The sequence below is a fragment of the Cygnus olor genome, chromosome 8, assembly GCF_009769625.2.
Source record: "Cygnus olor isolate bCygOlo1 chromosome 8, bCygOlo1.pri.v2, whole genome shotgun sequence".
NCBI classification, from domain to species: domain Eukaryota; kingdom Metazoa; phylum Chordata; class Aves; order Anseriformes; family Anatidae; genus Cygnus; species Cygnus olor.
Window position 1 is genome coordinate 5235474 of NC_049176.1, and position 221969 is coordinate 5457442.

The 221969-nt window shown below is 39.0% G+C and overlaps 1 protein-coding gene and 3 long non-coding RNA genes across 19 annotated transcripts; 1 reads left to right on the plus strand and 3 right to left on the minus strand.

Annotated features, from left to right (window-relative positions):
* Positions 1-17317: 17317 nt before the first annotated feature.
* On the minus strand, positions 17318-54796 carry LOC121073801. Of its 2 annotated transcripts, XR_005821951.1 has the most exons (7): positions 54717-54796; positions 46765-46947; positions 44168-44320; positions 24921-25021; positions 18177-18335; positions 17914-18039; positions 17318-17594 (listed from the first exon to the last, which is right to left on the minus strand). It is a non-coding gene; the product is annotated as an uncharacterized LOC121073801 (long non-coding RNA). The 2 variants fall into 2 exon arrangements; XR_005821950.1 differs by having other exon boundaries at positions 17318-18039.
* Positions 41671-198474, plus strand: NTNG1 (netrin G1). Of its 9 annotated transcripts, XM_040565176.1 has the most exons (10): positions 41671-41905; positions 47907-48616; positions 109426-110066; positions 137620-137792; positions 147017-147043; positions 157091-157156; positions 159129-159188; positions 164624-164791; positions 170353-170490; positions 197267-198474. In XM_040565176.1, the coding sequence occupies exons 2-10, from the start codon at positions 48371-48373 to the stop codon at positions 197491-197493; spliced, it is 1746 nt and encodes a 581-aa protein (XP_040421110.1). In that variant the 5' UTR covers positions 41671-41905; positions 47907-48370; the 3' UTR covers positions 197494-198474. The 9 variants fall into 9 exon arrangements, with proteins under 9 accessions (XP_040421110.1, XP_040421102.1, XP_040421103.1 ...); XM_040565168.1 differs by lacking the exon at positions 159129-159188; XM_040565170.1 differs by lacking the exon at positions 164624-164791 and having other exon boundaries at positions 41673-41905.
* LOC121073800 lies at positions 124037-151517 on the minus strand. 7 transcript variants are annotated; one of them, XR_005821947.1, is made up of 9 exons: positions 148794-151517; positions 147940-148011; positions 139571-139743; positions 138439-138543; positions 135555-135925; positions 129815-129902; positions 126327-126383; positions 126075-126205; positions 124037-124574 (listed from the first exon to the last, which is right to left on the minus strand). It is a non-coding gene; the product is annotated as an uncharacterized LOC121073800 (long non-coding RNA). The 7 variants fall into 7 exon arrangements; XR_005821944.1 differs by having other exon boundaries at positions 139631-139743; positions 147940-151517; XR_005821943.1 differs by having other exon boundaries at positions 147940-151517.
* On the minus strand, positions 181269-186745 carry LOC121073802. Its single transcript, XR_005821952.1, has 3 exons — positions 186449-186745; positions 185667-185750; positions 181269-184022 (listed from the first exon to the last, which is right to left on the minus strand). It is a non-coding gene; the product is annotated as an uncharacterized LOC121073802 (long non-coding RNA).
* Positions 198475-221969: the final 23495 nt, after the last annotated feature.

A 221969-nucleotide genomic window follows, 5' to 3' on the forward strand; every position in this document is an offset into this window, starting at 1 on the left:
AAATTCTAAATAAGAGAATATTGTTTATGTAGAGCACTCTACATGCTGGTTATTATTTCTGAGATTAAATTAAAACCATAAAAAATTTTGTCATGCATTCCTATAGTCTCTTCAGGCAGGGCTTTATGATCAACTCTGATGGTGTTTTACTTGCATGGAAAAAACGCAAGTAAACTTGCCTAACTAGGCAGCCAGATTTATCCTAAAATGCATTTATTTTCAGTGAGCTGTTAAATAAAAAAGGCATGAGAAACTCTATCTGTAGTCTTTATTGAAAACAAAAATCAGTACATGTCTAAAAATGTTCAGTGTTACAGGAATTGTTAGAAGGGAACCAAAATCTGAATCCAAAACTACTTGTCTTTAATATACACTGTACTCTAGATTGCCTGTCAAGTTGGGGAACACTGCAGATATGAATGCAGCCAGTGCATATGCTGGCTTTCTAAATAAAACCTGTCAGCTTCATATTCAAGGGTCTGTTTTCCATGTCTGTCTTCTCAAGCTAACCTCTCTCAGAACTCTACTGTAAATTAAACAACTAAGTTCCCAGGAGTGTGGCTGCTGCTCAAGAGCAGAGGGAACATTACAGATTTTTGATGGCTTCCACTCTCTTGGGCATGAACCTATGTAGGCTTCTGGGATGAGCTGTGGGGACTTTGCTCTTCTGCCCCGTGGTGGTGTGCTCTGCACCATTCCCCTCCATCTATTCACATTTGAGCTATTTCAGACCCTGTTACTGAACTCAAACTGTTTCTGAAAGGGTCTGTACTATAAATTATCTCTTGTGGCTGAAATTGTGGTCTCCTTGAAACCAATGATAAAAACCCCAATGAATTTTCAGAATTTTTGCCACTCAGCTAAGAAGGGTCAGTTTGCATTCATGAGTTACATTGTTGTTGTTTTAACCAATTTATTGAAAACCCTTTTCTGTAGAGACTTATAAAGGAAGTTATTGATGAATTAAAGTAGCTAGGTACTACCAAAATAATAGTTTCTTTTATTTCAAAAAATATTTGAGTTCCTGCTGTTCCCAGATTGCCACCCACACTAGCTGATAGTCTCAGTATTTCTCTGATCTCCTCTAACTCCAGTGTCTCCCATCTCACAGAATAAACTATTTCAGAAAACACTGAGGACAAGCCTTGCTTTTCTGTCCTGCGTGTACCTAACACACCAGGTCCAGTCTGCGCCTGGAGCTGCAGCTGCAACAATAATTCAGCCTGGAAATAATAACTGTGAAAGTGAACAGATCCAAGGGCCATTTCTAACTCACGGGTGTGAGACCCATGAGCTTGGTGCCTATAAAAGACCTAGCTTTTAGGGTCATGTGCCATCCTCTGCCAGTTAATATTTGTGTATTCATTCAGTGTATTAGAGTTATAATCTTGTGGGCAGCTGGTTCTACATAGAGGGCTCTGAACACAAGACAGAAATCATGAACTGGACCTCACTCAACAGGAGCCCAGACAGCACAGCACAAGGTGATACGTTGATGGTAATCTGCATTGCTAAGCCAGTAAATGGCTTGCAGCAGTTAGAGGGTTTTCAGAGTATTTATCTTAAGACCTTGATGTAATGAACTGCAATACTGAAAGTTAATAAGCTTATATACCCAGATCATGATTTCTAGGCCTTTCTAAGAAAACGGGGTTCAATCTCCAATCTGATCACTGGCAAACAGAGATAAGTTGCTTTAAATATGACAGTACCTCAGGATGAACCTTCTGGATCATTCCTACCACAGAGACACTGCGGAAACAAGGCCTAAATTCATACCTTGAGAAGCCAAATGGTTAAATTACAGTATTACCCTCTTAAATGAAATACTTTGTTAAAGGAATAAAACAGGATAGAATCAATTTTTATTGCTCTATCATGCCTCTAAACTGATTGCAGCTGTAATAAAATTAGGGATTCCATTTCATTTAAAGCAAGGAAAGTAATTTTACTTACTTTTTTCAGTCACACCCCCACACAAGCACACACATACACAGAGCTATCAGCTGCTGCACTTGTTAGTTCACTGATTAAATACTTTGTCACTTAACTCTGAACTAACTAAACAGGATTGAAGCTGCCTGTGCATCAGCCAACATGGCATTCACTTTAACTGAAATTCCTATGCTTTACTCATCCCTTGCCTGCAGAACTGTGGGAGGGCCTCCTTTCTTGTTTTGCAGGCAGTACTTTTACTCACAGATTCATCCTCAGCTGCTGAGATTTCTCTGGTCAATTGTCCTGGTTTCAGTTAGGACAGAGTTAATTTTCCTCCTAGTAGCTGGCAGGGTGCTATGTTTTCTGATAACATGCTGATGTTTCAAGTGTTGCAGAGCAGTGCTTACACCAAGCCAAGGACTTTTCAGCTTCTCACTCTGTCCTGCCAGCGAGCAGGCTAGGGGTGCAGCAGGAGCTGGGAGGGGACAGACCCAGGACAGCTGACCCAAAGTGGCCAAAGGGGTATTCCATACCATCTGACATCATGCTGAACAATATATAGGGGTGGCTAGCCGGGGTGGAGGGGGGGGCTGGCTGCTCGGGGATAGGCTGGGCATCGGTCAACGGGTGGTGAGCAATTGCATTGTGCATCACTTATTTCGTACACATTATTAGTAGTAGTACTATTATTATTACTATTATTATTATTATTATTATTTTCCTGTCTTAATAAACTGTCTTTATCTCAACTCACAGGCTTCACTTTCCCGTTTCTCTCCCCCATCCCGGAGAGGGAGGGGGGAGGGTGAGTGAACGGCTGTGTGGTGTTTAGCTGCCGGCCAGATTAAGCCACAACATCAATAACTTTTGATAGTTGTGCTAAACCAATAATGTTTCCTTGTGTCTGCAGTCCTATCAGCCGAGTGGCCCACACGTGCTCGGTGCGTGCGCGGTGGCGGCGCAGCAGCAGGAGGCAGCTAACAGTTTGGTCCTGCAGGTCCAGCTAGTACAGCATACACGCTGGTGATGGTGGAAGGCATACAGACACTGGTGTCTTAACTGCTGAAAATGTTTGTTGAGATCATTGCAAACTGTTAGAACTCGTTCAAGGTCTCAGCTCCTCAATATCGACTAATTTGTGAAAATCTTAGCTATGTTTTTAAGTTTTTTTTTGTTGTTGTTACATTTCAATTTTGAGGCAAATCTTGAAGCCTCAATGTCTAGGATCTAATTAAAAAGTTTTCCAAATCTTAACATTTGAAAAGTCAATTTGCTAGCCAATGTCAGGATTGCTGACAGCTTGACTCATCTACTTGAAATTTTGTCACTGAAGTGGAATTATAGCCCAGCAAAAACAATATAGCCTCTTAATTCCAGCTTTAACTACCCTAAGCATATGCATTTCCCCCCTTCCCTCCAAATGAAATACACTATTGATAAATGAAGTACAGATCAGTTAGCTACGTAGGTATGTGTCTGTGTTTGTAGTTTATGGAGCTGATAAACTAATCTAGACTGACACTTAGACTATACATATTTCACAATCACGTTTTTTGGAATATAATCAAACAGATGGTGCGTGAACATCATAAAATATATTCTCAGGTTCCCAGAAGGAGTTAACATTTCTTTTAGAATGGCAGCTCATGATATAATCAAAACTAAGGGTGTGTCACCCTTTTCCCTATAAACTATGATTTTCAAGGGTTTATGATGTAACTATAAAAAGTCACTCAAGCTAGAAAAATAGCCTGAAACCAAGATCTCAGTTCCTGTTGTGAAATGCCATGCCATCCTATCAGTTAAAGTTCTCATTTTTCAGATTTTTCCCATGTATTCAAGTAAACTGGGAAGGGGCAGGGGGAGAGAACAAAGGAGAAGGTCCTAAAAATAAATAAGTTCTTTAAATAAGGTAAATACTCTGAATTTTTATGTCAAATTTTAAACAAGTATAGGACATGCCAAACAGGCTTTACTACAGTTGTACATGTTAAAAGCCAGCAAAAGATGGAAAGCTCGAAATGAAGAACAATACTTTTTCTAAGCCAAAGCATTTTTTAAGCATTTGAATTAGAGAGACTTTAGAGTACAGAAATTCAGCTTTTAAAATACCTACATGGACTGCACATCCCAACATTTGTTTTCCCTCTGTCATCTCCCATTTTCAAATGCCCCTAGGCCATTTTAAAACGGTGGTAAAGTCCCCTAAGAGTGCATCAATACCAACCTTAGCCAGTGCCATGTCAGGCTGAAGCAGCAACACCTTGCTCCCACTACATGATGGGTCGACTCCACTTTTCTTTCACCTCCCTTTCACAGGTAAAAGCAGAAGCAGAATAAGGCCTGGAGAAGGAGGTAGGAGTCCTTCCTTGAGCTTTTAAATCTACAGTCACAATGACAAAATTTTATTTGGGATTTTATTTTGGCTAGGTTCAGGTCTGTGCATACACACAAATGCACGCATGCCTCTTGCTACTATACTTTGTTTTAAATTTGTCAAGCCTGCTCTGCTGAGCAGCTCTTGTTGCCTGTCTCAGTGTTTCATTCTTTTCTGTCAGCCCTGTGGCATACGCCGTTATCCTGAGATTTTCAGGGCCCTATGCAAAGTAAGATGCACAGGGCCATAAACACCTCAAAACTTGCTCTCCTTCATTCCACAAGCTAAGCTGTGTGTTACTTCTTTTTTTGAAGCACTGCAGGTTAGACAGCAGATGAGACGAGAGGGAAAACAAAAACATGCAGCATTTCAGAACTGCCTTCCCTGTCATTGCACTCTGCTGTCTCTCCAGTTTCCATCTCCCTGATGGTTTTTGTCATTTTTCCTTTTGTTGTTGTTGTTGTCTGAGTCTGCCAAATGGGTTTCTCTCTAAAATTCCTGACACCCATGTGAGAAGATCCCAATGCACACTATAAGATGTGGCTTGGTAGAAAGGCACATGGCACAACCATGCTGGCAGCGCACCAGTTCCTGGCGAGCACACCACACACGGCCCCCAAAGCTGCTCCTGGGCACTGCTGCGAGCACCAGCCCAGGCCAGCCTGCACAACAGGACGGCACAGAGGGCCAGGGCAGCCTAAGGAAATTAGCAGATTCTCTCAACTGCAGAACAGAATTACCTGCAGTGGGAGGCCAGCGACACATCACCAGCTCTGCTGAGATGCAGATCAGCGCTGCCATGCAGGCTACAGCTGACTCACTTTGCTTTGCCTGGCTAAAACACAGGCTTGCCCCAAACGGCCTCTCTGCACACACCTGTTGGGAACACAAGTCGCATAAAAGCAATAGTAGCATACAGGCCAGAACTGGCTGACCCAGAAACAGGCAAAACCAAGGAAAAACAATGATCGGTCTCCAGCCCTTTGCCTCCTGCTGTCCTAAGAGGCCAGGGGCTCACACAGCTAAATTAGTGCCACAAAAGTAATCACAGTGACTGGCTGTGAACTGGTGAATGCACTGCACGCCCCATAGCAGCCTGGGGGCTTGGTCATGGTCCCCAGTTTGTGGCTGTCTGCTCTGACTTCAGAGACCTGTACATCAGGATGATCCTTGGCTCTTCCCTTACAGCAAGTTCTGGGCAGGCTGCACCAAAGCAGAGGTCAAAAATGGGCTTCAAAGGACACGTTTAATACAAGATAAAAGTTGTATGCACACGAGACTAGACACAGCTGTTGCAAAACAAGATTAATTAGGTATTACTTTAGATGATGAATCCTGGCCCATTCCCATGTGAACAGTTGGCAAAAGTACTGTTCCCATCAGGCTGGCTTTGGGGGGCTAGGTGTGGGGTTGTTTGTTTTGTTTTGTTTTTTTTTTTTTTTTATGTTGTTTTGTTTTGTTTTTTAATAAAGATACTTATCGTACAATCACAGTTTATCAAGACTTTTTCATTAGTTTACTCAGATTTTTACTTGTTGTCCACATGAGCTATACTGGGTGCCTCATGTCCCTCTGAACAGTACGTATATTGAAAGTAAAACAATGGCACTAGGGGAAAAAAAGGCAGCTAAAATACAATTATAAAACCTGTTGAAAGTGTAGCCTTAATTTGCACTCTTGGTGATCATTTAAGTGATTAAAGACTTTTGTCCACAGCACCCTTGTTTTAACAGATGGTTGATTGCTACATGATCATGATTTCTTTTGTTTTCCTCACACAGCATATGTTCCATGCCTTGTAAACCACATACCTGTACGAAGCATCCTATCTTGTTTAGATTAAAGAGATTTGTACATACTGTGCTCTTTTGCTGAACAGATTTGCCTGGAACAATTTCAGGCTGACATTAACAAGGCAATATGCAATAAAAAGATGTGCTATACTACTTAAAATCATCTTTGAGCTTAGTTGTGTACAAATCTGGGTGGTTTTGGTTTGCGTGTGTGGTTTTTCCTCACTTAATGTAGTGAGACCCACACCAAGCAATGATGTTAGTGATGGTCAGTGATTCTTTTTATACACAAACTTTGAACAACTTTTACCTTGATCTGTCCCATGGCAGAGATAGTGAAATCTTTAGCCTTGGCATACTGAGGGAAAAACTTGGTTCAACAGTTACTAAATTATAATGCAGTAAAGTTACAGCAGTTCTTGGTGTTTTCTCATATATATAGCTGTAATATAGAATAAGATGCTAAATGCTTATAGTTAAATGCTTATAAACTACTAAAATATTCACTTTGTATGTTCAGCACTTATCTAGTGATGTCAGGAGAAAGTATTTCTCCTTTTGACAACATTGACATTGACAACATTGACATTGACAACAGAATTTGTTCTCATATATAACACTCCAGAAAAATAAATAAATAAATAAATAAAATCGGAATAACCCTTTGGGGCAAAGACTGTCTTTTCACACAGTACTTACACTCTGAACCCCAGTTGTGACTCCAACTTTTAAGAACTGGCACAAAAAGTAATAACACAACTATGCTCATACTTCTTAAACTAAACCACCTTGTTCGAAGAAGGCATGTACTCTATGAACACAAGAATAAACTAAAATGTGTTGCAAATAGGAGTGATATCTTCTGGTAAAAGTTTTTATTTAATCTCTCTAACCATATTGCCCATCACAACTCTTTTGTGACATCCTTTGGTGTCTTTGCTGACACCTTGCATATGGACTACATATTGCCTGGATGCCTTAGAAGACATGAAACTGCGATACCTGTTTTCACTGGCTTACCATGCACGTCATTTAATATTTTTAAAATCCTTACTTTGACAATTGCAATTTGTCACTGAGTAAAATATGGGAATGTAACTTATTTTAAAAGACTATATTTAACACACACAAACTGAGTTCAAATGCAGTTAAGGTTGTGACAAGCCATGAAATGTGTAAAATTACAAATAATGCAATTTAGGCTTCTTAGAGGAATTAAAGGTTTCAAAGCTCATGATACCTTTGCCTCCCTCCCATGTAACGCAGCAGTTTAGAGCTTGTGGCAGGCTGAACAGCTTGTAGTTTGCTATGCCATTGGTAAAGAAAAAATATTTCTTTTTATTCTCTCTTTCCATGGAAAATTATCTTCTATTTTATTATAATGCAATGCAAGTATCAAGTTTATTCTTAGCAGCACGTCTCTTCAGTCATGTTGTGAAAGTAATTGTAACAAAGGGAATATAAAATGTATTAGTAGTAATAATAACAGCTTACATCTATGCAGATCATTCCATCCAGAAGGGTTCCTAGTCACTCTTGCAAACCACTGGCAGCATCTTGTTTGCAGACCCTGAAGGCAGATCACAGCCCCAGTATTTGGTCTGACTGCATGTGCAGAGCCCAGACAGAAGAATCTGGTGGCTCAGTACAGGGGAAGAAGTCAGCATGCTGAAAGTCACATCATTTCTGTCAACTTGAGATATTAAATTTGTTTTTACTTTTACCTCTGCAAAATGCTTTGTGTATCATCATACCTGTCTCCCACAGGCTCCCGAAAAAAAAATAAAATAAAAACCTCTATACTCTTATACTCTATGCCGTAAGAAAATGCAGTATTATGTGACAATTTAGCTTATTTACAGAAATTATTACATCTTGCTAAAAATTTGTGCAGTCACAAATGAATCTGTGTAACTATCTGCTTAGAAATCTTGAGAGGAAAAAACATAAATGAATAAATCCTTGTGCAATCATAGTTTTCTGTCCCCTCCAAATGATGGTACCTTCAACAGGCTACAACACTGGTTTTATAGCAAGTTCTTATTAAACTTATTTGGATGTTGGGGGGAGGAGTCTGATAAATGTCCTCTGTAAGTAGGACTTCAGGTTTTAGACCACTCTGCCCTATCCAGTCAGGAGCGCCCTTCAGTCAGAAGCTGGAAAGCATATAAGAAGGGCAGAGAACTGAGATGTAAAATTGCCTATGGATGACACAGGACAGAAGGGGTCATCAGATCAAATACAGACAAAATGTTCAGAACTGGCCAAGAGGATTCCCCTGGAGCAGAACAGGGAGGACAGAGATAAACCATACTTCTGAGGATACAAGGAACAGAAAGAAGAGAGAAGAGCAAAAACATAAACAGGAGTTCTAGGATAAGGAATTCAAGTGAAGAACAGGCAAATGCACGTGAAGAACAGGCAAATGCACCCTTGAGACTCAGCCTCCTGTGCAAGCAGTAGTATTTTGGGGAAGGGGGCTAAGTCTGCACTGACAAAAATATGTATCTTCCTCACTTTTGTTTTTTTATTATTTACTTAATTTTCTGGCTAGAAATAAATGGCTTGGCCACAATACATTGTCAGAAGAAGTAACATCTGTTATGGAAAGGCAAATTGGCAAGGACTACATTAAAGAGGGATTTGAATTATGGTTGTTTTCCTCAAAATTAAGACTAATTCCAATTATTTTTTTTTATAACTACAGATATAATTAATAAATTCATATAAAATCAGGCCACACTGTTTTTATTCCTGGACTCGGATTTCAGCTATAAACAGTTATATCTGAAAATACATTCTGATGAGAATCAAGCCTAAATTGCAGTCCCCAGAGTTCTTCTCCAAACTGGAGAGGACTCAAAGTTGGGGCTTTATTTGCCTTCAGTCTACAATTTTTTTTCACCTGGAAAAATTCTGTGGAGTTGTTTCAGATTTATCCTTACACCCTTATGAAGAAAACCCTTGTAAAATATTTAGTCCCGGATACCCACTTGGTATCTTGTTCTAAACTTACTTGTTGCATTGACCTAGAGTTCATTGTCTTATTTCTCTTCCTGATTTTCATCAGCGGTATATCAGCCACAAATATGATAAATACACAGGTATATGCTGTATTTTTATTTATTGTATCATGGAAAAGTACTTTATGCTGTGATAAAAACAAGCATATGTATATCAGTAAGAATTAAAATGTTGAATTGTTTACAGTCACTGTATTTTGAAGAAACACTTCTTATTTCTGCTTGTGTGGACCTATGCATATTATAATAATGACCACATCAGAAAGTGAGTCCAGTTGTATATATTCCTGATATCACCACCTTCGTTAAAACAGTGCAGTGCAAACAACGTACATGTCAATGCTAATGATCTTTTTTATGCATTCTACTATTATATAGGAATGTTATGTTTACATTTAATCCAGACTCGTTTAAAACAATTTACAAGACCCAGATAGGAATATGTGCTTGTGTCTGCAGAAGTTTCTAATCTGAGCCAGGATTCTGGTAAAAGCAGCAACCCTGGCGGTGATGCTCCAGAGTTTGGTTTGTGCTACCAAAACTCTACAATGAAATTACAGTCACAGCATACTTGCATACTGGGGAGAAATAATTTATTGGTACATAGTATAAAAGCTACTTTTGTCCTTCCCCTAATTGTTCTCTTGGCCTCCTCTTCTTCCCATTTTATAAACTCCAAATAATAAACTGTCACAATGAATCTATCTTTTTTCACTAAATTAAAATTGGTTTGAATTTAGCTCCTGTTGTGCTTACCCGGGGGAGCTGCCATCTTCCAGTCCCTTTACACTCCTCGAGTGAGATTTTTGCCCAAGGGAATCCTACCACTTGCTAAAATATAATTCAGATTTATTTTTTTTTGTCATAAGGAAGCAAGTCAATGCTGCTTGTAGTAAACCGAAGTACAGAAATGCCAGTTGGTGCGCTTTCCACTTTGCAAGAGGCTTTCCCCACCATGATTTGCTGGCAATTTAGTAGGAAATATATAAAACATGTCAACCAAAACCTTTTGTCAATTAAAGAAAAACAAGATTCCCCAGGAATATCAATATTTACCATGGGAATCTCAAGTCTGGGTAGGGAACATTCAACATCAGTCTCGCATGTGATGATAGAGCTCGCTAAACCTGCCCATACAGAACACAGCGAGGACAAACTCGGATGGAAATCCCTGCAGAGAGGGACAAGAGGGGCTGGAGCTGGGTAAGCTGAGGCTGCCATCTGAGGAAGTCTCTCTCGTTTCAGCTGCACTCCAGTGCGGGTGCCACCAGCACGTGGCCCAGGTCAGGGACAGGGAATTGACTGAATAACATTGCCTCTGCCCCTGCGCCAGCCCCGGTCTCTGCATGCACCAACCTCACTCTGCTAGCGGTGGTTCGCCAGTGCTACATTAAATTCTCAGAAAACGTGGCTAGACTGCAGCTTCAGGTTCAGTACGTGATCACTTTAAAATGTATTTTAACATGGTCTAGCAGTACAACTTTAATTCTTGTTCCAATTTCACATCTTTTTGGCTGAAAGATTCTTCCTTTCGAAAATACAGCATTGTCAATACAGTATTTCCCTGCCGGAATAACTCAATTTTGCTTAAAGGTCTTTTATCATTCAGTCAGGACAACTGAATAATAATTGCTTCAAAGGAACACTTCAAAACAGTTATTATTTTAAATAAAATTTTAAATAATTATTTTATTTTTGCTTGCTGATTCTAACTGGGAAATTTGATTTTGCGATGTGAGACTGCTTCTGACTGACGGAGCAGTCAGCACTCCTGCTTTGACATTTCTGATCTAAAACTTTTTGGAAGTTTTTCTCCCATGGGAAGATCAACTTTCACTCTAAATTGAATCTGAAGTAGCACCAAATTATAGCTATCTTCCCATATAAGGATTTCAGGCTGGGGTGGGAGCAGGGACAGGGAATAGTAAATTGCTGTCATGAATGAAATCAGGAACTGTTAGTGCTTTTCTGATTTTTGCATTTTCCTACCGTCTGTGACCCATCTGTGACTTCACCTGAGCAGACTGTCTTTTTTAATGAGAACTATGTATGCAGTGTATCCCACAGTTTTAGTCTAACGCAGCTTTTATACTCAGCATTTAAAGGCACGAGTTTCCATTTTGCATCTAATTAGTTTAGGGAAATAAAGTGTAAGAGTTCGCAGTGCTCTCCAAGGCCGGAGAAGACACTTGCCCAGCCTGGCTACGAACCCTCTCCCGTTCAGCGCACGCCTGACAGCATGGTTGGGCGAGCTGTGCCAGCAGTACGAGAGCTGGCAAGCCGCCCCCTCCGCTCGCGAAGCGCGCTGCGGTTCACTGACTCACAAGGCAGAGGGGAGGCCGTGTAAACATCTCCTGAAAACTGTGCCACTGAGCCACCAGGAAATTCAGCTTGTTCCAGGAACAGGATCCGAAACCAGAAGGTAACCTTGGAGCCCCGCCACAGCTTTGCTGTTTCCTCACGAACACAGCCAGAGCATCGGGGAGGCAGGGCAAGGCCAGGCAGTTGGCACAGAGAGGCACGCAACCCCTTTTCCCTTCAAGCATCAGAAAGACATAGGAAGAGGGAAGGCGGTACCACTCAAACAGGCCCTCTGAGGGCTTACATGGCCTGCCCAGAGCACAGTGCAATGTTTGTATAAATGCCCCCAGGGCAGGGGATGCGGGCCCAGTGCAGGAGAGCAGCTGCCCCAGCCCCTGGCCATGCCCCTCGGCCATCACCATCTCAAGGTAGAGACCCTGGCCGGCTCCAGTGCCAACAGCAGCACTATGAACAACAGCCATGACAAGAGGCCTCAGCTCTAGCAGGGAAGCTTCTGCTCCTGCGCCCCAGGAAAAGGGTCAGAGAAAGACCAGTGACTTACCAGGGTCCCTCAGGGGCAGCCACAGCGCCTGTGCCACCCAGTACGCCAGCTTCTGGGGGCACAGACAGCCCAGGTCCCCATGTAATGACTGTTGAAGAGCCTGGGGCATATTTTGCAAGTGTGGGAGTGTTAAACATAACAGTATCTGGGAGGAATTTCAATTTGAATAAACTAAATTACTGCTGGATTTACAATGAGATGCAGCATTATTTTCCCTTTCCGTGCCAAACTGTACTGAAGTATTTCCAAGCTACTGTGGCCCAGACCAGAAGCAGGTGAAACGTTTCCCGCCTAAGAATGAAAAGTGTCTTTTTATTTTATTTTAGACTTAGAGATACGATTCCTATTCACTCTATTTTGTATACAATTAAAGAAATAATACATAAGACTGAAGTGCTGTTATGGTATGCTCAATTACTTCTAACAGTACTCCTGTGGGGGTGACTATAAGCTCAGCTCCAGGATGAGCACATCCATTGTATTCTGAAAGGAACCAGAGAGAGGTTATTCTCCAACTGGAAACTTGTATCCGTGTTACTCAGGACTTTTATGGTTTCATTTATTGTTTCTTTTCTTGTAGATTTCCTACTGTAACCCTTGGTATTCAATGGATTAACACCAAGCAGGTAACCTAAAGGGTATGCTTATATTTATTTTAAAAGATGGTAACCTACTTATTGTCTGCACGAAATTGCTAGATATTATGTTTTGAAACACGCTTACAATCTGTGTGCTTAATTTCTCTTTGCAAAACAAAACAGGTAAAAGCTTTAGAGATGGAAAATGCTTTCCAGCAAACTTGTGCTTGTGACTTCCAAACAGTTTGTTTTGCTTGTAATTATTTTTTGCTGTTGTTGTTTAGGTTGTATGGGAAATTGAATGAGCCATTTCAGATATTTTATGCATTGGACCAAAGTCTGATCATCTAAAGAAAAAAAAAAAAAAAGTGCTTCACTTCATATACTCATACAGATGGAATAATAATAAAGGGAACCTGAAACTTAATTTAAATATTTGTTAAGTCTTGTGGATTTCTCCTGTGAATACCCCTATGAAAGAAAAAAATATTTTATGCAGGAATACTAAATTGCAAACCATCCTATTCTGTGATGGAAAGCAACAGAGAATGTGACTGGCTGAGTTGTGCTTCTCATTGACTTCTGTATCACTGATTCCTTTTGGCACTTTCTATCTAGAACACAATTAAGTTGTTCAATCTTCATCATCACACTACCTGCCAAGCTTTGCACTGCCTGAATTGTGCTGCTCTGTTTGGAAAGAATTAAAAATTATGTACTACGAAGTGTGAAAGTGTTTGATGTTCAGGTATCGGAATGAGTGGCTGTTCTCATATTCATCTATCAAAGTATCAAGAATACATTATTGTTGCATGTGCTGTATATAAAAGAATTCACAAAAACTGTGGGAGAGCCAAAATAAAAAGTGTAGTTCATGAAATTTACCTTTAAAGCCTGCACTTGTTTGAGAAATTTTTCATTACCATAGCATCACCCACCTGATTGTCTCATAATCAGCAGATTGTTATCAAGACGTTACCATATGGGAGGTGGAGCAATCCTAGCTCCTTTACTTTATAAAATCTTGCAGATATCAAAGTCAACAGGAGATTGTGGCCATGGCTCTTCTAAAAATTACTCAAAATCAGGTTACTTGCATTCACAGCAGATGAAGTCATTGCTCACCAGCAGAGGTACACGGACAGTAACAAACAGACTCTCTAACAAAAAACAGATCATCTAGTGATATAAAACACTGCCTGGGAATTACAGCATTTGCTACTGTCTTGATCCTATTGCATGAGTTGTGAGATGAGGAGTATTCTGCAAATCAATTTTAAGAAAAGAGCAGTATGCTTGAAAAATAACCAAGGAGAATTGTGGACAGTCATAAATAGGAAGTCTCTAAGCAACCTATACTGCGAGCACGCCTTTGGCGAGAAGGGCAGCTGTCAGAGCTTTACTCCCACAGATAATTACACAGAGGTGCAATTTGATGCAACAAAAATGGGCTTTTAATTGTTCATGATTAGAGGGGGAACCCAAGCAGTAGTGTAAATAAAAAAGAGCAAAGAGTGTGAGCATTGCACTGAAGAGGCATCAGTGTTACAAGGCAGATAGAGAACTGTGAGATGAAAGTTTGCCACTCTTCTCCACCTATAACCACTGATCTAATAAAAGACATTATCTTTCTGAAAACCTTGCCCATTTAAGTCCGTAGATCATCATCACCACAATAACAAAACCATTATGCTTTTATATATACACACATTATAAATGTCTGTATCAATACACAGATAGTTTAGGACATTTATTTGGGTTTTTAGCATAGTTAGACTCACCCATTATCAAGGAGGGGCAGGACAGAAAGAAGAATTTGTTTAAATCATTTATTATGAATAATCATCTATCCTTCTGAATTATGATTTATGACCAGTTTGGGAAAATGTCTGTTTAAATTTGAGCCGTAGCAGCTACCTCTCATACAGGACTGATAAAACTACCAAATTCCTGTATTTATCCACAGTTGAAACTACAGGAACAGCACCTTAAATGCAACTATCTGGTGTTCAAAACCAAGGAATGAAGGAAGCTTAAGGACTACTTAAACTGCAGACAGGTCCCACTTCTCAATTTCTGGATACCTACATGACCCCAAAAAGCCAAAGGCTCATGGAAGAGAAGTGGGGGAATTCATATAAATGCTCCAGAGGAGAATGTGAGCGACTGATCACCAGCAGGACCCCTCCTCTCTATCCCAGCTTCCCACAACACACCAGAGAGCAATAGGAACCAAGAGAGGACTTCTCTTCACTCCCAAATATACTTACAGAGAGGAGGGATAACAGTAAGGGAAGAGAAAGCCAATTTTTTTACTTCCTCCCCCCTGTCTTTTAGGAGCACTCCTCCCTTGTGCTCAGCTCTTCAGTCTCATTAGCTGGAAAGTGCCAAGGCCTGTCCTACAGTCAGCATTCCACTGTCCTTTAAGACACATCCCCTTTAGAGCAGTTGAACAGCTGAGTTCACTTCACAAAAAACAAAACAAAATGCCCCATTTGGAAGATTACTTTCAAGGGTTCCCCAAACACAGATGGTAAAATTTAACATGAGTACTGAGGTGTGTTTGTAAGGCAATGAAGAAAAAGCATAGTTGCTCACAGAGAGCTAGCTTTTGCAAAGCAAAGTCATTTTTTTCCTCTCCTTTTCTATCTCCCCAAGCCCTTTTTTTTTTTTTTTTTTGAGAGAGAGGATAACTGAAATTGCTTGCACTCACTTTGCAAAAGTTCAGTCTGCATTAAAGTAACAAGGAGCAAAGCCACTAAATCCCAATGACAGCATTTGGCAAGAACAGCAGTGAGAACAGGGACCAGAACAGCAACAAACACTCTCCCAGACAGCTCACGGGCAGAAGTCCGGCTTCCCAAGGCAAGGTGAGCACAGTGCTCCACCTTGGATCCTCCTTCCCGACCCAGCCCAGCAGGGCACAGGGCTTTTGGAAGGATAAAGTTATGCCCAGCCTGTGGCACTCAGGTACAGGATTTGGGAACAGCGCTGAGCGAGGGCAGCTGCTGATTCAGTGTTTGTCAGTGCAGCAGGTCACTCCTGCACAGGAGCCAGCAGTGACCATGGGCTGCAGAACGACGATCCGACAGAGGAAGAACAAGGGTCATTAAAACACTTGCAGCTAAAAAAATATAAAAATTCAGCTTGGCAAGCTTGGAAACTGCTGTCGTCAGTAGAAATTCATAAAATAAATCTTATTGTAAAATATATCTTCCTGGGGTTTTCTTTTTATAGCAAGCTTTATTTTTTGAAAATTGATATTCAGTCTTACGAGATATTTACAGCTCTTATGAGCACAGCGATTCCTGCTTTCCTTACTGTTTTGATGTTAGAATTTGATGAACACCTTCGGATGCGTTGATCTTTATTATCAACCCCAGCTACATTAAAAACTCAAAGGGAAAAGATGTTGGCTCACCTGTCTGCTGGAGTCATTCATTACAATATGTAGAGAACTGGGCTGCGCACAAACTCAAATCACGCTAACTAGGAGGCTGGAGATATTTACCATTGCTAAAACAAAATAATCTCAAAATCAGAGACTCATTTTTATAATTTATTTATTTTAAAACAGCTGAGGTGATTCTGTTCTTCAGACACAGAGCTCTGTGCCCATGAAGCCAATTAAGCATAGTCGCTATTTGTTCATTACTCAAACCTATGTCCTCCGATTTACACTACCCATATGCTGGGCTAATTTTGTGTGGAACAGGATGCCAGAGAAAGGTGCCAGATCACTAATACATAAAAATTACAGATACTGCAGTGGCTCAGCTGACAGGCAGGAGTGGTTCCAGGACGTGGCTCTGGACCATTCTGTCACAAAATTTGCCCTGCCCATATGAACCCTTTAAATCATTTTTTCCCAGACTAAAATTGGATTTTAGCAATGTGAGGAGGCAGAAGGGGAAGGATTTTCCATGATAACTGATTTTGGTGGTGACTGCGCAGAATTGTATGAGTGGTATTGCAGAGATTAAAAGAGATCACTCTCTAACGGTCTGACAGGGTGTGTATGTGTGTGTAAACATGCTTTTATCACAGCAATAAGTCTTAGAAAACAGAAATCTCTACTTTGTGCCACCGACCCAATTTACATAAAATAAGATAGCCATGTAACTAAACCTAGAAAATAAGGTGCTGCAGATGTGCAGTTCAGGTTAGGTCTGAAAAGGGAAGTCCAGGTCTTCCCAAGATCTTAGGAGGAAAACATCTTCATATTTTAAGACCCTTTGACACTGTCATGCACAGGAGAATGTCACCAGCAGGAATCAGGACATGGAGGTTTTCATGGCTGATACAGAAGGCAACAGCAAGACCTTTCTGTGTCTGGAGGAAAGAATCTGTTGCCCCTGTCTAACCCCTTCAAGGCTTGCAGGAGCTCTCACCAAGGGAAGGGGACGTGGGCACCAGCAGAGTGGCCCAGCCTGGATGAGAGCTCAGCCTCCCCCCGGCAGCACACAGCCTGCCGCAGGACAGAACAGGGCGCTGGGAGACTTCCTGGGGCTCCTCTCTTACCCAGCCCAGGGTCTGAGGCTGTAGCTGTTCCCTGCCCTCCTGCCCTTTCAGTTGAGCTCTGATCCCTCCCCACCCACTTTCCGCACACCCCTTACTGCAGATGTGCCAGTACAGTCCAGGGAAAAGCTCATTTCTGTCTACTACAGCAAAGATATCCAGCAAAATTTAAACTCTCAAGCTAAGTAGAATATATAGAGAAATTTATGTAAATAAAAGCTGGATTTGTTTTTATTTTTTCTTTTCCTACTGAGGAAGACAAAGTAGTGGCACAGGGGCTACGTGAACTTCACATGATGCATTACTGCTCATTACAGAGTACAATTCAGCAGGGAACACCAATCAGGCAGACCATGTGAGAGGCAGAAGCACCATTAGCACCCGAACAACAGCTCACAAGGGTGAGCCTCGAGACTCTGCCAGGGCTGGAATTCAGGTGCGCAGCCTCCTTCATCTTCATTATCACATAGCACAACCACACACCGTTGTAAAAGGAAGATCCTCCTGCCGAGACAGACCGCAGATGCAAACATAACTGTCTATGGAAATTAGCAAGGCAAATAGATCAGCAGAGTCTTACACAGGCCTGTGACCGCTATTATATTTGGCTGCAGCAGCTTTCCTGGTGGATAGCAAACACTAAGTGAAGGGAAGAAAAAAATCTATTGCACCTTCTCTGTCAGTGAGCCATGTGCAATCTAGCCAGTAAATAGCTGAGCTAATTCACAGCTGTCACATTTTAAAATGCCACTGAAGTGCAGAAGAGAATGCAGAAATCCAGAGCCATGCATTGTCCCTGATATGCAAGAATACTACTACCAACCTCTGGTCCTCTTCTGCCAAATGTCACTGGGCTAATATGGCTGATAAGTGTAATTCAGAAGGCCAACTGTCATAGCAGATGAAATGCATGTTTTCTTCCAAGCCTTGTAATGCAAATCAGTATGTCCTGTTGAAAAATGACAATTTCAGGTTTCCTTCTTGCACTCGAATGAAAAAGGTGCTGGTTCTCAAGACTTGCAGAGTCATACTCTATGCACAGGCCAGCAAGGGCAGATAGCTACACTATGAGCCTTGCTAATTTACCTTGCCAACACTCTTCACGCCAGACCTAGAGCATGTGGGGGGAGGTTGCGTTGTGCTGAGCCTGTCAGCCAAGGTGCCCACCACAGGTCTGATGTACAGTCATGTCCACTGGGAAGCAGCTGAAAGCACAAACCCCTTACACATATGTTGCTGAACAGCCTGCCGGAGAAAAATGAAAACCACGTGCTTGCTGCTAATTGGGAATGCAATAAAAATCTACGCGGGGAAAAAAAAAAAAAAAAAGTATATTTTTGCTTCTTGTAACCTTGTCAAAAAGCAAATGTCATCTGCTTTTCCCCGCACACGAAAATGTTGGTAGTGTCTTGTCCCTGGTATGGCAATCTCTCAGAAAGCATATTTAACAATATAGGAGTTTAAACCTTTGCTGAAACCTTTTAAAAAACGTCACATACAGCTCTTCAAAGCTCCAATCCCAGAGCCTTCCTAAGGATAATGAAGGAGAAGTTAAATCAACTTTACTCTGGGATTACCTTGCCCCTCCAAGTCTCCCCTTGGTCGGAAGTAATTTATTAGAAGATTACCTCCATTAAAAACAATTCTCCATCCTCCTTGGAAGCATTTCCTTCCAAAGAGAAAAGAGATTATGCTAGACTTTGAGAAGCTGGTTAATCAAAAGGACATCTGAATTAATTTCTCTAATGTTCTTTGCAAAGTGCTGGCATCACAGACAGTCGGTGCAGGTGTACAGACAACCATCCTGTCCATTATTCCTCTATTTATTACAGATACAAATTCACCCTCCACCAAAGCTTTGCACATCACACTGATGTTAATAATGTCTCTGAAGTTTCAGTGGTAGGTGAGCTGTCTCATAAACAGCAACTGCTTTCAGTTTGTGTATTAAAGTGATTTACAGTATAGCGGCTGGAGTTCTCTCCTGCATAGCTATATAGGATAGTAAATATTACAATATAGGAAAGTGTTAATGAATTCATAAAGTATGCTAGCAGACAGGGTCAATGATGTATTTATTATCTTAAAAAACAGATCAATCTGGCCTTGCTAGAGCAGAATAAAAGGTGGTTCTTCCAGTAGTAACACGGGAAATGTGTTAGCCTATGATATAGAGTACAAAAAGAGTTTAAATACCAAGTTTTCTGTGCCAAGGAAACTGTTTCACAGAATGTATAATTTAGTCCCTTAAAAGGGTGAAGATACCTTTCCTATCTATTTAAATTATATCTATTTCATACTCAAGAGCAATAAAACACTAAGTCCTTGGCCTGGGGGGAAGCAAAACAAGGAAATGTTTGCAGTCTTCCCTAATATATTATTAAGCACATACATAGTGGTCATCTATTTCTAGGTACTTCATGCACTCTACCGCTGTTCTGCAGCCTGCTCTCTAGATTGCACTGCCTCTGGTAGCTGGGGAGGATCAGCGTGCCCATGCAGAAAGAAGCTGCTCTGCCCAATGGGAGCAGGCTCCCGGCCGCCTGCCAAGCCCCACAGGTTCCCAACACATTCTGGCTCCAGTAAGATCTCTGAGACAATCAGAAACTTTGTATCAGCCAAGAAAGCAAAATGTAGAATACTTTGATGGTAAACCGACTGAATTTAGATGCATTGTCTTTTTTAAAAAATCAGACAATATTTAAAGGATGATAGAATTCTAAATTCAAATTTCCCACACACGTGCACTGAAATCAGTGCATCATTGCATCCAAATAGAAAATTCCCTATTTTCTTATATTCCTTTTTACTATTCTGCGGTATGAGCTGTATCAGTGCAGCATCTCTCTGGCATTTCAGATGCATGTTCTACCTGCCCTCCTCTCTCCCCACCCTCCAAATACACTGTCATTTACAAAAGGAAGGATTTTGATTAATGAGTTCTTCCTGCCAAAAAGATAGCCTTGCAAGCAGCAGAATGAAAATAAGTTAGATTGTATGGAGCCCATAAATACAATCCTTCTGCACAAAAATATCCAATTAGTAGCAAGACCTACTTGCTTATGAGTCACTAATGAATACTTCTATATGCTGAATATTCATATCTTTTTGTTTATGACACCGCCTCCAAGCTTGACCCCCTGTCATCATATCAGAAGGATCAAAGCTTTAAAAGAGGTATTAGCAATTTCTTCAATAGCTTTTTTTAAACAGCATGGAAAAACTATTGAACCATGACTGTTCGGTCAGAGACAAATATTGAAATTCCAACACATCATTTCTTTGGTCCTTCAGTGGCTGAACACATGAATGCCACGTGTTTAACCATATACGACATTCCTTTAGAAAAATGCACAAATTGTTGGTTATTTAGGTCCTGGCCATGCAGTGAACTCTTTGTGGGCAGCTTCCCTGCACCCACGTGGAGATTTGTGGGTACAGACAGCAGAAAAGCCAGGTTTTTTCTTGTAATCAAGAAGAATTTGCTTTTAATTCACTTCTAAAAGGCAGTTTGATTCCATACAGATTAAAGATAAACTTAATTAATACATATATTATTTTTCTACTCTTTCTACTAACCTTATAACTGCTTTTTAAATTATGTACAATCTACTCTGTTTTTTTAAAGTGAGGCAGTTACCAGAGTTGGGCAAATGGCAATTTTTTTTTAACTTCTGGTGGCTGATACCATTTGGCTTCTGGACATCGCTACCAACAATACCACTGAGTACCACGCTAGCATTAAACAAGGGGTCTGTGGACTTTTGCAAGGAGGGAAGCAGTTTGGAAGCAGTTTCTTTCTGCTTCTTAGCCTTCCCCTGCATAGTCAGGATGAACTTTCCCCTGCCCATGAAGGCTGCAGTACCAGATGAACTCAGCTGCCTTGCCCTCCTGCCTGGAGTGCTCCACTATAACCCCTGTGGTTATAAGCTGCCACAAGAACAGACTGACTCTGACATGCAGCACCCTTGCTCTTCTCTGCCATTTCCCTGGGGTGAGAAGTACAGGCCATGGAAGAGAGGGTTGAAAGGAGAAGGGGCAATGTCTGTGCCAGTGCCAAGCAGAACAACCAGATAATGACCCAAGAAAGAGCCATAGTGAAACAGGACTGTGCCATACATACCCTAACATCAGCACCCACTTTTGTTATTGCTTGATATTGGATATGCTTAAAATCACCATATCACTATGGGATTAGCACACTCCCAGGTTTAGCAGAGCAGGGCTGGTCATGGTCACTAGCTTTGTCCCGGTGCTGCACACAATTCTTGTCCCATCCAGAAAGTTTCCAGGTTTCCAGATTTAAGTCCAGCACTTCAGCAGCTGTGACATAGCAGCGTGGCCATTCCTGGAGACATACACCACTGTTCACCTTCCCCTCAACTGAATCAGAGGATTTTAGTGCAGTCTGGTTCAACTGAAAGCACAGCAGTAAGATTCAGATGCTTTCAGCTGGCCTCACTGCCTAATAAATGAATGCTGTCAAAAGGAATACAGTTCTTGTTATTTTGAGGCTTGCATAGGGTCATTGTATGATGATTGTTCCTTGGGGTGGGGGAAGCAATTTTTGTGGTAGATTGCTCCTTTTAGATATGAGAAGCTGTGTAAGGCAAAGGATGTTAAAAAAAAATAAAAATAAATAAAATGTGCAGAAAATACTTTTTTTTTTTAGGCTGGAGGAAATACTTTACAGTGAGAGAACTAAACAGCTCAATCTGTTTATCTTATCAAGAAGAAGATTGAGTGGTGAGTAGATTACAACAGATAAGCACCTCATGGGGAGAAAATACCAGGCACTAAAGGGATCTTTAATCTAGCAGGAAAAAAATATAACAAGAAGCAAGGGCTGAAAGCTGAAGGCAGATTAATTCAATCTGAAAATTAAGAACATATTTTTAACTACAATTTTGGTGAGTTATTGCACCAAATATATTGAACTGGGAGATACTGAATGGTCTGAGAGAAACAGCAGATTTGCCAGGCCAATACTTTCTGGCCCTACACTATGAATTTTGGAGTAGGGTGGGAGACTGGGAAGCATTCTGGTTTTAGAAAGTGCAGTTCATACTTCCCATCAAAATAAAACAACTTCATTTTCCTATGCTTGATTCCTTTCTTCCACTGGTCTGAGAAAAAAAGATATTGTTACATTTACTAATTAAGAATGTTTCAATAGCTTCAATAGCATTTCAATAGCTTCAATAACTTCAATAGCATTGAAGTATTTTCATGCACATTTGTATTATGACTCCTAATGAAGTAGCATTTAAATAATATTTTAGTAAGTATTGGGAAGTACAATTTTCTTCACATACTTTATTGGGGACTATTCTGTATCTACACACGTTTCATAGTAACAGCAGAAGGAAGGTGGAGAACTAAAGCTGGAACTAGGCAATGGATGGTTGTAAAGATCCATGGGACAACTCGAAGGGGCAAGAAGAGAGTGGAAACTTTATGAGGTTGGTGGCATGTTTTGGAGAAGCATGTTACATGGATGTCACAGAAGCAATGGTAACAGAAGAACTAGGCAGAGATTAATTTCCTCAGATAGTTCTGACAAGTTTTCTCCTTCACCCTGACCTCAACTAGCTCCCACTAAGCATATTGCCCGTACAGGGTAGAAGCAGCAGAGCAGTGGCATTTTTTCCCCTCCAAGTGGAGGTGTATTAAGGGGAAAGGCCACTATCTGAATTGTCCTTTAACTTGGGTTTCATTCAGAAAGACACCAAACCCTTGTCATCACAGCATAGGACCAAGTATAATTGCTCCTCTCTCCTACGTTGACATTTTGTGTCGGGTACCCTCACTTCCCGAGGGCAGGGCTACTCTGTCCTCTGCCATGTGCCCCTTGTGCCCTGGAGCAGAGACCTCAGGCGTTCATCTCTGGAAGTGGCTGAGATGCCCCACTTGGCCCCCACCGCATCCTGTAGGGATCCAGCCACCTTGCCCTACCAACATGCCACCATGCCTGGGATGGGCAGGGTGTCTCACACCACACCACAAAGCATCACAAACACCTCATCCAGGTCCTCATCTCCACTGGGCTAACAGAGCGATGGCTTGGGGATTTCCTATGTATCTCACCGATCATCTCCTGATCAGGCACTTCAGCAAGACTGATGGAGAAAGCATTTTTCTGATGTGAAAGCAACTATCTTTGTGCATTTTCAGTTCCAGATCTCTATATTTACTGGAAAACCAGCACTGAAAAATAAAGCCTGTATAGAAACTGACTGTAGCACTCCCCGTTATGCTATGGGTAAAAAGCTATGAAGCTACCAGTATTTACCTTGGGTTTTATTCTGCTATTTACTGTAGATTTCAGTTAAAGCAATTGCTCTGAAAACCCACATGCCAATTAGTATGTTCTCAATATAGTGTACATTTCTTTAAAATGCACATGTGCGACAAAGAATTCAGAGAATATCATAGGGAACTGCTACTTTTTAATTAGAAATTTCATTTAACTAAACAAAATATAATAAACTCAATTATCTTCATTTTTTACAAAATAAACTGATAGACACTGGTACTATTACATTCCTGTAAATGAGAGTAGGATTTCACCAAGTACAGCATAAAAAATCTTAATATTTACTGAGGAAACAAGGAAAGGGCCCACAATGTGATCGTCCATCACTACCCCATCAAACAAAACAGATACTTAGGATATTATCTGCAGTTTTGCCCAGTTAACCTGATGGGTGAAGGAGCTCAGTGCTTCAGAACAAAACACAGCAATCTCTCAACTCTCCATTAAGATTTCTGATACTTCTCAAGAAGGAAATTGCATACACCAACAATACAGTTTAGGTAGCTACCCTAGGCGACAGCCAGGAAGCCAGGAATCACCAGAAGACATTTGAACAACACTGGAAATTGTTCATAGTGAGAAGTGAAATTGTAAGACTTACTGTGAGATTTAATATTTCAGAGAAGACAAACATTTTAGATGCTGTATAATGGTGTGTGCAGTGTGAACAACTCTTAAGTGTTCTGGTTTTTAATATCTATAGTAAATGCCTTTTACTAATCAGCTTAAATAGTGATTTGAACGTCCTGTGGAATAAGAAGTCCTTTGAGGTCAGGCAGGACCAGGGACTTACACCGATAGACTACATCAACTGAAAGCAACAGGAAGAGAAGCTTCTCTACCCTGATGACACATCAAAAAGTTCATCTGCGAAACAAGATTTAAAGAAAACAGGAAATCGGAAGTGTAGGCAAGTAAGCAGCTATGGGATGAGCACAGGTTTGACTAAACAGAAGTCCTGTGCATTGGTGAGGCTGAGGCAGAGCACTGGGCGTTCAGATCGTTCAGAACAGCAGGAGCAGGCTGAAGCAGAGCAGCCCATTTTCATGGCCACTGTTGCAGAAATGAAGGGCTTTACTAAAGTGTGTACTGGAGACAACTCAAATTGTCTGCAATAATACCATCTCACATATTTGACACAGAAACCATGAGATATTTAAGGAAAGCACAACAACGCAGAGTGCTGCTGCAGATGTAGGCTCACAGGCAGTGAAACTCTCAGACCCTAGTACAGCGTTAGGCAGAGAACTGGACGATGCTTCTGTTAGACTGGCTTGGACCCAGACGACAAGATGGGGGAAAAGGTCGCACCAATGAGAAATTAACCACAGGAAAATCATTACCAACATTCAGATATGTAAAACATAGGTAAAAGTCTGGAATAAATGATTTTGAGGATTACTCAGTTTAATTCCATCTGTAGCTCTGCCTGTCATCTGATTTCCATAGGTTAGAAAATATCAGAGAAAATTGAGCTAAAAGCTAGAACTGCAGAAAACCTGCCTTCAGCTTACTAGATATGAAGAGGAACTGCAGGAAGTAGACAGCCATTGTCCAGCGGGGAGAAGCTTCCAGGGACTTGAGCACAGTTCAGAAATTCCTTTCAGCGTAACAGCTGACATAAAAGATGGGGATTAATCACAGTCGCAGAAAGTAGCATGACAAAAGATCGTGAATCTGCAAGGGGAGAATTTTCAGCTGGCTGATTTTTACCAGCAAAAGCAGTTGCGTGGTGAGCTGGGCTCCCAGCTGAGCAGAACCAGTGCTGCTGCAGCCCAGAGGCAGGGTCGGCGTTATGGGAACCGGCACCGAGGCAGCCCGCAGGGAGGACGCAGGCTGGAGGCCCTGGGCAGCCCTCTGCAGCCACACCTGCTCCGATGCACCGTCTGCTGGAGCACCAAGGCTCCCAGGGAGGGGAGGGAAAGCAGGACATAAGCAGGCTATTGCTCAAGTTGTCATGGAGTTATTCTCTTAACTATCACTAAGGTGACTTCCTTATCACTGCCTATGCAGCTATTTCTTATCAGACCCCTATTCTGAACAGTTTTCTCCATCTCCTCTCAACTTTAATTTCATTTGGCTAAAAAAAAAAATAATAATCATAATTTGAAGCAGCGATATTCATTTCAAGAACAGTTGCTCCTTGCCCATCTATACTTTTAATGTGTTACTGATGAGTAAGGCTGAGTCAGATTTACAATTAAGATATTTGGTCATGCAATTAATGATGAAATTATCTGAAGCATGTGTTAGTAGTGCAATTTTGTTCCTATGGAAGCTGACAGGAGTTCTACTTTTGACTTCAGTGGCAGCAGAGCCAGCCTAACAGTGAGCAATTCAGGTTTTTACCTTAAAGCCTTTTTAATGCCATGAATAGCACGCTGTATCCTTGGTAGCATATCTTTGAGGCTATCTGTTGGCATGGCTTAATTATCCAGTATCAGTTTTCAATTACAAGTATATGAATTCTGACAAGGTTGTTAGAAGTCTAACAACTCTTCACCGAAAATGTATGAGCATTCTCTGGTGTCCTTAGGCACAATTTTTTCCTTCATCACAAGAAAATCTGACCTCTTTACTGGCATTAACAGTGACACTGTAGTTCCTAAACTATCATGTAATCATGTGATATATTTCCCTGGAAAAATAGATTCTGCTTGCTGAGGTATTGTCTGACAGTTCAACACTCAAGAATCAGAATGCTAAAGATATTTTAAGTCAAATAAAGCTTATGGTAATAAAGTACAGTCTGGTATATGCAGAGAGGAGTCATTGTCTTAAGCGTGAAAATAGAAGTAGAAAAAGGACTATAATTTTCTCTTAGTCTTATCATGTATCTTATTACATCTTCCCTGAAAACACAGTGACAGCGAGACTGGTTTAGAGTAAGCCTTTTCCCTGACTGCAGTCCTGAAGTTCACAGCAAGTCCTGGTGTTTCCAAAGCCAGCACTTTTCTCTGCTTAACTACAATGAGAAAAATTGTACTGGTAGGAGCAGACTACAGAGAAAATCATTCTTCTAGAGAAAAGTTTCCTGATTTTATTATTATTTTCAGCATGTTTCTATTTTAAAACTCCCAAATGAGAAACTTATAAAATACACAATGAAAATTGTCAGACCATTAACTACACTCAAATGCAGTACCATTATATCAAGACTTGCAGATGCTCCTATAATCAGCAAAGTAACATGATTCAGATTAAACAAGGAAGAAGAGATTCTTTGAAATCTTTTGCTCCTGTTTCCAAATATTTAGCAAATGCAGTTTTAATGCTGCAAATTATGTTTCTTTATGTTGTTATTTGCCTGAATTGGATGCTGTGACAGCAGTCTGCATTTCATAAGGCATGGTTTCCAACCAGCAAAATCTATTCTCTACAGGAAATATGCTCCACTTATTCCAAATGTTCTGAGGACATCAAACATGTTTGTATAAACATGCTGGATCATAATTGAGAGACTTGCTAGTACTCAGAATTTAGACAGCACTTTACAGCTTCAAGGTGCTGTACAAACATTTAGCTGATTTATTAATTAAATTTTCTAACTAGGGACATAACCTAGATTTAGTTGGAAGAAAGCTGTGGATGTAAGGAAGTTGGGTAGACAGGTTTATCACGTTTACATAAAAAAACATACCAAGTTTTCACAGAACTTCCCTACAAAAACAAATAGGTAAAACTTCTCAAAAGATATTCCAATACTGAAATCATTGCGCGAATATTATCTGAGCTTTACTGCATTTTCCTCCTGGAATCAGCTCTCTGCTTCTCTAGCGCAGATGTGAGCTGACCCGAGCCACAGCCATTTCTAATATAATATATTTTAAATTCAAAATTCAAGTTCAGAGGACAAACCATTGACTTAAGTGTACTGGACTGCACCATTAACATGGGAAAACTGCAGTTGTGTACATACATAGACAGCATCTGTCCTCTTCAAAGTGCTAATCAAAAGCTCAGATGTCCACCTGAGTTCTCCTCCTCAGTGACCAATATGAGATTCCCATAATCTCTGATGCCCTGAGAAGCTTCTAATCCCCGCTCGGCAACCTAATGGGCAGCTGTACTGAAAGGTCAGCTCAGGCCACCAGGTTGAGGTTTCCAGAGGTATTTGGCACTGGTCTCACCAGTTTCTCCCAAAGCAGCAGAGAAGCTTACCACTGAATTCAGTAGAACCCAGATGAATTTTAGAAAATTTCTACCTGTCAGTCATGTCCTTCCCTACTCTACAGACTAGAACACTGTGAACCAGTAGCCTCAGTATTATAGGTCTGGCTTCTGGTTTTTATTACCACACTAGGGGATATTTTCAAAGACTCAGTTAGGAGTTATGACCTAGATTTACAGAGATATTTAGATTTGTAATTCCTATTAGCTGCTTAATGTTCAGCGACATCAAGAACCTCATTGCCCATCTCTGGCAGGGTTCTTGGTACAAGCTGTTTCCTTTACAACTGAATTTTGCCCAAACTCCAGAACTGTTCTGAGTCAAACACAGTATAGCTACAGTCATCTGTCCTCTATGGGTTTATGTTCTGAGTAGAGGTCTCTCATCTGACATAGGAGTGTCTCTGCATCTTATTATTCTTTCATTGGCACATAGTAAATTGAGCCTTGGCAATAGCAATACTATAGGGAAATAAAGATAATTAAGAAACATAAAGCATGTCACTCTTCTTGAACCCAGTTGGAATCTTGGTTTTGTGTCTCTCTCTTGCAGGATTATGAGCCTAGTTTTAAGTCTATATTCTCATAATTTTACATAATTGACCATTTGCAATCTTCTATAATCTAAAATGTCTAATAACTATGCACAGAAAGTGAGCCTTTTCCATAATATTTATAAATATTTCATATGAACTGGAGTTAATACAATTTATTTATAATGCATGGGAGTCTGCAGTGGGTTTATAAAAATAATGGGTGTTAACATGCAGTCATGATTTAATAATCAGAAACTAATTTCTAAAATACATACGGAGAGTGGCTGCTTCCAGTAATCGGTAATAGGATTGAGAGGTGCAGATATAGATGGATGACTGAAGTATGGTTAATATACCATACAGGGTAGAGCAAAGATGGCATTAACAAGAACTTCATCCTCTCTCTTCTCTTATTCTTTTCAGTATCTGCCAGGACAAAACTAGAATAGCTTCTCCAGAAACTCTTAGGCAGCTGGATGCATTCCCTCCTCCTGCTGACAGCCACTGTGGTTGTGGATGTCACATGTATTACATCACCGTGGTGCAGTAACACCAACCAAGGATTCTCACCTTCTCCAGAAGCTGCCCAGGGGCCATCAAGCTACATAAACCATTAGCCATCTATGAACTAATTGATTCAAAATTGTTAAAAGGGAAGAAAAGATCTTTATCTGCTCCACAGTAAATGCCTCTCTCCCTCTCTCACCTGATACACCAATGTTGCTTAAGTGATTCCCATAACATTTTAGAGATCTGCATTACAGATGGAAGAGAAGAAATCTATGTGCAGGAGAAACCAGATGAAGTTATCAGATTGACTTAAGAGCATTAACACAACTGAAATGGACCTTCTGGTTTTCATTCGCTGTGAAAAAAGGATGCAGAAATAAGGAAGTGGATGCACCTGATGACGATAGGAAGACCACAGCTGCAGTGAGACAGCCATGCAAAAGTTATCCTGCCGAGCACCATAGCAAGGGAACAGACCTCCCACGTTAATGTCACTTTTGACGCACATCTCAATTCCCTTCCCATACTCTTTTAGCAACCTGAGTATGCAAGGTGATGGAGCAGCAATTATTCATGCTGCTAGATGCTAATTCCTGTATTTGGGGAAGGGGGGAAGAACCTTAACACCAACAATTATCCCATGAGACCATTATTTCAGTCATGCATATGCTTCTTCCCTGCAGTTCCAGCCAAACATTGCTTATTATTCATTACAAGACTAGCCACACTTTCTATGACGGTCCACTGACAAAATGACTTTAGATTTCTTCACAATTTTTGCACAGCTCAGCATCAATAAACTGTGAAATGTATTAGAAAACGATGTTTTTAATGGCTTTATTTTAAAATACGTTTCAGGTCATTCATGTCGAGAAATGCTTATCTTTTGAACTCTCAGATTGCTGGGCTGAGTAAAACAGGGCCTTAAAAAAAAAAAAAAACTATTTCAAATCCCCATTTTAATAGAACTTTATATACATGTATATATATATACACATATATATGTATGTAAGAATCTGAATGGAGTAAGCAGTTATTTCAGGGCAGCTGGACCAAGTTTCTCAGAAGTAAACGGGTGTTCAGGCAATGACTTGTGACATGGCAGGACTCTAAATACTTCAATTCCCTATTGAAAAGGACGTCATATTTTCTGTTTGGTAAGATATCTTGCTTATTTATTTACAAGAGAATGTAATTACAAAGACAAAAGAACCCTTAAGAACTAATATAAAATTATTCCCCTAAGTAGAGTTACCTACAAGATTCAGCATCTGAAGTTATAAGCTGTACTGCCTCAACTCTCATAAAGTATTTACCGCATTCTTCCCTCTGGCTCATGGTCTCCCCTGAACCATTTTGCCTGGTGCTGGTGCCCACTGTTTGTTGTTCCAACAGGGTCACTTTAGCTTCCAATCAGAGCAATGTGGTTTTATTTCTTGTAAAAATTTCATTTAGATCCATGCCACTAAATATCTACAAATCTAAAATAATATATTTATGATGCTATAAATAATATATATAAAAGAGTTGTAATATATATTAGTTAAGCCCAGAATGTTTCTCATTCTGGATATTATCTGTGGTTACAGCTATCAGGTGAATACTATGAAAAATGAGAACAAATATTTTAGTTTATGTTCTTACATATGTTGACCAAGCTGTTTGTGCTCTACTGCTTCAACAACCAACTGTCTGTTCTTCACATCATTTTAATTACCATTTTTCTATTTACTTAGAGAGGCATGGAAAACTGGACAGTCAGGAGGATACACATGGTCAATATTTATTACAGTTATAGCTGATGTCAATTCTGGTCTGAGTTAGATGCTGGCCAGGACTGGAAAGCAGTGGCCAGACTACTCGGCATGACAGATCCTAAACGTCAAAATGGGTTCTCCAAGGTTTCAGTCACTGTAAACCTAGCCCCAGTTTGTCAGCAAACAAGGCTGTGGAAATCAGAGAGTGAAATAGGGTAGACGGCCTAAGTGGCCATCACATTACAGGCAATCTTCGGAAGATCCAAATCTGGGCTGTGCAGATGTTAAAGATAGTTATAGGCTTAGCATCAGCTACAAATGGATGCTAGATGCATCCCCTTGGCATTTAACTTCTGATTTCAGAAGCTTTTCTCTCTAAACTTTTCTCTGTGTTTGCGCATTAGTCTAAATATTAATAATATTTTAATTCTGTTAAAATATTTGCCTTTTGCAGATCCTTTGACCTTTCTCTTTTGCCAGCAGACTGTGTCCATTACCCATCATTCCGCTATTAACAAACACATTTCAGCTCGATCCAGTTTCGCTTTTATGGAATTACAAGTGAAACCTCCAGGTTCGTGCCTTTTGTCCTCAATAAATGCTTTTGGAGCATGGTTTAGTGAGTACCCATCATCTCAGATCCTGAAATCAGTTCTTGAACCCCTCACAATGTCCGAACTCAGAAGATGGGAGGGCTTACATGCACCTCTCCACTTAGCCACAGAAACTTTACTCTTAAAAGCCCTGGATCATTAATCTACTCTTAAACCTTACTCTTAAATATTGCTCTTAAAAACCCTGGAGAATTACAGATCTCTTAAAACAAGCAAAAGAAATCTCATGAGAGGCACTGCCGTGCTGTCCCATCTCACGAGCCAACACAAGTCCACGTTTAGATGGGTCAGACCTCCTCCTGCCTTCCCCATCCGCAAGATCTTATTCATGCCAATGGCCAAACTCCTCCCTGCAAACAGAAACCACCTGCACGTGCAGTCTTTTGTTTCTTGGCCTTCTCTGCTCAATTGATCTTGCTCAGGAAGAAAACCCTGTCCAAGCACGCCGGACTTCTCTCACTCCAACTCCAGCAACAGCTGTTGGAGACATAAGAGCACCTTCCAACGCCAGGAACAGCCCCACCAGCTCTCCTTGGGCTTTCATACAAAATGCATGCTGGCCCTAATGAACTGATGCATCTGCATGGTATGATTTCACTTAGGGATTTTTTTTCCCTTTGCCTTTTTTTTTTTTTTAAATGGAAACCAAAACAAGTGCAAAAAAGCAGAGCTCCTCAAGGCAGGTGAGCAACTACAGCATTTCAGGTAATCAGAGTTCAGGCTGAAATGCCAGTGATCCACACGGATAACCTAGCACACTTTTCAGACAAGAGAATACCACAATAATGGTGCATATGAGAATACATCTACAAATGTTGCTGATCAAACTTCAGCTCAATAGATGTTTTACTTATCAGAGTAAACATATAAACTTTAGCATCAGCTTAAAGCCTTTAATCATTTAATTCATTTGTTCATCCATTCATCTTTTCTCTAATCTGATCTATCAGTCTGGTTCTCCAACACAAAAACTATTATTGCAGCAAATATCACCATTTTAATTTGTAACCAGTGTCCTAGACACATCCCATAAAATATTATTTTAATCCCTTAAAAGGAAAAGAGGATTTTGTCATGAATAAATTGGACAGTCTTGCACATTAAATATAGTGATAAATGTCTTGCAATGCAGGTGAAATGTAAAATATAAACAAATGTTGACTATAGGAATGTGAAAATACTGATATTTATGTTTAGTTAGTAGACAAGTCTGCTAAAGAAAGAAAACAGTCAGGGTCATCTCGGCCCTGACAACCTCTCTCTTCTAGCAGAAGGCTGAAGGATACACATAAGTGTAAGTGAGAGGGGAAGGAAATAAAACCAGCACCTTTCTCAAAATGAGTTGAGAAGAGCTGTCTCTGGGCTACAGAGACAGTGCCCAGGGGACTGCTCACTTGGAGCCTACCCATAAGCTTAAAGGCTCCTGGTTAGGTTCTCTTTTTAATGAATTTTCCCTAATTTAGATCTCTCCTGTGGAATGAATCCTTTTGGTGCCTGCCTCATATCCTTGCACTTAGGGAAGCATTTGCTTAGACCAAATGCCTACTTTTCTGTGCCTGAAGTGCCGTGAATGCAATATGTACATTCTGTTCTCCACAACTTGGACTTTTTTTTTTTTGGCAGAAAGGCCAGCTGTATGACAGAAAAAAAATCTGTAAGGACACCTTTAAAAAACCTAAGCCATTCACATTATGCAAAACAGTGCAAAAAGTCGCACGTGCACAATAGACACCGTGATCATAATTCACATCAGTACACTGACTGCTTCAAACCTTCAGAGCTGAAAACAAACAAACAAAAATCCCATGTCACATAAAGCAATAGGTTCTGTCCATTCTAACAACTGTTTTAAATCCAAATTTTCTCCCAAACTTGCTTTCTGCTTACAGTGGAGGCATTTGTAACAGTTATTCATACATACGCCACACACCAGAACTTCTGAGGTTAAAGTAGATGCTTTTGGATTAATAGGCAACAGCTTGACCTACAGCTGCACTTTGCTCTAATCTTTATCATGTGTCTAAAATGCTAATCTGCAGTGTACCACCCAAAGGGTCAGTGAGAGTTTCTTGCCTCAGACCCGGTTCTGGAGGCCCAAGACAGTTTTCCTTCTCTCTTCAGCTTTGGGGCCCACTCTGGGTCTGCAGGACCCCAGTGCAGAATGCTGGGCAGCCAAGGCTCCAGCAGACGGCGTGAATATGAAGGAGAAAGTAAGGCTGAATGCGCACGCTTGCTATTTATGAGCTGAGTCAAGACATTCTCTTTAGCACTAAAATATTCCTAGTATTAGAATAATGATTTTCTCTGTAAAAGGAACAATACTGAAAAATAATGTTGTTGGTAGTGATTTGAATATACATTGAGAGACCGTTCTTTACTATAACATCAAGCTGAAGATCTTTATGGGCTATGCAGTTAATCATCTAACAGGACTGATTCATCTGTTTTTCACAATCATGACACATCCTTCAAATTGAGAATGATGTGCAGCTTTGTTTTTTCAAGTAAACAGATGAACTATTGTTTGCATTAACTTATAGAGTAACATTGCTACCAATGGAAAGTCAAGATCTTTTCTTTGAGAAAAAAAAGCTGTTAAAGTGATTAAAAGTTAAGCATGCACATGGACATAGAACATTTATAATGAGACGAAATAGCACAGTACCTTTTAATTTATTCCCACCCAAACACCATAATAAATAAGAGCATAAATGCATTTTGAAAAAAATGTGTATGAGTTTATAGTTAAATTTTAGACATGAGGAAAAAAATAAAATTACCAATGAAAATTCTTTCCAATATTCTGTTGTGTTCAGTATCAATTTGTCTATCGACATCCAAATCATTATTTCCAATAAAACCAAGCTGATGCAAACTTCAGAAATAAATGAACCTATCTCATCTACCAATCTGTGTAGAAAACCATACCTCATGTTTTAAACTACAAAGATGTGTATATTGTTTACATATTTCTGCTATGAATCGTAATTCAATCTGCTAAAATCTATTTTGATGGGCAGATCCTATGCTATAAGCTACTAAAGCAATGGAACTGACCACACTCTTAGTAAGAGAATCAGCTTTTCCATAAGTGAAATGCTTGACCAAACTTCATTACAAGTTGTTAATCTGGAGCTGTGGAATTCTGCTCTAACAATTATAGAATGCTCTTAGTTTCTGTTTTGCAGTAAAACAGCAACACAACAAATTTAATATCAAATCCAGTCAAACAACTAATGTTTAGATCATTTTAAACTTGAAAATATAATTAGTGATCTTTTTCTTTACCTAAAACAGTTGGTTAGTGCTGCCCTTTACTGGTTCGCAATGGTATACCACAAATCAAAACTAATGGTTACCTGACAAAATGTGGTTCAGCCACAAGGAAACTAAATGAGTATCCTTTACCTCTCTCTGCAGGAGTTCCACACTCCTATCAAATGAATACCCAAAAATACCACTTCATAATCCAGTATTTCCAAGCTACAAATGCTTTTATATACTTATTTCTCGTTTTCATTTGGAGGGCTGAGATAATTTCAAATACTATCATCTGCCAAATTCTCTTGAGTTTTTATCTCATGTCAGAGTGTGATTGTAATTCATTCCTGAATGCTAAATTATGCTCTTCCTCCGTGAAAGAAACTCATCAACAATAGAACAATGAAAATCATCCCTGGAGTGTTTATATTCAATATAAAAATACTGCTCTGATTAAAATTGTTACTAATAAGTAATGTCCATATTTATGCATGAACGCATGGGTGATTTGATAAAAAAATAAAATGCTAATTTGCCAGACATAACTTTTGACCTGCTGAGTGAACAGAATACAGCTGGTTCTTTAAAATGGCAAATATAATTGTCATTGTATCCAAACATGAAGCCCGATTTGGAAACTGAATTCAGGAGTGGCTGATTACTTCAGCTAGCTATCACTGCCACAGCCTGTGACATACTATGAAAGCTACACATCTTTAAAAAGCTATTTTTGAAAAAGAAAGATGTTTAGGTTTGTATTAACAACTAGAGGATATCTGACAACAGACAATGAATTATTGTGAATTACCGTATGTATTACATTTACCAAATACAACCTTGGATGTGTAAGTCTAATCAGAGCAGTAACAGGTTCTGTATGCAAATGTAAGAAGCAGTCTCTGACTCAAAGACCTGGCAACTCTATCTGTTAAAAAAAACAACAAGCACATGAAATATTTTCAAAGTACAGTGTTAAAAGATTGAACTCTTATTTCAAAAACAGGTTCGATATTTTTGAACAAATAATCCATTCCTTTTTATAAGATATTATGATTAATATTAAGTTTGAAAAACGCATGAAGCTTGCGTTGGTGCTGACTGCTTCTATAGAACATTTCCTAAAAGCCTGTTTATAATTGAAACAAACAAACAAACTAAAACAACTTTACTGTGCACATTCCTAATCAATTGTATTGACAGCTGTACCCTATGGTCATGCGCGTAGGTGAGGAGGCTCACCCAGGACTGGGCTCAGGTGCAGTGGTGGGAGCCTCTGTGAAGCTCTGTGCCTCTGCGGATTTCCAGGAATAAAAGAGTGCCTAAGCAGAAGGTGAACTGAACAGAGAGAAATTCAGAATACTGGAAAAAGTGAAGCTTTTCCTCCAAAGCACTTCGGACAATACTGTTCGGGGAGTTTGCCACTGTACAAATGGCTGAGTCAGTCCAGCCTGGCTACTCTGAAACCATCGCTGGCAGGGTACTGCACTTTCAGGGCTTGGAGCCCTGAACAGCAACCAGACTTTTATGATCCTTTTCTTCTACAGAATGCATAATGATAGTATGAAAATGCTTCAGACAAGTCTGCTTCATCCTTTCTCTTATTTTATGCTGGAATATGAAGGTTTACCTTTTCTGGAAGGTTTGGACAATTTCTGAGGACACTCACATCATCCACACTGCTAACCACAGCCAATGAAGTGAATAGTTAAACCTTCACCAAAGATGAGATTTATACAAATTTTTCATCACTAGCTTGGTTAATGTTAATGAAGGCAAATATAAAAACTATCGTGTGCTTAAAAAGCAGACAATAAAAGTCTTCCTTTTTCAGTGTCTCCTTTGGTGTTAGCATTTCCCTGGCTTTCCCCTCGTCAGCTCAGCCTACCCTGGAAAGATGACTATTTCCAGTGACATTTTGTGAGCCACTGTTACATACAGATTCACTGAAGATACAGGCAAACTACATTGTGTCTTGCACCTGAAAGAAATGTTAAAATACGATCCAATATGCTATTGTGGGTTCGTTTGCACAGCTACAGCTTTCGGAACAACTGGCTGTTGCCTGCTGTGCTAACATGGTAGCCAAGAGCAGTAATACCATAACTGAGAGCAGGGACACCGCCATCCTCCAGGTGGGCCAGCCATCACAAGCAATACAACCCCAAGGCTTTGTCAGTAGGTTTTTCAGCTACTGCTGGCTCCTAGGAAATGATGAAACCTAAAAATACTGGGCTCTGAAGGATCTAATCGATGAGGGAAGGGCATATCTAGGTCTGCTACCCTGCACCACTATGATATCCTTTTTCTACACCACAGGGAGTCACTCCCTGTCAAACTGTACAGGAGGAGTGACTTTGACCCCAAGGAGGTTGGTTCCTTCTTTCTGCTGCGGAGATGAGAATATATTCTCTTTTATCTTGTTTTCCTTTCCTGCTGGGATTTTCCACATTCTTGTCTATATTTTGATTTAGATACAGCTGAAAAGATTTTGGTATTAGCCACTTCCCTTTTTTAATAATTATCAATTATTCGTGTTTTGAAAAAGCAAAGTGTGAAGTATTTGTTATTTTCAAAGGAAAACATTTATTTTAATGGCATATCTGTTCACAAAACAAATCATCAGTGATTGAAAATAGAATGTACGCTACCACTTTCTGAAAGTCATTTACAGCACAGAAAGACCACTTTGGCAGACACATTTATGTCTATACAAGATTAGATTTTGCATTTATTATGGGCATGTGGCATATTATTAATTATTAACACCAAAAATAAATGTTTATGTTTGCAGAAAAACAAGCTGCTAAATTCTGAGAAAATATTGTCAAGGATTTACACATTGTGTCACGTGTGTTGTGTAAATGGGAACAGCAGAGTTTCAGTATTTATTATTAGAACAAAACATTTTTCATCCTGCAAAAGGAAATCCAGGCTGTAATTTACCTGCATCTCTAAATCAACAGGTCTGATACTTAAGAATAACCCTTTGTATATCAAATACTTGACTTTGCTTTCTCACCAAAAGCATAGCTCGTGGCACTCCTTTGCCCTCATTCCCTACTGAACTGCAAGCGAATTACAAAGATGCTTCTCCCAGAAGACCTGAAATGCTTCCTTTTCTATCCTAGACCCAAGGAATGAGTAATGGGGCTCCACACCCTGCCAGCAGGAAAACAATGATATTCCACTGAAAAAAATCATGCTTATTAGATAGTCTCTCTCCTAGATTACATGCATACCCAATTTCACGATTTCAGACCAAGATGTCCTGTTCAGAGAAGCTCTTGAGTCTTGAAACATGATTGGGAAAGATCTCCTTTCCCTCGAAGGAGAAAAAGTAATTATCAAAGCATATGGAAATAAAGGAAGGAGTAGGATGTCAGACTCGCATCTCTCTTTATGTAGTGCGCATCAGTGCAACATCATACTCCCAGCTGGCCACACAGATTGCCTTACTCATGGGCTGGAGGGCTTTGCAGAGGGCTGCATGCCTCAACCAGCCTTTTCCATTACAACTTTGCAGTGCTGCTAGTCAGGTTTAGCTCTGGGTACAGCACTGTGATGGAAGCCCTGGTCTAGACAAAGCACTTGTAGCTGCCAGCATTTTTCTGTTCTGCCATCCATCCCACTCAGAGAAAACCTTTTGCAAACTGTACTGTGATGGAGGTTTCAGAGCAAGGAGTGACACTGTTTTCAGTAGACTCTCTGTCCCCTGCTCTTAAGCTGTGTTGAAGCTCAAGCGGTGCCAAAACTCTGCTTAGGGGATGTCTGTGTTTCTGCTGCTTCCCCAGACAGACTCAGGATTTGTCTCCCTGCCTGCACAAGTGCAGAAACCTCCTGATTTTGTCATTTATCTCAATACAGTTTTCCAATCATTCTTCTGGAAGCGACGCTGCTGGAGGCACTGAAGGTGCAAGCCCAGATCAACATTCAAATCCTTGCCAAGCAATTGACTTTACAGGAGGTTAAACAACTGTGGGCAAAGCAGCAATAAAGTGGACAGACCAGCTCTGCCTTTGGGAGAGTTGCTCTGCTATTTCTACCTCAGCCTCAGCACAGCAGTGGTGGCAGGGAAGGGGCAGGTCCAAGTCAGCACTCCTCTTTCCCTTGCCTCATGCACTCTTTGCCTGCTGCTTTGCAAAATCCCCTTCAGCTGTCTGAAAAGAGGTCAGAAACGTGCATGCAATGCACTGGAGGAGCAGACCAGCACGGGGAGCAGGCACGGCGGCACCAGGACGCTCTCCAAGGAGCGGGACCTTCCCTGCTGCTGCTCAGCCCCAGGCAGCTGCACCCACTCCCCACTGCCCTGCTTCCTGCATGGCCCCATCAACCCCCTTGCTCTGGGCCAGGACTCACATCATGCTGTATCTGCAGGTGTCACTTCAGGCCGCAGATACTGCCAGACTGAAAGGCTGCTTGCAGGCAGGAAAGCTCCCCGTGCCTCTGTTCACACTTACGGGGACACCTACCACTGCAGGCAAAGGCAGCGACTGCTGCTGCCCAGTGCAGCACGCCCGCGTTGTGGGGAAATGCATTAATAAAATAATTCTGCTGTATCATTAGAGGTCAACACAGCCTATAGCAGGTAATAAAAGATTCATAATGGCACATGAGGGGATGCAGTGAATGTCCAAAACTCAGCTTGACATCATGCAGAGCTTGATTAGGTTTAGGGCTCGGTTTCAAACTCGCCGTTCAGCTGTTGTTTCACAGAAAAGTTTGCAATCAGCGATAACACCTCTGTACTAGCAATTTATGCTGCTTCTAGTAGAAATTATGCCTTGTAGCAAGCAGTATCCTAACATGCACAGAAGCTTCCACGCTCAGGCTGGGTAATCAAAAATTAATCCATTTCCCTGATTCCGTTAGGGGCCAATACCAGCTATTACTGAGAAGATGGAAGAAATACTGCTGGAAGCACTTTGAAGATAACACGTTCCTAGTGCTGTAACTTTCCATCCTTTAGTGTTTAAGGACTGGCTAAACCTTAATTTTAGCCAATTTCTACCCCAGTAAAGCCGGTAGTGGGACCTGCAGTAGTTTATACTTCAGTATATATGGTATATATTCAAACGTTGGTTAACTTTCTGTTTTTGTCCAAACATCAAACCTCCTCTTGGAATCCTGCTAAAATCCAGTCCCAAGCTGCTGCAGCAGTGGGTCCCTCAGTCCATTTAGGTATGAACAGTCATCACTCACTACCAAGGGGGCTCTTAGAAATTCAGTGCCAGGATTCATGCAAATATTTTTGGTTTGAATATAAAGGCATCATCCTTTCTACATCTGACTCCAGCTTATGACGCTAACAAGTACAAAAACAACAGAGAAAAATCTCCTTGCTGCTGAATTTCATCTGCTTTTCCAACCTTGCAACAGCATTTGACAAAGAAATTAAATCAGACCAATTTTTCCTGATGAGCTTCACATTTGGCTGTGAATTCTGGCCACATTCTCTGACTGGGTTTGATTTTTGGCCATGATTTTTACCAGTACAGCACATCTAATCTCAGACTTGGTGACAGTGCACTCAAAGCAGCTGCTCCAGCTTTGATATAGAAGAGGCTAATATCACTAGCAGAAGAATTTAACGATGTTTGACACATCAGATGTCTTAGTCCTGCCTTAATTCTTTGTGGCCAGCCAGCCCCATCAGCCAAGCGATGGTGTCCGCAGACTGGCCAAAGGCTCAGCGTGGAGGACAGAAAGCTTCTAGTCCAGTAGGTGAGGTTTAGGACAGCAAAACACGCAGAGCAGCTGCACGGCGCACACTAAGCTTCGGTCAATGGCAGCAGGCTACAGCACCAAGCGCGCTACTACTGCTGGCTTTATTTTAAGGCAAAGAGATGCATGAGAAGGAGGCTTCTTCTCTCACTTCCCATATAAGACCAGCAAGCCCTCCTAGCATGCTCCCAAACCCTTCCCACTGCCGCAACCGCAGGCAGGCAGCCCCAGCCAGCAGCCAGAGGCACCCCAAGTGGGAGGCAGAGGCTCCCGTGAGCCACGGCAGGGCTGGCCCACCCCAACCTACCACCTCAGGCACTCAGCCTGGCTTGTGCAGCGCCCTGTGCTTCACAGTACAGCTATCCATCTGTCCTGTAATTAGGGAACAACCCATTTCTCCTGGCTGCCCCTCTCCTTTACAGAACACCCCATGGAGCCCCAGTGCCTGACTTGCTTCCCTTTCAAGTGGAAAGAGAAAATTACTCATTTGCACCTTCTCTCCTTAAATACCAGCCCTCGGGGACGATTTCCATGCGTTTGAAGGCTGCAAACAGAGCAAGAACTGTTTTGAGGGCTGAGAAACACTGAGGGTGGATTTTCCCACCCCTCTGATCATTCCTGGCTCGCCCATACAAACTGCTTACCCATGTGCATGGCTCCTGCCCTAACACAGCCACAGAAGTGCCAGCAAAGCAATGGGAAGAGCGAAGCAATGCCACTGCCTGGCACGCAGAAAAGGAGGCTGGGAGGAACTGGAAGGGATTGTTCGGACTTTGCTGGTTTAGCTATCTGATATGGAAAGAGGTAAAACACCCTCCCCGGTGGCTCCTGCCAGTTACTCACCATCTACCAAATCCCACAGCCCAAAACGAAAGCTGAGTTTCTCAACCCAACAGAAATCCACTGCCCCACTTCATTTGGTTACATCCCGGCAAAGCAAAAATACAAAACTCCTAATCTTGTCAAGCGAATACAACGGTACCGCTGCGTCCATAAACACGTTTAACAGCTCTCGCTACGCACATCACGCAAACCACCAGACAAAGCCACCTCCGGAGCGCAGCCCGTGTCCGGCTGCCCAGAGGTCGGGCACCAGGCGCGGCCAGCAGCGAGCCCAAGTCCCACACGGGACAACAGCTTGCGATGTGCCGCACAGCCTGGGGAAGCCTAACGGGGAGAACCGCGTTCACTTGAACGAGAGCAGGGGGGAAACCGCGCAGAGCGGGCACAGCACGGGCACCCGGGCAGAGTTTCCCCCGGAGCCCGGCGGGTCCGGTCCGAAGCGGGCGGCAGGAGCATCGCGGCAGCAGAGCCGGCGCTTTCCCTCCCCTCGCAGCACCCCGTGCCGCGCTCAGGCGGAGGAGCGGCGTTCCCCGGCCGCCTCCAGCCCCGCCGGTGCCCGCGCCCCGGTGCCGAGGCCGGGAGCCCCCCACCCTCCGTGCCCGGGGGCGGGGAGCTCGGCGGGCGGGGGGGCGGCGCGGCGGCGGCGCTAGGGCGGCGCGGCGGCGGGCCCGGAGGAGGGGAGGGAAGGCTGGCGCCGCCGCCCCGCTCGCCGCCAGTCGCGGGGAGGTCGCCCCGAAGTGAGGAGCCGCCGCCGCCGCCCCAACTTCGGCCGCAGCGCTCCCGGCTCCGCTCGCCCCGAGGCCCCGCGCCGCGGCCGCCCCGCCGGGGGCCGCCCCCGCCCCGAGCGGCGGTGACGGGCGGGGAGCCCCGCTGGGGAGCGCCTCGGCGATGAGCTGCCCGCCGGAGGACAGCGGCCGCCCGGCACCGCCCGGCACCGCCCGCCGCCCAGCGCCAAACTTTGCGGCCGCCCGGCGCCCCGGGCCAACTTCGGCGGAGGGAGGCAGGGAAGGAGGCGCCCCCCGGCTCCCCGATGCCGCCCCGGCGCGTCCCGGCGCCGCCCCGCGGTGAGGCGAGGGCGACCCGCGCGGTGAGTACGGCCCCGGGGGGGGCGGGGGGGCACCGGGGCTGGGGGGGGCGCGGCCGGGGCCCCCCCCTTAAATCCCCCGGGGTCCCCCCCGAGCCCCCCCGGTCCCCCGGGGTCCCCCCGGAGCGGAAGGGTGCGGGACGGGCGCCCCCTGCCGGCCGCGGAGCGCCGGGCTCGGAAGGGGCGAGGCAGCGGGGAGGGACGCAGAGGGGCCGGGGGGTGCCCGGCCGCTGCCCCCCGGCGAGCACTTGGCTGGCTTTTGGGGGAGAAGAAGACCCAAAGTCGGCTTCCAAGGAGGGTGGGGAGAGTAACCCCGATGGAGCGGACGGGGCGCTGGTGCTCAACCTGGAAACGGTTCCCTCGCGTCGGAAACTGCAAGTGATTTTTCTAAGCGCTGACCCCCCCAAAAATGTATCTAAAGGGACACCTAATGATGGTGAGCAGCACAGATGAGCTAAATCTGATAAAGCAGATGCTTTTGTACTCTCAAAGTTGGTCCATGTGCTTTTCTGGCCTGTACCGAATGCACTTTTATTGTTCCGCAATCAACTTTTCGATATTCTGGATTTGATGTGCTAGGAGCCAGCCTCGCTTCTGCAGAGATGTTAGCAGAGACAGTGAGTGAAACAAACGGTGGAGATGCTTTTAAAGAGGGAATAAATCACTGCCTTGCCTAAGGACAATGCGGCTCGGGATGAGCAGCTGGGGCCTAGGCAGCCAATCAAAACGAGGAAAACCCCAGCAGAACTTTCCCGGGTTTGATTTTGGTGGGTTTAGATGCTTTTTTTTTTTTTTTTTCCTGGATTTGCAACGAAAAATAAAGGTTGATTTCAGGCATGTTTTTGGAGCTTTAAAGGACGTTCACCAGAGAGCTTCCAGCAATTAGCAGCATTTTTCCAATAGACCCATGGACTGCCATCAAGCCTCAGCCCCGTGACGCTGATAAGAAGTGGCACCAACTTTCTAGCTACGTATGTGAAGTCTGGCAATAGCACAGAAAAAATTCAGGATCCGTTAGACTTCTGCTTTCGTTCCATTTTGACAGTAAGAACTTAGAATTTCATCAGGCTTTAGAAAGTCAGCAGCTCCCACCCTGCCTTGGAGGCTTGGTAGCCCTATACCCCCAGGTTCTGCTTTCTGAAGAGTGCATAATATTACCTGACCGGGTGAAAAATAACCAAAAAAGCCCCAGCCACCCCAAATGCTGACTTAAATTCAGAGAGGAAAAACTTGCACAACAGATTGAGTCTAGGTACAGAGATATTTAAGGCAATAAACCACAATTATAAAGATTCTAGAGGAAAACCTTAACGCAGCTATACACGAAGGCTTTAAAATTTAAATAGCTCAAGTGCCTTGGCTCCATATGCTGACTGCCGATGATACCCTGCAAGTAATGGCAGCGGTGGTGTGAGGTGTCACTCAGCAAAGAATGATGTGGGAAAACCCAAAATAATTTAAGTGCAGTGCCGAAACCCAGCTTTTTGGGAGCAGAACTCTCTATCTTATTTTCCTCAGCCAATAATTATTGACATTTTAAATTTCTCCTGAGACAAAGAAATCTTTTTCTGCTAGATAGTTGAATAAGCCTGATAAAAATAGAAGATAAGCTTTGTTTGGAGCAGGGTTTGAGTCTACAGGCACTACAGCAATTGTTTGGAGTATACTTGGATCTGAGTGTGATGGGAAGTGTGCATTAAATAGTTAAATATAGGTTCCATTTTTGTTTGCATAGATAACTAATTCTGCATAAGATGGGATGCGATTGTTACTATTTTTCAGATTGGAGCTGTGTGTGTACTGGGCTGTCAAGTTTTCTAGGTGTACCAAGGTAAAAATGTTTGGTTTTGATTAAATGTTGTGACATGCAGGAATGAGGATTAGTTCTGTTTTGTAATACCTATTATTTCATCAATTATAATTAATAATTGGCGTGGACATAAAGGATCTTTTTACCTGGGCGTGATTAGATACACCCCTCTGCTGAAGCTGGGATACAAACTTCCCACAGGGATACAAGCTGTTAGGGGTGCAAACTTTTTCCTTTGGAAAAAAGCGTTCTGCAGGCCCCCACGCTGTCAGCTGACAGCCCCCATTCCATGCATCAGTTAGGGATTTTAACCAGTTCTCCTCACACTGGCGTAAATCATAGTAACTGAGTCGGACTCTTGTTCTTACTCCTGTGTCGTGGCAGTGTATGGTTTATCAAATACCTGGACTGTAGGAGAAGCGATTGCTTGTTATTTTATTGCATTCTTCACATACCTGCTGTATGTCAGAATCGAAGGCCAGGAACCACCCTGTAACACTGTGCAGCAACTTTTCAGCAGGGACCTGATGCAGGAGAGGGACTGCAGAGCTTCCAGCTGATGCCTTTTGTGCCGAGGGAATTATCTGGGGCCGGGGGTTGGATTTTCTCTGTGATGGAAGGAGGCAGAGGGGGTGTGTTTGCTAACAACCCCTGACAAGAGCTGAAGTTCTTCACCAGCAGTAATTCTGCCGAGGTGCATTTTAGCTGGTTTGTAGAGAAGGGGGTATCTGCTCAGGCTGCAAAATGGAAATGCTGCATGAGGTCTGACTGGCAGCCTCACCCACCTGGGAGGAGGCCGCATGTGCACCTTTACAGCCAGTTTTAGTCTGGGGGTCAGCTGTTTGCCTTCCTTAAACGTGTGATGCAGCCGATCTGTGACATGCTCATTGTAGCCTAAATGTCCTCCACTTTGCACAGAGAGGTGCTTTGGGGGAAGGCAGGGACAACAGAGGCGGTGTTCAGCTCCCAGGTGCCTGGGGAATGCCTCCTGTTTTTCAGGTTGCAGAGGATATGGCATGTGAAAATCCAAGGCCCCCGCTGCTCAGCAGTTCACACCGCTGTTGCCCCACAAGGCAGGGTGCCTTGAAGGTTTCTGGTGTGTTAGCTGTCCTCCAGCAGCGTGCTGCCACCTTGCCCTCAATCCATAGCTGTGTCACTCCCTCCCACAGTCAGCCCCGTGGGCCCTGCGCCCCCAGAGCCTGGGACAAGCTGGCGGACAGGGAACAGGAGGTGCAGAGGGTAGGTGGGGGTGTCACTTACTGGTTATTCCTGATTTGTTGGTTGCTTCTTGTAAGGTCAAATGTGCAGGCGTTAATTGAGGGGGTAAAAACTGCTGCTTTGTTACCCACAGCAAGAGGCTTAGTGCTACGGGGCGCGCGCAGCTATAAACTTCAGAAATGTTATTCTAAGTGTTTTTTACAAAATAATGCACATATTTTTAGAATTAGAGCACTGAAATATGGAATGCATATAGCAAGTGACTCTGCAGGAATAAATATAAGCAAGACGAATTGTATGGCTCTGTTAGAAAAACCCCAATAGCGCTTAGCATATGATCCTTAATGTGCTTTGGTCAATATCTTTCTCTGTATCAATGGAAGCTCATTAAAAGAAGATATTGCAGACTAACTGAGCCATGCTGTATTAGTTCTTGCCAAAGCTTGACATTTTTAATACATTAATAATATGTCTGTAATGTAATGGAAAACTATTAATCAGAACTGGTTATATGCCAGAATTTTAAGCTATAATTGGCTGCTTCTTGTCAGGGATGTCTGTCGTACAGTTCTACATCTGCCTAATACTCAGATGTCTTGCACTCCTCTGCACTTTTTCCTTGTCAGTGCACTAAATTCGATCGATGTTATAGTCTATAATTCTGTGTAACGACCATCATTATGACTCTGGCTTACTTTAATGAGAATTCGTTATATGGGAAGTGTTTTAGCACAGTGTGTTAAGGTAGCGGCTTGCTTCCTATTATTTCAGTCCTATCCAGTCTTGTTTATTTGTAGATCTGCATCTCAGCAGTTATAAAAAGGTTATTGGAAACTGAAAAGCTAGCAAGGAAAATATTAAAGAAAACAAATCTATTTTTCCTGAATATAAAAGCTTGTAGACTAAGGATAATTAAACCTTGTAACTTCTTATTTCTACACAGAAACATGATGTTCACCGACTGTTCATTCCAGCTATGACCAAGCATTCTCTAATAGAGACTGTGTTCTGATTTCTGACAATAAATTTCAAATAATTTGCAGGTTTTGAGCCAGGTCAAGGGCCTCTCTTTTTTTTTTTTTGGCTTTTATTTTAAGCAGAGAATATTTTTCCCTTCTGTATAATGACTGTGCTAGGCTATGTGACTTTTTTTTTTTTCCCCTGCAAAATACATTAGAAAGGACTAGAGGAGACAAGTATGAGGGTGTCTTTAGAAGGATGTGGAAAAACTTCTCTGAATTATTAAAATCTAAGATAGTAAGTAAATATTGCCACTGAAATCAAACAAAAAATAATGTAAGGCTGCTTATAAAGCTATGGTACTACCCAACGTGATTCTTAAGAAGATCTAATTTTAATTTAGTTTTAGATATTTTTTCTTTTATGTCAAATTCATATTTGAGGCTTAAATGTATTTGATCTAATTGAGAATTGTTATTGCATGAAACTTCAGATATTCTCTGCATATTCTGATAAAATATACCAGAGTTGTATGGTAACATTTGATAAAACGAATATAATGGAAAATTGCATTTACGTCCATACGGCAATTATTGTAAATTACTTTGCTATGGAAACACAATTCAACCATCTGTTGGCATTTCATAGTGTCTGCAGTTTAGCTCAGTTTAAGATGAAGCATTATTTAAATATAGGGATGCCGTTTGTGAATAGCTTTGAAGATAAGTTTTGAAAATGTGTATTACCAAAGAGACATACACAGGAGCTCAGCGAGTCATATGACACTTGCTGTGGTTTGGGGTAGAGGAGGGTTCATGGCACACAATTTAAGCATCAGAACAAGCAAAGTGGGTGACAGAACATGATGACTTACGGTTGTTCCTTGACGTCTGCCTGAAGGGTTTGCTCAGATTTTAGCAGCATCCAGACAAAAAGAGTGCAGAGGTGCTGTGGTGGCTGTCTGAAATCCTCCTCCTGCAGAGTCCAGTCCTACGGCCACAGAAAGCAGTGCACCAACTCCTGTCCTCAGCTGGCACAGGCTGCCAACAGGCGCAGGCTGAAAGAGATGAGATGGAGTTTGTAGTCTGGTTTTTGCCTGTCCGTGTTTAGGGAGCTTACCCCATCTTTGCAGTTTCCCCCGCACACTGTTTGTATTTTTACCAAATACATATGTTGTCATTGTAATAACATCCTGGGATTTTCTGTGTGTAATAAAATGATTGACGTGACATAAACCGAGCGAATTTCTAGTTAACATTTTGAAGGGGGGAAAGAGGATATATCTGCTATGAAATAAATACCGAGTACACAGGGACCCCCACCCGCAAACCTAGGAAAATACAACATCCATCCTAGAAGGGGAGAGCATCCTGACAGTAAACGATAAATGAACTATTATCTTTATCAGTAGTTTATCAGCATGATCAGTTAAAGAAGAAAAAAAGGAGCAAAGCTCTTCCAATGCTAATGAGAAGTTTCAAGGAAACAGAAGTGCATTTACAGTATCTTTGTTACTCTTCCAAAAAAAAAAAAAGAGTGTAAGAACCATGTAAGGCTTTTGGAGCTCACTGAGGTCCTCTTGCCAAGAGACTATCAGACCTGGTACTCATCCCTTTGTCACCTCAATAGAAGAGCCTTCCTGCTGTTTCACCACAGAGTTTGGTTCCCTGCTCCCCTGCTTGCCTGGATAGACATGCACAATACTCAAGTTCTGTAGTCTGCTCTCTGGTGTTGCAAGGAATAAAGTACAGTTTTGGAAGCAGAAACATGTAACTCACCTGGAGCGTTATAGATCTGTGTTTGTTAGAGAAGAGTTCAATCCTTCATGTGAAAATACTTTTCACTCTGAATGATTTGGGTGGTTTGTCCATTGTAGCACAGCACCCACAGTAAAGGTTATCCATATTATACCAATTTGCTTTATATTGCATCAAACCTCCAAAATGTCAACATGTAATATATTTTGTAATGCATTGATTCTTGGACAATAACTCTAACTTTTATTGTTTCTAAAAGGGTGCTGGTGCCAGAAGAAAAGAATGATTGATGGGAAACAGACACCAGCCTGTAGACACTCATCCTTTTGCTTCAGATACTGATTTATCAATGCATCTGGGCATCCCCTGTGAGCTGTGAACACGGAGGATCACTCAGGGTTATCGACAGTGTAGCTGAAGACCCGCAGCTTCACAAAGTATTATCTGCTATTGGACATCTTTTACAAGAAGCCCTGACAGATAAGTTATAAGACAAAGGACAAGCTCTACGTACCTGTGAAAGGCTGTCACTGGGGTCTGTGTGGCTTCTACCAAAGTCTTCAACTTAGTAAAGCAAACACTGTATCCTAATGCTTCATGTTTGAGTTGGAACCTATTTTATAAAATACATACATGTATATGTATATATATGTATAACCTATATAGACTGCACGTACACCGGTACTGAACATCCTTACAAAGGTGACATAAAAGGATTTAGAAATGTATTTGTCAAGATTCCTGTCACTTCACGCCCTCTGGGTTACCGTATCTTCCGTGATGCAGCATTATCCTTCTGTGTGGGGACATTATGATGTGTGTAAGACTCAGATTTACACAGAAGAAGGAAAAGTATGGGATTACATGGCCTGCCAGCCAGAAGCCAGAGACATGATCAAATACGTAAGAGTGACTCTGGATCCCCCAGACATAACGTGTGGAGATCCTCCTGAGACTTTCTGCGCAATGGTAAGGCAAGCTTTTAATTTTCATAACTAGCGGATATATCCTTGTGCTAGATGGCTGCAAAATGGAAGTCCTGTAGTGCACATATAAATATCCTGGAAAATCTGCCTCATGTTCCAAATGTGAGAGGGTTCTGCTAAACAAATGCCAAGCAGTACATGAAGCTAGGCAATGCGATGTTCTTATTATTGGGGCCTAGCTTGACTTTGTCTCGATTCAGTGTGTCTTTAGGTCAACTTTTAATGACTTAAAAGAAAGCAGCATAAAACTTGTAGTCCGTTAAACCCTAACCAGGGCACGTTTGCCTCGATCATGAAAGTATTCAGTGAATTGGTTCTAATACAGTCACCTGAAAGCATCATAGCATTGTATAATTCAGCATCATTTCTCAAGGCTTGCTCAAGCTGCAGAAGCTCAAAAGTGGTGGTGGGAGCTGTGCTGCTGGAGCGTTTTGGGCAAGCCTGCGCTGGCACAGACAACGTTATTGGAGCCTGGGTACCCCAGGCAGCACATATTAACATTTGTGTGCACGGGAAGCATAAGAAAGCTCTTCGTATAGGGGCTGGCTCTACGAACCGTTGAGAGCTTTTTTTTCTTTAAGTGAGACTGCAGGCATTCAGGTCAACTAAGAAAGACTAAAGTCAAGTTCCTTAATTTGGATGCTCCTAAAATTAGAAAACAATTTTGGAAATGCTGGGCTTGGTAAATAATTGTACAGGTATGAGAAATGAGGCAGACAGCATATATCAGCCTTTTACAGCTGTGCCGCTCCTGAGTATTTGACAGATTGTGCTCTAAGAGGTCAGGGAGATTGGAGGAAATCTTCAACTTGCAGATAACTTTTTTCTTCTCACAAATACTTAGTATTTTACAGAAATAAACATTTTACGGAAATAAATAAGTGGAAGATACGGTATTCCTTTACTACAGAATGTGAGTTTGAGGCACAAAACATATATATTAATAAAGCACTGGAAATTTACATCATGTTACCCAGATGATTTAGGTTTGAAAAAAACATGAGTTCTGGTAGGTGAGGGAACAGTCTACAAGACATTTGTTTGCCTGTGTACAAATCATCATCACTGTGTGACAGAATCCCCACAGGAAGGAAATTTGCTTTTAAACGCCTTATGGTATCATTTGCAACCACTACTGTTCTGTAAGGAGTTCAGGTCCAACCACACATACATTTAAGGCATTATGTGCATGCATGCAGCTGCTTCCCACGTACATTATGGTAATAGCCACGTGATAAATTGCGGAGCTACGCGAATAAATTACATTCACTGTGATCCTTTGACTGCGCCACTTGCTCTCTGCCCACTAATCCATCTCTGCTGACATGACTTTGACACTCTAAACCTCCAAGCAGCTCCTGTTTAAAAACAAATAAATGCAACGTGCCTTGTGTAATATGGTTGTTTACTTTTTTCTTTATCATGATGTGTATTTTCTCCCTCAAAATTGTAATGGATAGGATTGAGCCCCCAATCAGTGATGTTTAAACTTGTTCTTCTAACGCAGTACGCTGCCCAAGAAAACCTGTTTCTTCCTTTCAGCGCAGATAAACATTGCAGCAGTTCCCATATTAAGCAATTTTTTAAATTTCTGAATGCCTTGATTATCACCCCACTCTTTAGATAGAACAATGATGATAAAAAAAAAAGACATTTTGATTATATCTATGTATTAAAATGGTGGCAGAACTCCCCCTGTAAATATTTGACCCAGCAAGGTCTTTGCTGCAGTGATGGGGTATGAAAGTTTGCCTGGGAATCACCTGAGGTGACAGACGTAACTCACTTGCTGCATGAGCACTTGAGATGCAGAAGGCCACCAGAATCCTAACAAGAGGAGTGGAAGAAGAGGAGGAACTGGAGGGAGAGTAGGGGGAGATGCAGAAAGGGAGCAACAGAACACAATGAAAAAGTATATTTAGTGATACGAGTTTATGTACTACATGATAAACAGTTGTATTTGCTTTCAGCATAGATGTATATTGTACATATGCTCTGTATTCACATATGTGTGGTTAATGGCATGACTTACTTGAAACATGAGGAAAATTACAGAAATAGTTGGTGTTCCTGAGGTATTCCAAAGCAGCAAAGCACTCCCTTCCCTAAAAAATGCTTCATGTCCACCTGTACTATATCTAATTACACCTCATTCAAAATGAGGTTTTACATATTTGTAGGGTTGAGCCTTTGGCATTTGCCAATGAGCGGATCTTTTATTTTAGTGTTCATTTTTAGTTTTAGAAAATGAGTTAAGAAAATAGCACTGTCATAGTAGGAAGAGATGGGCAGTGGAAGAGAGTGCGTTCCAGTTAGGCATGTTCTTGTACTTAAAACAATTCCTGAATTTGAAATGGCAGAGATATAAGCATTTCTTTTCAGCATAGCAAAGTGATGAACAGACTTATAAAAATGTTTGGTTTTATTACTATGAATATTATATTTTAGCGTACCAAACCTATGTAGCAGTTTTTTTGTTATTCAAATCAAGTTAATGCTCAGCTGCCTTCTCGTAATTCCTTGGAGATCAGGGTCCTTTCAGATACTCTAAGAAAAGTAACGGTACCAAAAAGCTAAGCCTCCTTCTGCAAGAGGAGGAAGAGGTTGCATGAATCTTCTGTTTCGTCTCCATATTCATTCTCCAGTCAGCCTAAATTTTCACCACAAACTATACGGGTAAATTATATAGACTGAGGTACTATCTATCTGTTGAGTCTATGTCAGTTATAAGCATGGCATAGATAAGACCACTAAACCACAGCCAGACTGAGGAATTTCACCCAGTTTCTGTTGGAAGATGGCAGTAAAATCTAGGGAGTCAGTGAGAGCAACATAAGAGTATATAGTAACATACAACGTAATCACGCACTGAAATGCATGCAATCCTACAATAAAGAACTAATTTCGTCTCTGTATCTGCAGAAGACATTAAAAGTAAGGGCTCTAGATTCCAGCAGGGAAGGCTAGGTACTGAGAAAACCTGGTAGTGGTCAGACTGGGCAGTACTGGAGTGGGTTGCCCCAGCAGAGCCCACCTACCTCTGGGTAGGGGCCTCACGGCACATCTTTAAGGGCTGGTTTAGCAGAGGGCTGGCAGGAGTGAGCAAGGCATCAAGCATGGAAAAGAGGCAGTCGATGGTAAAGTTTGTCTCCTACCTATTTCTGCATACTCCCCATGGAATTAAATGGTTTTCTGAGTCCATTATGATTTTTTATTCAGTGAGCTTGCTTAGTTGATAAGCCAAATAACAAGGTTCTGCACATGCAGATTTGTTACAAAATGCAAATGCACTCTTCCAGTCAGCAGCTAATCCAGCATGCGGCAGCTCACCATTCTTAAGTACCTTTGGGCCATCCCTCCAGGACAGCATCTGTAGGTATTCTGGGGAGCAGACAGCAGGAAACTATCCTACAATTGCTTTCATGCAATCTGTTCTGAGAATAACATTATAGTTTCTGGTGACATTCAGTATTGACAACTCATGAGATTATTCTGAAACCTCAAACCCCTGGAGTCCTATGATTATAAGAGATCCACCACTTTCATTTAAAACACCATCTTCATTTTCTTAGTCCTTCTGGTTGCAAAGAAGAGTTTGAAAATGAAACTAAGAAGCTCAAAAAGCAAAAGCCAAACAAATAGCCCACCAAATTATTATTTGTTTTAAAGCTCATCATTTTTAAAGTCACTCAGGATTTTTAGGGCTTGGGAAAGGATTTTGCTTGAGAGGAGAGAAGCATGAAAAAATTATAAACAAATAAATGTCATAGAGCAGTTAATGCTCACAGTCTCTGGCCATGGAGTTGTGTCTGTAAGGAACATGTGACTGCATCCTTCCCTAACAAGTAACTCCTTCCTCTGCAGAAGGGTTTGACTGGTAACTTCTGTCTTCCCTGTACATTTTAAATCAATCTTTAGCCTCTTACGTGGGAGGCATGCATGGTGGCAGATGATGCATGTTTATTTTCAGTGGCCTTCCTGCAACGAAATATGACTGTCCTTGTCAGTCACAGTACTGGATGGTCGTTGTGTTTGAGACAGTGTGGCCATCCTGCCTTTCTATAATTCATGAACTTTGAGCGTTTGGCATTGGTAACAGTGTGTCTGGCACAGTACACTTATGGGTAGTTGGCCTGGGGGAAGAGGAAGCTAAAAAGGGGAAGAGAAAAGAGCTACCTCACATTTTCAGAATTCACTTTGCAAAGATACCATAAGCACAATGTTAAGTATGTGAAGGTGCTAGTTATTGTGGCACTGCAGCATTTCAGTTTACAAAACATATCCGCTTTAAATCCCCAGGAATAAATAACAGCTGGTGAAATCTTTTAGCTCCTTAATTGTAAGCACTTGTTAAAATTTCACAAAAAATCTGTACACTTACAAAAAGAAGCACATTTGAATTTTCATGACTGCGACCGTCATTTGTCCTACAAAAATACTACATAGGTTGCATCTAACTTCCTTGTTTTTAAAAAGTTTGTCAGCTGTACCCCCGTGTGACTGCCAGGAGCCAGCTACAAAGATGAGCAGCACAATCAGGAGCAGGAGTGAGAGCCCCAGAACAAGCGTCCCTTCCTATGGCAAGCTCCTACATTCTGGCCACACACCTCGCATGGCTTTTGCAGGTGCCTTGTCCCCAGGGTCACAAGGCACAGCAGGAGCTGTAGCACAGCTCTCCGAGCTGCCAGCACTCAGCAGCTGTCTGCTGTCTCTTGCAAGGGCTGACTCCTTCGCTAAAATCTAGCATTTGTCACCGGTTTTGCATTCAAACGTTTGCCAGTCTTAGTAATGTAAATTCTTCACAAACCTAACCAGGAGACTCCTAGTGGCTATCACTGTAATTTGCAGACTAGAGATGGATTTTATTGTGAACCTGCATTTACAGCTGAAATGGCAACATGAAAATATACTTTTCTGCTTATGTTTAGATCACACCTAGCTATCATAACACAATCCAGCATTCCAGTAGCTAAAAAAATGATGAAATTATCTGTAATTAATCTGTTGCCTGCAGCTAACTTTCTTCATAGGTTAAACAGAATCTTGAAAAGAAGCCTGCAGACGGAAGTCACACGTGTTTGTACAATTTACAGAGCAGAAATGCTGATGACAGTAGAAATTTGAGCCCTTGAGTGCTACTCTGTATTTCATCACCAAAACTAAATTAAGAAACAAAGATTATTAAAAAGTCTTCTATGAATGTAATTCTGGCATAATATTATGAGGTGGACATTAAATTATTCCCTCTGAGACTTTGAGCGTCATTAATATAGCATTTCTTTAATTACAAGTAGGCTTATATTCCTTAAAAAAACAAAATACTCTTGCATAGTTAGTGATACCATTATAACGTTTACTGAAATAATTAAATGAACAGATACTCTTCTGAGCAACATATAAATCAAAATGTGAAATAAAAATGTATTTTTGGAAGCATTTTGGCATGCATGTAGTCTTGGGTAAGATATTTTTAGAATAACATTAAGCAATACTGTTAAGGGATGCCGATAAGAAAAAAGCCTTTTATTTGCTGAATATGGACAAGGAATCTTTCATTTTAGTTCCATCTGTGCAATCTTATGAGGTAGCGTGGGGGAGAATGGAAACATGGAGTTAAAGATGAGGCTATTATAATTTTTTTTTCTTTTTTAATGTGAGTTTTCGTAAGTGTATATTTAAAAATATGTACAGCCCTGAAAGTTATTACAGACCTGCATCCATCTATTTTGGACTTTTTTGAGTACATTTAATTAACAGAAATGTTACTTTGTTGTTGGGAAGACTCTCATCTTTCAGGGAGCAGAATTTTTATTTTGTCATTTTTTCTCAAGTTATTATTGCATTTAATTTCTGGTATAACAAGATGTATATGGGGAGCTAAAGGCTCTTTTGCTCCTTCTCTTCTGCTGAACCACTCTGACATTGCTATTCCCATCAAAGGACCACCTTGGTCCTTGTATTGAAATTTTAGACCAATGCATCTGGCATGAATGAGAAGTCAAGAAGAAAGCACCATGCCCTTTGCTCCTTCCCTCTGTCTCGGGTTCCCTCCTGCCGGCCAGCACATAGAAATTACAACATACCTGTGCCTTCTGTAACACCATGTCTGCAGAAACTTCAAAGGCGTTTTGTTCCTCAAGCCTCTTAGGACAGGAGTTCTTGGTTTCCTAAACGATGGAAAAATAAATAAATATACTTAATCACAGCAGAAATATAAAAAAATGGCTAGCTAAGACATGTTTTCTTTCAACTGGAACCAATCTAAAAATTAATAATTTATCATAAATCAAACCTAAAGATTGCCGGAAAAAAAAAAATTTGCATTTTATTCATTATCACACATCAAGATTCCCCAGTCAATTATTAATAAAATTCTGTCCAGTTTTCTCAGTTACACTTTGAAAATGGAAATGTTTTCAAACCTTAAGTAAAGGAAAAGCATGCCCACAAAGTACTTAAGATCTTAAAAATATTTGGGGGTAAAACAGGGTCCCTAAACAAAGCCAAGGCACTCTGTTTATTTTCAGTTACTAAGATTTAAGGCATGTATCACTACAATACATAAGTACTACAATACATAAGTGCTTCATTTTAACAAGATGTATGTTTTATATATGCACTTCATAGAAACTGTTTCATTGCTGCTTTTAACACTGTCCTTACTCCATTTGGTGGATTCTTTCATTTTTCTTCGTTATCCTGAAGCTAGCTGAAAAAGTTAGACATTTGTAGCTAACTCAGTGATCAATAAATTATTATCGTAATAATACCTGATCTTAGAAAGCAAGGGATTATAATATGTCAAGTAAAATTTCAGCAGTAACAGAGATTATTTTAGTGCTTCTGTCACCTGGTAACAGCTGTGCAACATGCATATTTGAAAGAAACAGCTGCTAAGACATAGCTTCTATTGGCTAGTTACTGAGGGCCATGGTACGACCAAACCAGTTGTGTTTCAATTCCAGATTTTTTTTTATTTATTTTTTTTAACTATTCCAAAGAACTTTTTGTCTTAAACACTTCACTCCTGTTTGTCCAAAGCTGCAAATAAGCAATTCCTTGAGGGCTGGTGGCTGGAGAGGTCATCACCACTCCCACTACTCTGGCTGCTCCAGCCTCCAGCTGCACTCTTGCCCGCAGCCACACATCCTCAGGGGCGATGTTGGCTCTGGGGATTCCCAAAGGTACTCCCAAAGGTTCTCCCAAATACCTGTGCTGGCATCGCCCCTGTTACAGGCACCCAAAGCACACAGCCTTCATGGCTCCAGCCCTCCGGCTGAGGCAGGTGTTTGGGGGAGCTGCCTGACTGGACCCAAGTGCCCTGTGGTGAACCTGCTTGGTCGTCTTTGGGTGCAGAGACAACAACAGCAATTTTATAAAGAAATAAACAGCTTCCACTGTAAAACTGACACCCTGCTATACACAGGAGAACGTGAATGGCTTGCTGTCTTGTGTCTGGATCAGAAATGTCCCCTCAGCAAGCACCTTTAGTGCCAGCTTCTGCAGTAAAATAATACTACTACTTTCTAAATAAAATCTTCACTTAGCAATGTGTTGTTATTTGTACCTCTCTCAGTGAGGCAGAGGTGATCTCAAGCCTGCAGCTCGCTTCAGGAGGGACCAGTGCCCTGCACAGGCATGCGTGCCACCAGAGGGCTGGGGGGGGCTGCATAGGCACCACACGCACACACACACACACCCTGCTTGCTGTGTGCTGCAAATGCTGAACTGCCGTTTTCTTCAAGGTGGGTAAACTGGAGCTGCCTGCCAGCACAGTGACCTTGGCTCTCTAACAGGCCTGTATGAGGAGTCCAGTCAGGAGGAGTGGTGTGGGAAGGTGCTGGGGGGCTGTGAGGCCTCACAGTAGCTGTGGGAGCACCAGGCTACCCAGGCCTAGTTCTGCTCTGAGGGGAGCACACAGCCAGTGGGGTGGTATATGTCCTCCTGCTGTGGTAGACAAGTCTCAGAGCGCACATTTTGGTTTTACTTGACAGAAGTGAACACGGCTAGCTTTATGTTGTTCAGATATGTCCAATATATCTGAACGAAACTATTTTTTCCTTCTTGTTTTAGTACCTGTATGTCTCCAAACCCCAGAGCTTTACATTCCTTTCTTGCAGGGCTCATACTTTGTAACTACTAAGAACCACTGGAAACCAAATGCAAATTGCCAAGGCACTTCCATATATTAAATTTTCATTTGTAAGCATCTTGGTTGAAACAATGCCAAGTGAACTCGGCTGAGAGTCCTGCAAAGCCTGTGTAAGGTTGGGACAATCATCACCGTTAGCGTGCGCTCCAGTAGTCCTTCAAGAAGGCATAAGGCAGTAAGTCTTTTCCTAAATAATGATTTCAACTTTAGACTTTTATGTTATTTATGAAACAGCTAGTCCTATGTACAGCCAAAGTTGCCCCATGCAAACGTGTAAGCACACAGTACGCTGTCAGAACATTCCAGAAAACAGGATTCACAGACTCAGACAATAATCAGGCCCTCTCATTCCCTCTGCTATGTACCATGGAAGAAGGAAAGAAATCCAGACAAGCATTAGCAGTCCCTGTTGACAGAATATGAAAATTACCCATCTCCTTGTGCAAGGAAGAAAACTGGTAATTTGTTTTTATCCACAGAGTTCAGAAAGTGCTGTTTTTGTGAGAGCTGCTGAATTTTAGTACAAGTATCTCTGCTGTGTTTTAAACAATACTGATAGTGTTTTACCAAAGCTGAAATTTCCAATACAGAAAAGATGCATCCCTATTTAGGAATAACTACAAACAGGCACAAGGGCTGTTAAACCAAATATTTCCTGACTTTGCTCAAGGCCTATAAATACTATTTGGATCTGAAAACTCAGAAATAATCCCAGATACTATTAACATCACTGACTGATGAGGTACAAGTCCCTTTATACACTGGAATGCCAATCTCACTAGCTGAAAAGTGGGAAGTAATTCTGTACCCAATTTACTCGTAGAAACAATGGCTATCAATATACATTTTACATAGGGAATTTTATGTTTTCATAGGTCATTTACAGTGACACCATCTTGATCTACAAATAAAGGTGTAGCTAGAGACATGAAAATCCTCAGCATAGACAGGCAATGTGCATATGTGATTTCACATAGCTTTGACATTTGCTGTATATTTTTCTGTAAAATGGCTTTAGTTATTCTCATCCTTCAGGCAGATTGTTTATGTGGAATCTAGGGATTATAAAAAAATATTAAAGAAAAGGACCCAAATGGATTTTAATTATATTTATTACAAGGAAGAAATTTTACCATACCAGAGATATTTTATGTCATGCCTCAGCCCAGAGAGAATTTTTTTATAGCTAAGTAGTTGTAAAACCTTTAAAAGAGGACACCGTTATGATGAGAGGAGCATTTTTTTTTACATGTACATACTGTCTTTCCAGCATCCTGGTGCATTTTAGATTTTTATCTGTAAAACTGTCAGGAACCATCATTTTAACTCATCAATTTGATTTTTACCATCTACACCTGCTCATAAGGCTCATTCCTCTAGTGAAAACTAGAAACAGAGCTGCTTGTGGGTGACATTTACAAATGACTGGAGGAAAAAAAAAAAAAGGAATAGCAAACAACTACAAAAACATCCTCATCTTTTAAAACAGCAATGTGTATTGCTATAGAAAAGAGTACAGACTGTAGTTTTCTGACTGCTAAAACAACTCTTTCTACATGTTCTATTTTAGCCATCTATTTTTATCGCAGCCTTCCAGACTTTGACATGCCTCTTGGCTTCCTTGACCATATGGAACTGCCAAACAGTACGAATACTGTAGGGATAGCCTGCAGAAATATCCTAGCAAGGTGTCTCAGTCGCAAGAGTTTGTTCTAACTTCCAGAAGCATTAAGTAATAGGTTTAAGGTGTTCACACATTGTAGCTTTCTGTGCTCAAATTTTCGTATAAATTTATGCCAGCGCTTTACACAAAAAAAGAAAGGTTGAGAACACAAAAGTTTTTCGGTGTCTGAAGCACCATCAGATTTTTAAAAAAGGTATTCTTCAATAACTAAAAAGCAATTACAGGTGAGTCATGATGTATATGTCATGCTTAAGAATCAGTGTTTGATTATTCATAAACAGGACTTAAAATGTGATCTTCCGTTGAAATGGATACACTCTGTACAAATCAACAGAAGAACTAATACTGACAGCAGCGGATCATGCCCAAATATTGCTTCTTTAGTAGTGTCTTTAAATCCTTTGTACTGGAAACTTTAAAACTTGGGTAAAACACAAAATTAGCAGTATGCCTTTATGTTTTTATCTCTTTATTGACAGAATCAATTTAAATAAAGTTCATTAATTTCACACGTTTTTCAGTTATAAAGCCTTCTTCACTCATTATATTAGTTCTTCATTTTGGATTACTTCACTCTTCCAAGTTTCAGTGCAAGGCTGATTTGTCTAGTGACAAGACAGGGTTTGGCTAATGGGATATTTTTTTTTTTCCTTGGGTACAGTTTTGGCAATTGGGGTCACGCAAGAATGCTCAGAAGGCGTATTTTAGGTCTTCTAGCTGGTAAGTGCCTCATCATACATATCAGGGTTTATTTTAAATTTATTCATCTCATGGCTTATTTATAAATAAAAAAGGCAGAAGACTATTATTGAATAATCTTCCCATGGTTCTTCATAATCGCACTGTTACCAGTTTTAGCACTTAGCAGTAGCAAAGTGTCATTGTTTATGAACTTCAGGTTTCATATGTTTAAAGGCAAGTCTCAGAACAAAAGTTCAACACTTTCTTTGTTAAAAACAAAAAGCAACTTTTTAAAGCAATAACATGACTTTTTTAAACATTAAGCAGTGGGTAAATGATTGATGTCTGAAAATCGTAGGAATTTTATTTTTTTTAAGCCATCTTCACATTTGTTTCCCTTCCCTGGGGGCCAGCCCATCTCTCTGGACTTGCTGAAATGGAAGCTCTTGAAAACGATGGAGAAAAGTTAGACTGAGGAGAGAAATGGGGAGTTACTACAAAGAACACAACCATCTCCCTTCGTCATGCTAGTGTGGCTGGATCCTTGTATCTTTACACACTATGGGCTCTAGAGCTTAAAACCAAGCCAGAGCTGATGGATTTGTTTTTACTTTGGCTTCTGCTGCCCCTGTTAGGCAATACAGTCTCTTACAATGGTAAAGATCCGTGCAGACTTCAGTTGTGGGCTTTAAATGAGTACAGGTGGCATGTCTTTTGAAGTATTTTTTGAAGTCTTAAGGTTAATGAGTTCAGCAGTAGGATAGAGGGAAGCATGTGCTGAAATGTGGATTGTTTTATGAAGACTCCCTCACAGTGCTGCTCATCCTAGGCACAGCCTCCAAGACTACATACATTGCAGGAGTACAGAAAAAGCAGGCACAGCCTGCTTTGAACACAGGCGGTGTTCAGATCTTCTGATCAATAATAATGTGACTAAGAATTTGGAGTAAATGTCATTTCGCTGATTGTGTCTTGTCAAATGCCTAGTGCTGGTAAGCAATGGGTTTGGAATGATAAAATTATGTATAAGATCAGAAACAAAAATCAGCAACAGCAGGGCCCCACTGAATTTAACCTTTGCCTCATTTTTTTTTTTCTCCTCAGTTCCCATCCTCAAGGTGATTGTGCCTATGCTAATGCCAGTGTCAGTATCTTCCTCCTGTCAGACCAGTTCCTTCCAATACCCCCAAAAGAAAAATTACAGGAGCTGAATAAGGAAAACTAATGTTTTTTCACACACACACACACAAAAAAAAAGAATTAGAGACATACAGCAATTTAAAAAAATGGCACCACGTTATATGAGGTGTCACATAACCAGTCATAGTTGTTTTTTTCTGCTCTCAGCCTCTCCAAGGTCCAAGTCACTAGAAAGTAGAACTTCAGGAGTACAAGGGCAATGCTAAGCAGTACTTTGCTGTCACTGGCTTTACTCTGGATTAGTAAGTGGCTTGCTTGTAATTACGAGCCCTATAAAACCTTGCAGGAAATGCAGAATATATTTATATGTTTACAGAGAATAAGTCATAAGTTGGAAGCATCTTTGGAATTCACGAAATGTCCCTCTGAACCGGTGATCAGATCCACAGCATTTTGCTGGGAAAGGTGCAAGTACATTGTACAGCAAAGGACTGCTGCTGGAGAACAGGGCAGTACTGTTCTCCAGCACCAGAACTGGAGCTGGTAATTGCTGTCTGCGAGGTAACGCTAGCCTCTGGCAGATGGGATGCTCGGAGGAATACAGGGAACACACAGAGAGCATTCCAGGAGATATTATAGCCCCTGAGCAACTTGTGCACTTGGAGAGAAGAATGCAACAGTATTGTCTTTGTTAGAAAACATTATCTGGCCCATAAACACATAAAGCAGAGAAATTTAATCAAGTCTACAGTATTTCTGTCTGATAATACTCATGTCTACTTAGGCCTTATACTTCATAGATCTGCACATGCCAGGTAGTTGAGTTCAGTTCCTGTTGTTCTTAATCATCTATAGTGTTCTAGTCTAAGTTTCTTAATGCTTTACACAGAAAAGTGATGTAGAAAGTAAAGATGTAACAAAATATGGGAAAACACAAGTAAATTACAGAGCCTTAAGCTAATGAAGAATAAGAGACCTTGCCTGCAATAGCTGTGACTAGTAGATGTGGCAACATCTTATTCTGCAATCAGTGAATGTCACAGGTATTGAGCAATAGTTGATTTTTTTTTAGCAGAATGTTTTTATCTTCTCTTGGTTTAAATCAGCTTCCAACTTTTTTTTAATTTTTTTTGTTAATAGGATGTGTAAAGGTCACAGAACTAACGTGGAAAAAAAAAATCTAATCTTAACCTGCAGTTGATTTATGAAATGATACTCAATTCTCTGAGTTTGTGAAAGTAACATATACCACTAATAATCTCTTGGAATTGATTTAACACCATATTCTGCTGGAGTGTTAGGAAGAAGCCAAGGACTTGTAACAATCAGTCATTTGCAGTGGCATTTTTATTACTCTTGCAGAAATGCTGTGCTTTAATTGTTTCCCTGCTTCAAATCAACTGCTTAGTTTGCTTTAACACCAGGTTGGGGTTTTTGTTCCCCTGTCTTCCCCCAAAAAGTTTTCATTGCCCTTGCTACTGGGATCCTATACTCTCTGTGTATTCCTGGCCTGATAACTGCTAACAGGAACAGGACCAGCAAGCCTATCCATGTCCCTCTAATTTAAGAGTGAAAATGCTATATTGATTCTGAGTCACATTTTTATGGAGTTCACACTAAATTCTTCATAGACTTGCATCCCAGGCAATTCCCCCTTGATTCACTAGGATTGAACTGAGAGAAAATCCATCCAAAAAAAAAAATCTTTTTTCCTACTATTATGAAGTTTGCAACAGGCTGTCCAACAGAGAAACGGCTTTGCTTTCAACAATAAAAAAGAAACTGCAAGCTCTTAATTTAGTAGCAATGCTGCTAGCGCTTTAGCATCTCCTTCAGCGTGCCTCCAACTGATGAACTGAAGCACAACTATAAATAGCAATGATGTCTTTGTCAGCTTGTGATAAAAAGGTTTCTTCTTCACATTTCCTGAAAGGACATATAGTAAAACATCTCTCATCTCATTTTTGCTTCATACATAGATCTATCTGTTTGGTGGGTTACTGAATCAGACCACTGATTTGTTGCCAGCTGGGTCACAAAATAGCTTGGTGAACAGCAGGAACACGGCCCTGAGATTGTATCATGTATGACTGGCACCCCAAAGCTGAGCTTTACAATTGTGTTAAGTTCTCGGGTTTAAGGTTCAGGACTTTGCAATGATCTTCTCTTTTGACGCCAGAAAAAGTGATTTTTCAATCATTGCATTCTGGGGAACGCGCAGTGATTGAAATGACTTTCCACATTTTCACTGTGACACTGCATGCCAGGGTTAGGTGCAGGGGACAGTGCAGAAAGGCACAAGGCAGAGGTACAGCATGCTCCTGCCTGCTCTCAGATGGCCACAGTCACAGCCAGAGGGGCCCAGCTCTCAGTCCGGTCCCTTGCTGCCAAACCACAGCCTGCAAATTCACATGCTCTGCACTAAATACATGTCTAAATGACAAGGGCAACCTCTCTTTGCATCACAAATCCTTGGGAGTTCCCTTCTGCAGCTGGACTGCTCCTTCACCACCCTGTATCTGATAACTGGGAAGCTGCCCAGGGAGCAAATGGCTTTGTTAAGCTACCTGCTCTGTATTTTAAGAGAGTTCCTGCCAGGAAAGCGTTAAGTTCCACAAGTCCCCACTTTTGGGATCTGATGCAATGACAAAGAGGAGGGACGTGACAGCGGCTGAGGTCTGCCTGCTACGGCGTTTTAATGGAACAGATGGAGTCTGTCCTGAATTGTGAATCAGGAGTTCATTCTGGCAAAATAACGATTGGAAAAAAAGAGTTAATTTTCAGGGCTTGCATGCCTTCAGGTTTGTTTGCTGGAGAATATTTTTGGAAGGTAATATTAGATGCTAAGGGAAAGTTACAGCGAGGCTTGTGACTAATGAATAAGATGCACTGTGCTCTGTGATGCTGTTAGAAAAATGCTGATGCAGTTAACTTAGAGAGATAAAATAATAGCAGCAGTGATTTTTTAAAAAAAGCAAAAAAAAGAAAAGATTCCATAAAGTTTTCAGAGATCCTGCCTTGCTATCATTTTGGAAGATGTTTCTAACTAATAGTCACACAAATAATTGCAGATTACAATGTCGTACAACTCCATTAACTAGGTGAAGGAAAAATAGCAATATTTTCATTTTAATGAGATGTCAACTCTTTCCTTCTCTGTACCATGCATCTTAATGTACCTTGCTGTCTGCACTGACTGGGGGCTCCGAGGCTTTGTCATTTCTTGGCAATTCCTTTCTCTAATTTCTTCTGACACATGGTGCTTAAATCCACAAGAAATGTGAGGTGAGGCAGAGAGGATTCCTGCAGACTGCCGTGCCATAAGACGAACGCTCATTTGCATTATTCATTAGATAAAGGCACTGATTTGCATCTCATTTTGGTCGTCTCCATTTCCAGGCAGAAGATGTAGAGAATTTTCAGAGTTGCTAATTTTTTATGATATTAATAGCATTCATTTGAGATTAAGTCTCCGTTTTCTGCTGCCCCGTATTGTCCCACACTTACCTTAAATACCTACAGAACTGACATGCTTTTGTTCCTTTGGTAAGGAACTGTAGTTATTCACTGCATGGTGAAAATGTGCTAGTTTGTTTATCATCACAATTTGATAAGTATTTTTATGAAAGGCATAATTCTTTACTTGGTCACTATTTGTGATTTTATTATGATCCGTATTCTGGTTTTCTAAGGTTATGGTTCAAACAAAAGCTTGTAAAGCAGCTGCAATTATTGTGTACAATCTGACAGCATCTGATTTTTACTATTTAGTATTCTTAAGCACTAAGCTTTTAAGAACTGTATCACCTCTTTTAAATAACACGTTAAGACAAAGTTAAGGAATAGAGTGGCCCCAGATAACTTTCAGTGATGTTTTCATCTCTTCTAAGCTTTATGAACTAGTTTACATCATGCTTAGCGTTAATATTTGATTCAGAAATCTGTACCATAAGAAGGAGGAGATACCACTCTTCTGTCCACAGTGCATTGTATGTGTGGGTTTTTTTGGTTTGTAAATTGTTGGGTTGGTTGGTTTGTTTTCTGATGGGGGGTGGGTTGTCTTTTGGCACTATTAAGCCCTTTTATCCTGTTATTAAACATACACAAACAATCGTTCTGGGGAAGTTAGAAATTCTAGAAGACAAATAGGTATCATTATTTGGTATATGCTTAATGATAAGCAACTTCTGAAGATGCTTACGAAATCAAGAGCTACTCCCTTAGCTGTCATTTACCTCCTAGGACAGCAAATGACTGAAATAAATGGGGGGTTATTCAGATTGTCAACGCCCTCGGTTAAGCTTGGTGCTTCGCTAGGCTAGATACTGTACAAAAATAAAGGAAGACATGGTCCCTGCTCTAAATAACTTACAGTATAATTGAAATAAATGTAAAAAACAATAAAACAAGAATCATAACACTGACGTTAGCAAGATGAGGTCTTGAGTTTGATTGGGTGCTTTTTTTTGATTTTATTTACAACGTGGCTGTATGACTGGCATTCCCTCTGCTTTCTGTAGTTGTCTGGCTTCTTAGGATGTCACAGTAGACAGATGCATTTCGGGATGGGCTTAGAAGCTGGAAAAAGCTATGGCCCTGAGAAGCAGTTGGTCAAGTCCCTTCACGTGTAAGCAGGTTTATGGCAAAAGATACAATGCAAATGGCACATAAAGAGGAAACTGGTTTATATTATGACCCTGACTAATATGCAACTTAATTACAATTGAGTTTGCCACAAGTTAGTGACACACTTGAATCTCAACGAATCACCTAGGTAATGCACTGATGGTACCAACAGCAGTTGTCAGTGGCAGAAGATGCCATATGGCTCCTTCTCTCTACCCAGGTCAAAATGTTGTTGGGAAGAGGCTTAAAAACAGACATAAATGAGGAATTAGCTGATCTGGCTTTCGTCCAGCCCCCAGCATTCATACACGTCCTATGGTCTGTCCACTTTCTGGCACTGTGGGGTAGCTAGCCAGATTTTTCCAGAACATACAGAGTCGAGAATTGTTGTACTTAAGGACAAACAAAGGCAGCTGGCACTTGTTCACACTGCACGGACACTGCCCAGCTCTGTGAAACATGCCTGGATTATGTCCGGGCACTTCGTGAAAAGAATGAAGTTACCTTGAACACAAAACAGGTAGAGAAGGTAAGGGGCAAATGAAACAAGATCCACTTCTGCACAGGGGAACGTCAGGTTCAACCTTACACAGGGGTTTTCACATGAATGGGGGACAGGTATTGAACTTCCACTAAATACAGAGAATTTGGTGAAAGTCTTCTGAAGTCTGTGCAGCCTTTTTGTTTTCTTATTTTGGGGAACAGACAAAGCTACAGTATAAATTTTGTAGTCCCACAGTCAAGATGTTACCTCACATTTCTGTACAATTTCAGGATCCCATCCCTCTACCATTAGTCTGAAACCAGTCACCAACAACATTGCAGAAGCTACTGCTGTTCTTTACTACAGGGTCTGGTGGTATGGCTACTTTTAAAGATCTTCAGCATTCCTATTCCAAACTGCGTGTGTGTGAGATGCTTTTCTAGGCTGCATCAGGCTGAAGCATAAATTCCATTTTTGGTGTGCTATGTTAAATTATTATTAACTTGAAAAAACTCCAAAATACAGGGTTCTGCCAATTTGACTTATATATTTATGTATTTTTCAAAGCAGAAAGCCTACTTCAAGTTTTTAAGTGTGCCAAGTAGGACAGATGCTGCCCTTCAGAAATAAAAATTGTCTAAACTGATGCCGTGATGATTTGGGTTGTAGAAGAGCAGTAAAGTTTCTGCCAGACTTAAAATATCTTTCCTTGAACACCGGTCCCGCTGCGCTGATCTTGCTGTCAGCGAGGGTTTGCAGATCCTCAGTTATGAAACACCTTGTCACCACTCATCCAGTAGCTTGCTCCTGCTCTGTTGTTGCATTTGTTGAAGTACTTTGTTTAGATTTTGAAATATAAAATGGGTTTCCTAATGATTTCCTTAGCAAAAAGGCAGCGGACAGTCCTTTGGTACAACTCAGGGCAGCTATTACGAAGCATGTTATGGGAGCAGGGGATAACCCAACGGCTTCTGCACAATGGATTATGCTAAACAATATTTACCCTTAAAAATGTCCTTGTCTAGTGCAAAGGGAGTGGAGCAGCTGTTCAACATTTATTTTTAATCTTCATTTTTCAATAGATAATAGACCTCTGCCTCTTTCGGGGCTCTCTCCTGTATCCCTAAAGATTTTACTGCACAGCTCTGCCTCATTCATTACAAATCCCCTATTTTGTCAGCCATGGGTCCCTCTGTGCCCTCACCCACACCTATGTCAATTTGAAGGTAAATCCACTGGCCCCTGGTTTGGATGGCCATGCAAAGTAGCTGAAGAGCAAGCTCAAAGAAGGAGCAGAGGATGTTTACTGGCACAGAAAATTTCCTCCAGTGGCAAAGGATTGGCAAAGCCAGCTCAGTGCCATCTGCTCTTTGATCCTCCCCCTGTTTCAGAAGCACGTTCAGGAGGCAGACCATGCCAGCAGCAGGAGGATGTGGAGTGGACCAAAGAAAAACCATTCCAGATGGCCAGGACAGCCAGTACGCTGGGGCCTGTGTAACCAACATGAGTTGGAGCAACAATTAGGATGCTCTGAATTATGCCAAGACTTGTTCCAAATCTTAAACAGGATGAAATGTTTTTTAGGACTACTTTTCTCCCTCTCCATTTGTGATGAGCACGAACTGGAAGCCAAAACAGACAAATTTGTTCCACATAGTGGGTAACAATTTTTACAATAGATTCATCATTAATAACATGAATCTGTGGTTCATATAAGCTTTAAGAATGCCAATGGAAAGAAAAAATTGCCAGTCTAGTGGGTCACGCAACAGCATATCTTAGGTGCTTCTTGGCAGCACTGAAAACACTTTTTTCCTGCAGAGATGACCTTACAGGATAAAGCTCTCCTAATGTGCCTCACTCTAATTACAGAAAACTGATCCTCATGTGTTCATCCCACATGTGTGAAATTCTGAAAGCTGAATCAAATTAAGTTCCAAACATATTTTCAGTTTATGCTGAGAGATGCTGCTATTTCGGCAACTCCAAGAAAAAACGAATATTGCTTTCCTTCGAACATTACGAACAACACTGTAGGGAGATTACATCTGTTACAAGAGGAAAATGCTATATTTATGCCTTTTTGTAAACCAGCCAATGGCTAATGGACAGGAAGTCTTTCAGAAAGTTTTGCAAATCCACATAATGTTCCCTGAGTACAAGAGAGCACGTTCGAATCTCAGATTTATCAGAGAGAAAAGAGCAGGGGGGGGTTGTGCAGACAGATAGCTCGCTGTTCAGTAGGTATCCAAGAAGGATCAAAACCATAGGCTTTCCAGCTAAGATTAGCGTTATCTGAAGCTTAAAATACTCTCTTCTGATGTTCCTTTTCAGTTCATAGCATGTAAATCAGTGTTGCTTCTTGCACTTTGGAGGAGACCAAAGCATTTGTAGATATTTTGCTGTGATAAACATGGAGAACCGTGAGCACATGGAATCAGTCCCTTCTCCAGGGCAAAGACTCATGTGCATTTGGAAAAGCTAACAGAAATCCTGTAGATGTGTGAACTAATCTAAATTAGAAGGGCCAGAAATGAAGATATACGGCGACAGCTGATCATGCTACACTTTATCATGAACTGAAGCACAGAGCAAAGCTGGAAGAATACTTCTGATAAACGCACACGTTGTTTCCGATAACTTTCATTACACTTAGTATTTGTGTAATGGTTTAAATCCATGATAAGGGAACTCTCTAAACCTTGGAAACCTCTGACTCAAGTACCATGATTTATACTGCAACCTTTCAGTTCCTTTGAGGCTTCCGTGAAAACCCCCGTGGTTTTCAGGAACATGCAATGAACTTGAGCGAACGCCTGCACTCATGCCAGCTCCGTGGCTGCGGTGGTGACCTTCCCATGGTACTTGGTCGCTCCCAAACGCCTCAGTATGCAAGCTCCTAATGAACAGAGTGATTAAGGAATCTCTTGGAGGGAAATTAATAGGAGAAAATGGGAAACCACTATTCATATTCTCTTCTGTCCCACTGTTCTCTGTAGGTACCTTCAAAGCAATTAAATGTGGTACTAAGATCTGTAGAGGCTTCACTTTATGTCTCAGAGCATGAAAGTTCCTGCTTTTGTACAAAATTCTTGAAAATCGGTGTCACAGTGATAGGTTTCAAGGAATAGCTCTCATGTTTGCCACACCAGAAAAATATAAAAGATTGCTGTTACAACTCAAGCATTCCAATAAGTCAAAAAGCGTTGATGGTGCTGTTTTAACAACTTAATGTACTTCCTATGCGTCTTTGTTGCTTATCATTTCCCGCACGTCTCCTTGTTCAGCTAAGCAGCCCACCCTTTTCAGATTCTCTTTGTCTAAAAATCTTTCCATGCCTCTCATCCTTTTTCTGTCACAAGGGAATCAGAGTTCTCTGAACATAGAAATAGTGTGAGAATAACGGGTAGTAACAAAGTCTAAAACATTGTAGGAGTCTGCAGGGGAAGGCAGACCGAGGGTTACGCTCTGCCAGTGGGCCATTAAAGATGCATGTTTGCCATAAACTCCAGTGTTTAACAGGTTCATTCCTGAGCAAGCAGTTTCTACTTGGCCACTACAATAATTATTTGTACAACCCCACTCTTTAAGAGCACTTGTGTTTATGAGCCCTTATTGCGCTAGGTTGTGCCCAAACACCCACATGTCCCTTCTCCCCAAAAGCAACCTCTAATTTTAAGGAAACAACAGGTATGGACAAATTGTCATGCACAAGAAGTAAGGAGTCAACACTAGTCAGCATGATAGACAGTCATAATACAGCACAATTAATATTTAGCATCACACTTTTACTAGACATCACTGCAAAAGAGGTGCTTTTAAGGTGATAACCTTATGGAGATTAATGATCTGGTTTCACTAACATTTACAGAGGACTCCTCCCAAGGGCGAAAGGCAGCACAAGGAGAAAGCACAAGGGTGCCTATGTAATAAATAAATAAAAATCAAACAATTAACAAGTGAAGGCTTTTACCACCAAGGAGCGGTACAAAGCAGGAGGTGGTTTCCTGATACTGAATGGGAGATGAGGAGCAGGGTGGGAAAAGGCTGTGAAGGGCTTTAAAAATGAGGGCAAACAGCCTGTGTCTGATGAAATGGAGAAGGGGGAGCTGGTGCCGGAGTGCAATGGAAATGCCTGGTGGTCAAAGCAATGAGCTAAAAAAAAAAAAAAAAAAAAAAATACAAGGGTCTCTGCAGCAGTATTCTGGATGATAATCATCAACAGGGCAAGACAGCATTTGTCAAGGCCAGAGAAAAGGTTGTTGCTGTAATCAAGACACGGGATGGTGAGAGCCTGAATGAGAGTTTAACTGGGAAGATGGATAGGAAAAACCATATCACAAAGATATGATAGTGATATAGCACAGAAACCATAAATCATCTGGTAGAGCCAGTGCACTCTCAGCAAGGTCAATTAGCCCATGATGAGCACTGTGCTGCCAAAGCTAGGCTGCTGCTAGTACCCAAGCTATCGAGTTTGCAACTATCTCAGGAGCATCTGAACAACAGATTTATAGCTAGCTCAGATCTCTGCTGTGTGGAACTAAATACAGTGTAAACATATTTAGCCTAAGTGTGACTTTCCAAATTAATCCACCTGACAGGCAGAAGGTGCAGCAGATCTGCTCATTTTTAAGACACTCCCTGCAGAATGTGTCCTGTAATTTTGTGTTTCTTTCTTCACTTGAAGAGCTTTCAGTTCCTGACATTACAGCCTCTCTTATTGCTGATCAACCGCCCTACAACAATCCTTTTTCTTCTCCCCCAATACCTTTCATTTTAAACTGAGGGTCACGTTCTACTTTGTCTTCCACCTTGTTAAGGAACAGTGGTTTGTTCTGATAAAAAACAGATAGCGATGGGTGGTGGTGACAGCGATCCACGTGCAGCGAGACAAGTGACATACTCAAGGAATAGGCCTATCTTACAGGTCCATTGTTTTGCTGCATTTCTGAATGGAGACATTGTGATTTCGCTTGCCTTATTGTGGCAGATTTTCCATGGTTTTGTTCAGGGCAATTAACACACGAGGGTTTCTGATACCTACTTCTCAAGGGACATACTAGTCCTTTCCTCACATGTAAGACGCGCAGCAGGCTCCTTGGTACCCGGCTGGCAGCACTGGGCTGCCCCCAGCTGTCCTCAGAGCGAGTGTCCGAGCAGCAGGGTGGGGTGTTCCTCTGTGATGGGAAATGCATGTGTTTGTATCAAAGCATAACTGCAGAGCCCAGCAAGATTCTTCACTGTCACATCAGTACAAAACTCAGCTGAGGTCAGACGGGGATTTCAGAAGAGCAAGGATTTTTACATGTATTCATAAACAAGCCAGGATGAGCACCCGGCTCATCCCGGGTTGCTGACTTCGCAGCAGCAGATAAACAGATTGTGGCAAAAGATGGTACGGTGCATTACACAGCCCCTGATGCTTCGGTTCAAACTGGTGCAGTCAGCTACCACCAGCAGCACTTCAGCAGTGCCCATTTTGGAGTTGCTTGGCAGTCTTGGTCTGTACTGGTGCAAGCTCCTTACTTCCCATCACAGGACCAGGCCATTGAATGTGCTTGCAATAAGTAATTCTACATGCATAGAAATGTTTGAGAGCTTTCCAGTGATGCTAATTGGTAAGCACAGGGAATATGAATAGAGAGAAACATGAAATCCAAAACGCTCATAAGTATTATGACAAAAACCTTTCAAATTCTTGCTGTAGTATTTTATTGCATCTGATAACTGTCACATCGGATTTTTGTGAATGGCCAGGTTACAAAATTATCTTTAAAATTATTTTATATACTTGTGATAGCATTTTCAGTGAGTTAATTTTGTAACTTCCAGATGTTAAGTCTTTGAAGCAAAAAATTAAAACAAGTGTAATGTGCTTGATTGCATAAAATAAGACCCATCTAAATGCCTATATAAACTTGCTAACATTAACAGTCAGTGAGTTTATGAGGGACTGGAGCTACATTTACTGCGCAGTATTTGTCCACAGAATGAGGGATTTAATGAGAGTAAAGTAAAATTTCGTAACTAGCTTCAAGCCATTCCCCACCAGCTCTGAAAGTTTCTATTGTTACAGCTTGGACCCATGGAAAATGTTCTAATCAGCATTACCTGAGCCAGAGATTTGCGTGGTATTAATTTGCAGTACCATAGAGCAGTTAGAGGTAAAGTAATGTGGGGAGAAAGAACAGGAGATGCGCACACACTCGCTGTACTTGCATTTACCGTGTCCTTCACTCAGGGGGCCTTCGATGGCCACACACAGACCGTGGCCCTGCACTGAAACTGAGAGGGAAGGGACAGTCCTCCTGCCACCATTTCCAGTCACCCCTTTCAGGACTCACGAGATCAGCAGATCAGCAGTCACTTTTTCCCTGTCTGCCCACAGTCCCACCTCCAAGATACTTGCTGTGATGGGGTGGGACATGTTTTGGGCCAGAGCCACCATTATTTTTCCCCATTTCATCTATATGGATTGCACACACACACACCCTTGCAACCCCCCAGTGCACTTACTTTCCTTTCTACAGTAACTCCACAGGCTAAAATACGAACGAAGTGAAAGAAAACACAGCTGCAGAAGGGTTACCTGCACCAATGGACTTGCAAGCATGAGAGTAGAACATTAGATTTCTATCAAAAATTTGTATTTGGGATTCTATCTCCATTTTATCTGCTTTAGACCAGCTTGAGCATGACTCCTCTCTAGAGCAATGCAGATGAGGGAACACGCAAGGTTCCTCTTCCTTAAGCTTAAGCACATACTCAGGATGCGTTTGACACGACAGCAACTCCTACCAAGCATCCCTGAGGAATGCAAGCAAGCCTGGTTCCCTCTGCCCTCCCAAAAAAGGAGGTGAGAAAGAACTGTGCTCCCTTTGTTTTTCTGCAGAGCTAGCATTTTATAAACATGCCACTAATTGCTCAGCATCCTAATCATCATTATAAAAAGCGTGTTTTTCAGCAGAATAAATTCAAGGGTCTCACTCATCAATTTTAAATGAGCACTGCAGGACTGCGAGGTCAAAGGTGTAAGCTTATGCTGTTGCTGCTTTGAAAATGCCAAGAGTGGGATTTTCACCATAACACCACTTTGCCCCAGAGAAAAGCGTACTGTGTTATCTTTCCAAATTAAAATGGACACCATGAAAAGCGTTGTTTTATGAATTAAGAGAAGGAAGTTTGCACTGTGGCTTTATTTGGAATAATTACAGGAAAGTATTTTTCCACATACGCTCTTTCCCTAATTAAACCCATGGAAATGCCTCATTTTCTGGTTATTGCCAAAGCGTTTCAAACTCCTGTAGAAATGCTTGATTGTAATTTCATTAGAATTCCATTTCTCCAGGCTATACAGGTGCAATGAAAGAAGCAGTAAAATTAATTAAAACTATGGACATGTTTATACCCACCAGGTGTCATAAAAGGTAGTGGCTGAGACATTTTTCAAGTAATTAAGCAGACAGTTCTGCATTTTCTGATGAGCTATTGCCCTTCCCTCTTTAATCTGGGTAACAGATTTCATCAGAGCACTGTTGTCAGGTGATGGGATTACTCTTTGCAATCAGCATTCCCCTTGCACCGCCGCGCGCTAATCAAAATCACATCATCACTACAAAGAGGCAGTGACATGCAGTCGGCACATTTCCAAAGTCAGGCTTTGTATGCCAAGGTCTACCCATAATTTAGGCTAAAAAGGGGATAACACAATTCTCAGTTTAACCGTGTCTTGCTTAAATAGCTCAAATTGTTTATTTGAGGCATGACAACTTCTGCATGTAAAGCTCAGCTCTCCTCAGTGAGGGCAGCATTTCATCAGGTTCATACATGGTGGTGGCGGCTGTGTTACAGGGGGTTTGTTGGTTTGTTTGCTGTTTTTTCTTTTTTTACATTTTGCTTCTGTTTTATCAGAAGCTTGTCTTCCAGTCAGGTTGAAATAATCACTGTTTTTCCTGAGGAAGCACAAATTGCCACGGTCACATCCTCAGGCAATATCGTACATAGGGTTATAATGATGGCAGCCCCTGAGTTTGCAGTGCAAGCTGGGAGCCACAATTTGGCACATTTTGTTTCTTCTCACTGGAAGGGGATATATATTAAAAAAAAAAAAAAAAAACAACACCACATCTCTCTGCTCTTCTCTTTTGGCTTCCAATACCATTAAGTACTGCCCATATATAACTGCGGCTGTATCATAAGTACTCAGCACTGAGGCTGGGAAAGGAGCAGGGAGTCACAGCACCCATGGTGCTTCCTGTGCTCAGACATGGCAGTGCACATCTTTGCAGCATTCAGCAGAGCTAGCCTGGTTTTATCAGCTCATAAAGGGGATATGGCAAGCCTGGCGTGCTCCCAGGACAAAACAGCAATGCCACTTCCCCTCATGATGGGCTTGTGGAAGAGCCAAGCTAACCCAGCGTTCTTCAGGACACCACCACCACCCAGCTCTGATGAGCATTATTGCTAACCACAGCTGCCCTACACCTCTGACCATGTCATTGTCACATGACAGTTGTTTTCCATCCCACACCCAAGAGAACAGGCTAGCTCCTAGATTTTCTTGTGATCCTACACAGCAAGTCATACCTTTTCTGCATTTTGGTGTTTTATATGCCTCTTGCAGTCCTATAAAAGAACTATAAATATTCCAGAATACTGGATGCTATGCTTTCTTAGTTAGAAAATAAAATAATGAAAAATTAGTTTTCCTTTCTTACTTGGGTTGGTTTGTATTTTTCAATCGCTATTGATTAAATATTTCCTAACATGCCCTTATTTTTAAATATTTAAATGAAACAAGTCACTATAAAATTGTTAACTACAGAGCAATCTAAGTGGAACACGCTAACTATGTTTGGTTGCAAATACCTTTAGCAATGAACATACTTGCAGAAAAAGTAATTCAAAACATTTGCGTCAGAATGACAGCATTCATCGCATAGTGCCATTTTGAGCTAGTGCCCTCTCTGAGCGTATGTTTTTCTTGGTTTTTACTTAATGCTCTGTCTTTATTAACTTTCTATCATTTTAATTAGATTTCCTTTCATAATATTGTAATATTCTCCTACTCTCAAAGTTATGCCTTGCAAGGTCATCCCTGATACATGACTAATGCATTTGAGTAAAACGCACAAATAAAATATGATAGTCACATTAAAGCATATGGGACTGTGTTGAGAATAACAACTCAGTCCAAGCTTTAAAAAAAAAAGTGAAGTAAAAAACCTTGGAGATGAAAGATAAAGTCATATACTTCTAGAACCAAATTCAGCTCATGTGTACTTTGTACCTGCTGTTCTGGGGCTGAATTTGACCTTTTGAGAGTTGAAAATGGCTTTTGAAACAGTTGTTACTTTTTTTTTTCTTTTCAAGTTTTAAAGAGCTATTTTACACTTTTTCAGTACTAAATTCTGCTTTCTGCAACAACCAACATAAATCTAGAATTTGCTTTGACCTAAATGGAGCTCTCTTCCATTACATATCCAAACATTTTACAAATTTGTCACCTCTTTTGCAATGCTTAGGCTTTCAGTTAAATATCACAGGAGTAAGTTCCATAGGTAATAGACTTGAAATATATTACCCTTTTGTTTTAGTGATTTGTATTACTTCATTATGTAAAAGAAAAAATAGAGCACTTCATTTACTACTTTTGTGCAAGTCATACTATGCTGTTGTATTTCTTCCAAACTCATTAATTCCTCCTGTAGAAGTCAGTCTGGATATCCAGTCATTTCCATCACCTGATTTTAAGTCTTTTCTATTTCTGCTGTGTCCTATTTCAGGTGAAGTAAGCGAAAGTATATTTTAAGAGAGGGTACAGCAGTGATTAATGGAGCAGTATCTCAATATTTCCAGTGTTATTTTATATCCTATTATTTTGCATCTTAAATTTTCTGTCTCCTCCCTCTCCACAAGTTTCTGCTTAATATACGTTGTGCTGTTGCTGTTTCTGTAGTACTTTTATCGAATTGATGGGATCTGGGTTTAGCATAGAAAATAATTTTAAAATGGTTTAGTAGCCACTGAAACACCTCAAAGTTTATGCAAAGATACTCAGAAGTCACTGAAAACAGTTAGAAAGGTACTCAGTTTTAAATAATATACAGTATGGACATCTGCAATTTATCTAGGAAAAAGTTATTCTCAGGAAAGTGTAGCAATTGATATTTAACACTGATTACTGGAAAAGAAGTGGGCTTGTAACATCTTAGAAAACAGTTAGTATGGCAACCAGGTGCTTCTAGGGCATCTGATGTCTATTGCAGTCTTTTGCCGTTCCTTTATGGAGTGGGATAACTTGTGATTAAGTAATCAAGGATTTTGTATTAATTTACTAACAAAAGATTTGAAACATATGTTGTTAGACGTCCTTTTTCCTCCATAGTGCATAGCACCTTTTAACTTGGGGGGGGGGGGGGGGGGGGAAAGCAGATTATAAATACTTCAGCGACATTGCCCCATGAGCTAGGCTTGCTCTTTGTCTGTGTGTCTCACAATACATTGCAGCCTTCCCAGGCGAGCTAAGGGGGCACAGCACACAACCTGATAAGCCTTCAGCATTGATCTTTAGAACCAACGCTACTGGGTAACTGAGACAAAGCACTTGCACCAGGGGCATTCAGAACCAACCCACACCTTTGATACCAGCTCCAGCAGCAACACAACAGGAGACAAGCAGCATCTCTCCTACCAACTTTCTCCTCTGGCCTCCCACATAACCACCTGCCGAGAGCACTCCCAGAAGGAGCATATACTCCAACACATGCAGCAGAAACCAACATACACCAATTTTCACAAGTAGCTGCAAAGTCAGAAATAAACATACCAGCGATGCATGAATTAATATCAATAAAATTCTAGAAAAATCTAGAAGCACCAGAGAATAATAACAAAACTTCTATTTCTACTCAAGTCATTTGTAACTTACCTTGCTGAGAAATCACCACCCATCATTCCAATCTTCAACAAACCCAAGACTAAGCTTGACATACTCACTTAAGCTCTTAGTTGACAGCTGATCACCATCACTGACCTTAATTGGGTAAAGTTGTGGTGAGTGTCAAATAGAACAATCATCCACACCCAATTACCACCTCGTTTCCAAAAGCTGAGTTATAGTAAGGAAAACCTTGCACTACTATAATCAGAATAGAAGGGAACCTAAAAAAAACAAACAAAAAAAAAGAGTTGAAAAAAAAGAAATGCATGTTATGCTACTCACAATTTCCACCAGGTTATTTAGAAATTGAGTATTAAATGAGTATTGTGCTTTTATGTTGGGAGAAATACATTTGTGCACAGCATTTTCAGACATAATTTTTTGGAAGTAACAATCTGGTGTTGAGATTACATATGATTTGAAGAGTATCTCTTTTTAGAAGTACAATGCCTCCTTAAAACTTGAAACTAAAAGCCAAGTGGTGGCACCTGAGAAAGATGTAGGTGGGAAAAAACTTCAAGAAGTAAATCAAGCATAGCAAATCCATTGTCATCCCTGGGTATCTGAAGTAGGATTTCTGATGTTTTCTCAGTTAGAAGATACTTAAAATTTGTAAAAAAAAAAGAAAAAAAAAAAAGCATACTTTATAAAATAAGAATCCAGAACCATAAATAAATTAGGTATCTTAGAATAATACTCTGAAGCTTAATATTCAGACAAGCTAAGCCATACTATTCGTACCTGTCCTCAGCCCACTCTTTCTCCAGCCTGCATACATTTGTTTTTCTAGGTATAGAGTCACTGAATTTCTATATAGCATGTAGGCAGTTATGTATGTAATTGCTAGTGTGCCAGAAACAAGTTAGTTCTGATTAAGTTTTTCCACTGTAATTTGCAAACTGAGAATAAAAGAAAACAGAAAAGAATTGTAACCCGCCTGTGACTAAATCTGACAAAGCTGAGCTATACCAGCACATACTGGAAAACACACAGTAGTTTGCATTTCTGTACGTGTCCTATCTTCTTTTCTCCTGGGACCACCGTCCTTTTTCATTGCTTATTAAGGTGAGATAGGCTCTGTTACTTCCAGGAAAAGCTGAAGCGCCACAAACATTTCAATAAAGTGAAAGTGGATCTGATGAAGTAATGGGAGGAGAGGCGGTTGTCTGTTCCTCATTTATTGCTATTGTCCTCTCTGCTGGCTGTCATCTCTGGAGGATTTATAGCTCCCCAGAACCTGGTATTTCAGGTGTCTTTTAAAACCTTGACACCTTCACCATGTGATCGGAGATACCACTTCTTTTATTGCCGACTCTTCCTCCCCCTCCTCATCGCTTATTGCCCATTTCCCTTCAGCCTCTGCTGAAGGGACTTCTCCAGCCAGCCCAGTCTCCAGGTTTATCTTAAACTGCAGCTAACCTAGGCTGATGAATTTTGCAGTCAAGCGAGCAGTTGGTCTAGCCTGCCCGCCCTGCTGTGGGTCACAAACCTCCAGGGAGGGGCCATGATTTAAATCCCTCCAGCAGAGTCCCTGGAGAATAGATGTCAAAGTCCTTCATGAGCTGAAAGTGTCACTGTGTCTGGCTCTAGCAGCATTTCATGTCTGTTGGTTTTGGATGGGTGCATTTATCTGAGCATAGCTCCTTCTCTGGCTTTTTGTTTGCTTGTTTTGGTATTTACAAGAAGAAGGATCAAATTCCTTCAGCATCAGTTCTACTCAGTATCAAATATTAGTTTTGAACAGATTAACCATGAAATATTAAACTTGTGCTTTGTTATATCAAGCTCTGATCCGCACTCATTTTATCTCGGCCTTGTGGGAACATCCAGCTGGCCCTTTCAGCTATACCCACATGAAGATGTGAGATCTTTTTTTTTCCTTTTCCTGGGTTCCTTCAGCAGCTGTGTTGATTTAAATCCATACAGTCTTACATTGCCACAAGCCGTAGCCTTGTTTGTCCCACCCGTGGCAGAATATAGTGTTTCACTAGCTGCAGCAACAACTCCACATCTTTCTTCTGGACATCTTGCTAACCACTGTCAAAATTGTTTTGTAACCCGGTCTCCTGCCAAGTCTATTTCCCATTCAGGTGATGACTTAACTTGTTTGTTCCTCGGGAGGACCAAAGGCTAGCAATGAGTCCTTGTTTTCTGCAGCACTGCACGGTTCCTGAAGCAGCCTGGGATGCCCATTTTGTGCACTTGCAACTTAATCCTTCTTTAGGACCTTTCACATCGGCAGCAACTCCTCTGCATCCAAACTGCTGACCCCACAGCCGCCTGTCCCCAAAGACACTATGGCTGTGCACTGTGGGCACCATCTACCACTGTTAACGTCAGGTGGTCTCTGCAACACAAGGATGTCTTTTGGAGACGTCCTTATGGCACAGGAGCCCCAGCACCCTGATAACTTCCAGTTGTACACCCAACGCTGCAGCCAGCTAGTTTGGCACTTTAAATAAACTACAAACTTGCATGTTTAAGGAACACAGTAAAAAGACTTTACACTGGAAAACAAAATGATCACGTTTCTTTTCTACCTGGTTGGTCTTGTCCTGTTTTTCCTAATAGAATGGAGCTTTTTAATGGAGGCAGTAGCAGCTTATGCTCCTGGGGAGGCCTCGTCTCGGTCGCACGACGAGTTTGATCTCGGGTTGTGCATGGCCTTTCGATGCTGACCTTAATGTGCTGTTAGTTACTTGAAACAGGCAACATGCGGAAATCTTTTCTTCCTTACTGTCACTACTTGTAACTAAAGTGGATTTTTGCAGTAAAGAATTCATGGCTTTTTTGGTATATTGTACCCCTGATAGAGCTGTTTTAGGATTGCATTCTTACAATCTTCAGAAATTACACTTTGATCCAGAAGCTTCCATTGAAGAAGCTTCTGGTTATTAGTTAACAGGCTAGAAATCTGACCTAAAGGATTTATATATTCAATTTTATTAAAGCCATCAGTATTTGGGCAACTCAGGATTACTGTGATTGGCAGTTCAAAAATACAATGATCTTTTGTGTCTAGCGCATGTAATGCTGGAGAATATTTAAATCAATAATAGTGCTATCAGAACTGGAAATCAAATGCAAAATAATTCCCTGGGCTTCCCATTTCTAATGGCATTTGCTCTTTTGATGAATTGCTAATGCATTTTTGGACAGAAGAGCTGGCAGACCAGCCAACTCGACTATATAAATGGCAGAGCTGGGAGAGCGGTATTGTATTTACCACTATTTACTGCTAATGAACAATGCACCATTCAGCACATTATCTCTCCACTATGAATCCTTCCATTTCTGAACAAGCAACATCTAAATAAACTTTAAAACTACTCTTTTAAGAAATTACTGTTTTCTTCAATGAAACGTTAGCTTCTTTTGTTTGTTTTGAAGTGACAGTATCAAGTCGAAACATAATTATATTTGTAAAAAGGCAAAAATGGTTTCAGCTATGGTGCCTGCCTGCCTAATCCTCCTGGCAATTTCCACAATTCAAACTGTAATGCATTTTTTCTGCTTTCATTTCTCCTGTGTCATTTCTGACACCCCCTGAAAGAGAAGTAATCTGAGTAACTGGCCATCAGACCTGCTCTGACAGCAGTGAAATGAACTATATCCAACGTACTGTCCTATGGATAGATGGGGAATGGGGGAGAAAACAGAAAAAAAATCCTCTAATCTTTCCATTTTATACAGGCAGTAATTTTGTTTTTTATATTTAGCAGTAATTGGCTAAAACTCACTCAAGTAATCAAGCACAGATAAAACTGTGAGGTGTTTTACTTATTTGTTTAATAACGTCACCGTAGGGACCCAAAAAAACGTGCACTGAATGTTTTATTACCATGAATTACAAATTTTGTCAGCGTTTTAAAAAGAGCAGTAGTTTTGAGATGTTTCTAAGCATGCTGCTATGCTATGATTTCTTTTCGTAGTGAATTCAAAAGGATTTTAAAAGCATGAAGTATTTCTGATTCCCAAAGGACTCTGGCTTTGCTGGAAGGTGACAGTGATAAGACTGTAAAGAAAACTTTATATTAGTGTACTCTCTAGGAATTTTTAACAGATGGATCTTTTGATCTTGAGGTATTCAAATAATATTAATTCTTTACTTAATTAACTATGCTCAGCACCTTAATTAAAATCATCATATCCTCTACATTGTATTTAATACGTGTATATATAGATGTATTTAATAGGCATGGTGTAGAAAGAGCTGAAATCTTACTAGCCCTTTTCCAAAGTAGTTTCTACCTGCAGAAATGTTTTAATGATATATAAAAATATATCCCTAAAGACTATCTTGAAGAAAATCTTATATTTTTCCCCATATTTATGTGTTGGTTCTTCTTCATGAGCTTTCCATTTCAACATTGTTACACACCTACCAGACGTTCCAGTAGTATCACACTGAAATTGCTTAGAGGGATCGAGAGAACAAATTAAATATGCATTTTAAAAACAGAGACATACTTTTTGGCTTTATGCATTTTCAAATGAACATGATTTTTCAAATTAATATGCTTTATTCATTATGAGCGATTGAATGGCTGTGACACAATTAACAGAAACCTCACAAGGTAGAATATAATCTTACAGTGAGAAGGTAACAATTCACAAGACAATAGATTCAGGTAATACCTTGCTTTTCATTACTTTAAAATTTCCTGAGTCGCTTGGTTTCAGTCTCACTACTGAAATCCAGCATCATTGGGTGGCTAATTTTTTTTTTTTCTTAGTTCTTCTTAGATTGCAAACTGCTTTCAAAAAAACACAGCGTATTTCCCTGTCTCCCAGTTATGACTGCATCTGGCGAATTTCTCATCATTGCTATATGACTGTCTCTGCAGTGCTAAATGGACCCATGTGATTTCTGCCATAATAAGGCTTCAGCCTTAACTGAGACTTCCAAGCAGAAAAACAGAAATTGTGAATAATAGTAACAGTGATTATCCGTATGGAAATTGCATCCATTTGAGGGAAAAACACAGATCTGGGCTGAAATGAAAGGCAAAATTCCCAGGGGGAATTGGATTCTCTTGTTGTGAAGGACAGAACAGAAAGTAGAACACACTCAATTGCATTCATCTGTAGATTAGGAGAATAAGTCACACGGGGTGTAGGACAAAGGGCTGTAGCTGAGTCCTTTGATACATGATGCACCCGCATCTTAACAGAACTTCTTTCCCAAATAATCTCAGCACCAAAAGAGTGATAGGAGAAGCCCCTTTATGCCCCAAACGCAACAGCAACTCAAATCTAATGGTGAGGTTGGAGGTGCTTTGCTGGGTAAAGAGCAGGCCCTGGTGCTTTCTTTTTCTGAGCTCAGGCTGCTCAGGAGGGAGGCAGAGCAATGATTTTGAAGTCGATGCTTACCTGAGAGGCATGCTTGCTACATCCCTGTTGTCAAGGCTCAGACTGTCCCATCAGTCAAATAATGTTTTTACAGTTGTTTATTCTCTGTACCTGTAATAGGTACAAGTTTTACGAACCTAACTCTTAAGGTTTTGATGCAATCATACAACTAATACCTGCAGCCCAAAGCATGCTGCATCAATGCCGCTCTGGTTACCTTTGGTGTTTCTGCTAACTCCCACTAAATTACATAAACCATGCTCTAAAATCCTCATCTCTCTTATACATATTTTCCAAACATGTCTCAAACTGAGCTACAAGGTCAGAGAGGAACAAGCACAGGTTTTCTTAATGACCATCAGAATCTCTCACTTGGCCAAAAACCAGAGAAGCAGCACTGCAGTGACTCCAGCAAGCCCACAGCACCACAGCCTGGCCTGCACATGCTCAGCACCAGCCCTCTCCTCCTCACCCCTTAAAGCCCCTTTGCTCTTCTTTGCACCTCCAGTCATTGTAACAGGCCCTGAGGTTCGTTCCTGTTCACTGCTGCACAGGTGCAGGCAGAACAAAACATGCAGAAAAGCACATGGCCATCATCGAGTCACACAGGCAAGAACCCCACTTATACACTATTACAGTGCTAGTGGAATACAATTAACAAACCGCTCTTTGCATGTGCTGGCTTACTTCACGTTTAAAATATATTCAATTTACTTCTATTTCCTTCAGGAGACTAGGGGAACAGTGGTGGTTAGGTGATTTCTTCTTTTGCTTCCTTGCTTTCTGCACTGCTCTGTATGCAAAGAATTAGACTCTTAGGTAAATTGTGGGGATCAAAATACCCCGAGCGGTGTGTCCCCAGTACAAACTCCAGGACGCGCTACTGTCACATTCTCACCACAGAATGATAACTAATTTATTCTCTAATGCAACAAGTGCAATTTTTTTTTTCAGAGTGACAGATTATGTAAGAGAGTTTTTCACTTACAAATTCTGTTTCAGTTTCACCCATTGATTCATTGTTTCAAAGGATCCATTATCTCTCCAGTTTTCCATACTGTTCCACAAAAGGTCATGTTACTGTTTCTGGAACTTTTTGAGGAAAAATAAAACTGTGCTTCTCTTCAGATCTGAAAAAATATTCTCACAGCTGCTACTGAAAAGGTTAAGACTGTGCCAGCAGCTCCGATGATTAGCGCAAGCTACTTGTTTGATTGTTTGCAGAGGGCTGGGACGCAGCCCTGCACGTTTTTCAAGTTTTCATTGTAGAGCCTGGCAGAACCAGTGAGTATTTATCTGTGAGAAAAGCAGCTTGGTGTCAAAGAAGTTCTGCTGATAAGATCGTCTCTTTTGCTGCTGGTGCTGATAGAGCTTTAGGTGGGTTGTAAATAATAGATATATTTGTACTGCATGTGTTAGCTGCTATTACACATATAAGGATTGCAAGCTCTCTGGCTGTTGGCTTTTTGTGATCAGGTGTTTATCAAAAATAAATTCTCTAATAGAAAACCTTCACTGATCTTCATTTTAGGTGTCTAAACATTATGTGAACTACTCATTTAAAAAGATACCTACATACTGACGTTTTGGAATAGTGACAGGTCTGTGATACGCACTCGCATTCCCACGTTGAGAACATTAAGCCACCCTTAGATATAACCGTAACTAGATCAACTGAACAGAGGTGATTTGCAAGGGAATGTACATTTTCCTAGCTTTAGGAAATAAATTTCTCTGAATTGTGGGGAAAATATCTTGAACATAAAACTAATAGGGTAGATTCAGCCATATTTATTTAAAAAAAATCTTTTCTGTCTTTAGGTGTGATTAGTGAGCGTCTTTCATTCTAATCTAATATGGTTTCCACTGATACATTTCTTTTTGAGGTAATTGCATTAGAACTCAGTTCTCAGTACTTTTCAGATAAATACCTAGACCTTTTGTTTGCTATTTCAATCAAAAGATGAATTGTTAATGCCTGTGCAAAGGAGAAAAGCAATGTTGAGCACAAAATAACAGGGCAAAATGCTGAAGTTCAAAACTTGCCTTCATTGCAATCGATTTCTTTCTATCCATTTGGATTTTCCAACAGAAACATTTCAGCATAAGTGGAGGGTAGGGGTTGACCTTGCAAAGTTTGGGGAAGGCCTAGGAGGGCGTCCTTTCAGAGGGGAAAATCTTCTGATGCAGAAGCTCCCTTGTCCCCGTGCTGCTGGCACACATTGCTGGACAGTGAGGACGTGGTGCCCTCTTCACGTGGAATAGGGCCGGGGCAGGGGGCTCAGAGAGAGGCAGGGGCTGTGCCTCTGCCAGCCCTTGCATGCATGCTGGGGATGAGCAGTGGCACCGCTCCTCCTGCCCACCAGCAGAATGGGAAGAGGCAGTAGTACAAGCACAGAGGCAGCTGCCCCGAAGCCCCCATGAGTCCACCAGCACACACACCACAGGAGCATTAACGTATTTCTGAGCAGTCAGTGAAACTGCACAGGCAACATTTCCTTCTCATTGCATTTGACATCAGTGCCTTTGCCGAGTATCTCTTCCCTGACCATCAGTGTCATTCTTCATGGCAGGTTCTGCGCTAGATTTAGAGATAAAACCAAACCCTGGTGTAAAACGGGCACTCTCCTGAGAGAGAGATGAAGCTGCCGCCAACTGTTCAGTGCCAACTGCTGTGGGCATCAAGCAGCCTTCCACATCTTCCCCAGAAACACAGGCACGCACTTAAAATACCCACGCTTTCTCACTAGAGACCATATCAGTTATACATTAGATATTCATCTTTCATTCTTGCATATTACTAATTGATAGCTAAGGTCTTTAGCACACATTTCATTTTCTATTGTAGTTGTAACTAGATACAACATACAAAGAAAAATTCCTTAGAGCTAAAGATTTCAATGAAGAGACTTTATAGATCTTAGTTTTACACAACGCTTCCTTTTTGTACCAAAATTACTGTTCTCTAGCTGTTCAGGTCCACACTCTGCTCCAATTTGCATGAGTTAAATCCACACTAGCATCAGTGGCTTTAGCAGAATTAGTACAGGTGTGTTGACATTTTTTCTAACAACATTAGTATTTTCCAGAAACCACTAATGGTCCTAGTGATCCAGGCCCCACCATACTATTACCTAGACATTGGGACACAATTTCAGCTTCAGAAAGTGCTGGGAGAGCAGGAAGGAGTGGATGAGAAGGGGGTGAGCTTTGTGCTTCCTCTCCTTCCTTCTGTGCCTTGCACCTCGCCCATCATCTGTATGGGAGCTCTCATTTGATAACAAGTCTAGAGAAAGCAATCCATTCTTCAGAGGGAAGACTATTAGTCTAGTTAGTGTGATTTTCCACTAATTTTCCTTAATTAATAAACCATTTCTAATTAGGAAAGCTGCAAAAAGAGAAAATCTAAGCTATTTGAATATCTCTTCCAGCAAAGCCGAGCTGCAGAGTGGACTAAATGCCCATAGGAAGCTTGAAAGTTTTCTTCCAGTTATATTGCCTTCTTTCTTACCTTTCTTTCCAAATCCCCTGCAGAAAATTCATTTGATATGCTGATCCATTTGAACTTTAAGTTGACATCTGCATGAACTCGTTACCTGAAGTTTTGGGTCAGTTTCCTGACTGCTGCATATACTTCAATGTTTTTAATCTTTTATTTTTCTAGCCTTTGCTATTGCAAGATTTCAGCAGTTTTGAAATAGCAAGAAGAGGTGTAAGAAAATACACCAATTTTTTCTTTTATCAATCAAGGGAAAGCTGAGAGGAAAAGGAAATTAGAAGGAAAAAAGAGGAAAAAGGAAAAAAACTTGAGCAAAAGAGCAAGCACTATTATTTTTAGAATAGGCAGCTGCTTCTGACAGTTCACCTAAGGTAGTTTTCTATTTCTCCACAGGACTTGAATTCATTCCTCTCAAGACTTTTCTATTGATCCTCTTTCTTTCCAGGGTTCCTGACCTTCCTCCTCTCCTGTCCCAGCCCAGATGGCAGGCTTTCATATGGCTTGGCTAGCTTGCCTGCGCTTGCATTTTACATTTCAGCAGGGATACCTTGAAGATATTTAATCTCTTCACTTAAACCATTGCAACTGAACTGGTTGGTGATATTTTGTAGATTTTTTTTTTAAATAGAAGTTATCTATTGAAATAAAAAGTCAGGTTGATTTTTCCACAACTACAAAAATCTTAGGAAACTTGTCTAGTACCTTCTGTGTATTTTCCGAATGATTTTGAAAAAAAGTTTTGAAAGGTTTTTGTCAACATTTTTGACAATTCAAATGCTAGATACCGAAATGTGCTTTCAAGTAAAATTTTCAACTTCTGTTTAACATCCAGCCCAGAGATCAGACTTTGAATTCTCAAATTCCTTCACTAGCTACAATTTCTGTCCTCCACAAAGCACGACTGGAAGCTGCCTGACCCTCCTTTCACAGTCTGTTCCTGTTCACTGTCTACAAGGGATGTTTCTGCACATCCTGTGCCTCGCTGTCCCCATCACCATCTGAGAGCCCATCTGCTGCCTTCTGCCTCTGAGCAAGGAGGAGAGGAGCCCGGGGGCTGTCTGAGGACAGCGCGGATGCAGGGGCTCAAAGTGGCAGCAGGACCCGGATGCGAACCCTGCCCCTGGGAGACCGCAGGCTAAAAGAGCTCTTGCTGGTACTGGCAGATAAGAGGTCGATAAAGAAATACGAAGGAAATGACTAGGTGTTGTGAGAACATGAGAAGGGTGACGAGGAGGCTTGCTGTCTAGAAATTGCATTCAAAACTAAAATTGAATTTGGGAGTTGCTGATTCTTTCTTTGGCAACGGGAAGGAAAATTTAGGCCACAGTGGAAATGGCAACAGGTGCTCTTGCGATGGCTGTGGATTTAGGAACAGAATTTTTTGCTTTTATGCTGTATGGAGAAGAAAAACAAAGAAGTGTTTTGAAGGCTGGGAGAAGTGAAAACAAGAGGTGTCTGTGGAGACACCATAGAGAAGAGCAGAAAATAATTAAAGGAAAAATCTTCAATAAAATGCATGTTTTATTACTTGTGCTAGGGTATTTCTTGAACCATATCAGCACATTCCTGTTCTTGGATTCCTCTGCTGCCTCCCTCAACTCCCTTCATTCTCTAATTTTTTTCCCTTCTTTTTTCCATTACTCCTCATACTCTGCAAGTAAGGGAGGTTATTATCAATTATTGATTTTTCTCTTGATGTGTAATTGTTCAATGCTTACCTGTCAGGCTTCATCCTTTGGCCGGGCCTGCATTGTCATATACCTGGTATAATGTGTGTAATGCATAGTTAAATTTAAGTAATGGATATAATGACTCACAAGAAACCAATTTCAGTGGAATACAAAAAAAAATGAGAGCTTCCTGACATTCCCTGGGGAATGTCTGTCCAACCTCAACTAGTTTGAACCACCACTAGGGAACAGAGAAAATTCCTTTTCTTTTTCCTCCTCCATTCCGAAATGGCAACCAAGTTAAATAAGCTAAATGAAGTAAATTCCATCCGTAATTATACCTAATACTGAAAGTCAGAAAGAATTGCCTATGTATTTCAGAGAAAGAGCTTATTTTTGGCCACATTTTTTTTTAGGGATTTCAGACATTAATTTTGGTGGTTAGAATTTGTAAAGAGCTGTATAAAAGAAAAGATCATTAGAAGTGTGCCTGTAGGATACAGGCATTATTGTAATCCTTAAGGAAAAGACATCTGTTCTTATTTAAAAACCTCTCAGCAGTAGCACCATATAAACATTGCAGTGCTGCCTCCAGCCTGCTGCTGGTAATGAAACCTGCCTGCCTCCATTGCCCAACATGAACATGAAGTAAACAAGACATTCAAAATTCATTCATTTTGGTGTTTTTTTTTAAAGTATTATTAGTTCAGAAAAAGAAATGTACTGTCACTTCTCAAAAAATTATGTTGCCTACCTTCAACCGGAATAAATCAGTAAAATGACACCAGGCTGACTTATACTGGCTGAGCACCATCCTGTGGCTTTCAGAACGACTTACCTCCTGATGAATAAACAAGAAATAAGTTTACATTGCCTACGCTGAACCTGTGCCCAAGCACATCACTTCCTCCACCACTTAATGTTCACAGACCACAATTGCTCATCTGAGGGTTTGTGGTTAGAAGTCTGGGTTTTTGTTTGGCTTGGTGGTAGGGTTTTTTTTCCCCTAATTTCTGTGTGTATATATCCTTTTTATCTACTTTGACATTGACATCATGTTTTGCTTTAGTCTGAGCACACTGGAACAAACAACCCGATCTGCATAAAACATGTCATCTTTCCCTCCTGAAATCAGTATTCTTCAAAACAAACCAATATGTTTATATTGCATATAACATACGCATATAACATCCTAACAAAAATGAGTACAGTAGGCACACCTTTTAAAGCTGATTATATTAATTGCTATTCAGGTCATAGCTTAGATTAATTGTTATGTTTGTGTAGGATGTTTGTTAAGAGGTTTCCTGATTGCTATTCAGAAGATTGATTACTTGTTACATTTACCATGTGGTTTCTGTGGGGAAAACATCTTTTAGGCTTCAACATTTGCAAACATACTGAGGCCAAGCAGGGCCACTGAGAAGTGAGGATACATACACCTGCCACACTGACACGCCACAACATACTTGTGTTAATATCAAGCTAGAAAATGGAAGACACAAACAGATGTGTATTTTAAAGCATCTGAATCTAGAGATAACAGCCTTAGGCACTGATGTACCTCTAGTAATTACATTGAAGAGAAATTTAAAAGCATGCAGAACAACATCAGTTGGCAGATTTGTGTAGAAGAGGCAAATAATTTACAAAAGAACCCACCTGAATCATTGCTGTACCCTTTGCACAATGTGCAAAAAAACAAGTTTCCGTTCCTTGAATCTCATCATTTGACAATGGCATGGCAGGCTTTGCAGGCAAACATTGTGTGAGGTTTCTCCTAGAAATTTGCTGCTTTGGGGCAGAAGTGGGAATATTAGGCTTCCTGTGGGGAAAAGAAAAAAGCACAAAGTTCCATTCAGTATCTGGGAGATTTTACAGGCTTTCATGGGTACATGAGCTTTAAAGGAATTCAAGAATAAATTCAAGTCTCTCTGTATTCACTGTATTTCATACTTCTACTTCTCCATATACCCATACTTCTATTTTTTAAAATGGCACATCAAGTAAAATTACTTAATATCACAAGACAAAAATAAATCACAGCCAAGTTCCATTAAAAGCCTGCTTCTGGTTCACAAACACACTCTTTGCAAGAGCATCTTTAGACTTTTGGGAAGAAGAGAGGGGAGGAAAAAAAGTTTTACTTTTGGCTGTTCTTCATGAGAAGTTCTTGTTCTGGTCTTTACTGCTTGTTTTGTCATTTAGCATAATGGCTAGGAAGATGAAGGAATGAGAGGAAATTATACAGTAGGGAAAATGACTTAATAGTAATTCATTTTTTGTAATCTAGCATTTTTCCATCCCATTTTCTTTACCCATCTTAAGACACTGACCTTCTATTTTCTCATGCTTTTCTTCTTGTGCGCAGAAGTCCTCATTGTAGGTAGGCTGCTATCTTCAGACCAGACAGTCAATTCCTTGCCTCATACACAGCAAAATGAAGGTGTGATTTTATGTGCATGAATCTAGTTATGCTATTTGGATTGTGCTAACACATGTAGAAAAAAAAGCTAACAAGGACCAAGACCTCTGGGAACTCCAAGTAATGCGTGATCCTATTACCCTACACTTTCAGTGCTAACACTACCAACAAGGGATAAATCACACTGGCACAGATAGGCATTTTTGTGTAGTAGTTATTCCCTGATTTTTCCATATCCATTGTGCTGTGACTAAGGAGGGGTGAAATGCTGGGCAGGTTGCTGATTATCATGGTTGCCTTTCTCTGAGGGCATTAGCTTCTGGAATAAAGAAATTGGGACCATTACTAAAACATTGACTATAGGTGTGACTGATCAGAGGAGTTAGGAGGACAGAGGACTTAACACGTACTTTTTGCTAGAATAATGTTCTAGGAAAAAGAAAGGAACTGTAGCTAAGTATCTGAAAATCAGGAAGAGGGCTGAAAAGCAGAAAGGGGAAGGTATTTCTTAACCTTGTCTGGAGAGATGCTTGGGCCCAATGAATGAACTGCCTCTGGTTCATAATGCCTGTCAAGTGGGACCTTCTGCATATTCATACTGGATAAGTAGGATTGTGTTAACAGATTTTCTCCTCCATCATCAATTTTTCAAATAAAACAACAGGACTCCCAGTATTGCCTTACCATTTAGAAAAAAGACCCAGCTGTGGTTTCCTGAGGAATGACCTGAAATAAATGAGGATTAAGGAGGAAAAAAACAGTAACAAAAAGCAGGGTTTCTTGAGCTTCAATTATTTTTTGCCCTTTTTTCTGATGACCGCAGTTCTTCGCACTCCTTTCCTGTTTCATACCATTATCACATCTCTATTTTAGTTTTACCTAGTGTTGCCAACAGTTAGTGATAACTTGTTTCAGAATTTGATTCTGCTCTTTTCCCCAGTGACTTCCCTTTCAGGCTGCTTTCTTGACCAAGGACACAGCCCACAGTCTACCTGTAAAAATACACAAGTAAGGGTAACACTGTCTTATAGCAGAACTGCTGAAAACAAGCACTCCTACAACACTCCAGTCACTGATCACATTTATACAGTATCACATTATTCACACAATTAGCTCTCAGAAATAGTTGCAGTGCCTTCAGGGAGGCTGCTTTGAGTAGTAAGTGGTCTCAGCTGTGAATAAAGCATTCACATTTTATTCTTTGGCCAGAAGGGTTGGAACAGCATGTGTCAATACTTCCTGTGAAAAGTGTTACCTGAGTGTTGCTCCTCTGTCCATGAAACTTTACACTTCTGAGGCAGTTAACCATGCTGTGGTACTTCTATAAGTAAAAAATCCCAATAATGGTATCAGTATCAATTGTGATTGGTCAGAGAACCAAAACTTAATTTAGTTTGCATGCACTTGAGTGTCAAAATCTTCAGCTTCTGCAGTCTTAACACTTTTTCCCCAAAGAAAAAATATTTTAAAGATACTTCAGAGAAAACTAAATATATTTGAGGATGTAATTTCTTAACTTTTTGGTCTACTGCAGCTTTAACGAAGTCACAAGTTATTCCCACTTTATCCTGACCTAGACTTTCCCATAGCATTTCATTAGAGATGAGAAAGTAAGCAACATAGTCTAGATTTTATCTAGGTTTTCAGAGCACTAAAGAGTAAATGTATATTTCTATGGAGATTTTATTCAGCCACTATTGATATGATCCAGGCAGCTAAAGATGATCTCCCCTTAGGCTCTGGAATAGTCTAGGGATGTAGCACAGAATCTGCTTTGCATGTCACTTTTGCATTATGTCATGCAACAGTAGAAAAACATGAGTTTCTTCTAAAACTGATAAAGAAACTGTACTGACATAAGGAAGTTGTATTGTCCTTACGAGTGCTTGGTTTGTCTTGGATCATTGCAAAAAATTAAGTAAGCCTTTCCCAGCCCTTCTTATTTGTCTAACATTTCAAAAGCCAAAATAAATCCTTTATGCACTTTCTCAAAATTTGACACATACTACAATTGCCCTTTAAAACATCGTAAAGATAAAGCACGAAACCACCAAAGAGACTGGAGTCTGGGGTGCTGCTTTTACAGATTAATGATATATTTTCTTACAAGATCACTCGCACACTTAATTGTTATTCTTGGTGTCTCACTGGTTCAGAAAAGTTCTGTTCCCAAAGTGTCACATGCACATGCATCACTGCTGCCTGTTCTGCTAACACCATGCAGGCAGCATGCTGCAGCCTGCTCTCAAAGCACTAGTTCCACTTGCAGAACATTTGGTCTATTCCTAATTTAATTAAATTCATTTGGTGAATTATTTTAAATGTCATACTTCATAATTGGTGTTTTCTAAATGCTGATATAATACGGAAAAATTAATTCTATATGTAGTCCAGTAATACAATAACTCCAAACAATAAAACAGTGGGAGAGAAATCTTCATCTGAGATAACTGGGGGAGTACATCTCTTATCACTGTGATCTCATTCTTTTTACCTTCATGATCATTCATCAAGGGATTGATTCTATTCACAGTATCCTGATTTAATGCAGTGTATCCCTTCATTATTTTCAACATCATAGACTCTTGCTGCTGTTTGCATACCTCAGCATCTTGGAGCAAATCTGCTTCACTTAAAACTTCTGAAAATATTTCCAGTCTTTCGCGGGAATTAAGAGCAGCACACGAAGGACCTGTCCATCCCACATGGAAGAGTAAAAGCACCAAATACCTGTAAGGCCTGACCTTATGCCTTGGGCTTCTTCCTGGAGCATTCCTACTCCTGAGGTACTCCCGAGCACAGGATGCGGCTGCTCTGCTGCCTGAGCAGAAATCTTCTCCATGGCACAGCAGCAGGCGAGCACCTGAGCTTCACAGACCAGTATATGACAGCGTGTCATCATGACAGCAACAAAAGAGCAACTGTCTCTCTGCAAAATAATAAAACTGACAATCAGATGTATCAAAATGCTATCAAGATTGGGAATGACTCATGGCACAGATCATCTTCGTGTGTTTGAGCAGAGCCTCTCAGCAGGCTGTTGGTCTAGGACTGCTCTGTGACTTGTTACTGCAGTAGCAGTGTGTAAACAAACATTAATAGTTAATATGTACAACAGCCCAGCAGAAAGATTTTCTCCCTGCTTAGCTTAGGCCATTATATTAATTTTGTTATTGTAACTGAACCATAAACATTTTACAGAGACTTACAGTATTCAATGTAATTGTGTTTCTGGAATCAAAAGGCTGGACTTGGCCCAGCAGTCTTCTGAACTACAAAGAAGTGAACAGCAAGATCAGGAATACTGAGCTGAGAATCTTTGACATAATTCACTTGTTAACGACAAATGTGCGCACACTGTCAGGTGCAAAATCAGAACTTGAGCACCATTATTAGATTTTATCCTAAACTCTTCTGCAGAATGATGAGCACCATTATTGTAGAAAAAGCTAGTAGGACCCTCAGCATCTGTTTTTTTAGTCCATTTATCTCATATCAGCCCAAGCCTGACTTCACCCTACTACTGTAGACTCTGCTAACAAAGCCATGCATTTGTAGATGGCATTGAAAAAATAATAACCCATTCACAATGGTGACTGACAAATATCAAGCATCTTAAAGGTGCCCTGAAGGACTTCTGGCCCGCAGTGTAATTTAATTAAGATATCAAAGTGATAGCAATTATATCATCTATGACAGCTATTCTATTATAAAGCATTTCTTTAATTAACAGAAGGTGATACCTGCAAAGGCAGCACTGCTATGAAACACGGTTTACACTCATAAACACAATTGTTATTCACATTTACTCATGTCACACATTTGCTTTACTGCCTTTTATCTGCTTTTCTGGCTAGCCCATGTTGAAAGCATTGCAGGCAAAGCATATGCGGTCGGCCTGCTCATTCAAACCATGTTTCTTTTTCTATGGCTTTCTGTATATCCATAATAAACTAAAGCCTAGTCTGTTAACATAACAGGGATTTCTTGATAACTATATGGATCATGTTTAGTTCTGTTTGGGAATGAGTGGACAATTAGGACAGCCCAAGCTGAAAACAGCCAGTGCTGTTCTCCTGGCTGTGGGAATACCTCACTCAAACTGAGTCCCCTGCACTGGCATCAGGGGGAGATCAGCTGTGGCAAACGAGGCCAGCTTCAGAGAAGCTGGATGTATGTGGAGCTAAAAGCTGCTGGGGAGTGACAGGATGATCTGGGACCTCATAAATACTAGGATACCTCCTGGAGCTTTTATTCAATTGCCACTCAGGTTTTATTCAGTGAGAACATCTGTTGATTTCAATGAATTCTTGACTAGGAATTAATTTAATTTAATCTCTGGATAGGATTTGCCTCATTGAAAGGAACTTCAGAATTTGAATAAAATCATAAAGTTCTAATGAAAAACTTCTTGTAGCATAAGGTTATTTTATAACATAATAAATATTTAAATATCTTTTCATATATTCAACATACTCAGTTTGAAATAGTTTTCTTCTTACATGCTCACATATACCAAAGCACTCTGATTTTTTTTGTTTTTGAGCATCATAGCCAAAATTTTGGATTTCGCCAGGTTTCCTGTCATCCAGATATATATAAAGGCAGTTTCTCCAGTCTGGGGAGCAGGGAGGACAGACACAGGACAGGACCCTGCACAAAAATGTTAAGTCAGAGCTAAAGCTGCTTGCAAACCTGGATATTTATTGTTGTTCTTCTAAGTTTCCAACTTCTAAATCTGCAAAATAATGTTTACAAAATTAAGTCTAGAAAAGCAGCCTAAGAAATATTGGCACTGTAGAAAGCTTTACTAGGCATAAAGTCAGATGGAGAAATTGATTTTATAATCTAAAGCTAGTCAGTACTGTGTTCCAAAATACATACAGATAAGTATAGAGATATAGATGGTGATAGTCACAAATGTTTGCAAGGAGGCAGGAGATAAACAGATTTTTTAAATAGCTTCTATGACAAAGACAAGTAACTCTCAGCTTGCTCATCAAATAAATTACAGTAATAAGTCATTTAAAATAGCTTATAGTGACATACTAAAGTTAGTAAAAATCAAGCAATTTAACAGGCTTGTTTTCTTATGTACGTTTTAATTGTTGGCCAACTTGTTAATTCACAAGTGCCAACGTAAAGTATCATTTATTGAACTAACATATGCAAATGCTGCGTAACAAAATTTACAACAGTAATCTCAAATCCATTTAAAATTTAGAGCCCTATTCTGTCTTGAGATATCAGCTAAAATTTAGAGATCTTCCATTGATTTCACTGCAGTACTTCCAGTAGATGCCCAGTCAAAAATTAGGAGAAATGAAAGTAAAGAAATCTAAGGGCATAAATCTTTTGAAGTTGCTTTTTTTTTTTGCATTAACATCACAGATGGCCATGCTGAACAGGGTGATCTTATATGCCGTCTTAAAGGTCATCATTACAAGCAGAACTGTGCCACTTCCTACCCTTTAACATACTTTTATTTGGGCCTGAATGTACTCACATGGTATGCACAAGATGTTTTTTATATAAAGCATAATCAACAAGACTTAAATCCTGAATATCTTTAAAGAGACATATTGATTTGTTCATGACATAGTACAGCCCTGTGTCTGAGGAAGGAGTACCTCCCCTTCTATGAGGGCTTTGATTTTTGCACCCTTATAAATAGCAACTCATTTTATAGACAGCTATTTTTCATTCTAATAAGTGTACTTCACAGAGCTCCTCTAGTACAAACTGGGAGCTAAAACTCCCTTTAAAGATAAATGCTGTAAGGCACTATATTGCTTAAATTGCAGAATAACTGTAGGAATACACCAAGGCATATCCATCATTGTGGTCAGGCAACTCCATGCCTTTCTGGCTCTGGGTGCTGCGGTACCCAGCCACACGAGCATCTCACCTCAGAGAGGCATCTGAGCCCCGTGGAGCTGACATAGGCACCGTGCCCTCGCCAAGGGGCTGCGGGAGATGGAGCTGGGCTGCCCTGGGGCATTCCCACACTGGGCAACCCTGATCTAGGGCTGCACAGCCGGGGTGCTGGCAGCTGCTTCAAGCTTTTGACCTTTCCTTTACAACACTAGGCTGCAAATCACCTCACCTGCTGGAAAGCAGTGCTACAGCCAACCAGCAAGTCATTAAGCAGCATTTTTACTCAAAAACAGTAAGAGAGCCAGATGGGCTGGGAATGAAGAAATAATTTTTCAGATTTCAAATGGCAGCAGTTAATTGCATTACTTTATCTGAGGTGTTCTCTTTATCACGTCTTCTGCAAGACAAGCCTGTGATGGGTAGAACTGATAGGGAACGTAATATACTGTAATTTATTACTTCCCATGGTGGTTCACTGAGAGGAGCACACTCAGCTTCTTTTTATCAACTTACTCTTTAATGGATTGAAATGTATTAAGATAAAAGGAATCCCTGCCCTTAAACTGTACCTTCAGGCATCCTAGAAGGCAATTGTAGAAAGTCTGTTTTTCCATTATAGAAAAAACACATTTAGTCTCTTCTCATGTAGAACTTCCCACACCTACCACAGGTCAATTTTTTTAGGGTGTATTTGTACTACATTTGTCTGGAGTCACAATACTCTCATCCTGCCCTATGCAGCCAGGCTTTATCTTGGCAGAGAACACCACCACAGGTATAGAGGTGGCAGCACCACATCCATTCAGGGCAAGAGCACTGCAGTACCAAGCACCACTGCGGGCTGTACTCAGCCCAGGCTGGCAGGGATACCTGAGCTGGCAAATTAACACAGGTGCCACATGTGGCTCCTCCTTGTTACAGTGGAGGCTGCAGAGGTTGAAAACACAACCTCATATTGCAGCAGCCTTACCAAAACTCTATGCTGAAAAAAGACTCTTCATTTCCAGATACAAATTACTTCACAGCCAACTCAATAAGCAAGCTACGCTCAATTCAAGGAAGTTGTGTGCAACGCATACAATGATGAAAACATACAACTGAAAGTATTACATAGATTTTCCTAGGCATTTCGTGCCTTAGAGATAGGTGCCCTTGTATTTCAGGTAGAAGATTCTTGTTCAGGCTTGGGAGGTCTCTGTCATTTGGGACAGTAACTGAAGCTATGAAATACTACTGACAACCTGGCTTTATCTCCACTTTCTACTGCTCTGAATTTTCTGCTTGAGGCAGCCGAACCTGAGGGGCAACAGCAGAGATAACAGGTTCCACACCCCTATCTCTTCATGGGGCAGGAGCAGCTGCTTTTGTTTCTCTTACCCTGAGATCCAGCCAGTTGGAATTTGCATAATGAAATGTTTTGAAAAGTGGCAGGCTGTTAGGAGTCAGTGCAACCACATAACATCTGCAAATTTATACTTCTGGTAACAGTCTGAGTACACATCACCTTAGGAAATTGTATGTTCTTCAGAGATGTGCCGTTATTTCTTATTATGGATATATGTAATATGGGAAATTACACAAAAATCCCCAACACATAACCAAGTTACCAGCTTATCACAAAGTTTCCTACCTGTCCTCAAAAGATACCATACATTTGATTGGATTACTTATATCAGTGCAGTATTCTAATGTGGACTTGATGAGTGCCTTCATTCTCTTCCAAAGTACTACGTGCTATAATCCGAATGCACAATTCATTGTGTGTACTAATACAACATCTCTTCACTGTATAATGAAATTCAACATCTAAATTTGTTTCTCTAAGAATTCCACATTATGTGGGAATACACTGTGATTCATTAGAAACATTTATTTTACCATCTTGACAAACTAAGGAAGGCAAAACAACATAGACCACCTTTTAAGAGAAATGAGATGAAATTGAATTTCACTTACAATTGTCATCTTTGTTTATGTTACTTTTCCATCATCATTTTCATGGTTCACATACACACAAGGGTCCTCTGAGTCTGGGAATTCTGTGAAAAAATGATCAAATACAACAAAAATGAGTGCAGATTCTATTGCAATAGAAAGAGGGTGGGTTTTTTTAATATATTAAAACCAATGTTTCTGCATAACATCAGCAATTCTAATTGTGGTGTTTGACATTCAGCGTTAATCTACTGGCTCTAAAGCTTATTAAAATGGCAGTAGACACAGTGGTAATACAGAAGCAGGTCAGAAATTCTGAAGAATAATACTGACATTAAGAATCAGAAATAAAATTACAGTTAATATAGAAATACAATTTTGCATTAAATCCACAGGCATAGAATCAATAATACTCAGGAACAGAACGAATAGTGCCTACAGATGCAGACAGTTCCAGAAGTGCAGCTGAGACATTTCCAACGAGAATTTCTTCTCTTTAGTTCCCTTTATTTGTTGTCTGGCTCTGCGTTTTCTTCTCTCTATCACATCAGCCAGAAAATTAGTACAAAGACAAGAATTCTCTTTGCAAAAAGAGATCCATGGGGCAAAGGGAAATAGTTTGTTCCTGGCCTAGCCACCACTCAAGTGAGTGCTCATTACTCACCTCTGTGACTGATCTTTCCCAGCTGTAACTTTGCAGGCAGCTCAACTGCAAATCATTGAGATCTACAGCTAAAAATATGCAAAACTAATTATCATATTACTTGAACATGGGTTTTAAAACTTTTGTAACTTTAGGTGACACAGTTTTGCTATCCTTATTTATAGCAAATACACTACATTACTACATACTGTTGCATGAACAACCCACTGAAAGCACTATCAGTGTGTAAAATAGGGGCAATCGTTTATGGAGAAAGATAACTTGCCTCAGCTTAGCAAAGCCACCTACTTTCAATGATAGCCAAGTAAAAGATTATCATAATTTGGAGAATTTACTATTGAATTGCACTCTTGTCTCATCATGAAGATTAATAAAATACCAATTTATTTTGGTAGCGCTCTCATGAACACACATATTATTCAGTGTAGTCTTTGCAGGCATTTGAGTAGACCATCTCTGAGAGGATAACTGTCTTTTTGAAAGAAAGCCAAATGACATACCTACACCACCACCACCCACCTATGTTTTGCATCACATTTGACAAAGAAGTTATTTAACTATTGCCACTACTCAGGAATGGTCTACAGCAGTCAAGCATCCCACAGAGTAAGTGAAAATAATCCCATGAAAATTATTAAAGCAAACTGTGGTTTGTGACAGGCAACCATTAAGGAATACCATGGAGGATTTGCTACTCCTCTGCTCATTGTCTCGCCATGTTATATAGTCAATATCCCACAGATTATGAAGACTAGACACATGACTATTTGTTCTAGTTGTACATTTAGGCAAGAAGATAGCATTTAAGTTGGAAGTAAAATCTGTTCCCCAATGGTGAATACTTCAATAAGGAATGCGTCTTTACAAAGCCAGTTATGTTTGGATTTCGTTTCCTCCCCACCCTCCCACCCCCCCTTTTCTTTTTAGTACATGGACTTGTGTTTCAGTGCATGAAAATGGCTTTGTATGAAGTCTGTCAATCAGTATAGCTTGATACAACATATTTTGTAATATCACTCTTCATCATGACAGTTTGCCAGTATTCAGAGTAAAATGTAAAACCCACAGTCACAATGAGATAATGTAACTTGCCTTCCACCAAAATCAGCTGTACTCTCAAGGTATAGCATATCCCACAGTTCTAGTATTCTTCCACTTACAGGAAAGAATAAAATTTTCAGGTAAAGCAAATAATCTGAAGCACGTTCAGACACCTGCATGCATACAGAGAGGGGAAAGTAATGCATATAGAAAAAACAAAATCCTTTACACTGGAACTTCTATCAAAGAATTTGCAAAACAAACATCCTCAGTGCAGGCCTCAGTAGCATTTGCTGCTACTGTTTACATGTGCAGGAAAGAACCCAAATTTGCTGTCCTAAATCCTGCTGTCTTTTGGAGTAATAAAATCCTAATGATGCCTTGAGGCAACAAGTAATGAAAATAATTTTGTTGGGACAGAACTGGTTGTGCCCAAGTCCAATACACATTTATGCCCCAGGAATAGTTTTTTACATCATAAATAACGCTCACACATCCAAGTAGCTATTTGTATATATAAATGATCTTTTTACAGATAAACACAAATGTGACAGATTAGGCATAATTTAGCTCTTTGTTCACAATTTAGGGTGCATTTTCACATTGCCCTTAAGCCATTCAATCTACACCACTTCACTTCTGTCCCCAGCTGTTGTATCCCTTCTGGCACTCAAGTAGGCAAGCAGTACATCAGATCAGACTTGATTCAATGGAAAACAGACTGAGAAAATAAATCCTTGCTTTCCAGACACTTCAGCCCTCTCATCTTGTTCACCACACAGTAGTATAATTGCTAGGTATAGAGGTGGCACAATTGGTGGTTAAAAAAAAAAAGTGGGAGTCTCCAAGTTTGTAAGAGACCCGTCTCTGGAGACAAACTGAGATCTGCCAGCTTGGAGCCCCTCAGCTCACCAGCAGGAGCACAGGAAGAGGGACTGAGGAAGCAGCACTCTGTTAAGATTGCAGGCTGATGCTGGCTAGAGGCAGGGGTGGGCCCACAGCAAAGGTACTGCTCTGAAAGATTTTCCAGTGGGTCCACTGCAAGGTGCTGGACCAGAAAAGTGGCACAGTAGGAAATTTTCAAGACTTCCCATAGCCCCCAACCCTGCAACTTAGAATAGCTAGCTAAGCATGTGCTACTTTAAAGAATAGCCTTGTTCTTATTTAGTGTGAAATTCGCTGTAGCATCTGGAAGCCCTTGGTCTGTTCTACAGCAAGGGAAAGGTAGGGCCACAAGCAAGCGCCTGCAGCACAGGTTCCTCCCTGTGCACACCTGCATGTGTACAGCCCTATCCCAGCCTTGCAAATGTGGCCTTCAAAGCTTCTGATGGCAAAACATCTATTTTTAAAAATATCGTAGGGCTCTAACTGCAATTTGAGCTTTGCCGAATCTGAAAACTGCCAAATTATGAAGCATTAATTATAAATTATTACCTTTCATGTTATTCAGCCAGCCAAGTCAAACATGCAACTTGAGCTATTGTATGAACCACATGAATAAGTTTTTGAATAAGTTTTAAGTTACTTTTACACATTCCTAGTAGGACATAAGCATTTCAGACTTTCATTACCTGGTTAGAACCTGCACAGAAGTCAGAAGTATAGAGCTTAAGTGGGTGTAATTTTACATTTGTTTTCTTCATCTTTATAGCAACTGCCTGTACTTTTCTTGTTACTCAATATTCAGGTATAGTAGGAATAAGCAAAAAGCCTTTATAACTTAAAAATTATTTTCTGTTTTGCATTATACATTATTGCATCCTGCTTATGTAAAATACTTTTGAAATTTTAATCAAATATGGTAGCCTTCAGTTCCACTCTAAATAGTTGGATACTGTAGAACAGCTGTTTGCTATTAAATAGCTTTAACAGTCAGCTTTGGTGGACTGTCAGCTAATTCTTGAAGCTACATTAATGGGTTACATAGTATTTTAGAAGCCTTCTGGGTTGAAAAATACCACAGCAAAGAGAAAACAGGTTTTCAAAAAACAGGTTTTGTGCATCTTTCTCAGTAATCAAATATATGCAACGTTTAACTATTTGTGTGACAATTTCAGTATGGCAAGTTTTTGTCCAGCTGTATTATCAACAGATGACTTTTAAACTGCATGGAAACCTATCCTATTATATACAAAAACCTTGGCATAATATAGATAACCAGTGAGACCTTGGTGAAAAACAGTTTTTAGTGTAACTCCCTTTAAAATAGGGACACAAAAGTCATGATAATTCTCTGCTTTTATGACCCATGTAGTTTTCATTTAACTCATTACAAAACATCATGCTTATTTCTCAATAACTAAAGATTTTAATTGTGTTTCTGCACTACTTATTTTCAAGCTCATACAGTAGTTAATATATACGTGACTGTTTTTAAGAGCTGCGATGGATGGTCTATAAAAAGAACTGACCAAGGTGCAATTGCTGAAAGCAGTTCAGGGGAATGTTGCACCAAACATTGCATAGTAGCTCTTCAGATAAACACCACATCAGCTCTCTCTTCTGCTAGCTTCATTTGGTTTACACAGAGGTCAAGTTGAAACTCTTGGCCTGTATCTGAAGGTACTCAATTGCTGGGACCTATAACATCAATGAGCCTTCGCAGATGTTACTTGAGAGCTGTCCTCCTGAAGAAGGAGGAAACCCTACCACAAAAGATGGAGCTTCCTCAGGAACCCATAAGAAATCTCAGAGCAACCTTCCACAGAAGTCACAGCCACCACATCCCACCTGCCTCCATGACTTGCAAGGCACATTTCATCATTTGTCTGAGTGAAATAAAAACAGAGTAGTTATTTATGCCACCTACCAGAAAAGAACCGCATGGTACTCACAAACGTCTGGCACAGAGAGAAGCACCAGCTGAGCACAGCTTTCAGTAATCATCCACCCTACCCAAGAGGGTTTGGTAGTCCACCCTCACCAGCAGGGTGCAACAGCCCACACAGACTACAATGCAATACTCCAGTTTGCTCACTCTGTAACATTTCCTGAAATTTTTCCCAAGACAAGATTTCTACGCTCTCATTACTTCAATCTCATACTCAACTAGTCGAAATCTGCTCCACTGTTGCTTAGGGCAAGCTAGGGATCTTTGTGCTACTTCCATCTCCTCACTCAGAGCATATCTCCACACAATTGATCAGAAGCAGAGTGGCCCCACACTGGGGAAGAGGACCACCTTCACCAGTTGTGCCCTTACCAATGGTGGGGTGGCAAGGGGGCACACATCCTGCATGGCCAGGAGTCCCAGCAAGCCCACTGACAGCCCCAGGCACAGCAATGGCTGGAGCAGGGTCATCCATAGAGCCCCATCAGGAGCAGCAGGAGATGTAGCTATAACACAGATCTGAAGCCCACCCAGGAGAAAGAATCAGATAGGTGCCCTGGCTTGAGTTTAAGTAGGGCCTGGCCAGGGGTCCACATGGGGCTGGTCAGGGTCGTTAAGGCCTGATGGGGCACACCCTGCCCTCACAGCAGATTTCTCAGTCTTTTTGCCATCCACAGATGTCCCTTGTGAACCAAAAATCTGAATGCAGTTATTTCTAGTCAAAATAAAATAAAATAAAATACTGAGATTTTCTTCGTGTTCCCAGCACCCTAATTCCCTCTGCCATCACAGAGACGATTTAATGTCTCAGTTGTCACAATGCCCCTGTTCCCTTTCTGATCCACCACGGTAACTGAGACCATCCCTCAGTAAGGCCACACCAGCTTGCTTGTGCATGGCCTTTTCCTTGCACAGAGATAGCACATTTCAACTGTCATATTTTAGACATGTCCTTTTTTGACTCCCTACCTCAGTGGCTCCCATTCTAAATTCATGGATAATGGAAAATAATCAAAAAGAGCAAGGAAGATGAGATCTGTATCAGACCACTCAATGTAACGTGAGTGGCACCCTTTCCTGCTGGGGACCCTGCAGGGTGGCAGCATGGCTGCATGAGCTGATCTAACAAAAATGCACAGAAAACCGCTGAGCAGGACCGTGGTGATCTATCTCCTCTGCTGCTACGTCTGAGGAGGCCTCTAATAGATGGGCTGGCTTTGCCAGGACAAGTGCCAGTATGCTGACAGGAATGGATGTTATGTCCCTTGTGACTTCAGTTTCTCAAACCCAAATATGCGTCCAGCATATAAAGAAACTTAGATTTTCTTGGAATTGTTGCCATATTGTTTAGCCAGAGCTTAGCACAATGGGGTCCCAGTGGTATGCACCTCATGATATTACAAAAGCTATAAATAGGAAAGTGATTATATTGCCAGATACCTGCTGACACAAGAGGAAAACGCCAATATTGAGTTTCTCAAACAACAAAAATACACTTGGGTCAGTGTCAGTAGATCTGCCATAAAGTATCATTAATGCCAGAATCACCAAGTGGTCAAAATAACATCAGCAAGTTTGCCAAGTCAAAGATCGCCTCAGAAGCATAAAATTGTCAACTGGGAATGAGCAGGCTTTTCCCCAGAAAAAGTGGGCAGAGTTAATTCAGAGGAAACAAAAATCCATTAGACTAGTCAAGTAATTTGAAAAGCATTTAGAAAAATAAGTATCTTGAGTAACTAAAAAGAAATAATGTTCTGATAGGAATTAAGTGCCTTTGCAAATGTGATCATATTATACCAATGGTGATATGGTAATAGTTCTGCTAAATTTCTCAGTAACTCTTCTGTGAACTAGAAAATTCCAGAAGCCCGAACAGATTTAGATGATATAATTTAATTCCCTCTTTTCACCAAGCAAATTGTGCCCTGTGTTCCTGTTACACAGTGAAGAAGGGCCATGGAAAGAGGGAAATACAGTCTTCCCGTAATGGTGATGCAAATTTTAAAATGTTTTTCCTGTGATACATTTTCAGCTACTAGTATTGGAGAGAGGGATGATCTAATAACAATAATCTGAGAACTACTCTGGGTACCAGGAATGCCTTGAGGTGATCTGCCATAAGGCTTTAGAAGAAACAGTGCAATATATTCAGGGATTACAGAGTTCATCATGCAAAGGCATTTCTCTCTATTCTGAGCTATATGTAAATTTGGGATAAGATCCCTACCTCATGGAGCTATTGTCATGAAGATTAATTAGTTAAGCCTACGTTCCACAAGACAAAGTGCCAGATCTTTAGAGACTTAAACATCTTTAAAAAAAAAAATCTGACTTTTAAGGGCCTCCTTGCACTGCATTTGTTTCAGGATCAGGACGATAATCTGCAATGTATTTTCAAGCTTAGAAGTGCACAAAGTTGTTAAGTATTATTATTTATTTTTGGTCAGTCACATCCTCCCTAGTTTAATCTTTTTAAGTCTCTCCAGAAGTTATTGATTTAAACATTCTTTTATTTTCTTTTTGCTGTTTTTGGTGAATTCACAGTGTGCAGCCTGCAGCTCAGAGTTCAAAGTGCTTGTCTGACCATCCAAATGCCTCTCACTTGGGAGCTGTGTGAGAGCATCGAATCTTCCACTGAGATTTTAGCACTTTTTCTTTTTTAACTTAAATCACTTTAACTTAAAATGCTGTCACTGCGGTGATGAAAGGTTATTGATGGTGAATTGTTCTCGTCTACAGCCATCCCTGTATTCATCACAACAATAATTCTACAGACATTGACCAATATACTCTCAAACTGGCTAATGGATGTAGTGATAACATGAATTATTATGCGACGGATTCTGTGTCTTGCCAATCGACTAAACTGACTATGTGCCCTTAGACAGAGGACTCCTAATGAGTAGTATCTCCCAGTTAATGGTTTCATAGTCTGGCTGTGTAATAGTAAACACATAACTAGAAATTACATGGAAAATGTAAGCATTAGGGCAATTTTTGCTATCAGTTGTTACTGTCCAATTAGTCATCTGCAACGTACAGCGTAGTACTGAGTGGAAAACTTGAAATGCCCTTTTGGAAAGGAAAACAGAAATACTCTATTATTTCTGAAAGTGTGACTTGAATGCAGTAACTTACTGCACAGCCTCACTCCACGTTTGATTCAGACTATATTTATTTATTATCTAGCGCATCTGAGCTAACTACCTTGAGGCAGCAGTATAAAAATAGGTTGCTGTGACTTGCTTCTTGAAAATTTATTTTGCTCCTTCTTAAAATCTTGGCCTGCTTGACCTCAGCAGCCTTCACCAGTTTGAAAATGCAAGTTATAATCCTCTGTAGGGATTTAGCCAGGTGTCTATTACAGCATGTAATCTGTGATACAGCTTCCAATATTCACGCTGAAGAAAGGTTAAGCCCCCCTGTCTTTGTTCCCAAGTAGAAAGGTCCATGAGGTGTTAGTGTGGACAGGAAGCAGATTGAAAGAAGCAACATCTTCAATCAAGCCCTAAGCCTGTGTATATGCCATTGAAGGGCCTCCGTGATGGAGGCTTCGCCTGAGAGGCAGCAATCGTATTTTAACTCTTGAATAGTAGCTGCAGCACTGCTGCTGGCTGCCCTGGTGACGTTCAAAGATCACACTACTACTGCTAGACGTCTGTTTTTATCCTAAATCCTTAGTCAGGGGTCACTGTCACTAAGTTGTGCCCATGGGTACACTTGGTAAGACACCATAAGGCCTGGCAGGGAGACGGGACGGTGCCAGCGTCAGCCAGGCCCTCAGCGCCTAGGGGCCTGCAGGCCTCTTGCACAATGCCGAGCGCCTCTGACAGACTTTCGAGCTCACTGACACAGACACTGTGTGTGAACACAAACCAAATTCAGCTTCTTGAGGGGAAACCCTCCTGGGACCAGTCGGTCCTAGTCAGCAGCTTCTTAGATAACTCTGCCTTTTCCATTCGTGGCTGAACAGGATCAAAATGTGTGGTACAGCTGTAGGCCCCTGGGCCGCAGGGTAGCACCTGCAAACAGGCACTTCCCAAAGTCCAGACTGCTAAACTACAACAGCAGCAGTTTTGGTAATATTTTGAATTCCATGGGTGACAAAAAATAATAGCAACTTAATTTGACTGCCTGCAAGGAGCTATTTAATACCAATCTCCAATTACTGTACAGCAAAATAGTGGGTTTCTTCTAGATGGTAGTGGTGTTGGGAAGGCCTCAGCAACCTTTTATGCTAATTGGCAGTAAAGTGTTTAGAAGTATTTATTAGTGTTTAATTATTTAGAAATCTCTTAATGGCATAAATATCATTTTTAAAAGTTATAAATATTTTCCACCTTGTCCAGCTGAAAAGCTGTTGCTCGGAGGACTTAAATTAAGATCTATTTATGGCAGCCTGCTGGTCACAAAATTACTTACCGCTGCTAATGCTCTGGTCTTTTAGATGTCTCCAACACAGAATGTGCTTAGTTTTGACAAATCGGGGGATAGTTTCTCTTTGTTGTATTCATTTTACTGAGATAGAGGTCTTAAAGAGGATTATCACAGAGATGAAGACATTAAAATACATAACTAATCCCAGTTAAATTAATTGTTTTCAAACTAATATGTACTGAGGGACTTTTATGTACAGTAAGACATCTTTATGCTGTTTTGATAAAGTAAATATGACTTAACATGTAAATTATGTTTAAGATTAAATAGAAACAATTTAAAGCCAAGTTATTGGTAGAGAAAATGGGATCTGACTCTAAGCCTCTGAACCAATAGTCATGTTAAATATTTCAAAATGACTGACAATATGACAATATTTCATCAATGACTGACATGGCAGGAGGCAGAGGGGAACTTACCTATCAATACCATTTGTCTCCCCCTCCCTGTACTAGAATTCAGGACATTTATTTTTTTGAGCTTGCATTTGCTTATTATTTTTCCTAATTTCCTCCTCAGGACACTGAACTCCACATTGGTTATTTTGGTGTCATCAAATTATTCGTACCTTAAAAGACAATTGAGTGGTATAAGATTAAAAGAATAATTCGGTTTATTGGGGAGGATGTGCCAAAAGCTTTTTACTAGGAGTCTCATTTGCAGTGCTTTTCTTACACCAGGGTTTCGGCAGAGTTGTGCCACTGATGTTATTGCTGGTAACGGTTTAGGTGCAGGAGAGCACTGTCATTCTGACCTGTGTCTCATTATACTCTGCCATTAACTACTGCCAGTAGTGCCATCTTTCCCAAAAAGCTGTGTGCCCACAGAGATGTAGAGCACCATTCAGTAGCAAGCAAATGCTAATTTTTAGCATTCACTGTATCCATACAATCTGGGTTACCTGCTCAGAGTCATAAAACATCCCTCCTCCTGTACCCAGGGGCTAGTGGATCAGAGTAGCTTTTAGTTTTTAACATGAATCACAACAGCCTCACTATCTGCTTGCGCTGTAAGAAACCAAAGCCATTCCTCAGCAATGCTTAACACAGGTCTGCAATCCAATTTATTTGCTATGTTTCAATACCCATGATCTCTCAATGAAGTGGCTTTTGCCAAAAAGATGACAGAGCATATACATCATAGGTATGCAACAGTTTCATGGTGACTGAAGTGACCAGACTTTTCTAGGAAACTTCAGAGAGGTATGGCTTATGTAATTGTGAACATTTACTGCAAAAATCAGATTTACACTATTCAAAGTGTATTGAACCCTGCAGATCTCACAGCACGTAGAGTTTTCCTAAGGAAAGGAAAAGGCCTAATTAAGGTGGCAAGTCCTTGTGTTTGTGTCTGATACATTAAATCGAGCTTAAGTAATAAAAAATTCAGTCTTTTATTTATTCTGCTTAAAACTTATTTTTATTTTGATTTTCACTGTTTTATTCAAAAGGAAGGAATAGAAATAGTAACTGTGAGCTTGAAATCAGGAAAACTGTAACAGGAACTTATTATAGACATGTTTTACATCATATTTTCAGTTACAGCTACATGTTTTGAATCTTTCAGTTTAACGAGCACGGTTCTGCTTTTCAAATAACACTTTTTTTCCTTAACTTCAAGTCTCAGTGAATTGATCTTGGAGGTCTCTTCCAATCTAGATGATTCTGAACCTGTGCAGGTTAGAGGAAGTAGGAGAGGTCAAAGCAAGTGCTTAAGTCCTTTTAAGGACTTAAGGTCCTTTTAAGCACTTAGTGCTTTAAGTCCTTTTAAGCCTGTGGGGAGGTCAAAGCAAGTGCTTAAGTCCTTTTTCTTGTGTTTCATGGGAGTATGCCATGGAGCAGAGCAGTGAGCAAGGTGGAAACTCACGTTTGAAGCTCATTTCACACAGTGGATGGCACTGAACAGCCTCATTGCCCTGAGGCCTTTAGATGGAGAGAAGCAATAACTGTAATTATAAGAAAAGAAAAGGTTGATTATCATACCAGGGCTTGTTCTATTATCGGGGTAGGTGAGGAGAACTCTGATTAATGACAATCACAGCTACAGTTAAGCCTATATTCAGTGCTGCTAGATACAGATATGTGCAACTTTTTCCCCAGCAGTTCTGACCATCAGTGAAAAAAGGCATAGCTTCTTCCGCACTGAACGCACAGAGAACATACAGAGCAGCAATTGTTCTCCGAAACAAATGTAGAATGAACAAGTAGCAAAATATTAATGTACTGTTGAAAACCTAAATTAGATGGACATGATTCAGTGCAGCCTACAGGGTCTGATATCTTGGCAACTGATGCAAGATATTCCTGATCTGCAGACAAAATATCCTTTGTGAAGAAGCAGAAGATTGTAGTGTGCAAGTTAATGTATCAAAAGGCCAGGAAGAGAATAATTCACTTTCACCTTGCTACAGAGGACAAGTAGCAGTAAAAGCTGTGCGTTATTGGCAAGCTCTTTTTGTTGCTGTTTTTAACTCTGCCCACAGTTCAGACCTCCAGCCACCTCGGCAGCGTTCCAGCTGGAGCTGCTGACATCTCCCACCTAATCAAGTGGTGGATTATCTTGTCCTGATAAATTGGAGCCTGTGCCTCATGAAAAGTCTTTCCTGAAGTAGTTTGCTACCCTGTAATAAGATGGCAGAAGTCTGAATCAAGCCCCAGAGCTTGTGGTGCACTGTTTTTTCTAATGACTTTTGGTGAAGAGTGTCAATGTTTTAAGGGAACACAGTGCTAGGCTGGGAACAGAGTTAAGCATGCTTAATTTCACATCCAGGTGAAAGGAAACATGAAGCTGTACTGGGTGTTGTTTCTTATAGAGTACATAGGGACTATACTGCTGCCTTCAAAACATTTGACCTCATATTACTTCTTTTATTAACTGAGCTCTTGAGGAACTTTCTTAATTTAAAAAGAAATTCTTTCTGGTTGTTGCATCTTTCTAAGAGTCAGAGTTACTGAACTATAACACTTTCTTACTCTTCCTGGTCTTTGTGACTAGATTGCTGGTCCAAGTCACCCACACACACTACCAAAACCTTGCCATGTAAGCTCGATACAAGAGTAAATAAGCTATTTTCTTTCTCTAAAACATACTGAGGAAAATGTTTACATTACAGAAGCAAAGGTGCTGTATATGTGTGTGTTTGCATGTATGTTTAGTTTAATAGGTCAAAAGTCAGAATAAATCTAGTTAAGATAAAGATTTAAGATAAATCCTTGCAAGCGTTCATTTCTTCTTCTTGGGTTTCACTCCTGAAGAAAAAGCAGCAATTCTCATGCGCCACGCACAAAACATCTTCATGCGTCACAGTGACTGTACTGTGCCTCTTGTAATGCTGTTTTGCTCTTTTCTAGGGGAATCCCTACATGTGCAATAATGAATGTGATGCGAGTACCCAAGAACTGGCTCATCCTCCGGAACTGATGTTTGATCTTGAAGGAAGGCATCCCTCCACATTTTGGCAGTCCACAACTTGGAAGGATTATCCAAAGCCTCTTCATGTTAATATTACGCTCTCCTGGAACAAAACCATTGAGCTGACAGATAACATAGTTATCACCTTCGAATCTGGCCGTCCAGACCAAATGATCCTGGAGAAATCCCTCGACTATGGACGAACATGGCAGCCCTACCAATATTATGCCACAGACTGCTTAGATGCTTTCCACATGGATCCAAAATCAGTGAGGGATTTATCACAGCACACAGTCCTAGAAATCATTTGCACAGAAGAATACTCTACTGGGTATATGACAAATAGTAAAATAATCCACTTTGAAATCAAAGATAGATTTGCTTTTTTTGCTGGACCTCGGCTTCATAACATGGCTTCTCTGTATGGCCAGCTTGACACAACCAAGAAGTTACGAGATTTCTTTACCATCACGGATCTGAGGATAAGATTGCTTAGGCCAGCAACTGGAGAAATATACGTAGATGAGCAACACCTGGCACGCTACTTTTATGCAATTTCAGACATAAGGGTATATGGAAGGTAAGAGAATACAAACCTTTAGGAACAGGCACGTGTTTGTTTTCAGAGGTTATGCAAAACTGTTTATTTCCCCAGATGTGACAACAGTATCTACCGTAACATGTTCATTGGCAATCAGGCTCAGTTGGTGTGTTTCTGATAGTACTAGAAGCTTCTGACTCAGTGGTACTAAATCATGGGGGTTTGATGTCACTAGCCTGGGAAGCCCTAGATGTTGGGAAGAGAACAGTATTCACAGTTTCTTACATCGGCTTAGGAATTCACCTTGACATTAGGACACTTTTCAGGACCTCTCTTTCTGTTTTTATACAGTTGGCACCTAATCTAGTGGCAGTTAACTAAAAAGAGAGATTCCGTTCTACAATTTTTTTCAGGCCTTTAATGCAAGATATGATTGATACAACAGCCCTTGCATGGACTAGGGCAAACTGTGTACAAACAACAAAGGCAGCAGAAATGAGTGTCCCTTCCTTGTACTTTAATTAGCTCTGAAATGCAGTGAAGCTGAAGTAGAATGTAAAAATGAACAGTGTTTTGGAGAGCATAAGACTGATTTGAATATAACAAAGATTATTACTCATCTGGGTTTAAGACAGATAATCCCTCTGTGGCAAGCAGTGGCTGGTATCAGGTGTCATAGACCCAAAAATAATATCAATGCAATGACATCCCTATCGGGAAATTTTCTTCCCAACTCAAACTAACAATTAACTGATGACCTCAGGCAGGAGGGTGATGTCCTTAACATGTCTTGGATGACAATTTTTTCAGAAGAAACAAATGGGACCTGCTCTATTAGTAATTCGCCCAACTCTCAAACATACTTTTTCCCTTTTCTGTGTACCTTTTACAGAATATTTCAAATCTTCCCTTTTAAAAGCTTTATTTATTTTTTTAAGAGAAGCTAGATATCAAAACAAACAGACAAGCTAATGTATCCTGAAAGGCCATGGTATTTTTTCCAGACACACAAATGATAGAAAATTAATAGAGACAGTGATTATTTAAAACACTAGTGGTTTTATTTCTAGAAACTCCCGTAGTGAGTTTGCCATTTTCTACCTTTTTTATACAAGCCTTTCAGGTTCCTAAGCATTTCCATGATATACAAATAGATATCTAAAATCAAAATAGAATCAAATTACTGTGAGGTAATCTATTGAAAAAATATTCCTCTAAGTTTATACAAAAGAATTGCTGCCACATACAGACTTGAATGTGTAAGCATTTTTGCACAACCATAGATTTTGCATGTAGTTACAATGTTCTGTCCACACCAAATACATATGCGTACAAACAGAGTTATTAATTCAAAGTGTAAAATTACAAGATAAATATTCCTGTGTTAAGAATTCTTACTGTACTGATTAGTTATACTGTAAATTTATTATTATTTATAAGTCTCTTGGCAGGACTAAGTAGATCATGGACAGCTTAGGATAGTGTTTGAAATAGTTTAGTAATACTAAGTATACTTTACTAATACTAAGTATGCCCAGTATATCCAAATTAACATGTATGTTCTACTTGATGTGTATCCTTTCTCCATGTAGCTCCAAATAGGTTACACGTACAGAGGGATTATATCAGAGCTCAGGATTTTAAGTTCCTCACACTTTAAGAAAATGCTGTTCCCCATTTGAAAACCCCAGAATGCTGGAACTTGGTCTGCCCTCAATTAGACCATCAGTGCCTTGTCAAGAAAGCATTTGAGGTGCATAAAGGGTGCATTGCATGCAAATTAGAAACAGAAACCTTTCAAACACATTTAGGGTACAGATATCTCGTGAAAAATTACCTATAAAAATGAAACATAACTGTACAGAGAACTTATCTTTTGCTGATGCTTGTTGTTTAAATGCTACAGTAATTGGATACGCATTAGAAGAATCATCTGATATGTAATACTATCTAACAAGATTAGATCCATGTGGATTCTTATCACTCTTCTGCTAGTGAGAACAGCTCTTTAGGGATTTGGGGTCCTTTCCTTCAATATATAGTGAGCCCTTCTCATTAAATAATTTATGGGCTTGCTTATTGCTAGGTACGCATGCTCTGATTAGTTGTTTGCACCGAAGGCAACGTGCAGTAGGCCATTGTCAGCCAGTTCGGGTTATTTTTGGTCTGCTTCCAGAGACTTGATAGGGTCCCCCTGGAGAGTCTCCAAACCAGCATTGCAGACCATGCCCTCCCTGGTGTGCCCTGGGCGGTAGCGGTGGGCGTGGGAACGTGACTAAAGGGAGGGGGCAAGGGTTACAAGTGGTTTTGTGCCCATTTCTGATTCAGCTGAACTTTCCAGCCCTCGCACATTAATCTAGGATGTTAACTGGAAACCAAGGTATAATAATTACTTGCCACGGTGGTTCATATTCAAGGCTTTGAGACGTAGGTATTTATGTGCATTTAATAAAGCTGGACCAGACAGGATTCCACGAGGAGGGGATACAAAGAGACGATGCCAAAGAGCTTGATGTGGTGGATGAGTGATGCTAGCAGACGCATTTTGAAGCTAGTCTTTTGCTGCAGAAACATAACCTGTAGGTTAAATATAGTTAAAAATCACCAAAGTTCATAATAGCACATTTCTAAAGGCAGCATAAAATTTAACTTGTTTCACACTGCATTTTAAGGATGAATGCCAGTGAAAAACATCTACCTTAAAGCTGTCATATTTAAAGTACAAGATGCTGGGGTAGTTAACTCTTCACAATGAATTAAAGGTAGGATATTTGCCCCACTTAATATATGGTTTGTTTTGTCATTGCTTTGCACTTTGGTGTGAAATAATTCTGATGTATGCAGCATTAGAGATAAAAATCTGTGTGCTCTTGATGAACGCTTCACCTCCTCTATTACTACTTGTTTATTCATCTTCAATTTACCACTTTCATTGTGTGTTTATTAAGATGATGAGAAAAGGGAAACCTGGTTGTTAGCAATTTCAGCAAGCCCATTGTGCTCACATTATTCAAGAAACCTAATAATCCACGTGAACTAATTCTGACTTACTGATGGTCTGCTTTACTAAATCAGGGTGATTTTTTCCAGTGAATAATGGACGATGTAGTGTGCCAGTACCTTAATTAAAGAGAGCCTCTCTTAGTCTTGATCTCATTTTAATTTACAGGGTAATACTACAATAATATCACTAATGGAAGGTACATTAAAGGGCATCAAGTAGCATTAACTGTATTAAATTATGGCACTTGTGTTAATTAACTGCTGAAGCAAGATGGGCCTAATGGCTAGAAAGGTCGACTAATGCATAAATAAAGTCTTCTGGGATGGGAAACTAGGAACGAGTAGACATTTCCCCCCTCGCCTTGTCTCGCAGCAGAGACTCAGAGGGCACCCCGTGTGGTAACCCCAGGAAGGTTCCTCTCCTCTCACTGCGTGAGGCGGCGGATGTTCTGTGGGCGCTGCATATCCCAGATGCCATGCAAAGGACAGTGCTGACAGTAAGCTGCGAGGCACAGCGCGCTTATTTTATTTTGTAGAAGTTCACTAAAATGCTGATAATAATTCCTTTGAAGTCAAGCAAAAGATTCCTAGCAGATTTTGGGTCAGGCTGCTAACGGTTTAACCGTATTCATTCCAAAATATTTTTGGTTTAACTGTTACGTTGTCAATAACATGCACATTTATGCACCATAAATTAACTATGATTTGGGATGACAGTTTAAAAAAAAAATGCCCCAGTGGGTTACAGAATGAGTAGCTAGCTAAACCAAAGAAAAATATCCTCCCATATTGTTCTTTCATGATTAGTTTTTGATCTAAGAGCCAACAGTTTCTTTTTGACACTAGAAGACCCAGCCTCTATACAATGTTATTAAGCCCTTTGGAATTTATTTTTATACTCTTCTCGCCTTGAAGCTTCTGTATTTAAGCTCCAGGGTTTTCTGACCCTGTCTCAGCTACGCTTGCAGTTCCAGCAGTAATAGAAACCTCTAACTCGCAGTACATACGTGAAAAATATCCTCAGTTTTAACAGTTTCTTGCTCTCACATTATCTCTTCTAAATTTAATCCGCCTCAGAATCTGAAAAAATTACTCTCAGGGAAAGCATATTTGCTACTTCAGGGCTTGTTTTTGTTTTGGTTTGGTTTTTTTTTGGCCTGTTTAGTCAGCCTGCCCTGCAGTCCCCTGTGACGGAGGGGCCCGCTGCCTGCAGGCACGCAGCCTCGTGCCCCGGCCAAGCTGTCGTGGCCCACCGAGGCCACCCTTAGCCCATGCCCAGGGCTGTCCCACACCACCCCTCCATGGATGGATCAGTTGGGTTCAAGCTGGTACGCTCTTCTGGCACTCTTTTGATAACGCTGAAGTAATGCCCTTCTGTAACATACCCAAAAGCAGACCTTTGCCCTGTGGAAACTATAATAGCAGTGCTTTAGCTTTATCTATAACAGAAAACATTTTCATTAACACCCAGCTCAAAAACAGACCGTCATAGGAAGATATGTCAGCATCATGCTTTCAGCTTTGTTTTGTTTTTTTTTAATCAAACCAGATACCATTCATGTTTCAAGTATATACTTACTGTACTTGAATACTCCTTTGTTTTTCAAGAACAGTTGTATAAGCAGCTTGTTCTCCTTTGAGATTTTCACTAGTATTTGGAGTGAATCTAGCAATTTCTCAAATTAAATTATAAACTCATTAGAGAATAGGGAAGAAAAAGAAACTTGTGTATTTAAGAGCATGTCAATTTATCTTTAACTCCCAAGTGCAATTAGCTTTTTTAGTATATCTACTGTGATATGTCACTAAGGAAAATGGTCCTTCACTTTCTGTAAACAAATCTTGGATCATCAGGAATTGAAATAATTAAATGGTTACTGTGTTTATTCACACATTAGCAGTCTCCAATGGTTTACTCAGTACTGGTGTCCAGGAAAGGTTTTGCTCCTGCCCATGTTCAAATAATATTAAATAATACTTGGTTCCCCCTGCCATCTTGGTGACATAAGTCCTGGCAATCAGCCCAGTCTTGTAGTGACCTGAAGGGGAGTGGAGGATTAGAGTCTGGAAGGCTGACAAGGCCCTTAACTCTGCTATACACTTTTGAAACTAGTGGATTTAAATCACCAGATTTCACTTACCACCTTTCCTCATTTGCATTTGATCATCTTTTTTTGGCCTGTTTTGCAAGATGTCAAGTATTTCTGTACTGATCTCCCTCATCTGTCTTTCAAGGAAGCCCCATATCCTGCAGAATCAGTGTGTGTGAGGAGAGGAACCAAGCTTTTATGTAGTATAATTCATTTTGCCACTGAACATTAAAGAAGTAGAGATGAAACTCCTGATGAAACAAATGAGAATTATTTCTATATTACTTTGTATGCTGGAAAGATATCCAAAGAGCCTTTCTGCATAAATTTGGTGATTCCAAAATCTTGCATAAACTTTCTTCCCTTTAAGCTTTTCATTTCAAAAGATTACAATTTAATACAAACACTGAAATAAGCTTAAAGATCTCCTGGATCACATATACAAACGGTCCCTGGCACCGGGATGTCCTTCAGCTTGAACGTAAAGCTGGAGTGGTGCAACATATCATCATGTTAAAAGTTTTAAATTTCTCAACTATCCCACAAGTAACAGGAACTACCAATTTGTTTTTTTTTTGGTTGGTTGGTTGGTTGGTTGGTTTGGTTGTTTAATTTAGCATTCTGTTCCCTTCTGCCAGTATCACCAAGGTGAGATTTCCTGCAGTTATTTTTGTCTATTTTTGTACTTAATTACACATGCTTAGGATCTGATTTTTCCTGGACACTGATCAGCTTATGAAGTGTCTCAGAAGGTAGTAGCTGAACCCAGAATAACCATGTGCTTCTTCTTGACACAGATGATATTTCTCTTTCTCTGCCAATCTCAGAAATGAGACATCATTCACCTATGATTTAGGGAAATGTTTGAAACTGTGAGAGTCAATGTGTCTGCCTTTCCACTTCTTTTCCTCTAGTACAGCTCCATAGTAAATGTACTGTACGTTATGTGAAGCTCAATATTGAACTAAGAGACCAGTCCTGATACTAGTTTCGGATGCCATCCTGCAAATTAGGAGTAATTTCCATGAAGCTATGTGTATTTAACAGAAGAGTTTCAAATGGGTTTCCAATGAGTTTCTCATAGGAGGAGTGAGAGAAAACAAGTGAAGTGAAGGAAGGGAGGAAAGAGGGAAAGAAAGGGGGAGGACAACAGTGAGGAGGCTGTCATGGCTTCTATTTAAAAGAAAAAAGAAAAAACAGATCTCATTTTTTTTCATTCTCTGCCATCTTTAGCTAATAAGGCAGGACAATTCTTCTAATTTCAAAGGAAGTCTAGTGATACAGTCACACGGAGGCACTTATTCAGAAGACTGGAAAATTAATAATAAAGGCCAAGGTCTTGTAGTCTTGTTCATCTGAACTGTTACATGGGGTCTGTGAACACCCTTCCTCTCCTTCACTCTCGAGTCCTTCTCTAGGATTAATGCACCTCAGCAGTACCAGTGAACCGTGCGTAAAGGGAATCATCATGATTCCTACATGATCTCTGAGGGCTGTAATGCAAATAAGTCAACACCAAAAAGTCTCAATAAAACAGATAAAACACCTTGTTAACTGGGCTGAACAACACGGGAAGTTTTTAACACCACTGTGATTCTGATTTCATAGAACATAATATCAATCATGCAAAAGTATGAACAGAGCTACAGAAAAAAAAAAAAAAAGAAGCAAAGCTATGAATTTAGCAGGCAGCGGTATGGTAGGGGAAAAGGAGACAAAGGGTTACACTGCAGGTAGAGTTCCCAAGAGAGTCTGACTGCTGACGCATTAGGAAAGCATAATGTTAGCTGCAACCCGTTGCAGGAGAGCAGGCCGTGTTCTGGTTAGCTTTGTGGGATGTGGTAAAAATGAAAGGATGCTGAAAGGCAGAAGGCATCCTAATGACATTAGGAGGGAGCAGGAGCTGGAGAACGTCTTGATGTACTACCACTCCCATATGAGACCACTCAAAACCAGACTTCTAATTTCTGCAGTCCATGGAGTTTTTGGAGCTTTCGAGTCAGTCCATTAACAGTACCTGGTTATTCACACAGCATTACAGCCCAACTTCTGGCAAGTAACAGTAGCAATTAATAAAAGGAAATATCTTGTTGGTATGATCTTTATGTTGGAAATACAGCCATACTCAGGAGTAACAGAGTTCTACTTCACTGATGATTATTTTGACATTTCTCAGGTGATGACCACTATTTTTACATAAGCTTCAAAACAAACAAAACATTCCAGGAAGAGGCTGATAATCCATTGCCTAATGCTATGGATTAAGGCTGAGCAGGCCTTGGGACATTCTATGGACAATGCAACACACATGGTACATACACATGGTACATACACATGCCCGTATCCCAGCACTGGAGAGCATTTTTCTGAAGTTACACTCTTTCTTTGAACCATTTAGTCTTTCCTCCAACTTGATGGTTATGCAGGTATCAATAGTGGTCTGCTTCTTCCTTGTAAACCTCCTGGAAGACCTTGTGATCAAGTTGTCAATTGCTTTCATTTTCACCCTTAAATCCATTTCTCTCTTTATATGTGCTGTGCAGTGTCTTTCTTCTCTACCGTGCGGAATTCCCACTTCCACCTATGTAGGCACGCATTGAGCTGTAAATGAGCCAGTAGCTGGTGTACCAAGATTTATAAAGTACTTAAAAATACACTTAAGAAAGATGGGTAGAGAAGCACAATGGATTGTTATAATCTGTCCTCCCTGTCCCATCACTCATAAAACAGCATAACAGGAGTACCAGTGTAAGTGTTAATGATAACAACACTGTCCTGATGACAGAGGGACACTGTGGTTCATGTCTAACTGACATCAGTATTTCTGTTATGTTGCACATTAAACCTATTAACAACCAAAAAGATAAAATCTGATTACAATAAGGATATATACATTGAGATATGCGTCTTCACACTCAGCTAATTAGTTGGCACTGACTGTTTTCACTTTGCTCGGTGACATGTGGTATATAAATCATTACAATATGTTAAATGCAAATGGCTGGTAATAGGACAACCATCTGCTCACTGTTAGAAAGTTTGCAAAGGAATATAGTAAGCTGTAGTTCTAATAACGATGCTAAACTCACATCCCTGAAATACCAAATATCTAAAAACAGCTGCCTCCACTGATGCCAACATTACTAATACATCTCTTGCCCTTTTCATTTTCAGAAGTAAACTACATATTATAAGAGGTAATTTTGTTCTTCAGCATGAACTTGACTTCAAGGCTAGTGCCTGTAACAGTAATGTGAACCACCATATCTCAGAGCCTCATCTTTTTCTTAGATTGCATTGAGTGGTTTTGAGCATCCAATAAATAATCAGGCTGTCCACTCTTCTCAGGACACCTTTTCTTCCACAAATATAATTAAACTTTCTTCCTCCCCTAACCCCTTCTGCCAGGCCCTTTTCCAGGGATGACATGATTTTGTAAGTGATAGATTGTTGGCACATTGCTGTCCGATAACGTATTACTCTAGAGACCATCAAAGAGTGCCTTCCATCTAATAATCTACCATGCCCTACGAGTGTTAAAGATCACCACTGCAAAGAGGGATCAATTATTTTACCACAGACGTGTATTATCAGAGGCTGTCACAAACCTTCTTAATGAGCATTTCTGGATACCCAAGTGACAAAGTAATGCATCGGAAAATTAGTAGTGGGACAAGAGTGAAGAACTGCCTGCCAAAGTGGAGGCTGTGCCTTCAAGCCAGAGCAGCTCCTTCTCTCCTTACCCGCTCAGTCATCTTCTGGTCAGGGTCACTATCACAGTGCTAATGTGCTGGCTCCCCCATCAGTAATATATTGCATTATCGCCTATCAGAGAGATTAATATGTTCACATACTGAATTCCCAAGACATGGCTCCCAGCATTAAAGAAGCTGAGGAATTAATTCAGCTCCCACTGACTGAATGGAAAAGAAGTTTGTGCTTTCATCATAGTCAGATGCTAGTGCTGCCGTGGCTTTCTTAAGCCACTTTGGGAGGGAGGGGTTGCTGTTTGTTTGGGGGTTACATCTGGCATGGAGGTGTCTGATTTAAGATAGTGCTTCTAGGGAAGCACCTGCAGGGGAAGAGGCTGCAGGAGAGCTCATTAGCCCGGCAGTTTCTCAGCCCCTGGATGAATTACACAATAAGATGCTTGCTCTACAGGATCTCAGAAACCTGCAGCTTTGTGTAGGTATGCTGTCCCGCAAAGCTATCCAAGTTTAAAAAAATGTTAAAGGGAGATGTTTTTGTGCTAACGCATTTTCCTTTGTTGCCTCGCAGAAAAAAGGAGCTGTCTGAAGGCAGCACAAATTTGGTGACTCCATTTTGATTCACAATGAACACTTGCCTGTTTCAAAATGGGGTGTCTGCACTTTAAAGTTATCTAGAGCATTTATAGACAGAGCTGGTGGGATGAGTAGCACTTTATAATACCTCAAAGGCATGGTGCCAGCGCTGGGAATTTGATAAGCTGGGGTCCTCAATTGGATTCCAGCAATGGTCACAAGTTTTAGGAAGCTCTCATTTTAAATTGCAAGCAGGAGAAAAACAGGATTCTTTCTCTTTAATTGCATTAGTTTTATTGAACTGAAGCATTGCTTCAGTTCCCAGAATGCTTTATATATATTTTAACGCAAGTTACCAGAGACAGAACAGTAGCAGGACTGCTTATTGTTTCTGACTTTTATATTTGGTAAAACTGATGTTATTCATTTTCCCATTTAACTCTCTTGTGCATTAAGAATCTTTACTTTTGGGGATGGTGTTTATCAAAGTCATTATAAATATATTAATTTCAGCTTCTTTGATTTGGTAATACTTCTACATCGTTTTTGTTTAGTCCTGTTCAGAACAGCCAGGCCAAGCCAGGCAAACACGAACTGGACTCCAGGAACCTTCTGGTAGCCCTCTGCACAGGAGAGGGAACATTAAATTCACGCCCTCGGTAGATGAGCCTTTAGGTTTTATTTGACGTATGCTGCTAGCATTCACTGTGACACAAATGTCCTGGCAATCGGATGCTTTCCATCTGTTGTTTTGGGGGAAGAGGGAGGGTCATTTGAGAGGTTTGAGGTTTTTTTAGCCTTGCATACCTTGGCTGCATTTCTATAGCCTCATCACATTTTAATTGGCTCTAGATCTTCTCATTATACTTATTGAACTGTGGGGCAATTCTCCCTTGCTTAGAGCTAGGGTTGTGGATTTTGCCACATAATCAATCAGGAATTGACTTGAAAGAACATTTCAAAATGTTATCATCTCCCTCCATCAGAGCACAGCACAGCAGTTCCCTTGACCTTCAGCACAGCAGGGGGAGAGGAGCGGGCAGGAACAAGGTGCAGAGAGGGCAGGTGGGACAGGGGACAGAGCTGCGATATGAGAAGGCATCTGTTTTGTCAGTGACTCACTTTGGGAAACCCTTCTTCCGCACCATACATACCTCCAGCTGCTCATTTCTAACTGTTTTCACTTCTCTTTTTGGTGATCATCACTCCTTCAGTGGTATCACATGGGAAATTGCTGCCCGTGTGGCTCAAAAGAGGCGTGGAAACCTTCATCAGGAGAAGTAAAAATGAGACGTGGGGAGCAGAGGAGAGGGAAAGACAGGAACATCTCAATTTTCAGTGATAAATAAACCTTTTATTCTTTGTCAATGCAGAAAATTGCTTGTCATTTAACAGGCATCATTAAAGACACTGTGCTTATGGAACCATGCCTTCTTTCCTTTGAATGCTCCTAAAATAATTCTTCCGGCAGGACAGCAAAACAGCAAGGAGCCAGTTACATTTTTAATCACTCATGTCCCATAGGAATTGCAGTCTGCCAGCAAGGGCAGCTCTTTCCCCTTTGCAACACAGGAAAAGAATTGAAAGATGGGACGCTGGGTTCCAGAATGGTTTGTTACAGTTATTAATGAGCTACAGATCAAAAAATCTGAGCGTCATTAACTGCTAATATTCTGCCACTGAAAATGTTTAACCCAATCCACAAGCTAGATCTGAAAAAGTGGATTTCATCCCTTTTTTCCATTTTTTTTCTTCTGAAACATGAATGGGGAGTAGAGAAACAGTTGAATGAAGAGAACAGAGAAAAGTATAACAACTTTATATTTCTCTTCCACTGTACATATCTCAAAAGAAAAGGAGTTTTAATACTGCAGAGTCCTTCCTCACCCAGACCAGATAGCAATATTTTACCTTCCCATCAGTTAGTCACTGCAGAAGTAACCTTCAACGTGGTGATTCTTTCCTGGATTCTTTCTTTCATGTGAATGACATGTACGAACATCACATTTCAGATTTGGTATCTTAAAATATACCTCTAGAATTTTTGTGTTTGTTTGTTTTTACAGATACAGAGTCACTATATTGAGAGAGCAGATCTTGCAATTTCTCTTCATTTCAATGGCTACTTTTTGAGAATAGTGCAGGCTTTGGATTTTGAGGTCTATATGTTTGCTTGTCTGTTAATGCTTCATAAAATATACATGCTTTAAATAGGAGAGATGCAGCAGAGTGATACCACCAGAATGACAAACGGTTGCAAGTCAATTCCAGAAGTATACACTTTTAACATAGTTCATAGTTTCCTCACTTTGTGGTCATACGCAGGTTTTGACTAACAAATGCACAGTTAATGTATAACTGACATTCAGCCTATCTGTGAGTTGTGGAGAGGAGAGATTTATGCTCTGCTTACTCCCAGAGAACAGGTTCTGCAATTTAACGCGGACTGACTGTGCTGTAACAGAAGAGAAGCCTTTTTGAGAATTGTGCAGGTATTGCTGCAATACCAACATAATTAATAGAACATAAAGCCCAGTCTCAATGCCCCATATCCAGGAGCTTCACCATAATTCATAACACACAACATGTGTACTTCTTTATATCCTCATACACTTAGCACATTAAAAAAAAAATAAAATTGAAATTTCAGCTGCTATAATTGCATTAGGCAAGCAGGGCAGGAAAAGAATTGCTGTGAGGAGCAGGTGAGGCTTCATCCTAAGAAACTCATAGGCAGCAGCCAAGAGCATTTGTCCGGCCTCGCATCCACACGAGCAGGTGCCAATAAAACAGAGAGGAGGTGATGGGCGATGGCTGTTCTGTCACGGGTGTTACTGGGGTTCTCAATCTACAGAGCATTTAACTCGAGAGGAGCCTGTTACAAACTAAGAGCATTTAAAAAAAATATAATACTAGTTCTTAATATTCAGGGGTAGGCTCAGCACCCAAAAACCCAGAGATTATCATGGAGAAGTAAAACTGAAACGAAACACAAGAGTGTTTTCCATAGAAAAAGAATGGAATTATGTATTATATATATATACATATATATATTATATATATATATAATATATATATATATTATATTATATATATATATACATATATAAATATATGTATTCTGAAAGATACAGTCAGCTTCTGTTACATCAAGTTTGGACAGATGCCAGAGGCTTGTTCCCTTTGTGATATGATTATATGGCCACTAAGTCATTTGGTTCAGCCAATTTGCTGTATATCATGATAAAACCATATATAGCATAAAATCCACAAAGTTCTGCCCTTTTCCTCTCCTGAGATTTTCTGCGCAACATGAAAGCAGAGGACAGCTTTAACAAGATCTGGGTGTACTCTTGAGTCCTGTGTAATCCTCCCCTCCTGGCTTGTGTACGTCACTAGGCGGAGATGCTGAGCACATATAAGAATAGATGAGGAAAGACGATGAGCAGTAATGGTGGTGACAGGAGGTCATGACTGCTGTGAGCACCATCCTAAATCCCAGTGGAACTGTCTCCTTCCTCCTCCTTTGCAGCTCTCAGTGTTTGGCAGAGAGAACACTAGCACTGGAATATATCAGACACAAACACTAACTCCTTCATCCCCAGAAGGATTGCTTATGAAAATATTTCCTAATAATGTGGCTATTATCCTTTTCTTTTTCTTTGTTTTTATTGGCATAATTCAGAAGCTTTCTGATAATTATGCCCACATTCATTAAGGATAAAGCTCTGCAATGCAAGAGTTGTTGTTAGGGTCCTCACAATGCACCTTGTCTCTTCCTGCTAGTCAAGTCTTCAGGGCAAATCCCTCTTCTGCTTTTCACTGGATGGCAGCTTTCTGCCAGCGTGCAAACAAAAGATGAACAGTGGTCTTCTTAACTCCACGGTCTGAAGAAAGCCTTAATGCCAGAAGCTATCATTCACTATTTGACCATGTCCCAACAGGATCCTGTCCTTAGTACACCTTTCTAGATCTACTCCTCACAATATACTGCTGCTTTACAAATGGGTGCAGGTAGGCATCCCTGTATTAATGACAATTATTTTTTTCTTCATATCTAGGTTCTTCCTCTGCTTACATCTACTAGTTCTCTGGTACTGTTCATTAGAGTATTGTTGAGTATGTATTGTTTTTGTTTGTGTGTGTGTTTGTTTTGTTTTTTTGTTTTTGTTTTATTATGTGTATATATACACACATACATTTTTCTTCCAGTTTAGCTCAAATATACTGTGAGAACAGAAACAGCCAATACGTTTTCCACTGGAGTTTGAGGCTGAGGAAGCCTGCATAACATTTCAGGGAAAAGGATAGAGTTTGTATAGGATTTTAAAAGCTGTGTTGGGCAAGATAAAAGTGCAATGGTTGATTCTTCAGTATAAATATACACTGATTGTTTTTTGTCAGCAGTATTTCAGTTTGCTCTATGACAAACTTACATTACTCATAACTCGCAATCTATTCCTTAACTTTTCAGTTTTAATTGTTTCCTGGGGAGAGGCGGGAAGAGAGAGAATGTGCGGAATGTGAAGAGAAGTATTGATTTGAGATATTTGAAATATAAATTAAGTTTAGTTCTTCTACTATATCAAATATTGTAGTCATTGGATCAAATTCAAATTTCTCTGTCCAAAACGTACTCCTGACCCCCTCTGTGGACAGTGCAGTTTAGCTCCAGCTTCTTTTTTAACATTCTTTGATTTACCCAAAATTTATTAAAACAAACATGGATAATAAATATTTCAGTGCACTTGAAGGCCAAAAGCAATCTCTGTTTTATTCTAATTTGACATTAGGTCACAGCCTTAAGTCCTTGGTTTGAAACTACAGGTCCTTTGTCACTTAAACTTTGGGAATAATATCAAAGCAGTATCATAAACCCCAGTTCACACAGACCTGCACTGTCTCCTGTCCCATAGCACGTGAATCTGGGGCGAGGGCAAGTTCTAAACCCACGGGCAGAACTGTTCTGGCACTGGAGGAAAAGCGGTCAGCATTGGTGGTGGTACTGCAACCAGCAGGCGTACATGTGTGTCCATGCGAGTCTCCTGCTCACTGCTCCAAGGCCAATGCCAGAAGCTAGGTCTCCTCTCCCATTCCCTACCTGAGGTCTGTGCGCTCCTTTCCAGCTGCATCTGATAAATGAACGGGACTGCCTAGCTCTGGCCACCCACCTGTGAGGAGACCAGGTTATCCATTAGGAGCTGTACTCATAGACCACCTCTTACACTACTACATTCACATTTATCATTGGTAAAAAGCCACTAAATTTGACCCATGGTACCATCTATCTCAATCTTTCTAACGCTAAATAGCATTTGTAGTTTTCTCACTGACTTTAATAACACATAATAAAATGTTTGCAGAATCTAGACAATGTAATGACTTCCCAACAACACTAAGTACTGTCTATGCTTAAGTAGTAATCATAGGGTATTTTTGAAAAAGAAAACAAGCTTCCAGCTATATAGAGTTTGCAACTGAAATACAGTAGGTGAAATAATTGTTTTCCAAAATCAGAAAGAGAAGATGCAGTTAGAACTTTATTTCCTAAATAGTTTAAAATTAGTTCCATTAAATTAATTTGACTGTGCTGTATTGTTATACTAACAGGGCTAGAGATAAGATGGCCCAGTAGCTCTTTTTCAGTAAGTTAGCCATGGGAGGCTGAGTTGCTTTTGGCATACTTCAAGCACTATGCACAGACACAAACCACTCACTTCTCATCTAGTTTTCTTCAGCAGCAGAAAGAACAGGTATTTTGAAGAATAAATTATTCACAAGAGCAACTTCTGTCAGAGATGGCTAAAAGTATCTTCAGAATTCAACCCACATTAATAAATACTTTTGACTAATTTTTTTTGAAACCTCAAAAAAGGCACAATTTTTCCTTTAGAAATGTTTTTGTTCAAAAAAAATGTCAAAAATAATTTCTGAAAAGAGATTTTAAACCTGAAAATAAAACTACACATTTCATTTGACACAAGTGATTTTTTCCCCCTTTTTTTTTTTTTTTTCAGTTCAGCCAGTGAACTGAATAATCAATTACTCGCACAGCCCTACTGGCAAATAATTCTTATCACAATAATTCCAGAGGGAATTATACTGTGACAAGGAGCTTATACTGTATGGAATTTAAAAGTTTAAAAATGGAGGCTAGCATGATAAACAAGGAGAAATGTTCTGTTCTGTTTGGGCACTTTTCTCTTTCAAATTATGACCTCCAATCGAGATGAAACTAAGAAGAAGGGGGAAAAAAAAAAGAGAAACAAAATAGTTCTCTATATTTTCAAGTGGATTTGGAGTGTCCATTTTGGAAACAGTAAGAAGCATCCACTTCCCATTTATTTTAAATGGGGCGCAAGTCCCAAGCATTTTGAAAGTCAACCCTAATGTAACTCAAGAAAACACCAGAACAAAACCACTTTTGAAATATTTAGTCAGGTTCATGTGCTCTGAACAGTTAGTTTTACAGCCTGCTGCTTTGATAGTTTATTCATGAATATCTCAGAACACACTCTACAGAGGAACATAGGTACTTTGAAAAAGAATAGGTGCTTTTGAAAAGAATATAGGTGCCTTATAATTATCCGTAAAGTTAAAGTTCAGCAACGTGATTTTTCAAAAAGAGATCAATTAACCTGCCCATGTAGCAAGTTCTTTCTTCTCCTTACCCTTTATGAGAAACATCAGAATGAGCTTCCATCAGAACACGGCAGAGAACAATAGCTGGGATGCTGCAGCTCTCGTGCGGAGCAACCTGCAGGTACTTTTCTCTTTCTGGTAGCGCACAGCAATGGCAGCACTGCAGAGGGAGAGATGCAATTCTAAGTCCTTAAATGCAACTAACACCTAGCAGTAACATCAATGACCAGAAGCAGAACAGCAAAACTCTGGGGCAGGGGGGCCAGCAGGATAAATTTTACCTGTGTAAGAAGGTGCGCTTCAGAGTGATTGCAGTGATGTGTCTTGGCCAGTGGTTTCTGTACAGAGGAGGAGAAGGTGTAAGCCTAAAAAGAGGAATATGAAGCTACTTCTCAGATTCAAGTGTTAGTTTTAGGCTAGGCTGTGTATTTACGATACAAACATAGTTTATATATTTATCATTTTAAAATATCTACCAAGAGGGCAGGTCGCCCAGTCATATGCCGAAAGTGTCATGTCAGGACTCTGAGAAGTCTCAGAAGAGAACAAAATAAATTCCATCACTGCTAAGCTCTCAGTTATCCTGGTGGTTTTTCCAAATGTCCTGTCAGTGCACAGACATCTCATAGTGACACTGAAAATTAGTCTGCTTTTAGCACTATTTCTTTACCTTCTCCCCCACACCTCCTATACAAAGATAAAAGAATGAAGTCTGATTTTGATGTACATTTCTTTTTAAAGCACTGGAGTTCTAGGCTTTTTAAGGACTTCTAGGTTATGCGTTACTATATTTATTACCAGGACTTAATTGGAACGAGAACATGGCCTTTGCTCTTTACATGTGTTTTATTGCTAGTTTGTGCGCATTGTTGGTAAATGCGGAGCAAATTTGGCCAGAACATTGAGAAAAAGAAAAATAAGAAACAAGGCTATGTTGCTTTCCTTTTCTTTTTGGAGAAGAGTCTGACTTCTTTCTGGCAGCTTTCAAAAAGAGATAAGTGGGGTCTCCTGATCAAGCTCTAAGCTTCACCGCAGCACCCCCAGCCCTCTCTCCAGCTCCGCTTTCCTGCCCCAGCCAGGCAGACGCAGCACGGGCACCGCTGTGAGCTCCGTTGGCAGGATTAGTCACCCTCAGCAAATGATGCTACTTTGCAGTTGCTTTTCTCTGAATTAGGACTCATTTTCTTCGTATAAACACAGCTTTCCCTGTTCTCTGTGTTGGTTTTGAAATGGAGGCAGAAGTCTCCTGAGGGTTTTGTTGCTTGAGTAAAATTCTCTCTCCTCCGCACATGAACTTGAAATAAGAGCTCGGAAGTGGAGCTGGTCACAGCAGGTGCCTGTCAGAGAAAGTCCGGGGAGAACATCCCTCACAAAACCCCGATACCGGGACCAGCAGGAAGGCCTTTCCTCTTGCTGACTATGGTGCAATACAGACCGAGCTACTCCTTGCACCAAAGCTCTCCGAGGGGTCTCATTTTGTCAAGTGAAACCTAGCATTTGATGGCACGAGTGCGTGGGGTGGGTTCGACACCCTGTAGGCGCCTCTGTGTCCCTGCACGCAGGGCCCCCGCCCTAATTGCTGCTGCCCCTGCAGGGGGGCAGCCTGAGTCCCGCCAACCCTTGCTTCTGCAGGGGGCACCCAGCAAGGGACAGCAATCCCCAGGGTCGCTGATTTAGGGATTGTGTCGATGGCTCCTCCCTCAGGAGTGCCTCGAGGCATGTTTTCTCTCCCTCGGAGGCAATCCGTTCCAGCCCATACACTGCTCTTCTACATATACCATTCCTGCGGCACTAACTACCGGGGGCATATTCGAGCCTTTAAATGAGTTCATAGGAGGTCTCTTAAACAGAAATGCTTTAAAAATCTTTTGAAAAGAGCAACAGATGTACTGCTTCACAGAACTGGTTTCCCTGGTGTGGAATTCTGTGCACACCACAGATATTTTTATGCTGCTTTTCTCTATTATAGTCCTCAAAAAGTTACAGCAATCAGTATGAAATTAACCTTGCTTGTTTCTCATGTAGCAGAAATGCTGCTCCCTGACAACGGTTCATGAAAATACTTTATTCCCTACTGTTACACAATAGGTGCTACACCATGAGTCTTTCCTTATGCTGAAGAAAGTAAAGGTATTACTGCTTCTCAGATGTCTGTCCGACATAAATTGGTCATACAAATTTGTAACAGCTCGCTTTGCGTAATTCTGCCTGTGAGAACAAAGGTTTTTTTGCCCCACTGCAGAGTTAAGTAACATTTTTGAATGGTATCGTAAGCACGTCTACTTGGACAGTAATTTAATGTCCACAATTTTAGACCTCCTACACAACAAATTGTTCCTTTTCAGTGGTGCGCTGGGAAAAAAAATCAGGGTACCAGCTGGCAGCTGATCCTGTGAAATCCTACTTCCAAATAAAGACAGGAAGTTTGGTGTAATCGCTAGCATCCTAGAGCAGCTTTCTTGGGATTGCTGCTGAGCAGATGTAAGACTGGTATTAATTAAATTAAAACAAAAACAAAAAAAAAAAGTGGTTTCTTAAGAAAGTTAAAAGTGGTGATACACGTTAATGCAATGCCAGGAATTTCAAATCTAATGTTCAGATTTGTATCAGGATAAATGGGAAAAGAGGAGAAACAGTAACTCCTAAAGAATTTTGAACTTTTGCTTTTTAGTCTGTTAAGCTATAAAACTTTGTAGTGTTACATTACCGAACCTTTCATCTGAGGTTTTTGTGTTGCATTCATAACAAGTTAGCGGGTTATGGAACGAACCTGCTATGGGGAACATAACAATTGTTACGATATAGCGCTTAAATTCTGACTGGAATAGGTGGAATGTGTTCCACTTATTATAGAGATTAACAGAGAAGCTGTGTTTAGAATATCTATTCGTCTGTATTGACTTGTTGATAATGACTTTCTGCCCAGTGGATGGGTGGCAAACTAAGGCTGGCTAAGCACAGTGTTGGACAGCAGGAAAAAAAAGGGCAAATCTCATTCAGCACGATACCGAACATTTTTGCATGATCAGACAGACAATGACAAGGTACTGCCAAGCAGATTACATTATTCCAGCTGGTGAAGACAGAGCTGCATTCTTGTCCCAATAGCCCTTCTACACTAACACGATTCATTAACAGTTACTTAACAGTACTGAGGAAAGTTACTTTACATTAACAGTTACTGAGGAAAGTTTCAGTTGCTGTTTTTTCCCTCTCCTAGTTATTCTTGATAATTAGAACAAACCAATTAAAACCCTTGTGAGACATCATGACAACTCAGAACATCTAGGCTGTGTAGTACCTCTGCAACAGACGTGCTTCCCCCGCTCCCATCCCATCCTATCAACGCAGGCAAGAGAGAGATTGCTTTGTGAAGTATAGGAACTTCGTAGATGAGACCAAAGTGATTCCAGCAAGAAAGAAGGAAAATTTGTAGAGAGAGAAAAGGAAAAAGAGGAACTAATTGTAACACTGATTACAACTGAAAACAAGTTTACATCCGCTGTTTTTTCTCCCTTCTTCAGCAGTAGTCTGGGAACCTACCAAAACAATCACTAGCATTAAATGTTTACTTGGCAGCACTGCATGAAACTGTCATTATTCATCTTCATCTTCATGAGAGATTTTGCTTCCTCTCCAGGAGAGGCATGACTGCAATGCACCCCAGTTTTGGCATCCTCCAAGCGGATAATAAAAACTTCCCCTTTCTGAGGCTAAAGGTTAGAGCACAACAGATGCATGGAAAAAGTGTAAAATACCAGCATCCTACCTTCTCCTCAGTTGCATCCTTACAAGCATGTCACACCTGGGCTTCTTATCTTCCATTCACCCCCAGTTTCCATCCCATGCTCTCAGATCTGCCATTCAAAATAAAAAGATTATCTGCCATTATTTTGTACTCAACTCTAAAAATACAGCCACTGAGCCTAGAATAATATGAATGAAAGCTGGAAACAATTTAGAGCACATTTCAGACAATGTGAACTAACATAATTTCATTGATTCTAGTGGAGCCAGATGGATTTACATCAGCTAAGAATGTGTTCACGGGTGAAATTATTCGTGGAACATGCTGCTGGCAAACTCGTGCAGATTTTATAGCCACTCTCTTTATTGACACATTTACATGAAAACTAATATCTCCGAAGAAAAAGAAAAAATGAATATTTGGGAAGGGGGTGGAAGTTAGTTCTCTGTAACAGCTAACAACAGCTATATTTGCAGGCAGATATATTTCAGCTTTAGCACTTAGACACTATAATGAGTGTTTTCATACAGACTCACAAAGAGACATAGGAATAGCACTGCTGTTGTTCTACTGCTGGAAAAATTTCTTACAGATTAAGATCAACAAGGTCCTCAAGCACATTTGTGGGTTCTCAGCCTTACTAAGGTGTTTGGTTAGGGCTAAATTAAATAGTATCTAACTCCCTTTCCTGAATTGCATTGCTTTATGAAACAGATGCCTTAAAATCTCTTTTTTTTTTTTTTGCAACTGTTTACAAGAGAATTTTAAATGAAAATTAGAAAAATAATTTGGCCATTCCGCTAGGCTAGGTGTATCTAAGTATCTAATGTTAAATATAGGTATTTTTAATGTGGTAAACTGAAATAACTTAGAATTAATTGTTCTGTTCTATTGGGTACAAGCATCATTGAATTATTTTTACACTGTGGACCTATGAAACTGAAGGAGCTGAGCATTTTCACATCTGTTGGTCTTTAAGTTTTTGTGTTTGTTTTTTTTTTTTTTCAGTCTAGAATCAGAAGTTTGAAATGCTTAAATTCTTAGTTGTTTTTAAGACATTTAATAGATTACTATTACTGCCTCCACCTTTCTGTATTTGCATTCTGAGTGTTGTTGATCTAGCTTGTAAACATTTTTAGTTGCCACTTTCTGTTTTGAAGGATGTCATCTAGTAAACTAATGCATTTCAGGAACACTTAGTTTATTTTGTGGCATAAGATTAAATATCACGAGAATAACTTCTCTATTCTACAGCGGATACAGGGGAGAACATAGCAACGAATAGGAGGGTGACCATATTTGAGTGTTTGGACCACTTTTTTAATCTGTGTAAAAGTGTTTTCTGAGGATGACACTGAAATATTCAAAAAAAACTTTAAAAAAATCTTTTAAATAAGTGTTTTACCTTCATAGAAACCAAATGGTCCAGCCTCTGATCTTTCTAACTTGCTGCTTATTTTTTATTTTAGTTTAATAATTGAATTGATCAGCTGCTGAAGCTGCAGATTTAATTCTGTTATCACATGATAACATTACATAAGGCAAAATCTACTGGATTGTGGTTCGATGAAAGAGGCAAAATTGTCTCTCAGGCCAACACTTTGTATGCTGAACGTAATGCCAGATATAAACTTCTGAAAGCAGAGGAATAAAAGAAAATGACAGCATATTGCCAAATAACTACCTTATTTATATAGTAAAAATACTCTGGGGGAAAAAGCAAATGACAAAGGCAAGCTTTTCATTGCAATCCTTACTGCTATATAAAATCTGTTCAACATACAAGTGTATTAAAACATAACATGAACTCTTTAATGCATTAGGAAATGACATTTTTTTATGCCTAAAAGATATTATTTAGTATTATGTCCAGGGGCTTTTACTGCATGCACTTGAGTTCTGTGAATGAGATACACCTTTTCAAGATACACCATGAATTAAAAAATGCATTTGGTGAAATATCTGCTATTCATAGTCTTTTAGAAATACCAATTCTGATTTTGTTTTAATGCAATCTTGTTTTTTTTCTGCAAGATAACTTTGATTTACAATAACAGTAAACTCCAAAAAATGATAGCACCAAAGAATGCTCTGTGTAAAGCTATACGACTCTGTCACCCATAAATCTTAAACATTTTCTAAAAGCCAGTATATTTCCTTAACCATACTTACCAGACTGAGTAAATGGTCTATGAGAGAAATTAAATGATTTTTTTTTCAGTAAGTGCTTGGCAAAAGTACGCCTAACATTTCTGTAGGTTCAATCCTGTGTCCTTACTGTTGCCCTAAATAAAGTCTCTGTATTGTACATTATCTGAGTTAGGAGGAAGATTGTGCCAAAGCCAGGCATTGGACTCAAGTTTTGGCAGCAGGCTTTGTATTTCTAGCAGTGAAAATCCCAGGGTTCTGAGGTTAGGGGATTAGTTCCTCAGCTACTATAGTTAATGAAGTTATACTTTGCAGTAGTAGCAGAAAATATGCTATCTTTGATTTTAAGATTATCGTAAGCACCTGGAGAATAAGTGTACAGCAGGAGAACCCTCAACTGACATTGGAGCCGAACGCAGCCTCTCTCTTCAGAAGAGCGGGGCTCCGGTGCTTGGGGCTGTCTGTCTGCAAGTGGCCGGGGGAAGGAGCGGCGAGACCAGAAGCACTGGCCCCGCTAGCATTGGCCTTCAAAAGGAAAGCAGCGAGTATCCACCAGGCGTGTACTCATCAGTTACAGGCTGAGACGTGGATCGATCAGAAGTGATCATGCAGTTCGTGTTTGTATTGACCAGCATTTAACTTGACGGTAGCTCCCATTTAAATAATCAGAACTTACCAAAACGTTCACTACCGTGTGAACACAATAAATCATATAAAGGCGTAAATATTTAAATTCAGCACTTGCGTGCTCTTATTGTTGGGCTGGCTCAGCGCAAACAGTGGGCAATTCCATGCCCTGCATGTTATATTTTCTGTATGAGTCTTAGGAAGTTCTCACTCCTATGGGAAAGGGAATTATGCTGCTCTTTTGGACTTTGTTTTCTTTTTTAATTTCAAGCTCTCTAAACTGCTTGGAAGTAGGCCACTGAGAAAGCAAAGCAAAGCAAACATGCTCTCCGAGTCTGGGTTTTGCTGCTCCCCACTAGATACATTAAACTCATCTGAGGAAGAATAAGAAGCTATTTTCCCCAATTTTCCATACTGCCTGTGGGAATCTAATTCAATTTCCTCCCAAATTTAGCAAAGAAAACAGTAAAGAACAAAGTTGAAGAGGCTTCTGTAAATCTCTGGATTCTAAGGTACTGAGGTGCTGTAGGATTACTGAGCACAGGTTAAACTTCTTTTCCAGACACAAAGCTACTTACAGATTTAAGAAGCTTAAAAACCTGATCCAACATTAGTCCTTGATTTGCAAATGAAAAAGTAGTATATCTACCTATACAAAGTTATACTTGTTATTACTGATTTTTTTTATCCCTTATTATTGATGTAGCCCCATTCCACAAAGGAATCTTAGTTTCAGTGGGAGATTATGACGTATTAGATACATTCATGGAAAAAGACTGGCAACCAAATGCCTTTCAAAAAATAAACAAGTGAAACAAAGGACACACATTTCATTACTCTCATTAAGCATCTACAGTATAGCAGCAGACTACAGAGGCCTTATCCATAACTTCCAGAAAAAAAGATGTAGTTCCTTTTTTGGTCTTTTATTCTGCAGAGCATCATGGACCTGACATATTCATATGGCTCAAAAACACTGAATAAAAACCAGAATTGACTTTTCTGCTTCACACGAGTTGGAACATTTGTTCAGCAGACCTACTTAAAGCCAGCAACCCAGGCCATTTTCTGATTGCCACCCGGCCTTACTTGTTTTGACCCTTTTAGCTCAGAACTCCCTGAGATGGCTAGTCCCCGCAGAGAGCACTGGTAGCCTAGATTGCAGTAATTATCTGTTACCTCTTTTATGTGTGTGTTCTCACTGTCTATTCCTCCGTCCTCGCAGAAATAAATTGGCCAGCAATCATTGTATTTCTTCACAATAGCACCCTTTGTACTTGTTTTCATCCCCACAAAATCTGCTTCAATAGTAAAGCCGTGTAGACTTTTATTAAGCTTTGGAAATCAGGATAAGGACTGGCATGCTTTGTGTTTTTCTTGACATGACATGGAAAAATCCTATGATGTAATGGGTGATAATGAATAACAGTATTCAACAGACGTGAGGTTTCCGAGACTAAGTGATCCCTCTATGAAAAGATGTTCCACTTGTTATGAGAGATTTAAAGGGAAAACAGTTTTATGTATGTATTTTCATGTTGTTTTCCTTCTACATTCAACAGTACAAGAATTTTGGCACTTACTTGTACGGACAGTTTCTCAAGTTATGACAAGTTTGCCTCATAAAGTGACAAAGAAAATACTTAAATAAAAAACCACCCTAGATGTAAATCTCAAAAGAAAAATAATTCAGATCCAAAGCTGTCTTTATCCCAACTATTTCATGATGTTTTAAAGGTGCATATGTTTTAACTTCTGCTTTCTTAATCTATCAAGAGGACGATATCTCTCTTCGTCTTTCATTGCTGAGGCATCACTTAAAATGTATTTACAACATAGAATTTCTGTCTTTGGCTAAATCATATTAGAAAGCTGGATCCCACTGGTGAAGCTGCTTCAAGGTCATTAGTAACCTTGAGAGGGATAATGCAGGCGACAGCATTAACACCTTTGATGTCATGCTCAAAACAGCCCGGTCCTTTAGGACAACCAACAAGGTGCTGGAAGTAGCTGCTAGCACTAAGGAGCTCACTAAGGTGACTTCATTGCTAAGACTGTTTTCAAATGCCTACTGTAGGCAGTGCCTCCCAGTATTAAACCTGTGGGGATGGTCATGTGCACACCACCCTGCGTGGGCAGTCATCAAGAGCAAACACGCCAAATCTTGTGCAAGTTCTTAAATTGGTGCAGAGAGCTGACCCATGGCATGTAACAATTAAGAATCCATATAGAGGGCTTGCAAGTGTGTTTTAAGACTATTTTTTAAACTTTAGCTATGACCTAGAATGATCCAAAAATGTATCTAAGTGAGGAACATATGGCTAGCTTTAAAAAAAAAAAAAAAAAAATGTATCAGAGCTTCTCTTGTCTTTCTTTCTCATGAATGATCCCTTCAACATAAATGATCCCCTCATGTGCCCCCCAGTCTGTTGGTTGGCACTCACATGCAAGTGAATCAGCACACTATTAGCAATTACCTTGGCGATATTTACAGCATTTTAATGTCAGTTGTCTATATGTAAATAGAATCTGTGAGGAACGCAGCGCGCCCAGGGCTCCTGCTCCCACTAAAACAGAACTGTTCCTTGAACATGCCAGAATGCTTCCTACACCTTATATAACTGCCAAAAATATCATTTAAATTGCTTTATGACAAAATAATGAGTCTGTCAAAGATGAGTGGTCAGAAAAACAAATTTGCTCTCCTACACAATTAGAGTTTATAGTGTTGGACAGCAATATCAATCTCCAGTGATTCAAAATTGGATTTGCACGTTGGAGGGAAATGTAACCAGGCTGCCTAAGCAGGAAACATTCTCACAGGTTGAACTGGAAAAATGGAAATCAGATGAGTAGTAGAAACATCAGGATGAAAGTTTCCAAACAGAGAAGTGTTGTGGGGACTTGGTGTTCACTTTCACAAGCTCAGCACAAAGCAGCTCCCACAAATATTAAAAAAAAAAAAAAAAGTCTAGAAAAAACTCACCAGACTTAACAGCCACCATTCCCTTCAGGCAGACAGCTGTCTCAAGGCCTGTATCCCCCCATAGGTAACCTAGCTGCTCAAGGGTAGTAGGGTCAGCTCCTCAGGAACAAAGTAGAAGCAGAGCAAACAGACTTTGTACAGGATTTTCTGATACAACCGATTTACTTTCACGTGCTTGTTAAAAGAGCCATGTACATTGACACCAGTTAGCAGATGTATCTACACTTATTTTCCCCCACCTCAGTTTCCTCACCAGTATGCAGCAGTCTTCCAGAGCCCTAGGAACTTCAGCTTTCCCTCAGCATTTCTTTCTGCCTAGATCAGTTTGCTGTCTCAGAGCGATGTCCCTCCAACAAACCAGAAATCCCCCCCTGCAAGAAAGCAAATTGGTTCCTGTCTCTCACTTATTTCAGTGGTTACACACTCACTGCTTTTTTCTCCTCTGACCCCTTAGGTTATTTTGTGTTATCATGATTGTGTGTATCTTCGGTTTAGGAGTCTTCTATTGTCATCTTCCTATGCACAGAAAAACAACCCATCACTTTTCTTAATAGCAGTGCCATTTAACAAAAACTTAGATCTCTATATAACAGGGCATATCTCATACACTGATTTCCAGACAGGTATCTTTTGTTCTCCAGTGGCTAATCATGGAAAATTTACTTCACAATTGATGCAAGTCTTTAAACAGCATTTTGGAAACAATATAAAAATGAAGCACACTTTCTTTTGTCTGGTGTGTCTAATATGTTTTGGTAATTTCCATTTGAACAGTGCCAATCCTGTTTTTCTTCAGAATGAGTGTTGCTCAAATAGGAGCAGTTCCATCTGCCTCATTCCTAGCACCGAAGAGAATACTACACCATCTACTGTATTACAGATTCTTGTAGATTTTCTTCAGCAGCCACTTATGACAACTGCAAGTTTGTTTTACCCTGGGGATATATATGTATGTGACCAGTTGCTTCAGGTCATATTCCTTGCAAATGGAAGTCAGCTTGACAGCTGTTAATTTGCACTTGGCCATTCCATGTGTTGTTTTGCTCTAATTATTGGTCAGTGTACGGAACAGGTGACAAATGCCCACACGAGAACCCTTTAAATCACTACATGTACAATCATTAGGAAAACAAACAGCCAGAGTCATTAAATACCAGTTTTCTCTCCAGCCCCAAACAGAAACAGATTTTAGCCATTGCTGACACTTATTGGAAAGGTATAGGAAAAAAAAGTAACAAAAACTTTCTGTTTATGAAGCTAGTTTTCCCATTCTGTACGTGTCCTAGTTTCAGGCAAAGAGAAGAATGTAAGGAAATACAGTTGTTCAAGGAACAGATGCAGAATCTCATTTATCTAATGATTTTGCACAAGGTTTGATTAGGTGTTATTTCCTGAGTTAAACTAAAACAATACACCTACTAAAATATTTCCTCCAACCTTCAGCTACTACAATTATATCAAATTAGAACAGGGGAAAAAAATTGCTTTCTGAGCAAGACATTCTTGTCCAGCAAGTGCTGGCAAAACACCATTACACTGAGCTTAGATTTCTCAAGGTTCCCTTCTACTGAAGTGTGCCGTTGTAGAGGATATTTAATTCAAGTCTGTTTTCTCAGACTCCCAGGGCCTAATTCAGATCTTAATTTGGGCCAGAGTCTCTAAGGACACAAACAGAGAACTTGTTTTTATCCATGAGTAGCAAGTAACGCCTGAATTTTTGCAAGATTGTAGACCTGTCTGTAGTGAAAATTATGAATAATTTAGTTGATCTCAGTGGAGCTGCGTTAGTGAAAACAAGAAAAGATTCAGCATCTTGGAGTCTTGGTGAAATTAGTGCTGTTAGACCTGCGTGAGTTGAAGATAATATAACATGCTGTTTGAGCAATGTGTTGTGAAACAAGCTAAAACAATCATAAGTTGCTATGCCGAGAAACAGAGTGGTTGCCATAGAGTATGCTTTAGTAAAACTTAATCTCAACTTAAACACAGCTCTAAATAATATCCTACTTCTAAACCCAGCTCTAAATAATATCCTACTTCTTTTATTTTTGCCTTTTAAAAATAGGTGTAAGTGCAACCTTCACGCTACTGGCTGTAAAGAAGAAAACAAAAGACTACTTTGTGAATGTGAGCATAACACAACTGGCCCAGACTGTGGAAAATGCAAGAAGAATTACCAGGGCCGACCGTGGAGCCCTGGTTCTTATCTGCCTATACCTAAGGGCACTGCTAATATCTGTAAGTAGCTTTGTATAATAAGAATATTTCATTATTAAAGTTCTGCCCATATCATGACTCTGAAGGAAGATTAATTTGGGGAAAAGTTTGTCCTTTTATGACACAATACGTATAATTTGACAAGGTTAAGAGCACGTTAATTGTAAGCATGCATCATCTGTGCTATTACGTGCTTGTAAATATTTTGCATGAGAACTGCATGCTTGCATCCATGGACAAATCCCTGGACACTGCATGGAAAGGGCTAAGGAATGAAAAATGGTACCCTTCACATAAAGAGCACACACGGGGGAGGGAAAACAGTGGGAATACCTGCCGTACTGCTCCAGCTGAGAGCTCACCAGCTCTCCACCCATAGATCCTTATTGCCTCTGGATTCAAAGCAACCTCAGCTCAATGCATCAGACGAGGTCATTACTGAAATTTTGTCCATTTAAGAAAATTTAAAAAAATCAGACTAAATCCTTGCTATTAATAACTAGATCTAAAGGTTGATAAGGAAGTTTGTACCTGATGTTGACCTGCAGTCCAGATTCACATGCAATCTTGTTAATCTCTGTGTTTAATGGGGAAAGTGAGGGCAAAAACTGGATTTTTATATCTGCCTGTTTCCAACTAATACCCATTAAACAATGTGCATACTCACCATTCCACACATACTATTCCAGAACTCTTTCATATCATCCAAAGGAAGTTATTGGCAGCTGCATTTCCTCGTCCTGGACAAGATTAAGTCAAACAGAACACGATGCTGAAAGAGAGGTTGTGAAGACAAGTATCAGCATCAGTTCTTCCCTTCATGCATGTATGATATACACAATGATTCAGATCCTCCTAGCCTGAGTAAGACTCAAATTCCTTTGAAGAAAGCATTAAAGATGATGATAAATCATCAAACCTTTTGACAGAACTTACTAGCTTCTTTTAAGAAAAAAGTCCAGATTTTTGCTCTGATTAAAAGCAAAACATTCATTTCTAGAATATTAGAATATAAAAATTTACAGAAAAGTTACGTAGCAGAAAGAGATATGTACTGCATTGAATGAAAACTTTAAAACCAGAAGCAATGTGCAGTGCTCAGAATGTTATCTAAGACTTCAAAGCAGCAGCTGTGAGGAATCAAGACTCAAAAATGAGTATCACAGGAAGCAGGACCTCATAAAGTTAAATGTGAGAGTAATAAACCAAGTAAAAAACCGTGAAGTGTGGAGGTATGAAATTAAGATAAAATTCATACTGAGTAGAAAAAATGAAATTTCAAAAGCAGAGGAAGAACATTTTGTAAGAGAATTTACTTTTCCCCATGTTATAAAAAGTGAACATTGCCCACAGAATTAATCCTTTAAAGTTATGTTTGGAAAAAATGGGGAGATTTACCAGCTTGAATTTATTTTTATATATATTTGTATACATACACATCTTTATGTACATATACATACCATGTATATAAACATACATGTACATACATGTATATATCATGCAGTTGCTACCCAGAAATCATCTAAACAGGGCACTAAATACATCTGAACATGAAAATGACGATCTTTCTAAATGCAGCTTGCTATGTCAGTTACATCATTTTAAATCAGCTGAGATTATACCAAAAGAAAGAGTAGGATTAGAGTACATTGAAAGGCTGCCTGACACTTTTTAAAAAAAAACTTTCAACTCTATTGAGTTCCATCAAAATCCAAACCTGTAGCAAATAAAAGGAAGTTTTTTTTTTTCTGTTGAATATTATCATTATTATTATTAATATAGCATCATGAAAGTGTAACCTTATTTGGGCTGACCAAAGTGCTCCTCATGCCTCAAATACTGACTTCAGCAGTGCTCACCAGTAGCAATTTATGGAAAACTGGAAGAAGCAGGTGAAGATAGAAGGATTTCCTGTTTGCCTTCCCAGTTCCGAGCTGTAACATGGCTTTCTGAGCTGGAGCCTCCTGTGGTGCTGAGGAGAGAGAGACAGCCGTCATAAGTTTGATCTCAGTGACATCTTATGGCAACACACTTCACATTTTAAAGACACGAGTGAAGTGTATTTCCTTTTGTTTGCTTTCAATGTTTTTATTTGGTTAAGCCTGTACCTCCCTAGGAAGAAACAGGGGATAATACAACCATTTTTACATCCGTTATACCATTTACAGCTATATAGACTTGGCAAAGTCTGATCTTGTCACATATAAAAGCCACGCCACATTTCTGGTTACCTGTGCTGTTCCTGCTCTCTTCTGATTCTATGATGTCATTTTTGGAATTGGCAAGGCTAAAACTGCACACCATGTTCTAGACATGAGCACAACATGGATCTTTTACAGTGGCATAAAAACGTGTGTGCTTTGTGTTTTGTTATTACACGGATCAGCCCTTGAGTCCTTTTTAAGAACTGGTGTCATGGCGACAACATTTCTTCTGGCATCAAGGCTGACATAAGTGACAGGTTGTGTTACAGTTGTTCATTCAGAAATGTCATATTTGAGTTCCTTCAAATCACTGTTTGGGTGAATACTACCACATACCAATTCTTATTGTTCAATATTACTTTTGTCTTCTAAAACACCTTCAGGTGATGGGAGACATTTGGAATCTTCCTCAGTTTGTGACAGTCTCTCTAACCTTCTTTGTTGTGAACATCAATGCACACAATTAATTTTGCATTCAGTATTTTTATACCTTGATTGCCTATCTACCCAATCATCTCTTTGTGAAGCCTCCTGCTTCTGATGTGTTTATTTTAACACACACAAAAAAAAACCACTTTTATGTCTGCAGCAAGTTTATTCTTAAAACACTGTGGTTTATATTTAACTTGACATAATTTTATGCTTTTTTTCCCTATCTTTCTCAATTGATCTAACTTACACTTTTGAGGTGTGTCTTTCTGAAGTCTTCTACATTCTGCCAGTTAGGTTGGGTTTGTTTTGTTTTTAGTATAGTTCATTTTTATAAATTCTTTTTTTTTGATTGGTTATACATAATTATTCTGAGTCTTCCATACACTTTTACTTGTATCTATGCTATCTGTGTTACATTTTTTAAGCTGTTCATTTCAATTTCCTTTTACCTCACTTCCTCATTTTTATCTGCTCTCTCTCTGAAAGTGAAATATTACTGCAGTGGGTTTTTTTTTTTTTGGTCCTATTCTTTCTCAACAGCTGTGTTCGCTCACTCCAGAAGTGGTTCTCTGATAACTGCTTCTTGAATCAGGTCCCATGCACTACTAAGAACTAAATAAGCTTCTCTCGTGGGTTTTCTGATCACTCGCTACAAGCAGCAATCATTCCTGATATGCAAAAGCTGCATTTCTTTTGTCACTTTCTGATTTAATCCAGCATGAGTTGCAGTATCTGAATGTTTGCATTATTCTGTAATCTCTCTGCATAGGCAATGTAATTTCACTTACGCTGTTGGGTTTATGTCACCACCCCCATCATGTGATCAGTAATGTAGCCCTAGCAGTACACTCTCCCTAGTTAGCCACAACTTCTGTAAACATTTTTGGAAACATACCGGTAGAATTAACTTCCTTATCTGTCTTGACTCTAAAGTTCCCTTGATATTGTACTTCAACTCCCTGGGGACACTCTGCATAATTGGTGCTCCAGTACTACAGTACTACCTTTGACTCTTTTCCTTCCTCCAAATTTCGGAGTCAACCTTTTCCATCTAAGACCAAAATATTTTTAATTTTGAATGGATTTAAAGGTGGGTTGTTGTTTCTTTGTTTGTTTTGGTTTGTTTTCTGTATGAGCAATTAAATAAGATACAGTTAAAATGTAGGTATATAAATGAAACAGTCAGAAAACTCTGTTTTCACAAAATAAAAAGATCATTTCTCTAGAGGTTTGCTGATTTGGAGGAATTTGCTCACATTCAACAGGAAGCCTAATGACTGTTGCAAAATCTTTCCAAATTGGATCTTTTTTCCACTGTTCTGCTTCTGCCAATAAGAGTTCATCATACCTCTTCAAGCTACAGCTCATGAAATACAAAATCATTCTAGATTATATTCTAGTCATAGTCTAAAACTTGATATAAAGCTGTTATCTATATCCTTCTCATCTTCAGTCAACACAAGTTATAAAGGAGAATGCAAAGCATTTTTTTTCTGCTTTGCTTGTGAAAGACATCAAATACTCTGTTGTTTACTGGTACTAACAATATTTCCACATTTGTCTACTGCATAGCATTTATTTTATATTTTTCACTCTATCTTATTGACTATTTTGTGATTACATTTATTCCCTTGTGCTGCCACATTCTACGGATAGTTCGTTCGGCAATATGTTTTGACACTCAAAGTGAACTTATTGAATTTCTCTGTACTTGGTATTACAAGATAGCTTTTCTGCTCAGCAGTCATATGTGTCTGACAGCACTAGCCCTTTTCTTCCTCCTGTTGTTTAGATCATCTCTGGCACTTATGTTCTTTGCTCCATCAGACAGAGCTGTCCAAGACTGTGCTGGGCTCCCATCCATCAATGCCTGCTCGCTTTTTGTCAGTCCCTCCACAACCAATAACCTGTACCAGAAGTGTCTGACACTGAGCTAAAAAATGCCTCCCAGCTGCTACATGACTTTCCTAATACATAGTTCAACACGAAACAAAGGATTGACCAGGACATAAGGAACATTGGTGGTTTTTTTTCAGTCAACAGTTAGGCAGATAGTCTCAATCAGATAACTGAATTTCTCCTGCAGCAAGTCCCCCTCTGATAGCACAGCCGCTGTCTCAGCAGCATGGCCTTAATCCTCCCTGAATGGGAAAAGACTTACAAGGCACCACTGCAGCACAGCTGCCACAGAAACAGTTTATGGCCAAAAAAAAAAAGGCACTTGAATTATTGCACTGATTACCCTCATCTGTGTTTGTAGTTTTCTCCATGAATATTAGATGACACAAAGCCATCTTGAAGGACCAGCATAAATGAAGTTGGCGAGGAGATTGCGTGATGGCAGACTTGCTAATCAGACTTGCTAAATCAGTCTCCATAACATGTATCCCTATAACTGAAAAGTTCATGGATCCAGCTGTCTTTTGAAAGCAGACTCACAATGTAGATCAGTCCCATTTTCTAAGCATCCCATTCTCTCAAGCAACTGGCAGCACCCTTCCAGTGCCTACTTTCATGAAAGAGGGAAAGGAGGTGGTCCCATGCGATCTCAATTTAGAGGAATGGGACATGCTTAAGAGGTAAAATGTTGCTCCTTGACAATTTTGATAACATCTTTCAGACAGAGGATGGAAGTCAGGAATGTAATAAGTTTCAAAACAGCAAAGCCTTTTGCTATTCTCATATTGCTTATTAATTTTGGCTCATGAAGCTTATAGAAGGTGTAAAGCCACAGGAGGATGTCACACACAAGCTGTATGAGGCTGAGAAATTTGCTAGTGGGGGCAAAACTGTAGTATGTTTGCGTAGGAAAACTGAGGAAGACAGAAGTGTCAAGAAAACCTGCAACTGATAAAACGACTTGCCTCGTACTATGCATCCACTGCAACAGTCAGCAGCACATTGCAGGTATATACCTAAAACACAATGCACAACAAAAATTCATGCAAAATTTCCTAAGAATTGTGTCTATCACTGTGTACAGCCCTTTGCCTGAATACAAGTTTGACAGCACGCAAGAAGTTTACTCCTGGGATCATAATCACTCCCTTTGAGGGATTACAAGATGCTAGGTTCCTCCAGCTGCTCAGGGCTTTAAATTGCTACAGAATTCAGAACTTCTAAAACTGATGTTGACGATCTACTATTGCAATCATGCTTCAGTGGAGGATTTGCAAAGGGAAGGAAGACTCGCTGCAGGGAGTGCTGTCATGCGGCAGCACAGACAGATATTCCAGCAAAAAGAATCGGAGATGGCATTAACAGCCCTGCTCTAACTCTTTCCTATGGAATCCAACTCTGGATTTTGCTCCTGTTTAAGAGTCAAAATGTGTGATTGTAGAATGCATTTACAAGAACATCTCTTTTGTCAGAAAAGCTCTTACACAGCTTTGATCAGCTGTGAGTCCAGTTAATAAGTCCAAGCTTGCACTGCATTATCTACTATTGTATCCTGCCATGCCTCCATAACAGGCAGCCTTAATTCTCAGTCTCCAGGCTGTGTTCACCTAGCCTGGATAATTCACTGAGCTCTTGGTGACACTCATTCCCTGCAAACATGAGCTGCAAGCCAGGTGTAGTGCTTTGATAGCAGCAAGAGCCTGTCCCTGGCTCCCTGTCGTACGGCAGGTGCACATACAGCTTGTGATGAAGAAGAGGCAGAGGAGCCCATGGGAAAGACAGTAGCCAAGATCGAGTTACCAGAATAATTCCATCCCAAACACTCTCTGTGCCCAGGAAGACATGCAGCCTGGCTGCATTAACTGCTCCACTGGCAGGAAGCATGCACACACGTTGAAGACCGAGGAGATAGGAGGAGCTGCAGCACATGACCTGCCATCGAACAGAAAGCAGCGTGACCCTTCTCACTGACACCATTCCTTTGTGTTATGCATTTCATACTGACGTGATCTGCACAAGAAATCAAAAACCTGCTTTCTTTGCAAGCATCCAATTTGTGGTGGTTTTTTTTTCCTCCTTTCTCAATAGAGTCATCTACATGGTGACTAATAGCTAAAACAACCCCTCTCTTGATAAAGGGGAAACAAGAAAATTACAAGGCAGATGCAGAAGACCATATGCAAGGAAAACACCATTTTTTTTTCTCTCAAGTAAAGCGAACATATTTAGATGCACTTACTGTGAACATATAATATACCGAACTACCACCCCCAAATTAAGTTAAAAATAATAAATAGTACTGAAGACATATTCACCCTGAAATGTTTGCCATTTTAGGGGCAGGAGCTACCCCTGAACTTAGCATGCTTTACTCACTCTTTCCTCAGTATAGGACTCCATTACAATTAATAACCATCCTGGTGATTCCACGTGGAAGAAAATTTAGATGGGACATTGCTTCGGTTTGGATATACTCAAGATACATAAACGCAGTCACTCAGTTTTATTTATTTAGCGGTATGTGCCCGGTTCAGCTCTCTCTGTAATGTGCTCCCACCATGAAGCAGCATGCTATTCAAGGTTAGTCTCCAAAGGGAGGGGTAAGTGGTATTAACAAAAATCAAGCTGGTTACAGAAGATCACACAAACATGGAAACTCTGTACGGAAATAGCAAAAGAGCTTTCAAACAGAACCTGAAGACAACTTAGCAAGGTTAATGCAGAGCCCTTCAGGCAAGCAGGCTTCTTATTCTCATTTTTCTCTGCCCAGGAAGCATTTATCACTATGAATTCATTGAAAATTTTCAAATAGAGTAAAAGGAGGAGAGCAGACTTGCAGGAAAACCTCTCCTTTTGCTACAGTCTGTTCAGGACAGAAAGGAAAGGGTATTTGTGTATGTGTGTAGGCGAGAAAGAGGTTTGAGGCGGGGGAGTATACCCGAAGGAAATACAAATACAAATTCACAGTGGAAGTGGAAGTGTGAGAACACAGGATCTGTACTTCATCTAATATTTTTGCAGTTTCCATCAGTGTATAAAGGAAAACGAATCCTGCTAATTTAAAACAGCTACAACGACTTGTAAAAAAATGAAACAAGTTGCTGTTGAAACTTTGGAGAAAAATGTTTGAAAATTGATTGTCTTTCTGACAATTAGGGCAAAGGGACAGAAGTTGTCTCACATTAATCTAACTGAAAATGACAATAATGAAATAAGCACTTTTTGTTGCATTTAGAACAAAACCCATGTTGTTCTATTATGATGGCATCCTTATTTAGCTTCTAATACTTACTGCATGATTCTAAAATTCTGCAAAATACAAGTTAATCTCAGCAGAAATAGACAAAGTTTAGAAACAGCCTCTGAATGTGGGGCTCAGTCAGCCAGCACTAGGTGCTACCCCCAGTGCAGTGCCTGGGTGTAAAACCAAGGCGTTGCCATTCCAACGCATGCCCCAGGACTGATGTGGTGAAACACCAAAGATCTATTTATGTCCACCATTCTACATATGCAATTGCTTCAGCATTGTCCTTGCCATGCCACGGTTTCAAAATGATCCCAACTTGACTCCACCACCTTGCTTACATTGAGTATCATTTATCCGTAAGACATGGCTTTGCTCCAGCATGCTTAACTGCAGAACAAGGTCCATACCGTCTCTAAGACAGAAATTCAAGATAGATTTTGAAAGAAGTATAGCAGATGTTTAATGGAGAAACACACAGATTTCTGCAGTAAAATGCATATCATTAAAGTCAGTAAAACTTACAAAAGGAAAACTGTATTTAACTGAGAGGATGTAAACATCCAGGGCTTAAGTACTGATCTGCAATTTAACCCTGGAAACTAGGAACAGCACCAGTAGCAATATCATTTAATCTAAAGAAAATAGCATTTCAGGAAATATTTCATGTCCACATTTTTGAACATGAAGCTAGACACCTTTCAGGGCAGACATGACCTCAAGCTACGCATCTGGACTACATCAAGCAACATGAGATCCCATATTGCTAATTTAGCAGAGGAGTTTTACTCCTAAGCAGTCCCACCTCTTCTGGTAAATCTCACCTGCCTCTGGAATGGTTTCCTTGCATTAATTCAGCTTAGGAATTGAAATGAAGCAGGGAAAAAAAAAATCAATGATAGGTTTAGTCAACATGACCAACCTAATGCATTAGATTGTTTTGCTCAATTACATTTCTTTTCCATAACTTAATTTAAGTAACCATCAGGTAAAAGATGAAAAAAATAGCTATATACAGTTAATGCAACAGAAGGTATCAACTAATTTAAGCAGCTGGCCAAAGCAGTTAGCAATGCATTTATCCCTTGGTTAAATTATTTTCCTAGATCTGCATAATACATGCATGACTGATATTTTTATCTAAAGCATTAAACCTAATGCCTGGTTAGTTCAAATACAAAACTGTTCTGAACACATTCATGAAGTTCAGAGACCTGGTATAGGTCCCAGAAATATCCATCTGTCAAGACATTTTAGTGGTCCCTGCAGTCTCATACTGAAAAATCTAAAGACTCTGCATTTTGAAAGGGCTGGATGCATATTGGTAATTGCTTGGTTTTAACTATCCATTGATACAATATTCTGAAAATTAGGAGAAAACTGTTTTCAGAATTTTAGGTGCAATAGTGTTGCTGACTACAGCAAAAAGCTAACAACACCTTTTCGTTATTTCTTTTTCTCTACAGGTATACCCAGTATTTCCAGTATTGGTAGTAAGTAATAAAAACAGTATCATTTTGCATTGTCATTCAACTTCTTGGATCTTATTTCCCAACATCCATTTCTGTTGTAGATAATGTTTCTCTGAAATGTGCTCTACAGTGAAGGGGCTATGTATTGGTTTACATTAACACATAACCATATTATGTGGTCAGAGAGAATGTCACTCCTGACAACACATATGCTTTCAGCCACAGATTTTCTGATCTGTTCTGATAAGCAGATGAAAGTTGAGTACTATAAAGCTGAGTGCTATACAGAGAATTAAGACCCTATTCTACAGAAAATATTTGTTGAATATATTTTGTATTAAAAAAAAAAAGTGCTTGCTAATAACAGAGAAGTATAGGACCATTAATTGTCATGTATATATGCATGCTTAAATTCAAAGAGCAAACGGAAGAATTTATAAAAACACTTCTAATTTTTATGCAGTAGCTTAGCAGTTGTAGTGTACCTGTTGGAATCTTTGCATTACCTCCATTGCCCTTTGAACTGAGCTTTCCTGCACAGAGCAAATAGAAGTGCAGAAAAAACACTTGCAATAACACTGCTTTTCTGTATGTTTTTAAAGCAATAAAATATTACACTTCAACTATGACAAAACCATAATGCTGTAAAGAACTGGTATATCAATGAAATAGATTATTCATTATGCAAGAACACTTAAAGGAAGAGCATGGTAACTCAGCTCTGAGTCTCAGCTGAGTTCCACAGCAGAGAAGTGCGTGTTAGCTGCTTACAAATAAAGCACGGAGGTAAAAATGGTATCCTGCTGAGGCTGACAGAATATTCCCCTCAGCTTTGCAGAGACTTCAGATAGAACTTGTGTGATGCAGGACTATCACAATGATAAAATACCACAATAGTAAAATACAATTTGCCATACCTGATATCCAGCTGAAAAATCTTCCACTAATTTGGGTAAAAGTGCCTTGCTTCTTATGATGCACGGTCAGGTCTGTCAATTTATAAATCAACTCAGTTTACTGAAGCTCATGAACAGCACTGATTTGTTAAACTCTAGACATCAAGTTAAAGGTCATCAAAATTATCCTGCTTATAAATAAGAACAGTGCTAACAGCTGAATGCCATGACGTGTTTTGTAGTTTTAAATAGCAAAACAGCATCAATGACAAGGACCTGCAAATGAAAGCCTTCAATTCTAATAATTTTCCTCCTTTAGTATCTCCGTTGATATTAGCATGAATGCAAATGCATAAAGATATGCTATTTTCAAAACCTTGAGTTTATATACATATTTTACAACCCAAAACAATGAACTAAATGAAAGAGAAAAGCTTATGTCAGTGTTATCAGGAATATCCTACTATGAATAACAGAAATGGGATGAATGGGAAAATAGGTCTTCGAAGTATGGTTGTGCTATAGTTTCTTAGTATCTTGTTGCATGGACTATATGGTTGTTTTCACTTCACACTCCATACAGCCTTTGTCACCACATTTACCATTTCTGAGCATCAGCAGATGTTGGCCTTTGAAAACTTAATAGGGAAACTCAAATGCCTTTTAAACAATGGTGACCTGAAAGGATGCAATGTTGACCTCTTTGTGTTTTACACTGGGGTGATTAGTACCATTTATCTATTAATAATGGAGAAAATCCTGTTTGACATGCCATAGGAAATACAAGAATTACTTCAAGTCTATGCTTTATCTTAAATACTCTGTAAACATCTTGGAGTAATATGTGCTAGAATTCAACAAATTTATTTGTCTACCTGGAAAGGATGGAGCATGAGCATCTCTTCATGAGCACAAGTAAATACTGATAATCTGCTTGTTTTTTTCATGCTTTATTTCTTAAATAGCTCAGGGGAAAAATAGCTCTTCTCGCACAATGTTTTGAACATCTTTCCTATAGGATAGAAATAGCAGAATTATCAGTTAAACAAGGATAGAAACCATGAATTTATCCTGGTCTCTGAAAGAATTTAACAAAAGTACAATTAATACATAAAACCAAACAAGATTAATTAGTTGTGGCTGCTTTAATGGATTCTGCATGATTTTTTCTTTTGTCTATATTAATACAATATTTGTGTTCATATCAGCAGTGCTCCTCCCCACCTGAGGGCAGGAAGTTATTCTCAGGAGATACAGTTGAGGTTTTATTTTGCCTGACAGCGAACAGTACTATGGGGGTATTGGCTTTTGTGTGCTTCGAGCTTTTCCTCGTATGTAAGACAGGGACAGGAAGGAGGGAAGGAATAAACACTAAACTGCCAGCATACAAATAACATGCCATTGCAACCAATGTTCATTAGACACTCTTAAGACTGCAATGAAAGCATGCCCAAGAGAAATAAAATATATTTAACTGCATGCATATATACATATCATTCTGGATCAAAAAATCATTCTGAATACAAAGGATCTTGTATTAAAGCAGCTCATCATTAAAGTTTGAGCACAAAGAAAGAGTGGTCATTAAGTAAACATCCTTTCTGATCATCTAGAAAAAAATAAATCAGAGCTTTCCCATTAAGGTCATTTGTACCTGCTGTTGTCTATCAATTGAGTAATAGGTTCTCCTGTCATTTCCAGCATTCTTGATTCTAGCACTGACCCTTTCAACATTTTTCAGCCATGTTTGAAAAAATACTGGTGAGAGTGTTAGCAATTAATGAGTCCCAAAACCATTTCATAATTTAAGCTTTTATGATCAACAGTGCTTACATACAGTATTTTAATATTCTGAGAACTGCATTGTTTTAGTTGCTAAAATAATCATTGTATAATTTCACATAGACCAACACATCAAAGTATTCGTTATTGTGACCACATACCAAAGTAACTAATTTGTACATGTATGCCTTCAAAAACTTGAATCTTCTAACCTATAGCTTCTATCTTTATTCCTGTAAAGCATAACTCCACTAATTATGCTAAACAGTTTGTTATAAAGGGTATAATTAGATACAGGATAAGATAGACATGATGTGCAAATAGCTCTGTGTGGGTGATTATCACCTTAAAGCCTGCTGGTGGCAGATGAGTCAGAATTTAGAGACAGACCATGCACCCCAGTGCAAGGTGCAATCAAGACAATCAGATGGTATTCTCAGCTTTTTTCGCTATATTTTTGTTCTTCTTTATAGCCGATTTCAAATTAAGAGAACTTTTTTTGAACTTTTTTTTTTTTGAATGATAACGAACGCGAGACACAAAAGTAAAATAGAGATTGAATGGGCACTCTTATTTTACTGGTTTCTTAACCCTGAAAAATCTGGTAGATATGTTTCTGTATTTAAAATAGCGTTAATATGAATGTAGTTTTATTTGTTTTACATCTTTGTTATGAAGTTTTAAAGTGGTAAATATAAATATTAAAAGGTTTTGAGAGCAAATACTAGAGGGGTTTTTTGTCTGTTTTTTTTTTTAACCATACTGGAAGTATTGTGGACATGATTTCGCCCCCTGGCACCAATTGAAAAGTTCTCTCATTAAATTTACAGTCACGAGATCAAAACCATTACAGTGCCAAACTCTGGACTAGAGTATATACATAGCACACTGACATACGTATATGTCAGTAGGATATGAACATGCATAACTAGGCTGTAGTTATTTCTCTGTTACCTGAGGTCAAGTTTTACAGAGATAACTCTATAGTTTAGAGACCCATTAAGATGTTTATCTCCTTCAGAACATGTAAATATTGTCTTCAGACTGTGTATATTATTTTGGACATACTAGCAAAATTGTCTTATTTCAATTCAATTTTATGCAAATCCAACTTTTTAATAAATATCAGTGTTAATCAGACACCTAGCCTAAGGCAATCACCTTATCTGAGTAACAGATTATATCAAGGCAATATCACTATCTGTTTTTCCCTTCTTTACTTCAGTACCTCCAAGAGCCCAGAATTTTCCACTTCAACAATTAAGTTTCTATGATAGTAAAATATTATGAGGCTGGCAAAAAGATACTGACAGCCTGTGTGGTATAATGCATTAATTTGAACACCAAATCTGAAAGAGAATTTAACATTCCAAATAGAGAAAAAAAAAAAAAAAAGGAAAAAAAAAAGTGAGTAGTTTATTTACCTGATAGGATTCACAACAAAGCTATTTTTCCTTCTGTATAAGTAGGATATTAGCCTTGAAGTTCTCTAAGCAGAATGCCTTTGCTGACCCCAGCACTGAACAGAAACCCACTCTTTGTGGAGTGATTTCTAGTGCCACGTCAGAAACTACCAACACTCCTCGAGGAAGCACCGATGAATTGTTGTGTTGGGATTTGGGGGAGCCTTTGTTTTAGTTTGTTTTGTTTTGCCAGATCCACCAATTTTAACAGATAAGAAGAGCCATTCTCTCTAGTTTAGTAGACATGGCCAGTTTAGAGGCAGTTCAGTATTGTTTCTCATTCTTCATCCTGATTTACATTCATTGTTCTGAGTTAGTTAAAAGTCAGCGTATCAAATTGTCTTTTCAGGGCTTTTATGATTTGCTGTAATATGCAGGAGATTATTCATTTTCCTGCTATATTTGTTTTAGCTGTTAATGAACAATCAAGTGATAGGGCTCTATGGAGACGCTAGAGATAGCAACATTTCAACAAGAACCATAGTACATGTGGAAGAAACATTGCACTTGCAATATGCAAGTTTTGCTGCAGTTACTCAGAAAACTTTATGGAGAGAAGGCAAGATCCATAAAGATATTTAAAAATACAATATCATTAAAGCTTAGGAAGAAATTACCGTGGAAAAAATGCATCTCTGTATCTTTTCTACTCTCTTTCTTTTTGTCCCTTAGACATGTAATCAGTTTATTTTGTAGAGTATAAGGGAAGAATGAGTCTTGAAATCAGCATTCTGATTTTTAAAACAAGTCTTGATTTACTGTTCTTCATCAGTTGTGAATTACAGTACAATAGTCCCAGTCCAACAGTGAATTCCAGCACCTTTGTAGGAAAAAAGCAGAACCATTCAAAATTAAAAAAGAACCACTCCCACAAACTATCAACAGAATTAGTTCTTTTTTCATGAGAAATTACATAAAATATTGCATTTAAAAAATACCTGAATTCATTGTGCATTTGTAATACTTCACTGGAAATACTTACAATTGAAGAATACTCCTTCACACCTCATTAGTGTGAGAACTAGCCAATGCTTTTGTTAAAAAGCAATGGATTTTTTTTTCTGATAGCAGCTATAAGAATTTCCAGAACTGAATCACTGGATTTTTAAAGACTCAAAAAAGATCGCTTTCTTTTAGTCTAAGACAACAACTGGACACGTAAAGGACTAATTGCATTTAAATTCTTCCAACAGTTATAAAAGATGTTATGGCTGAGGAGCTGCCATAAAACAACCACATCTTCACATTTATGCAGAATTCTCCTTTCTTCAAAGGAACAGGTATGAAACTTCCTACATTGCTCCAAAAAAGATTGCCTAACATTGGCCCAGTATTTTTTTAAAATTTAATATTGGGTGATTTAAAAAAATAGTATCAGCATTTCTTCCCTTTTGAGGAGATAGATTTTCAGTATTATAGAAGTGCTGAAAGGCAAATTTTCATGAGGTATGTTATCATGACTTCAAACAGATCTAGAAATTCTGTAATAATGATCGTGTGATCTCTGCAAGAAGTGATGGCATGCCATCTGTCTAAACACATTCAATTATTCCAGCAGTTACTAAATTGCCACTGCCACAGATTTGAATGAGCTTTTTTATTATTTTTATTGTTTGTTTGTTTGTTTTGTTTAATATGAAACCTAAAACTGCTGTCATACATCTAATTCCACTGTGCTCAACAGACATGTATACTGTGGAAGAAACAATCTTTACTTTGTTACTTATTGTTTAAAACAGGCAGTGGCAAGGTCAGTTTTCAATGACTTGGACTTCTACTAGAATCATTAAACTTACATTGACAAGTTTTTAGTACTTTTTCGTGTTTTAAGTAAAAGTTTCACAACCATTAATAAACATCTTAAAGTCTCTCTCACTAAGGTTCCTAACGATAATGTAAATAAGTAATGATAGTAGTGAACACAAGTCAACACAAGTGCTCCCTGTCTACCATTTGAGAGAGTATTACTTAAGACTTACCGATTTAATAACAGTAATTTTCAGTAAATGCATTGCTTGTGGACAGGTCAGCTTAAACAGTGTAGGAGGTGAAAACATCCTAGTCTGCTGCAGAGCAGATGCCCAGGTAGCAGGGTCATCTTCACATGCTGCATCACCTGTCCTCTTTCTCCGTCCTCTAGGAAGGATAAGCCCCTCTCAGTGGGAGGGCTTAAAATACATTTTAATTTTACTTTCAGCTCAGTACTTGGTTGAAGTGAGAAACAAGCAAAATGCTGATTAATTTCTGCCAACATCATGACAAGTTTTTTCATGTGCAGCCGTCTGGCTGGAATAAGGTTGAAATGACCTGTTTCATTTCTGTTATTTCCCCAATTCAAAACCATGATGTGGCATGTGGTGCAGATTGCATTTCCAGGGAATATTTGAAACATATTTCCTTTATTTAATATCACGGGTAATTCTAATACTATGTATCCAAAACAGGCATTTGAGTTTGGGAGGCAGGAAATGATCATACACCTAGTAAATAGACAACCAGCCTTTCCTTACGTCATGAAAATAAGATTTTTCCAAGAGTTATTTTCTGCGTATAATTGTCTTTCAAACAATAGGAACTAAAACCGCAGAATTTTCCAATGCAAATTTAAAATGACACGGCTGATTTTCTGCTCTCTCGTATATCTCACATACCTTTACTCTTAAAGGTGCCTACAGTATCTTTAAATAATACACTAAAATAGATTTTTAGAAACTCTTTTTCACATATCTGTAGCCTTGTTTACCCAGAATGATTATCTTAGAACATATTGCGATAGAATAATATCCTAGATTTATCCAGTGCATGTTCTAGAATACCTATGCCAAAATTAATTATTTCGGAAAATAAGTACTTGAGTAACAGAATAGAGCATGCAAATACAAAACTGTTCTGGAAGAGCTTAGTTTATCTAGTCAACTTCTCTCTAAATAGGATGTTTTGTGGTGATCACTGAGGATTAGAAATATTTTCACAAATTGCTATAAAAGAATAACTAGCTGCTAAATGAATCGTACTGATGTCTGTTCAAAAAATGACTCATCTGCTCCAATATACTTGTGGGAATGATCGTCAACCTTCTTTGACTTGGAAGTTTCACATATGTTTTTAGATAAAGCATTGAAAATCATCTCCATTAGAAAAAAAATCAAAGATAAGACAACTGACTTTTATCAGAAAACAATCTTGGTGATAATACATTTCATGAGTAAGGACATAGGAAAAAATTATCTTTACCAAAGATTAAAAAAAATGAAGTGAGTAATAGAAGCATTAAGCCTCCTGGAGCATTACCAAGCACCCCAGAACCAATGAAGAAAGCATCTGGTTTCAACTGGATATGACCCTGAACAGTATCATCTGACTTTGAAGTTGACCCTACTGTGAGCACAGGATGGAACAAATGACCTCCACAAGTCCCTTCTAAGATGGTTATAATTATCACTAATAACTAGTAATAATCACTTGTAAAAAATCTTAATTGTTCATCTTCAGATGCAGTAAATATGCTCTTAATTATTTTGGATGCCCATTAAGAAACTCAGCTGAATATAATCTAATTTAAAGGATCAGGGAAGTTTTAATTATTTTGTAGCAAATCACAATCTCCATTTTAAGTCAGTTTGCTAAAATGAGCACAGATCTATAGCATTTATAGGATTACTTAGAAATATGTAACACTGATTCTCTGTCACACAAGTAATGATATTATTTGGACAAGACAAGAGATTCCTTAGGGAAATCATTATCAGAATAAAAGCTTATCTGATTTCACATATAGGACCTACAGTTTATTAAGTGACAGATATACCAGAGGGTTAGTCCTAAGGCATTACAAAGCTTTGATGCTATTACTTTTATAACTGTTACTATCTAGGCCAATTCGCATGTGAATTTTTGAAGTAGGGATGCCACTCAACGTTCAGCAACCGAAGTAGGGTATTATAAGTTCCTGTCTGAAATGTGATGGGTTTTCTGCGACAACTGTGATGTTGGATGATGGTTAAAAGAGAAAAAGGCTCAGGGGACAGAAAGAAAATGTAATCAAAGATTCCTTTTCCTTTTTAGCTCACGATTTTCATGCATATTCCTTAATGTCCAGTCTCTTCAAACACTTTGGTCAAGCCTAAGTGTTCCTAAAATTTTACCAAAACTTTAACGGTGAATTAACTGTGCAAGCAATTTGTCAGCATTTCAAACTTATTTACCATAACTAGTCAGCCAGTGTTTCAGGAGGAGGAGGAAGGTATGTGGAATCAGAATCATTTAGTGTGCTGGGGTTATCATGCCACCTCAGTAAGTATGGCTTTTAGATAGCTTTTTTCATGCACTGACTACTCTGTTTGCACTTCCTATGTGTGTGAATTGGTGGATCTGATTAGTAGAGGCAGGTTATTTTTAATCAAGACATAGACTGTTCGAGAATCTACTAAACCAACTTGGTTTTCCTTTCTTCTGTTTTCTTGACTGATAAGGAAAAAGCACAAAAATGTAAGATTAAGAGGTATATATAAATATATAGATCATATAGATGATGTAGATATATAATTAGATCAACACTTGACTGATTCAATTGCAGAAGACTACCTAACAGTAAATGGCACAGTACAGGCCATTATCCTTTCCTTGAATTGCTCTCTCCTGGAGGACTTCTGGGACATTCATCCACACCCAGCCAAATTCTCTTCACCTTTGATATATGGGTCAGAAGATACAATAGAAAATGAATATAGTCCTCCTTCCACATAAGATGTTGAAGCACCAGTCTTTTTCTCTTAGCTTCCCTGAAGGTCTTCCACTAAGACTGACATACCAGTGAATCACACCTGCTTCAAAAAGACCTACAAGCATAGACCCTTGATGCCAAAAAGATGTAATGACTGCAATCCATTCACTATTCAAGTGAATTCCTTGTATGTAGAAATAAAATAGCCATCTCCCCATTTTTATCACTGCTATGTAGGCTGATGTGACCATTAAGAAGTTTTCTATTCAGCTCAAAAAGGAAGTAACAGCTGCAGTACTCACAGAAGATAAAAATGTCCAAATCTGATATCCAAAGCTAGGCAGATGGGAGCTGCTAATGAAGACAGAGAACGGAAAAAGAAGTAGAACATAAATATCATGTCCCACATCAGAACCAAAGAGGCTTTCAACCACCCAGCTCACACCCTTTACACTCCCAGCTCCTGCAGCCAGCACCATTCCTGTTAAGGGTTACCACTCTGCCCTAAGCCAGCCCCAAAACACATTGAACTAAAGGAAATGAAACTCTGAAAAGACATACCTAATACTTTTGTTCAGAGGCAAAATGCCACTATATGGAGGTAACATCTTATTTAGGGCCCTTAAGAAATGTATACACTTTGTTTTTACCAAAAAAAAAAAAAAAAAAATCAATCTGGGAAATAGATTAGTAGAGGTGATAGGAAACAGATACAATACACAAAAATGTGAGAGCAAAGAAAAGGTTCACTCTACTGGTGAATATGTTTCGATAGCAAAAGTATAATTCACTCAATAAGGCCTTAAACCAGGATGCTACGGTAAGATATGTCTCTTTGGTAAGAAATTCGTATTTGTCTGACATTGTCATTTTATCTCTACAGAGCAGATTAACAGAACACATTTCTATTTTGTTCCTGGTGTTAGAACCAAATATATTGGTCTTGGGTATCTTCTCATCAAGAACAATATTTTAAACCATGGAAGTTAAATTGTTATGCACAGTATTTTATGTCCATTTGGTGTTTTGGGAATCATCAATTGCTTGTTTTCTTGTTTAATGTGGAGTCATGTACTGTTCAAGTGCAACTTAGACTAGTACAGAAATGGATGTTTGTAGTCTATGTCTTTGTCCATATGCTTGCCTGTTTAGAACAATATCACAGATGTAAATAACAAAACCTGATTTTTCCTGATGCATGCAGATCCTCCAAAGTTTGATAGGATATGGCCGAATATTTCTTCCCTTGAGGTTTCTAAACCAAATCAAGGTAGGATGCTGTAAAATTCCTAGTGGTCTAAAATTACTGAAATTGCTTCCTAAGAGTCCCACATGGCAACAAAAGTAGTAACAATGATAATCCAACTCATTTTTCTTTCAGTGCTGAGTAATGCTATTCTGTGAGAAAATATCTGCAGAATTTAACCATAAAGCAAACCTTACCTGAAAAGAGCATTTTTCAACACTAAGATCACACACAACATTGCTGCATAAAGTCTGGAAAAGTAGAAACACAGGTTTATAAGTACCGATATACATTAAGTTGAACAAAAGTCCCAGGATACTGTTGGACTTGTATAAACTATAGTCTATATTATGAATAAGTTTTGAGATTTTTGAGTGTGAAAGATTGTCATTGTCTACATCAAACCCATGTGTTAATGTCCTATTTCCACGTGTTTTTTTTCCCAAGTGAGCTGGGAATTCTTAGCTTGTGTGACATCCCCAATACAAGCACATTCTCTGCAGAATAGACTCTCAGTTCTCTGCAATTCAAGTGCCAAACAAAACATTATTTGCAGACTTTGGCACGATGATTAGCATTGAAAGTGACAGAACAACTTTTAAAGATTAGTAATAAAATAAAAGTACGATTCTTTGTTATTTGAAGTTGTATTCAGCTATATACTATACATTTCATAATTATTGTTCGATGTAAGAAACAATGTCCTTTTGTTCTCCTTATTTACTGTCCCAGTAGCCATTCACTCCCAAGAAATCCCTGTAAAAATTTGGCCTGTGGCTTGCTCTGACAGTTCAGTGTCTTTTCTTGCCTATAACACATGCAGATGGAGAATGAAAAGGTGATGTAGAAAATAGCTACTAATCTGAACAAAACGTATTAGGAATTTGTTGGGAAGTTACTTTAGAAGGGCTGTAGTTTTATATCCGTTCATCAGTGACCAAATTGAGACATAAGTATGTATAAAACCTAATGTACTACATGTGCTTCCACAAAAAATAGAAAATCCCAATTCACCTGTACTCTCTATAAGGATTAGCAATGTATTTCAGTTTGCATTATTCACATGTTTTGAATTAAATAAACATGATGAAGTGATACGTAGCATTCTAATAATTTCATTTGGCCAGTTTTTTGTTGTTTTTTTTTTTTTCAAAATTTTGTCTGTGTTCCTTAAACAAACAAACAAACAAAAAAATACAGAGTACATCTCTGCTCCTCTGCTCTCTGCAAGGATTAGTCTACATTATTCACAGGAATTTTAAATCTAAATATTCCTGATGAAATGACACTCAGCATTTATAATGGATTTCATAGCTTAGTCAATTATACTGCTTGTGTTCTAAGACTTAACTTCATTGCACAATACATCTTGAACAGAACAAAATTACTCATTGTTTCTTCCCTAGTAAATAAGAGCCAGCTTTAGTAAATATAATTTTGACATTTTGTTATGGAGCAGAAAACACAAAAAATTAAAAGTATTTATATTCCAATTATGTGTTTGCAGCATATTGTTACAGTGTTTCACAATTATTTTAAATTAATACTTCAGTCAAGTATAGCATATAATGAGAATAATTACAAAAATCTGCCTACAGTTTATATTATTTTATTATGTTTTCTTCGTTTATGTTATTAGGCCAGAGTAAATTTAATAAAACCATTCGCAGCCCACAGTGGTTAACATACAGTCATTGGTCAGGGATTGAGAGAAATTACCATATAACCACTAACACAAAATTGCCAAAGTGTGCAGATGTGAATAACTTTCCCCTTATCTTGGATCAAAAGCTCAAATGACTCAATAGTTGGTACCTATAATTCATTTTCACCAAGTTTCACCCTTTCCTAACAAAACAGTGACCATTGTTAAAGTTAAATTTAACACTGTAAAAGTTAATTTTAAAAAAGAAAATAAAGAAGTATATTTTAGTCTTTTGATTTGTTCCTATACAAAATCTTTTCTAATTTACTGTTCATTTTATTACCTATACAGTTGCTCCCAAATTAACTATGACAACTGTTTCTTCTGTTCAAGTTGCAAACCACAACAGAGGTAGGAATTCTTGGATTCATACAGTGATTTCATAGTGCTATGTGTTGTGAAAACATTGCACTGTATGAATCTGGAATATCTGTGAAGTGTACCCATCAGCTTACTGGTGAGGCATCTTTGTTGATGACAAGAGAAACATTAAGTCACGTAAACATAAGCCATACAGAGAAAAAATAAATATGCTTCTGTGGCACTGTGGCATATAAGGTTACATGTCATTTGTTTTTAAAGGAGTTAAATATAAGAATATTACCATTCAGATTATTGCCTAGAGAGCAAATTGTTGGTAGAGATTTCTTTTCCTCACCAATCTGCATAAATTGTGAAAAGGAAACAAATAGATTAGTTGAGGTCATACAATACATAAAAATGTCAATTGTCCGTATCATCAAGACGTATCTGTAAATGCCATGGAGTGTAGTACATACTTATGTCTTCTAATGCATTGTAAGTGTGCCTTACATCTTCATTTTATTGTAACAGTGCACAAACTGAGAGTGTAGGCATTACATTTTGAACTGATATTTAAATGTTTTATCAAAATAATGGAATTATACAGACATAATGAAAGATGCCAATATTCTCTCAGTGACGTCCAGGCAACCTGTTTTGTTTGCATCTCTATCATTCATAGTCAACTCTGAGATCTTCTCATTGGTTTTCCTCATCAATTTATCTGTAAAGAGTACATATAAAGATGCTTTGTCTTTCTGTAGCTGCTGTGAAAATCTCATTAATCATGAACTGCACATTAGTAAGGATTTGAGAAATCAACAAGTGTTTGAACTTAGGTTTGATCCATTTGATGAGATCATAACTATTACAAAGCAGGTAATTTCTAAGGTTACAAGGAAATCTCCTTTGTATTTCATAGCATACAAAGGATGAACTCAGTTACGGGAAAACGAAGAAGAAAAAATATTTAAATGATTTCTGAAAGCACTTTTCTTGAAATACTTTTTGTTCTTTTGATTAGAAAATGACACTGATAGCTGTCTCATGCTACCAGTCTTAATTTTAAAATTGTGCTTCCTTTCCATGTGTGTTTACCGTTGTTTCATGTGATGACATCTCATGTTTTACCAGTCCCAGCTGAACCTTGAGCTGAACCTAGTCCTGATAGCACAACAATATATCATCTCAAAGATGTAAAACCATAGCATTATAACAGGGAAGAAGAAAGATCATTCAGTTTATAGAAACAAAACAATTAAATGATCAACCTTTTCATGAGCTTCCTTCAATAGGTAATTTTATTATGTTTTATACAACAGGAATGGGGTTGTCACAATAGAATCATTCCATCGGGAATCATCTTTAAAGGTTCATACAGTCAATTCTTTTATGAGATGGCAAGGAATTTGACAATTCTGAATCATCCAAGATAATTATCAAATCTAACATGGCTATCTCATCTCCCACCTCCCTTTTTCCTTCATATTGAACACACCTGCTAGCTTTACCTCTCCGAGGTTTTATTTTCCAAACCATTTACTCCTTGTTGTTATTCAGCTTTATACTATCTCTAAGCTTACATGTCTTTTCTGACATATGGTGCTCAGAACTGAATGCAGCATTTTCTAGCACAGTAAGCTCGTGTCATTTCAATGTTGTTAAACCATTTGCAGCCTGATTTTGGTACTTTCCCCCTTATCTCTTTCAGTGACTGTGTGGCTTGGCCAGTGCATGAAAGTCGTGATGCTGCTAGCCAGACGCTTGCTAAAAACCTTAAATTGTGCTTCTGACATTTCTAATATGCTGGCTACTTTCTGGTCTTTGTGCTGGTTTAGGTGAATCACATGATAAGCTAGAAGGCCGTACAGCACTGACAGCTATCAGACTCCCAGCTGCCATGATGCTGAGTGCAATTATACGTTTTGTGTGAGTAATTCAGGGAAGCACCTCATGAAAGTCATGGAGAAATTACTTCCCTTTCAATCATATGCAGACCCTTTACATAGCTTGTTATTACTATTATTTATTTTTAATAAACCTAAAGATGTATAAATTATCACTGATCAGGCCAACAGCAATAAAAGAATAAGTTCATATGATTGCATTAGCAAAATAGAAACAATCAAAAATCATAAAAAATTGGATATAATAATAAAGGGACTTCAGTTACCTTGTCCTGGCTTTTTATTTTTTTCCTCTCTGCCATTACTAATCTTTGATCAGATGTTAGACCATTTCAGTTAACCCAGATTTTTTTAGTATATCATATGGCATTTACCAGTGTAAAGATGAAGATTCCTAGAGCTTTTCAGCACAATTGTTACAAAACAGAGTATCCACTAAAATCATAGAATAACATGAATTGGAAAAGACCCACAAGGATCATCATGTCCAAGTCCTGACTCTACACAGAGCAACCTAAGAGTTAAATCATATCTAAGAGCATTTTCAAAAAGCTTCTTTAACACCGACAGGCTTGGGGCCATAACCACTTAGCAGAAGAGCTTGTTACAGGGGCTAACCACCCTCTCAGTAAAAACTTTTTTCCTAATATTCAGTCTGAACTTCCCCTGATGCAGCTTTTACCATTCCCTCCATTCTATCACTGGTCACCAGAGAAGAAATCAGCACTTCCCTCTCCCCCACTGATGAGGAAGTTGGAGACTGCAATGAAGTCAAGAATTGGTCTCATTAATTACCCTTAATATTGATAAGACACATCTGAACTTTTCTGGTCCCTCTGAATATATTGAAGAGTGTATGTGTACATCAAACTGAGCCTCTCATAATTATTAATGCTTCTTTAGTCAAGTTCATAACTTGTAGCAAGCCCTGTTAAAACAGTGAATTATTTTATGTGCAGCTTTGTTTCTTGTGCTTTTGTAATAGCCAATTATGTGTTGTGGTAGTATTACTAAAGGTCATATCACAGTTTCAGAGTGGAAGTAGCGCAGTCATTTATTCACAGAATGCTATTTTAAACACACAAGATGAAGTAGTATAGTCTGATTTACTGTCACTTATTTACAGCCTGCATATTTTTGTAACATAAAAATGTATTATTATTCTGCTGCCCATTACTGTTTCAAAAAGCAATGTACATTCTTTCCTCTAATTCACCTGCAGTGTGATTACATTTAGCCACAAGTCTAAGGAACAGCATAGTATCTTCTTGCCAAAACAAGTTATGTAATGGGGGCAGAAGACAGGTTCTTTCTCAAAGACTAAGACAGCATTGCTTCTTAATCTGAGCTTCAGAAGGATCATAATGCCTATCTCCAACCAATCTTTCTTATTTTAGAAATAAAACACATTAAAATTTAGCATTGTAACAATTTTCACTGTGATCCTTTTTGCTAGCGCTAGCTTCTACTTTTAGGTCTGTTGCCCCTTCCCTGTGCAGTTTTTACTCAGGTAAGATGGATATGCTAGTGGAGAAATAGTGCTGGGCAGCTGGCTAAAATGCTGAATCTCACTGACCAGTTGCAAAAGAGAAACATTAACACTTTTTTCCTCCCTACTCCAATATGTCAAGTGGTAGCATATTAAGACTGAAAAACCAAGTGTTTTACTGTACTTCAGGAGTTAGAGGCATCAAAATTATTAGACTGACATGAACTGTGAACATTACTTCATCAATGTAATATCAAAGAGAATGAGAGTGTGTATATGTTAACTGACTATGAATATGTAAATTGAATTAATGTTTCCTGGCAGCCAAAAGACAGCTCTCAAGATTGAAACTTATGTTATGTTAAGCAATGTAGATAAAAGAAAAGATGCAATCTATTTATAGTGTGCTAGATCAGACAACAGCAAAAGTATATATGTATTTTTACATAACATACTCATGAATATGTACTGACTTTTTTTTTAATAGAAATATAAACAGGAACAAAGTTTGTATCTGACGCCCTACATCAACAACCAGTGGGCTCACTGGGTGCCCCACCACAATCAGCAGTGTACTTTAGAAAATACAGAAGGGACTTGGTCCCTGCCATGTTTTTCCAAAATTAACATTTTACATCCTCTGCTACAGCTTTATCTAATTATAGCCTAAGTTAACTTTAAGATCTCAAAGCCCTCAAGTCACTGCATTCCATTACTGCAGGAAACATATCATAATCTCTTTCACCATGTTAATACACTGCAACTCTAAAGCATGAGTTGCTACAAGTTGGAAGAGTGTTTGAGAACCTCAGTGCCCTAACGGCTAGACACCATCTCCTAATTTGCAGCTGAAATTTCTCAATGAGCAGTTAACACCCACTTGTTCTTGTGCCAGTGTTGTCCATTAGCACAGATACTCACTTAGGATGGCACAAGGCTATTTCCTTGATGTATTTATAGCCCAGTGATATCCCTTCTTCAGTTTCCTAGACTAAACAGGCCAAATTATCGTAGTACACTTTTTAAATTGGCTCTCTACTTCTTTGATCATCCTAATAATCTTTCCTGCATTCATTCTGGGCTCAGTTTCAGAGCTGAGCAGTCAGACCTACACAAGCTTTCTACACAAAGCATAGCTGTGCCTTGTATAATGATATTGATGCTTTCCTAATTTCTACATTTTTCTGGATAAAACCACATACTGCTTGTCATTAAGTACTCAGAGGCAATAGGATTCTATGTTTAACAAGGTTTTTTTTTTTTAAGAAGTGGTTGTCGTGTCAGCTGCAGTTCAGATGGCTGCAATAAGCATGTTTTCTATTCAGTATACATTTTCAGAGTTTTCAAGGTGTATTCTGGCCTAATGGTTTTTCATCTCAGATTTGAAAAATAGGTTAATGCTTACCTCAGAAATGTACTAGAAATAGCTCTTAAATAGTAATCTCTCTTCCTTCCACTTCTCTGTTAATTGTTTTAGGAGGTGCTGGCCAAAATTGTCAAACTGGAGATTTGTTTGGTCTTGAATTAAAATAGTCCATTTCCCAAGGTGCCTACGAGTTACAGTACCCTGAGCCAAGTTCAGAAGTAATTTTGAATACTCACTACTTACAGCAGAACAAAACTTTTTTTATTTTATCTTTCATTGTGGATTTAAGCATGCTTAAGTTTGACTATTTTGTCTACTGTATTTAATATTTTTAATATGAGGAAGTTTTTCCTGTGTCTTTATCTATACTAATCTCGAATATGAAAAAAAAAAAAAAAAAAGACATGCATTTCTATCAGCGGAAACTGAGCCTCCAGTACCCCTGAAAGGTTTACAACTGCAAATGCTTCAGTTCCATCAGGTCTGCCAACAGCAGTCAGTCTTTGACATCATGCCATGGTGGTCGGGTCACACTAACCTGCCTGAAACAACCCTCACTTTCATTGCAGATAAACATCTGCTGTTGTCCATGTTACATTGATTAACATGTATGTGCCATTCATTCATATTTCTTTCCATAGTTCATTTTTACTAAGCATGTAATGTGCTATTACTCTGCTGCTGTATACATTTTGTATACATTTCTGTTCTTCCTTGAAAGACTGTGAATGCTTCGGGCACTCCAACCGGTGCAGTTACATCGAGCTGCTCAATACGGTCATTTGCGTGAGCTGTAAGCACAACACTAGAGGTCAGCACTGTGAGTTATGCAGGCTGGGCTACTTCAGAAATGCTTCTGCAGAGCTGGACGATGAAAATGTATGCATAGGTCAGTCCCGGGGTAACTGCGGCTTTTTTTCTGTGCCTTTTAAGCTACCGGCAGCTGCTAGGGACCACTGCTGCTTACTTGCCAGATGAGCCAGAATGAGCTTTTTCAATGGATAAGAACATCTGTGTAGACTTTCCATCTCGTTGCCATAGTTGCCGTTGTAGCCCCAAGGAAGTATTTTGAATCTGTACATGATGAAGAACCTCCTGGCTAAGAGTCCAGGGAAGACTTTCCCAGGAAGCCCCTGAGAAATTGACTGTGCTGTCCTGCGGGAGGGAGCTACACTGGAGTTGCACACACATAAACATGGTAGGGTTGAGTCTTAAATCCCTGTTCCCAGTCTAACTTTTGGAATTATTAGTACACTATTGAATACTGGCCTGTAGACCTATGAAAGTTGCCAGGTGTATGAATAGAACATGGGAACTGGTGTTTATTAACTCCTTTTAACTCATTCCAATTTTAAAATTAAATGTAGCACCAAATTCTACTCTCAGGCACATGGCTGTAAAATGCAGTCTTAACTCCTCTCTTCCTTAGAGAGGAAACTGAAATTTTGCCTGTGTGATTAGGAGTAGCATTTGTAAAAGCTGTTTGGCATCATGTAAATTTAGAAGTAGGACTCCTAGATGAAAACAGTGCTTTAAACCTAGCATCTGATATAAATATCCAAAATGCAGAAGTCAAGAAAATTTCAAGAAAATATCAGAACACAAAAAATAGAAAAAATGTCACACTAGAAGACGCATTATTCTCTTATCACCACACACACAACACAGCAAAAGGCAGAGGGCCCTAGGTGAAGACTGAGGATACTCAATAAAAGGTAGCTTCAGTAGTTAACAGGTAGCCATAAAAGGCACTATTCAAACAACAATTTCATTATGTATTGTTGCTCATAGACATAAGCATCAGAAGAACATTCCCTGGATTTCTACTGTGATTGTTTTTTCTTTCCAAGAAGGAAAAGAAAAAGGAAAGAAAGAAGTAACTAAGATTTTCATGCCAAAATGGACTATGGGTGAATAGGTTATACTTTAATATTTTTTTTATAATTCATTCCTGAAATTCAAGCCAGAATTTATTTACTTTGCTATTATTTGTTTCAGTTTACAGCTTGTCAGATTTACATTCTATTTCGTGATAAACACCCAGATCCATCCACGCACTGCATTTTACATGTCCTTCTTTTAACTTTGCTTGGCAACACATTCAGAAAATGCATGATTTCCTTTGACATTAATTAGTCTGAGCTAATAGGAACTTTAATAGGCAAGTCATGATTTCTTATGAGGAGGTTAACCCAATTCAGTGTTCTCAGTAAGAAGTACTGTCCCTCATATTTGTTTGATGTAGATGAAGGACATCATTGGTGTGACCGCCAGGGCTATATAATTTCAGCTGTCTAAATAGGCCTAATGAGTGTGATACTAAATTACTCTATTTGGGATTTTTCACCAGCTTCTGCAGTAAATTGTTTTCCCATGTACACTGAAATGCTAAGACAGCATCTGTAGCCATGTCATTAAGACCAGGAAGTTAATAAGCCGGGAGTCAAAAATAAGTAGATTTTTAATTAATATTCAAGTGATACATTTAGAATGTCTTAGTAAAACAACTGTGTACTTCATAATTGCTCAGACACTACAGAAATAAAATAAACTTTAATTTGACAAGAGTCTCCAAAAAAAAAAAAAGGCGCAAAGTGGTGGTCCATTTGCAGGCTTTCCCACCTCAATGTAAGCAGAATTCTCATGGACTCCCATGAGAACCATACTATGTGAGATGACTATAGGATCAACCTTGTTTTGCTACATATAAGGTAATTTATTTAAATAATATTCTCATTGGACTGGATTTTGAGGATCACAGTGATCATACTGCGTACAAAATCTGTGATATCGCAGCTGATTCACCAACTTTAGACTTAAGACTGAAGACCAGGAGTAACTTTTGTAATACTTCTGGTTTAGAGCCAGTGGAGTACAGTAGACACCTAAGACCTTCTCGTGGGTGGGGGGGGGGGGAAAGTTTGTGCTTAAAGTGCTTTCCTGAACTGGGGCTGCTCAGATTTAATCCTGCAAAGTGTGGTATATTTGCATCTCAGAGGGTAAATGGATTCACCATCCTTCTGGGTCAAGCACAAGGAGTCTTGCTCTATTGGAAACGCTCATTTCTCTTTTCTCTAAGAGCAGTGTTTTGGATTTTAAGTATGAGTGGAATTTTGGCATTAACATTTTAATAAGCAGATTTCCAGTGACACATGCAAATCTTATTCCTGTATGAAAGTCTTACTTTTCCAGGTTAATTCTTTCCTCTTCAGCCACATACTTAAAGTCAAAAATGTTTGGATAAGCTAGTTTAATGGCAGCAAACAAGGGTTTGTCTCTGATTTATCAAAACTACTTACACAATCTTAAAAAATATATATGGTAAGTATATGGCTAACATGAATCTTAACTAATGAAAATGTTTCATTTTTAAAACTGACAAAGTTACAAAGAATTTAAATATTGAGAGGGTTGTGGTTTTTTTGTTTTGTTTTTTTGGAGGGGGTGGTTTTTTTGTTTTGTTTTTAACAGTGAAGCACAGTGTAACACTCTATACAGTGGGCTAAAATCTAATTTCGTTATGTCTTAAAATTTATTTTGCTTCTTAAGAAATTCATTTCCTAAAATGAATCATCAAAGATTTGTGGATTTGTCAATTGACTGCAAAATTACCTCCAATGGGCAACACCAATTTCTAAATAAATCAAGGTAGTTTAAAGAAAAAAAATGCACTTGACATGCTTGCAGTGAAAAAGAATTGAACAGAATTTGAAGAGCATTTTTATTTTTTACAAGCTCTTGATAAAGTCCTAATAATTCTTTCTTTCAGTGAATACGTACACTGGCAAGCACAAATAGCATAGAAACCACCAAGTAGACCCAGAGTAATAAATCATTTCTTCCTTTGCCTTATGACATAAACATTAAAATAGTCATTACTGTCTCACCTATAACAAAGCCAACCTTGCAGTCACTTGGGTTTAAGCTTCAGTTATCAACTGTGAGAACTTTTTATAAACTCTAATGGTAACTAATTAAGTGAACCTTAAGGGTTGTCCTGTAGCCACTGTCAACCCAGACTGACAGTGGCAAGTCTGCAAGCTTTAGCCCATTTTCCCAACCTTCTTTTTTATTTATTTTCACTGTATTTTATTACAGCAGCTTTATATTAATACATCGCACCTCAGTGAAAAGATTACTACTACTGTCATGTTCCCAGCCATTACAGTCACCAGATTCAGGTCAGGAGGAAAATTCCTACCCAGTTAATTCAGCAGAGACTAGTTTTTCCCTACCTTGGAACATGGTGTGTGGTCTACTTGCTAGGATGATCTGGAAATGTTATTTAATGCCTTGCTGTTGCAAGGCCATTAATGTTAACCACTGTCTCATAACCACAGTAACATACTGGAATCATAGCTTTTGATCTTTCTGATGTTTTAGGTATTTGACAGGTGTTGGGAAGTGTTCTATAGCCTGACATAGTGTGTTGGACAACGAGCTTGGATGCTCTGTTGGCTTGTCTAGGTTATATGGCTGTGGTATCAACTGTGCACTGGGAAAGATGGAGGCTAGATTCAGTTACTAAAGGTTACCAGGTCTGTGTTGTGTCCTGGTTTGATCTACCACTTTTACAGAAGGGGTTTTACTTAAAGTATCTATGTTCCCTTAAACAGCACACTAGGGGCCTGGTACTTTTTACGTTTTTAGATGACAGAGTTCAGTAGGAAAGTTCTCAATGACTCAGGGTCAGGTTCTTGTTCTGTGACCAACATAACATCATGCTTCTATAGCATTCAATGCCACAGGCCATACATTTCTTTATAAACGCTTGTTTAAATCACTGTAGGTCTATTATATCCAATTAGTTTTGATGTATAAGAACTGGCTGTTTCTAATGCAATTCTAGACTTTTTGCCTTTCAAGATTTTCTATAAACACTCTAAACAAATTTGACTTCCTGCATTCAGTACGTATCTCTGCTCTGTGCATATTTACATAAACATTTCATATATCCAATTCGCATCTGAATTGCCAGCTTTTCAAATGGCACTCACTGCGGTATAATCATGCTCAATTTTGCAGTCTTTTTGGCATGTCAACATTCAACTTCATTAATGAATGTTGCTATCTAATTGACTCTATTATTATTGTGGAACTCTGTTTGCCAAAGGTAACTACTCTTCGTCAGCATGCCAAATGTTCAAAGTGTCATCTGTAATTTATGGGTAATAAACACTGATACAACAGATGACATGTCTTTCTAATAATGTTTTTTCCTGTTACAGTTTTTCCATTGTATTTTTTAATATTTTACTTCCAAGTTGAACAACATTTTGTCATTTACAATATCACTGAATTTTAACCTAATGCTGTGGAACAATTTCCTAAGGTAGTCAAAGCAGCACCAATTCACAGACACACAAAGCCAGATTCTCAGCAGGTTGCCCAGATTCAGGAATTGATTTATCTATCTTTTGCCTTCAACAACAGCAGAGATCAGACGCTGCCAAAATGGAAGTGTGTCTGCGGTCTCAGTTGACAGTGGAGTTACTCTGGGTCTACTTGGGTCTACATACAAATAAGATATGGCCACTTAAATTAAAAAAATGAATAGGAATGCCAGAAATTAACTCTGCTTGCTACTGTCTTGTCTTCTTTGTTTTATTAGCCAAAACTGAACATGAATATTATAATCATGTTAAAGAAAAGGGTTGTGATTGAAGAAGACTACACATTCCCCTGCAGTACCTGTTCTGGGAGGAAATGGGTTACCCTAGTCATTCTTTAATTAGGTCAACACACACGTGGAAATAAGTATCAGGGAAAGAGCCTCATTACATCTTCCATCTGCCCACTGGGAGGTGAGAGAAATGAAAATGGCAACATAAAGCGAGTTCTGATAAGTTTTGCATTACTGCTCACCTCAAGTTTATCATTGTGGAATATGTAAAAGGTTTATTAATGTCACTGCTAAATACAATCTCATCAGTTTAATGACAAATATCCACATACATGGTTATACTTCTCCACACTATAAAGGAAGACTATCTTGGAAATAAGTAAAGTGCATTTATATAGCCATCTAAAGCAATTCAGCACTCAGAAAAATATTGAGTAATATAAATAAGCCTATTTTAATGATGTGAGACATTTCACCCTAATGATGTATTGATATACAAAGCTTTCCTAACATTCACTAAATTGTCAAAAACATTCTTACCAGAACAGAATCTGGTACAATCACTTATTCTCAAAGAACGTGGTATCTTTTGCCTTTACATCTTTTGTGTTTACTTTCTCTCTTCATATCATAAAACGTCTCTTCCTGAAATGACATATGCAAACAAATAAATGGACTATAGTAATTATATTCACTACTTTATATATCATTAATAGACAGTCTTCCTTTACCTTTAACACTGGAAATGCAGCCTTTATTGGTATTAAATGAATTATCACCTTATGTAGACCTGAATCCAGTGTGTGTGTGTTGTCTTGTTTCTGCAGACTGTTATTGTAACCCTTTTGGTTCAGTCCATGATCGCTGTAATGACAGAGGATTTTGTGAGTGTAAGGAGGGAACATCAGGGCCTAAATGTGATAAATGTCTGCCGGGATATATCTGGCACAGCTTGGGCTGTCAACGTAAGTAACTCAGAGTTGCCCCTTTCCTGCAGCTTTGCTGCATCTGCGTCTGTATGCTATCATGTGCAGCTACTTAAGGGCAGAAAATGAGCAAAACCTCTACAAGCTGTAAGAATGCCACACTGCCAATCTTTATGGAGATTCCCAGATGAGGACAGTAGATTGACTGTTCCATCCATTAATTTTAATGTACTTTCAGTGTCCTCTCTCTCGCTCCTGATAACACCTGCGGAAGCTCCCACTGAAATACATAAATATGCGTGCCTTGCCAAACGTGAAGTAGGTTTTGTGTACTAAAACATCAGCATATTAACTCTAACTTTAAAATTCTTACTGAAAGACAAAAGGTAATTTCTCTGCATGTTTCCTTTTTTCTATACTCAACTTCAGCCTATTTGATTAACTGAACTATGCTTTCATACATTAGAACTATGTCTCTGAACAATAAAACTGCAACACACTACTTCATTACTTGTTATAATTAGTGAAAACCAGATAAAAGAGAAAGATAATTTTTTAAAAGTATACTTCTTTAAAAATAGGTGCTGAAATTTGGTATAAATATTATTAGAAGCAGATGTTTCAATGCTTAGTTGTATATTTAGATCCTTTTCTGGTTAGCAGGTCTTGTAAATGAGTGGAAATAGCACACCAGTACATATAGGATTAGGCTTTTATTGCCAATTTCTTTTGTAATAGATTCTGAAGATTTATTCTTTATAACTGTTTTGATCACCTACTTGGAGAAACTCTGAAGAGTCCTCTCACGTTCTTCTTTCACCTTTTCTCCCTGCCTCTCTGCATGCTTCCACATAGACACATTAAACAGAGATTCCTCTAACAGCTTGCTTTTGATTTGTAAGGCTGAGAAACACAAGAGAATGTAATTACTGACACTGATTAGCCAAACATAAAATTGACCAGAGAGCCACGCAAATTCTCTAAATGCTCTAAAACAAACATAAATTTTAAATCATAAGTTAAAGAAACAAAGATGGAGATTACCCCTTCCTCTCTAAACAATGAATAGTCTGAAATAGAAAACCTAGGCTTGTAACAGTTCAGTAAACGTGTCTGAAAACCAACAAATGCAGAATTTCAAGACAAACTGTAATAATTAATCAATTATCATTAAACTCATACATGAATAGAAAGGAAGGTTGCATTGGCAAGGCAGCTAAATGTTACCTGAGAAAATTGGACTCTCTGCCTCTGCCAGAAAGCTCCTGTCTGTATTTGGGCTGGTTGTTTAAACCGTATTTTTTGTGTGTGGTTGCTAACTTCATTCCCATTTGCTGGGTGCCTGCCCTTGAGTTCTGTTTCACAAAACATGGAGCACATACAGTTCCAACAGAAAGCAGGTGAAGTACTTTTCAAACCTCCAAGCCCTCTATCATTAATATTTTGAAAAATCAGATCCTAGGTATCTCAAAACCAGCATTTGAAATCACAGGATCTTGCTTTGCCTGTGCACCCCTTATGTAGGAGGAGGTTGTCACCTCCCCTGCACCTTACCCTAGGTACCAGCAAAATAAGCATTAGAATTTGCGAAGCATCGAGATATGGTAGTAACAGGAAGGAAAAAGAAAAAAAAAAAAAAAGAAACTGAAAAGAAGGAAATCGATATGATTCTCTGAAGCAGAATTTGAATAAAACATAGCAAACATTTATGTCTGCATCATGGGTTTAAATAAAATATTAAGTAGCTGAGATATTGAACAAGGCTGGAGATCTGTGAATTGTACGGTCATATAATATTATATATACACACACACCAGGTTGTTAAATCTGTAAAAGTAAATACTTATTAACTATTTCCTGTCTTTTCAGGTTTGGACTTTATAAGCTCAATAATGTGTTTCTAATTAGGATTTTTTGAGCCCAACATATAAAAAGCCTGATTTTAGCTGAATCAGAGTATTTGTAAAACCTTTAGACAGTTTCTGGAAATGCAAGCCAGTGCCTTTTTATTTGCTGACAAAACTAATTAAGTGTCCCTGTGTTGTTATTTTATGAACAAATCTCCATGTGATTGTGTAACTGTCAGATATTCTCCAAGTTCTATCAAATTATCTGATCAAATTTAGAAGAAAAACAACTAGATGCAGTTGTCAGTTCTATGGAACAGACACCAAATTGCCATGTTTTACCAAGCACACACTGATTTAAATCTTGCTTCAAGTCTTTTCATGGAGGAACAGAATTCCAATTCATTTAATTTTGAAGCACAGCAATTTTACCTCTTATCTTTTCATTGAAATCTAAACAAATGACTGGACAAACAAGCAAATCCTGATATATACAGGAAAAATAGGAACTTATTCTTCTGCCTTAGCAAAGCACAAAAGGATTATTTGTCTGGACATGTAGTGTATGGTTGCAATTTGTTTCCCTTGAGCTTGCGCTGTCCAGAAATATATATATGCAAAGATGGATACTCACAAAGCACATCAATGTGTGGTTGTTTACTTTTTGTCATACAAAGCCTATCGGCATTATTAAGAAAATCTATTTTTATGGAGCTTTGTTGCTATACATCATTGACCTAGGGCAACCAGAAGCTTGACCTATAAATAAGTAAGTTAAATCTATACCATAGCTAGTTTAATTACTTGTATGATTGCATAAGTAAATGGAGTGGCTTAGTTTAAAATATTAGTAATCCTATTTGGGAAAAACAATGCTGGAAGTCCGGTTGTGTTCTAAGGCTCACAATATATCATTTGACAAATTACTGTTCAAAGTCTACCTTGTACCACACTTGGGCGAAAGAGACAGAAGCTATTATCCTCAGAAGTATTCATTTAGGTACTGCACTCGTACCGATTTCATCTAAAACCTTTGAGGATCTAGGCAGAGCGCTCATCACTTGCGTCTCTGTACATTCAGAGGTCAGATGCAATTTTAGACTTCGCCTCCCAGATAAAAAGCACCATGATAACAGCTGTTATCTTACCGAATTCAAGGTTTATGCTGCACAGACATAGTGGTCAGCAGGGTCTGGTTGGTACAGGAAGGTTTGCTGCCCTCAGGAAAAAGAGGCAGAATAGATGCAACTGTGCCTCTAAGCCCTCCCCCTGGACCCATCCATGCCGCAGGCACCAAGCACGCAGGGGAAGCAGCTGGGGTTTAGCTTTCCACCACCCTTCCAGATATGCACAATGGTTTTCTCACCAGCACACATACAGAGATCAAAGCATAAGGAGTGTATTACGAACTGAGCAGTCTGGTCCTGAAACTCTTTTAGAATTCCAGAAACAGGAGGAACTGCATAGCTGTATTTCATTTTTCTACACTATAGTAATTAAACAATTTCCTTTAAAAATGAATGTAGAAACAGAAGAAAACAAAGCTCCAAACCCAGAAAGAGACTTAACCAGTAACTACAGCTGTTCTGGGCCAGTCCTGAACTGAACACAGTGCTCTGTGATAAGGGGAACCTGTAAAAAAAAATTAGAAGCATCTACACAGAACTGCCTGAGTTTGAAAAATGAATGAAGATAAAATATTATGCAAGAGCATTCATTCGATTTTCTAAGTGTACAACTCAAAGTATTGTATCTTTCATATTTCTTGTCCATGACATTTCAGGTGACTGTTCTATACACGCAGGAGTGTTTGAAAATAACACCTTTTAATTTCACTTGCGCAACAGTTGATTCCAAAAACAGCCACATGTTTACCCAATCTGACAAAGAACAAGTGCCACTCTTGCCAAACTCAGCTTAGCAGCACAGCTCTAATTTTCATTATGCATGATTATCCAATGGGTAAAAAGGTGAGGGAAAGTCCAATGATTACTATGACTCACTAGCTCCCTTCATATAGCTAGTGAGCAAATACAGAGCTTGAACCTTCAGTCCTGCAGCCCCACAAAGCCTAGACTGAGAACAAGAGTTACCAACAGTAGCTTGCACCCCAGTTAAATTCAGTACGTTATTTCTTGTGAATCATTGTTTTAAATCATCTTGTTTCAATGGTGTAAATGTTAAACAATTAGCAAGTAAGTTTTCAGTCAGATGCCTTATGTCAAGCTCTGAATAGTTTCGTTTATTTTACCCTCTTTTTTTTCCTTTTTTTTTTTTTGTTAAAGCAGGCAGAGGATTACAATTACACTCTTATCTTCAATGCTCAAGCTGCACTCAGTGCTTGTATCTGGACTGAACTTTTATCGCTCTGCAGCCTGTTAGATAGTTCATATTCTGTTACAGCGTGCATTTGACTTACATGATTAAATACATTTTTTCTGCATTTTATGATGTTACAAATGTGAGAACCCAAGGCATTTGATCAAAATCATGCAGATTGAATTTCCAAAGAAAATGAAACCTGAAATTGTGATCCTGTAAATTACAGTAACATTTGCTTGTGGAAGTTTGCATTCACAGTTCAACAAGAAAAGGTGCATTACCTTCCATTTCTTAAAATACGTCATATTCTTCTTTAGATAATAGATAGATTTAGATAGATTTTTAGATAGATTAAGTATGTAAATGTAATGTTCTCTTCCCATTGTCTCTCCCCTGGAAGCTTAGTGAGTTTTTATACTTGTTTGTACGCAGGTGCATCTGTCCTTCGATATCTGCACATTGAATTTGTGTGTGGGGAACTATATTCTGTAAAAAGAAACAAATTCAAAACCAGAAAGCCCTGCTTTCCGGTTCACCTTTGCAACCACCTGTGCATGGGGCCACAGACAATCCATTTATACCTTTTTCCATCCTTTTACCAGTGGCAAGGCCACAAAAGGAATTTCCCCTCTGCACAGGTGCAGTATAGACTTCTACTTCTGGTCTGTTTTGGTGCCAGGACTGGTGCTAGCAAGTGCACTGCCACCCTTGGAGCCAGAGGGAAATAAAATAAAACAAAAAGAATTTATTGAAAAATATGAAGTTCTGATGGGGTTGAACATGGCGGTCCCTAAGGAACAATTTGCCCTTGGACTCGACACATAAAATGCTGCTTTCCCAATACCTCTTTTACATGATTGTTATGCAGACTAAAGAAATTGTGTGTGTATAGGGATTTGGATGTCAGAGGAACGGACTCTGCTTCAAACTACTCCCAATTTAAATGCAGAATAATTCTCCTTAAACCAATTCAGAATCCCTCTGCTTCAGCTCAAGGCAAAGTACAGCTCATGGGTGTAAGGACAAGCAAGGCAAAATTACAAACAAAATTACAGTGTTATCAAGCCTGATTCTCAGATGATTCAAAACACCGATTCCATTAGCCTCAGTGGGAGCATGCTGACTTACTATACATGTAATGCCATACTGATAGCCTGAGCCTTCTAAACCTGAGGAAACAATGTGTTAATAAGCACGTTTACATTAATTCCAAAACACACGGCCCACAGAATAACCGTACAGATAAACTGATACATAGAAAATATTTTTACTATCCAAGTATGAATATCATGGAATTATATTTTTTTAATGAGATACTGGACTTGGAGAAAAAGAAGGCTGATATCTCCCTGCAGAGAGGATATTTAAAAATAAATAAATGCCACACCACAAATACCGTATTTAACAAAAAAAAATTTAAATGAAACACCTTTCCTCTATGAAGAGCATAGAGAAGAAAATAAAAGCATGGGATGCTGTCTACATATAGGTATTTTAGAGATCTACATAGTTAGCATAAAATGGCTAGACTGGGGATCAAGCCTCAAGCTGCTCTTAGTACTGCTGCTTCAAAACCTGTCAAATGTTGTGAAAAGAGAGCAGCCTACAAAGGGAATAGACTAGAGTGACATCGTGAGTGCTCAAGCAGGTTATCTCGGTGCCTCTGAGCTGGCAGGAAGGCTTCTACAAAAAGGATCAGGATTGTGAGCTAGGTAACACCTGTGTGTGGGGAAGCCCCTAGGGATAACAGATCATAAAAACAAACAGAATGAAGCATAGGGTAGGGGGTTAGCTAGCCTAAGTTAGCATCTTATTAAGAGGCACTAGGTTCTTAACAGACTCCAGCTCTCCAATTCGGGAGATTTATTCTGATAACCTGGTGATCAGATTTGCTTTCTCCAACGTGAAAATGAATTGTACAGAAGCAACATTGACACACGTAACCCTTAATAGAACAATTCTTCCCCAGCAAGGTAAAGGCTTGGATTGGATGAAAGAGGTTGTTTTCCTGGTGATCTGGCCAAGGTATCAGCTTCAAAGGTGCTATTCCATAGCTGCCTAAGTTGCTTTAATTGCAGGTGCTGCAATCCCCCTTCTCCCAGTTACCAGCTATTTAATCCCCCATCCCCAGTAACATCTCAGGCACTTGTTGGACCCGTCCCTGAACCATCTCAGAACTAACTCAGCAGGACACTAAAGAGACAAGAAAATTTTCCTCTGCTTTAGTTCTGTGATACGACTCAGCCAGGGGTTGAACAAGCAGGAGCACTCAGGGAGGGCATCGCCCCCTGGGCTGGGGCATGATGTGACCCTGGCAACCGGCAGTGAGGCTGCACTACGCAGCCCTGCAATACAGCACATGCTGGGGAAATGAGGGATCAGCATCTCCTCTTTCCCTCATTAGACCATTCACGTTATACTCTAGCAAGCTGTTGGCATTTGTACCAGACAAAGCTACACAATTTAAGAACAAGCAGGTGGATGATTAGGGAGACTTCCTAAAAAAATTCAAAACTGTTCTGTATTCACCCCCACTCCTCCCAGAAAAACACCTAACCTATAGAATAACACAAAACTCTAAGATCTGCTTGTACTGAGGTGGTACAGTAACTTTTTGCAGACTGAAGAACTGTTTTTCGATGTGCAGAGCCAAAATGAACAATAGTGATAGACATGATCAGAGTCCATTTCACAACAGTCCAGTCTAGTAAGAAGGAATGTGATTTGCAGATACTTCAATATTTTTGGTGCCGTGTCACGGGAGCATTCTGAATAACTAAATACTAGGAAATTCATAAAAAGTCAAACAAGTAGCATTATTTGTTTTCTTTAGTCAGATGATTTTAAAATGGTTAATATTTGATAGCACAATGATAAATATTTTAATACAGTATATTGCACTCAGTTAGGAGTAGATCAAAAATATACAAAGTAAGCTCCATGAAATAAACTTTTATTAGGAACATGAAATAGAACATAAAGCTTGATAGCAATTACTGTTTAATCTATTCACATTTGGAAACGTATTGAAGAGGAAATTTATAAAGCAGTTAATTGTTATGAATTATTAAGTGTTCATTTGAACAGTGATGAGCAGGACTACTTCTCCTCTGAAAATGTCATGCTTTCCTTTCAAGCCTGCTCAGTGGCCATAACTATAATTTGCCTGCTCACTACCTTTTTATGAGAACTGAAATAAAAAGATCTATACCACCACAGACACACCCAAATGGGACATTTTTTATAAAGGGGCCTTAAAAGGATCATTTAGGAGTACGTAAAATAATCTCTATTCTACTTAACTGGAGATAAAAACTACTGACCTGATGCAATTAAAGGTAGTTGACACTTGCTATCTTGCCATCAATATAACTGATAGCAATGCTGACAGCAGCACATGCTAATTATTAAGGCTTCAGGATTTAGAGCTTTAACTTGGTTTACACATGTCCAATTACAACTCCTCCAAGAGATCTTTCTGTTCATGCTGATAGCAATATGAAAATCACAGTTCAGTTTAGAAAGAGCTGATAGGTGTGAACTTGCAAGGTATTGACTGCCTTCCACGAGAGGAGCTAGCCTCCCCCAGTGCTATTATGCTATTAAAGGTAAATAATAATAAATAAATCTTGCCTAGCTTCCACCTTCAATGGATTTCAGAGTTCTTCTAGGTACAGGGGGCACACCTGATGTTAAGGTGCATTTCTGCCCTGAATTTTAATATGCTGAAAGGATTTAATCCTAAAGTAATCAGCAATTTCTGTCTTCAGGTTTCATAGAATCATAGAATATCCTGAGTTGGAAGGGACCCACAAGGATCATCAAGTCCAACTCCTAGGTTTGTATTTCTACAGAGCTGAGTACTGTAGTATCTAACAGCTGATGACATGCGTTTAATGACATAGTGCAACTATTTGAGGTACTTTCCAGAAGATTTTGGCTTTTGTCATTGACAGTATTTTTAATGAGTAATCTATATAGGTGAAATAAACTCTCATCAGACAACATTTTAAAGAAATTTAGTTGAGCTAAAAGAGTTTAGTACCAACAGGTTGAGTACTTCAGCAATGAATTTCTGAAAATAATCAGGACCTTTCAAGATCTGAGCTTTTAACTCAAATGCTTAACAGAAGTGCTTTTTTTTTTTTTAATATTATTTCCACTTCACTCTATTGTTTTCTGAGCATCTTACCTTGTCTATGGTAAAGCTGGTCTTTAAAACCTCTCACTCCTGTGAGTCATGTTTTTCTTCACGTTTGCATGCTTATAGCCACTAGAACACCTTGCAGTAGAAACCTGAGAAAATCTGCACTGAAGTCTGCACAGGGATCAGTTTAATCCAGTTTTCTGTATTTGACAGTAGTATTGAGTGGTATTTCATTCACCACAAGTATCCAAACTCTAGAAAGCTACTGCTTAGTTACTTTCCTAGCCAAAGAATTCATCAATATCTTCATACTTAGTTGGTCTCAATGTGACTTTTATCCACTGATTTGTCTAATCACTTCTGGAGACATTCATTCATTCCAAACATCCTGTTTGGATAACAAAATTCACTGTTCCATTATACAAAATAGCCATAAAATTCACCATTTCATTATACCAAGTGTCTTTGTTTTAACCAGCTGACTGACAATTTCATTTGGTATTTCTTAGTTCTTGGGCAGAAGAGGTAAAAGGTAGTAAGAATAAATGAATGATCATGTCCAGTTCACCTTTGCCAGAGCATTTATGATTTTATAGATGTCTGTTGTATTTTTCTTCAATCTATCTTCCCTTTTTTATGCTGAGGAATACTAATCTGTTTAATCCCCCCTTTACCTGCAACAGTTTATATCTATGATCAGACTTCACCCTACCGTTTTTGGTAGTACTATATACTTTCTCAATATGCAGGACTTAGACTTAAAGAGATAGGTGCATCCTGAACTCATATGGTGGCATTGTGGTGTTTTCTGTTTCATTCTTTTTTCCTGTCCTAAAAATTTCAAGATTCTATTCATCTTTTTGACTGATACAGAGCATTAAGTCAAAATTGTCAGTAAATTACACGGAACTACTCTTAAAGTCTCTTTCTTAAATGGTAAAAAGCCAAATATCTATAGAGATAGAGGATTTTGCTATACATTACTTGTCAAAAACCAATTTCATCTACCGTTTTATTGTACTATAACCCAGCATCTTAGAAATTATTCTGAAGATCTTTACAGCCCCAATACTTTTGTAATACGAACAAACTTTATTATGTTACTTTTCACTCACTTTTCTAGCGCAGTTCTGCACGTATAATTCCTGACGTGATTCTTACAGGACTAAGTAGTAGTCTCTTTTCAGTTGAAATAATTGACATTTATTCTTACCCTTTTTCCCATTATTTAATCCATGATTATACCATGAAAAAAAATACGCTTATTGCATGACTGCCTGGTTTCTTTGAAAAATGTTACTGAGGGATCTCGTGAAATGCTTTTGGAGATTCATGTTATCAACTTGATCACCTGTGTCCACATGCTGCTTACCAATTCCTTCAAAAAATTATCTCCTAGATTTGTGCACAACTATTTCCTATGATTTCCCTCTACCAAAAAAAAAAAATTTGCTCTTCCCTGCTTATAATGCTTACTCATCTATTTGCTAATTCTGTTCTTCATTACAGTTCCCATCAATTTGCTTGCTGCAGAAGTACTTACTAGTCTGTAGTTCCTCTAACTCTCCTTGGGGCTTTCTAAAAATCCCGTCTGTAAAAGTCCCTTCTTGTAGTTAAGGAAGCCAGTCTTGGCAATTAAATTAGTAAAACCACAGGTAAGAGAAATTTTTTTTGTTTTGTTTTGTTTTGTTTTGTTTTTTGTTTTTTGTTTTTTTTTAATTGGGTCAATATTACTTGTTTCCTGTAATCTGATAGAACACACTGTTCTCCATTTTTTAAGAATGGTTTGCATATAATTTGAGGTGCCTCCAGAGTTTGTTCCCATCAAGAGAGGCAGTGACATAGTAATTTCCTGAAGCTCTTCCACATACTGAATACTTGACAGACTTTTTTTCCATGAACGTATCTTGTACACCATTCATTTGTTCTAGAGACTTCCCGGGAAGCTTCTACTTCTGCTGTGTTTCAAAAATAATAATAATAAAAAAAGAACTACTAATTTTGTGAATTTAATGCATCACTTTAAATTCTTTCTGGCCTTCCTTGGTACCTTAACATGTTCTTAGATCTGAAGTACTAGTGTTGATGCTCTTTTCTTTTTTCCTTCATTTCATTATAATTTCAGAATTGTTATTCTTTCTTTACTGTTTGTAAATAAATCTCTTCATAAAGTTTTCCTTTACTCTGCTGCTAACAAGGCAATTTTTATAACTATACTTTTCAATAGTGGTCTTGGTTTTGATACTCACTTTATGCTGCGTCTATAATATGACTGGCTCACCAAATCATCTGCAAGCATTATGCCCCTTTAGCTTCTCCTAGCATTTATTTCTAAAAAGTGCATGCATGATGATATCCTCTTACCCTGGATCTTTACCCTTGAGACATGTAACCTTGCAGTGACTTCATATACACCTTGAAGTTAAACATGCAAGTAAATATTTTGACAAGGAACATGAAAATGATAAAATTAGAAACGAAATCTTGGTCTCATAAACGTCAGTCCAGCTTTTTAGTCAGAACTTCTTAGTCAGACTATTCCTCTTTACTGCAGATGATTTAGTCAAGCTGTTCATACGAATAAGAACCTTGAAAGTGAATGAAGTTTTGCAGGATTTACCCAATATGTATTTAGACGGGGCTGATAGCCCCTACGCAAGTACTGTGATGTTCTGTAAAATGTTAATGGTATTACTCCTTTCAATCTCTTTCATCACTGCAATTTTGAAGCACGATTTTGTTGATTTCAAACTGCTCTTCTCTCACATTGGACTACATCTAATGGCAAAATCGTTTAAAAAGACTTTTAATGGGAGCGGAGTCAAGCCCACTGTAATTATGTTGGCTTCTAAAGAGAATAATTAAATTGTTAATAAAACTTTTACCTATAATCATCAAGTGAGAAGAGAAAGCTGTGACAGTGCTGGAAGTTTAAAGATTTCTACAGAGAATAGGAATGAGTATGATCATAATTCAGATGCTGGTAATTAACGTATGTAGAAAGTCTATCAACTTGGTAAATTACATTAAAGGGGCCGTGTTCATTCATATGATGATTAAAGCATTACGCCCAAAACTATTTTGTGTTTTTTACAACTGCAGCTTGAACAAGTACTTCTTTATATGCTATTTTCTTCCTTTTTTTTTCTTTCTAACAACTATGTCTTTTTGTTCAGATAGAAGTGAAAAGCTACATAAAAACAACTGCGCTGATGCCATTGGCTGAATCTAAAGACAATATTTTGATTTGTACTTGTCTTTGCCTATTACTTTACCCATTCCATTCCCTTTCTAGAGTTAGTGGAGTAACTTTGCAAATCTTTCATGCTTTTCAGACGTACACAGATGGCATGTGTTTTCCAGATGTAGAAAGAAAAGTATAAAAAAAATATGTCTGCTGATAAACCAAAATATTGCTCCAGCTTATGAACCCAGTGGTAGAGCTGTGTACCGAGTATCTCTGAATTGTAAACAGAAAGCCATCATTATCTTTCTAGGACTCTTAGCTGCTAGCCCCATTTCTTACTGTAGTTCATACTTAAATTTAAAGGCTTTTCCAATGGACCCCAAAATCTATTCTTGCACTTCAAAACTGCTAGGCCACTTTTACCCATATACACTAACCATTTTCAGCTCCCATACACACTGACAGGCGTGGGAGCAACCAACATCTCCAGTATTCTCTGTACAGAAATAGCTGTCTATTGCAGACAATTTAGTTGGGTGTTCTGTTAATGAGATGCTTCACCATTGAGCTCTGAATATTATACATACTTTAAATGGGAAATGAACTTCCCTTTAAAGTGAGAATATCTTGAAATAGGACTCCTACTTTGAAGAGTTGAAAATTTCATTTCCAAGGAGAGTAAAGAGTTTCACCACATGTAGCTCTTTCTTTCAAGAACTGAAGCTGCATTTTGATAGTGAGGCAATAAGCACTGACTAGAATCCAGAGAGAACAAGTTACTCTCACAAGGTTCAGAAAACTGGCTTACTTCCTACTGATTTCAAGAACAAGAAAATCCCACAATAAGATTTAAACTGGGGCCATTAGTGCAAGGAAATTCATATTGAGGGCAAACATAGCATCCTTAAATCAGCCCCATTGTGTCGACATTATGCAGCAAACTGCAGCTCTCTGCAAAAGACTTCAGTTCTCAGAAAAAAATCATTCCATATATCTTTACAGACAGATTACGAAATTGTATTGCAATGGAAATGTCTTTAAAAAGAGCCAGGTGTTTTGAAATGACTCAAATTACATATGCAAACATGGCAGTTGGTACACTGGGAAGACATCATGAAACACAGGCATGTACACAGCATAATTTCTGAAAGGGTTTGGAAATTTGGATCCAGATTTACACCACCTATCAGAGTAAAGCCATATAGTGCTATAATTTTTGTGCAATGACCTGCTAGTTCATGCAAAGCCCTTACTGATTTAAAACACAAATTAAAAGATGCTTAGAGAAGCGTACTCTGTTTTTATCTTTTCTTTTATTCAGTGGCACTATGATGACTTAACGATGCTGCAGCCCACGCCTGCTCTGCAGCATTAGAAGACCTTGACTGTGTTGCAGATAGAAAACACTGAGCCAGCCAAGATGTGTTGTGCACCTCCCTCACCTTCTCCCACCCATCCTGGCTTTGGCCCAAATACCTCTCTTCCAGTTCCAGCCCCTTCCTTTCAGCATTCATCTTTTTTTGATTCTAGCAGATACTCATTCCATAGCTTTCTTGCAGTCTTCAGAAAGCCATCATCCCACTCAGATCTGCCATGTTACCACTTAAAAAACACTGTCTCACACAGGCAACATAAAACCTCTGCATTTCACACTCCACTCATGCTCTTACTTCACTGTGCCTGTCTTTCAAACCTGATCAGGAAACCGTGCTGGAGTCTCTCCTGCCCCAAGACCATGTATCTATGCAAAGGTTGGCATTACCTGTGACATGATGGCTAGCTGTGCTTGCCACGTACCTCCATGGAGCAGGAGGAAACTCTGTTTAGCCTCAGTGTTTGATCCTTCATAAGAGTCCCGGCACAGAGCAGTCCTACAAAAAGTCATCCTACCTGGAATTACAGCCTTTTCTCATCTTCCAACATCATGTGTATGCATGCATCCATCACCTGGGACTCTACAAAGGCATGCCATAAACACTGGTTCTCACCGTAAGAGGGGGGTGTAATACAGTTCTGGAGGAGATTTGTGAGCAGAGGAGGCAGATTTCCATTGCAGTCCTTGCCAAATCTGCTGAAAGAGAAGGATGAACGTGTGATCAGAGCTATGGGCATTCAGCTTCTGTAAGGTAGGGGCACACATGAGAGGATGGCTTGGGACACAGGACAAGACTGGACTGGAAGAGATAAGCTTGTCAGGAAATACAGCTTCATTATCCAAATAGTATTTAGCAGAACTCTTCCTTTTCTCTAAAAGTCCCTCAAGGAAAAACACTCAGACTCTTTTAAATAATCTACATTTTAGAAGTACATTTTCATTGTGTGTAACTCTTCCTTAAGGTGAGTGTATGAGTTAGTAACATTGTTATATGCACAGCATGAGAAAGAAGATTAAGTTCTTGGCTGTTCAGTCTCACATAGGAGTGGAAGACTTGTTGAGTAAAGCAGTTACTCCTTTTCAACATGAAGCTTGAATGTATTGATACAATATATGTATCGAAATATGTAACACTGATTATAAAGCAACTTATTTTACCTGTGTCCAGAATAATGGAGTCTGCTATTATTTTTCAATTCTAGCCTAATAAACTAAATAATAGCACAATAAACTAGCACATTCTAGCACAATAAACTAAAAAATGGAGAAAATTTTAAATACAATAAAGCAATTGCTTCTAAGTGAAATCATACTTTGCAGTTCTCTGTTCCTTGAGGATCTCAGGTTATTTCAGTCTTCACTAATAATTAAATTCTAACACATTTGTGCATCAAAAGTTATGCAAGAACCTTCCCCTCTGTTAAGCACAGAAGAAAAGAGTTTTTACTCTTAGAGTATTTTAACTCAAAACTTTATGTGTGAATTATCTTAACGTTTTGTCATAGTAAGCACTATCAATACGCATGTTTAAACACGCTATCTTTAGTTCATTTGAGCATATAAAGAACTTTTCTGACAAACATATATGCACTGAGTGCTCTCTTTCCAAGTCTAAGCCAGGCCTGTTGTTACTCAGATGTTTTCTAAACTGTAGTGAAACTCTGTAGTTGATAAAAAAGAGATTGGTGCCATTGTTTAAATTTTGCAATAACTTATTAATAACAGCCTGCATAATAATATTGTGAAAAATATATAGATCAGCCTGTCTGTTGTATCTATCAATCTGTCAAAATGAACTGTGCATTTTAACTGTGTAGTTACCAAAACATCACTTTTGGAAAGACAAATAAATAACAGGGGCCTTTGAAATTTTAAAAGGCAGTATAATCAAAGACAGTTATTTTGTAGTGTGCTTTAGTACAGGAGTCCTTTGGACTTCACATTAAATGATGTGATAATGTAAGTCAGTTAAAAAAAATAAAAGTTGTTTTCAACAACACTAGCTAAGTTGATCACGTTGTTTACACCTGCACAGCATATTGCAGAAAAACTAGTGTGCCTGAAAAGGACTGTCTTGGAATGCAAATGTCTATTATCCATGCTTTCCCATCTAGTGGATGCTCTGTCATGAAGATGAATGCACACTGATACCTAGAGCAAGTCTGTGTGTAACAATAAATATTGTTGATGAAAACTATCATGAAGCAGCTAATAGTTTTAATTATTTAATGCATTAATTTATTAGTTCTCATTTTTGCTGAGTGCTACATGCCAGCTGTTTAAGCCAGTGAAAAGAGTAGTAAAGTAAATCATTACACCAATTAAAATCCCACTTACAGGACAGCATATTATCATCCAGTATATTTCAGAAGGAAATTATGACGTAAGAATCTGCCTGTTCAGTCTCATTTTTCAATTTCACTGCAATTAAAAAAAAAAAAAGAATAACGTAAGATTTTTTTAAATGCCAAGAGAAAGCACAGGAGACAAAAAAAGGATTTGCAAATCTTTACCATGTTTCTGATATATGAATATGAAGTTTCTAAAGCTCTGACCAGTCAGATTAAAAGAAGGTACATACATGACATCAGTATTTCTAACTGTAAGAATATCTAAACATCTTATGCAATTGCACACGCCACTTGTAAATGGACAAGATCACATATTCCTTTTTTAACTTGATAGTTTGTAAGCATTTTTCAACCTGAAACTCTCCAAATTCCCTTGGAAATAGTAAACAACTCTGTTGTTGCATTTATCTAAAAAACAGTGCAATGTAGTAAATAGAACTGGAATTCACGGGACCTATGTTTTTACCCTTCTTTTGTTAGCACAGGCAAATCATTTGGCTTTCCTTGGCATCAACCTCTCCATTGTTCACTGACAGTAATAACTCTTACTCATTCTGAAGAGCTTTGTGAGACCTACGGGGCCATGTTTTTATCCCCATTCCAGAGCTATCTCAACAAAAGCACTCTGAAGCCTTTCATCTACATTCAACACAGTATGTCAACGCAGATGCAGATTATCTCCTGATAATTGTTGCTTTAACGAAATAAAAAAATATATATTATCCCTCAAATTTCGTATGTTTTGTAAGAACTTCATAAATGTTTTACCTTTACATTGTAACTAATCTTCACATAAACTCTGAATGTTCATCTGCTGAGAGATCCTAGGCCATTTACGTTGCACACTTGTGTTTTGATCTTCTATAGTAGGGTATTTTGCTTGTGTCTTAGATGCCTCTGTTTTGAAAAATACATTTAAGAGGAACATATAGCAATCATAAATATAAACTTGGCTTTACTCTTACCTATGGTCACCATAACATAGCTGATAAATCACACTTAATACAGAAATATTTATCTATCAATTACCTCAGAGCTTCCTTTCCCCTTAATATTTACATATGCATTCCATGTTAATATCTTTGTTATTTATGACAGTGTAACTTAAAATTATTGATGTTTCCATTACAAACTCTATTTTATGTAGTTTACTTCATCATAACGTGTATTTCCATTAGATTGTTACTAATTTTTCAAAATGCTCCATGCAATTGGCTTTATTCCAAAGGAGCAAAAATAAGAAAGTTGAAACAGATTATAGATGACAAAAAACTTTAGAATAGCAGTATTTAAAAATTAATTTAGCGTTTATATAACACCTCTTTTGTGTAAAAAATACATAAATTCAACTAGATTATTTAAAAAGAAAAAACATCCACTGAAATGCAAAATTATTACTTTTATCTCGAAGAATTTTCCTACACCATTTTTCCCATTGGCATTCCCATCTGCAGGTGGCATAGAAAAAAAATCAGAAGAACCAACCTTATTGCATCTGAGTGATACTAACCTCATTCATAAAAACGTAGTTGTCAAAACAAAAAACAGGATATGCACATGCACCCATCTATCATATACTTGGGAAGCAAAAAAAAAAAAAACTAGGAGAGAATACAACAAAAATACTATCATTAAATAACATAAGATTATAATTTAATATTAAACTTCTTACCAAGGAACACTGAAAGCATTTTAAGTTTTGTCTACTAAGAACATCAGGAGCCAAGGCCATGCAGCTGTTTTGAGGAATACCAATACAAATATGTATCTTCAGATAAGTACTATTGGGGAATTCATGTCATTATTAGAAAAAGCCACCAAATTTGTCTTTCTTTCTCTATTCTTCCATTAAAAAAATAGGAAAATAATTTTTAGAATACTCATCTCCTAAAACATTAGAAAATATTTTAAGTTGCGATTGTCTTCTCTGATTTTACTGCCAAAAAGGATTAAGTGTGTAGGGACATTCCATGGGTTTTGAAAGTCTTCAATCCAGCATTCTCTGCGATGGACAGCAGGAAGAGAAGCTTTTGTCTTTGTAAGCAAATTAGAGTTCTGTTTGTATTCAAAACATTTTTGCAAGTCAAAAACCCTAGCGAGTAAACCTGAGGAATATTTATAATCACGTATTCGAATTGCTGACCTTTGGATGCTTCTGCCTTGGTTTGTTCTTCAGGCCGCCTTCTGCTTTTTTGTACTCTGTAGAAGTGATCGTTGTTGTATTTTAAGGAAATACTGTTGTTATGTATGAAGCTGAAAATATATAGCAAAGCCATCCTGCTAGCTTTCCAGACAGGACTGAATTAATTGCCTGACTTAAGATGTCTGATGGCACTGCTCAGGTGCAGGGGAAGTGGGCAGCTCCACAATGCTGGAAAGCCAGAACTTGGGGAGACCAAGGAGGGAAGTTCCCCAGCATGAGGTCCTGCTGCAGTGCCTGAGCAAGGTAAGCAGAGCAGCTTCAGTGGCAGCAAGGCCACTGGCTGCAGGTTGCCAGACGTGTCCCTTGTAGTGGGTTGGGTCTGGGATCATGCTGGGAAGTCAGACATAACAGGCAGGGGCAGAATCAACCAGGAGCAGCTGAGCCTGCCAGGTCATGCAGATGAGGACCAAGGCAAGGGTCTGAGATCAAATGCACTGGTGGGCAGAGGGCACTTGGGTGGAGGCCACAGGCAAAACTTTCCACAGCTCTTACTCACAACTACGGAATTTCTACAGCAGTAGCCTTTAGTGTTTCTTGCATAGCAGCACTGTATCAGAGCAGATGTCAAACACAGGCAGGGGAGCCACAGAGAGCTTTCAGGTAAGAGGGTTGCAGGCTACCCAGAAAAGTCACAGCCTGTTGGCACACCAAAGTACCCAATGGCCACTAGAGACCCACAGGCATCTTGACCCAGCTGGTCTCCTGGCACCATTCCCACAAGCTTGAAACTCTCATAGCTCTCACTACATATCTACCAGCCCTGTGCAAGCACCTGAAATAGCCTCTGGCACCTCCAATGGCAGTACCTGCATGTATTTGGAGAACCATATCCCACCTACCAGCTGTTCAGGGCCTTTTGATGACCACTGCATCTTCTGTATCTGAGGGGTTATTGCACTTAGCCAATTTTTATTGATAGTGGCTATATCCAAACCCTGACCTTGCTGTTGGCACTAGAAAAAAAAAAAAAAAAAAAAAAAAGTAGATTCAATTGCTTCTCTTCCTACTTAAGGAAAGAGAAGACAGATGGTTTAAGAATGTTCTAAGATAGAAATAATGGCACCACTGCTTACAACTTTTTAAGTGGAATATGAATGATAGGGGCATGTAGTGTCCCTGTTGAGTAACTAACGTTATGTTGAAGCTTATTGCTCTCCTGAGATTATCCTAAAATATGGTGAGGGTCATACCAAGTCAGTGGTAGTCCTCCATTAGCAAAGCAATAAAAAAGCATGAGGATTTTTTTCCCCCTTTGAGAATCATCCTCTTTTGGAGAAGTATAAAATCAAAACTATCTAAATCATACAACTGAAAGGTTAACTAACCATTTCCTAAAACCAAGGAAGATGGAGAGGTTTATCTCAACAGTAATTTTTATATGATGAAATCTGCATTTGTTTTCAGCCATTTTAACAAGCTATTTGGTGTTGTTTCAGACAAGGCTATTATGACTTCTCTATCATGCAAGAGTATGAAATCCAAAATTCATCTTTCTCCTCATCCTTTTGACAGATTTGATGCATTTCTTCTCAATATCTTTTATTACTTAAATCCAAGAATTTTAGATTAAAAATACAGATGGAAAATGAGAAAGCACAGACATAGCCTGTGAAATAGAGTAACTTTCTATCTCCACTGTCTTTGTACCATGCTTAAAATTAAGTTTGTTCTGTAGAGGATTTTGCATTTTCAGTAGCAAAGCAATCAACTATGGTTACCCATGTGAATGCCAGGATAAATCGGTACCTATTTACAGGAGAGAGGAATCGCCATCCATTCTGTGACTGTACACAGGAGACAGCTCTGAATAGAAGCTGCATCTTCTAAGTAGAAACTCTGAAGACGTTTCCTGCAATTTGATTAGAAATAGTTTTGTAGTGAAAATTGTGCACAGAGACCAGAAATTCCATGTAGAAAAACAATCCAAAAACTCTACCAGAAACTTTCAGCAAACACAGTTTCTTCATTACCCACCTATCATTCTCCTATGACTTAATAAAATGGGTTTTATTTTAAAAAGTGTCATTTCAATTGTGCCTCTAATTGGCATTTCTAAGACAATTCAAGATGGAGATGTCTTCCTTCAGAAACTATTCTCACTTGGTCAATGTTGATTTCCTTGTATTGTTTACAATTTAATTAAACACAGCATTGTTTCAAATTTGCACCAGAGATCTTTGTATTAATGTCTGTCATTTTAAGACAATAATTGTGACACAGTAAGATATGCCTTAGGCTTGTACTTGTCTACACTAATTTATTTTGTCTCAACTTCAGACTGCACCTTGGTGGATAAGTACAAACCATTTCTCTTCCCATGCTATCAAAGCGATTTGGCAGTGTCATAAGGTAGTCTTACTAATCCCACTGCAGCAAATGGTTAGTTAGTATCACTTGACAAAAATATATCATTATGGATATATTTGGTTTAAAACAGCAATAGCTGTTTTTCATATCAGGTATCTCTGGTTCAGAAACACTCAATAAGTCTGATCAACACTTCGATATATATTCATAGTAGCTAAACATTTAAAAAACATTTAGAAGTAAATGTAACTGGTAACAATAAAAAATAAAAACCAATAAATTCTAATAATAATCTAGTAGTAGACCTAATTGGGAGAAAAGTAGGGGGAGAAATCCTAGTGACAAAATCTTTAAGTCATTACTAGACACTGGTTATTCAAATTAGTAAGATGCTTAAGTTACACAAGTTTGAGGTTTTTGTCATGCAGTTTGCAACAGTAATTGTAACAGCAATTGTGAATATTTCAGAAGAAGCCTGACTACTTAAAATTTTCCCATGCACTTATGTCCTCATTCCTAATATTTACTTTGTATGTGTGAAATCTCAGAGTCACTAGAGCTCCACACAGAAATCCTTGAAACATAACAATAGCAGAATTGAGGTCCTTTTATATTGCACAAAAATAACACTTAGGATTGTTTCCAAATAATGGGGAAAGTTGTTGTTGCTAACTTTGGCAGGCTGAAAATATTTTGATTGTGGTCACCTGTTCTGAAACCATTGGAAACAATTTTAAACCTCTGCATTTGAATTAGACTGTTTTGCATGCCCCAACTTCATTAATGTGTATTTAACAAATACTAGGAAAATATTATTCATACCTTTCCTTGGTGACTGCAGAGGTTTTCTATTGCACATTTGCTATACGTATGCCTAGATGGCTGTACCCTTAATAGGCATACACACAAACTTCCTTATTTGTTGCAATTTCTTTTATATTCTATGCTTGCTTGCTTTTTTTTTTTTTTTTTTGGGGGGGGGGAGTTGTTTTCATGGAATAGAATGGTTTTGTTTTAAACCGTTTAAGTGATTACATTTTTACAAAATAATGCCAACTAGTTACAGAATTTTTATAACATTCATAGGAAGTAATTCTGTACTTGACAAGAAATCACTTGTGCTTGGCCTCAATTTACTGAACTTATGTAGCAAGATGAAATCTCCCAATTTTTCCAGAGCATTTCAATTCAATGTGCTGTTCGCAGATCTCTCTATACAGACAACCACTGCATATATTGAAACTTCCTATGAACGTAATTACCAAAAACATGGGTTCATTGTTCTGAAACAGTATTTGGTTAGCATGTGTGCTAAAAATCTATCCATAAATGAATTCATATAACATTCGTTGCTAGATAGGAAGCAGCAAGGAAACAGATGCGTTAGAAAAAAATCAGCCAAGAATAATTTCTTCAGCCACTAGACCTGTGACCTGCATGCTTTCAAAGCTACTAACAATGGCTGGAATCCAAGGTCAAAAATTCTCATTATTTCAGTAGTGTCATTCATACAAACTACTGAGGAATAGTACGGAAATTTCACTGCAGCAGAAATAGGGCCAAAATTTGCTTCAGTCCTTTAGAATAGACCAAAATGGTGTGTAATATATTCAGAGCTGTCAACCCACCAGCCTGTCCAGGGACTATAATACTCAGGATCTGGGAGACAAAAAAGAGATAAGGGAAGAAACAGTCGTGAGAGAGCGAGCTGTAACAAATATCACAAAAAGAGCACATGGAAGAAAAATAGCGATGGGAGAGATCATACAAAACTTTGCTTGAAATGAAAGGCTTAAGAATTCAAGAAAGAAAAAAAAAAAGGACCTCTAATAAAAAGTTTGTTTTTATTTTTTCTGTGACTTCATTGTTAATGATCTTTATGCTGTTTCCATAAATAACAAACATTTCAAAATCAACACAGATTTTGATGCGGAAAGGGAAAACCACCTCTCAGATCAAAAAAAAAAAAAAAAGGTAAAAGATATTTGGGTTTTGTTTGTTTGATTTTATAAGTTAATTGCCCATCCTTTCTCACGTTCATGTGGCTAACCCAGCTGAATAAGAAGCGTCTGTAGGCAAGCTGTACAAAAATGAAGGTAGTATGAAGAAAGGTACATTTATTTTCTCCCCTCTTGGATGGCCCTCAGGAAGGATAGGAGGCTAAAAGAAATTGGGTTTAAATCCAATATGATATTTCCTGTCTGAGCAGTAGACAGACCAAAAGCTCTTTGCATATTCTTTGAAGATGCCCAGACACAGTAGCCAGAAAGAACATAAGCCAATAGCACAGTGCTGTGTCTGAGGTGATCAAAAAGAACAAGACTTGCATTTGTGTTAATGTGTCTACATTTCTGCTTCATAGCTAAAGCCACCCCTAATATAATCTCTATCTATTTTTTTTCAAGAAGCTGCAAAAGTATTAAGGATGCGTTTTGGACAGACTCAGAAATTTCCATGTATTATTCAGGCTTGAACAGTTAAGAAGAAAGTAGACATTTGTCAAACATCTACACTACTCTCAATATAGTTCATTAAATACCTAATATAAATTCTGTGAAACACTCACATATCACTTACCCCTTGAACAGCTTGAGCTGGTTGAAAGACTAGATTTTTTTTCCCCTTGTTTTCCTTTTATATTCCATTTACAAATTTAATGACAATGGAATTACAAACCAAATAGTTACTTGTGAATATTTTTGTATTTTGAAGCAAGGTATCGTTTGGTATTTAAAAAGGTCTTATCCTATAAAAAGAGGCTTCAATATCTTACTAATGATTACTTTGGAAAACAGGCTTAAGTTTTAATTTAAAAATAATAATAATCTCTTACTAATTCCAAGCACTTGCTAGTTTATAGGTGTTTTCCCCCCGGAAGAGAAAAGCTTCAAATGGCTACCCATCTTTACACATAGCTTTTTTCTTTCTCATTTGTATAGTGTTTTTAAAGATCCCATAATCAAACTACAGCTTAGATCATAAATTGATTATTTATGAAAAAAAATAAATTTTCCTTTATTTTACATTAAATATTTCACTTCCCACAGTAGCACTAGAAGATCTGGAGACTGTGCTCAGAAATACCCCTCAAAAAGCCTATGAAGCTCTCCACAGCAAGTCAGATGTCTGTTTTGTTCCTTAAATAATCGATTTGATGCATTGTCTTCTAATTCATGAAGATCTGCCAGCAAACTCACAGCTAGTTTAGCCACACAAGTCTTAGGAGTCAAGTATGACTAATTCAAAATTAGTTTTTATTTTCATTGTTTCTTCAGTGTTTCATTCTTTGATCAGAATTTGATACCTGACACCTTTCCGATTACAAAAAAAATTTAAAAAATGAATTGTCCAAGCATAGTTTTGGACACCAAATGCTGAACATGAATAATCAAGATATAGGTCTTCTGTGATTCACAGCTGGTTATCAGAGTCCTGCCAATAACATCAAGAGCAGGAGGATGGCAGAGCTGACCTTAGTTCCTAGCTATGCTCACAATGTAGTAGTTCAAAGAAAAAAAAAAAAGACAATTCAGTTCTGCCTATAAAAGGCAACCTAGGCATCTTTACACTAGAATGCGGTTCAAAATACATCAGTTAATCCTCTTGCCTAAACAGTCAACAGACAGCAATTCTTTCACAGTTAATTCAGAGGCACTAAGCAGACGATGCAAATGCTCCCTTTCTACTTGCATTTATTTTGATACGCTGAAAAAAGGGCTTTTCATTAATTGTTAACTTTTAATAGCCAATGACAGAGCTAAGGCAAAGCTAGTTCGACATCTCTCAGCAGTGGAGGCGGTATTTCACTGTTTGGTGTATAAGAGTAGGCCAGAGCAAAGTAGGTAGAAGGCAGAAAGGGTGCAATGGGCAGGAAACCCTACCAGGCATGTGCTGGACTCCACCAGTCCTACCTGCACCCTCCAGCATGAGTTACAACAGTTGTCCTTGGACTTCAACACAGAGCAAGGGGTCTCCAACTTCCTGGCCTCCTGGCCCCATTCAGCAGCTGTCTTCTCAGAGTAAAACAGAGAAGCCACTTCTAAAATGTGTTATAATATGTATCCTAGCAAAATATCACATTAACATCAGAAACATTACTAATTTTCAAAACACCAATCAATATACTTGCCTTTCTTTTGTCTTGGCAGAATGTTGACTAGCTTTATTTAAGGAATAAATTTTGTTCTAAACTTCAGTGAAAACACTCCAGTGAACATACTTATTTCTATGTTGCTGATGTGCTACACTCATTAGCTACAGCAAATCCAAATCCAAACTGAAAAAACGTAATAATGGTTAGCTAACAATTAGTTAATATTTAAATTTTAAAAGTCATCCTTGCCATGCCCTCTGAAAGTTGGGAATGGTATTAGAGTTGGTCAGAATAAAATTAAAACAAAAGTGGCAAAAAATAAAGGGATTTCATTTCACAACTGTTTTGCTTCCAAATCACCACAATTGCTATCTACATAATACATACATGTGTGTATGTATGTGGGTGCAAGAGAAAGAAACACAGGATTAAACTAAGGGAAAAAAAGCTTTGATAACACAAAATTAACAATTCAATAATTTCCAGCTGCAAGTACTTTGCTAAGAATATTAAACTCTACTGTATTTACTTTTCTGCATTTCCGTGGGCAAAAACAGTACACAAGAAATACTGGAGAGAAGCTTTTGATCCATCCCTTAAGTACCTTAAAGAAAAACTTTAAGTAAGAAATAAACAGTCTGATTTAAAACTTCAGTATCTGTAACATTATATCCAAAATTTTGTAGACAACGATAATTAGAGGCATTTGATAGCCTGCATCAGTGTGTCAGACAGCACCGTCACCCATATCCAGCAATCTGTAACAACACAATCAGCATCTGGGTTGACGTCCTCCTAAAATAACAGGCTATCGTTGTCAATATAAGTTTAAAAATGGTACAGCTATCGGAAAACAAATTTGTGTTACTAAATACTTGGAAAATTTGGGACAATATATTCAGGGCCAAACATGAAGTGAAATATCTCATCTGCTGTTTAAAAAGTGGTACTTAATTCACTATTGATTTGCACCCAATTATTTGAGGCAAACAGTCAGTATTGATGGGACACATATTTCACCATTTTCATTGCCTGAATTGTAGGAAGCATCGCAGCAATGAGTAGTCCAGAACAAATAGGTACAGTGGCTGTACCATCTGGCAAATTATTTTGATTTTACATTTGATATGGCTAAATATATACAATATGAATAATAAGGTCAGCTTTAATTATCTGTTATAACTGAGGCTATATAACTCAAATATTGACTTAAAATCCAGTTCATTTTTTCAGCCTGTTGCCATTATACTTTTCTGGGTTGTTAAGCTCACCACATTTATTTGGTTGCGATTTACTGTTCCTTGTGCATAATAAACACTTTGTTATAATGAATATACAGAACATCAAATTCAGATGTATAGATGCCACCCATGTATTGTCTGTTGCACCTTAATATTCAAGTTTTGATGTCACAGTTCATAAACTGGACAATTCCAATTCCAGAGCACTTAGTATGGAGCTTTGATTACTGAAGTTATCACTAAAAAAAAAAAAAGTATTTAGTTGTTCTCTCTCAAGTACATCTGTGTGAGTTTGTAACACACTGCGTTAGTATTTGGCCCACTTGGATGCATAACATTAGAAAGCAGTTGTCAGAGCCCTTCCAAAATGAGAAAATGTCTTTTCTGAAAGCAAGCCAGGACAGATAAGATTGCCAGTAACATTCTTGGTACACAAAATTGTATAGATTTATGTAGACCTCTGTCTCTTAAGGACATAGGCTGTTTGGATTTTAGTTTTCATAATATTTGGGTTGGTTTTAAGAACAAGTTAACACTTATAAAACTGTACTTTTTGTAGAACTAAATAGCAATATGTTTAAAGTAAAAGGAAGAATATTTTCTCCTATTCTGAATTAATAAGGTTATTTCCAGGTTAATATTTGTATAAACAGCATATAATGTTAAGTTTGTCTCAACCAAACCATTCCTTAAGGGAAAATTTCTACTGTTACATCCTACCTAAACAGTAGGTGCAAAATATTTATTAAAATCACCACTCCCATGTAAGACAGAGCTGTAAGCTAGCGCATATTGTACTAGTGTTTTTCCCTGGAATAAAACACAGATTGACACGTTCAAGTAGTACGTTCCTCTTGTTTCTATATAGTTACCGAGTGAAATATTTTGACTGATATTTAGTAGTTAAAAAATAAAAAGCTGCCAAATTTTCATATACAAAGTGTGATGCATCTCTCTAAAACCACTGCGTGTTACTTTCTCTCAATTCTTTTGTCAAATCTGATTTCTGAAGTTGTTACATCAGGCTACAATGTCTAACTAGGATAGTTTTGTCAGATACCCTTGTACCAAAGCAACAAACTTACTTAAGAATAAATATTTGATCTGTAATGGAAATAACAACTTGATCTTTTATTTCCATATGTACACAGCATAAAATCCCCATCAAATAGCATGCTGATATTCCTGCCTGTGCTTGCCTTATTTTTTGCATATTTTTTCAGATCACTGATACGTGCAATTCTTGATTACAAAATCCTGTCTTCTCATACAGATCTTTTTACTTCAGCAAAGCCACATTGCATTTTTAACCACTGCTCATGTTGTCCAAAAGCCTTAAGCACCTTGCCTCTTTCAAGTAACAACAAACTCACCTATAGTTCCGGTTCAGTAGTAACTATAAAATAGCAGCCAATGGCACAAAGCAGGTATTAATCTTCATATTTCATTATTAATTCATTACTAATATTAATTTGTTAGTTAATATTCAGCAGTCTGAAGTGGATAAGATTCTCCAAGACTACAGCTTAAAAAAAATGAAGAGAAAATAGCAAATAAACCAAATTCAGACTTGAAGTTTTTAAAAACTAGAACATGTCCCCTGCTTACATGTCTCAGGAAGAGGAGGGAGGCATGAGATGAGCCACTAGTGTTTTAGTTCTGATTTTAGTACAGACTTTCTCCTGTAGCTGAACTTATATTTACTCTGCTTTTCTCTCCCTCCCTCCCCTGCTATCTTGCAGCAAATGTATGTGACAACGAGCTCCTGCATTGCCAGAATGGAGGAACATGCATCAACAACGTGCGATGCCAGTGCCCTCCAGCCTACACTGGCATTTTATGTGAGAAGCTGAAGTGCGAAAGGGATCCAGGAGGCTGCAGCCAAAACTCCGGCCAGGGGGCAATATCTCACGGTCCCGTATTACTGCTGACTGCCCTACTAGGAGCAACTGGGCTTTGCACATGCTAGGCTCCGTATGGTTGATGGCATCATATTCGGACTGCTTCAAAAGAACATGCCACATGAAAACAAAACACAACCCAAGCGTTTGCTACTGAAATTTAAAAAAGGAAAAAGAGAAAAAATACCACATACAAACTAGGAAGGCCTAACTGAACTAAGCCATATTAATCAGTTACGGACAGTGCTCTGAGTCAAGACTGTTCCCCGCAACCCGAGACAAGTTGGCAGCAGCCTATTCTGTCAAATCAGCGCTAGCTGCCGAGCTCACACAGGACAAAGGGCTTCGACAGCCCCAGAAATGGAAACAAAATTTTAAAAATGTTTGCTACTCCTCTCTGGTGCGCTACTGTACCTCTGCCCGGTGTGTGGACCGACCAAATAAAGGCATTCTTTGCTGTCAGTGCATTGTGGGTATAAGGAAATCTGTAAAAGCTGCCATATTGGCCTGCTTCAGTCCCTGAATCCTTTCCTACCTGTGCTTTAGTGAACGTTGCTCTGTAACCCTTGTTGGTTGAAAGATTTCTTTGTCTGATGTTAGTGATGCACATGTGTAACAGCCCCCTCAATAAAACTCAAGCCAGTCATATCCTTGTATAACTTAGCAGCACTGCATCAGTAAGATGCTGTGTTCACCTACTGTACAAGAGTGGCTATAGGACAAAGTGTATTTATCCTTTTGTATTCAAATGAAGTTATTTTTCTTGAAATAATGTACAATGTAGATTTTTTGTATTATTGCCTATTTGTGTTACCAGACAATTTGTTAACGTATTTAATTCTAATCAGATAAGAGAAAAATATTACTTTTTATTTAGTCCTTTTCTTTTACCTTTATTTAATTGTGCAGAGATTTCTCTGTATGGGCAACGTGCTGGCATCAAAGAATATCAGTTTACATATATAACAAGTGTAATAAGATTCCACCAAAGGACATTCTAAATGTTTTCTTGTTGCTTTAACACTGGAAGAGTTCAAAGAATAAAAATTCCTGCATAAACAATTCCAGGATTATGTATTGCTATTTCTTAAGACCTTTTAGGAAAAAAAAAAAAATCATTTTATCACCTCGTATGTGAAAGAACAGATTCAACAGTAGAAATTACATCATAACAATCTAACCTACTTATATTTTTTACTACTGTCAGTGTTTTTCCAAACAATTTGAAACAAAGCACATCATTTGCTTGAGGAAATCGAAATCTTAATCATCAAATCCTAAGCATGGAAGAGGTGTGAAAAGTTGAATAGTTCTCATCTTTCTTCTCTCAAGTCATCACAGAAATTATTCCAAACTAATTCACAAGGCATTTCGGAAACCAGTCTTTAAATCACACAAGTTTTGTGGATTTTGGCAGTAATGAAGTAGATATAGCCACAGCTTAAACTGTTTCTCCAAAAGCGTCATTAAAATGATGTTTATATGTGTACTAGTCTGCCTAAGAAACTGCAAAAACAGCAGCAATCAAAAAAATAAGATTTAACTTTTAATAAAGTCAAATTTAATATTTAGAAGTAGTGTCAAAATATACAGCAGCAAGTAGATAAAAAGTGCTGCTCCAGCAAATAAAGTTTGTTTTAAGTATTGCCCAAGGTGTAATAAATTCTTGTTTCTGCCTTTTATTAGGCCAATTACTGAGTGTGACAGAAATGAATAGCAAGAATAGAGAGGCAAGGCAAAACCACAGCAGCATTTCCAAGTCCAGGGGGGGAAGTGGGGGGTTGGATCAAAAGGTAGCAAGACTGTATGAATTCATTTCCTGGCAATTTTCATCATAATGGCTGTAAATATTTTACCAACATAATAGCCTAGTATGGAAAACCGTTAATCAGCAAAAGAAAAATTCCTGAGAGAAATAAATTCTACCTGGCTGCCTCTTCCAAATGGTGAACAGAGCACAATTTAGGGCACTGCCTTCATAGCTAAGCTCTTTCTGCTGAGGGAAGTTTTGCATGCCCACCCTCCAGAAACATGTAGGCACACCGGGTCTTCATTTCTTTAAAGATTCATATGAAGATGACAATGAAGATAACATGCTGGTATTTCTTCAGGCTGTCAACCTGGGCCCTTCACGTAGAATATCTGCTGTTTACATCGGCACTTTGTTTCACTAGGCTAAGATAAGGCAAAGAAAAATTTAGAGCTTGGGTGGTTACCAGTGATGGTCTACATTAGATTGCAGGTATACATTAAAAGAACATTCATGACAATAAACAGAAACTTATACTGCAGACTTAATGAGGAATATAAACACTAATATAGGTGACATGCAAAGCCAGACACTTATAATTAAGCGGATTTCTGATATTAAGATGTGGAATTTAAGTTTCCTTAATGCTTGTTAGCACAGGCTAAACTCAGATTGTGCAATTATTGGAAAAGATGCACTTAAGCTGTCATAAACTTAAGGCTTTGTGAAAGTGCTAAGAAAGCATGTTATGCACATTTGGTTAGAAGATATTCTGCCAGCAGTACTGAAGTATAATGAATATCAGATCATAATCAATTCAGCTGCATTCCAATTTCATGTGGTTATGATCTTCTAAACCAGTGCAGAGTATATGTCTTTCCACATTAATTAGCTACCTTTTTGTTTGTTTTATCCTCCCTCACCTATTAATAAAATCATGATTTTAGGAGTACATTCACTGGCAAGTTTTCTTATCAATCATCGTTTTCCTCAGCTTCATTATTTTTTCCTCTGAACTTCACAAAACTTCACTAAGTGAAATTTTCGAATGCAAGTTTCTGCTATTTTATGCCAAATACAGTTGCAAAAATTTGTACATCTGTAGAGAGAGGAGATTTACACTGCATGGCATTGCTTTACCTGCTTCTTCATTGAATTCAGTGGAAAATGAAGACAGAACCTGTTTCCCATTTCAGAAAAACTGTAAAAGAAACAAGATTCCTGTTGCTGAAGATATAGTGGGATCTTCCCATGATAATGTGGAACGTTGCTTTATTTTTCACCTGAAAACATATACTCTTTCAAACATATTATGGGTTTCTTGGAAGGGGGGTAATCTTGTCCCTGTGACTGCCTGTAAAATAGCAAACACACACATGACACCAAAAAAAAAAAAAAAAAAAAACACCTTGATCACTAACCTGGGATTTTGGTTCTGTATCAGAAAGCAGCAAAAGGACCCTACCGTAGAGTTATAATTCTCTGTCCTACAAGACTTACCATCCAAGAACTCCACATCATTTAGTTGTGTAGATCATGGTTCAGAGTACAATGACCTTAAACCTAACATTCATAATTAAACTTAGGCAGTTAAATTGGTTTCAGTTATTTTGATAAATCTGTCAATCCTGGTCCACTTGCAATTGCTGTGTTTCTAGCCACAGAATTCATTCTGATCTGGGATCCCCATGTTTAACATCTGAAGACAGTGCAGCTTAAGACAAGATCTTGCTCCTTGATGAGGGAGCAGCAGAAATGTCCACATGAAGCTATAGCCATCTTTCTCAAAAGGACTTTAAGATAAAGACATCTATCACAGTGCTGCATAACCGTTTCAAAAAACAAGCTATTCAAAGAAAGAAAATCTAGTTGGACTCACATTAAACTGAGATATTGCCCTCAAACAATAATTGATCTAATATTTTATCATGACTTAGCCACAGATAAGAAGTTATTTCATGTTGTGAATAGAAGAAAAAAATAATGTGCAAAAGACTCCTCATATTTAGAAAGAGCTCTTCTGCTCCCATATAATTTTATACATCTTCTTCATAACTCCAAGACACCAGGGGGATTTGTTATAGCCTCATTGGGATTCTAGGTTTATTAAACTATTGAATTAACTAGATTCATTCATGCATGCAGTTTATTCACCTGTGAGAAATTTGAGTAATATTTTTCATAAAATATGCAAGACCAGATTTTCAGCCAGCCTCCAGCCCTGCCTTCATGTTTGTCCTTAGAAATGCAAAGTTACAGACGTAAATATTAAGACACAGTCAATCAATTTATTGCTAAGAAAAATCGTATGTTTAATTATTTATGAACGCAAATATTTATCCACCAAAACCCAAATCTGACATGATAAAACAGAAATGTTTATATTAACCAACTTAATACCTTTCCTACCATCATCCAATATCAGAAAAAGAAAAATGTAAAAAGTGTATGCAAAACAGACAAACGGAACAGCAGCATTTTGCACCATATGGTGCATTGCATTTAATGAAATGAAGGTTCATCACCAGTACAGCATGTTCACTAAGACGCACCATTTTTGCCACAATGTGCAATAGACAAAATTCCAGTACAAAGCATATGTTTCCCTTCATGGTTTCTCTGACCATTGTTATGTGTGCAGAACCAAACATATACATGATGAAATAGCACTTGAGAAATTGTACAGTCTCAGAGAATACAGCAAAGACTAATATTATGCAATCTGCAGAACTAACAGACTCTAAGGGCTTCGGGATTGAATTTGTGCAAGTGTTGCTGGCATTTCTGAGAAGGACCAGGATAAAGATCACATCATGGAAGCGCACTGAATCGGAGTTCACAGCAGTCAGTAGAACTAAGCGACACTCTAGCTACAGAAAGCACAACAGGATGACATCAGCCCTGCATCCATCAGAGGGACAGCCACATCTCACCCAAGGTCATCATTCCCCTGTCAAAACCTTTGTACGTGCAAGCACGTTACATTTACTAAGTTACCCGCACTATGCTGCTGAATGGAGTTGCTATACATGTGTTCAAGTTTACTGTTAGCACTGGTAATACAATTCTTATACTACAGGTGAACCGTTGTTGAGAAACTGAAGTAATAACAGTTATTCTGAGGAAAGAGGATGATGAGTGTGTTTTGAGGTATGTTTGTTTTGAGAAAATGAAACCAAATTCAGATGAGTACTGTTTCTCACATTATGTCATTTTCACTTGAGTTCTCTGTGCAGGTCTTTGTGACATCCAAGAAATCCATTACTAAGGATTTAATTCTGACATTTGTATGTCTGAACAAGACCTTCCAAGAATAATGTCAGTGCAATACTGTATACTGACAGCCTTTACAGTTCAAGACTGCAGGAGAGGCTCAAGATGGAGTACCGGAGTACTCTTCTTCAAAGAGAAGAAATAGAGGCATTGATTAGGGTGAAAGGAACTTGTGTATTCCTACATGTAAGTGTTTAAAGTTTAAGAAAAATATGTAACACGGAAGACAAAACCTCAATAATTTGGATAGCTTTGCATTCTAAGTAGAAACTGCCTGATTTTCACGAGTACTCCACATTCACAATCCCTAGAGTCTGTCCCTTACCAAGTGTTTATTACAATAAATGTACAGTGAAGTGGACTTTTCTCTATTCTTGTGGAACAGGAAACGAAAGTCTTTCTATATCATTCAACTGTAATTTGCAAAGCCACATATATAATGATTTATATATCATTGCAATGTTTAATATATAGTTGAGTTATGCAAAGCTTAAATTCAAAGGAGGGAAAAAGGCCAAAAAATCCACTGTTTTCAAGAGTTACAATATTTGGAGAAAACACAGCACTTGCAGAGTAAAAAGTAAGTTGCCCCCAGAACAGAAGTGTGCTAGGATCTCAGGAAGAAGACAAATTTAGATACTATACAGACTTAATAGTTCCACAGACACAGCATTTTTCATTCTAATCCCTCATTTTGATACTGCAGGACTTGAGCCTTGCTTAGACGAGATACTCTTCACTTAAGGCTTTCACCTCCTGGTCTAGGTGAAACACTGCCGACTTATCTGCTGGCAGACCCTAGGCCCATCCGCACTACCTCTCCTTTGTCTTTGATTCTTTGCTGGCACCAGCTGTGAATTTAGCAGCTCTAGTCTGGTCATCTAGTACAGATGTTCATGAAGAAGCTGGCTTTCTGCACCTTTCAAGAAACCAAGTCACAAGCCTCCCTGAGGGCAAAGCACAGCAGCAGTTACATCTGCTTTTTGTCAGGCACCTCCAAAACCATGGAATGTAATTCTTAGAAGTATACAGAAAATGAAATGTGTTCAGAAGAGAACATGTTCCCTCCAGGCCTTCTTTTGGCATCTGCTGTCACCATGTTCAACACTGGACTGAACTAGGCTCTGAACGGCTACACTGACTCATTCAATACATTTCTCGTTAACATCTCTTACCTCTAATTACTGTTGCTTGGTAGGATGAGAGAACTGGCAGGTAGAACGCTCCAGTAATTACATTTATTATACTGCTTTCTTTTGCCATCCTACAGCTTGCTTTCCTCCTTAATTTCAGAGTTTTTTTCTATGCCCTCATAAAATATATTTATTACTTTGCTCTAGAGATCTCCCACAGGCAAAAAGTAGGTGGATTGGTACTTATGAATTAGTCTTGGCAGTGCTCTTTTGCCTCCCTAGATCTGGTACCGAGTCACAACTACTTTTACAATCCTCTCATGGAGTAGGATGTAAGGAATGATGACTAAACTATGTAGATTTACTGGTGAACAATTTTTTGACAGGTTTCTCGTTTACTGACGATATCTAGCATCTGAGTATCTCCCAGACTTCACTGAGGTTAGCCTCATGACACTACTGCAAAGCAGGGAGGCATAGTCTTTCCATTTTATTCATGCAGACTGAAGCTTTAAGATGCTGAGAGACTTACAAAGTCAATTACAGCGAGAGAGATTAATTCTGACACCTCGTCCACCGCATTAAGTACTAAGACCCACAATTTCCTACTCCATCCAAATTATACAAGCCTGAAGTTAAATAGTCTTCCATCTGCATGTATTTGCCACCCACTTATTTCAAATTATCTTATCTAAGTCTATTTTACATTACACTTCCCAAAACATTGTCTTTGCCTTCCACGCTTGGAGTTTGAATATTGTGCTACATACCTTACGCATTCGATTGTGCTGTGTTGGGTTTTTCTCTTTTACAACTCCAGTCTAAGGCTAGAAGGAACAGCCACAGTTTTTTGAAGGGACGTTGTATATGAGTCAAAATAATTGGAGGCATCATAACAGTTTGAGAAATTAGAAGACATGCATAAACAAAAAAAACAGTAAAACACTAAAATCCTCTTCCAAAAGGAAGACATTGGCTATCTGTTTTTCCCCCCTCCTTGTCTGAATTTTACTTTATTGGATTTATTAAGGCACATATAATAATTCTATTATGACTTTATAAATTATTATACAATATTTTTAATAGCTGGAAATGCTTATAACTTAGGCATTTAATTTCCTCCATAAATGCCTAGATACTGACACAATTAGGTTATGATGCATGGGTATTTCTGCTTACTGGAAATCTGGTAGCAAAACGACTCTACATTTTGAATGGGCTCATAAATATATATTGAATTTAATTTTTTAATACACAAAATCCATTTTCCTTTTGTTTGGCTGGTTTGGTGGCTGCTTGAGAGAAATATTTTCTATAAATATTTTTGTTTTGTACAACTAATTAGTCCATAAATCAGTACATTGTAATATGACAGAGATTACCCTCAAGCCAATAGAGAGCAACTGATTGAATATACTTACCTTCTTCATAACTCATCTATCTCTAATGTCTCTACATTTTCTTCTGCTGCTTTCAAATGTTGTCTTTTTTTCCTCTTCCCATTCTTCAAATATAAACACCAGCTTAACCAATATGCACACTATTAAACACCAGATTTTTCCTGTGTTTTGTACCAAGTGCAGTGGGTTGACAAAGTACATAAATAAACAATAACCAGATAATCATAGATTAATCATTGTGATTCTGTAGTAGGAATTCTTACATGCTTTCCATCTTCACATTACTTATTAAGGCCATTTACTGATATTAAAAACGTGCCAACACTCAAGCATAAACATGCCTCTGAGAGTAAAAACTACAAATGTAAAATTCCTGTAACAGATGTCAAAGACTAATTTAGAATTCAATTCAGGATAGTAAACATTCCAAAAAAAAATTAAGAAAAAAACTATTTGCTGAACTTGAAGTGTCTATTTCAATAACATTGAAGCTCTTTTTCTTCCTAGCATATATGCCTATTTTATTTTTTTAAATGGCTTGTAATGGCTAAGACAATGTAGGTAGTTCTGAGGAAGGAGTCATTCAGCCCTCCACAACTGTAAAGTTAAAAAAAAAAAAAAACAGTAAAAGAGACATGGCTTTGTCATTATTTCTGCTGACTTAAGCTCCTAAGTGGTAACTCTCGTGAGGCAATTAGTACATTGACTAATGGAGATGTACAACAAAAGCTATCAGTGCTCTCTCACTACCTGTCAATCTTTGCAAAGGAAGCCTAATGGAACTGGAATGAAGACAAGCTAACCTTGTATCCTTAACCAGGCCTCAAATAAGGAAACAGGAAATAGCATTAGAACGTGTAGAACTTCAGTGGACACAATGCACCTGTTCTGTGGACAATTCAGATTCATTCTCCATAGACTGACTATCTGCATTCACTAATGACCTAGTCCAGATCCACTAAATGCGAAGGAAAGCCTTAACTTGATTTCAACAAAACAGAGTCAGGTTTTAAATCATCTTGAAAAACAATTTCAGTAAAGGAAAAGGTAATCCCTCAGGCATTATCTCCGTGATCCCAGCATAATCTGCAACATTCGTACAATTCCTTGCACTATTTGTTGTGCATTATTCTATTGCAGCACTTAAGTTATTCTCATTTGAATTTTTCCACAGACCCAGCAATTCATGACAAACATCTTAATTTTAAAAGCTGGTCTGCATGGCATGCACTATTTCTATCCAACTGAGAAAGGAACTCCCTAGCTGAAGCTGTTTTCACCAACAATTTGTTTGCCAGCAGCATGTTTTCCTGTTTAATCCGTGTTAACATTTTGTTCAGAGTTATCCTAACTGGCATGTATTCTATCTGATAAACATCTCTTCTTTTCCCTCACGGAAACATTATTTATTTATGACATTATTGTTACAGACAACTAAACAGCCAAGAGGGAAACACATTTACTTTTCTACAAATACCTGCACATGCTGTTAAACCTGCATCATTTTTCTTACAGAAACATCTAAAACTTGGTAAAAGGCTTCCTAGCATGTCTTTGGTATCCACTGAGAACAAGGAACAGACACCGATACATGCAGCAATACAAAATCAGCAAGAGTTCAGGCGAACAGGAGAAAAATAATGACATTTCAGGTTGTTAGGTTGATAGATGAAACTTTCTCCCTTCTGGCCCAATTTGTCATGACTATGACTAAATGAACTAAATGGGCCCAATTTAAAATGACTCAAATCAAGAGGTGCTTTCATTCACATTCTCTGTATCTTTGCCAATGCAGGAACTAACTACTCCATTATTAGGAAACCAGTGCCCAGCAAACAAAGTGAGTTAACACCAAATAATTTTTGTTTGAGGTCACAGTGCCCCCCAGGCTGCTTCACGACTGAGACTGAATTAAGGAGGAAGAGATAGCATAATTCAGAATTTCTAAAGTGCCTGAGAAGCAAATGCCCTCAAGTAAATTCACTCTCACTTCAACAACTGGTACCACACGTCGGATCTCTGGTGACAGAAATGCACATCCATTTACAAAAGAACAGAAAGTTCTACATCTTTCTCATGAATGCCATGGAAATTGTGATTGGTCATCAATTTGAATCACAGCTCTGCCCCAGATTGACACTGGCAATCTCCCACATCTGTGAAGACTCTGGTCCATCCAGGATCTGTACTTTTATCCACATGTAAAGATTTTAGTGTGCCTACCTTTAGGTTTCCCACTCTTGGTTCCTTATGATCTTTGTCAAGTGCAAGTTTCTTTAGTACATCCATGTCTTCAAACTATGTGACACAGCTGAAGACATAGCACTTATCCTCAATTATTATTAACTGACATTCTTGAATCTTCTAACACTGGGCTCAGACAAAGAATGGTTTCTGCAAAAAGGTTCACATCAAAGGAGCAGGAGCAGAGAGGCAACTGGAAGAGATTGAATGCTTTGACTATTGACAGCAGGACAAAGGTAACAAAGATGGACTAAACTCTAGGAGTATTATTTATATAAGCTTAGATGCACTGAAATTACATAGGCAATATTACTTATATTATATAGATATACATACATATTCTTATTTTAGTTTTATTTGCTACCTGAAGCTTTTACAGGGTTTATCAAATATTTCAATTTTGTTATGTAGGAAAGTATCTCCATATTATGTGAACATACACAAATAATAACTGTGTTTGAGCATCTACCCACCTGCTCATTTGCAATTTGCTTTCTAAGTTATATCATCCTTTTTCTCTGTACTTTTTCTCAACTAAAGGACATTTTTCAGCCCATTATTGGTTTATTAGCACAGAAGATTTAGAGACCTTCTGGAATCCCTCATCAACAGAATCTATTTCATTGAACTAGTCCTTTGCAATGAAAAAGCAACACGACCTGGTAATATTAAATATGAAAGAAATCATATACTCTACTATACTCAAAATGACAGCCACAGTTTACAGAAGGCATGATGACATTAAGCGGAACATGAAACTCTGTGCAGACCCTAAACTGGTGCATATACTCACTGTCTGTGGCAGGTCTATTACCTGATGTCTCTCACTGTGAGCCTGTGCTTTGACTATAGTTGCTCACATTTATTAAAACAGAGAAAGAAGGGAGTGCTGGTCTGTACAACCAAGGATGCACTCGTCAGGGGCTGAGCTTGTATAGTGCAAAGCACCCATCACATCACCTCTCAGCCATGGACCACAGGAGGGATCGCCACCAGCTGTGAGGCAGAGAACACAGCACAGAGAGTGATCATGCAGACAGAGAGCAGGTGAAAGGGTCAGTAACATGGACAGCAGAAATAATGGTTATTGGCAGGTCAAGGGGAGGAACTGGTATGTTTTTCAAAAACATCAGAACATTGACTAATGTAGAAACATTTTAGTTTAGTCCCTATTTTTTTTATTTTTTTTTTTATTTTTTGCTGCACACCACTACTTCAAGGAGGTCAAGTTGCTTATTATTGAGTCTCACCTGCCTAACGTTTCTCCACTAAATTGGAAGATGTGTGGAGCAGGTATTAAAAAGAAAAGCTTCCCACAGCATAATCTTGAAAAACACATCTTGTTTCTAACACACACCACAACTTTCTCTGTTTCTAACAATGATGAGCAAGTAAGGAAGTAGTGTCTATAAAACCTTCTTAAAGCCACGTGTTGGTAGCATTTTCAGAGTCATTATTCGCATAACTCCATTCCCACTGAAGTCACTGAGGCCAATAACTCATTAGACAAGAGGCCAAACTCAGAAAACTTGAACTTAGAGTGCACAGAACTTGATTGTATGAAGACTTTCTACCTAATTGTATCTTACGACAAAACAGCAAGGGCTGAGAGTTTCAAATCATTTTAAGAAACTGAGTGCAAAAATCTTTGGGCTTTAGAAGGAAGTGATTGTTGGGCTTCTTTAGATGTCTTTGAAAATCTACAGTTTAATCATTACACTCTTTATCACTTTTATTTCTACGCACACACATATATGCATAAGTATAAATATATATACACACATAGACAAACAGTACCCTGATGCATTCCTCCATATTCAGATTAGCCTGCCATCTTGTGTCTGTAAGGAACATAACACCCCATTTAACCAAGCACCTATGTATCAATCTCATGCACACATGCATGCTGTCTGTATTACAATTTAGGCAAATACAAAACAGCTCTTGAGCGATGCAAGATGATTACTTCGTTTAATTAGATATGGTGGGATCTCCATGTTATATGCTGATGAGACAAGCTGATATAGCATGGTAAAGGCCAACTACTGTTACAAGAAAATGCAGAGCTTTGGTTAAAAGAGACCAGACTACAGTAGATAATATTTTGCTCAAAACTATATATCTATGTAATCTGACATAAGAATTGCAAGGATATCTTAGTTGTTTTTCTGATATTTTCATGTTAACTATTAGTTGGATTTTTGCCACTGGGACACAACCATCCCTGCTGCAAGACCAGAACTTCCATGCAGCAGACTACAAGAGAAAAGTCTTCTCAGACAGGAAGATGAATGACTAAAAGGGAAAGTGGTTTTGCCTACACACTTGGGATTAGCAAGGGCATGTGAGTGACAGGGGGAAGGGGGAGAAAATCAACCAACCTACAAAGGGTAGCTGCTTTTGCTTTTCCTAAAAAGGTGTTTTATTGATTCCTGTTAAAGAAAAATAACTGAACTCTCAGGGGAAGAAAAAGAAGATTTCTTTCAGGAGCATTTGCTGCACTGTCTGAAGGGGCTTGACACTCACCTCCTGTTCTCCTTTTTGGCACAGAGAAGAACAATCGAGCAATAGTGCAGAGAAAATAATTTGTGCAGTTTGATTAGTTTCCACACCAGATGTTCCCACATATATTCACATCTCCCCAACTCTCTCTCTCTAGCCAAGAGTGTGCGCAGCTGGTGCTTCTATAGTCAACACCAAAGCTATTTCACAGAGCTATTAGCAATGGGGTTACATTACAGATCCCACCACTTCTCTGGGGGCCTGCTCCCGTTTCCAGTGAAATTAAGGCATCATTGTGCTCATTGTCTTCAGGGAGTGCCAGAAAAGGTTGTTGGAAAAACTTTTGCTGCTGATATGCACCTGCACTTTCAACTCTTCCAGCCTGTGATTTCCATTTCACTCTCATTCCCTCAGCTTTCTTGCTGGCGCCACAAAGCACTGCAGCTGTTCTGCTGACCAGCTCTAGGTTTTCATTCTTTGTAAAGTAGGTTCCAATGACAAACTATTTTAAAAAGAATCACAAAGCATAAGAACTTTTGCTTGTTTGTTAATTTAAATTGTTTATGTCCATGGATTTAAAGAAACAGCAACTACAAAGTTGCTGAACATGAACATACTGGTGACTGAATAAATCTTAAAAAATGGTAAAAGTGCTACCAGATGAAAACATTCACAGTTTCTGGCAAACTCCGCTAGGGCAAGTACTAGCTGGGAACCCATCACCAAGAAATTGGCCACATTATGAGAAATTCTAAATTCTTAAATATATATATATTTTTTTAAAGTTTCTTACTTAATACTGACAGAAATGCTTCTATAGCCTTGAAGCTTTGGGTTTGGTTCAAATTGCTCTGGATGCAAGTGGGAGGTTTTCTGCTGATGCAGAAGGAACTAAGGTTATGCACCTTTTCATTTCTAGGAACTCAGGATCTGTGCAAATTTTGCAGTCAGTTTGTCTTCATAACTGCTGCATCTTGTTGCAGAAGACATACACATGGGATTCTTTCATGAAGGATTTATGCTTTCTTGATGTGAACTGAAGGTGATCTGAGGCAGAAACATGCTGGTGAAAGCACTGCAATAACAAGTGGGAAGAAATCATCCTGTATACCAACAGTGATGTCCATGAGGATTTTTTGCCAGTAGGTTCTCAGTGCATGCATCTGACAACTAGTCTTGTCCATGTGGATGATCACTTGGGAGATAACATTAAAGGTGATGGAAGGTGTCTGGTTATCAGCTGAACGCCGCTACTCTCCAAAAAAGGCATTTTAAATGTTTAGATGCCAGGTTAGCTAGATGACCTTAGCTACCTAAAAGCATAAACTCATGCAGCTTTCAGGAGGCAAGGGACTGCAGGAACTGGTCAGTACGACGTGATTTGGGAAGAAAGAATGGACAGTACCCACGACTGAAGTCCCTGTAAAGAGACAACATGTGGTACTGCATTATGCCAATACAGCAAGATTGGGTGAACACGGACAAAAGATTGGCAAAGGACAGCATGGCACAGGCAAGTATCACTGGTAGTGGGACAGCACATACAAAAGGACGCAAGGATAAAAAAGCCAGTTGTACTCTGAAAGGGCCAGGCTAATAAGCAGAGGATCTCTTCAGAACAAAGAGGGCAGTGGGCATCATTTGGGTCTCCTAAAGATTTGGAGTTGTACTGATACCTTGCACAGAAAATTAGATGTAAATGATCAGAATGCTCATTGTCATTTTGGACTTGAGATGTCACTGAATTTAAACATGCTCTTGTGGTGGCTACTACTCTAGCACAGAAGACTTGTGCAATCCCAGGGAGAAAATGAAAAAGGGGCCACAAAGTAAAGTAAGAGAATTCACTGTTTTCCTTCTTGTTGAATGAGGTGAAGGCAAAAGCAGCACAGAATTAAAGGCAAATTACATGTCTAATATGATTCTGATCATTGAAAGTAAAATTAACAGACATCTGGATCTAGTATGCGAAACTTTGCTTCCTGAACTTTGCAGGAGTTGTACCACTGACTGCAACGTAGCCACAATTTTATCCTGAAAATGTCTTGAGTCAAACTCTGTGAGAAAATGGAGGCTTACCAGTGTATCAAGACTTGAGGACATTGCATACCTGCCTGGGGGAGTGGGGGGCACTTTGCTGTAAGACTGTTTCTATTCATAGGGAAATAGAATATATTTGCATCATTTTATCATACCAACATAGTAGCCATGTTCCCCTCCCACACACACAGCTGATGCAAACTCCCACTGTTTTTATTATAACAGAGAAAGCACCCAGGCCTGTTTCAGCTGTATTAACAGAACCTGATTTTTAAAACCCTAAAGATGAAGATATGACAAGGGATTTTCAAATGCATCTGAACACCCTAAAATCTGTCCCCCAGGTCCACTGACATTGAAACAAGGCACAGGATGTTTTTATCATTTTCCAATACATCCTTGAGAGGCGACAAATGAAAGCAAATGTAATAGAGCAAGATAGCATGGTCTAGTAAAGGATATCTTGCACAAGCTGAAACAGTACACAAAAATACCATTTGGACCCTTCCTCCCCATAATCAGAAAGCTTTGTCATCACAAATGCTTAGACAGACTATATGGCAACCAAATGCTTCCCTCATCCCCTTCAGCAAGCTCATTTCAGTTGCAGTTATAAACACAAAGATTTCTTCAATGAACCCGGGAGACAGCAGATGTTAATTATAGCAAAATGGTATCAAAGCCAAACAAAAATTTGTTTTGGTTTGGTTTTGCATGATTAGTTCAGCAGCACTCCCAAATAGCATAAACTGCAGGGTATGCAAACCCCGATCACTTGACAAAGATGTATGTAGACTTGCCCATCCTATATAACCAAATGTCACCTACATACTTATTAGCAATTGCCCTTAAGCTAATGCATCATGTGTCTTTTTGACAAGAGGAATGGCTGGGTTCTGACAAAGAATAATTGTCATTTCAATTGAAAAACGGTAAAATATAACCAAAATCAAACATGAAATTATTAGTGAAAAATGTAAGGGAGCAGACAGAACTGTATAACTTGGCTGGAATTAGCAGCAGCTTAATTTAGGCAAATACAGATTGACCTTAAATTAGCTCTAATAAGCATTCAATGCAGTACAAACCAAAAATGTAAATGAAAATGGTAGTTATGGCACTTTGAGATTAGGGTGCCCTCAGTGCCCAAGGAGCTTCAGCACTAACCAAAGAGGAAGAGGAGTGCTTCTAGGGAGTTCCAGTTTCCACCTAACCTAAGGTTTAATGACCGAATTCTTCAGCTGTACACTAATTTTCAACTCTGAAGCTACTGAAAACAATGAAGCTATACAGTGTACCTAAATGAGGGTTAAGGCCACATCCTCCAGCATCAGCTGCTCTGCTGCTCCAGCACACCCTTTCTGGGAAGCAATGAAGAGGACTGAACAGTAAGTACTGCAAATCTCTCCTTCCAGATCTCAGACTTTTGCAGTATGCTATTGTCACACTTTCAGCATTATAAATTAAGCTCACTAAATATTCCAATCAATTACTTTTTGATTTACTGCCTTCCATGGCATTTTCCTCTTTCATTTATTGGTACACTTGACTTGCATTTCCTAAGGGGACATCGTGTGCTAGAATTATATGGCAAAGAACATGTCATTCTTTTAAAATGTCTTCTTTCCTTCCACTGCAAGTTTAGGCTGTACCCTGTAGGGTGCCCCCAAACTAATCTCTTCTCTCCTCAGTCCTTGCAGGGATCTCTGCTTCTCTGACTAGCAGCTTTTCCCATCACAACGATTAGAATATTGATTAAAAGCTTCCCCTGAATCCTGTCTCTATAGGACTGCACTAACAAGCTAACAGACTTAAAACATCTTCCAGCATACATTTATAACATAGCAGTGTTTGATTTCCTACCTTCAAATGCGCTGGTTGTAGTCCTTGTCTCCCTCTGAGGAATAACAGACACAAATCAGGAGTGGGTTTTACCCACATATCTGTGCTGCCAGGCAGTCCAGACTTTGGGATTATACTTTTTGTACTGGCCACTAATCATTGCCAACCATGTGGGTAACCAAGTCAGAAGATCCTTGCACTAGCCAATACTACAGCAGCTCCTCACAACTCACTAACTTAAGCACTTATTGATCCACTACAACTTGTTTTGCAGGAGGTGGAATCTTAAGTGTTTGTGTTTCTTTTTTCCGTGAATTTAAAATATCACTTTGCTTTCTACCAAGCCTCCAAAATATTCTGTCATGCAGGTCCACTGCTTTGTCATGGTTATTCACATATAACATTTTTCTCGCACACACAACCCTCACCTACCCTTCACAAACATTCTTTGCTTGAGAAAAGGAAGGAAAAGGAAAAAAAGGAAAGATCCCTTGGGATGGTAATCTCCTTCTTACAAGTATATTGTTTTCCCAGTATAAATATTGCAGAATATATCCTTAAGTCTGATGTTACTTGCTCTTAAAGCATCAAAAACTAACAAGGAAATCATGCCTACACAGTATTGATAATTCACAAGGCCACAGAAAGAGGCTGGGTGGGGATTCTTTGAAATTTTAATTAACCCTGGGAGAATCAATAAAACCATTTGTTTAGTTCTAGCACCTGTTTTTAGGCAATAATATCTTCATGCTACTTCTTGCTTAGTTATATTAGAAATTACGCTATCTCTTCAGCTGCAAAAAGATTATTGATTTGTATGTAAAGTCAGGCACAAAATACTGGCTGTTTACAGTGATTCAGAGCTGCTGTGAGCACTGTCTGTAAAGTCACCCAACTCCACTGCAACACACCAGCATGCCTCAAAGCAAGCAAGCTTAACAAATCAACAGTTCACATCACGTAAGGAGCCACTAAGACACCTCCTTTGTCAGGTAAGAAACTTTCCAAGTCTGATGATATAAACAACACAAACGAACTTATGCTTTTCAACAGCTCCAAAGAGGAAGACAATGGTAGGAGAAAATGTGAAAAATTTGACTATTTACTATTCAGGCAGCTTTCCACTATTTTTCCCTTTCTTTATACCTACTTGATATATACATACAGAATTTAAAAAATATGAAAGCCTATCTAGCTAGTAATGACTAACTACTAACCAGTGAGCACTCACTGGTCCAAAGCACTGCAATGAGCAGCATTCCCTGGTCAAAAGGGTTTTGCCACTACAGCACAAATAATCTGCCCTTCAACATTCCCACTCACACTAGCCGAAAGTTGAACAGCTCTGAATAGTTTACAATTTTCTTTTATCCATGGGATTTAGACAGAGTCCCTGTTGACCATTTCTGTAATACCCACAACATTTATTATCTTTAAAAATGAACATCATCAAGTCTCAGACTACAGTAACTGTGGTATCATAATGAATTCCTGCCTCCATTCAAGTCAACAAATGGACTGACCACCTGTAGATTTCAATTGTCAAGTTTCATACTTCTGTTCACATGGTTACTGCCTAACTTTTCTATGAACAGTATGAACAGACTTACAGCTCTTTACTATCGGCCACTGAATGTTTTTTCATCTTACTATGTCTAGACTGAGGTGTAAACTTAATTTGAAACTCTTGGCTTTGTCAGTTTTGTCATGTAAGACAGTTTTTGACTATCTTTTATTATTTCAAAAGCAGATAGGAGGAGGATTTAAAAAAAATCATAATACTAACATGTTTAGTAAGCATGACATTAGTTTCTCAGTCTTAACAACAGTGAGACAGAGCAGTCCATTTTCAGCTAACATATTTGCTGCCCTGTGGCTAACTTGTAGCTGAATCCAGCGAATGTAAAAATGCCTGGGCTTTCTCTGCATTTACTGTTGGAATCACAAACTAAGCAGGGAGGAAGCAAACAATGCCACTCAAACTGTTTTCAGCAGATTCTTCATCATAAGCAGTTTTGACAACAGTCAAAAATTTTGACAAGGACCCACCAACACCTTCTCCAAAATAAGCAGCCACAATGACAAGAGGTTTCAGCCACTATATGGTTCACTACACAACAGCCATTGTGTATGCTCTAAGCACAAGTCAAGAGAACACATTGTGGATTTGGAGATCAAACTCCAGTGACACTGGGAAATACGAACACACATCACATGCCAGTTACTCTACATGCACCTTCACTTATGTCACAGGTTAATCACTGTCATTTCATCCAGCCATACATCACGTGGTCTATTAATTATTAGTTAACAATAATTTACTACTTTTTTTTTCTGAAATCTAATAGTAATTAGAACTGTACACGCAGTGACATTCAAATAAAGCTTCTTGCTCTTCACAGGGCACTCCTGATGAAGAAACAGAAAGAGAAAACGCCTTGTTTTAATCTTACTGAATAGATGCATTCTTTTTGGACCATAGTTCTTTTCTGTGCTTGTTGATTTATTTCTTTGATAACTACTAAATATTTATGACAATCCACAAATTGAGACTCAATTCAACTGTGTTTAGGAGATAAACCATTGTACCTGTGTATGAATAGTTAAAACGCAGAGAAAAGATGCTATGCCAAAAGCTAACACTTAGTTGTTATTAATCTATAAAGTCAAAAAAGATGATGTATTCAGGTACCAGGTAGAATTAATTTTAGCACTAGTATTCAATCCTTTGACATTTCAGAAGATTCCAATCATGCTGATAGCTGGTTTCCTGCTCTCTTATGGACAAGTTGTAGTATTACAGTACTTATACAAATTCAGCACAAGAACAAACCCACCTTTTTGTTTTTTAAAAACACGTTTTCTATTGATTTGAGGTAAAGATGTTTGAAGCAAAATTACCTTCTTCTCAAATCTTTTATTTTTTGTTTGGAATTGAGTAGAAAGTCATGGTACCCGAGAAGCCTTCATTGTTAACCATCCCTGAAATTAATGCATATCTAAGAAAAAAGTTTTGATTTTGACAACACTACATATGCTGCAGGAACAATACATTCAAAAATAAACTTATAAACGGAAATAATGTTGTTCAAGCTCTGTCTTCCTACTGTTAACCAACTCTTAAGACTTTCTTTTTTTACACCAGTTTTACACTGCCACTTGAGCTAAATATGATCCAGTTGCATCTCTTGAAGAAATTGTTTTAATTTGTGAAGATTCCAACTCTGCATATTGAGCAACCTGCTAGCTCTAAATTGGATGTTCAGCTTATTACCTGTCATAGATCTTTTCCTCTCTACACTGGCATAACATCTCTGCAGGTTTTTTTGGCAAACACCAAGTTGATTGAAGCATTGCACAGCTGAAAGGCAATTACAGAAAGGTAGTACAGCAGGAGCTCCAAGGAAACATGTGGTCAGTATCTTTAGCATCTTTAACTACATATCGAACCACAGAACAGTTCGGGTTGGAAGGGACCTTAAAGATCATCTAGTTCCAACACCACTGCCACGTTTATGTCTAGATATCTATAAATTATCCCTGATATATTGCTTAGCTAACCATACTTCAAAAACTTCTAATGATGGAGGTTCCACAATTTCCCTGGAAAATTTCAAATCCAGGCAGCTTGGTATTTGAAAAAGTTCCCTGAAGTCTACATCTCCTTTCTGCAGTTCAAGGTTTGGTTTTTTTGTTCATTTTTTTTTTTCCTGGTATTTTTTTTTTTCCTGGTACTATTTACACTGATTGTACTTAGTCTCATAAAGGTAAGCAAAGCCTTTCACTTACTTGAACACTATTACCACCACCACCCTTAGCCTGCTCTTCTGTAATTCCATCAAGCAGCTCATTTCTTCATCCTTCCTTGTTGGTCTCTTCAGGAACGTTTTCTATGAGCCTTACCTTACATAAAGTTTAGTGCCCAAAACTGGACCGAGTACTCCAGCAAAAACCTTTCCAGAAATGAACATTTTATAGAGGATATTCCCATTATTATACACCAAGACAGCATTTACCTTCTTCACAGTACAATCCTGTAACTTTTGTTCTGTCCATCATTCACTTTTCTTTTTCTCCCTCAATCCTTTAATGCAGTACTGCAGCTTAATCAAAAGTTCCCCAGCCTGAACTGGTGTACACAATTCAGTCCATCTGTAAATGTAACTTCGTAGACGTTAATTTAATTGCATCTTTTTATATATTACCGATTTATCAGTACGTGTGTTACAACCCTATCCTCCAGCCCATTCGCAACCTATGCTTGCATGACATCATCTGCAAATATTTTTATGCTCTAGACAAGAAAAGGTAGCATTTGTTTGTGAAGAATTTGTTTGTTAGGGGAAGGTCACCTTTCAAATAGACATCCCTGAGCACAAGATAAATCCTAACGCAGTAAAAATAGACTGCGACCCTCAGAGACTCAAGAATGTGCAAGCAGGGAACCGTTACCACTGGAAGCTGTTTGTTTTTCCTAAAGCTGTACAACTCTTTGGGGTAAGAGGCAAAAGAAATAATGTGATTGGAAATATTTTCCAAATAAATCCTTTGTGTACTTGTACATATGCTTACTGGCATCCCCCCAAAGATACAATATAAAAAGGCTTTTGTGCAGCTGGTCTTTTTAAGTCCTGTATAATCTGAGAAGTTGTAAATCAAATTCTGATTCTTCCCAGTGACAGGAAGTCTAAGCCTGCATTCCCACATTCAGGACAATGTTTGAAAAAAAAGTGAACCTTCCCCTTAAGTGTGAATGAAAGTTGCAAAGACTGAAAAGCTGTCTAGGTTTTGTTTAGATTTCTGGAGCTTGATTTTCCACACTCACTGTCTGGAAAAGGTCACAATTATATAACGATTCAGAGAACAATAAGCATTTTAATCTTACATGGTTCCTGTGTCTACCTGATCCAACTGGATATGCTTTCCTTGCTAAAGAATTTTAAAAACAATCAATGGTTCTTTTTAAAGTAAGAATAGAAAACCTACTACTACATTCTCCAGTTGGAATTATCCTTGGGAATATTAACAGTTGATATATTAGGTAATGAATATCCCACACACCCTCAATAAAAATGCGTGTTACCAAAAACAAACAAACAAAAAAAAAAATCAGGCATGATTGCTTCTGATCTACCTATATTTCTCTTCTCTCCATGTTAATATTCTTGATGACAAACAATATACTTACGGGACTGGGCACATGAACTGGTACCTCCCTTTCATAGTGCAAATGTACATTCAACTGTTCTTTCAGCCAAACTACTCAAATTTGATGACACCGAAGAGCCACACCCAGAACATTACAGTACACACAGTTCCAAGGAGGCCAATCCCTCATCCATCACAACTCAAGTTTAATGAAGCTATATTCAGAAACATCAAATGAAGAGAATAAAACAGGCCTACAGATTCCTCTGGGTCTGGCATTCCCTTCTCTTGCACTAAAACAAAAGGTTTTCTATACCTTCCTTACAACCATTTGAAATCTATCTTAAGCAGTAGGGAAGCAAAGGAAAAGGAAGGCGAGAAAGCTCCCAACCCTGTGTTCAAACTGTATTCAGCTAAATGGCTTTCTATGTCACCTGCTTTAAATAACACTTGACAGGAAGGGGAAAAATAAATTCAAGATTCAAAAAGACAAATTTCTAGAACAGGTGAGAAAGCTGTTTTTACATCATCTAGCAACTTAGTGGGGTGGAGGCTTCCTGCCACGTTACACTTCACAAACAGCTGACAAGCTACCAGGATACAGATTGTAAAATTACTAAGGAAAATGTTCCTTCAATTATACATATTTCCATTAGCCTTATGCATGAGTAAGAATTTGAATCCTAGAAACAATATTGCATCTCCTTGAGGAAGCCTTTTAATTGCTTTGGGAAAAAATAAAGCTAATTGAAGACAAATTTATAGAGTTCTCTAGTATGACTGGGACAAAGTCCAAGTGTGCTCAATCCCTCTACTGCATTAGCAAAGTTTTTCGATACAAAAGCATTGACGAATTTCTTTTCAATCCAATGCTAACATTAAATATTTAATATTTTGAGCAACCATTTATAAGAATTTAGTAGCAGGCAGTTTCTGGCACATATGGTATGGTATCAACTTTTTACTTCTTGTTCTCTGATCTTCTCTATTTCTGTTCTTCCTAAAGCCACACATTTTAGCCTATTAATATTTAAAAAAAAAAAAAGTACTGAAAGAAACAAAACAGCCTCACGCCCCTTGGCCAACAACCACCTCCAAACCTGCCATTTGTTGTAACTATATGCTTACTTAAGGTCAGACTGGAACATTTTGAAATGAACTTGCATATTTTCTGAAAAACATTACCAGGTAAAAAACTGTAACACAGAAAAAGTCACCAATAGCTCAAATCTTACAGGTGAATAATTAAAATCTAACTTCACTGTCATGTAAAGCAGTAGAGATCCTTATAATGAATAGACAGAATAAACTACTGCAGATCAGGAATTATAAAACTAAATTAGAAACTCAAATCTCATTTGCTATGAAAACAAATGACTTTGTTCTTGAAAAGGAAGTTGCTAAGCTAATGCAATGAATCACCCTTCTGCAGTCAATTTTTGATGCTTAATCCTTTCTACACCTTCTATTATCTAATTATATATGCATCATACACTTCAGCACTTTGTGAAAAAGTACGTACCATTAACATCTCATCCCACAGCTTTATGAAGTCAAAATTACTCAAAATTACCCTTCCCCCACATAGGTAAAAGCTAAAATTCCATTACTTATTTGAAGAAAGGCTAAGAAATGTATTAACTTCTTTCTCTGAAATGCAGATTCAAACATTCGACATTGTGCATCAGCGATGGCCCTCACCGAATCTGATGAAAAGATACTATTGTGGCTTGCTGAAGTACCATGGATTCTATGTACACACAGCATCTCCTGTTTTACCTATTATTTTACTTTTATACCTGCTACACTGGGTCTGGCTTAGACAGCTTTCTCATAGCAGCTCCTAGGGTGCTACAACTGGTGTAACCTGGTTGACAAGATTTTACCTGTTTCACGATGATCACCACCACGTTACAGATGAAAGTAAGACTGTTCAAATCCTGTATTACAGATCAGCTTTCAGTGTTTACTCTTTTGCTCAAATAGAAGCAGCAGTGCTCTATGAACAGAAGAATTTGAATTCCAAATAAAGTGGTAACGTGAAACTCTCAGCAGCTCAGTTTGAAGCAGAGCCAGGAGTTGGACTCCATGATCCTTGCGGGTCCCTTCCAACTCAGGATATTCTATGATTCTAGTATAGTGTCGACACACTTGGTGAATCTGCATGACAGTATTAGTGTTTAAATTGTAATTGGAGTTGCAGCTTCTTTTCCTAAAGTGTTGGAAATATTGATTATGAATTAGAAACAAACATTTTTGTACTGAACATCAAAGTCAACAGAACAAAACCTGGGTGCACAGCTGGATATTTTGTATAAACAAGCCTATCTCTTTATAGACAGCATATCTTTCTTACTTTTATGAGCTATTAAAACCTTTAGAATCAACCTTATCTTCTCTTTCACAGAGTATCTAGAGTTTGCCTGTGAGGCAGAGGAGAAAGGCATTCTGGTAGGCATAATTTTCATTGTTCAAGTCTTTTTTGTGTGTGTTATTTTGTTGTTGTTGCTTTTCAAACTGAGATTTTCAAATAAGTCTCCAAGCCTTAAAACTGAAAAAATTATTCGGAAACCCAGTCACAGGTGGTTCTTACGCCCTAATTACAGTGCTCACTGCTTTCTCAATTTCTCACCCATCAGAGGACACACATCTCTTCTCACATAAAGGGGGAAGGAGAACATCTGTGACTGAGTGTGATAGTGTTAACAACAGAATTTAATTGAGAAACATTTTTGCATCTCACATTAGGTGTGTCTCTTAGTTACGTGGTATGTTCACGGCTGACAGGAAAATTATGCCTTACATCTGTACAGACGTGTAAATGCCTCATTAAGTTTAATAATTAGATGTTAGAAGGGTAGTTCCACAAGAAAAACTTTGCTACTGAAAAATAGAAGTGACACAATGAAACAACACTGCAATTGTATCATCACTGACCTTGCCGAATTAATTCACCTGTCCAGAAATATTTTTATAAACATATTAATAATGAATTCTACATTGTAAAAAATGTATGAAAAATGTATGTTACACCATGAAAATACTATGAAGTAGCCCATGAAATTAGACATACTGTATTTTGAGATTTCAACTCAATTCAACCTGAATTTGTACGTAAATTTACATATGACAGAGACGAAGCAGAAGGTGGATGAGGAAGGACACTCCTATGAAACACGACACATAAAAGGAAACCTTTTACAACCATTTTT

What these genes read in the sequence shown, in the direction of transcription:
- NTNG1 (XM_040565176.1), top strand. Translation starts at nt 48,371, where the DNA reads ATGTATTTGTCAAGATTCCTGTCACTTCACGCCCTCTGGGTTACCGTA. An exon ending in AGTTGCAAACCACAACAGAG is followed by an intron (nt 159,189 to 164,623) that starts GTAGGAATTCTT and finishes CTTCCTTGAAAG; the next exon opens with ACTGTGAATGCTTCGGGCAC. An exon ending in GCACAGCTTGGGCTGTCAAC is followed by an intron (nt 170,491 to 197,266) that starts GTAAGTAACTCA and finishes GCTATCTTGCAG; the next exon opens with CAAATGTATGTGACAACGAG.